Source organism: Pezoporus occidentalis, unplaced genomic scaffold (assembly GCF_034315485.1).
Source record: "Pezoporus occidentalis ecotype Australia unplaced genomic scaffold, CSIRO_AGI_Poc_V1 ctg10, whole genome shotgun sequence".
NCBI lineage: Eukaryota > Metazoa > Chordata > Aves > Psittaciformes > Psittacidae > Pezoporus > Pezoporus occidentalis.
In genome coordinates this window covers 8,840,188-9,104,363 of record NW_026912779.1, presented here as the reverse complement: position 1 = coordinate 9,104,363, position 264,176 = coordinate 8,840,188, and the positions used below count along the sequence as shown (strand labels likewise).

Below are 264,176 nucleotides of genomic sequence, written 5' to 3'. Positions count from 1 at the left end.
TTGTATTATGTATTCTGTATATCACGTTCCCTGGTCTGTATGGTATGTATCTTGTAAGGTCTGTACTGTGTTGTACCATAGTTTCTTAGGCATTGTTTATTGTATTGTGCACTTTAGGTGTTCTTTAGTCTTTTCTGTATTGTTCTGTTGTGTGTTCCATTGTGTTGCATGGATTGTAGGTATGGATTGTATTCTGTGATCTGTATTTTATCGTCTGGTGTGTCTTGCATTTTGTATTGGATTGTGCTTCTTTCGTATTGTATGGTTTGGTATTTATTATGTTTGTACTGTATTTTGTCTTGTATTTTATGCCTTGTGCGTACTGTGCATATGGAATGTTTAGTCTTGTACTTTGTATTCTGTGGCAGGTCTGGTATTTTCTCTGGTGCTGTTTGTTATGGGTTGTATGTATTGTATTTGCAGCGTGGTACTTATAGTATTGCCTGTATGGTCCTGTTTTGTATTTCATGTATTTAGCTGTATTTGTATGAGAATGCATATTGTATTGTCTTGTTCTTAGATTGTGATGTTTTGTATCATACTGTAGTTGTAACATATGGTATGGTTTGTATTGCATGTTGTGTGGTATGTTCTGTGTTCTAGTTTTTATTGTATATACTGTATGCATTGTATTGTAGGTATTGTATTTTGTCTTGCATTTTCTTGTATATGTTTTTTTACTGTATGTATGGTATGCATTGTAATTCAGTTGGTGTTGCGTGGTTTATTATGTATACTGTAGTGTATACTGTTTGTAGTGTTGAGGATGTTATTTATTGTATTGATGACATTATAAAACATTTTGGGTTTTATTTGGCATTTCGTATTATGTACTGTATGTATTGTGTGGTTTATATTGTAATGTTCGCTCCATATTGCGTACCCTCTTTATTGTATTGTATGACAGTGATCACGTCTACTGTTATTTGTATTGTACAGTTTTTTGCATTTTGCATTATCATTTATATATCTTCTCTTTTGTATTGCACTTTGTATGTAGTGCCTTTTGTATGTCTTATACTTGAGTGCATTTGATTTTGTACAATATTTTCTACTGTATTTTATGGTATGTTTTTGTATGGTGTAGTCTAGTATGATATTGTCTAGTCTAGTATTATATTTTGTATGGTATGTATTCTATTTTATTGTATGTCTTGTATGTTACAGTATGATCTTCTGTGGTGTGGTTTCATTGCATATTGTTCACTGCACCACACCAGAAGAGCCCTTCATTGCACTGTTCTGAAGGAGCCCATCATCATGACAAGCTGAAGGAACCCTTCCTTGTTCCATTGTGCAGGACCTGTACACAGCTCCATGGCAGTTTGTGATTACTTGTGTTTTGTCTTTTACTGTCCTGTATATTTCTGACTGTGTTTCCTTTTATTGTATTGTATGCTATGTATTCTGAGGTCTGGTTTGGGATTTTACAGTATTAGGTTGTATGGTACATAACATATGTATCTTGCTGTGTATTATGGTAGGTATCATGTATCATCTGTCTACATTTTGTATCGTGGTTCATTTTGTATGCCCTGTGTTCTTTTGTATTGTACTGTATGGATGGTGTGGTACCATAGGGAATTGTATGGTGTGGTACTTACTGTTCATTGCTCCGCATGGGAGGAGCCCTTCATCCAGCAGCATTAGAGGTCTTCCTTGTATTGTACATGTGGTATTTTTTCCTGCATTGTGTTGTATGTCTTTTACACCCTGTGTTTTCTTGTCTTCTGCTTTACTGTGCTTTAGTTGTGCACTTGTATGATGTATTGTTCTGGAATTGCTGAGGTGAGTGGCTGAAGAGAAGATGCCTTCAACACCTGAGCGGGGGGAAAGCTCAGCATCCAGGAGCCTCAACTCAGAGTGGCAAGAGCCACTGAGGGAGCCTCAAGTCCTCAACAGGACTTGCCCAGGAGCCGGCAGCTCAGCTGATGCGAGCAGGGACTCACAGGAGTGGCACCAGCCCTGACTGCTCAAAATCCTGCCCCAGGGAGCGCGAGTGACCAGGAGTTCAGCGAACAGGGCGGGCAAACAGGGCAGGTTGAGGCAGTTTGTGTGGCAGTTCACACAGGCAGGCAAGCGGGATGGTGACCACTTGCCTTATGAGCAGGGCCCAGCCTGGGAGCTCTGCCCTGGCTGCCCCAGCGGTGGCCAGCGTAGGCACCCAGACAGAGCCGGTGAGAGGGAAGGCTGCAGTGCAGAGCTCGGAGTGCAGAGAGTGCCTGCACTGGTCTGGTGAGGGGAGGGTGCACAGCGGGCAGGGCTGCACTCGGTGCTTGTTAGCGGCGAGGAGAAGCAAGACACGCCAACCCAATATGCGTGACAAGCAAGCTGCTTCTTTATTTGTGGTGCACTTTGCTTGTATCTGAGTGGTGTTACCCACGCCTCCTAGGCACAACAGTATGGGTCAGTTCTACACAGCTTCCTTCACATTCTCCTCACACATCCAGTATCCGGTTACCTGTGAGGCCTACACCTTGCTTTGCTCGTGCAAGGCCTCTAAGGATCCGTGGCCTTGCTCTTGGAGCCATCCTGCAACAGGTGCTCCGTGGTGGAGGCCCTCCTGCAGCAGGGGCTGAGCTGCGGGATGCTGTCAATAGGCTGTGAGATGTCAGGAAAGCAGGGAGGAAGCAGGACTGCTTGCTCCAGGCCCAAACTCTGCAGGAGCCTCAAGCATCCACTGTAGCTCATGGAGGAAAGAAGGAGGCTGGTAACCGAGAAAGCTGGGAAATAATAGCAAAAAAAAATCACCCCCCCCCAAAAAAAAAAAAAACAAACAAAAAAAGGAGGAAGAGGGCACTTAAAAGCAAGGGGCTCCCTCCTGAATCTGTTGTCTCCAACCGGAACTGCTCTGCTGTCCTGCAGGGGGCTAATGAGGAAACACACTCGCACTAGGAACAACCGGCTGATGCACCACTAAAGATCTCTACTGGTGCTTCCAGGAAAAAGCAGTGGGTCATAGTAGTAGGGGACTCTGAAAGGAAGAGGCACCCATCTGTTGGCCTGACCCACTCTCAAGGGGGGGTATGTTGCCTGCTAGGGGCATGGATCAGGGATGTTGCAGAGAGGCTGCCTGCTCTAGGGAGTACCACTGACTGTTACCCACTTTTAATGATCCATGGGGGTGCTAGGGATATAGATAGCAGTAGCCCGGAGAACATAAAGAAGGACTACAGAGCCCTGGGAGAGGTGGTTAGGGGCTCTGGAGCTCAGATAGTCTTTTCATCAATTCTTCAGGATAAAGTGGAGGACCTTAAAGAGGCTAGGAGGGTTGGCCAGGTTAATAAATGGTTAGAAGGGTGGTGCCATAGTCAGGGGGTTGGGTATCTAGAACATGGGACTCAATTTAGTAGGCCAGGTCTACTGGGGGCTGGTGGAGCTGCTCAATGGGAAGAGCGGTTTTGGTAGGAGGCCTGCCAGACTGGTCAAGGAGGCTTTAAACCAGATGTGTTGAGGGAGGGGAGCATCATTCCATCCCAACACTCAAAGTCAGTTGCCAGCACCTATAATAAATGCTCGGAGAAATGTAGAGATATTCTGGCTGCTCCAGCTGATGAGCTGGCTTCATTTGGAGCTTGGCTCAGATGACATCTGCAAATGCTTGTAGCATGGGGAACAAACAAGAGGAATTAGAGATGTATTCACATCTATGGGGTATGATATAATAGGCAACACAGAAACATGGTGGGATGGCTCCTATGACTGGAGTGTTGGAATGGAAGGTTACAGGCTCTTTAGAAAAGATAGGCCTGGCAGACAGGGACTGGCAGTTGCTATTTATGTTAGGGATAGGCTGGAAAGTATGGAACTCTGTCTGCTGAACAGCCTCTAAGGAGTGATTCTTTGCCCCTGTCCTGAGCTCTGTTTCTCTGTGCTGCATGGCATAAGGTTTTATTTGGCCCTTCCTGGGGGGAGCCCCTCATACCACAGCAACAGGGGAGACCTTTATTGCATCACGCTTCAGGAGACCTATATTGCATTGTGCTGGAGGGGCTATTTATTGGGCTACTCCCAAGTAGCCCCACACTGTGCTGCTCTGAGCAGGCCTTTAGTGTCCTGGCCTGGAGGAGCCATTCATCCTGCAGGTTTGGTATTTCTTGTACGTTTGGCATATTTTCTTGCATTGTTATGTATGTCTCATATATCTCATGTTTTATTGTCTTCTGATTTAATGTGCTTTAGTTGTGCTCTTGTATGATGTATTGTTCTTGATATTTTAGTGTTCAATATATGTAATGTATGGAATGGTGTCGATTGTATTGTTTGGCTTATACTCTGTGGTGTCGTGTCCTAATGTAGTGTTTGCATTCTGATATTTTTGCATTTTGTATTGTGTATTTATCACCTTGGTTTTGTGTTGTGCTGTAGTTTTGTGTTTTGTAAACATTGTATACTATGACACTGATTATATGTACGCTATTATTTTGCAATGTGCTGGGTAATGTGTTTTGTATTGTCTGTTACATGCATTGTGTTATCTGGCACGGTATTTATTGTATGTTGTAGTGAAGTTGATGTGGTTTTCTGTATTTAGTGTATCATCTTTTGTGAGTCACATCTTTCCTTTTGTGTTTTGTTGTGTGCCTTGTGTTATCTGTATCGTATTTTACTGCCTTTTGTGTATTATTTTTGTACTGTATTTTATGGCATGTATTGTATGGTATAATTTCATCTTACCTGGTCTGGTATATATTCTGGCCTGATGGTCTATATTCCTTTACATTCTTTTGTATTGCACTGTATGTGTGGTGTGTTCCAGTAGAGTATTGTACAGTGTGGTACTTATTGTTCATTGTACCACACTGGAGGCACCCTTCATCCAGAAGAACCAGAGGATCCCCTCATGGTGCTGTGCTGGGGGATCCCATAGCCATGTTTTGCCTGAGGAGCAGTTCATGGAGCTGCAGTGAAGGAGCACGACCCTCAGGAGCCTTTCATGGTACTGGAGGAGGCCTTCCTTACACCACCTGGTAGGAGCCATTTTGGGCACAATGGAGGAGGAGCCCGTAACTGTGGCTTGCTGTGGGATCTCCTCATCATGGCTTGCCAGAAGTGCCTTTCATCGTGCCAGCTGGGAGCGTCCCTTTTTTTTACTGCACTGGAGAAATCCCTCATCGCACTGTGCTGTTGGATCTCTTCACCTGATCAGAGGAGCTCCTTTTTGCAGTGCCCTGGAGGAGCAGCTCCTAGAACAGCCTCTAAGGAGTGATTCTTTGCCCCTGTCCTGAGCTCTGTTTCTCTGTGCTGCATGGCATAAGGCTTTATTTGGACCTTCCCGGGAGGAGCCCCTCATACTACAGCAACAGGGGAGACCTTTATTGCATCGTGCTGGAGGGGCTATTTATTGGGCTGTTCCCGAGTAGCCCCACACTGTGCTGCTCTGAGCAGGCCTTCAGTGTGCTGGCCTGGAGGAGCTGTTCATCCTGCAGCCCCAGGAAGGGCTCTTCACAATGTATAGTAATTTATGTTCTGTATACTTATTAGTGGTGTTCATTTCATTGTATGTATATATTGAATGTGTTGTCTTTTGCCTGGCAGGCTGTGTGTTCCAAGCTTTGGTATTCCTTGTATTGTACGTTTGGTATATTTTCTTGCATAGTCATGTATGCCTTGTGTACCCCGTGTTGTATTGTCTTCTGCTTTATTGTGCTTTAGTTCTGCACTTGTGTGATGTATTGTTCTTGAAATTGCCACGTTCAATGTATGTGTTATACTGGATGGTATTGATTGTATTGTTTGGATCATACATTCTGGTCTCATATTGATCCTAATCCCTTTTTTGTATTGTGTCCTGAAGAAGGCCTTCGTCACAGCGCGCCGTTGGTTCTCTTCACCTGACCAGAGGAGCTCCTTTTTGCGATGCCCTGGAGGAGAACCTCCTAGAACAGCCTCTAAGGAGTGATTCTATGCCCCTGTCCTGAGTTCTTTTTCTCTGTGCTCGATGCCGTAAGGCTTTATTTGGCCCTTCCCAGTAGGAGCCCCTCGTACCACAGCAACAGGGGAGACCTTTATTGCATCACGCTACAGAGGAGACCTTTATGGCATTGTTCTGGAGGAGCTGTTTATTGGGCTGCTCCCGAGTAGCCCCACACTGTCGTGCTCTGATCAGGCCTTCAGTGTGCTGGCCTGGAGGACCCGTTCATCCTGCAGGTTTGGTATTTCTTGTATTGTACGTTTGGCATATTTTCTTGCATTGTTATGTATGTCTCATATATCTCATGTTTTATTGTCTTCTGCTTTAATGTGCTTTAGTTGTGCACTTGTATGATGTATTGTTCTTGATATTTTAGTGTTCAATATACGTAATGTATGGAATGGTGTCGATTGTATTGTTTGGCTCATACTCTGTGGTGTCGTGTCCTAATGTAGTGTTTGCATTCTGATATTTTTGTATTTTGTATTGTGTATTTTTTGCCTTGGTTTTGTGTTGTGCTGTAGTTTTGTGTTTTGTAAACATTGTATACTATGACACTGATTATATGTACGCTATTATTTTGCAATGTGCTGGGTAATGTGTTTTGTATTGTCTGTTACATGCATTGTGTTATCTGGCACGGTATTTATTGTATGTTGTAGTGAAGTGGATGTGGTTTTCTGTATTTAGTGTATCATCTTTTGTGAGTCACATCTTTCCTTTTGTGTTTTGTTGTGTGCCTTGTGTTATCTGTATCGTATTTTACTGCCTTTTGTGTATTATGTTTGTACTGTATTTTATGGCATGTATTGTATGGTATAATTTCATCTTACCTGGTCTGGTATATATTCTGGCCTGATGGTCTATATTCCTTTACATTCTTTTGTATTGCACTGTATGTGTGGTGTGTTCCAGTAGAGTATTGTACAGTGTGGTACTTATTGTTCATTGTACCACACGGGAGACGCCCTTCATCCAGAAGAACCAGAGGATCCCCTCATGGTGCTGTGCTGGGGGATCCCATAGCCATGTTTTGCCTGAGGAGCAGTTCATGGAGCTGCAGTGAAGGAGCACGACCCTCAGGAGCCTTTCATGGTACTGGAGGAGGCCTTCCTTACACCACCTGGTAGGAGCCATTTTGGGCACAATGGAGGAGGAGCCCGTAACTGTGGCTTGCTGTGGGATCTCCTCATCATGGCTTGCCAGAAGTGCCTTTCATCGTGCCAGCTGGGAGCGTCCCTTTTTTTTACTGCACTGGAGAAATCCCTCATCGCACTGTGCCGTTGGATCTCTTCACCTGATCAGAGGAGCTCCTTTTTGCAGTGCCCTGGAGGAGCAGCTCCTAGAACAGCCTCTAAGGAGTGATTCTTTGCCCCTGTCCTGAGCTCTGTTTCTCTGTGCTGCATGGCATAAGGCTTTATTTGGACCTTCCCGGGAGGAGCCCCTCATACTACAGCAACAGGGGAGACCTTTATTGCATCACGTTGAGGAGACCTTTATTGCATCGTGCTGGAGGGGCTATTTATTGGGCTGTTCCCGAGTAGCCCCACACTGTGCTGCTCTGAGCAGGCCTTCAGTGTGCTGGCCTGGAGGAGCCGTTCATCCTGCAACCCCAGGAAGGGCTCTTCACAATGTATTGTAATTTATGTTCTGTATACTTATTAGTGGTGTTCATTTCATTGTATGTATATATTGAATGTGTTGTCTTTTGCCTGGCAGGCTGTGTGTTCCAAGCTTTAGTATTCCATGTATTGTACGTTTGGTATATTTTCTTGCATAGTCATGTATGCCTTGTGTACCCCGTGTTGTATTGTCTTCTGCTTTATTGTGCTTTAGTTCTGCACTTGTGTGATGTATTGTTCTTGAAATTGCCACGTTCAATGTATGTGTTATACTGGATGGTATTGATTGTATTGTTTGGATCATACATTCTGGTCTCATATTGATCCTAATCCCTTTTTTGTATTGTGTCCTGAAGAAGGCCTTCGTCACAGCGCGCCGTTGGTTCTCTTCACCTGACCAGAGGAGCTCCTTTTTGCGATGCCCTGGAGGAGAACCTCCTAGAACAGCCTCTAAGGAGTGATTCTATGCCCCTGTCCTGAGTTCTTTTTCTCTGTGCTCGATGCCGTAAGGCTTTATTTGGCCCTTCCCAGTAGGAGCCCCTCGTACCACAGCAACAGGGGAGACCTTTATTGCATCACGCTACAGAGGAGACCTTTATGGCATTGTTCTGGAGGAGCTGTTTATTGGGCTGCTCCCGAGTAGCCCCACACTGTCGTGCTCTGATCAGGCCTTCAGTGTGCTGGCCTGGAGGACCCGTTCATCCTGCAGGTTTGGTATTCCTTGTATTGTACGTTTGGTATATTTTCTTGCATTGTTATATATGTCTCATATATCTCATGTTTTATTGTCTTCTGCTTTAATGTGCTTTAGTTGTGCACTTGTATGATGTATTGTTCTTGATATTTTAGTGTTCAATATACGTAATGTATGGAATGGTGTCGATTGTATTGTTTGGCTCATACTCTGTGGTGTCGTGTCCTAATGTAGTGTTTGCATTCTGATTTTTTGTATTTTGCATTGTGTACTTTTCGCCTTGGTTTTGTGTTGTGCTGTAGTTTTGTGTTTTGTAACCATATTGTATATGGTTATATGTATATGACACTGATTATATGTATGCTATTATTTTGTAATGTGCTAGGTAATGTGTTTTGTATTGTCTGTTACATGCATTGTGTTATCTGGCACGGTATTTATTGTATGTTGTAGCGAAGTTGATGTGTTTTTCTGTATTTAGTGTATCATCTTTTGTGAGTCACATCTTTCCTTTTGTGTTCTGTTGTGTGCCTTGTGTTATCTGTATCGTATTTTACTTCCTTTTGTGTATTTTGCACTGTATTTTATGGCATGTGTTGTATGGTATAATTTCATCTTACCTGGTCTGGTATATATTCTGGCCTGATGGTATGTATTCCTTTGCATTCTTTTGTATTGCACTGTATGTGTGGTGTGGTCCAGTAGAGTATTGTACAGTGTGGTACTTATTGTTCATTGTACCACATGGGACGCGCCCTTCATCCAGAAGAAGCAGAGGATCCCCTCATGGTGCTGTGCTAGGGGATCCCATAGCCATGTTTTGCCTGAGGAGCAGTTCATGGAGCTGCAGTGAAGGAGCACGACCCTCAGGAGCCTTTCATGGTACTGGAGGAGGCCTTCCTTACACCACCTGGTAGGAGCCATTTTGGGCACAATGGAGGAGGAGCCCGTAACTGTGGCTTGCTGTGGGATCTCCTCATCATGGCTTGCCAGAAGTGCCTTTCATCGTGCCAGCTGGAAGCGTCCCTTTTTTGCACTGCCCTGGAGAAATCCCTCATCACACTGTGCCGTTGGATCTCTTCACCTGATCAGAGGAGCTCCCTTTATGCAGTGCCCTGGAGGAGCAGCTCCTAGAACAGCCTCTAAGGAGTGATTCTCTGCACCTGCCCTGAGCTGCATTTCTTTGTGCTGTGTGGGGTAAGGCTTTCCTTGGACGTGTCCTGTCATGGTGCAGTAAGAGATGTGAGCTTTATTGCATCACTCGTGAGGAGACCTTTATTGCATCCTGATGGTGGGGCTATTTATTAGTGTGGTTCCAAGTAGCCCCTGACTGTGCTGCTCTGAACAGGCCTTTATTGTGCTGCCCTGGAGGAGCTGTTCATCCTGCAGTGCTAGGAAGCGCTCGTCACTGTATATTTTAATTTGTTTTTTACATACTTCATTGGAGCACACAGGAGGAGCCCTTCATTCAGAAACCCCAGAGGATCCCCTTGTGGCACTTCACTGGAGGTGCCCATAGCCATATTGTGTCTGAGAAGCAGTTCATGGAGCTTCGCTGGAAGATCACTAGTTCATTTTGTCACAATGAAAGGGGTTTTTACTGTGTTTTGTAATTTCTGTTTTGTATACTTAATAGTTTTGTTCCTTTCATTGTCTTGTATTGCATGTGTTGTCTTCTGTATGGTAGGTTATGTCTTCCAAGTTTTGGTATTCCTTGTATTGTATGTGTGGTATTTTGTCTTGCATTGTCTTGATATTCTGTGTTTTATTTTTTTCCGCTTTACTGTTCTTTAGCTGTGCACTTGTATGATGTATTGTTCTTACACGTAATACAAGGAACCTTTCTTTGCTCTTCTCCTAGGAGCCTTTCCTTGCCCACCCACAACTGTCCTTCATCACGCTGCCTTGTGACAGCCCTTTATCACTCCACATCAGAGGAGCCCTTTATCATGCCACCTTTGAGGAGTCCTTTGCTTTATAACCTCATTATAGTCCTTCTTTTCTCTGGCCCTTTAAGGTCTTCATCACACTGCCCTGCAAGAGTCCTTGGTATCACCCTCCCTTGTGAGCTCTTCATTGATCTGCTCTTTGGAATCTCTTGCAGTACTCCATGGAAGCCCCTCATTGTGCTGGCCTGTATCACCATCCCAGAGGAGGTCTAGAGGAACCATTCATCATGCCACACCAGAGCAACTCTTTATCACAGAGCCCTGGAGGATTCCTTGGTGTTACTATGTCATTGTAGGCTTCCGCATCGCCTCTGCATTAGGCCATCCCTCACTTCACCTTGGAGGAGGTCTTTGTATCTCAGCCCAATGTAAGCCCTTTTTTTTTGCCATGTTGGAGTCCTTTTTCTTTCTGCACCATGGGAGCATTTGGTCATGCAGGCCCGTAGGTGCCCTTCATACTGAAGCTCTGTGGGTGCTGTTTTTCATGCCTTCCCGCTGAAACCTTTCATTGCCCTGCCCAAGAGGAGACCCTAGCTGCCCTATCTGGGAGGGGCACTCCATAGCTTCTCATTGGAGAAGCCCCTTATCTTGACTTGCCAGAGGAGACCCTCATTGCTTCTCATCATGGGAGCCCTGAGTTGTGCCTTGCTGCAGGAGCTCATCATCGCGACTCCTCATGGGAGCGCCTAGTTGCACCTCTCCATGGGAGCTCCTCTTTGGAAATGCTGTGGAAGACTCATTGTGCCTCACTGTGGGGGCATCTTACTGCGCCTAGCCTTGGGAGCCCCATGTCGCTCCTTGCTATTACAGCTCCCAGTTGTCTCACTGTTGTATTCACTCTGCATGCTTTTCCGTAGGAGCCTCTTGTCACAATCGCAGTCTGAGGATCTCAACACCATACCTGTAGGAGCCCCTCAATGCAATTTCCGTGGGAGCTCCTTGACGTGTCTTTCTATGGGATGACATCATAGCGTCTTGCTGTGGGAGTATGTCATAGCAGTTGCTGTCAGAGGCCCTTGTCACAACTTGCTGTTGGAGCTGCTCATCGCTGCTTGTTGTGGGAGTTCATCACTCCTTGCCGTGGGAGCACCTAACTGTGCTTTTCTGATGGAGTTCATCATCATACTTGCATGGGAGTCTCACCTTCTCTAGCTGTGGGAGCTTCTCATCACAGTTGCCCCTTAACAAATTTGCCATTGAGGTCCCTATCGCTCTTCACCATAGGATCCAGTCACTGCATCCCAAATTGCCATGAGAGTTGCTTGTTGCCCCTCACAGTGGGAGCCCATTGTAGCAGTTGCCGTGGGAGTGCCGCTTAGCACCTTGTGGTGGGAGCAAATCATGGCAGCATGCCTTGGGAACCTGTTATTGCTGTGGGAGCTTCTTGTTGCATCCCACCGTTGAAACCTCTCACAGCAAACACTATGGACCCACGCATTGCCGTGGGAGGTCATCTTCAGAGCTTACTGTTCGAGCTCCTTGCAGCCTGTGGCTGATATCCTTTGGAGGCCCAATTTGCTCTTCGCTGCTGGAACTCCTCATCGTGCCTCACTGTTGCATGGACTTATCACGACATTAAGTGAGAGCTTCATATTCCACATTGCTATAGGAGCCCCATGTCACACTTGCTGTGGGAGCCTCTCAGAGCAGTTGCTGTAGGATCATCTCAACAGCCTTCTCAGTGTCAGTACATCATCTCAAACACCATCAAGTGCCCCATCGCACTTCACGGTGGGAGAACGTAGTTGTGTCTTGCTGCTGGAGAACTTTTTTGCACCTTGCACTGGGAGACTCCAATCTCAATTGGTGTGAGAGCCCCTTGATGTGGTTTGCATTGAGAGCATTTCATGGCAGTAGCCATGGGCTCTCTTTTTTATCATCTCGCTGTCAAAGCATGTCATTGCATTTTGCCATGGGAGCCTGTCATTGCAATCGCGATGGCAAGCCCTCGTAACAACTTGCCGTTGGAGTTCCTTATTGCCTGTGTCCATTGGACTACGAAATTGTGCCTCGCTGCTGGAACCCATCATTACACCTCACTTGGGGAGCCTCTTATTGCAATGACCATGAGAGCCCTACATCATGCCTTGCCAAGTAGCTACCCACCGCTCCTTGCCATGGGATCACCTCATGGCAATCAGCATGCAATTCCGTCATTGAACTCACCATAGGAGCCCCAATTTGATCTTCTTTATTGGAGATCCTCATCGTGCCTCGCTTTGAGAGTCCTTCACAATTGCAGTGGATCTTCTCATAGCGCCTCACTGTTGGAGCACCTCCTGGCAATTTCAGTGTGAGATTCTCAATGTGACTGGCATTAGGAGCACCCAGTTTTGGCACTCTGCTGGAGCTCATCATCACACCTTTCCGTGGGAGTATCTATTCACAACTGCCATGCAAGTACCTCATCACATCTAGCTGTGCGAGGCTCTCATCAACAGTTGTCATGGGAGCCCCACTTTGCTCTTCGTTATCAAAGCTCCTCATCATGCCTCACTGTTGCATCGACTCATCCTGCTTTGCTGTAGGAGCTTCATATTCGACATTGCTATAGGAGCCCCTTATCACACTTGCTGTTTGAGCCTTTAAGCGCAATTGGCGTAGGATCATCTCATCAGCATTCTCTGTGTCAGTGCATCATTGCAATCACCATCAAGTGCCCCATCATAGCTCGTGGTGGGAGCACGTAATTGTGTCTTGCTGCTGGGGACCTTTTTTGCACCTTGCGTTGGGAGTCTCTAATCTCAATTCATGTGAGCCTTCTTTTTTTATGGTACACCGTGAGGAGCATTTCATGGCAGTTGCCATCGGCACTCTTTGCCTTACCTCACTGTCAGAGGACATCATTGCATTTTGCCATGGGAGCCTGTCATTGCAAATGCGATGGGAAGCCATTGTCACAACTTGCCAGTTGAGCAAATTATGGCCTGTCTCCACTGGATTACTTAATAGTGCCTCTCTGCGAGAGCCCAATATTACACCTTGCAATGGGAGTCTCTTATTGCAAGGGCTATGAGAGCCCCGCATCAAAACTTGATGTTGGAGCATCATAACGCCTGTCACCGCTGGACTACACTATTGTGCTTCTCTGCTGAAACCCATCATTGCAGCTCGCTTTGGGAGCCCCATCTTGCAATGGCCGTGAGAGCCCTACGTTGCACCTTGCCAAGTAGCTCCCCATCACTTCTTGCCGTGGGATCCACTCATGACAATCAACATGCAAGTCTGTCATCGAACTCTCCACGGGAGCCCCGCTTTGCTCTCCTTTATTGGAGAGCCTCATTGTGCCTCGCTGTGGAAGTCCCTCTTCGCAATTGCGCTGGGATCCTCTCCTCTCGTCTTACTGTTGGAGCACCTCCTGGCAATTGCCGTGCAAGCTTCCCATCGAGACTTGATGTAGGAGCACCCAATTTCGGCACGCTGCTGGAGCCCATCATCACACCTTGGCGTGGGAGTCTCTGCTCACAATTGCTCTCAAGCTCCTCATCGCACCTCGCCAAGGGAGCCTGTCATCATTGTCGCCATGGCAGACCAAATTTGCTCTTCGCAATCGGAGCTCCTCATCGTGCAATGCTGTTGCATCGACTGACAGCGCCTCGCTGGCGGAGCTTCATATTCTACGTTACTCTAGGAGCCCCTAGTCACACATGCTGTTGGAGCCTTTCAGGGCATTTGGTGTAGGATCATCTCATCAGCCCTCTCTCTGTGAGTCCGTCATCGCCATTGCAGTCAAATGCCTCATCGCAGCTCACGGCGGGAGCAGCTAATTGTGCCTCCCTGCTGGAGACCTTTTCGCACCTTGCCTTGGAATGCACTTATCTCAAGTGGTGTGAGAGGCCCTTGTAGTGCCTCACCATGGGAGCCTTTCACAGCAGTTGCTGTGGGCACTCTGTCTCGCCTCAGCAGCAGAGCACATCATTGCATTTTGCCGTGGGAGCCCATCATTGCACTGGACATGGGAGGCCCTTGTCACAACTTGCCGTTGGAGCATCTTATCGCGTGTCACTGTTGGACTATGTAATTGTGCCTCTCTGCTGGAGCCCATCATTACACCTGGCTTTGGGAGCCTCTGACTGCAATGGCCTTGAAAGCCCTTCATCACACCTTGCCAAGTAGCTCCCCATAACTCCTTGCCGTGGGATCCACTCATGGCAATCAGCATGCAAATCTGTCATCAGAATCGCCATGGGAGCCCCACTTTGCTGTTTGTTATTGGAGCTCCCCTTCACCCCTCACTGCGGGAGTCCCTCTTCCCAATTGCAGTGGGATCCTGTCCTCTCGCCTCTATGTTGGAGCCGTTCCTGGTAATTTTTATGCAAGCTTCCCGTTGTGACTTTTTTTTTAGGATCCTATTTTGCCACATTGCTGGAGCCTGTCATCACACCTTGCCTTCGGATTCTCTTTTCACAATTACCTTCGTAGCTCCTCATCGCATCTTGCTTTGGGATTCTCTCATTGCAGTCACTGGGGGAGCTCCACTTTGATTTTCTCTATTGGATATCCTCATCATGCCTCAGTGTTTCTTTCACTCATCCTGCTTTGTTGTAGGAGCTTCATATTCTACATTACTCTAGGAGCCCCTCTTCACATTTTGCTGTTGTAGCCTCTCAGAAAAATTGATGTAATATCATCTCATAACTTCGTTGTGTGTGAGTCCATCATTGCAATCGCCATGGAGTTCCTCATCTCAGCTCGTGGTGGGTGCACCTCATTGTGCCTCCCTGCTGGAGCCCTTTTTTGCATCTTGGTTTTTTAGCTTCATATCTCATTTGTTGTGAGAGCCTCTTGTTTTGTCTCACCGTGGGAGCCTTTCATGGCTATTGTAGTGGGTACCCTTTATTTCATCTTTCCTTCATAGACCATCGCATTTTGCCTTAAGATCCTCTGATTGCAATTCCCATGGGGGGCCCTTCTCACAACCTGCTGTTGAATCTCCTTATTGCTTGTTGCCCTGGGACTATGGAATAGTGCCTCTCTGCTGGAGCCCATCATTACATTTCATTTTGGGAGTCCCTCTTCGCACCTTGCCAAGTACCTTCCCATCGTTCCTTACCATGGGATCCCCTCATTCAATCGCCTTGGAAGCCTGCTATAGCAGTCATCCTGAAAGCCCATCACCACTCCTTGCTGTGGCAGCACCCCTTCGCAGCTCATTGTGGAATTCTTCATCTTATCCCATCTCACAGTGGGAGTCCCTCCTAGCAATCGCTGTGCAAGCTTCTGATTATAATTGCTACGGGAGTTCCCTCTCTGTTGGAGCCCATGACGACAATTTCTTGTGAGTGCCTCATCACGCCTTGTGTATGTAGCACCCAATTTTGCCTCTCTGCTGGAGCCCATCATGGCAGCTTGCCTTGGGAGCTTTTTATCGCAATTTCCATGGTAGCTCCATGTGGCATCTCGCTCTTGAAACCTCTCAGCGCCTCTCCATTGGAGCTCCTCATCCCTCCTTGCCATGGCAGCCCATCATCATAATTGTTGAGGGTGTTCCTTGTCGCACCTCTTCATGGGAGCCCCTAATTTTGCCTCGCTGCTGGAGCCTATTATTTCACCTTTCCTTGGAAGTCTCTTATTGCAGTTGTTGTGGGTGCCACTCACTTTGGCTCGCCATGAAATCTTTTCATTGCTATCACCATGTGTCCTGAGTTCAGCAGTAGCAGTCATTTTTCTCCTTCTCTTAGTATCTGGCACAGTGCTGTGTTTTTGACTTTCAGCCTGGGAACAATGCTGATAACACCACTATTTTTAATTATTCCTAAGTAATGTATACTCTGACCAAGGACTTTTTGAGTCTCATGCCCTTCTAGGGAGGAGGGGAAACCGAGAGGAAGCAGAGTCAGGACATCTGACCCAAACTAGCCAAAGGGGTATTCCATACCACAGCACTTCATGCCCAGTATGCAAAGTGGGGGGAGTTACCTGGAAGGGCTAAATAGCTGCTCAGGTTGGGCTGGGTATCGGTTGACAGGTGGTGAGTGGTTGTATTCTCTTCCCTTGTTATTTCCCTTATTGTTACTATTATTGGTGGTAGCAGCAGTGGTTTTGTGTTGTACCCTAGTTATTGGACTATTCTTATCTCAACCCATGGGACTGTTCTTATCTCAACCCAGAACTTCCTCCTTATAGCCAATCTAAACTTCCCTTTTTTAAGTTTGAACCCATTACCCCTTGTCCTATCACTTACAGTCCCTAATGAAGAGTCCCTCCCCAGCATCCTTATAGGCCCCCTTCAGATACTGGAAGGCTGCTATGAGGTCTCCACGCTGCCTTCCCTTCTCCAGGCTGAACAGCCCCAACTTTCTCAGCTTGTCTTCATATGGGAGGTGCTCCAGTCCCCTGATCATCCTTGTGGCCTCTTCTGGACTTGTTCCAACAGTTTCATGTCCTTTTTCACTTCTATGCATGTCATTTTTGGAGTTTTCCAGCTTTTTTTGAGTACTTCAGCAGTTGACTTTTTCAAAGTGCTACACACCTGGATTTTACTGATGTGTCTCAACACACACCTGGATTTTATTGCTGTGCCTGTGCAGCAGTGTGCTTTCTGTGTGTTACCTTCCATGTGTTTTCTTCTGGAACCAGCAGGTTGAGTTTACATGGGGTTTTTATTTTCCTCAATAGTCTTTTCAGCTCGGGGTGTCTTTTTTCTGGGGAATGTTACCATCTCTGTGTGTTCTCTTCTGTTGGTTTTACTCAGTCCTGGTTTTGAGGGAGGCAACTTTGACTTTGAGCAACTTTGTGCTTAGTATTGGTTCTTATTATTCATGATTCTTTCGGTGGTTTTATGTCATGTTTTGTCCATCTTTCTCTTATTTTGGATGGTGTTAGGAAGGTTGCTTTGGAAGCTGAAGTGATCTCTGTCTCATCAGTGGTTAGGGGGCTTTTCCTGCCAACATGGTTGAGGGTGCAGTCTGTAGCGTGTAAAAGGGAACTTTTGTGAGTCTGAGGGAGTAGTGTCTATCTTGTCTCAGTCTTTATTTCTTCTGTTTAATGGTGAGAGTCTTTTAGCACAGGCGATACTGAATGTTTGCAGCAGCAAGTGGTCACTGCCCTGCAGACACAGGGAGAAAGGGAGAATGAAGACAGCAGAAGTGTTGGCTAAGTGCCTAGGTGCCCAAGTGATGAAAGCTGAAGCATATGTTTCTATGCATTGGAGGCACGGGAATCCTGGGAAAAACTGCATGTCCCTGTCACCAAGGTGGCTGGTGCGAGCTGGTGCAGTTTTCAGTGATGTAGGCATAATGCTGTGCTGCAGAGGCAGCAGCTGGAGGGTGCTGTTGCCACAGGAAAGTCTTTTAGGCTCAACAGAGCAAAGTCAGGTCTGAGCTCCTGAGTCAGTCCTCTGAGAAATTTCATGTCGTGTTGTAAACCACCCTGGACTGGGGTCTTGCAGGTTGTCTTTCTTTGGTAGAGGGACAATGGTTAGAATTTCTTTTCCTGCTATTGGTTTATTAAGATGCATACTTCATTTTCTCATTGCCTGTAGCTGAGAATAACTGCTTTTTCTTCTCTTAATCCTCTCTTAGTTATTCAGGATCACCATTTTAGTTTCCAGTTACACTTATATTTTGTTTTTCAGAGAGCTAGTGTGAAGGAGCAGAGACTGGGTTTACCTTTGTTTATCCCTGGAGGAGCTGCTGCAAAAGGAAGCGAGCCTATGGTTTTGAATCTTTTCCAGAAGGGGCTGTTTCTCATTGTTGACAGAGGAGACTATCTGCCTTCCAGCTTGTGCTATTCTTTCTCTGTTTAAGCACGGCTTTTGCAAGCAGAGCATTGGATAGATGGAGTCCATATTCCATTCCCTCACTAGATGTTGTAATTCAGTGTAGGTGTGAAAGTGTTTCTGCAGGGAGGGGCTGGACAGGAGAGAGCTACCAGAGACCCAAGGGAGGATATCTCTGGAGCAGGTCCATTCTCCCTAGCCTAACTTGTGCGGGTACAAAGAAAGCCTTGCTGTTCCTTTTATTTCCTGCACAAATTAAGCTATAGGGAGTATGTGGTCTGGCCCCCTCCCTTGGCTGCTATGGCTGGACTGTGGCTTACCTGCTTCCCTCTGCCTGAGGGAACCTGTCCCTGCTGCACAGTTCAGCTCTTAAAGGGCATCAAGTGATTTTAAGTCTTTCAAATTCTCCATGGAAGTGCAGTCATGGGTGGCAGGCAGGCAGGCCCTGGAAGATGGAGGGGAACCTGTCGCTACAAAGACAGAATGAGCATTGTGGAGACAAAATGGGTTTTCTGTCCTCAAGAAGGGCTTGTTGCCCTGGGCGCCTGGTTGCTGGAGCCCAGCTTAGAAGCAGACATTTGTCCCTGAAAGTGAAAACTGCGACCAGTGTTGGTGTGTTCTGAGTTGGTGCAGACACAGGTTAAGGGCAATGTGGCTACGCGGATGGATGCTCTTATCAGGGAACAGGGGAACATTGCCCTTCTTCAGTCGGAATACTCCTCTTTCTGGGGATCCTGCTCACAACAAATGCAGTTGAGGGCAAAGCACAGCTTTTGTTCCTGCCCTACCCAGTGGTCCAGCCTGAAATACTGCTTTACTGATGGAAAGACCTCAAAATGCCAAAACACAACAAAGCTGCAGACCACAAAACCTAAATCCGCAGTAGACGCTGTGGTAGCCTCTGGTTTACCACCCTTTGCAGGGACAGGGGTGCAGTGATGGCTGAGAACACTGGGAGGGCTGGACCGGAAGAGCTCACTTGGAGTTCTCAATGGGATTTTCTGAATTTTAAAGTAATTATTTCTCCCCCTTTTTTTGGTTGGTTCTATAGTGCTTGGTGGGGACTGAGCTTTTATTTTTTTTAGTTTTTAATAATTCAGTCTGAGGTACATTTCCAGGTGTGGAAAATTGTCAGCTATTTGGCTTTGTTGCACCAAGAAAAGTCTATGAATATAAGTGGAATGAGTATCAGGACACTCTAATATTGCTAGCTAAACTCCTATAATTAGTACAGGTTTCAGAAGATAAATATGAGACCATAGTTTTGGAAGAAACTGTAAGATTTCAGGAGAAGTTATAAGATTGAGCCTCTTGATGATGAAATAATGCAATGCTCTGGTCTCTTAAACTTCTTCGGCAGGCTGGGAAGCAAATGGATTTAGTACTTAGCCTATTCGAAATGTCATTTTGAAGAATGATTTTAGTAATGGTTTTGTCTAACAGAGCGAATTATGAAACCCTTTCCAGCATGCATTTTTTAAGAGCAGCTAATGACAAGAGGATTTGGGCACTTGAATGGATTTGAATATCTTTTTGCCATTAAATTTAATTGGTCAGGCTGATAGTTTGTCTGTAACAGAAATAGGAAAATTCACATTAGTCACTTGGGTAGGAAAATTGTCGCCAAGGAAAAATACAAAAACAATAATTCACGATGCTGATATTGACTCCATGTTTACTGTTTACTCCATGTTTATTAGCAGGATTTGCTGCTCACTTTAAATTCACAAATAGACAAGTTATTTACAAAAGCCACTTACTCCAAAAGTAGGCTATACCACATAGTTTAAAACAGGAAGCATTTGTCATCACAATAGAAAAGACTTCATTTCAATACACAAAAGTCCATATCTTATGTGTAGTTTACATGAGTAGGTATTACTGCTACTGTCACCTGCTTTAGCATGATTATCAGTTTAACACCTGTTCTTTAGTTGCACAAAATCAGAATAGTAAAACAGCACTGAGGGAGGAAATGCAAACTTCATCTTGAGTTGTTGCCTCACATTTGACCAGACAATGAGCTACTCAGCCAGTGAGTAGCTTGCCGAAGCCTAGAGTCTGTCTCCATTGCTTGCAGAAAGACAGATTGTCTCATGATATCTGTGCTGTTTTGGCCCTACTTGTACTTTATTTTGAAGGTGTACACAGACTTGGTAAGATATCTAAGCCTGGTTCAGCAGGGTGGAATTTTTCCCATTAATGCACTATAGATTTATATAGGTCCCACCAAAAAACAAGTTGAAACACATGAAATTCCATCTCAAGATTAGAAAACATGGTTTTACTGTGAGGGCTGTTGAACACTGCACAGATGTTCCAGGGAAGCTATAGAGTCCTCATCCCTGGAGTCAGTCAAAGCCTAACTGGACAGAGTCTTGGGAAGCCTGTCCTAGCTGACCCTGCTTGAGCAGAGGGGTAGACTAGGCAATCTTTACATGTTCCCCACCTGTTAGGTTTTGTGGTGGATTCTGTGAAGAGCTCAGTGGCTTGAGGCAGCAGAAGCTGGCCTTAGAATGCCTCAAGGTGAGAGAAGGGAACAGGTCCCTTCAACATGTAACTGTGCCATTTCCAAATACATAATAGAGTAACACTACATAAAACTACAGAGTGGAATATTGATAAAATGTTCTTAAACAAGGTATCACAGGAAGAAACTTGAGATTTTCACTAGACTTTGAAACAGTATTTAGCTTTGTAGAGAATGTGCCTTTCATAAAAGCATGCTGCACATTGGACAGCAGAAAGCTGGTGCCCTGTAGACTTCAAGGAGCTTCATCATGAGGGGTAAACTGAGAGGCTAAAGAGTGACATGAAGCAAAATGGGCTTTTTTTTTTGCCATCCTTCTTCCTGTGAGCAGAAGGAAAAGGACACCAAATAGCTTAAAGGTACAAATGATAAGCTAAAAGGGGTTAAGAGATTTCTCTTGAGAAGAAACAAAGGAACATCATTGCTAGGATCAGCAATTAACTCTTCCATCGTTGTAATAGGCTTTAATGCATTTAACCTTTTTGTTTATCTTAAATTTTAAACAACTCTGAAATGAGTGTCTACATCCCAAATATACAAATGGCTGAAGCACAGCATCAGTCCGAGTTACAGAATTATACAGCAGTCCAGTGAAAAGAGTTCTGGTGGATGTGCATAGTAGGCTGCTTTTCTAGGACTCTCACCAATGGTGGGTATTGCCACAAACAAGGGAGAAGCTTCTGAAGAGGCATTATATGAGATTATAATGGCAGAAAATTTATTTCAGCTTTATGCAGTCTACTTCCTCTGTGACTGGCATTGCACTTGTTCTCAGATCTAAATCTGTGCTAGATTTGCTTGCACTGTATGTTGATCTCCATCTGAGCAACATGATCTTCTTGAAATACTTCATGGTGTTATTTTTTACAGTTACAAAACACATGGTGTTTATCATGCTGTTACTCATAGCAATGCATTGAACTATGTAAAAAGCAGTAAGATAATGCTTCTCTTTCACAAAGATGGTGGGGAAAAAGTCACGGACAATTGTGAAGCCATAGAAAGGTGCCCAGCAGAGAACATAGGCAGTCAGGATGCACATCAGTACCATAACAGTTTTTCTTCTGCATCGTAGCCTCTTTCTGATCTGTTCTGTCTGAAATCCTGGTACGGTTTTAAACCAAAGCTCTCGAGAGATCCTGGCATAACACAAAGTCATTGTAATCACAGGTGCAACGAACTCAATACCAAAGATGAAAAGGAAGTATGATTTGTAGTACATCTGCTGGTCAATTGGCCAAATTTGACCACAGAAAATTTTCCTCTGGTTTTTAACTATAAATAACACTGTTTCAGTAGCAAAGTATGCAGATGGGATAGCTACAAGTATGGAGACGATCCAGACCAAGGCGATTAGGAGGGTTGCTGTTTGATAATTCATGCGTGGTTTCAGTGGGTGAACAATGGCCAGATACCTAGAACAGACAAACACAAAGTCTGAAGACACTCTTGATCAAAGCACAGTTTGGAATACAGAGTGGACAGAGTTAGGCAGAAGGAAATTGCTGTCATTCTTAAGAGAAGGAGAGAGCCTGACAAATTTATCTGTGAGGAGAGTTAAGAAAATTTTCCAAAGTAGCAGCCAAGAGCCGAGTTCCTAAATCTAGGCAGAAACTCTGGAGCGAGTGGCTGAAGGTTGGGACAGTAAGTACTTGGCAATCCGAAAACCTGAGCATGCATTAGGGTGTCTGAGGGTAGCTTTAAAACTTCAGTCTTAAACTCACGCCTGTTAACAAGATCAAACTAGAAAAGTTGCAATTTGGTATCATTAAGCTTTTCCTTTTAACACAGATGACATGTCTGGGAGTTGTAGAAAGGGGAAATAGAGGTAATATGCCTGTTACTGACAAATATGCTTGCAGGACCGAGCACAATATGCAGGTGATGTACCCAGGATGTGCCATGATACAGCATCAGGAAATTATTTGCTGGAAATGAGTTTGAAATGTTACATAATTACACCTAGTTAGGTACAGGCAAAAAATACAAACATGTAGAAGCAGGAAAATGTTTTCCTGAGCCAGAGAACTATTTAAATATGCTTTTTCTTACCAAGGAGCAAAGAGCTGAAGCTGATGTTAATGAATGGATATGGGTGAGTGTGTTTTCAAGCCACCAGCAAATGATTGTGTATAATTTGTCTGCCCTTGGAAATTTTTGTTTCATGTATTGGAGGAGAATATTGCTAATTAATCTTAAATATGCTATGTTAAGTAATATGCCAAACCATAAAACTTGAGTTAAGTATTTGCACTCCTTATGACTGTAAAGCTGCAGGGTGTACTGTACTGGTTCACAAAAAAGTGAGGAGAAATGAAAGTACATTACTTGAAAGGTTCATCAGTTGCCCTCAATTCAGCTAAAAGGGGGCTAGGACCAAATGGCATTCACTCTGGATATTGGTTTATTTGTTTTTTTTTTGGTTGGAGTTTGGGTGGGTGATTTTTTAAGCAGTTATAGATGCAGTAAGAACTTACATTAGCGTACACTCACAAAAAGATTAGCATTTCTGCTAAAAGGAGCTTTTTTATCAGAGACATTCCAGAGTTCCCACTACAATTGGATTTAACACAACGGGTTTTTTCAAAACCTGGAATTTCTCGTTCATCCAGAGGCTATACATAAAGAGCATCCACAGGATATATTAATTCTAAAATAAAATGGAAAGTCAGTAGTGCTTTTCATCAGCCAGATCTTATAAGCAGATGAATTGTTCATCACTCTTAACAGTGCAGGCTAGATGTCAAGGGGCAGCAGAATTAATCAGCCTCATTGTGATCTGATAAATGAATATTTTTAGATCAGACCCTGTGGAAACAAGGTTGTGGAATAATGTATGTGTATGCATTCATAAGTATGAATATCTGCTCAGCAGAACTTTTGGCTGGATGGGGTAAATCTCTACAAGAGAGTCAGGAGGGAGCTTTTGTGGTAGGTTTTCCGATTCTCATTGCTTAGCACACTTGGGCTGTTACTGTGAAATGGTCCTGGAGCACATGAACTGAGTTGAGATGAAACTGCCTTGGAAGATGTGCTCCAAACTTGCGCATGAAACACAGCAAGTGCCCATGAGTATTCGGTCCAGGGGACCCACCAAAGCTCCTCTCCCAAATATTTACAGCATGAACTTTGGATCCTTAGCATGAACTCTTGCTCTTCAGATCCTGTCCTTTCACAGTGTATTATTTGCTAGTGTAAATGTGGCCTTAAGTATGCAAAATTCCTACTTTTCATGTGAGTAGACATCAAGGAAGATGAAAGGGAGCCCCACATGAGGGGAATCCTGTGGGACAGGTTTACCCTCTCTACGAAGGTGAGTCCTTCCAAATGGCATGGTAAAACTTTTCTTAGGAGCTTATTCTTTTTAGAGACTGAAGTCAACAACCCACATGACATAACCAACATGGAATGGTTGATTGTTAAATGAACAAGGTTTCTCTGTTTACCAAGTCAAAAGCTCACCAAAAAAACCCAACAACCCAACAAAAGAACAAACCCTGCAGTGGAACTATAACAGTGTGTTCTTTCAACAGACTTCACTGATTAATTATTTCCAGGATTGTTTTTAAAGATGCCTGGGGAGATACGCTGATTTGTTAGCAGGCATAAGGGCTCAGTGACCCATGTTACTTCATCATTCTGGGATGCACTAGTAGAGCTTTCCAAGAAAAGTTTTTAGAAGTTGAAGAAGATAAGTAACAGAAAATGGTAATGTGTACATGATAATGTTTAGAAGCTTAACCCTGAGCCCTCAGCTGCTGTTCTAAGGTTGTTAGACGCTTGTTAAGAATTTGTTTCATAGGAGCTGATTGGACTTTCTGCCACACCAGGACATCTCTGAACCTTCCCAGAGTCTTTCCGCAGACTTCTTTTGACATCAATAACAGCATAATCAGTTGCACACAGGCTATGACTATACAACCATCAGCAGGATTAACTGACCTGAGCCTTTCGGATCAGGTACCAAAAACTGTGAAATATTAGACTAGAGCATAAAATGGCACATGAGAGAAATTGAGGGAAAAATAGGGATGGGGGGGGGGGGGGAATCATACAGTACATATATACAGAGGGTATACAGAGATGTAGATTGTGTTTGTACACAAAAAATGGCTTGTTGTGATGTCTTTTCTATTAAGAGTTTACTCTGAAGGTCTCTGGCTTTTTATGATGGCTGTGGGCACCGAGGATCAGCTTCAGGCTGACATTAGTCTGGCACGACTGATGCGGAGTCCACAGTGCATGAGGCTAAGAGAGCAGGAGTAATAAGAAAGAATATAGTTACATTATATTGTTAAAATTCCTTGCCTGCAGCATAAAACTCAGGACTCATAAAACCTCAGGACTGCAGCATAAACCAGGTAGTATAGCAGGTAGATATCATTATGTTCTGCTTATTTCAAATCTGTAGAAAAATCTCTGCTAAACTGGGTTGGAAGAGCATTTTATCACTTTCTGGACAGTGCCATAAATGACCTATGGGTCTTTTGTGACTTGCCACTGTGTCATCCTCAAAGAGGTGTAAAGAGAGAGGACAGCATGAGAAGAGTCATTTAACGGAGAGGAGAGTCCTGGCCACATTCACTGAACATCCACTGCTGGGATGGAGCATCCAACCAATACCTCAGTACTATCAAATGGTTAATTTAATGATTGTTGGGTTTTTTTCTCTGTACAGCATGATAGGGAATAAGAACTCTTCTTTGCAGGCTGCACAGAAGTCTGATTTTTGGCTCTTTCACACCAAAACAAAACCTGTGAAAATATAATAGAGGGAGAAAGAAATATCCAGTAAGGCAATAACCCTGTTGGAAATTCACTTGTCAAATTCTGTATCACCAGTCAACTATTTCTCTTGCTGAAGAGTATTTACTTTACTGTTTAGAGTCAGAAAAGCTATGTAGGCCAGTAGTGAAAGTTCCTTACAGATGTATGGGTTTGGATAAGGATTATATAGTACTGATGAACACCCTTTCCTCTGCATGTTTCTGATTTGTCTGTTTGTTTCTCCTCTTCCCCTTATTTTATAAATCCTCTCCTACACTTGAATCAAGCATATTTTTATGAAAAAAAAGAACATTTTAATAAGTCTGTCCTTCTCACCTGAAAAGTTAAATCAAGAAATTTTCACCGAGCTTTCTCTGGAGGAATGTCATGACCTTATGTGATAAAATCTTTATTAAATAAGACACCCAGGTCTGCATAGTACCTACCTTGGCACCAGCAAATCCTGCAGAACAGCATACCATGTTAAAACCCCAGAAATCTGGACAGTCAACCTCAGAAGTTCTGGCCATCTCGTGTAGTAGCCATAGCACCCCACTTACCTGTCAACAGCAATAGCCAGGAGAGCATTGGTAGAAACATAGAGGGAGACTGTCCGTAGGTAGTTGACTGAGGCACAGAGGATGTGGCCATGCTCCCAGGACAGCTGCCTCACCACATAATAGTCCATCTCGAAGGGACAGCACACGATAGCCACAATGAAGTCAGAGATGGCCAGGTTGGCAATCAGCAAGTTGGTGAGGTTTCGCAGCTTCTTGTAGCGGGCAAGAGCAGCAATGAAGATGAAGTTGCCGATGCCACACACCAGCATGATGCCAACCAGAGCCACCCCAATCACAATCTTAGCTGCAAAGAAGGTTCTGGTTTTGGTCATGTCATCTTCACTGTCCAGTGGCAGGTCATAATCACTGTAGCTGAAATTGAAAGGGAAGGAGAAGTTTCGCAAGGAGGTTAAATCCCCATCGTGGAGATTGTAGATTGCAGCAAAGTTAGGGTTAACGGTGGCATTTGAGTTATGTTCAGCTTGCTCCATGGCCATGGCTGTCTTGTTATGGCGTATATGGCTTTGCTGGCCCTCGGTTTCGTATTGGAATTACCGAGTGTGGCAGGGTACAACGCTGGCAGGCAAGAGACCTCATCCAGAGTTTCCTTCTGAGCAGTGAGTCACCTTGTGTTTGTCCCCGTAAAATTATAGAGCAACAGCCTCATTTATCTCCTTCTGTGGGAGCAAAAAGAGGAAAACATTTCCTGAGAGGAAATTACAGAAAAAATACTGTGCTGGATCCAGAGCAATAGCAACATTATTGCCCCACAGCTCTATTGCTGGCTGTGTCCAGTGGGAAAAAATACTCTTCTGTTATCATAAAACCCCTTGAGTTGTGTAATGCACCAGTTGTTACACCCAACATTTTTATTTACCAATGGTGAAATTTTGTTTTCAGCACACAGTGAAATGATTATATAGGAGGAGTGTAAAATCCAGTTTAAACCTCCACCAGCCTTTAAGCCCACAGTGCTGTCATCCCTGTGCAAGGTAAAAAAGCTAAAATGAGATGACATCTCAATTTGCAGAAGGGTATCTGATGTGCCTTGTGGACGAAAGTTTTTGCTTTATTCTCGATGTGTCATTCAGATTGATGTGGTAGGTGAGAATTAAAACAGGACTGATGTCCTGGCTCCTAAGTACATTTCTTAATTAAGCAAGAGTTGCCAAGCCCCAGGAAAATAGTGAAGCCAGCACTTTCCTTTTGGCAGCCATTAACTGAGTGGGGGAACCAAATTTTCAGCCAGCATAATCCATTATTGCTTCTCCCAAACCAGTGGAGCTCTGCCAATTTGTGTAGACAGGATTTTGTCCCATGAACCAGCTTGTAGGGCTTTGCATCCACAGACTCCTGAGGTGAAAGGGAAAATCTTGCTTAAACAAGATCCTCTCCCTGTGAATGGTATATTTGCCTTCCCAGCAAAGTGCCTTGAACTTTTAAAGACTGGGAGGAACAGGCTTCCCCCTTTGTACTGCTGCTTACACCAAATGTTACAAATTCATTTATTTTCCACACTGATGTAAAAAAAATAATCTAACCTACTCCCTAATTTTGCCTCTTTAACAAAATGCTAGGAAGGCTGTCTTTTTGTTTCTTCCCATGGCACATCTAGAAATCCTCGCACCAAGCTCCCAGCTGGCAGGACAGTCCCACCCCATCCTAGAAGAGAATCGGGGGTGTTACCACTTCTCTGCATTGAAGCAGTAGGACTTCAGAGCGTTGGATGCTATCAAACAATGTCCAGCATGGCTACAAAGCACAATCTACATAGCAGAGCTATTGCCCCCTTCTTTCCCTGGAACCCTCAGCCCCTCATGTACCAATACTTAATAAATTTCTAAGAGAAACTCTCTGGTAACTTCTGTCTCCACATTGCTTTTCAAACTGAAGAGTTGCAGAACAACAGAGTAACAGAAAACTAAAGCCTGAAACTAAATAACAGTTCAAACAATTGACTGCTTTCCAAGACATCCCCACAGCTGCCTGGAAATGTGAATGTTCATTTAAGAGAAGTACTAAATAAATACTTGGATGCAAAATCTGTACATTGGTCAAAGCAAGGTGTAGCATCTGTTCCAGACAGGTTTCCCTGCAAATTGTCAAGAGAGAGCTTTAAAATAAATACAGGCAACACAACCATCCACAAACTGACATAACACAACCAGCTAATTGTACCTGCTCTCATCTTCTTGGAGTTCTCAGGCACCACGGGGATAGCCTCCAGGTTTGTCCCCTGCAAATGTGCTGCTGTCACAGGAGCAGAGAAAGGATCACTGGAAGCAGCCAGAGGACTTTGCTGAACGATCATTTCTCTCCCAAGCAGGTTTGCCCTGCTGCTCAGGGGAGGATGGCTCCGCTGGCTCTGTGCATGCATCTAAAGCCTTTTCTCAGTGGGAGGCACCTTGAAGCTGTCCATGCATTTCTGATTTTAAAGAGGCAGTGCGATATGGAGACAATAGAGCACAGCCCTTTTTTGCTCTGCTTGAAGCCCCCTGAATGCATCAATCTGGCAGAGTGGCTTTGTTACCAAGTCTGAACATGGGAGGTTTAAAATCCCAGTCTCCACTTGCTCTTTGACTTTTGTCTGTGCTGGGCAGCAGCTACCTACACCTGATGTGACACAGACGCAAAACACAGACCTCCCAGTGAAGAGGAGGGAGAGGAAGGAGGGTGAATTACTTTTGTAGGGACCTTTCTCTGTGTATCTCTCCCTGTCTATTGTCTTTAAGACTGCAGCTGTGGCAGCTCCTGCAGAAGGAGGGTCAAACATTTAATAGCTGTAAATCAGAGGACCCCTGACAGCTTTCCTTGCCCTCTCAGGGAATTACTTAAGAGTGGATGAGGGGCAGTGAATCCTTAAGGACTTGGTGTCCTTTGCTAATGCTGCCTCCTCATTGCTCTGAAGCGCTTGCACCTCGGGGGGCAGTTTTCCTGCTTCCCAATTCTCCAGAAAGAAAGGAAATGCACAGCAGATCCCCAACCTCCAGTGCAGCTCTGGGCTTAATCACATTAGATGATATTTTCCAAGGTGCATAGTTAGGACACATTACATCGAGCATCAGTGGATGAGACCACAGGCACTGTTGAAGGTTATGAAGAGCGTAGCACGTTTGCAGAAACCTAGCTTTCAGGAACTAGTGGACACATAGCTCTAGAAGAAAAAGAAGAGGAAAGAAATCTGTTAATATGAAATATGTCTGGGGTAAAAGGGCCATGAATGTGACATTTCTTCCATGAAACCTGTGGAAGGTCAGAGAGTCGCCACTATCCGGAGCCAGCAGACAGAAGTGAGAATCTCACAGTGTATACTTTGCCTACAGTGCAATAGGTGAAAGCCATCAAGAGAGTTTAATATCCTGAAAGGGTGCAACCAAATGAACAATGAGGAAATCAGATGCAGTCTGTTTTTTGAGTTCTGTCACAAAAATGTAAACATAGTAAGTATAGGGAGAGGCAAAGTGAACTTAATGCATACATCAGCACCATGTGTAAAAGATCACTAAAATGGGCCACATAAACTTTATATGTCCCTTAAGAAAAGCTAGTGCACTGAAGGGAGCCCTTGCAAGCTTTACATTAGGAAGATGCGTGATCTCTTTAAGGCTTTCTTCAGCTGTCTCACATTAAGTTATCTAGTGAGTTTATCAATCAGCATGATACCCAAATACTTATATTCCTTTAGGCTGTAACCTCAGCTGCTACAGAACTGTCTATCCCTATTGACAGGTAGTATTGGAACCCTTATAACTACAGCCCCTTTATGCTCTAGATTCGTGCTCTGTATGTAGCTTCTGTATGGCAGTTATTCATCTACCATGCTCTGAGTAATTTTGCTATATGTGTTAAGCTGTTTCTCAGTAAATACTAGTAATATTGTGAAATTATGTGATTTGAATGTGCTGCGCAAGGCAGTGCTTTGTAGTTGAATAGAAGTTGTTGAATGGACAATGAAACCAATAGTCCTGACACCTGCCCTTAGAGCCAAATGGGGAGAGTGAAAGGTAAAAGATGGGTTTAGAGCTTCCATAACTGTCCTGATAACCTGCTCCACTACAACAAGGGCTGGTGGTAATGGCAAGACTCTAAAGCCATGGGGAATGTGGAGGAGGATTTCCCAGCTATAGATGCTGTGTAAAAAGTCCTAAAGGCTGCCTTCAAAAACCACAGTCTCTTGTGACTTCTGGTGTAAACTGCTGAAAGAGCAGCTCCCTGGGGTGGCCAGGCTGCAATATGGGCAACCATCTTTGTCTTTCTGTGCACAGCTGGGATTTTCAGCCTACTGCCATTGCTCAGCCCTGAGGCTTTGCTGTCTACAGGTCTCCTCTTCCTGAAACAGGGCACTAGGAGGCTTGCGGAGACTGAGAGATCCGTCCTCACAGCCCATATGTGACATCCATTTACCTCATGATCACACTCCATTACATTTTATTTCAAAGATCCCATTGTTTTGTAGAACACATGATTCTGGTGTTGGAATTCTGCATGGGACATCCCTGGAAAGGGACTTTTTATAAGATCAAGTAGCAATAGGACAAGGGACAATGGCTTTAAACTGAAAGAAGGTAGATTTAGATTAGATAGTAGGAAGAAGTCCTTCATTGTGAGGGTGATGAGGTACTAGAACAGGTTTCCCAGAGAAGCTATGGATGCCTCATCCCTGGAAGTGTTCAAGGCCAGGTTGGATGGGACTTTGCGCAATCTGGTCTAGTGGAAGGTGTCCCTGCTTGCTGCAGGCTGGTTGGAACTAGATGATTGATAAGGTCCCTTCCAACCCAAACCATTAGGTGATGATGATGACAAGGTTTCTCCTTGATAGCATTTATTGGTGGTTCCCTTACGGTGTCATAAGTTTTGACATAGCATCACAATGCATTTTCTGAGACCAGTGTTACCAGTTTGATGAATTCAGGCTGAGAAAGAAAAGTTGATATTGAAAGCTACTGTGTCAACAATTTACATTCCTGTTTGTTTTTTTCATTAGTCTGTTCACAGTTTGAACGGGAAGTTATTTGGAGGCTAAATGATGCAAAAACATTGCGATGTAAAATACTTGTTTAGAGACTTTCAAATAATGAATTTCTAAAGCTAGCATTTAGCCTGGCAACAGACCTAAAGGACTCTGGCCTTTCATTTCAAAACAGTAAATTCACCAGCTACTGTCAATTTTTTTCCTAATTGCTAAATAAATTGGACTCTGAGTGAGGTAATTAATCCTAGGGGACTTACATAAGCTTTGCATAAAGTATAGTTGGAGTTTTACAAAGGTTGGTAATGCAAATCGGTTGGTGAAATGTGACAAAAGCATCAGGCATCCTGTGATTTTCTGGAAAAAAAACCCCAAAAGGTAGCAGCACTCATGGGTTGTGTATTTCTACTCAGTATTCTAAGCAGACATTCAGCTCAGGGGCTTTTCTACATCTAAGAGTGTGTAACTGACAGCAGTGTTTGAGAGGATACCAGACTTGCTTACGTAAAGAGTTAGGTATGTTTTTCTAATACATGAAAACATGCCTTGTGGTACTAAAGGAAAACAACTTCTGGATGGAGTTTGGCAAAAAGGTGCACACAGGAGTAATCTCGCCATACTCAGCTGTTCCGATGGTGACTTGGGCTGTGGAGAACTCCTGGAAAGGAGAGAGCAGAGATTGCAGAACGCAGGATCAGAGAGCAGGAGAGAGCAGAGCCATTATTAATGGATTATGTCATCATGCTACTTTTCTCTTACCCACTTTTCCCTGCTCTTTTACGGAGTGTATCACTTCTTGGCTTGGGAAAAGGGGCAAAGCATCTGAAGGAGCAGCAGTGTGGGTTGTCAATAGCCATAGGCACACTCTGCAAAGAGGGTTGTCAGCACTGTTTAAACAGCAGACATGGCGCCTTCATCCAAAAGGTTTTTCCCTTTCAGAGCTGCACGGGTTTCTGCAGACAGAGGCATTAGGGCAGATCTCACAGCCAGATGACACCAGGCTTAGGAGTGCTGCACAGAGCTTACTTAATGGTACAAGGTGACCCAGGTGAAATCGGCAACCTTCTTCCAAATAGAAGCCCCTTTCCTATTACTTGTTTCTTTTGTTTCACTTTTGAATTCTCCTCCAACGTGTATTTTTGGTTTTTGTCATCTTTGTTCATAATTTTGTGAATGTGTAAGAACAGGATGTTTATTTTGCTCAGCTCACTTAGCATGGCATTCTTCCGTGAGAAGCCCACCCCTGCCCTCAATAATTGTCTCTGAAATACGTAGAAATATCTATAAGAAGCTTATAACTGTCAGTTACCACCCTTACTTAGAGAAGCCCATCTTACCCACAGCAAAAATGACAGTATCTGGGGCAATGTAGAAAGCAGAGACGAGCCCAGGGACTGCGCACAGGTCTGGATGCCACAGTAGTTAAGACATGAATGACCACAGAAACAACATTTCAGTCTTTAAACATTCAATAGTTTGTTTAATTATTAACTATAACTCTTTTTTTTTCTTTTCCTTTATTTATGATGTTTTTGTTAGGCTTTGTGATGATTTTTTTTTTAAATCAGCCTTCCTTAGAGCAAATGCCTGTTACCACAAACCTTTCTCTGGAGCAGAACCCCCTTGAAAGGCAAGTTTTAAATGCTTTTCTCCCCAAATCCTGCCTGGGCACACTCATAGCTTGGTGGATACTGATGTGCCAGCTGTGGGCAGCAGCAGTGAGCAGCAGTGCACCGCCTTGCTGCTGCAGCTAGGCAGATGACTGCTGAGACAGCCTGCTTTGCTCCACTCACTTACCAGCTTTGTTCTCTGCTGAGACTCTTCCCTGTCACAATAGTCCCAGTCAGCTCTTAGGGGTTGCTTAATTTTAGACTACAACTCTTAAGACCATTTCCAGAGATTCTAAAAGGCCATGTCACTGTAAGTTCGGTCTGTCCTATGCCAGATATTTGGAATAACAAAGATGAGTGCTTGGAAACTTTTGCCAATTGGAGATAAAAATCAGTTTAGCAAGTTGAAATGTTCTGGTTTGATACTGGCCTCTAAAGGATGTTACTGCAATTACTTGGTATTTCTAGGAATGCCTTTTCAAACTTAAACCTTGGAGACTTTACCTGGAAACTGGGTATTTTCCTCTGCTTCTACCTCTGTGCTCGTTGTACAAAAGAACACTTACTAGTCCAGGTTTACAATTGCAGAAGGTAGTCAGGTGTTTTCTTTATTTCTGAGCATTGTTCTAAGAGAATGAAGTTGAAATAATAAGTAGCTCACACAGAACAACCTTTTGGAAAGAGGTTTTAGGATTATTCTCTAATCTCTTGTTCCCGGGTTGTGTTACATATATACAAATAATGAGTGACAAATGGTTTCTTGGCCTGTTGGTGAAGAAAGTTTGTAATGTGGAGCTCATGCCTTCTGTATGAAACTGTTAAATGTTTCTTAGTCGCACCAGATAAATTAAATTCCTCATTTTAATATCTCTGATCCAGATCAGAAGTCTGCATTTGGCCTCCTCCTCAGAAGCTCTTTTACTCATACCTCATATTCAAAACCTTTGAATTTAGAAATATCTAAAAGGAGCTTAATATGTCCTATACATAGTTAGGCTCATTGCTCCTTTGGATTTTCAGAGACAGTCTTGTTTATTTTGGATCCTACTCAAAGACACACTTGGTGCATATTCTGTTTCAGTGGGTGCTATGAGCTGCAGAATGCCTTTGGAAATGAAGCAGCCTTTTAATTGGAGTACTTCAGTAGGTGACAGACCTCCAAGGAAGTCAGCAGGTTTTTGGAAGGATATAAGTGGGAGAAGCTGGATGCTGCATTTGTTAAAAAAAAATTAACCATTATCTGTTGCTACAATCTCAAATTTAAGCTAAACTGTGGGCACTTTCCTTTGCCCTTTCTGTGCTCTGTTGGCAAAGCCCTTTGATATGTATTATCATCATCTTCTTTTTTTTTTCTCTCTTTTTATTCCGTGAACATGAATTTCTGTTCTTTTGCCACAGACAGAATCCTGCTTCTTTATGTCTCTCCTTTTGAATATTGTGGTGGTTTTGCCATTGTCACTGGCATTTCACCCTGTATTTCCATGGCAGGCAGAATGGTTCCAAGAATTCTGCTGTTCCCATAATCCCACTTTTACCTGAAAGACACCCTCCTTTTCCTTATTTCTACCATCTCAGCATGAACATACAGACCAGAGCATGTCTCTATGAAGCACTTTTATGTCAAGCAGCGTGCAACTTATTTGCAATTAAAGATCTGCCAGGAGTTCAGTGTCAATCTGAGAAAGATTAACAAACTGTGAAAGCTTCATTGCCGGTATCATATGTTGCTGGTTGTTTCTGTACACACTTGAAATAAATTCTAACCCAACAGAATAATGTCTAAGGGTAGTTTCATTTGAAGCTACTTAGAGCATGAAACCATAGTCTTGGTGTCAGGATGAGTCATGAAAAGCTGCAATTACAACTTATTTCTGACTTTAAAAAAGGTTTTTAAAGTTCTTTTGATGTGGTGTCAAAACTGTAGGGACAGATCAGCCATCTTTTCATAACATTTTTGAAGTCTGAGGTGGCAATGTAGAAGTGACTGCTCTGATGCTCTAACAGGAGATGAAAGGTATGTCCGTGCTGCCCAAACAAGGTGGAGATGAAATAAACCCATCCTAGAAGATACACATCCATGTTTTGGGATAATGGCTGTGTCCCTCTGAGCACCCCAGGGCTATGGTGGAGCATGCATACTGCTGCCAGTCCATGGCTCTGTGGGAATAAAGATGTTTTGGGTTAGGGTCAAAAAAAGGCAGACCTTAACCTGAGAAAGACAACTCAGGGGCACAGATGTCAGAGCCAAGGGCTCAACATCTCCCCTCTTAGTATGATGTATGATAGTTAAATACCATGGGGCAGAAGCAACAAAACCCCCACACTGAGAAAGGAATCTCTTTGCCTCCCCGCCACCACCAAAACAGCAAACCTGTCCCTCTCTCTGCTGGTGGTTACAGTGATCCATTGCCCATGAAGCAGTTAGTGATCCACAAACCAGGTAACCTGCATAAGCATGCTGCCCTGTGCCACATTCATAACTTGGATTCTGTGCCTGTGTGATGCTGTGCATATCCCCTGCTGCAAGGTAATCTTAGTCAGCTGATTGTAATGAAGGAGCCTGCAAGCTTCTTCCCCTCAGTATAGGCAATCATACCACCTGTGTGCCCTTGTCTTTAACTAAAAGTGCAGCGACAAATTCTCGTATAAACATCCCTTCTGTCTGATAGGAGGAACGGTGAACAGAGCTGTTTTCTTTTCATAAAATCCTGTCCAAGGCCAAAGCAAGGTTATCTCTCCGCAGATGGCATCAACATGGTGTGCTGCACCACGATTGAAGATCTGTTCAATGCTGCACAGCTCAGGGGTCCCACCATCTGAAGGGAGGTAAGATTATCTATACTATCCTCTTTGCAGTGTTAGCTCTACTGAATGATGTTTTAGGTGATGATTCAGAAAGTTTGAGAGCCTTGCTTACTAGGATCACAACAAACTAGCACTTCCTGGTTCAAAACAGCGGTGGTCTGCTTTCACAGAATATTTAGCAACAATGTGGACAGATGAGAGGCAATACGAGAGTGTTCCGTGGCTAAAGCTGTGTGAGAAGGGGCAGCCCCCCATTCCAGAGTTACAAGTTCTTGAGGAAGAAAATGTGAAGCAAGTCCCCAACCTTTTCTACAGACTGTTGTTGCTGGCACTTGGCAGAGAACAGAATTTGCAGGGAATGGTATTAGCCTTTTGAAATCAAACTCCATTAACTGCAGGAATTTTAAATGACCCACTGCACAGGGATTGTGACACAAAAGTAACTCAGGAAGAATGGGCTATTCAGCCAAAACTGCATTCTAGCTCTAAATCCATGAAGCCGAGAGATGCCAATCTCTAGAAGTTCTTTCAGGAAGAAATTTAGGTGTTCAGAGGTTACCTGAGCCTGTTGACTATTGATACCAAAGTAAATCGGTAGGAATTCACTTTGAAAAATAACATCCTGTGGCATACGATGCACAAAGGCCAGCATAGTGGATCTGGTGCAGGTTTTGATTCAGAGCGTAACTTAACTGCTGTGAGACGGTTTTTGGAGGAGTTTCTGTCCATGTGACTGCTGATGGACAGCCTGCTCTTACCCACAGTATTTTTCTCAGCAAACTTTTGTTTAAATGAGCTTGACATTTTAAGCCCCAAGTTTTCCCAGAAGAAATATTTCATATAAGCCCAAATGGCCTTTTCAAATGAAATTGTTTATTAACCGATTTGTTGTCATTAGCTACCAGCAAGCCCAACTGTAAAACACTTCTAACTATACAAAAGAGCAGTTTCCTAGTACCCTAAATTATGTAATTTTGCTGCAGGGAGTTCATTTTGAAGAGGAAAGGATGACAGATTGGTTATTTGAGTACCATTCAGAAGGTTTTTTAAAGCTTCATTTGCTTTTCAGACTTACTAATGTTCTCTGAAACCATTGTCAGATGCCTTTCTACCCAATACCTGAAACATTACCTTACCACTGGAAGTTTCTACCTTGCAGTTTTCTACCTCTTGCTGCTGATAGAGCTGGCTGCATATTCCAGGTCTGTAGCTCCCTGTTGAACCTGGCACACCCTTTAGCCAAAGATAAATATAATGAAAGAAAGGTGATGGAAAGTTTCCCCCTCCCTACTATGTAGGGACATTAAACAATGTTCTTTCTGCCAAGGCAAATGGATTTTCCTGAGCTTTCTGCATTGGTTTCCTGGCAGGAGAACATTTTTTACTTGTATTTTTATTCTGTTTAGCTGATTGAGTTACAAGGTCATTTGGTAAAGCCCTCAGAAAACTAGACCATGTATAAATTTATTTCAGCCCACTTAGTGAACCAAGGTGCAGACATGATGATGTGAAACATTGCGTGAAGACCTTTGGGAGGCAAGGAGCTTGCTTCTGTCCCCTGCTTAGGAAGAGACATTTCAAAGTACACAAAGTCAAATGACCAGTGCTCCCCAGGGTACATCAACTGATGATTGTCTTCAGGGTATGCACTCTTTTGCAGTGAGATTTGACATCCTTCAAATATAGATCTGACTAATGAGATTAAGCCAGGAAGTCCAACAGCAGTCAGATGGAGGTGTGCCAGTCTGGTCCTATGAAAGAAAGCTCCTCCTCGGCTGCAGTAGTACCAGTCATAGGAAAGTCTGTAGATAGGGCTGACAAGTCAGCAGGGGATGCTGAGCCCTCACCTATACCAATAACAGGTCCACTACCACTTCTTATGCATTGAGGCTATTCAGAACAAAATACCCTAAGATAACTTTGATCATTTAGAGGGTTGTTGAAGCAATGCTTTAGAGTTCCTTCTTCTACATGCATTCTGCACTTTTTGGGTTATTTTCTCTTCACTAATGAGAAGAGAAATAGCAAACTGTTGCTGAGCTCTGGTACACAGGTCCTCCTGCCTGAGGCAACCCTTCTGCTGGACTTTTAAAGAAAAGTCTCTTGGTGCTGGTGGGGTGGTCTCAGTCTTGAGCCGTCGTGCTGCCAGGCAAGAGTCTTTAACAAATCCTGCAATTAAAATGGCAGGCAACACAAATTGCCAGTCATGAAAACCAATTCTTTTCTGCTTCATGAAGGTGAACAATTTAAAAAGATCTAATCCAGAAAAGATTAAACATTAATTACATTAGTTCAATCGCCTAGGGTTGCTCAGGGATGCTAAACCTCTCCAGAAGGCACACAGGCAGACAAACAAGTTACTGCTAAGCTGGGTGGGGGTAGAGGGAGGTAGTAAGGGGCTCTTCCATTGTGCTCTGTGAATGCTCAGGCACCATGGTAAGTCTGATGCAGTTAATTTTCTGTTATGAAATGATGTATTTGAAACCGCTTGGAAGCCCTCGCTGTCTGTCAGTGCCTGCTGCACTGTGCTGCCAAATAAAGTGACAAGATCTGTCTTCAAAAAATTGACATGATCTAAAATGTAAGGAAAAAATGTTTCTACTCTTGTCCAGCAAATGTCATCCAATGGATTTCAGGAGCGGCTCAGATGTTCTTCATGAGATTGTGACCTAACAAATAAAGGGAAAACGCCTCCAAACCCTTGAATTTCCTGTGAGCTTCTGCAAGCTGTCAATACTAGATCAAACAATTCTCTTTGTCTCCCAAAGATCAAATTTAACTTTTAATATGATGATACCTCTTTGCTCCTGACTGATCATTCCCATGAAAATTGGATGAAATTGGGGTTAGTAGAGCCTACAGGCCTATATACAAATGGCTGAAAAATTCCACCCCTCCACCCTTCAGTGTACATCAAGTATGAGTTTACCACAGTACTAAAAAATCAGTATTCAGGTATGCATAGTTTTAAAGGTTATATTATTTTTGTCATCCATTTGGTGGGTAGAAATGATGAATGATGGGATGAACCTCGTGTGTCTCACTCCTCTGTTTGCTTGCCTTGAAGCTCGAAGTGATCAACCATCACTGTCTGCTCTGAGAAATTTTGACCTAGTAGTTTACCCTAACAAAGAGATGAACTTTGTATGGTCCCCTCACCGCTCTAAGCATAAAGCTGCTTTCTCAGGGATGGGGGGAATAAAATCACACCTTTAAATTGAGTTCCAAAAAAAAGAAAAAGACACAATGAACAATCCCAGTTCTTATAAATACTGATTGCACAAACTCAGTATTAGGCTCTGTAGGCACTAGTAGCTTCTAATGACCCTGATTAGCCCCACCTGGAGCCTCCATCTGTAATCCTGCCCAGGAACCCAGGAGCCTAAATTCAGGAGCCAAGTTCAGGGCAGCTCTCAGTATGTTTCTACCCCTTGCACCAGGCATGTTGTCCTGTGTTTGTCTGCCACTTTGCCTCTGGCTGTGCCTCCTGAATGGGCTTTAGTTTATATTGCTGCCTTGGTTCAGACTTTATATTTTTCTCCTCTGGATGGACTTTGTGGTTTTTCTGGAAAACTGCTTTTGCTGAAACACTTGGTTTGAAAAGTGTGGTTTGGGAATGTGGATGTTCTTTTGATTATGTCATCTGCAGGCTCAAGAAGGATTCAGGTATATTTTTAGTTTCAAAGTAGTTTCTTATGCTCTGTGGATAAGAAATGCATATAATGTGTAAACAAATATATACGTGTGTATTATGTATAAAATGTATAAGCAAATGTGAAGTCACATGTATGTGCTGGGTTTAGAAATGGTGTTAGACTAGGCTGGTAACAAAGCATTCTTATGGAAGAATTGTGATGCTTGGAAAAGAATAGTTATTTTTCAGATAGATGTGAGACACACACCCACCCACCCTCAACATTACTAGATCTTAAAGTAAGCTCAGTAAAGCACACTTACTTGATGTTATTATTATCTGGCATGTAATTTTGCTGCAAGGCAAAAATTACTCCTAAATCAATTTCAAAGTCTGCACAACAAAGAGAGAAAGTTCACCAAAATATGCCAGTGTATGTCTTGATATATGAATTTAATAGCTGGCCAAGAGCAGGGAACAGAGGCTTGGACACCTTTGCTGTTAGAATTTAAAAGTCACAGAAATGGATGTAGACTCCATCAAAGCTGTATTTCCAATAACTTTCGGTTCTTATGTGTAAAGCTTGGGACTGAAATTTAAGGAAGAAGTCTTGGAGGTTTTTTACTGGACTATTGACTTAGTGGGTAGCTGTGGTTAACATTTTTGCTCTCTCACTATGAATGAAAGGATAACAGCAATGTCCTCTGAACAGTACTTTGATACCTGGAGATGACAAGCATCACATAAAGCTGTCATTTATTCTGAGGACTTGCTGATTATAGACTTACGGGTCCAAACACATGAAAAGTCTTCAGAATTCCTCTAACTGCACACTTCCCTCCTACTAATGCTATAGGAATTGGTTGGTTTGTGTTTGCTCCTGTTTCACAGGTCTGTTGAAAGTAGTTCTCCAGGTGTCTAAGGATGCACAAATGTTTGCAACTGTGGAAGCTGCCAGGGTGAATCTGTAGTTAAAGGAACGTAACCCAGTAATGTCTCCTGCAATGCAAGCATGCCTTTCTGATTTTCAGAAATGAGCAGTAACCTCTTGCTGCAGACTTTAGGAGTGATGTTCACATCTCTGTTTTCTGTTTCCACTGAAAGCTGACTGTCTATGATTGGTTCCAAGTCCCCACTTCTGAGTTAAGATAATACTGTGTGTGCTGCTCCTATGGATCATCTCTCTGTATTGTCATGTATTTAAGTGATTCCTTAGAACTGCGGCAGCTACTTCAGAAGTCCATTCCCCCTAGAGACAGATACCTGTCTCTCTTAACACTGAAATGATTGATTTGCTCACCTCTTTACTTTTTTTCTGAAACAGAAATCTCTGCAATTAAGTGGCAGAGAATGAGGGAGCAGAGGAGGGAGGTGTTTTCTGAATGTTCTGTTCTTTGAAATACGTTTACATTTCTCTCTGAGGAAGGTGCGTTTCTTTGTTTTCAGATTTAGGGCTTAGAGTGTAACTGACCCTGACCAGTTTGCATTTGGGAAGTGGTAGCAGCAGCCGTAGTGTGCAACCTGACATAACTGTAGTACAAGTCCATGGCTGGTGGAGGAAAATAAGGGAGGTCTGAACACCTCTTGGTCTGGTATGGGCGCAACTGGTAAGCAACATTACTCACAGAAAAGCACAGCTAGCCTAAAAAGCAGTGACTTGATGTGAAACCGGCTTAGATTTGGTGATGTGCAGAAGTGAATAGCATTAAAATATAGTTTCTGGTTTGCTGGAGTAACACAAAGGAAGGTATTGATTGTTGAATGATAAGCTGAACCAGACCAATGTTGACCAACATATGAATCTGTCTGTAAACTGTTAGCTCAGCAACTGCTGGTTCATGTTAGCAGCTAGCATTTGAAATGATTTAACATTTATTTTCTAGTAGTTTGGCATCACAGCAGCCAGAAGTGTCTCAGCACTTGTTCTTTAAAATTATTTTGCCTGGGATACTAACATATTATTCTGCCCTTGAGATCATATTCAGCTCCCACAATATGCAGAAGCAACTGACTTTTCTTTTGAAAAACTGGAAGAAAATGTGCAGAAGCTCTTTTCTCTAAATTCTTCATGGTCCTTCAAAGCTTCATAGTCTGTTTTTTATTTTGAAATACCCCTTTAAAGAGATTTTTTTGTGATGTGATGACTGAAATCAATGTAATTGCATTATGAAGCAATGACAAAATACGTGAAGAGGTAGCATTGTTCAGCCTCTGAAATGCTCTGATGTATATGCCAAGGATTTGACAACATATTTCTTGAACAAAGATACTGAAGAAGACAACAAATATGGGAATTCAAAGGCAGGGATGAATATGCAGCAAAGACATACTGATCTAGCTGAATGTTGTTCAACTGTGTTGTCCTTACGTAATTGAAGACAGACTTCCTCTGCATGCACTCCTCCCTCCCAGCACCCCCCAGTTACTCCCTGGGAAAACAGTATTCATCAAGGTTTTGTAAAACATTATAAGAATGAAATTACTTGATTTTCTGTGAAATAGCTGCAGAAATTTGGCTGACAGAACGGAAGAACTAAAATGAGCTTCAGGACAAAACTGAGCAAATAGAAACTAGTGGCTGTGGGCAGATTTTGTTCTGAGTTTTAAACTTATTATTTTGCTCACCATCGGAAACTGCCTTTGCAAAATATCTTGCTGTGCTTTCACATATCAGACCGTAATTCATTGTTGGGCTGTCTTTTCCTTTGGGAAAGTATTTACAGGGAAGGGTTTCTGTTTGGTGAGGGGGGGAACAACCAGTGCACCTTAATGTTACATCTTATGTAACATTACAGAGCCCCATTTTTACCTTGAGAAGAGCTTAAGCTAAAGACATTTTCAGACAGTCATTGAGTTGTTTGGATAGGGTTTTCTTTTTTGTCCATGCAAACAACAGAATGGGAACTGTGAGTTTCTAGGTTTGCAGGACTTCAGGATTGCAAAGCAAATAAAATTATGGGTGATTGTGAAAGGCAAGGTTCATTAGAGTCAAGTAACCTAAAAAAACCCGAACATGGAAGAAAATCAGTCATCTGCTTTTGTTGGGAGCAGGCAGAAAACCGTTTTAATGTCAAAGGGTGACTTGTCAGCAGATGGATTGCATAGGAGACAAACCTGGACAACTGAAACTTCTGTGTAGTGTGGAAATGGGGACAAACTACTAGTCAGGCTAAAGACTTGGAACCCCACTGAGGCAGATGACCTGCAATAGAAGTTGTCTTCAATTAAAACTTGTTGTGTGCTACCAAGGTGACCTTGAAATTTGCATCAGAAGAGACACTTTGCTCCTAAGGTGTTGGTAGCTCTGTTACAGGGATAGTAGCTTATGGAACCAAATGTAATATCAATCAAGCTTATGGCTGGGTGGCCCAATGCCAGGGTGCTGATTGTAGCTTTTAGTCATGTGGGTTTTCTGCAAAATGTCAGACAAACTGCAGTGCCTAACAGTATTTTATGTTTTCTCTGCAAGTTATTCCAAGACTTAGAAATATCTAGGGACCAAAGGCATTCGAGTATATGGACCTGTCATTCCACTTGCAGTATCCTCTCCAGTGGGTTTGTAGTGGTGCGTAAGAAGTCAGATCTCCAGTGCAGTGCCTTTGTTCCTGTTCCCAGTGATGGTGAGCACTACCCTGGCAGAGCAGCAGTATTCTGTCCTCAGCTGCTGCTACTTTTCCTTGAGTGTAATTAAACAGAGTGCAGGCATAGGGAGAATAGGCCTCTAGAGCCATACTTGCAGGTGTGAATTAGTTTGAAAGGGAGGTCAGGAAATTTATAGAATCATTCCAATACTCTAAGAAAATCCATGACACCATAATGTTAAACTAAGTTGCAGTCATCCCCAAGGGCAAAAGGATTTTTACAATACTTATGTATGCACCCTGTAAAATTAAAGTAGTGTTGATAGATAATGGTATTTCAAACCTCACGAGCATTTTGGTCTTTTGAATTACTTTACTTATCTCCAACCTAAATTACTTTCAGTACTGCAAATGCTGTAACATTCACACATTGTGATCCTGAACTTGCAGTAGTGATTAGGAAAGTTGTAGGTAAGCTAAGTTTAGCTGGTAGAGCTAAGGGAATAAGGGGAGTAATCAGTATGCTGAAGACCTTATCTCCCTTTGCCTGTTTCAGAAAGGGAAATTAAAATTCTCTTGGTTTCTAGAAGAGGTTAGAATGTGCATCAATGTCAACGGGGAAAGCATTATGCATATTTAGGAAAATGGGGTTAAGCAGTAAACATGATCTAGGCTCTTTTGACAGTAAGTTTATTTTTATGTAGTGTTTTCCATGTTATTTGGACATCTGGCTGGCCTGTGAAGAGCATGCCACAGTTGGGACTGTTGTTCTTGCTGGCATCTGGCTATGCAGCTGTGTGTTTTCCTCCTGGGTGAAAAGCTTGGTACTGTCATTCCCGCCTCAGCTTCATCAGTGATGTACAGTTATGCTGCAGTTTGCTTCAGGCGACACTTGGACCCATTTGAAGTTAAATCTTGGCAGACAATATAGCTATTCTTCATGCTTTGTCAGAAAGGCTTTTCACGTTGACTGCCTCGATGCTGAGTAGTTCTACCTTGCTGCTTGTTGCTCCGCATGGTGAGAAAAATACTTTTCTCTGCCTGTATTTGCGTTTGGATACTGCTCTCTTCCTGTTCTAGGAGCCCAGTTTGAGTAGATGCTCCCTTCATTTGCATAAAAAATCCCTTGGAAGGGAAAGCTCCATGAACCTGTGTTCAGTTCCTCATTTAATTCCCTACCCAGCAGTCCACTTAGCCTAATTAGGGACTCAGCAGGGGTGTGGCTGAAAAGACCACCCATTTTTTGAGTTTCAGCCTGTACAAGAGTAGAGCAGATGTTACCACATTATCCATACAGACCTGGTCTTGGTCCCAGCTGCGTTGTTGCATTAACCGATGGATAGTTTTCGGTGTGTTTGCTCTTTTGGAGGCATATGAGCAGGTTAAGATTGCACTGTGAGTACACAACTGGCAGAGTGGTGAGGGCACGCCAGTGAAATTCTGCATTGAGAAGTTGTGCATGTAGAAAAGGGCCTGAGGGAGTCCTTTGAAACCAGTGTGACCTTTTCTAGTTTGAAAACAATGGGATTTAGCAGGGAGATCACCTGTATGGGGCTCAGAAAAGCTACCACAAAAAGGAAACCAGGTATGTGGGTTACACGTTTCCATATATTTCCGGTTCTTTCAGGTAGGCTGGAATGTGTTGGAGTCTGGCTAAGCATGTAGTTACAAATCATGTCCATTTAGTGGTTTCTGCCAGGAGGGAGGTAGAGGCAGAGCCTCCTTGAGAGCAGAAGACTTCCTGGAGCTCCCTAGTGTGCCAATGCCAATTTTGTTCCTGTCTGCTCTATCCTGGGTGCAACACTCACCCTTCCTCACCTATCCAGGGGGCCCTCACATTCATCAGATCCCTGTGAGGTAACTCTGGGTCCCTTGGCTGTGTGAGATGAAGCACTGTGTGGGAAATTTAAATGTGCTGTTTTTCTATGTGAATTTAAGGAGCTTAGGCTTCAACCCATTGAAAGTGTGTGGTGCCTACACAGGTCTTCATAAAAAGCCTCAGTTAGCTTTCTTAACAAAAATATATGACTTACTGCCAGGTAATTACATCTTTTGTAATATACTGAGGTTGACACAGCTTTAATCTGTGAAAATGCTGCTTTGGAAAGTCTATGTCAATGCATGAAGTCATTGAACTTCTAATTCACTGAAACCTCTTTTATAGCCTATTTTATACATGATTTACTGGGTTGTTCGCAAATGGTGCATTTCAGTTTGAGTGCCTGGTGCTGTAAATCCATTCCTTGTCATTTCGTTCGGCATCCATGAGTGCTCCTACGGAGTATGGAAGTAATCAGTACAGCCGTTTCATGCAGAATGAATCTTGGAGGATCTTGTGCTTTTGTAAGGAACTTACTCCAGCTTTGGCTTTCCATTTAGTAATGCATTACATATGCTAAGTGTACCACTGCTATGACTTTAATCCTGGGCACCAAAAATACCTCTGATAGTGTTCAGGTAGGACAGCGAGTAAAATTTACTTTGCATTGTTTACTCCTGCTGCAAAAAAAAGGACAACATCAGTGTCTTGTCTCTCTGTTAGGCTGATTTGGGTATTTGTGGCCTCCACAAATACCTTTTTTTCAAAAGGTAATGAGAGGGAATGTTTATTTCTTTTTAAAGATGAATCTGTTCTGTGTTTTAGAGCTGCCCTTATGGATTACTCGATACTTAATCAAAGCTAAGGCTTAACATTCCAAATCCAGCTGTTTTCAGCAGCAAATGGTAGGCGGTTATTAAATGCACTTAGCTTAGATTTAATATGCCTCAAAGCAATTCTCTTTGATTGTAGAGGAAACAGTTTTCAAATTAGCATTTATCTTCTGTTTATTATTGCCCTTCCTTAAACTTTGGAGCTAGCACAGATTTACAGTGCTCTCATGAACTGCCCTGCAGGCTTGCAGAATGCCAGCCAGAGAGGGCATATTCCAATGCATAGTTGTGGAGGAAGGCAAATCTTCAGATGGGGGGTGTAAAATCACTATTGAGTTGCTCTATTTGCAAAGCTGAATAGTAAACTACCCACTCTTATCAAAACATATGGCTTTTACTACTGCTATAGGGGGCTTTTATGTGATTCCTGGAAATATAAACAGTGGAATAGGGTTCAGATTTTCATCTGGTTCAGGTTTTTTCACAGGAAAACTTGGTATCTTCAGTTATTTGCCTGTCAGTACAGCAGAGTCCACTAAATTAAATAAAATTTCAGTTTATTAGCAAGAGGGGTACAGGCTGGGCTTCAGCATTTGCTAATTCCCAGCATTTCGGGATGCTGAGGCTTAGTTTAATTGCCTTTTATACACACCTCTCTGAGGAGACAGGTTAACATTTCTGCTGCTGCTGTGCAGAAATATTCTGAGGTGAGCAGCTCGAGAGAGGACGCCTTCAACACCGGAGCTGGGGGAGTTCAGTGTCCAGGAGCCTCAACTCAGAGCGGCGAGAGCCACCGAGGGAGCCTCGAGTCCTCGACAGGACCTGCCCAGGAGCCGGCAGCTCAGCTGACGCCAGCAGGGACTCACAGGGGCGGATGCTGAAGCAGCGGCACCAGCCCTGAGTGGGTAAAAACCTGCCCAGGGAGCGTGAGTGACTGGGAGGGCGGGCGGGCGAGTGGGGTGGTGAGCGCTCGTCCTATGATCAGAGCCCGGTCCGGGAGCTCTGCTCTGGCTGCCCCGGCGGTGGCCAGCGTAGGCACCCAGACAGAGCCGGTGAGAGGGGAGGCTGCAGTGCAGAGCTCGGGGTGTAGAGAGTGCCTGCACCGGTCTGGTGAGGGGAGGGAGCGCAATGGGCAGGGCTGCACTCGGTGCTCCCTGGTGGAGGTCCTCCTGCAGCAGGTGGCTGAGCTGCGGGATGCTGTTAATAGACTGCGAGATGTCAGGGAAGCTGAGAGGAAGCAGGAATGTAAGTAAGTTGGAAATGTGACGCTCCAGGGCAGCCTTGGATGCAGCGATCACGAGATGCTCGAATTTGAGATCCTCAGGACAGTGAGAAGAGCATGCAGCAAGCTCACTGCCCTGGACGTCAAGAGAGCAGACTTTGGCCTCTTCAGGAACCTGCTTAGGAAGGTTCCATGGGATGCAGCCCTAGAGGGCAGGGGGGCCCAAGACTGTTGGTTGATATTCAAGGATCACCTGCTGCAAGCTCAGGAGACTTGCATCCCAACCAGAAGGAAGTGCAGCAGGAGGGCCAGGAGACCTCCTTGGATGGATAAGGAGCTCCTGAGGAAAATTCAAATGAAAAAAGAGGCTTACAATAAGCGGAAGCAAGGACAGGCGGCCTGGGAAGAGTACAGGGATGTTGTCCAGGAAGCTAGGGACCAGCTTAGGAAAGCTAAGGCCCAGTTAGAATTAAACTTAGCTAGAGGTATTAAAGATAACAGGAAGGGATTCTACAGGTACATAGCAAATAAAAAACAGGCTAGGGAGAATGTAGGCCCCCTCAGGAAGCTCTCAGGAGAACTGGCTACACAGGATTTGGACACGGCTGAGGTTCCGAATGACTTCTTTGCCTCGGTCTTCACTGGCAGTCAGTCTCACCTCTGTGCCTGGCAAAATCTTGGAGCGGATTCTCCTGGAAGGCATGCTAAGGCACATGAAAATCAACAAGCTGCTTGGTGACAGCCAGCATGGCTTCACTAAGGGGAAATCCTGCCTGACCAATGTGGTGGCCTTCTATGATGGGGCTACAGAACTGATGGACAGGGGTAGAGCAGTTGATGTCATCTACCTGGACTTGTGTAAAGTGTTCAACACTGTCCCACACAACATCCTTGTCTCTAAATTGGAGACACATCAATTTGATGGATGGACCACTCGGGGGATAAAGAACTGGCTGGATGGCTGCACACAAAGAGTTGTGGTCAATGGCTCAGTGTCCAACTGGAGACCAGTAACGAGTGGGGTCCCTCAGGGATCGGTGTTGGGACCGGTCTTGTTCAACATCTTTGTCGCTGACATGGACAGTGGGATTGAGTGCGCCCTCAGCAAGTTTGCTGATGACACCAAGCTGTGTGGTTCGATTGATACCCTGGAGGGAAGGAATGCCATCCAGAGGGACCTCGACACACTTGTGAGGTGGGCTGACGCCAACCTCATGAGGTTTAACCGTGCCAAGTGCAAGGTCCTACACCTGGGTCAGAGCAATCCCAGGCACAGCTACAGGTTGGGCAGAGAACAGATTCAGAGCAGCCCTGTGGAGAAGAATTTGGGATTATTGGATGAGAAAATGAACACGAGCCGGCTTCAGTGTGCGCTTGCAGCCCAGAAAGCAACCGTATCCTGGGCTGCATCCAAAGGAGTGTGACCAGCAGGTCGAAGGAGGTGATCCTGCCCCTCTACTCTGCTCTTGTGAGACCTCACCTGGAGTATTGTGTGCAGTTCTGGTGTCCTCAGCATAAAAAGGACATGGAACTGTTGGAACAAGTCCCGAGGAGGCCACAAGGATGGTCAGGGGACTGGAGCACCTCCCGCATGAAGACAGGCTGAGGAAGTTGGGGCTGTTCAGGCTGGAGAAGAGAAGGCTGCGTGGAGACCTCATAGCAGCCTTCCAGTGTCTGAAGAGGGCCTATAAGGATGCTGGGGAGGGACTCTTCATTAGGAACTGTAGTGATAGGACGAGGGGTAACGGGTTAAAACTTAAACAGGGGAAGTTTAGATTGGATATAAGGAGGTAATTCTTTCCTGTTAGGGTGGTGAGGCACTGGAATGGGTTGCCCAGGGAGGTTGTGAATGCTCCATCCCTGGCAGTGTTCAAGACCAGGTTGGACGAGGCCTTGGGTGATATGATTTAGCGCAAGGTGTCCCTGCCAACGGCAGGGGGGTTGGAACTTGAGGATCTTAAGGTCCTTTCCAACCCTAACTATTCTATGAGTCTATGATTCTCCATCACTTGCTAGGAAAAAACAATAGTGTGCCAGTCTTTCTACGGTTTTCATGTTTTTATAGCTTTGCTTTCCTATGTATTGCTAACCAATTCCTACTGATCTTATTCCTGAACAAAAGCATAGTATGAAAGCCAGAGATTATGCTACAAATCCTTTCTTACTTTTCCACATCTATAATACAAATGCCATGCCGCTTCCGGTTCAGCTGGTAGTGCTTCAGATTGTTGGAGTGAGGAGCTGTAAAATAAATCCTTGATAATGCATATGTGTGAATTTAATGGTTACGAGTAGTTTAACCTTGATCCAAACAGAGTGACAACCTTGTCTTGATTTATAACAAGTAGTTATGTTACCAAAGAGATTTAACTGGCTTTGAACACTATTCTTTATACATGTATTGTATTAGCTGCTGTACTCTTCATAGAGCCAACTATTTTGGAAGTCAGTGCTCACTTGGAGAAATTCAAACTATTTTTCTGTGTGAGTCTTATTTCACATTGGAACATCTGATACAGATGTTTGATAACTGCACACTATTTATTTCCTTAAAAGAAACCTCTATAGATTCAGAAGGCAGTTACATATATTCAGAGCAATTCAGTTTCAGTTTTGTAATTAAGTATTCTAATTCTTCTCTGAAAGAATCTCACTTTTCAGAAATTCTAGCTTCTTGATTATTTAAAAGATGTTGATAGCATAAGCAGGACGAAGTTAGGGGGATTATATTCCTTAGTAATAAATAAATCTTAATGAAAGTACATTGAAACAAGACATTAGCACTATGACAGCGTATCTGTTATCACGGAGTTCTGTGAGACTCAGAAGGCACCTGATTGTACTACTGTTGCATTGCAGCTTGAATGCTCAGTGACCTCTAGTTTTAAGTGGATTTACAATATTAAAAGCCAAGATAATTTCACTGGACTAAATAGCTTACGCTTTGAAGCAAAATGTTATTGCTTATCTTGCCGTATTTTGATAATTGAAAACTGCTTCTGGCTTCCACGGTCTCATGGCCTTTTCTTTAATTCTGTGTGAAGAGTATGTTGAAAGGAAGAGCAATAACAGGCAAATATCTTGGGCTGTTGGGAGAAGAGGTAAGAAGCTATTATTAATCTATCTTAATAGCTGTATTTTCAAAGAGCTCTTCTGTTGAAGTTCAATGAATGTCAAATTGCTTTAAAATAGTAGAAAAAAATCAGGAACGCAATCTATATTAAAATGACCAACTGGTGATAGATGATTTTATTGCTCTGTTCTTGCACTCCAAAGTTATACAGATTTTATAGTGTTATTAAAATTGAAAGTAGCACCTTTAGAGTTTAGACTTGCATACTATTCCATGTTACCTGAAAATAAAAGATGAAGCCTATAATGGGTGTATTTCATTTCAGTTACTGGCTGCCCTTCAGACATGCTCACATTGCAATTTCCATTCCTTCTGAACAGCAGTTTGCTTGGCAAGAGGAATTTGAAGTTGCTGATTAGATTTTTGACTTGGCTTTCCACCACCAGACAGACTTAGTAGGACTGAAAATCTGTGCCCGCTGTTGTCTTTGAGATGCAGGGAAAGAATAGCTGGGAAGTTATTAGAGGATTGTGGTTTTGTGGGGAGGCCCAAGGTGCTCCCAAATGTCCTAAATGCTTGTAAGGATTAGTATGCCAGAGGCTTTTATTTGCAATTCTGTTGATGGAAGATCATTAAGGACAAGTGCATCCCTCAATTTCCTGCATAACCACAGAAGAGCCCCACTAATATTTGCTCCTAACTCAAAAGTTCTCTAAGCCAGAGTACTTCTGGCAAAAAGGCAAAGGGTTTCTGATACACCAAAGTAATTTCAAACATGATAGAAGTGTACTGAAAATATAGCTGACCTACTTTTTAACTAGCTAGCTCTGAAATAAGCAGGTGTCTTTGTACTCAAGTTTTCCTTTTCCATTCCGCAGCACAGCTTCCTAAGGATGACTGGCCAGTATTGGTATTTGAATACTTTAATGTTTAACATTTCAACTTTATATCGCATGTTTGCTCCCTTTCCCTGTTAAGTAAATGGTATATACTATACTGCCAACATACTGGGTATCTATTTCTTTGTGACCTTACTGGTTATTAGTTGTAAGGGCGTCTTGCATATTTTTATGTATCTTTGACTTTTTTCTTGCTCTTTGTCTTACAGTTGACACCAGCTCTATCACAATTGACACCATCTGTACCACACTGCACAGAAGTCTGTCTCAGAGAGAGATGGGTGCTGAAGAGATGTAGTCAGAAAACCAAACTGGCTTTCACAATGCTCTCTTCACAGCCTTTTGGCAGGGGCCCATGCCTGATGGGGATTTTATTCAGCACAGAGACATCAAGTGACAGCATGGGTTACTGCAGTTGTGCACCTGCAATAGAGCAGTCCTGAGTTACTGGTTTCTCTGGTAAACAAATTTATCTGTGAGATAAAAGAGAATATTAGAGCTTAGCTAGATCTTTAGAGACAAAGGGCACAATCTTTCCTTATTTTGTAGTTATTTCAGAAGGTTTGGGATTTATTGGTAATGCAGGTTAGTAACACAACATCATTTCTCAATAGCATTTGGGTAGCCAATTACTCTGTCATACACTATAACACTGCAGAAAAGCTTCAGCTACATGTGAAATCAAACTGCAGACAGTCTGTATAGAAGGGTTATTTACATGAACATACTTGATAGTACTTTAAAAATTGCTTTTCTTCTGATGTGGAAAATTTTAAAGGGGGCACAGATGGGACTTTTTCACAGCTGGAGGTAGGCCTAGCACACCATGTTAGCACTGCTGGCGCCTGTGTGTGCAGCTGCAGAACAGCTCCTGTGCTTTAGGGTAAGCACAGCTGCAGTTGTGGTGTCTCCTGCGGGCTATCGCTGTGCCCGACTGATGCACCTGGCAGTAGGGACCCAAGGAGTCCTGGCTGAGGAAGGACATGGGTGCCTGTAAAGTAATGCATCTGCACAGCCTGCTATACAGCCTTTCCTTAGCCTTTTCCATTTGTCTGATCAGGGCACGTAAACATCTCATGCTCCGAAACACTGGTTTCTGTGACAAAATTCATGAGAACAGGAAGAACTTACTTTGTTCTCTTACCTGCTATGTTATTTGTCTGGTTGCAAGCATCTATTTTCACCATTCAGTTGTTCTGCTGTTTCATGATCATGATGAGGCTGACTGAACTGGATTGCCTGTGCCTTATGCATGGGAAACCCTACAAATTATTACCTGGCTTTGAAACTGAAGGGGTAATAAATCTAGAAAAACGTCTTTTATGGCTTAAGACCACTAATGTTGCAGGACATGATTCACCAGTATTCCCCGATTTCCTCTAGGCCCTGTGAATTAACTGGGTTATTGGGATGAGGCTGTGCAGTGAGAACAGTGGCTGTAAGAGATGGAAAATCCAATCTGTAAATAACTTTAAAATCACCCTTTCCATGCTTGACTTCTATGTCTGTAAACTCATTAGTTTGGTTACTCCTGATGGGACTGGAAGATGTCACTAGGAGAAATCCTGCTATTTGAGAAAGCAGGAGTACTGAGGAGGCAGCAGCCTCATCGGCATTGTAATTCCAGATACATTAATGCTGTTGCAGCAGGAGATCACCTGTCTCAGAGATATGTTTCCATGTTTTGTTTTCTCATTTTTTCCCTTCCTGACAAAGCTCCTAGGCATTGCCATTTGTTTGGCATTTTTAACCTGTTGGGATTTCCAACTGTTGCCAACTCTGTGCTTTGCAAAACTTGTGAAAAATGAATTGCTGGTGTTAGTTTCCTAGTAAAATAAATTATCTTGGGGCTGTAGAACTGTGATGTTTTAATTAGCGAAGAAAATATGCATGACAGTGAAAACCATGATAGGTTGGTACTCTTGACTTTCAGAAATCGTTTTGCTCTGACCAAATAATAGAAGTTCATCTATTCAATCATAAGGTTAAAGAAAAAAAAACCCAGGCTGGCTGGGTTTTGGTCTTCTCAGATAATTATTCTGAAAATGGTCTAAATAGTCTAAAAGCTGAAGGCTTCTGAACAGAATATACCTAATTATATGAAGATGCATTATTTAGTAGATATTCTGAGAGTTTATTTACCACCCTTCTTTTCTCCAAAGTGTTGTGCAGAAGAGGCAAGCTAGTATCTGATGTTTGCGCCTTTTTAATCCATGCAGAGCTTGTATATTGATGGTAGATAATTTGTTTTCATATACAAGCCATCCAAAATGAATGGTTCATCCCACTAATTCATGTTCATAATAAAGCAGTGACTGAGATACATTTCTTCATGGTCAACACCTCACAGTGCACCTCTACTTTTATTTATCTACTCCTGCAGCTGTAAGATAACTTTCCAAGCGCTTTACTTGAGCTAATCTAGTGTGTGCATGAACAAGGAGATGATGTACAGTGCTTTTATTGTCTGCCAGACCTGACTGATCGTGCTGTGGCCCGTGCTTCATCAGGGCTCACAAGCCTCCTCCAAGCATGCTCACACTAGCCCAGATAGTGAATTGATCCTGAATGGCAATATGACCCCGCATGTGCTCAGCTTTCGGCAGTCACTGCAGTGCTGGCAAGCGTGGGTTTGATGCTCTTTCTTGCTGAAAAGGTAATGGGAAACAAGGTGGGGTTTCTAGATGGTTCACACTAGTACAGGGCCTGAGCTGTGAGGACCATATAAATAGCCTGAGAACTGGATCCAAGGAGAGGGGCTAAGAGAATGGAGGATATAAAACTGAAAAAAAGTCTTTAACAATATCCCCATCTATCAGATCATCAGAAATTAACATTTCTTATGCATATAGTAATGTGACTTTTTTTTTTTCACAGGGAGGCTGAATTTCAGCACTTCATATCTGCCCAGCCTGCTCTTCTGTAATGATCTGATTGCTGTTGATTACTTCTGATTGTCACAAAGGGCATGCATATGACTAACCGTAACCTGTGGGTTTTGTCATTTGAAAAGATAATCTGTTTATCTCTGAGGGTGGAAAAGCAGCTTAAATTTTTATATAATCAGATATTCTGAAACAGAGAGCCTTGAAGTTATGTCTGTGCCACACTAATTGGGATTTGTGTTTTGAGAGGCAATTGGAGGAAGAGGTAGCTGTTTAATGAAGGAGTTGGGAAGAAGCTGCTAAGTTTCCTGAAGGTTTTCCTGTTCTTTTTATTTTTTTGTTGTTTTAATTATAGAGGAAGGGAAAAAATCGACATTTCAAACATAATGTTTGCACTTTTCCCCTCTCTCTTGAATTTAAAAAAGGTGAAATATTGAACTTTCATAATTGGGATTCTTTTGTGGCTGTTGCAGGGGTCATGTGAGTACCTTCCCTTGAATAAATCCTAGAAATACACGTGCCGAAATGCTGTAATTTACTGGGATGTCACTGTGCCCCATAGATTGCTGCCGGTCTGATCCTGTACGCTGTCAAGCTTCTCCAACGAAACACAGAGCATCCTCCATTGACCTTGACATTGCCTGACATGAGACATTTCAGCCCTTGCTGAAATTCCTTCATGTCAGAAGTTCAGACTTGAGGATTTTCCAAATAACATAGGCTGTTGTGCTGCACATTCAGGTTTAAAAACAATTTTCTCTTAGGTAGGATGAGAGTATTTAAAGAAAGAATTCCGAGCCCTGAGGAAACTCTTCTTCCTTGGAGCGCCTTTCCTGTGCTAGGAAAAACACAGAAGAACAGTTGGTGGCTTTATAATAATTAACGGAATTTTTATTTTTAAAATAAGTTTTTGCACTACAGGCAATTTTTTAATAATTATTTATTTTATTCCCACGGCTGTTTTTCTGTTTGGTCACTGCCTTGTATTGTCACTAATGATGACATTTTGGAAGGGTTGTATCCCAGGCTTTCATCTGGATATACAGGGTGCTAGCATGCAACACACTGAAACACCATGATCTGAAAGTCTTACAGTTTGAAACAATTAAGATTAGAATGATGCATGTGCCTCATTATAGCTGTCATACCACTTCCAAGCTTTTCAATCTTGATGTCCTTTTATTACGAATGTTTCCTTGACTATGCAATTAATGCCTTTTTATCATCATGACAAGGAGTTACCCCAGAATGATTCTGAGAAGATTTAAGCTTAGTTTATTGAAGCTTTTGTCTTCTCTGCAATTCATGACTGTGAAACACACAAGAACTGCAGGAGCAGTGGCCTCCTGTATTTAGACAAAGACGGCTTATGTCTCTGCTCAGCCATTACCTCTTTTATTCTCAAGCTGCCTGATAGATGTAGGGCAAGGGTGGGAAGGCAGGGAGAAAGTTGGAACTCGGGGAAATAAAACACAGGTTAAAAGTAGTTTCACTTCTCAGTAGACATTTTTATTAACAGCACTGCAGGGTTTTTGACAGCCCGGAGCAATTTGCACAGGCGAAGTCTGAGTTATAACTTGCAAACCTGTTACTGTAAAGCAGAGCCACTGAGTCCTGCTCCTTTGCTGAAGTCTTTCAGTGCCATTCACGTGTACTAAAAAGCAAACTGGATAAATGCTGGGCAGAAAAAAAAGCAGGCAAGACCTGTTCTTGAACTTGTCAGCTGCCATTACAGCTACTTTGTCTGGGGTCAGTCTGATTATTTAGAAGGTTGTGATGAAGAAGGGCAAAGTGGGTTTTCTTTTTCTGGTAGAGGCAGGCTGTGTGAGCTTGTGGGATTTTTTGAGTTAGTTGAGTGGTTTTGTTTTGTGTTTTTTTTTTTTTTGTTGTTTTTTTTTTTGGGGGGGGGGCTGGTTTTGGTGTCTTGATGTGTTTTGTGGTGTGAGGTTTTGTTTTGTTTCTTTTTTTTTTAATCTCCATTCAGCAGTTCCTACAATGTGAAAAAAGCCCCTTGGGGCAGGAGCTGCTCAAGTGGAGAGGCAGGAAGACTGGTGGTTCCTGAGGTGCAGCCTCAGGATGAGGCAGTAACGGGCAGTCAAAGGCTAAGTGCCCTTGTCTTGGCAGGGCTGTACGTGTTTTATAAATACAGTCTGAAGTGGCAGCCTAGGTATTCTGAGGGCTTTTTTTTTATGGTGTGCTCTCATTTGCTTTAAAAACTAGATGGTGTTTTTACAAACTGAGTCTGGGAACCCATTTGGTTGTCTTTAGTGAGGGTGAACTGCTGCCTGAGCTGACACGCTTTTCAGAGATACCCAATCTTGCTGAGTGTCCAAGCACGATGGTCTGCCACTGCCATTGTGGGCCCATATAACGATGGCCCTATGCTTTCTCATAGCTTTGAGCACATAGAGTACAGCCGTAATGTGCACATTATCTCTGAGGCAGATTTGCTGCTCTCCTTGAGGTGCAAACACACTTCTGCGGGCTCAGCAGCGGCAAGGATGTGTAGGTAAAGTGTTGTAGGGAGTGAGGCAACACCTTTTACTCCAGCAGCTGGTGGAAGTGAGAAGGGACAAGATGTTTCTTGTGGGCAAAGGAGTTGCTTCAATAAAAGAACATTGCTGCTTCTACAATCCTGCCTGTGGAATGCAGAAGCCAACTTTAAATAACAATTACATGTTTCAGAAACTTCATAAAAAGATGATTAGCTACTTATGAATGAGACATAGCAGCCTTCAATGCAGGCCATATGTATTGCACAGTCCCAATTTGCCAGTCTATTTTTGTTTTTTTTTTTTCCTCCATAAATTGCCTGGTTTTGCATATCACTCAAGTGTGTTGTATGATCACATAATTACATACAGGGAGATGCCAATTAGTAGTTATGCTACAGCAGACCTCTACAAACCATTTTGATGTGCACTTTCTCTACTGGACGCGTTAATTATTGGCATTGTTTTCCTCAGTAACACCTGCACTGTGTAGGTGACAGCAGTATAACTCACTAGTTTCATATTTCTGCTGTGTCTGTATAGAAAAGCCTCTAGAAAAGACAACCTATTATTTAAAAATCAGCACTGGGGAGTTCCTTTTCTGTGCATGCAGAGTTATGGCAGAACCACTGGAAACAGCCGTGCAGCTGAAGGCAGGTGCATAGCAAGTATCAAATGCCAAGCAGTCACTCAAATGAGAGCATCAAAACAACATATTTTGTAGGTAAGAATACCTAATGACATATTCTTTGAAAAGAAGCTAAGACTGATGGGGTTTTCTCATCAATTATTAGCTACTGATTTATTTTATCCTTAAGTGTCCTTATTTCCAGTGAAGAATGCAGGCATGTTGTCTAATGAGTGATGATGGGGTTCAATGATGTGTTCCCATTGTTCTATGAAGAAATTGCTCAACTCTCAACAAAAATATTGTAATTTCCAGTTATTTAGTATAAAACAGTTGTTACTTCTCATTTTCTTGAAGCTTCTGAAAGTGTGAGTGCTCTTTATACATGATATTGAAATGTGCTGAAACAGGTGGGTTTTTTTCCCCTAGTTACTTTGTAATTACAATTGCTAAAGCAATAGCAGATTTCAATCTGTTTGTCATGTAGTTATGCCTTTTAAGGCTAAGAATATTCAAAGGAGAAAGTCTTGAAGATGTTTATCAAAGATGCACCCTTCAAACTTTAGATTCAACCTCGTTTCTGCCAATGAGAATTGTTGCAAGTAATAGCTATACACGTAGAAAAGTGGATATGAGAAGCCATGTGTTCTCGGGCTTTGTTTGTACATGAAAAAGGTAAATAAACACCTCTTCTGTGTGCTGGCTGTAGGGTGAATAGATTTTGTACAAGGGCTCCTGAATTTGTCATTCTAATATAGGCTGTACTTTTTCCCTTTGAGACTTAATATTTTATATCGTGTATTATCAGATAGCTTGATTGAAGTTGCTTCTACTTTTCAGTGTGTGATAGCTTTAGTAAAATGTTTGGGGATGTTACTGTAAGTAGACTGCATATATACAAGTCCTAATTACACTTTTAAATTAACACCTGTGTGAACAAAATCATTCCTTCCAAAAGCTGTTTTCAGTAACGGCAGCAGCACATGGATTGTGTCGAAGTGGATGGCTATGGATGTTGTTTGTACATCTTTGGGTGTTTCTCCAAGGTGAGAAAAGGTACAGAACAGCTTCTATTGGTATTCTTATAGTTGTTAAAGAATGTATCCAAGATAGCCCTTGGAGATTAGGTTAAAAGCTTCATGCTTTTAACAGGGTATTCATCTGATGTCCCTTCCTACCTAAATTACCCTATGGTTCTTAGGTTTATGTCAAATCCCACTGTATCTAAAGTAGCCCATCACCCTTTTTATGTCTTTACCTGTCACTTTACTGTGTTCTCCAATTCTAACATGATGTAATTTCTTAAATACTTGGATAGGACAAGAAAATTCATACTGTAGTGCTCGAAGCTTATAACCTAGTCCATGCCTGTGTGGTCTTTGTGTCAGGTGTTTCACGAAGTGATGGTGCTTGTGTAATATAGGAAGGTTTTTTCAGATTGAATTGTAGCACCCTGCTCACTGAAATGTACAGTTGTAGTCCTTGATTTATGTCCCTGCAGCTTAGCTCCTCATTTTGCAAACAAAAAATGGAGACCTTTGAGGCAAGCTTTAATACATGTTAATGTAAGGACTGTGCTAAAGTGTGGTAACAAAACTATTCCAAGTTTAGGATTAATTTCTCTCTTTCTAATATATCTTGTAGCCCAGCCAAACAGCATTTTCTGAGGAGAAAAATTGTGCTGATGAATATGGCTTCCAAACCTGTGTGAGAAGTTCTTACTCCTCAAGCAAGTGCTTCAACTGCAGCAAAGAGGCAGTGTGCTGGGTGACAGATTCTGTCATCTTTGTTCCTGCATCCATGTATATCCGCTGGGAAAATAAGTTATAATCTCCTGTTTCTGCTCTTATCTCTTTCTATATTGTTTTGGATGTACATGGGGCTTATGCTCAAGTATACCTAAGGCTGTCAGCCTAGGATGCTGTAGGATAAATTATATGTCGCTATCGGGATGAGCTCATGTGGACCCTTTCATTCAGCTTCTTACAAGCTGCACATTACTATGGCTAGTTTATTTCTGACATCTGCACCAGCTCCCATACCTCAACAATCTGTTGGCATCTACAGTATAAACAAGTCTTCATTGCCATTGCTTTTGATGACACATCAGAGAGGGGCCCTTGCCTCAGGGCTTGTATGTGTCCCTGTAAAACAAATGAGAGTTGCTGAACAAAAGAATTGTGGCTTCACTTTAAAAGTCATAATAAAGAAAAAAAAATTACCACTCAAAAGATGGTTAAAATGCAGATTGCCAGTGCTGCTCCACTTGCCTCCCGGGGTGAAGCTTCCTTTCTCCCTCTTTTAGTCACCCTTGTTAATGTCAGCTCAATATTAGGATACTTGGTTGGCAGCTCTGTAATAACACTGAATCTCTTAGTTCTCTGTGAGGTTTCCTGGAGGGCAGTATCATGCTTCATTAAGAAACTTCCTGTGACTTTAATAAGAAATCACCAAATTACACACTTGCTATGGATTTCCTTTCGTTATTCTGATTAGAATTATGGTTTTGTAGAATCGTGTTCTTTATGTTCCCTCTTAGTCTTATACAATCCTCACAAAACAAAACCACAAAAAATCAACCAAAACCTCAGGCAAAACCTAAAAAAAACAAAATTCAAACAAAACATCACCCACAATATAAATCAAAGGAGGCTATAATTCTGACTTGTGTGAGAGAAAAGGGAAAAAGAAATATTACAGAACAGGCACCAGGGAAAAGAGAAAATTGGAAAAGTATTGGTCTTTAATGAGTTGGGTATTACTGAAGTAGATGAGGCACTGTGCAGATAAAACAGTAAGTTGCTTTAGAAGAGTGGATAGCACAGGATATGTAATAACACTAATATGCCTTGAGTCCTTCTAAGTCAAGCTTTGTATTACAGAGCTGAACTGGCATAAATTATCATGAGACAGAAGGTGTCACTGGTTTGAAGAGCTTTCCATTCTACTTGTGTGCATTGCTCTGCTTAAGTCACTTGAGAATAAAGTCACTTCTAAAATATGTGGTATTTCATAATTACTTTTTCTGCCAGAGGAGCAGCTCTGATCCCTGCAGGCTTGGAGTCGTTTTGGTGGTGTAACACTTGGGTTATCTGCCCCACCATTTTCCTTGTAGACTAAAACACGGCCATCAGACACTTCTTTCTGAATCTACCCATAGTGTTTTGCCAAGTGCTGATGGCTGGTTTGCTCTCTGTATGTCCTTGCTAAAATGCTCGCTGGATGTGTGGAAACTTCTCAAAGCTGGTTACACTTTGGGTACAACTGATCCATTTAATCCTTTACTCAAGTGAGAAAATGAAATAATGATTTATTCTTTAAGAAAATACATGAATTATCCTTCTTTAAAGAGATTCTATAGAATTCGGTTATGACATTCAACTCTCAAAAAGCACAGCTTGTAGGGCCGTAGCATACTTTAGACTAATGATAGACCCATGACCCTTAAGTCTATAAATATTGCATTTTTCATTGCTGAACACCTGTCCTTTCTAACAGCTTTTCCAAAACTCAAGTTTTCTCTGATTCTGCTCTCAATTCCCACACCGAGATCTATACTACCATTCTTGAAACATTCAGGCACCTCAGCTGCTTTCCTGAACAAAATACCCGAGTGGGATAAAAAACCATAGGTTGACCACAATTTTATTTTCATGCAGCCCTGCAGTTATTTCTTTGTATATGTAGATGATAAAAATAAATGTGGTCACTTGTGGGGATTTAGCTCTTATTTGCTTGTATGCATATGACATCCAATTCTCATGCCCTAGGGACTCTCTGCTACTACAGTAGTTATGGGGCCTTTAAATATTACTACCTCATTTTCATAGCTTCCCATAAAATGACTGAAGTGTAGAAGAGAATCAATGTTGTTGTGATTTTAGTGGGAATTAAGTCATTGTAAATTCATGATAATCTTGTTCTTATCTTCAAATCTGTGTAGTCATTAAGGGTTTGGTTTTTTTTTTTGTGGGGGGGATTAAGGGGTTCCTTTTCCCTAGAATGAATTCTCACAGCCTCTACCATAGAAGCTCAGATCCTAGAGTGCTGTGCCATTCACTGGGCATGTACAGTTCTTGGGGGAGAATAATTTTCTACCAGAGAGGGCTGGAAAACAGTGAGATCAAATTTGGGAAACTCCCTGTGGCAGTCATGCTCTGTCTGTTGGCTCTCAAGGCATCCAGAATCTGTGTTCATACCGAATATGCAGTGTTTTGCAGAGGGGAAGCTAGGAAGGTTTTCAACGCTGTTACAAATTACAACTTGAATGGCTTTGAGTGGTCTTGTGTTGTAGAATTTCTTCCCAGTCTAGTGTCTGTTAGGGTGGTTAGGACCAGCATTTGATGATCAGAATGCTATTGGGAGTAAGAGTGGTCACAGCAAAGATGAAGGATTTAACCAGGGTAAAGTGAAAAAGTCCTTCAGACTGACTTGCAAAATACAGGATGGGGAAGAAAGCAGTTGAGGTTTATTTCTATTTGGATAAAGTTATCACCATTGCAAAGAGAATAAGGATTAAAAGCTGGATGAAAACAAAGCAAAGAAATGTCAGTATTGGGTCGGATAAATCTTACAGTGCTTTTAGAAAGTGCTTCTATACATAGAATCATGGAATAGTTAGAGTTGGAAAGGACCTAAAGATCATCTAGTTCCAACCCCGTGCCATGGACAGGGACACCTCACCCTAAAGCATATCACCCAAGGCTTTGTCTAGCCTGGCCTTGAAAACCTCCAGGGATGGAGCATTCACAACATTCCAGTGCCTCATCACCCTTACTGTAAAGAACTTCCTCCTTATATCCAATCTAAACTTCCCCTGTTTAAGTTTGAACCTGTTACCCCTTGTCCTATCACTACAGTCCCTAATGAAGAGTCCCTCCCCAGCATCCCTATAGGCCCCCTTCAGACACTGAAAGGCTGCTATGAGGTCTCCACGCAGCCTTTATTTTCAGTGCAAATAACTTACAAGTAGTGTAGTTATTTTCTTGTTGTCCCCATCAATGCTTACTTTGTGCTGTGGCAGTTTGCAGTTTTTAAGTGTGCTACCCCAGGTTTAACCTAACAGCAAGCAAAGCTTTTTCTCATGTATATCACCATAAATTTAATTGCAAAAGTATGCAGAATGTTGATCACCAATCACCTCCCCAGGTAAAAAGAGCCCCAGAACCCTCAAACCCTGGCAATGTTTTCGTAATTTCCTGGTTACCTGCTCTGACAAAGTACAGGACATTTGACTGAGATACTTGCAAAGGAGTTGAATTAACCTTTTTGTCTTGAACTTAATGACACAAACATACATCATTCAATATAGCACATATTTCACTACCTGTAAAACATGCGTAATAACAGTAATGCCAGAATAAGTTCAGGCATTACTTTTTCCAGTAATTTTATGCATTTAATCTCACTTTCTGAATGCTCTTTCATGCTGTTATTAAACGTACTTCCACTTCTAATAGTCACATCAAAATACCTCTTTTTTTTTTTCCTTTTTTTTTTTCTAGGAATTAAAGTTTCTAAACCTCTACATTTTAAAAATTGATCCAGCATTTTGCATGGGTAAGATGCAGACTGGTTTACATTTAGTTATAATCTACCCATATGAAATAGTGTTTTGAAAGCAATAGAGAAATAGAATCATAGACTAGTTAGGGTTGGAAAGGACCTTAAGATCATCCAGTTCCAACCCCCCTGCCATGGGCAAGGACACCTCCCACTAAATATTCATTCAGTTCTTTTTGGATGCTTCAGAAGACAGTGTTTTGAGCTTCGTGTTGACATCAGGGAGCTCTATCAATTTTGATCATAGCAGTGGTAATCTATTTGTATGAGAAACAGCTGGCCACAGTGTTTTATAAGAACGCACAGTTAAAAAAGTACAGAACAATGATTTCTATAGATTTGTCTCACTTCTTTTCATCTTTCTGAGGATATTTCGGCTCTCTCCTTTCACGTTTGTCAGTACTTTATTGTAAAGAATAGAAATCAGTGACATTCAGTTACAGATGTGATGAGCTGACTCCAGCCAGCACATCCGAGCTGCTCCTGGGGAGCTATGCAAATCCCTTTCAGCATCATCATTCTTTAACAAAAATCAGAACAATCCTCCTGATTTCAAAGACATCGTTTCTCTACTCCCTCATTTCACACACAGACACGCTGCAGTGCTTTAACTGCTGGTTGTCCTCTCAACTTCGGAGTTCTGTCAACAATGAGAGAAACTGCTGACTCTCTAATTAATCTGCTTTGGGAAGAAAACATCATTGTTTGGAATGAATGTATGTTTATTTAAACAAACTGCCAACTAGACTTTCAGAGTGAAGCCAATGCAATTCCGTCAGAATCTCTAGTGCACTAAAGCAGGCAGGAGACTTTCTCCTGCACAAATACTGTTCTAACCTTCTTCACACCAACACTTAGTTTGATATGTTACTCTGTCCTCAGGTGCTTTGAAATCGCCTTGTTTCACAAGCCACTGTAGTGTTGCAGTATCAGCACCTTAATCTGAATAGTCACCTTTATTCTCATCCTTTATTCTGTTTCATAGATCCACAGTACTCTTGGAACAACTTCCCTTTGCAAGTCTCTGCATGAATCAAAGCTTACTCAGTTCTGGGGAGGTTCTGTAGTTGCACTGTGCTTGTGATGAATGCTGTATTGCCCTCTGTCAGTACCATGTTGGAAGATCCCCATGAAAGCAAGGGACGAGAACGTAAATAGCCTTTGGGGGGACGAGTGAGGGGTGTAGAACTACCACCCCCCACCCCACCCCCCAAAAAACACAACCAAAACAAAATCAAAACCCAGAAGTATAGATGTTTTGAACTTGATAATTAGGATCCTGATAATCCTAATCCTGATTTCTATCCATGGCTATGGCTGGAGTTTTGTTCTGATTTTTTCTTTTAAAGTTTGTGTGCCTTAAAGTTTCAGTTCTAGATCAAGTTTAGTGTCTCAGTACCATTGGGGTTGTAGGATAGAACACTCTCATTTTACAGAAGACTACAAGTGGCTTGTGCTGACTTTCTGTAGTACCTTGTGGTAGGGCAGTGACTGACAGATTGCTGCACTGTCACTGTCCTTTCACCATGGATCTGACCTTCCCTTTACGAAATGATCTTGATATTAAGTGGATTAATGAATGACTAGGGGAAGAAAAACAAGAGCATTGTATAGTGTAAGAGAAGAAAAGGGGAAAAATATGCCTCTGACAGTATTTTGCAAATAAATATGTTTTAAAATACTTTGATATCCTTTCTTGGGAGAAATGAGCAAACAATGCAGTCGCAAGTGTCACTTCAAGTTCATGGTCAAAAAATTCAAGAGTTTATAATTCAGAAGAAATAACTTCAGCTGCTTGGGCACTTTATGTAATGGCACTATAATTATAATATATATATATTATAATATAAATATAATATAACTATAGTATATTTGTGGCTCCCGAGCTGGAAAGCTTTGCCACATAGGCAGCAGCCATTGAAAAGCAACAAAATAAGAGTGGGAGGAAGATACCAGAGGTATAATGAACTGAAAGTAAAGCACTTGAAATACAGTTATGTGAAGAATATTTTTCTCTTGTGATTATGCTTGAATGACTGCAGTATCTGCAAAGGCATTGGGAAGTAAATAACAGCTAGGGATTTGTTTTCTTTAGTTTCAAGAAGGGACGTGATTTAAAGTGTAGTATTTGATTTAAATGATCTCTCTATGAATTTGAGAAGTGAGGGAGATAAAGTGCTGTTTGTTTAAGTTGGGGGGACAGGATCCCTTGCTAGTGTGTACATAGATATACTTCCAATTAATTCAAGGCAGTTGTTTTGATTTATTCCAGCTGTGCTGTGCAACAGTCACAGAAGCACTGGGCTACCTCATTTGCATGCAGTTGCCATTTGTGCCTGGTTTTTAGTAAGCCATGCTCACATATCTCAAGTGAGGGCATGAGATTTGCCATGTAGCCTTTTGACTTGAGACTGTGTAGGCAGGAGGAGAGAGGGGCCAGGCAGTTGGGAAGGGACACTGTTCACCTCTTCTATCTCTCTTCTGAGTCAAAGTGGTCCTCCTGGCATCACCAAGTGCAGATACTGAGTAAGGAGCAACTGCCCAGGGACTGCTGTGCTGCACAGTCAGTCTGGAAAATGCTGCAGCACTGGTTTAATTATAAAGTGTGCTGCTCTGATATACAAGGGTTGTTAGAAAAAAAGAAACAACAAAACAACCCACATTATTTCCAGAAAAGAGGTTGGTCTTAAAAATTGAATGACTGAAACAGCAATTCATTTAAAGCTTTAGTACTTCTGGGAAGGACTTTATGATGTAGCCAGGAAGACTGAGTTTAACTCATTCTGATAGGTATCCCCCAGACATTGCCTTGGTGGGACTGATGCAAACTGAGTGCTCCCCTGCATCTTACATGAGGTTCCTTCAGGTATCCTGCTTGGGGCCCAGCTATGTCCTGGATGTCCCACCATCAGGATACCTAACTTGCTGATCCTTTGGGTGCTGGTGGTCAGCCTGGCTTACTCTTCTTTTTTCATATGTGTATGATTGGTGAAAGTTGTTTCCCCTAACCTTACAAACCTGTCAATTAGACACCCAACCCTAAGGCTGTCCTAGGCTGGACATTATAGCCAAAACTCCACGTTATCCCATAGCAGTCCTCATCAGACAGTAAAGATGATGCACCATTCACAGGTGCCCTTTGTGATGGTTGACCATAAAGGACAGCTGCTTGCTTTGTGAAAAGGTCTGTTCTCAGCTGCTGTCTTTCTGCTGCAGAGCAGTTGAGCAGCAAATGTCAAGATATGCCTCAGAAAAATGGTCTCCACTCCTCTCTGTATAGCTTTAAGTGATTGCAAACTGACAGTGAGGTATGTATGAAGTGAGCCTGCTGGCAGCTTAAAAGCTGCATTTAGTGTTCACCAAGCACAAAGCAAATAAACGTATGGTATTTATCCCTTTCATTTCTAAGGAGGATGATGCTTCTCCTAGGAAACCATAAAAGCTGAAACAAGTTATTTTAAAACTAAGGTTTTTTTCCTATTTTCAGTCTACTCCTAGGTGCCACTTGTACACAAAAGGTAGAAAATGTGACACACAGGCTGTCAAAAAAGGTCACCTCTAGAACTTCTTGATCTGTTTAACACCCAAAGGCTCTTCTGTCATTTGGCTGTAGCACATAGTGCTGCTTTAAGACTGAACGTTAGAATGATTTTGTTTTTCTTTTTAAATTGCAACCTCTTTTCCAGCAGACCAGGAAAGCTTTTAACCATTGTCACTGAGGCTGGAGGCAAAATTGGCAACTAGAGTTTTCTGGCAGCATGCGTTTTCCTTATCTTTAGTTTCTAGTAAATCAGAAACTTTCACTCATTTTTCTATGCCAGTTCAGGATCATGACATTTTCTCTCTCATGCCAGAAAATGCAGATGATCATACTGTGGATGATCAAAATAATCAGCTTTACTGGTCTTATTCAGCCTTGCTACAAGTTTTTGCGCTTGCAGTTGTGTCAGGGTGGGTGGGTTTTCTGCTGTCATGCACTGGGCATTAAAGCAGTAGAGGTGGAAGTGAAGCTGTCTGCCTGGGCACCCACCCCAAAGCTGGCTTCCTTCAGCTGTTCTCTGTTGGGTTACAATTTTGCAAAAATGCAAAGAAAGGGAAGGAAACTTCAGGTCTCACACACTTGATTAACAGGGATTTCGGTGTAGAAAAGTTTGTAGCTAGCAGTTATCTAGGACCTAGATCACAGTAATTAAAAAGGAGGATAAAACCGATTTTTGAGGCTGGAATGTGTGGTTTGCTGGAATTTCTTATGCTGGGTAACAAAGAGAATGATTAATTGTAACAGTAATCCAACTACAGTACTGTGACTAAAGATAAAATAATATCTAATAAAATTGTAGTATTGATAATGAATGTTAAAGGCAGCTTACCCTGAATAGGCTTAAGGGCTCTGCTGCCTTCCTCTGGATGGTAACCCTGGCCTCTGCAATCATCCTTCTGTTAGCTCTGTTAAGATGGCCTAAAACAAGCAAAACTGCTTTGCTTTAACAGCAAAGGCTCTCTATTTCTGTGAAAGATAACTAACAGGACTGGCAAGTGTTAATTAGGTCCTATTTAACTTCAGTCCAGTCTGGCAGATGACGTAAGCCTGAGGGCATGCTGGTGCAGAGCTCCTGAAATAAGGGCTGTACATCTCTATTTCCTGCATAGTGTCCTCAATCTCTCTTCACTAAAGAAATGCCATTGCCACTGATGATCTGCTGCAACAAAAAGCCTAGAGTACAAAAAGCCTTGAGCACTGGTAAGGGGAGCAGCCCTTGTGAGTGGAAATAATAGAGTGTTCTGTGGTCTTGCATTTCATTCTCTTTTAGAAAATCGCTAACTTTTTAAGTTCATAACTCTTGGTGCATACATGAAAGGGTAAGTGAAGAAGCCATTTATGCCCTTTAACTCTGATTACAAATGAAATTGTGCAGATGGAACAGGCCTTAATGTCGCAGGAGGCGGGAGTACCATGACATTTTAATAAATTCCTAAACACTCAGGAATGGAAAGGTCGAAAAATGTCCTGCACTTGTGACTGCTGCCTGCTAAAATACTTCTTAAATTTAAACGTCTGCCTAGGTGAAATACATCTCTTTTTCATCAGCAGAGCTGAAAGCCCTTTGCCACAATGGAAGGTGCCAGGGCTCTGCCGAAATTCCTGCTCATTCTCCCTCAGGGCAGAGTTTGAGGGTTCTCCATTCTGTGGGGAGCATGGTACTGGAGTCAGGCACCAGAGCTGTGCAGAAGGAGGAGTGTTTCCTGATGCATCCCTGCAGTTAGCATTTCTCGTGGACCACCGCTAGCCCTATAGCTCCTCACACTTTGTGAACTGCAGATGGAAACTCCAAATTCCTGGAGCTGCCTCAGAACTGTAGCCCAGGAATACTTCTCTCTTCTCTGCCCTGTTTTGTGGTGATGTGGATTTAGGCAGTGTATTAAGGGCTCAATGCAAACCCAGACTTTTTTGCCAGCAAAACTAATGTTTCCATTGCACTAAGCAGTTCTTCCTTCCCTGTCATGCCTGGCATGGGGTAGGTAACAATTAAGCTGTGCCTCAGCAGGAGCATGCGGGCAATGAACGTTTGTTCAGTTGAGGCTCCGATCTTGCATTGTTATGAACTACTTCAGTCCAGAAGCTAAATAACTGGATTGGTGTGGTGCTGTGCCCAAGCAAATGTGTTTTACCTCTGAGCAGCACAGTGATGCTGTCGTCACACGGCTCACCAGCCAGGGATGTTTGTGCCCACCTGATTCGTGCATTTGCTCTGTTTACACTTGCATCTGTCTGCCCTCCTTGGAGTGCACATATCATTTCTGCTAACATGACTGCATGGTCACAGGCAGGCTTAGAAACAAAAGGTAGCAAAGTGAACTTGCCTGGCAATCACTGAGGGTGTTAGAACAACCGTGATTACAAGATGATGCTTCAGAATTGCTTGGCTTCATTTCCAGTCATCTGTGAAATGCCTTTGCCAGTGCCTGGCCATCTGTGTATGGCTTTAGTGTGAATCCTTCATATTAATTTGGGGGGTGGGGTTCCAAAGAGTGTAGGTTCCTCACACACTTGATGCTACTGATTTTAAAAACAACGTCTAAAACCCCCAGAGCATACTGACTATCAGCGGGATTCAGGCTGTGCTGCTGTTTATCATAAGGTGTTACAACCTCTTTTAATCATCAAGGGTATATCTAACCAAAGTCCCATTGAAGGGTGCATGAATATCTTGGAGGAGCTGGACTGATACAGTAGGCAGAGTCCACTGTTCAATATGAAAAAAGCCTAAGTGTTCCTTTTAAAATGAAGAACATAAGTAAGGCCATCATTAGACCAGCCACAAAAAACAGGTAGTGTGGTATCTTACCCTTTTTGCTTCCTGACAGTATGCTCTCTGCTGGGTAAAGCATCAGACAAATCCATCATTAACTACTAAAGGAGCCAGTCTGCAAAAAATCTCTGCTAGAAATGACCGGAAATTTTGTGCCCCAAGTCCTGCTTCTAGCCATTGTAGCTTCAGCAGACACCAGCATTTTGAGGCCAGAGAGGATGCTAATGCTGCGGCGCGGTTCTTTTTGCACACCCATGTGATGGATGGACAGCTAAGGCACAGCCTGCCTGAATATGCTAACCTGGGAACAGGTTCAGGTCTGCAATCAATGGTGAGGTGTTGCAGAGGAGTTAATCAAAGTGGGGTTATTTCGGTTTAAGCAATTTTACTACTTCCCTCTCTATCCCCTTCCTCCCCTGCCCCCCCCCCCCATCCTTCTCCCCCTCCCAGTATTTAATTTTGTTTCTATTTTACTGTGAGTTTTGTAGGTTTTTGGGGTGTTCTGTGGTTGGTTTGTTGATTTTTTTTTTTTTTTTGCTTGTGTGGGTTTGTTTTTGGGTTTTGGGGGTCTTTTTTTTTGGGGTGGTGGTGGTGGTGTGTTTGGGTTTGTTTTGGGGTTTGGTTTTTTTTGGTGTTTTATTCACACAGCCATGCTAAGTAAGTTTGCAAAGAGGATCTCAATGGGCATATATTGAATGAAGTGCACAAATAGTGAGTTCCCCTCTTCCACCGATGCGTGCAGTATTAACTCATAACTTGACCTAGGGAGTCAGACAGGCTAGTACCAGGAGCCAAAGCTGTCCAGAGCATCTTAGACAAACCTTGCACCAAGTAACATTGGGATAAATCAGAGCCCTGAGCCTGGGCTTGTGTCTGTAGAGAGAAATTTTTCTGTACTCAGCTGCTGCACACAGAAATTGCTTGTGTGAAGGAGACAATGACTTCTTATTCCATAAGATAAGAGCTGGGGAAGGGGGAAGAGAGGAGTGTAAGTAGCTTTTGCATACAGAGTAGTGGAAAAAAATCTGTATGATGCCTGCAAACCGTGTTTCTCTGAGGATCACTGGAGAGTAATAAATCATTCTCAGACTTATTAGAGCAGCTGCTGTGGCACGCTGGCTCTGTGGACGTAGCTGAGCTAATCTTTATAAGAACAGCTTTTTGAAAAATGGGGATTATTCCCAGCTAACACAGGACTTGGTTTCAAAACTGTCACTTCATAGCTGCCATCTGGGGGTTTTAGCCTGCCTTTTCAAAAAGTCCTTTCTTTTCCATTTCAGAAGGATGATTTTCATTAAATGCTTTCATCACCTTTTTCTTTTGTTTTCTTTTTTTTCTTTTTTTTCTTTTTTCATTTTCTTTTTTTTTCCCCCACAAATCAAGACAGATCTCTCTTCTTTTGGAGACCACATTCTTCAATTCATATTCAACAAAGTACTTTTTCACATTTTTAATAGAGTAGGCAGAAACATTTTTCCTGTTTATCATGTTTATTTGAGGTGAAATGTCAGTGCTGAGCATTTTCATAAAATGAAAATATTACTTGGTTTTGAAACATTTTAATTCTGCTATCTCTTATTTCTAATATTTACTTTTCTTTCAAACCAAAAGTGATTTCGAAGCAAAAAGGAAGCAGTTCTTTCGAAATACAGAATCAAAGAATCATAGAATAGTTAGGGTTGGAAAGGTCCTTAAGATCATCCAGTTCCAACCCCCCTGCCATGGGCAGGGACACCACGCTAAATCATATCACCCAAGGCTTCGTCCAACCTGGCCTTGAACACCGCCAGGGATGGAGCATTCACAACCTCCCTGGGCAACCCATTCCAGTGCCTCACCACCCTAACAGGAAAGAATTTCCTTCTTATATCCAACCTAAACTTCCCCTGTTTAAGTTTTAACCCGTTACCCCTTGTCCTGTCACTACAGTCCCTAATGAAGAGTCCCTCCCCAGCATCCCTATAGGCCCCCTTCAGATACTGGAAGGCTGCTATGAGGTCTCCACACAGCCTTCTCTTCTCCAGCCCCAACTTCCTCAGCCTGTCTTCATACAGGAGGTGCTCCAGTCCCCTGATCATCCTCGTGGCCTCCTCTGGACTTGTTCCAACAGTTCCATGTCCTTTTTATGTTGAGGACACCAGAACTGCACACAATACTCCAGGTGAGGTCTCACGAGAGCAGAGCAGAGGGGCAGGATCACCTCCTTCGACCTGCTGGTCACGCTCCTTTTGATGCAGCCCAGGATACGGTTGGCTTTCTGGGCTGCGAGCCCACACTGAAGCCGGCTCATGTTCATTTTCTCATCAACCAACACCCCCAAGTCCTTCTCCACAGGGCTGCTCTGAATCTCTTCTCTGCCCAACCTGTAGCTGTGCCTGGGATTGCTCCGACCCAGGTGTAGGACCTTGCCCTTGGCATGGTTAAACTTCATGAGGTTGGCATCAGCCCACCTCACAAGTGTGTCAAGGTCCCTCTGGATGGCATTCCTTCCCTCCAGCGTACCAACCAAACCACACAGCTTGGTGTGAAGAAGAGAAACTGTTTCTACAGCTTCATAGCTTAAAGCTCAAATAAGAAAAAACTGGCTTTCGCTGTGTCCAATTTTGTTAAAAATAAATGACCATCTTCCAATAAAGGCTATATATTGAAAAGTTTCTGACCAGCAAAAGTACCACAACTTGTGCTTTTGCACGGTCCCCTTGTTTTCCAAGGGGTCTTCGCAAAACTCTCTGCTCTGTTTTCCAGGGGGACTCATCCCATGTGCATTTCAGATCCAGTTTCCCACAGGTAGGAAAAGCTGGGGCGTACCCTAAATGTCAAAATATGGGATATGTTCATTGTCATCTAGTTTTAAAAAGGTGCCTGATATACTGATGGGATTTTTCACGAGCTGCGGTGTTTATCTATGTAGCAGTGTGTGCCGTATGCTGCAAGGGCCAGCGTAGCTTTTGGTGAGCATGGTGTGAAGAGGCATACAGCAGCATTAAATTAATTGAAGGGAAAACAGCGCTTTACCTATAGATGGCATTTGAAATTGCGCAAACATGAATTACTCTTCGCACTTACTGAAAAATTCAAAGCTACTGTTATTATAGAGCTGCCGTGGGGAATGAGCAATGGTAGTTATTACTGCTGCTGTGTCTCTTGCAGATGTAGGACTTACTCCTATTAAGATCCCGCAATCCCCGTTAATGTGAAACTTCATCTTGCATCAGAAAAATGAGATTTTTCAGAAACATTCACTGTCTGTCCAAACCGCTTCTGTTGAAGCTCTGCCAATGCCATGCGCTTCAGAGAATTAACTTGAGTGTTTTATACTTTGGGCATCTTGGCTAGATATGAAAAAAGAAAAGAAAACGAGAAGCAATGAGCTGCATTGCCAACCCAAATGACTTCAGCAGAAATCCTTAGGATATTTGTCAGAGCACTGTCTCTTAGAAGCCTGTGACAGACTCATTTTTTATTTAAACAGGACAGAAGAAACTTTAAGCACCCAAACTTTATGGCTCTGGGGAAATATAATTATCATTTCTAGAATAGTTTGTGTTTTATATATATGTATATATTTATCATCACTTGTTCTTGCAGCTTTTGTGAGTAGTTGCCCTCTTGACTCCTCAGGACTGGTAATTACTGTGTCTGGAGAGAGGGCATGCATGAGTCAGAAGTTCATCCCTGAAATGAGGTGAAAAGGATTGCTCCAGGCCAGGGCTGAGATTCAAAATTGGGTAAATTAAAAATGAGTGAAGTTAAATGGAGATACTTAAACGCTGAAAAACTATCTAGATTAAAAAAAAAAGAAAACATACACACACACAAACCCCTCAAAAAAGCAACCAAAAAAACCCCAATCAAAACCCCACAAAACACAAAACAATAAAACCCTGCAATAAATGTAATAACTATACGATGGCTCTTGACCAAGGTTGGCTTTTTAGTGGTGGTCTAGACTTCTAAAGAATTGATATCTTGCTTCAAATGACTGTAAATAGAAATTGCCTCCCTTGCCATGCATACAAGGAAGTTCAGGCCTCACTGAAGAAGGAGTTCAAGAGCTAGAAGTGCTTTTCTATACTATCTCTCTAATTAAAATAAACCATTATAGAAGATAAGTAAATCTGTGAGGAAAGTAAACCGGGTTACAACCTTTTTTTCTTTTGAGGCTGTTTGGATACAGTTCATGTTGGTGATTGTCCTTGGTGATTCCAAGTTGGAAAAGTATAAAAAGATGAAGTTTTACCTAAAGAAAGAGCTAATGTGCAACCCTAACACTGGCTGCATTTCTTGTCTCCAGAAAGTGGTGAATTACCTCGAAAGGTTCTATGTATGGGTGGACATAAAAGTTTGTACTTGTGCAAGTGGGGGTTTGTTTAAGAATAGGCTAAATACATGGCTCTTCTCTATGTTCTAGCTTTCTGTGTGACTGGAAGGGCTAGTTTTGTTTGTGTAACAAGCAGATTAATTTCATTCCTGCTTGTATGTATGTGATAGGTACCCTGCCACAAGCAGTCAACGCTGACCTGTGGGGGCAGCTTACAGACCTCCAGCCACATAGACATAAGTATTCTCTAGGGCCATCTCTCTGCTGACAGCTTATATTTAACAGCTGAGAGACTAAATCATGGAGCTGTATTGATGGAGAAAAAGCAGAGCTTCACCTTCTGAAGCTATTTTGTCTACGTAACTCTTTGCTTTTTACCCTTCAGAACTTTGTCACAGACTATTTCACAGAATTGCAGAATGCCTGAGACTGAAAGGGCCCATCAGCGTTCACGTAGTCCAGTTTACCTGCTCAAGCAGAGTCACCTAGAGCACATGGTTTGGGATTGTGTCCAGAGAGCTCTTGAGTGTCTCCTGGGAAGGAGACTTAATGCTCAGTCACCCTCACAGTGGGTGGAACTTCCAGGGGTTTAGGTTATGCCCATTGCCTCTTGTCCTATTGCCTGGCACCACTGAAAAGAGATCTTCTTGACACCTGCCCTTCAGATCCTTATAGACATTGATCAAATCCTTCCTGATTCTTCTCTTCTCTAGGCTGAATAGGCACAGCCTTTTCTCCGATGAGGGAGGAATTGCTGTATTTCTGGTTTGTGTTTTGACATCCTGAGTGTTAATACACATCATAAAGCAACTCTGTTTTTCTCTGTTTCTGGCAGTCACAGATAACAAATACACAGATAACGAATGCACATTCTGTGCTATATCACCACGCTTCTACAGCTGAGGCCTCACTTTTTGTTTGATTTCTGGTTTCTGTGGTTACCATCTAGTGGAGTAAAAAACAGCAGAAACATGAACAGAATAGTGATGTTAGGAAAGCTATTAATAGCGATTATGCAATTCATGCTATTTGTGCCTTGAAAGTACCCACAGCATTAATTTCCTCAAATGCTCAAGCAAAATTCAGATTTTTACTCTTTTCCCCTATCCCTCCCAGCTTTCTGTTGTATCTTAACGTTTGTCATCCTCTTCTTCCTATACTCTAGAGAGACCCACAGCTGCCTACACTTTTCCTTGTCTTCATATTGAGATTCACATCCTGCTGCAGTGTTCCCACCTATGAAGTTGGGATAATGACCCCCACCACATAAGGCAATAGGAAAAATTCACAGGAAAAACCCCACATGCATAAGCTGAGCATTATATTTGTTATGTTGGGAAATAATTGGAGAGTGCCTTGTGCTAGGAGATTTTTCGGAGTGCTATGAGATGAATGGAGGACTTCCATGTGGTCTGCCTTTATTAATCTTGCGGGCTGGGCAATGCTGAGGAAAAGTGATTGTCTGATATTTGCTATGACAACAGCGGGGTAAAGTTAAAAGCAATTAATCTCTTTTTAAGATGACAAATACAAGAAATTGAGAAATAAAAATTACTACAAATCAAACCCTTTTATTCCAAATAAGGAAGAACAGCACGGTGGTTAATCTATTTTATCTAAATTGGGCAAACTGATAAAAATGCAAGCTAATAAGCTTAGGTCACATACATGTTGTAGCTTCATCTAGTGATTTCATAGCATATAAACTTCTTTTGTGCCAGGTATGAATAAAAAATGAAACTGTATTTAGCATTCTTTTAGGTGAACCTGTGGTAATCTGCTGAAATTCATTTTTCATTGTCTCAGCTATTCATTTGATACAGAGTTCCTACAGCTTTACCTGCCTGCCTATTTATCAGAAGTGGGGATAAGCATCTTTTATTGACATATATCTCTTTTTTTTTTTGCTCTATATTGATTACCTTTTTGGTTACTCATTATTAACAATAAGTTGTTCTAATAAATACTTGGGACTTACATATAGCAACAGGGAAAATGTAAACAACAGACTTTGTGACAGTGAAATATCATAAGCCCTTGGAAGTAGTAACCAGTCTAGTTCCACATGTTTGCTCCTTCCATACTGTTTCTTACATTGCTTTTTTGCCACTTTGGGATGTGTCCAGCAACCCAACTTTGACCATTCAGAGGGAAAACAAAGGCTTCAGGCAAATTCTGCTGCAGACAATGCAGATGTCCATTTACTATCTAAATATGTACTGTATTTGTTAGAGTAAATTCTATTCGTGTGCTCATGAAGAAGTCCAGGGTAATATCTTGAATCTGTGTAAATCAGTTGGAGTTTCACAGCTATCTTCAGAAGCATTCATGTTTCTAGACAGCAAGCAGTGTGGGAAGCTTATGAAATCTAACTGCCTTAAAGCGTGACTGAAGTTGGCATCTAGACCATATGTTGTTGTAGCTTGGAGCCTATCTCAGTCATGTATCAGTCTTTCCTTGGGAAACAGACATGAGAAAGGCACAGAAAACAGAACAAAGGTTGTTGGTTACTTTTCCCCCAGAGCACTTAGTTAGTGGTCACTGTCTATAGTGCAGATCCAGAAATCCCAGTGAAGCTGAGTGAATGGCATACTTTGTCTTGGCATCATGTAAGAGATGAGGCTATTGAAGTCTGGGCCTGTCAAGTCACAAGGCAGCAGGATAGCAGTTGTTTGTGAGTAAGGTCAGTGAGAGGGTCTGCAGGGCCATGGCAGCACAACGCATGGGGTGCAGAAGCTATAGCCACCTGAGCCCTGGGATCGTTCAAGTTACCTGTGCCTCTTGGCAGGAAATGTTCCCATATCTGTGCAGAGCTAATAATATTTGAGGAAACACCTCAGAACTTGTTAGGTCTACTGGTGAATGATGGCATCTCTCCATCTGCTTAGGGTGTCAAGCATGCTGCTGTGACCAGCTGATCAGTGTCTTGCAGAGAATGACTATCTTCTTCTGCTTGCTCCAGCTTTAATGCACAATGCAGCCCACAGGATAATTGCTGTGTAAAACCCTGGGTTTAATTCAAGGGCTTGCATGGAGTCATATAGACCATCTGAGCTATGGGACTCGACAGCATGTGCACCCTCAACCAGCAGTTCTGCTGTTGAAGGCTCTTGCAAAGCTCTTCGGAGATGGCAATTCATATTTGCTTGGCCTGAGCTGCTCCTGTTCACAAAGCATCTGAGTCTGGCTGCAGCCAGAGTCAGGGATGTGAGTCAGATGGCCATCCTTTGGTTCTCAAGGCAGCAGAGAGAGTTGCAAAAAGTGTTCAGCTTTTTGTTCCCAGAGGGCATGACTTGGATGACACTTGCTGAGTCCAAAGAGCAGGCACATCTCAGGGGCTGTGTGAGTGTATAACTCCACTGTGTGTCAGCCCCAGAGGCATTGGTCACAAAGCTTGGATTTTCCAAGTTACTTCAGTCTGCCCAACTCTGATCAGCAGGGGTTACATCTTAGCTGGGGTAATCCCATGGAAATAGATTGATAGATGCTCCTCAAAATGAGATCTAGTCCATATAAAACCACAGGAAGCCACTTTTATTATTCACATCAGTTTTTTTTATACAAGGTAGGGACATGCTTTGTATGGAAGAAGTCTACAGCGTGTTACATTGGCATTTGCATGTTTGCATCAGTATTTCCTGGTCATTTAACTCTCTACTAACTGTGGAAAAGCAGCTGACTCAAAGTGTCTCAGCTAAGGGAAGATTAGCTAGAGAGCAGATTTAATTGAAAAAGCAAACAAAACCAAAGTCTAGAAAAGCAGTTGGGGAAGCGTGGAAACTCATTTAAGAACCTCAACATATAATTAGCCATCTAAAAAATTATTTAAAAGCTCGAAAACTTATGCACCTGCAGGGTAGGATTAGCTTCCCCACCCAGAAACAGCCTATTTAGCATTGCTCTGCAGTATTTTGAGGAATATCCTTGGTGCATTCTGAAAACCAGAATAAATACAGAATTCCTCCAAAAAAGCACTACAGAATGCCTGATCTCTCATGCAATGAAATACTAAACAAATGCATTTCAGAAAGGTTTGAATCCATATTCTTGTTCTGCTACATCTGTCTGAGGTATCCATTGCTTTGTGGTTACTTTCAGGAGGAGAGGGAAAGGCAAGCACCTCATGTTCAAGGAGTTTCATGGCCATGCTTAGCTGAAACTCTGCAGTTCCTCTGCAGTTTCCCGGGAATTCTCAGTGGCACAATCAAGAAGATGAAAGCAAAATAATTAAATTTTATTATTTTTTGTTAAAGCAGGGTATGTCAGCTGAAAATTTAGGGAGTAGGCGAGTTCATATTGCTGCAGAGGAAGCTTGGAAGATAAAAGGAACTGTGTGAAGGCAAGAAAATGAGCTGCTGTCCATTTTCCTTGTAATGTCTTAGCAGCACATCCCTCTGCTTGATGGGTTGGGTTTCTACTGTCTTTAATCAATCTCATGCAATGCAAGGAAGTGTACTGTTTTCACCATCTTTACCCAGCTCAAGAAGGATGCAGTGCATTTCAATCGTTACTTACTTAAAAGTGTTTTCAAATTTAGTATGTGAAGTCAAAGGAACCAGGCGTAACAGTACTAATCACTAAGCTCCTAGTCCTGCTATAATTGCTGTACTGTAGTCATTTGTGTGTAATTAACATTTATCATGGTATTTTAAAAGATCACATTAATCAGCCAGGAAGATTTATGGTGTTTTCTAGTATCATCACTATCAACATGTGCAAATAACTATTTGTGATAGTTGAGATAGATCTTTTTCCTGGCAGGTCAATAAGGCAAACGGCAGTACTTATCCATTAATCATTTTCCTCCCTCTCTGCTTTTGTAGTAGATTAGAAACCTACAGAAACACTTTGCTACAGATTGCTGTACTTACTGTGATTTCTTTTCCTTAGCTTCTTGATCAGAAAATTGAGCTGAAAAATAATGATCTATTGATCTGTAAAACTACAGCCAGGTTCCTAACCCAGACAGATGTCTGCTGCAATTGTTACTTCAACAAATTGCTTTATCTCTGCCTGTGCTTCAGTTCACAAGGAATTATTTCCTTTTTTAAGTGTTGGTTTCTAAGTTCAGGAAATTACTGTCCATCCACATATCTTGATTCCTTGTTGTATACTTCTCTGTTTCACTCTTGCTAGTTGCTCCCTTCTGAGTCTTCTTTATATAACATCTTCAGATGTTAAACAGAGGAGAAAGGGAGCATCTGGCCCCACCAGTGTCACATGTGGAACAATGTTCCGAGGGTTATTTTGGTCGTTGAATCTTCCCATGCTTTAAGCTATCACCATTTCATCTAGGGCATCTTTCCCACAATGTTGTTGAATTGTAGACTGCTTGCTCTATTGAAACCAGCTAACCAACTAACATTGTCGCGATGTAAAGAAGTGCTATAATCAGATTTTACAAACAGGGAAGTAAAGCACCTGCCCACACAGACAAACAGCAATAGATGCAAACCAAGCTCTGCACAGTAGTAATAAACCAGAAGCTGTTAAATGCCTTGAGGAATTAAAAACTTTGTAGGAGATGCATCTGCTTTTGTTTGGAGGCTCAGCCCTGCCAATACAAATGCCGGATACTTAAGGAAAAAGATCTTTACACTTCTGCTAATGAGAAACCCTGTGGGGTTTACAAAGAAGCAAGCATTTGCTATTAAGCAGTAACATACTCTGTACTAAGAGGCAGTGATTTATTACATTGAAATGGTGCCAGAGCCGGTAAGCCTGAGGAGGTGTATCTATATGTACTCACAGGTGTCTGAGCCATTTTCTTCACACTCACACAAGCCTTTACTACTGGGTGTACTGCTGATGTGGAGCTGTGGATTTGTTTCACAAATGTGATATTTCAGTGGTGCTGTTCCTGCCCTTGGGTCTGCTTCTGCAAAGACTTTTTTAGGACTGGACTTGAAATGTTTCTTTTCAGTTCAGGGCAGAAGGACACTTTTTATTTATCAAAAGGAGAATCTTTCCAAATTAGACATGAGAGTCAAGAGGGGAAAAAATACTTTCCAGTATAGCAAATGGCATCAACATTCACAAGAAGAAAGAGCTTTCAGGCCTTTCAGCTTAACAAAACCAGGCCTCAGCACTGTCTGCAAAGTTTGCTCTAAAAGCTTTGTTAACTCAGAGTTAATCAACATGCCAGGTGACACATTACTGTGGATATAGAGCCACAGTGGTACCACAATAACTTGGGTGTGTTTACTTCCACTGTGGCCCTGCAGACACATCCATTAAGTTTATCATGGCCATAACTCTTCCTTTTTAGATGCTAAATTGATTCTTTTTCATGTTATAAAGCATATTATCTGGAATCTGGAAACCTTTTCTTGACTTCTGAGACCTTCTTAGTTTTGCAGCAGCATGATCACTAGATCTATTGCTACACACAGGCAATGACTCCCTGCTGCAACTTGACAGTCATCTACTTATGGAAGGGGTTTAAAGATGGAAAGAAGTTAATGAAAGGAAAAGGTGGAAGGATTTTCAGAACTGCAAAAAAAACTTTTAAAAAGGGAAAAATTTTTTAAAAATATAGTGGGGGGGGCTTAGTCAAAATAATTAAGGAAGATGAGTTTTAATGTGAAATTTTTCATTTCTTTGAAAAGTAATTATTCTTGAATGCTTTGATGGTAAGTCTTCAGCCAGCTCTATTGATCAAATGGCTGAAAGCCAAGAGTTATTTACTACCCAAGTGTTACTTAGGCCACAGCACACAATCAAGGGCACTATCCCAATTAAACAATGATTATTTTGGAAGAAGAATGTGCCATTTGAATCCATAAATAATGCATTTCATCTTAACGTTGTGAAGGGGGGCACTGGCACGGAGTAACTGCAGACTTCTGAGAAACTGCTTTGGGGATGCCATCAGGGAGGCAGGTATCTGGCTCCTGGAAGTCAAAAGACAAATGGGTATCATTTGAGTTTAAGCATACCTGGTGCTTGGTTACTTCTGGATTGCTGCTTTTTGCTGAGGACCACTGTTGTTGCATGGTCTTTCATGTACTCTGGAGCAAAATGGGGACTTGAAGTCACAGTTGCTGCTTGGACCTTCCCTATATTCTTGGTGAAGGACACTAACAACTCATCTCGTGACAGACTCATGTCTGTTTGCATATCCATGCAGACTTACAGTGCTGTAGGAAACGAGGTTTTCTTGGCTGCTGCTGTGCTCTTTGCTCAAAGCAGCTCATGTGTAATGCTGAACATGCCAGTTATCCCTTTGTATTGTCACTCACACCATGTTCTCACAAACAGACCCAAGGATTTCATGTTGTACTTCTCATCTTTGAAGGTGGTTACTTCCAACTGCCCGTAACTCCGGCTTTGTCCTCCAACTGATTCACCTGTATCAGCTTTTGTGTTTGGGTAGGTGAAAAATGTGGGGAATCTGTTGGCCAGGCCAGTGAACAACTGGCTGAAGGAAAAAAAGCACAGCCTCTTGCCAAATGAACTTGTTGACTCGAATCACCCTGCAGCTGCAACATCAGTAGACTTAATATGAGCAAAGAGGAGGGAGATGCAGGACCACTTTGATGCATTACACTGGATAACGTGCAAATGTTGAATGTGCTTAATGAGTATCTAATATTAGACACCTAGGGAAAAAAATCTGCAGTAATTCGGAGTAGTCTTGTTTGTGGTCAGTACACTGACCATAGAAAATACTGTAAAAGTGCCACCTAATCTGACAAGTCAAACCTGGTGCAGAGCAACGCTACAATAATTCAAGGAGTGCGCACAGGGAAATTTTTTTGTGTTGTATTCAATTTAGGATCTGAAATGATACTAAATAATTTAACCCCTGGAGTCTATAGGTGCTTAGTGAGAAGAGTAAATTATCCATTAACAAAGGGGTGAGTGATCTTTAGTAAAAGAGTGTAAAATCATGTTTTAAAAGGCCATGTCGTAATGCACAGGAGTATGAATTACATTGGCATTTCCTGATTTATTTATTTTTTTTTTGCTGAGCTTTAGTACTTCTTATGTATTGCTTTTATTCTATTTAATACTGTGTTCTTTGCTGGAGCATGTAGTTGCTTACATCCTTGGTGTCCTTTCAGCTTCCTTGAATATAAAAGCGGAGGTAGTGTTCACGCTAAACATTTGGAATAGGGACTTCAAGATGGAGATATTCGACTGACTTTTATGAGTAAATGCCTCATCTTTACATTGTTTGCTCTTGTCATGGTACTAAACTGGAAAAAAATAAGTTATCTCTTTACCTCTGTTGACATGTACGAAACATTTGACCAAAAATGTTGTTTGACAATGACATTTTTGGAACAGGCAAAATCCATCCCTGTAATTATCATCTCACTTTTTTGTCCTGGCTTTTTCAACTTGAGATGTCATTGGCAAGGTCGGATAGGAGAAGCGGGAGATGCTTTGGAATCTCTGAGTAGGATTTCAATTGGAAAGGTCAGATCATGTCAGATCATCTTTCCTGACTCCTCTGGGTGAAGTGACAGGAATGTACTGCCACAGTCTAGCTCCTAACTGGGATCATCCTGTTATCTGCGGTGAAGTTACTCTAGATGTATAACTGAGTGAGGGAGAGCATGCAAATTTTGACAAGACAAACAAAAGCCAACAGAACTTACAGGTGGAGTACATAGACTGGAAGATTTTTCCTAAGGCTAAAGTGCCATGTAAAAGTATTTCCTGTAAGATGTTGGCACACAAAGAGATCAGACTAAATCCATGAAGACAGCGAGTATATAAAAGTCAGACCTTCATAGAGTCATAGAATAGCTAGGGCTGGAAAGGACCTTAAGATCATCTAGTTCCAACCCCCCTGTCATGGGCAGGGACACCTCACACTAAACCATGTCACCTTCATCTCAGTTATTTTATTTTTTTAGATCCTTCTGTATTAGAGAACATGACTTATTCTTGTATTTCTTGTGTAAGAGGTTGTATTTAATAACTTCATTTGGTCATAAGCTCCTTAGTTGTAATCTTTTCACTGGCCTATCCAAAGTAGCATATACAGTATTTCTCAGAAGCACATGTTTGCACATTCTGCTTTGTTTCTCAGACACTACTTTATAGTGAAGCACTGAAAACTCTGTGAAGTTTTGTTACCCACATTTGTCAATAACAGAAATCACAAAATCCAAAATGTTGCACCTGTTGTAAGTTTTAGAACCGCTGTACATAGTTTACAAATTCTCATCTGGTTTTGGTTTATATTGATCAATCAAACCTGGCTTTTGATGATATCCAGACAAAAAACAAGAGAAGGCGTAGTCTGCAGAGATTAAAATAAAACTTTGCTGTATATGGACACCAAGAAAATAGTTCAAATTTTTAAAATGGTCCAAGTCCATTCAAGACCTGATTTTCAGAACTCCTGACCATCCCCTGACCCCATTGAAATGAGTGGGAACTCAAATGAGAGCCAGTATTGCACAGTAAAGTCACTTTATTTTTCCATGTATTCAAAAGTTGCAGGGAATGTTTAGGTGTTCTTTGGAAAACCAGACACACATACTGTGTTGGTATGCCATGCTACGCCTGTTCATTGCTGATGTAAAAGGCAACTGATGCATATTGCATTTGTAGGCTGAGTTCTTACCTGTTTCTAAAAGTTTTACTGAGTATCTCTGAACTGTTTCAGAAGTCATGCATTATAGATTCAGGTCATGGCTGGCAGTCTGTATTCACACTTGGCTTGATGCACAGAACCCAAACCTCTGCTTTGCGGCTTGAGAGAGAGTAAACCCAGCTGTTGCAAACAACAGGGGGAAGGTGAGGCTGAGACTGTCCCCTGTGGAATAGTCTGACTCTCTTTGCTCTGTTCCTGTGCTCTTCCCTTCAGTCTCGGGTGGATGCTGCTCATACAGCTGGGCATGAACCTAATGAAACAATGAGGTCTTCTGGGCAAGAAAGAGCAAAAACAGGAAAAGTGAAAAAACAAAGAGAAAAATAACTGCTAGCAGAGGATAACAGATACCAACATTAAAGAGGATACAGAACAGCCTACCTCTTTATTCACAGTTAGAGAGGATACTGACCTGTGCATTTTACCTACTTTTGGGTTATTACCCCTGAGTCTGGAGGTGGGCAGAATGAAACTGTGCATTTATGCAATAATTTTCTCTCTAACTAAAGTCTCTTACTAAGTTCTGGAGACAAGAGTTTGGTTACACCTCAAGTGAGAGAATTTACATTTCTTTCTAGACAAAATGCATTATTTCCCTAATTCCTTCCTCTTTTGCACTGAATGTGCATTTTAAGAGTGAATGGAATAAACAGTACAGAAAGTAAATGTGAAAGCTGTCCCCATGTCTCTGGCATGGAAGGACTAGGCAGGAGGAGGGAGTATTGCCATGTGTTAATGTAATTTGACATCGCTGCTTCTTCCTGCAGTGTCACTTGCTTAACCCACCCCAGAACACTCTTTAAGATAAAAAATTAGCAAAAGCTAACTGCTGTGTACCGTGGAGCAATTCTGTTAGTGTGCAGTGCTCTGCCTTAGGCCACCTCTCATGAAAGTTGACATCAGTCTGTTTCAATTGCACTTTCGAATGGGTTTATCATCCGGGGGCACAGGAGCTTGTTTCATGATGGATGATTATTACCCAAATACATTCCTAACTGCCAGGCTGCAGAGGGATGTAGCACAAACCCATGCCAAGTCTGTTGAGATTCCTGTATTGAGAGCTGTGAATGATGCAGCAGTGCAGTAGTACCAGAATTCTGACTGCACAGGTCACCCTGTAGGCATTCACAATCTTCTCATCAGCTTGTCTTCCTGAAATCAAGATGCATTACCCAAAGACAGCCCTCTGCGTACATAACTTTTTCTCCACTACTGGTGATGTCCTCAACTACTCCAAAGCCAGGATCCCTCTGCTATCTGGGTTGTTATAAGTCAAGTGCATCTAGAAAAGGGTCACAAAGATGCTCTGAGGCCTGGAGTGCCTCCCCTATGAAGACTAAGCTAAGAGGGCTGGGCTTGCTCAGACTGGAGAAAAGAAGGTTCCAGGGAGACCTTAGAACCGTTTCCAGTGCCTGCAGGGGGTCTACAAAAAACCTGGAGAGGGGCTTTTTACAAGAGCTGGTAACGACAGGGCAAGAGCAAATGGCTTTAAACTGAGAGAAGGGAGATTTAGATTAGGTATTAAGAAGAAATTCTTCACTATGAGAGTGTGAGACACTGGCACAGGTTGCCCAGAGAAGCTGTGGCTGCCCCATCCCTGGCAGTGCTCAAGGCCAGGTTGAATGGGGCTTGGAGCAACCTGGTCTAGTGGAAGGTGTTCCTGTTTTTGGCAGGGAGGTTGGAACTTAGATGATTTTTAAAGTCACTTTCAAACCATTCTATGACTGTATGATTCTGATGAGCTTTTGTTTACTGCATCCCTCTTACAGAAAAACAGGTTCACAGTCACAAGCCTGGTGGAGAAAGAAAACCACCCATGGAAAGAAACTTGAACCCATAGTATGTTGCTTTTATCCATTGTTCAGTGACGAAGTTATTTTTTTTTTTCAGAGAGTGTTTTCTACCTGACTTTCAGCACAAGTATTTTGGCAGAATTCTCTAGAAGTGTTCCCAGGTTTAGCTGGTACTATGTTTAATTATCTGTTATTTGAACTAACAAAAAAGCTGCGCCTCTCTGTAAGGTTCTGTGAACTGTAGCAAACTGCAAAAGCTTGGGTTAAAATGGATTTTTGACATCTGTTCCTCCAAAGAAAAGCTAATAATTTTTGATTGCTTCTCTTGGGGCACAGGTATTTTTAACTCACAGGTAAACAAGAAACAAGTAAACTTTAGCTGGGACCTGTGAAACTCTGATCTTGTATATAGATGATCATTTGAGACCACAAAGCATCTATATTCTAGTTATCTGTTTCCATTTATCTTACACTAGCAGCTAAAAACCTCAGCACAGATTAAAAGCAAACTTCTGTCCTAACACTGTGAAAGACAGCTTCTTCCCCAAGAGTTTTATTCTTTAAATAGCCAGGTAAATAACAGCAAACAGACAATGAGCCTGTTTGGAATGTGGAAATACTTCACATGTAGAAAGGTGAGCCTCTAGAGCTGAGCGCTCCTTGGGAAGAGCTTTGGATCCTTTGGTTTCCAGCAAGTCAAGAGCAACCATCATTTGTCACGGCGCTGTTAAGGAGTCACATGGCCCTGATATTGTTCTGCAGAAAACAGGAGCTTAAGTGTTGATTCTGTAAATATCTCCCTCCTTTAAATGTGAGAAGTGCAGCCTGCTGCTAGCACTTCATTTTTTTGTTTACTTGTAGTCCCATTGATTTAAAACCTATATAAAGTGTTTTTCTGCTCAGGGACCCTAATTAGCCTTTTGTGCTAACACTTGAAAGATGACGGTAATGTTTTTCAGATTCACATGGGACCTCTGTTGGGTTCTCTGTCATGCTGCTGCTGGGAACATGGTACAATTTGGGAACAGGAGGCACTTCTTTTGGCTTTTATCGCACCAGAAAAATCAAAGATTTAGCTAACTGGAAGTGAGAGAAGCATCGGTGATTAAGGTCCAGTATTTGAATCTCATTTGCAGGCTATAAATGTTTATTTGCTTTTAGCTTATGCTTGTGGGCCACTTAATGCCTGCAAAAGGTTATAGCTCAAGTGAGGAAAAACAGTTTCTTCTTGTGCTGGGAATGCACTAAAGAAAGCTGTGAGCAAGGGGATGGACTTACTGAAGAAACATCTTTGAGTAAAAGGTGACTTAGTTCAGAGGGTGCAATCTGAAGGGAATGAGAGTGTTTTCAGCAGAATTTCTGAGTCACCTGTTGTAGATGGCTCTTAAAAGTTCTTGTGCTGAGGTAAGTTCAGAGGTGAGAGTGGCTTCTTATACCTGAAGGGAGAGATGTACATACTGTGCAGTTACCACACCTCCCTCGTCTGTCACCATCCTGCAGCTTGCACAGTGTAAATACGCGTTCACAGACCATTTCAATGCAACCCAGAACAGAATTGTTTATTGCTTCTTAGCCCTAAAGCTGATTATAAGCCCTCGTACTTTCTGCTGCTCATTACTTTCTTAACTACACAGACACCTGATTCTATAGAAAGGTTTATCCTGCCTGCAAATCCCATGCTGACCAGTCTATATGTGCCTGTATGGTTTAAGCCCAGGCTGAACCCAGGACACACAGATGTGCTTTTCAAGATGATCTAAATAGGATGCATTAGGGGAAGGCAGGGAGCCAGGGCATGCAGTACCCATGTTGGAACGAGTTCTGGAGTCAGATGTAGGCAGCTAGGGACTTCTTTCCAGCCCTGGTCTCCAAGCATGTCTTCTGATCCTCTCTTGGTGTGTTGGTTAGGGGAGACATTACACAAGGTGATGGTTTGATAGCATTGCAGCTCCATGATCAAAAATATCCTACTGGAATCTGAGGACTTTGTGAGGGTATATGTACTCTATGCCTTTACTGTGAAATTCTGATTTGTACTGGTCTTGGTGTTTGCAGTTTCTTTGAAAGTCAACAAAAGCTGAAGAAGATATTTTTCTCTTCCAGCATAAATGTTACTTTTCAAATCATAATCATTAGTGTAAATGGTTTTATTCACCTACTGCTGGATGACAGCTGGGACCAGATGAGAAAATAGGAAAGATGGAATGAAAGGCATAAATCTAAAACATGTATAACTTTTTTCTTTTTCTCTAAAGAAATAAGTGAAAATTGGAAAACACAGAAAAGGCCAAAGCTTTCATGTTGAGTAAGAATTGATGTGAACTACTGGCCAGACTTTAGTAGATTTTTTGGGTTTTGGCCTTTTTTAGGGGGAAGATTTTTTATTTTGTGAGTGGTTTTTTGTGTTTTTTGGTGTTTTTTTGTTTTTTTTTTTTGGGGGGGGTGGTTTTCTTGTGTGTGTGAGGCTTTTCTTATATTTTGTTTTGCCTTTAGTTAGCAAAGACGGTGAGCTACAAGGTATTTAACTAAATTCTCTTCCCATGAGATAACAAGTTTACTTATTTAGTTTCAAATTTGAAATAGTGTGGAAAAATATTTGTGCTCATCTTGTCATATTTATTTTCTGTGCATTACTGAGCTACCTTTTGCTACATGCTGTTCTATACAGAGGTCAGTCTCTGTTGACCAGCACATCCTGTTTTAATAAGGTTCTGACTACACATGTCAAACTTCTGAACCTTGTGGCTGAACCCTTGACCAGCAGGAGCAATAAGTTCATTTGTGTGTTTTCAAATTCACATCTACAAAAATGTCTAGGTGCAGGCAATATAAACCATTATAGTAATGTTTTACCTGATGGAGAGAAAGCCTTCACCTTCTTAGCATTATGATCGCAGGATGATTTTCTGATCTGGGTCTTTGTGTAGTTCCAGGAAGTCCTGCTGTATCTGCAGGGGTATAAACTGTCATCAGAGTTTAGGTTCACATCTTTTGAGTTTGTCTTGATCCCTTTCCTTCAGCAGAATCCAATAAGTTAATTGATCATCTGGTTTCTTTGTGACACAGAAAACTCCTAGCTCGTGTGAAGTGATCTATCATTTTGTTACCTTGTGGTGATCTGATAGGAAGATTAGAGACAGACATTTCTCATCCATTTATATTTAATTAGAAGTAGCCATTAGTAAGTTTGGGACTTTCAGTAACTGTATTTCTTGCTTGCATTTATTTTTCCTTATCATTGCTTTCCTGTATCTCTTACCTTAACCAGTAATGATGCACTGATTGATTGTGACATTGTAAATAAATGGTCAGAACTGGTGAGTGCTTTTGATTACATATGGGAACAGCAAGGCTTCTGATAACTGGGAAATGCTGCATAAATACCAGTTTTTTATGTTTACTCATACTCAATTACACACTTTTGTTTAGCTACTTCAAATGGTCGTGATGGACCTTAATAACTATCTTGGAATAAAATATGTCTCCTGAATGCCAGTTAGCGTGTCAGAATCCCAGCCTAAGCAGCTTATCCAAGACATTCGCACTTTCTGAAAAGTTCATTAAAACATTGAAATCAATTCTCATTAATTTTAGAATAGTGCATTTTTATTTCAGTAAATGCTAAGCGCCACAAAAAGGTAAGTTGCTGTTAGCAGTTGCTCTAAATCAGATTGGCTTGGATACCCTTCAAAAACCAATTTGCACTCATTTTAAAACAGTGTGATAATGAATTGCATTAATTGTTAATGTTCACTTTCAGCGTCATTACAGAACATGTCCTAAATCCTTCCCCACAGGACAACCAATTGGCAATACATGCTGAGATGAGAAATGCAAGAAGCCTGAGCATAATTGTTTGTTTGTAATGGCTCAAGCCCCATTACTCACTTAGGAGAGTGGTTTTGCTCGTGTGCTCGCACTCTTGCAGCTCAGTAACAGAGGTCCCTGGCAGATTTATCTCACTTTGCGTCAACAGGATTGACTTCAGTAGGATTTGTACAGACCAAGTAGCAGGGCCAAAATGACATAAGAAGTATCAGCTATCATGTCCTGACAGAGTTCTGATAACCTTTTGATAAATACTTCATTCTGCTTTTAAAAAGCCAAACGGGTTATGACATGAAGCAAAGCAACAATTAAAATGCACTTGAAGAATGAGAGCGTCTCAGGAATCTTTCATCTGGTGGTTTATGCACACAAGCCATATTAACTGTTTCCAGGACGAGATGAAATACAGCTTCCCAGTACAAACCCCTTTGAAAGTGCTGGAAATCACTACATCAAAATCAAGAACGTTGAAAACTCATTCTGTTTTTGCTAACTGTAAAATTTCTAAGGGAAAAACTTCTTTCACACAGAGTCACACAGAATTATTAGGGTTGGAAGAGACCTCTGGAGATCATGTAGGCCAACCCCTTCCTTTAAAACAGTTTTTACCTATCAAAATCTTTTGCAGTGCCTCTGATAAGATCCCTGTAGTGGTTGACTCTACTTGTATCCTGACTGAATTTATGCTGGTCGTCAAAACAAAAAGTATGAGGAATCCAGTGAAACATAAATATGAGAGGTTTCCAAAAGGAACTCTTCCCATGGAACTGCCGGATACAAAACAGCATTCTTCTCTGTAAATGAAAGGTCAGTTATTTGGGAGAGTAGATGGGTAAGGGAAAAGACTGAATGGCATTTGGAAAAGGAAGTTGGAGTAGTGAAATAGAGAGGATGAAGGAGAATACAGGGTGAAAATGTTAGGCTTCAAAGAGAAAAATGAGGAGTGAGTGCTATAGTAGTACAGAACTCCTATACAGCCAACAGGTACCTTTTAAAGCAAAGATTTCAGTCCCTTTTGATTAGATGACAGGGGAGAGCCACACAAAGTAAATAAATAAGGAAGGAAGCATGCAGGAAGTAAAGTCTCTCCTTATGGAGAAAAAAAGGAGGCAAATTCATCTGCTAGTGAGCGCCAGCTGGCCTGAGAGGGGAGGACAAGCAAATTCAGAAACCTGTCATATCACGCCAGGGACATGGGCTGCTCTGAAGGGCTGGCCATCAAATAGTCTCATGTTGAAGCTGGTCCGTTCTCCAGAATGGAGTTTAATATTTGCAAGGCAGAACAGTATAATCTTTCTTTTATTTGGTTGTTTCTTTCAATTTATTGGCTTCTATAAACACACATAAAACCTTTCTTCCCCTGCCTGCAGAGCAAATATCCTGAAACCACAGCAGTCAGTTACACAGCAAGACAGGCATGTCTCACTGCTACTCGTTAACAGTGTCATGCTGGTGCCTAATTGCTTGTCATGGTCCATAGGATCAATATTTTGCAGACTACCTGAGGAGTAGCAGAAACAGCAGCTACCAGGTCCTTGGAGTGTTAATGTTTTGCTGCATGTCCTGATGGCAGCTGCTTACCTTATAAATGGAGTCTTGTCAAAGTAGTCAAGTCCTGGAGACAGGATATCAATTCCAAACAACAGCAGTTGATGGTAGGTGCATTTTAAATTCCATTCAGTCTTTTGCACCTGCTTTACACCACCTGAAGGCCCTGCACACTCTTGATCAGTATAATTATTCGTACTCATTGGTTTAAATTTAGGTATGAATTAGCTGAAAGAAATCAGGCACATTCAGCAGTACATTGGAACACTGCTGAGCTTTTCAGTGCATTGAAGTGAATGAAACTCATTCTTGTTTCATTTTGGGAAAAAAAGATACCTAGGTGACTAATGGTGGAGGTGGAAGACTCAGCAATACACACCTCTTCAATGTGTAGCATCAGGTCAGATTTCAGGTAGGCTGCAACTAACCAAATACCATAAAGGCTTTTAGCACATCCATGGGTAACATGGAAGCACTGCAGCATCATCAGTTACATTAGCAAAGTGAAGGTTAGTAGGAGCTGAAGGTGTTCAGCATCTCTTGGGGTCTGGTTCAGGAGCAGTTCTGGAGTAACCACTCCAAATTCACCTGTGGTCTTCCTCTTTCTCAAGCATTAACAGCCATGTATCATCTTGCCAAAATGCAAATCTCTGCTGTTTAAAGATGCCAGGCACACATAACACACAAGATACATTGCTATTCAGGATGATGAGAGAACATTACAAGAGAGGACTGGAGCTGATCATTATACAAATGCTGGCCTGGTAGAAAACAGTTTATTTTCCACTCTGAGCACTGTGGAGCCTTGATATGCCAAATCCTTATTTCTATTACAGTCTGCACTCAGTGTGAGTGTGTACCTATGCCAACCTCAGAGATAGGTAGCACAGACAGGTACTAACTCAACGGTCTTGAGCCCGTTACTCAGTTTACTCTCCAGAGATTTTACACCTCCTGATAAATTTAAGATCTTCTCTTGCAAGATGCAAATGATAGGGCATGATTTGCTTTTAAAATTTGGAAGTTCCGCTTCCTCAGCCAAGAGGCAGGAAATTGCCTGTAAATGATCCCTGGATGCTGTGAAAGTAAAGGAAAAGGAATCAGCTCCAACCGTTTCCATTATCTCAGCTTTGTGAGGAGCAAGGTACCTCCAAGGTTATAGTATTCCTTTCCAGCAATGAGTGATAAAGTCTCCTTTTCTCCAAGAATTCATGGGCATTCAGGTATTTTATGGTAAAGTAGACAATATTGATTGAAGAGCTTTTTGAACCAATGAATCATTGATAACTTTCATGCAGAGAGAAATGGACTTAAGGGTGCTCTCTTCTTCCTGCCCTGAATGGCTACCCCAAGCATGAGGAAACTATCATTTCCTTTGCAATCTCAGTACAAGGGGCAAAGCTAGGTCTGATTAGAGCTTGAATAGGTATGTTACCCTGAGAAGTTACCTGACCAGGTCACCGGTGGGGTGTACTCATGCATCTTGTCTGTGGTGAAGGGAAAAGAAACAGCTTTCAAAGGCTTATGTTAATCATGCAGTTTACACAAGAAGCCCTTGCCTGTGTCAATCAGAAAGGGCAGCCTTTCGGAAGAGTTGGAGAGATGTTTGCCTTTTCATGAAACAGAGTTCAGAAGCAGATTGAGGGCAAGGTGATGAAAGAAAGTTGCCCATCTGGAGGCTGTATTCTCCCTGCTTCACTGGTACAATGTTTAACTAGGCCATATACTCCCCATGTCCCTTCCTTACATACCATGCCAGGTCCCACCTCAGGAGTTCTCTGACCTAAGCCAAGCCCACATACTTTTTGGGTGATTTCTCTCAGTCATGCAGTCACCCTTCTCATTCTCTAGAGAGAGCAGGATGTCTTTCTAACTAAGCCTGTGTCTTGTAATCTCCCATGAAGGTGATCCCCCTGCTATCAAGGCTCTCTTGGCAGGGCAGATTTCTTTTAGCTCATCTTTGCCTGCAAAGTTAAGGATTGCAATTTGTTTCAAAAGAGGATATTTCCAATGTTGATTTCAAAAAAAGCATTTTGAGTATTTCAAGATAACATGCAAAGAAACTGGTTCTGAAGCAGGTTCCAAAGCAGCCCTGAGAAGCAGGGCTTGGTCATTTTAAACTCGTCAGCATGCTGATGTATAACCCTATTTTCAGGGAAGCTCGTCTGCATCTAGCAGTGTTGGTAGCTAGGAGAGCAGATATGCATCTGGGTATATTTCCCCATAAGTCTAAGTTTACAGATATATATGTGTGTATGTGCCCATGCACATATGTAGTGAAGATGACTATATATATAAAAAAAAAAGCTCAAAATTATTATTACTTTCTCAGGAAATGCATAAAGGTTACTCTGCATATCTGGCAAGGGCATCCCATACAACTTTCAGCCATACTGCATGAAAACAAATAAACCAGAACCAAAAACCTAGCCACAGAGAAGGTCTATTGCTCTAAAATTGAATGACTAAATGTTTAGCGCTATCCTTCAAGCTAGGAGAAAAGGCCACGTTTCCCTTTCCAGAGAAGTCTGAATACATTGATTCAAGTTGCCTGCAAAAAACCCCAGGCCCTCAAGAATTGCTAGTACTTGTTTTAACATTTTCAACATCTTTAATTGGTGACACGACACAACTAAAGGGTAACTCAAATAAGAATTTACTGGATGATGGAAGAAGTATCACAAAATACTTGTTCTCACCGTTTTCTGCCAGCTTTTGGTCTTTGTGGTAGATAGAGTAACAGATTATTGATCAGTGAGCCCTTTTTTAACCTTATTTACTTTCATGGTCAAAGCACTAACAGCCTGGCTCTCTTGAGAATATCAATAATGCTTAATGTGCTGACAGCAGCTGAGGACAGGAGCAGAACAAAATATGAAGTATGTCCATAAAAGTACAGGACAGAGCAATGGCTAAATAAGTGGCTCAATTCAGCCTATGAAATTTGGAGAACGACTCCTGTAGGAAGCTAGTGCCCATGTTAAAGCTTCAGCTTTGGGATGAGTCTATTTGTTTTAGACTGCATGGGAGAAATGCAGGCTTTATAAATCTGATCCGTTCCACTGGATGACCCAGCTGCTCTCACCACAGAGTTTGTGCTCCAAGAGGACCTGCGGGAGAGCTCCAGTTTGTCTGCTGGGTCCTAATGGCATTGAGCCTGCAGCCTCACAGATCGTGGTAAGGAATTCACTTGGAAATAAGAAATCGTAAATTCATTTCCTTCCTCATTACAAGAAACTGAATTTCAGTTGGCTTTCCTCCCTCTTTCCTTGGAGGTTGCAATGACTGAAAATGTTTTGCCTTAGAAATAATATCTTCTAGCAGATCAGAAAAGACTGCCAAGCAATTATCAAAAAAGAGCCCTTGGCATAGATAAAAGAGCTTAACTGCACCCACTAGCAAGGCAAACTCCTGTGCCTTCTGGTCTGCCTTTAGTATCTCTTGCTATGTCTTTTGGTCATGGCTCGGCCAATGCAGCTATGAATTTGTAGCTGAAACATTGTTCAGACAGCACATCTGGCTCCAGCAGCTTGATCTGAGTCCGTTGAGTTCACAGAAAGGGGAATGAAAGTGTAGAGTTGATGAGAAATTTATGTCTGATTCACAAAAGTAGAGGAGCTTCAGTTCAGGGATGGAGACTGTGGAAACTGACCTGAGATGAAGACTCAGGGAGAAACACACTGGAACAGAGTGTGCTGAAGGGAAAATAAGAACAAGAGAGGGAGTAAGGAGGTGAAGAGAGTTTAAAACCTTTAGATTACATCCAAAGTGATAAAGCCCATAATAAGGTTGACTGTTTTAGCACAGCTTTATTTTCTTCCAATATTTTTCAGCGCATTCAATACTCTGGAAAGTGGCAGCCATAAACTGTCACACATGGCAGGGCTGCAACACAAATGAAAATAAAAGGCAATTCACTGAATTGGTCAAGGTTACAGATGCTGTTTCCTTGAGGTCACTGCTTCACATCTTATTAGTCCTCAACGAGTTTTAAGATCATTCTCAGCAATGATAAGTGTGTATATGAGGGGGTTAAATAAAACATTGTGACTCATCTTAATCTGAGGCACCCTCCTTCAGATTAAGGCTTGTTGTGAAATTGTTTCCCTCTAGAACAACCTCAGAGCAGCTGTGCTGGTGCAAACCTGTGGTTCAGGGTCAGCATTGTCACCAGCAGAGGCCATTAAGCACGTACATAGAAATAAGTAAGAGCAAGGCTCACGTAAATGACCCTGTCCCCCAGTTCTCTTCTAGCCTATGGCTACTTCAGTTTGGAGTTTTTATGCAATTGTTTGGCTGCTTAAGACTTCCCAGTGCATCTTTGCTTTAAAATATCAAAATTCTTTTAAGTGTGATGGACAAGTGATTAAAAGGCAATTGAGAAACAAGAGGTACCTGGAAAATGGTGAGGGCAGCCTGAGAATGCAAAGCTTTTAATGGCCCAAATGTGTAAACCCATGACTCGGTTATGCTGTGATGGAGGGCTACTTAGGTCATTTCAAGAAGGTATACTGACCCAGGAACAGTGCAAAAGTTCTGTATTTGCAAAGGACATCAATTGCTTCACATCTGGATGCTGCGGCTCTCTCTGGAGACGTTCAAAACACATCTGGATGAGTTCCTGTGTAACAGGTTCTAGGTGGCCCTGCCTTGGCAAGCGGGTTAAGACTAGATGATCTCTAGAGATCACTTCCAACCTTAATGGTTTTGTGACTCTGCAGTGCAGCCAGTTGCCTTCAGGATCTTCAGAGTTTCAGAATATGCTAAAAAACCCCAAAACCATCCAGACTTCCCACAGGACTACAGGACCTGCTGAGATACTTCTTGTCTCACCCTTCGTGCTTAGTTTTGGGAGCAGATGCTCCAGGAAACTTAATGTTTATGCCATTCTTGCTTTCTCTCATGCACAGTTGCTCTTACATGGGTGTAAGAAGTTTCTTAAGGGAGAAAAAGCAGAAAAAGTGATCCTTTATGTTAAATCCTACCCTCCAAGTTGGTTTCAGCAGGTGGTTGTGCCCAAGGAAAGCTGATAAGCCTTACCAAGAGTGGGCTGTGGGCTGTGGTTGTACCACAAACAGATCCATGTGTTTCTCAGCAGTTATTAGTCACTGATGTTCTATTAATTTCTAAGAATTCTACCATTTAGGAAATGTGAGACTGAAAGTGACTCTTGCGTTATTAACACATTTAGCAAACAGCCCCTTGCCTTGTGGTTAAAACTAAGGGGTTAAAAATGAGACCTATAAGACAGAAAATTGCTGATGGATAAATTGGAAGTTGCAAAGGAGAAGGCAAGCTTTTATTTCAAATTATGATGCATTTTCTTGGCCTTTTTGGGCAGGTTGCTTTGACACACTGAACCAAAACAAGTTCATCTTTTGGGCTCAAATGTAGCATGTATTTGAAGCCCATTTCTGCAGTAATGTGTTGAGAAGGTTCCTAAATAACTTATGGGAGAAGATGAAGGGAGTGAAAACCATGACTTTTTGCATTTTATTACAAGGGTTACCTTGCTCTATCCTCCCCCACAGCCTTCAGGAGTCCACTTAAAAAGCCCATGGACGTTGCTGTGAATTACGCAAGCTTCTTTCCTGTATCTCTAGGCATCCGTCAACTTTGGAAGTCTAGTTATCACATCAGACCTGTTGATTCAACACACAAACCCTTCTCAACATGATGAGCTCTTTGTTGAAATCAATATGTCTTTTGTCTTAAAAGGAACAAACACAATCTGTTCTGATAGCTTCTAATTTCCTCTCTGTACTTCTGTACCCCCAGTAAAGGCAAAACAGTACAGAAAATTACTTCTATGTACTTCTCATTAGCTGGTTTATCAACTGACATTTGATTTCTCCAATGTCTCTTTGAAACAACAAAGGCAATCTGTTCATGCTGTGCATCTTTACTGAAGCCTTTCCAGCACAAGTGATCATATTTAGCCAAGAACAGATGAGAGAATACTTCTTCTAACAGCTACCACCACCTAGAAATAACAGACCACAGATTCTCATCCTATTCTTTGAAGTGGCTGAAAATTGATCCAGCATTCACTAAGATTTGGCCAATTCACATGGAAAGAGAAAGCAAGAGTATTACATTATTCTCTGTCTTTCAGATCTCCAGGCATACTTTATACCAAAGAAACCAGCCTTTATTATTGTTTAGCACTTGCATTAGCAAAATACTTCATATCTCTATCTATGGAATAGGACCTGTAGTACTGAATAAGAGGACAGTCCTTCTTACAAGAGGTTTACAGAGTATGGAAACAGCCAGTGGATAGAGATCTTTAGGAACTACTACGATAATGAGAGGAAAAAAAGGCATATAGCAGACTTCAGGCACCCAAAGCCAGGCATGTGGATCTCCTTTTCAACTGCCTTGGAAATGAATTTCCCAAAGCTGTAAATTTCAAGCCTTATGACTGATTCATGCATCCTCTGCAACACACATTTTAATGTATCCCAGTAAAATAGGAAGTTCTAATTCTTTCTTTTTGCACCTGCTGATTAAAATATGAAAGGGTGTTTCATGTCAGCATTTTGAAAAAACTACTAGTTTACCTAATTACGGGCAACTAAGCTGTATCCACGCTGTTGAAAGTGTTACTTTCCAGTTGGATAGAAATGTCCTGCGGGACCCCTTTTGCAAGGGCAGTCATTTCAAGCGTGATAGTTGCCTTTGTCTGTGCAGGATGGGTCTACAGGAGGTATGTTAACATGTACAGAACAGTGACAGTAATTTTGTTGACAACAGAGGAGTGAAAGCTTCAAAGAAAAACATTAGTGACAAATGGGCTAGAAATACAAAATACCAGCTGGCTGATCCTCCCTGGAGGCAAACCTATTTTGTAAATTGAAAGGTCTTTCTCTTTAGGTGGTCTGTTTATCTGTTGTAATTTGACAATGTATGATGATGGTACCTGAATGTATTTTTCGGATGATAATTGCCCTGGCATGAAATCTCTGCGTCATCTTCTAAATCTTTCCAACACTTTATTGCTCTTCTGTTCCCAGGCAGATTCTACATCTCCCAGATGAAGTGGTATTGTCCCTTCACGTGTACAGTCACTTAGTGGCTCTCACCACATGAAAATACTTGTTTGTACAAGGAGGTAAGCACTGGAAGGAATAAATACAGCAGACAGGCAAGGGGGCTTGCAAAGCATGTTGGAAATTCCTCCTAGTACCGGAGGACTCTCTCCATCACATTTCCCACACCAGGTAAAGGAAATCATGTTTCTTTACAGCTTGCTTTGATGCCTGGGGAGGTGTTTCTGTGTAATGAGTGTCACAGAAACAGCCACATAGGGCTCAGAGGGCCCTTGGAATCATTGATGTCAGCCCTGGCATCTCCTGCCCTCCAGTTCATTCATCTTCAGGTCCTCCCGTATTAATCTCTCAGTAAGGGAGCAGAATGATTGCAGGCACAGTTCTGGGATGCCAGTCAGCTTTGGGAAGGTGCCCATCACCTGCCAGGTTCCTGATCGTGTCAGTTCCTCTCTACTTCTCAACAAGGATGCGTCTGATCAGGCACTGAAGGTGATTAAGGTTGGCTCTAGACAGCAAAAACTACAAAACTTGCAAAGGTTTGTTTGGCACCAAGACACCAAAAAGGTCAATTATCACTGCTTTAGACTGTGGGCATAAAAAAACACAAATAAATCTGTGCCACTACTCTCAGAGGACAGACGTAATTTTATAGTGGGTAGTGGCAGTAACTGAGAAGCTAAGCACACAGGATAATGTGCTGTCATTGACCTGTGCAGGATTTGGCCCATGAGACATTTTCTTATGCTTTGTTATTTTGCCATTCCAAAGTCAACATTTCTCTTCTCACTGCACCCCAAAATTTTACAGTGTGGAAATGATTTTTAAGATTGTTTTTGAGCCTTTTGCAACCTGTAGGACTCTGGCTGTCAGGTTCAATCCATGTTTTCTTCAGGCCTCAAATTCTCTCTGCAGAAGTTCTGGGTAGTATATTCAAGGATTTCCATTTAATTTGTTATCTTATGTTGGATTCTATTTTAAAAATTATTTGGTGCTGGTAGTTGGGGTTTGACATTGAGAGCTGGTCAGCTGTTGTGTAAGCTTTTTAGTGATGCAGCAGAATTTACAGCACTGCTCAGTTTTGAGGGTCTGCAAATGTTCTTTCCTTGTTTTTTTCCTAGGCATAATCATGCTGCTGTGACGCTTGACAATCTGGATCCTTTATGAAATGCCTTGGTTGGTGAAGCTGGTTGATGAACCCCCAAAAGCTGGCTCAAAACAATGCTGTTGATTTCAGTTTTTGTTTTAAAGCAAGTGAAATTATCAGGATTGCTCCAGTAAACACTGTTCTTTCAAAGATGTAAGTAGGATATTAATGGTTGGGGAATTTGTAAAAAATACTGATGTCTTTTCATATCCTTTGGTACATAATTCCGTTATAGCCCTGTAACATCATAACCTTATCTATTCTCAGATGCTTAAATCATTTTGAATCTAGCACAAATGGCATTTCTGAACTTTTACCTTAAAGTCTCAATAAAGTTATTTGGATTCTTATTCCAAAATGATTTTTGAAAGATGGAAGTCCTGAAAAATATTACTCCTGCAATACTTTAAAATACTTTACTTGTCACCAACTACACGTTTTCCTTCTGTATTGCCAAAGTCTTTCATTAATTTATTGACATGTTTAAATTTGTGCTTTTCTGTAGAAGACATCTGGGGATACTGGATTCTGCATTCTGTTTCTGCTAGGAAATGGCTGTGCATACTTTTCACAGGTGTCATGGCAGGATGGAAAGATCTTCAGGTCTAGGTTTATACCCTGGATATTTTTGTAGGTAAGTGATGTGAGCATGCTTGGCAATAATGAGCTTCTATTTCTCTGCAAATACATCCTTTGCCACTTCCCTTTGCCACTCTTAAAAATGAATCTTTACAGCCTCTCTGCTACAGGTTTAACTTAGGGCAGTTCTCTGCAGTGTAGAAGATAAGAAAAATTAGGTGTGTGAGATGTTTATTTATATGATGCACAGAAGGGATCTAGGGATGCTTGTCCAGCATCTGCTGACTTTCTCATGCCAGAAAAGACACGAGGATTAGGAAAGGAAACAAACACAATGGGGATGTGGGAAAGGAAATGGAGAAAATTAATTGGAAGCCCTTGCCCTCTCTCTCTCCCCTATTTCTACTGCAAACAAATGCTTGTGGGAAATACTTTCATCCCGTATGTGGTGGATGTGTACGCAGAAACTGCTCATTCTGCTCATAGTTCTTATCCCATTTCCTAGCAATTCTACCAGGAGCTGCCTTGCATGCAAGCGGTGAGCTACCAATTTCCTGCTGTAAAACAAAAGGGTATAAGAATAAATTACATGTTGAGCCAGCCAGTTACTCATCTGTTAGTGGATTTTCCCTTCTGACTAGCTTCAGTGCAGCCTTTGGCCTCTCTGTTAGTTTTCTCCATCTTTTTCACAGCAATAGGTAACTATTCCCTGTTTGCAATTCTGCAGGGAAGCAGACACCAGATCAGGACACCAGCATTCTGTCCCTTGTGTCTCAGCCTCACCAGGGATCGTGTCAGAGGCTATGAAGTAGAAACGTTAAAGTCAACAGCCCAATTCTATTAAAATCAGTGCCAAAATTTCTGCTGACTTCCCCTGCTCCAGCCAGCATCCACACTGAAGAGTTCAACTGCAGTCTGTTGCACACTGACACATTCAGTACAGCTTTATATGGCTCAGGTTTGGTATTCAGGAAATGTGTGTCTGCTCCTGGCTAAAGATGAACAGATTGAACTATTTCAGAAGCTCAAAAAAGCCTAGGTTGCTGTTGGAAACTTATTATTTCTATAATATTCAGTTATCTCATTCCAGTTTATTTTGAAAATCTGACTTTTCACTAATTTTCCACAAAAATACTGGTTTTCAGAAACACGTATTTGCTTGAAAATGTTTAATGTTATTTTCACTGAGAGTGTAGACAAAGAGAAACTTTGAAGGCAGAAAAATTAACAGTGAGTCAAAATTGAGAGGCATGTTCAGAGTAAATGGCCGTGCAAGATGAGAGCCTATCCCACAGTCTGTTTTTTTTTTCCCCATCCATTTGAAGGATTTTAGTCTGCCAGCAAGATTCGACAGAGGTTCATCACAGTATGTTTCCACCCTAAAATGCTGCCCTAAATATCCTGCCTCCAAAGGCAAGGGTAGTAGTAACATAGATTGAGGTAGGTGGATTGGCTTCCTAATGAGAAGTTCATAGTAGAAACTATTCTGTTCTTGCTTTATTCTGTCAGTATTGTTATACTTCTGAAAGGGCCTTTAAGCTCACTAAGTGTATTAGCTGTCATACTCTGTATTTACTTTTACTACAAGGAGCAGTGATACTCTATTACGGCCAGCAGAGGTTAGCAGTGGTTAAGAGTGTCTGATAAGTGAAAAGGCATAGCTGGACACTGACCCTGTACTTCTGATGGATTATTAGCATGGTGTCTGCAGTGAACACCTTCTGGACCACAACACACACCTGCAAAAGAGGCTCAGACAGCAGTATCCCATCTCCAAACACACAGCCCTGCTTGATGGTGCCACATACTTGAACTTTTCCTAGGAGGCAGCTCAGAGAAAACAACCCTTAAAGCATGTTACTCTGCACATTATGGATCAGTTGGAATAAAAACTCTTCAAGGGAGGGCAGTGCAATGGTGGCTCATCTGGAAACACCTGGTTGAACCCAGTAGTTGTGGTGTGGTGGCACTTACTGGATGACAGCAGCTGTAATGGGAAGCCAGTTCAATTAATGCCGCTGCAACCAGCAAAATAGCAAACAGCTGCTCTGCATGGGAAGAGAAGGGGAGGAGTGAATTAGACTCAGATGATGATAAATAACAGCTGGCTGGCAGAAGGCATTTTGTCTGCCCAGCAGTTGAAAGCTTTTCATTACAGATAATGTCTCAGTGCCGCCCAGGCACGACAGCCTGCCTCTTGACGTGTTGGAAGGGGAAGCAAGCTGCTGTTTTGCATCGATAAATGTGCTACAGTGTTGATAGGTAAATAGTATGTTCATTTCTTATTTTCAAAATATACATTCTCCAGAATGCAGTTAGGAGGAATTTGCCCTGGAACTCTAACACGAGTATTAGAAAAACTGTGTCCTTAGTCTTGGGCTAAAAACAAAAGAAATATCTGATGAAAAATATAAGGGAGACTGTTTTAGCCTTTTGTAAAACAGATAAAACGTGCATTTTGAGTACTAGAACTTTTCATTTTGGGATCTTTTAAAATGTTGCTGAAATTACACAGGTTGAATTTTGTCTTTTGTGGTGGTACAGATAATAAGGTGATGAATAGCATCAAATTTACTGATCCTACCTGTTAAAATTGCAATGTTTTGGTAGAAGAAGAGTGAAGCCTTATTTCTAATCTCTCAAAATATTTTGCAAAACTTCCAGTCATTGACTCCTGCTTATGAATAAGTGAAAAAAAAAAATAATATTGATTTCTGGGTAAAATGCTGCTGTGCTGAGTCAATGGTGACTTTCAGAAATGGGAATGTGGTGTTGTCACACCATCACTGTAACTAGTGCTTCTGCAGTCACACAGCCAGCAAGGTCCTGTCTCAAGCATTCCAGTTATTAGCATATTCTTAAACAATTTTACACCTAAAAGTAATTTCTCTGGTCCTAAAAATTCCTTTGATTGTCAGTTTGCCTGTATTTGAACCAGACAAGGCCATTTTTCATCTGAGTGATTTTAACCTGTATTCAAAGTGTTTGCTAACAGTACTATAAAGCAAGATAGCACAGTGTTCAAGTGGCACATTTCTTAGAGTTTATATCAAAATTATTACCCCGGGTGTGTTTTAATGAGAAGGGCTCCAGGTTGTGGGCCCACTCCTGGGCGCAGGGTCCAGCTCCCATAGCAGGGCTTAGAGCCTACCCTGGTCAGACCTTGGCTGCATGCAGCTCTCACCAGCTCACTATCTGTCTTTGCAAGACAATTTGCTCTTAGTTGGTGTTACCCTACATCTACTTCACTCCTTGTTTGGTAGAAAGAAAAATCAAATAAGCCCCAAACCATCTAGGTGCCTTCTCTTCAAGCCTTACCTTGCTGCTGCCTTACTTTTATGCTTGGGAAATCCCATTATTTTCAGGATGGGTTTACATTCTGGAAAGACGAATCCCACCGTTATTCACATGGCTATATGCCAGTCATATCTCGTGACAGAAAGTAGTTTGAGTGTAATATCAAGGATGAATTCACCTTCAGTTATGTCCATGGAAGCACCGTTATTTACTCTGTTGTAGTTTTAGAGCAACGACCTCTAACAGATGTTGTTTCTCATTATTAATCAACAAAATCACTTTTCACCAGCTTCAACATGCCACCGATTTTCTGCCCTCACTGCTGGGAGGAAGCAGTGCAGGAACAAAGCTCTGCAAAACTGATTCTTGCGTTTAAAGCCGTGGGTACAACAAATGGCTGGTTGGGTATAAGACAGGTTACCATAGCTGCTTCCTGCTCCTGCCTGCTCTTTTCCCTGCTGGCAGTTCTGCTCTTTGTCAGCAGGTGTTGCCCAAGAAATATTTGTCCACCAAAATGTTTCTCCCACCCACCTTGTCTGTGATCTGGTTACAAAAAGCATTTTCATCTTTGATCCCTGCAAAGGCATGAAAGATCTGTGTCTGTAAGAGGAGGTAGAGTATGCTCTCCAACTGTCTCCTAAGTGTGATGGAATCTAATGCATGCACACCCTCTTCATACTAGATTTCATTACTTCCCCCCCCCCCCCCATGGAAATGAAAAATACTTTATCCATGCCTTCTTGCTCATTTTTCCATCCTTCCTTTCTGAAAAGGTAAGTTAGTTTGGATGTGCTCAGAGTTAAATACAAATATAAACTCCACGCACTTTTTGGTGTAACACCGGCGAAGTGAAGATGGATAGAGTTCAAAGCAGCGACCAGAAACTTCTGCATATTCTGGGCATTTTAAGTCTGGGTTTGTTTTGAATAAATAGGCATATACTTTGTAAGAATGTGCCACCGTAATTACCTGGCTGATTCCCAAGTCAAAGTGACTATTAATTTCTGTGGTTCTCAGTATATAGCATTGAAGAAAAACCCTGTTCATTTGGACATTCATCATGTGATTTGTTATTGTACATTAAATATTCTTATCTTTAAAATAATGGCCCAGCTTTCATCAGCCACAAGACTCCTAGTTCTTAGTTTAGTTCAAAGATTGGGACATAACTAAAGTTCTTCCAGAGAAGTTCAGTGACACTGAACACTTAGAGGACTGTTTGCAGTGGAAAATATTTCTGTTCTATTTATGTCACAAAATAAACATGCCTTTTCATTTCCAGTCAGTACTTCAGCATTCATTAAGCAGTAAAGACTAATGGTGCCATCCTTAGTCACTCAGTTCAGAACCAACGGGAGACAGAAAGGGTCCACAGAGAAGTCAAAGATAATGTTTTAATGGAGAGTCTCAATCTTTTTGCTGTTGTTGCTACACAGAGTGTAAAGCTGTGTACTCCAAGTGAGGGGGAAGATATATGGGGCAGGGGGTGAGGAGATAAGGAAAGGAAGGGGTAACTGAAATAATATAAAGATGTTTCTGCCTTTCCTCCAAGCTAGTGGCAACAGCATTACCTCAAACCCAAAACTAGGCTGTCTAGACACCATGAAGTCTGATATGCTGATAAATAAAGCCTGCTGTGAAGACAGATCCTGCTGGAGACAGACCATCCCATACCAAGGGGACCTGGGACTGAGCTGAGGAACACTCCAGGGGTACCCAGCGCAGCACTGGTTAGCCTTACTCGGCTGCTTCTGACTGCAGGTAGGAAGGGAAGGAGACCCTTAGCTGAGGGCAAACAGAGCAGAACCATAACGGGACCAAGCCCAGAGAACAGGATGGAAAAAGAAACAGCTAGGATCTAATAAATGAGGACTGTAAGAACTGGTTTGGCTTAGTTACGGGATCAGTGCCTGCTGAGTCCTTGTTCAACAGCCTCAATAACAGGGAGGATGTTTGGGAGGGTCCAGTTGGTGCCAAAACCTCCTGCCACATCCCTTCATTGCCAGGCTTATCAGAGCACAATGGCAAATGACAGTCATTTCAATGGAAAAATCCTGTAATTTGACATGGTCTCATTTTAAGTGACAGTGTTCTCCCCTGCCACTTCCCTTACAAAAATTGAATGGTTATGATTTCATCCCTGACTCTCTAGTGTGGGAAGCACTGGTCACAATGCAAAGCCACCCACCTGAGAGTGCACAGAGAGTATGAATAATTTTCCCCCCTTCAGCTGTCACAAGGGACACTGATTTCTCTGAGAACAGTGTTTCTTGTTCGCTTAGCACGATGCTTAGGGACCTCTGCTGAGCTTACAACTTGAACATGCTAAGCATCGTACAAACACATAGCAGAAGATGATTTATTTGCTATTTTAGTTAATGTAAACTTTCTAAGGCAGGAAATGTGGGCTTTTCTTAATCCATCATGGTGTTAAAGTGTTTTTTGTGATATGATGGCATACATGCCAGAAATGAACAATACTGGGTGCTGCTTCCCCCTGCCAAATCCAGCCAGTTCAATGGCAGAGCAGGAGCTGCTAACCCAGGCAGAAGATGGCCCCAGTGATTGTCTCCTTTTACATTTATTCTCTTAAAGCAGTTATGAGAAATTGCCATGCAAAAAGGCAGCTTGAGTTATTCTGCCTGCAAGCTAAGGTCAGTCCCTGTCTAAGGCTTGCTGTCTATCATAGCACGCACAGCATGTGTTACTTCTTGTGCTTAAGCACACAGTGCTCCAGGAGAAGTCATGAACACCATGTGTGATCTTCAGGGTGTCAGGAACAGAGTATACAGAGGACAGTCAAACATGGTAGTATTCAGAGCAAGTTGTTCGATTCAGGTAGATAAAAGACAAGACTTTCTTAATGAAGCATTCTGCTAGACCCAAAATGCTTCTTTTGTACTGCTGCCATTCTCCTTATTCAGCTCCAGAATACTGGCTGTTTGTCAACTGTTTTTCCTTCACCCATTTAGATAAAACATGGCATTAAGCCCAAATGAGTTTTACCTTCCCTCTGTTTCTTCCCACTCACATCAAGGGACATTTAAAGACAGGTTTATGTAAAAGCCCCACTGCAAAAAGCAGTATACTGGCATGATGTACCCATCCTGTTGTGGGATAGCATCCCTGCAAATGCAGCTTCTCTCCAGAAGTGAGATGCTGCAGTCACCAAGATAAGTGAATAGGTCAGGCTGAAGTACCACCTAAGGCCCAGCATTGCACAGTTAGGAAGCTCAATGGCAAATATCCTATAAGGGATGCAATATTTTGTAAGCTAAATAGGAATCTTGTTTTCTTACAAAATAAAGCAGTTTTGCTTCCCAGTATCTAGAGGACCCTGGGTGTCCGAAAGTAGCTGCCAGTTTTAAGCAGAGGCCTTGTATGAGTCCAGACATTGCCTGGGTCCAAGCAGTCACTGATGCCACCCTTACCTTTGGAGAGCTATTTTTATGAGTTAGCCTGGCTAAATACAAATGAAAGTCACAGACCTGTCTCCTCAGATTTAAGGCAAACCCAAAAAGCCTCTCACCACTAGAGCATAGCCCCAACACCTTCTCCCTAACAACAGGTCCAGCTCACAGCACTTTACCACCAAGTCTCTGCCACCAGCCCACAATTCTACTAGCTGCCTCACAGGCTTCCTGGAGCTGCAGGAGGTATCCAGGGCCCCAGGCTCACTGATGCCCTTATTACCCTGTGCAGCCTCCTCTGGGACACAAACCCTGCTGCAAGCTTATTTAAGCTCAGTCCGAGGCACCTAGGACATTCTCTGAGCTGTGCTGTCCATGTCCTGCTCCAGCCCTGCCTCCTGGATGGACTGGAGCCAAGGCAATGGTGTATGTTGCTTCTCTTGTTCTGGGGCCAGAATTTCTTTCTCTTCTGTTCAGGGTTACTGCATTTCAGTGCAAAGGAGATCTTTCTGCCTGTGGTAGCTGTAAGGCTTTGCAAAGCATTGGGCTTGAGCTTAGCGGTGGAGGAAGGGGCTTATTTTTCCTGAAAACTCATCTGACTGCTTTGTGTTTAATAAAGTGCATCAAAGAGAATTGCATAAATTAGCTGCTTCTGAATTGTGAGCTGTTGTTTTCTGATCACATCTGGAATTCCATGGTAATGCACATGGTGTGTTATTATGCAGATAACTGCCTTGTGATGCAGTGTGTTGTGCAACAAACAGCTCAACAGCACAAGATTTTAGTACTGGTTCACTGCTAAGTCCTGATCAGTCTAATTTCATTGAAGGAGTCTGCACTAGCTTTAATTAAAGGAAATGGGACAGCCTATGTAGTGCTTTTGTGTGTAAAGGGGTTGGTGGTGTTGATGTGTTTTGGTTTATTGTGGAGGTGGCAGAGCAGATTTCTCTCTACACTGTCTCAGTCTATCTATCTGCGAAACAAAGATCCTGGTTCCAATTTGTATGTAAGGTGACACTCGGGTCATTTGCAAATCACCACTTCTGTGGGTAAATGTGCAGCGTATAAATATATCTGAGCTCTCTTCTTCCAGACTAAAGAAATATATGTATGGTCTGACAGAGCTAAAAGGTTCATAGTCTGGGGATCTGAAAGTGCTGGTCTGCAGTGCTAGCAGAAAGGAACTGATATGAGGCATTTACAAAACTAAAACTGGCAGGTTTTTAACAACCTTGAAAAGACAGGACACGAGGAACAAAGAACAAGGAGCAAGGCAACATCCTCAGGAAAACTTAAGTTGGTTCATTGGCCTCTTGTGTGCCAGTCATTTGTTAACACAAAGCCTTCTGTGGGTTTTTTTGATCAATGTCCATAATTACAGACTCATCTACCTTGTTCAAACCTGTAACTCTCTTCCTCTGCTCCATGTCTGGCAGGGGTGTGATTTCTGAGCATGAGAAGACTGTGGTTGACCATACAGGGCCAACCACACGCAGGGTGGTGTTGAAATATTGTAGTTAATAGCTCTGGGTTAATCATCCCGCAGCTCTACTGTTACAAGGTTCTTAGGCAACGGTTAAATTCAAGGAAACTAAAAAGAAGCCAGTCATCTTAGGTGATTTGTTGGTAATGCAATTGTGATCAGGGAGAGAATCTAATTACCACGCGCTCTCACTGCTCTCCCTTCTCTCACCCCCTTCCAGAGCTGATTTAAAAATGAAGTTATTGATGCAACAATGACTTTTTAGATTGCTGCTTAGTGCTGTGGTTTAAGACAGCTTCAGCGATTTCTGAGCTGCATTTTCATGTCAGTATGAAGACTTGGATGAAGTAGCCTGCTCATTTCAATGAAGAGGAGTTACAGAGACTGATGTGTAAAACATTCTCCTTGTTTTTTGGTTTTGGGGGGTTTGTGTTTGTTTTTGTTTTTGTTTTTTTAGATAAACTGAAAATTTACTGATAGAGATGTGCTTTTCCCTCCTGTCAGTGCAGCACAGGCTGTGTATGGATGCTGGCAGGAGCAGCAGGCAAATGCACAATATAAAGAGAGTATCTGGTAGGTGGCACTTGAGCAAGAAAAGGTGGGGAAGGAAGATGGGCTTCCCTTTGAGACACTCAATTATGGAGCCTGGTGCAGAAGTGAAAAACAGACTTCTTCACTATGAGGGTGGTGAGGGCCTGGCACAGGTTGCCCACAGAAGCTGTGGCTGCCCCATCCTTGGCAGTGTTCAAGGCCAGGTTGAATGGGGCTTGGTCTAGTGGAAGGTGTCCCTGCCCGTAGCAAGGGGGGATGGAACTAGATGATCCTCAAATTCCTTTCCTTCTGTCCTGGGTTCAGCAGTAGCAGTCATTTTTCCCCTTCTTGGTAGCTGGTGCAGTGCAATGTTTTGACTTTCAGCTCGGGAACGGAGCTGATAACAAGCGATGTTTTGGTTTGGCCAAGGACTTTGTGAGCCTCATGCTCTGCCAGGGAGGAGGGGAAGCCGGGAGGAAGCAGAGACAGGACACCTGACCCAAACTGACCAAAGAAGTATTCCATACCACAGCACGTCATGCCCAGGATGTAACTGGGAGTTAGCCGGAAGGGCTGGGAGTCTGCAGGGTTGGAGGAAGTATCGGTCGGAGCTTGATCGGGCTTGGGGGGCGAGTTATCGGTCAGCTGGTGCTGAGGTGTTGTATTCTTTTCCCTTGTTATTTCCTTTATCATTATTATCATTGGTGGTAGCAGTAGTGATTTGTGTTATACCTTAGTTACTAAACTGTTCTTATCTCAACCCGTGGGAGTTGCATTCTTTTCGATTCTCCTCTCCGTCCCTCCGGGAGCAGGGGGAGGGCAAGAAAGGGGGGGAAGTGTGCGAACGAATTACCTGACTGGGTTTAAACCACGACAGTTCTTTTTGGCGCCCAACGTGGGGCACGAAGGGTTGAGATAACGACAGATCTGACCGGATTAATAGTCACTCGTCACAATGCTGATTTATTGGGTCTCAGAGTTGTTTTGCTTGATCTCACAGCTTCAGAATGTTGTAACTTACGTAGAGCCAGTATTTGCTGTGTTAGTGTTTATCAAGTATGGGGCCTGGGCTAAGGTTCTTGTCTCACTGTGCTTTATGGCAATGGCTTGTAATACGGGCGGGCTCCAGCAGCAGGGCGGGACGGACGTGGCCGTGGACTCGTACCTGGCCGTCCGGCTGCTCTTCACCGTCCTGGCCCTCGCCCTACTCTCCATCTTCGTGAGGCTGCGGGGAGCTGAGGGGGAGCGGCCCCGGGAGCCGGCGGCAGCCGAACCGGCCCGGGAAAGCGGCCCCGGCGACCAAGCGGCGGCGGGAGCGGGGCCGGAGGCCGCGAGGGGACGGCTGCCGGTGGAGGAGGTCGGGGCGGTCGAGGAGCAGAAGGAAGCGGCTGCCGAGCAGCGGGAGAAGGCGGCGGAGGAGCCGAGCCCCGCGGAGGAGCCGAGCCCCGCGGCCGAGCCGAGCCCCGCGACGGCCGAGAGCATTTCCCGGAAGCCGCCCGCCGAGCCCCAGGAGGATGCAGGAGACCACGCAGCATTTCCCAGCAAGGCAGAGGAGGAAGCGCTGGACTCAGGAAAAGAGAAGCTGGCGGTGGGAGAGCCGGCAAGCACAGCAGCTGCACCAGCCCCAGTGACAAGCACAGCAGCTACACCAGCCCCAGTGACAAGCACAGCAGCTACACCAGCCCCAGTGACAAGTACAGCAGCATCGTGTGAGAGTTCTGGAGGTTTTGAATGGCCTTTGGGTGTCCTTGGTACCTGCCTGCTGATTGTGATGGGGATCAGCATGTTGGCACACACACAGGCTGTGTTCTACCCACGACCAGTTTGTCTGATCTCAAAAGTTAAGCAGAGTCAGGTTTGGGTCTTGTCTGGGGTTAGACGACAATATAGGGGGACCAAGAGATTTTCCCCAAAGCTGGACAGTCATGAGTGGCAGGGTGTGTGGGACAGTATGGGCAAGTATCTAGTCCACTGGGCCCCTCCAGTGCTTTGGAAGCATCGGAGATGGAAGGCAGCTGCATGGAGTCCCCAGCAACAAGCTGCAGAAACTGCTGAAGGGGACAGTGAATTATTTTGAGCCTGGTGGGCCCAATGCACTTCAGGCCAGCAGAGCAGAGATGCAACACAGAGATGGCCTCATGATCGAGGGGTGGACTTAGCAATGGACACTATTGCCCAGGTTATTCACGAGTGTGAACACTGCACACAGTCTCTCCTGCTCTGGAAGACTATTACAAGAGATGGAGCCTGACATCATGGACCAGATGGACTCAGCAGCTTTATAGGGACTGGTCTATGCACTAAGATAAGAGTATATTGAAAATATGGGATCTGAGCATGACGTGAATGGTATGGAATAAGGGGTGGATAATGTCCTGGGTTCAGCAGTAGCAGTCATTTTTCCCCTTCTTGGTAGCTGGTGCAGTGCAATGTTTTGACTTTCAGCTCGGGAACGGAGCTGATAACAAGCGATGTTTTGGTTTGGCCAAGGACTTTGTGAGCCTCATGCTCTGCCAGGGAGGAGGGGAAGCCGGGAGGAAGCAGAGACAGGACACCTGACCCAAACTGACCAAAGAAGTATTCCATACCACAGCACGTCATGCCCAGGATGTAACTGGGAGTTAGCCGGAAGGGCTGGGAGTCTGCAGGGTTGGAGGAAGTATCGGTCGGAGCTTGATCGGGCTTGGGGGGCGAGTTATCGGTCAGCTGGTGCTGAGGTGTTGTATTCTTTTCCCTTGTTATTTCCTTTATCATTATTATCATTGGTGGTAGCAGTAGTGATTTGTGTTATACCTTAGTTACTAAACTGTTCTTATCTCAACCCGTGGGAGTTGCATTCTTTTCGATTCTCCTCTCCGTCCCTCCGGGAGCAGGGGGAGGGCAAGAAAGGGGGGGAAGTGTGCGAACGAATTACCTGACTGGGTTTAAACCACGACACCTTCCAACACAAACAATTCTATGAAACAAATAAAAATATACAAAACAATAAAAAAGTCCAACGTTGCAGAAAAATACCTCCACAACAACCACCCATGTTTGGAAGGCTTAATCAAAAGGATTAAATTTATTTTATTGTTTCCTTACCTTTACTTGAAGAAATATGACCTTATAGCCACAGTTTATGTAGTGGGAAATGTCTGAAGGGTTTGAGATGGTACTGTAGCAGTGCTGACTGATGTGAAAATTGGGTTCAGCTCAAAGCAGAACTAAACATGATGCTGTGCGTGTTTCATGCAGACATGAATGCGGACAAGGAGAGACCTCTCTGCAGAGGCCACACAAACTGTAATAGGAGTGGTGCTGTCAGGGGCAAAAAAAAATAATCATGGTCTGACAGTCAACTAATACAAAGTGACATCTGGTAAGTGAAGAGCCAGGCCCTTTGCTGGTGCCAATTAGCCGTGCAACTGGAGGCTTGTCTCTGCTAGCTGCTCCGCACTGCTGTACCAGCAATGGGGCTCGTGTCCAGATGCGTTAAACCAAAGAACACAAATCCAGGCAGACAGCATCAGTGAAGTCATCATGGAACATGAATAAGGCTGTGCTGGTCTAGAACAAACCCAGAAATGCCTTGTTAAGGAATAATTTTGTTTGCCACTGCCACCTCTAGTGAAGAGCTTTCTTGTGTACCTTGGAGAGGAGTACCAAGCACGAGGTGCCTTAGGTCGCACGTGAAACTTTGTCTACCACACACTGTTGGTGTTTGTGCATCAGTGAACAATGTACAGCATTAGCGAGGTGAGAGTCAAAGCAATGACACATCTTAATGAACTTCACTGGCAGACACAGGGCTTAAAGCAGCTCCGTATCCAATAGTTGAAATGTGTAATTTCAGACCTATGGGTGTCTTCCAGGAAGGTGCGAAGAGCAGGATCCCAGCCTGCTGGGTCTGGAGACTGGCTTAAATACATATGCCTTTGAGCAGCTGCACTCAAGCTTTCCTTCAGCACAGGATCAATTACCACACATTTGCCCAATTATTACTTCTTAATAAGTATGTGCATGTCCACATAACGAGTAACTTTTAATGATTAATAATTCGCTGTCCACCACACTGTCTAAAAAGCAAATTGTGTAAAGTTTCCTACTGATTTCTTGACAGTAGAAGAAATAGACTGTACAGAAAGTAATCTAAAAATACTGAGCTTTGGAAAGCATTAGCGTTGGTAGTTCCTGTTGCAGCTCGGCTAGCCTGTAGTTACCACCACTATCATTGAGAAGCACCTAACTACAAATAAGCTTCTGGCTGTTTATCCAAACCAGGAGGTTTATAACTTAATATTACCATAATAAACATGAAGCAGATACTAGACAGAGAGAGACTTTACAAACGGAGATAGGAGTAAAAGCGAGTGCTTCCTGCAGCTCTTGTCCCCATCAAATAATGCAACAAAAGTGAAAAAAAAAAGAAAATGAATCCCAAAGGCACTCTGAATTCAATGCATAAATAATCCTGGGCATCAGAAATGGTTTTAGTAACCACATGCTGTGAGTGTTGTGTATTAGCTGAGCATGGACAGAGATTGGTGGTGCGGAAATACATAAGACAGCAGCAGTCTGGCTGTTCAGCAGTAGATGGACAACTGCTGTTAGACTCCTGGCTTGGTAATTACCAACTTAGGTTTTTGGGAGTATTGAGTGCCTGACAGCTCCAGCTGGCTTCTGTCATAATTATTAGGATTTCAGTGTTCAATACCTTGGAAGTATTTTTTGTTTTAGCCCTGCATTTAGAAATCTTGAGTGTTGGCAGCAGTTTGCTAAACGCTAATCCACTGGCAGAACTTGAGGGCTGATCCCGAAAACATAGTATTGCTGTAAAAGCTGGAGGTAGGGCTGGTGTGCTAAGGTGTATGAATACCTGCATAGAAACTGGCTTTATTATGCAGGCTTCCCATTCTGCTCTGTCATGTATCATTCAAGAAGGCTGCTCCGAGTGACTTTAGCTACTTCTCTTTGTTATCTGCTCTTCACAGGAAGCTTTCAGCTTCAGTGCTCTGAGTCTGACTCCTGTAGTGGAGAGAGACAGATAAAACATAATGTTGGCAGGCAGAGATGCCATAGCATAAATATCCAGAGAAAGTATTAAGAAAGAATGAGCTGTTGTCAAGCTTTGATAGACTCCTTTTAAGAGAGACTGTTTTTGAGAAAGGTTGGTGTCAAAGATCCCTAGCAATGCTTTGGCGTAACAGAGAGATGAGTCAGTGGTTTAGCTCATCAGCTTTTCATCATTTATTGGTCTTTTATGTATTCCAGACAGAAAACTTAAATATTATGAATATCTCAATGGAAAAGGGAAGCTGCTGAAAGGCAAAATAGAGTTTGATAATTTGATACAGAATATACTTACTGCATTTTGACTGGTAAGATCCTTGTTGTTAAAGTTGCTAATTATTTCTCGCTCAAATACCCGAGATGGATTTATGTACAGTTTGATTGAAGTTTGTAAGAATTTGGGGTGAAATTAGGGTTTGCTGTGTGGAGCTCTGAGCTAAGCATCTGAACAAGGAAGTTCCAAAGTTGGTCAAAACCAGTATTTTTGCTAAACTTTTAAAATCTCCTTTTTTTCTTTACACAAAATGAAAAGCCTTGGAAGTTTATGGGTCTCCACTTCTTTGAAAACCTCAACTTTGTCTTGAGACAACTGAGCTGAAAGCTCCTGAAGTCCTTAAGCACTTCAAGATCTATTGATGAAAAAGAACAGGTTATTACTGAGACTGTCTGAGAAAGTATCCATCCAACTTGGCTTTTCCTCTGTGTATAGAATTAAAGCTATAATGAATTGTAATGTAATTATGAATGGCTCTTGGGTACCTAGCTTGCGGCATGGTTAATCAAATTGGAGGTGCAGAGCACTCGGCTGCAACCCAGGGCAATCTGTTCTGCGAAGCAGAGATTGAAATAGTTATTCTTCCAGTGTCTCAGGTGGTTGTGTCTCCTCCAGCATGTGATGAGGAATGAAATTCTTAATATCAATTCAGAAATTTTCGAAACAAAAGTCTTGGGTTTCTGCACTTCAATTACAAGATGTGAAGCTACATGTTTATTTCTAAATTCTTGCTGATACCCAAGTATTGCCTAATATCTTCTTGGCATTGTTCCCTCAGTTTGGACAGTAAAATAAATGTGTTGCTTGCAGCCCCTCAGAGACTTACATTGAGATACCAGAGATACCAGTTCTGTTTTCCAGTATGATGCAGTTACCCGTGCTTCAGATATTAAAACTGGAATCCAGTTGTTAATTCTATTGTTCTAGCTTAGGCACTGTGGGATCTCACTGGTTTTGTAGAAAGGTGACTAATGGTAATGAAAGCAATTAATTATGAAATGGTGTTATGGAATACATGCAATTTTAAGTTAATTGCATCTCAGTTGTTTGGGCTTCTTACTGAGCCACGACTTTAATGATCCTCATCAACAGATCTTGTACATGTAAAAAGTAAACGTACAAACAAAAAGAAGAAGTGTAATTAAACTCAGTTAGAAGGAAAGATGAAGTAACCAGCAGGAGTACATTCTGGGAAGGGCAGTAATGACATTGAGAGGGTTGAGGGGAAAACTGACCTGATTTGATAGCTGAGGAAGAAGGGGTGGGAGGCTGATGCCAAAACCCAGATCAGGCCACCAGATCTAGGACTATTCTAGATCAGATCACCCTTTTTACATCTAGTCAGTATTTTCTTCACTACATGTTAATGTTAACTTATTTACAACTTTTCAGTACCCTTCCTACCTGCTTTTCTGTCATTGCTGCATCTGTTTTAAATAGTCTTGAAGATGAAGTTATTTCCTGGAGGAATTCTTGTTCTTTTTCCTCCAGCTGTTCATCGTTCATATCTACTATATTCATTGTCAAAAGAAAGATGATTATTGCTTTGGTTTTGTTTATATATATGTGTGTGTGTGTATATATATGTATACACTGAGCAATTTAAACTACTTTCTCATTTTTCTTTCTGGAGATTTAGCCATTAACTAGCTCCTGCCTACTTATGGAGTTTAACCCTTCCATAAGCTTGACTTTATTTGTTTCTTTTTTTATTATAATCCAGATACATGGGATTTTTTTTTGCACAGAATCTATTCCTCAATTCTTCTCTCAATCTACATTTCTCTGAAAGGATGCAATGGAACTGATTACTGTATTTCAAATTCCACTTTCAGCATCAAAAGAAAGCAGAATATTGTGCTTATTCCCTCTACTATTTAGGAAACAAAGGAACCAAAGATGAAATGTGAGTTGTATGGAGTATGTTCTAGTATAATGACACATCCATCCAGATATTCATTCATCAAAGTGCAGACATCCCTTCCATGATATGCATGTCAAGCCAGGCAGGAAGCTTCTTGCATTTCATTATGTTTAAATGTCCTGTCCATATTATGAGCATTTTGCCTAGAGAGGGCACAGAGGTCATGTTATTCCTTTTCAATACAGAAATCCTTTTCATATATGGAAATTGTTACTGGCTCCCACTCACTGCTCTGAACATCTGACGCTCATACATCATGTCCCTATCTGACGTTATCTTTCTTACAAACTGGAGGATATTGCTGACTCCCTCTTACTATCATCATACCTTTTCTGCAGAACTGTCAGCCACCTAATTGCACCTCATTTCACACTTGTAGATTATTATTACAAACTAAATGTTGAATCTTTATTTGCCCTTCCTTTTTCAGTCCATTCCTGAAACTTGTCAAGAATATTCTGTATTTTGTCCTAAATAGGCTTAGAAAAATATATACAAAGTGCATGTTCAGAATGAGAACTTTGAGGAGGTTCATCACTGCAGAACAATCCAGAGGAGTCATCATTAAGGGGAAATGGATGGCCCAACCTTGAAGCTAAGAAACAGTTGGCAAACCTAATTAGCCAAGGAGTATGTTTGATGAAATGACATTTCTAATTACTTATATTAAAAACAAATAGTAAAGAAAAAGCACATCAATAACAGGATGCATCATCACAGGAGAAAAAACAAAGTTGCAGTCATCTGCATTTTTAGATGGTATCAATTTGAACTTAAGGAAATGGAAATAAAGGCGCAGTTGCTAATGGAACATGTACTTGGAATGGACAAGATAGGTGCGAAAGTATCGGGAACAAATGACATTTCTGAGAAACCTACATATATTGGCCTTGTTAACGAAGCTTGGAGTCATGGTAACACTCTTCTGCTTCCCAAGAGCTTGCTTGCAGAGGCTTTTCTAATTGCAGTGTGTTCAAACTTACCAGCAAACAGACATGGAAGGAAAAATTAAACCCTTCTGATGTCTGTTCATTGACAGCAATGGGGATGCAAATTATACTACTCTGATAGAACCAAGCTATGTCTTTGCCAAACCTTAGAACAGTCAACACAGAGCTTTTTTCTAAAAGAGTAGAATATATGAGTCAACTCACTGTTTTTTACCCCTAAAAGTAGATGTAGGTGACTTAACTCATGTCTGCTGAACCACTGACAGTGGTGTAACATCACTGCACAATGTTAACATGTCTCATCCAATCAGTGCCTTTTTTTTTTCTTTTTACCTGAAAAAACTTCTGACTTCCAAAAGAAACCATCATAAGAGGTCCCCACTGATAGCTACAGGAGAAAAGGATGGATTGAGTGAGGTGTTTATTGGCTTGAAATTCCTAATTTATGCGGCTGAATGCTGTTTCTGTTGGCAGTGTTATTACTTGTTTTCAGACATTTTAATTTGTTGTGATGTGGGGTTTTGTTTGTGCTTGGGAAAGAAAGGCATCGTTATATTAGTCATAGTAATTGGTGAGGAAGAAACTAATAAATGTTTCATGGAAAGGCTGTGAAATCGTTTCTTCTGTAAAACTACCTGAGGAAAGCTTTATTTGTTCCCTCAAAGGCAAGCTGCATATCTACCCTCCATAGGAGCTTTTGGTTATCTTTCTTCCTTTCCTGGATTGTGAGAGAATGAGCAGGATTGGAAAAGACAGCTCCAAAAGAATTCCTTACCTTCATTTCACCTGAGACAGCAAAGAACCAAAATGGTATTACCTGAAAAATAGAGTGTTCTCTGATGCCAAATAGAGATGTCTATAGAGAGATACTTGTGATATCAGAGAGCTGCTGCCAAAAGAGGGAAGGCTTAAATGCAAGTATAGCTTGCTTTTAACAGAAAGCCGTAAGAAGTACTTTCTCAATGGGGCAGGGTATGACGGAAAAATAGGCTCAAGTAACTTGGGCCTAAAACCTTGAGGGCAACACAGTGGCAAACTCAAAATTGATTAAAAGCAAATGAATTCTAATAGCTTCCAGGGCTATTTACCTGCTAGGACCAGGTGCACTTAAGCGCTTGTCATCCTGCGACTTGCAAGGACTGAAAACTGGAAGAGCTCTTTTTTGCATGTATGTTTAGCACTGCAAATCCCTCTAACCTGTGAAGAGCTGCTTTCTCTCCTAGCCACTCTGAGGTGCTTTTCCCATCCCTTTTGCATGTGGAAAGATGTGAGTGCACCTTCTTCATTCAGGCTGTCTGATGCAGGGCATTTTAAGTTTGAAGGGAATAATAAGCAACAGGAAAAGTGATAAACAAGCACAACAACATAAACTGGACAGGCTAGTGATAAAGGACATGGTATCCAAGACTAAAACTCTTTATCCACTAGCTGATGGGCCACTAAAACTACAGGCATATGCTCAAAGAGGTACGGCCTGGACTTTGTAACTGATAAGAGGGAATAAAGATTAATGGGAGCATTATGAGATACTGAAGGGGGAACCATGGGACTATGCAAAAATTTGTAAGGAAATCTCCCTGACTTATATGCACTTAAATATGAATATGTCACCATGAGCAACACTAGCCATAAAAGGACATATCTGATCAAAGATGCCATGCAGAGTCTTGTGCCATCAATAGCATCATATATGTGTAGGAATTACTATATATTTACAGCCACAGCGACTCTGGTCCACCCTTTGTTGTGATTGAGCTCTGCTTCAGAAGCAGCTAATAAATCAAGAGACAGCGAATAGGATCTGCTGGTGTGGACATGTTCCTCATTTCAAACATGCCAGGCTATGGCCTCCACAGTGGGGGAACATAAAAAGCTTGCAATTACCTGGAATGTGGCACTGTTTTGTTCATGCTGGAAAGGGCAAGGCAAAGGGAATAGTGAAACACAGCAATTGCTGTACTGGATTGAATGCTGAACAGTTTTGCTTTTCACAAGAGCAAGGGTTGGTGGGAAGGACAGGTCACTCCCGAGTGACAGCAGGATGTGACTGCCCCAGCTTTAGCTTTTACAGCTTCACACAGCCCTCCAGTACTATTATCACCATGCTTTGGACTCAATGAGTGCAAAACACAGCTTGGTCTGTAAAATATCAGCAGGGGTGGCTTTCAATGCAGCCACCAGATGTATACAGGCACTTTAGATACTTTGAACAGGAAAAGCATGTTAAAAATGACATTTCCTGACTCACAGGCCATTTTAGGCTGCAGGCTAAGAGAAATGGCACCAGCTCTTCCACAGAGTGTAGGAAAATGGCTGCAAGATATGAAAGATTCCTCTATTAACATGTAAATATTATATTACATGCAGAAGGGTAATACTTCCCTTTGTCTTTACAGAAAGCCACCAGCTAAATCTTGGCACACCTTGGGAATACCTTGCTCTCTGGTGGCGAAGAGGAAACCTTGCTTCTGGTAATGGCAGTGGTAGGTTTTGAATATCATTATTTTTTAATTTTTTTAATTTCCTTTTCTCAGTTTTTGGTCTGAAGGACCCTGTGCTAAAATTGCTGTTGGTGAAACTGCTCCATGTTAACACTGCATTTTGGTTTTGGCCTTAGGCAGTTCTAATAGAAAACAGCCCTGTGGCTAATAAAGTGATCCGTAGAGTGTATTTACACACTATTTAAACAAAAAGCAGGACTGCAAGCTTCTGTTTTTTTCCTGCATAAGAGCTGGTTTGAGCAGAGTAAACTGGGCAGCTCCTGCCCACGCTGCAATGACCTGAAGCATGGAAGCAGGAACATAGCTTTGTGCAATGTTTATACAGCTGATTTCTTCCAGGAACTTGGGTGTACCAGCAGCTATGCTCTTACTGCCAAAACATGGTCCCTGCGCCATTTCCTTGTTTTACCTCTCACAGGGTAAAATATTCCTGCATTCTGCTGGTCCGAGAGAGCAAACTGGGACAAAGCATACAAAATCTCTGTGTACATTCAGGCACACATTTGCCATCCTGGAGCTAGATCCATTTATTTTATCTGACGTTACCTTGCGGTAAGCTGGATGTAAACTGAGAGTCAAGCATAGCTGTGGGCAACTATTTTTTGTGTAATAATTTCAAATAATTTCTTTTGCTATTTTGTTATGTCAGGGTTTTAACGTGAGTAAGCCATTTAAAATGAAAAGACTCACACGGGGGAGTTTGTTATAAACATGCCTCAAGATTCCATTTAGAATAATTGTGATGCTCCAGCCTGCACAAACCTTTCACAGTGAGGGATTAAATAACACTTTATTAAAACAGGAAATGTCCACAGCGAAGACTGCAGGAAGCAGTCAACATAAAAATCCCTTCTTTGAAAATTCACTCCTTTTGGTGAAAACACAGCTTCCACTCTGGCATGCTTTTGATGAAACACTGGGTACTGAACTAAACAGAAGCCATTTAAGGGAAATAAATATCAACTGTCAATTATAAATGAAAATCAGAGTTCATTATTTAATATCTCTATGCTTTGACTCTGTAGAGGATGCTCCAAGATCAGGAAGTGATGGCAAATAAGTGTCTCTGAGTTCATTGGCACATACCCTTCTTTTCTTAATATATTACAGTGAAAAACAGTGTCCTGCAAGGAAATAACTGTCTATGGTGTTTAGTGGGACTTTGTTTTCTTATATGCTTTGGTTTAATCATTGTTTTTATCAGTTGAAAATCTGAAATACACTCTCGTAACTTCAAGACCTTTACTTACTCTGGATGAACATTTCAGCCGCTAATCTTTAATCTATATTACAAGCTCATGTAGATACAAAGCTTAAGGGAAAGATTTTATTCCATTCTTTTGGTTTTGCAAAAGCTCTTGGTAGTGTCAGGAACATGGGAGATGGGTCACAGAATATGCCAATGAAACTCCCACTAATAGCTATTCTGTGATTTTATATGCACCATATTGAAAATCGGTCTTAAGTTTCCACATTCTTCTAGTTTCCAGATAGACTGGGGGAAAAAGAAAGCTTTGCAGTGATTAAACAGGTAAGATCATGAAATGGAGCAGGTCAGTTCAATCTGTTCCCTGTTAGTTTTGGAACTTTCAGCAAAGCCATTAAATAAATCAGAGGAGACACCAGAAGGAAAATTGTACAACGGAACCTGATTCCTAATGATTTGTGAGATTTACAGTAAAACACTATCAATGCCAATAAATTTTGGCATTTCTGAAGATTTTATATTCATTAATTTACAGCAGGAGGTACTTTTACCTAAAATGGCTTGTACACACAAAACTGAGTAATTCTGAGAATAAAAAAGGAGCAGAATTCAGAAAATGGTGTTGTAGTTTGTGGGTCAGGCTTAGCAAGTTGTGAAGTTATAGTACTGCAACGGATGTGGTAGTAGCAATCCTTTTAAAAGTAATTGCATCAAAAATACACGTGGAAGGTTGTGGAAATATCTATTAAGTCCGGCCCCAAGAAAGAATGAGGCTCAGTTTCAAAAAGCAAAAGATAGGGTCAAACCAGAAATTGTGTGGGCTTACAGCAAAGAGCACATGGATGAGGTGGAGGGGATATGCTAAAAATAAGTGATGCCAACAGGATAAATTGGTCCAGACACCTCAAAACAACTGGGACATGTAGCTTGGGCACAGTCTGTTCACATGTGAAGCAGGAGCTGGGAGATAAGAGAAATGCAGACAAAAAGTGACACTAAGTGTTCCTCTCCCTCGCTCCCAAGGAAAACAGGGGTACAACAGTGACAGCTGGGACAAGAAGGCAGTGAGAGGAGCAGCTCAGGCATCTGCAGTCACTGGGGCTGCTGGGCCAGATCCTTCCCCAGGGAGCTGCTACCAGTGGTGGCCTCAGTGGAGGAATACTACAGGGGAAGAGCTGTACCATGTGCCTGAGGACCAAAAGATTTAAAGGCTGCTTTTCCCCGTTAACCTCTCTCAACCCCATTTTCTCTTCACAGCAGTAATAATTCATATTTTCCAGGCAGATCCTTCCTAATTCCTTGACCCAACTTGCCAAGCGTCAAATGGAATTTGTGGCATCATGGAGAAAACAAGAATTCGTACTGAAATGCATCTTGTCATGGGGCACTTGGTATCCTTTATGCAAGCTGGCACTGGGGATCTTTTCTGTTCCTAATACACCTCCTTTAAATAATACACATAATTGCATAGTAATGACCACTTTCTATATTTATATTAGGGGGTCATGAAATAATACCATGTGTGGGGATCTAGCAATAACCCCAAAGCAGAATCATAGAATCACAGAATGGTTTGGGTTGGAAGGAACCTTAAGATCATCCAGTTTCAGCCGTTCTGCAGGGACACCTTCCACTAGACCAGGTTGCCCCAAGCCCCATCCAACTTGGCCTTGAACACTGCCAGGGATATTATAGTGTATAACGAAGTGTTACTTCATGTGATGGCACCTCGAAGTTCAGCATGTCTGCTTTGCTTCAAGGGTTGCTAGTGGCAAGGGCAGACAGGACAGTATAGCTCTTCCAAAACAGGCCCCCCCTGTTGCCAGAGATCTTTACATTACTTCCTTGTTCTTCCATTATAGTCTGCGTTATATATTTAACCTGCAGGGTCCTGATATTTCCACTGCTATCCCCAGAGGTCTGAGGATCGCTGTCATTGTCTTGCTCAATGTGACAGTCATTGGCACTGATTTTCATTCAAGAGGCAACTGGTCCCTCATCAGCTGCAAACAGCCATAAATTGATCCTAGAATTTATTTGCATAATGATCTGGTTCATTTTGTGCTGAAAAGTTGATAGCAGGCTTTTTGGACAGTAATGGCCTGTGTGAGCCTTTCTGTGCACCTTATTAACTTCACAAAGACAGGCAGCAGATGATGCTCTGTGTTTGTAGCCTCAAGCTGGATTGTTTGTTATGACATAAGTAGTTTCTGGTTTAACATATTGGGCACTTTTTTATGTTCTGAAAGATTTATGGTTAGCAAGTATTCACAAAGCAATTCAATCAGGGAAAAACAAGTAATTATTTTTCTCAACAACAGAGCAGTCATTTGAGTGTTTTTCACGATGTGAGAGACACCTTGATAAGCCCAATTAGAGAAATGCTTGTATCCTAATAGTCTACATTTGTTCACATCTCTGATCTTGTAGGGAAGGCTGCCCCTTTTGAAAAGTTATTGTTATTTTATTGAAGAAATAGTCTTTGTCTTCTCACCAGTCTGGAGGAATCTCAAAAAGGAAAGCAAACTGTGGTGTTTCTCACTGCTGCAAGGATTTTTCCTGATTCCGAGGTCATTTCAGAAGCTTGATCCAACTGACAGCCACCTGAGACTGCTCCCTTGCTTATTGCTGTTGGTATTTAGATGCAACCAAGACTGGAGTCTTGATGACAGCCAAAGGTACCAGCAAGGAAATCTCTAATGACTCAGGCCACAGCAGCACTGGTATAAGACAGAGTGGATAAAAGGCAGATCACTTAAAAGACTAATTAGGACCATGGCATCGAAGAGGCATTTTCTAGCACTGTTCTGAAACTAGCAACAGATGACACTTCACATTACAAGTGCTACTCTTAAGTTTTCCAGGCAGCATTTTGTTCTCGAAGTACAGGGGCTTTAAAGTGCATTTTAGTCAGAGAGGCAGAGAGATGTTTAAATAGATGATTCATAACAGGCTGTACTAAGACTTAAAAAAAAATACAATGTCAAAGTGGCCATTTATTTATGATGAGCAGGCAGCAGTCACCAGGCAGGGTAATGAAGTACCTCCTGGACACACTGCACTTTCCAGTCCTGCCTCCAAATACCAGCACAGCTCAGAATGAGCGCAATAATACTTTCAAGGAGTGACCCCTGCTCTGCATTGCAGAACAGTGATGATAGCTTTGTGGACCACCACAAAGCTGAGGGTGGGAGGTACAAAGGTGAAATCCCACGTTCATGTCTACTTCTGCTGTACCTTCCTTTTGAGGACCTTGAGGACCTACCTTTTGAGGAACTTGCAGGGTGGTCTTTTTCTTTTCATGCTTCTATGTGCTTGCTTGGGGGTTCCTAAAAGGCTACAATGCAGTGATTCAGCTGCCAGAAAGACTTATAACCTGCTGGGAGGAAGGAACGGCCGGAGAGGCTAAGAAGCACTCCAGGAGCTCACTCTTCGAATACCCAGAGACCAAGTCAAACAAGGATTGTCATTATTTCCCCCAAATCTGAATTAGCCACTCCAGCCCTCGGCCAACTGCTCCCAGCAGCAACCAGTCAGAAACAGGCTGGGAATAAACAGGACTCCTCTCTTAAGTACCTGTGAATGTCAGTGATAAATGGTGCACCCATGGCCAACTTCTCCTAGATGTAGACAATCAGAGCAATGAACAAGAGACTTTGTAAATGGCTTTATAACACAGAAAACCTTGGATTTATGGTGAAAACTGATGTTTTCCACAATATTCATCCATCTGATTAATTTATGTATTTGTAGCCTGCATATCCTCTAACCAGTCTTACATTGCAGCTACTACAGCAACCTGATTGCTGTACCATTGCAACCAGCATTGATGGCAGTGAACAGATGTATTGCTGCTTCTAAAAAAACCCAGTATTTAGGTCTTCTACTCCAGTCACAGACTTTATCTTTTGTTTTCTAAGCTTTTAGTGACGGCATGCTAAGTGCTTCTGGTGCCAGGCAATGGGACAAGAGACTAAGTAAACCACATGAAGTTCCACCTGACCATGAAGAAGAACTTTGCTGTGAGGGTGACTGAAAGCTGGAATAAGCTGCCTGGAGAGGCTGTGAAGTCTCCTGCACTGGAGATATACAAGAGCCGTCTAGACACAAACCTGAGCAACGTGCTTTAGGTGACCCTGCTTCAGCAGGGAGATTGGACTAGAGCTACAGTGATCCCTTCAACCTTAACAACTCTGTGATAATGTTTTCTGCATAACGGAATTTATGACAAGCAGGAGTGAAAAGCAATGCAAACATAAAGGGAGTCAATTTTTTTTTCTACTCTCATTTACTCAAAATTCCTTCATTTGCCCTTCTATATGTCCTCCATGCTATAATGTTTCCCTTTTCTTTTTTGGTGAAAAGAAACTGGGGAAAGAGTAGAAGAAAACACTACCCATGTGCCTAGTGTGGGTTTGTGGTTTCGGGTTTATTTTCTTTTTTTTTTTAATAACTTTTCTCTGATCAGTTTTATTGTAAGTGGTGAATTCTGTTTCCTGACCCCAAGACACAAACCTCCAGGTTGTTTACTTCTCTCTCCCTTAGTTTTCAGTTGGCTGCTGGGCTGCCTTTGGCAGCTCTGAGAGCAGTGATTCTTCCAGAAAGACAGTGTGGGTTTTAAAAATTGCTTTTTGAATTAGAAGCTGTCTGCTTCACTCTGAGGATGCTGCGTTGAAGACATGATCCAGTAGAAATCAGCCCTGCTCGGTACCTTTCATTATGTACTTGCTACCAGAGAGAATTCAAGCGTTCAAATTTTATTAACTTCTGGAAACTTGAGGCAGGATTTTAGCAGTTCTCTGCTAAATATTCACAGAGGTGGGAAAGAAAATCAATGGCATGTGTTTAAAATTCAGTTTTCTTTGCACCAAGCGTGTGTAATGCTTCATTTCATTTTGGGCCTATGTATTCAGCTCCAGCATCTTGAGGAGACATCACTGAGATGTGTTTGACAGCAGCTCCCTAAAGTGAGCAAACGCCTCTACATGGATGCTGTTAGCCAAACATCATCATTTGACAGTTGTTTGGATTTAGACTGTGGGTTTCCAGGCAGGAAAAAGCAAGAACAGCTGTTGGCATCAGAGGTAGGAATGAGGTGCTCTGTGCACCTGATGCTGCTGGGGAGGAAAGGGACCAGTGTCTGGCCTCCATCTCATTCCTTTTCTTGGTCCCTGGGGGCAAGAAGGGCTCCTTAGCTCTGAATGTTTAACCTGGGAGGCAGGTGGGTTTGGTAGCTGCAAGGACCCCAGAGACAGCTTCTCAGATTTGCATGTGCTGGAATATGTGTGGCTTCTGGTCCCACTCCCCTTCCTCTGCGAAGGCAGCTGAAGTCAACCATCTGTCTTCAACAAGACTCTCACACTGAGTCACCCTGGGGAAGGAGTAGGGGCAGGAGAGGAGAGGGATTCAAGCTGATCTCCTCACACTCCCCAGTCTGCTAGAGGCTCCTGACCAGTCTGCCAAGCTGGACCTCACACCACCATCTCTGCTGAGATGCTACCACTGCATCACCATTAGTAGCACTCCCCAGACAGCCAAGTTGGCATATATGTTATATCTGCCATATACCAGCCCATAATTTATCATTTTGAGCCCTTTTCAGGTTCTTCTCATTTCCCTTCCTTAGTTCTGCTACTTCACAGTATCACAGTATCACAGTATGCTAGAGATTGGAAGGGACCTCGAAAGATCATCCAGTCCAATCCCCCTGCCGGAGCAGGAACACATAGATAATGTTACACAGGAATGTGTCCAGGCGGGTTTTGAATGTCTCCAGGGAAGGAGACTCCACAACCTCCCTGGGCAGCCTGTTCCAGTGTTCCGTCACCCTCACCGAGAAGAAGTTTCTTCTCAAGTTTAGGTGGAACCTCTTGTGTTCCAGTTTGCACCCATTACCCCTTGTCCTATCATTGTTTGCCACTGAGTAGAGCCTGGCTCCATCCTCATGACACTCCCCCTTTATATATTTATAGACACTTATAAGGTCACCCCTCAGTCTCCTCTTCTCCAAACTATAGAGACCCAGCTCCCTCAGTCTTTCCTCATAAGGGAGATGCTCCACTCCCTTAATCATCTTTGTTGCCCTTTGCTGGACTCTCTCCAGCAGCTCCCTGTCCTTCTTGAACTGAGGGGCCCAGAACTGGACACATTGGTTCATTCAGGGTATTTTTTTCCAGCAGAGATCGTACATCTCCTCTGGCTCCTGTTTTCTTTGTTCTGTCTGTTACAGGAATTCCGATTATTGCCTACAGGGCTCAAGTACAGTCCAAATTCAGTTCAACTGCCTTTTCACTTCCCCCTTATCCCCCATAGGAAATAAAACAAACACCTTTTCAGAAAACAAAGCTTGCTACTCTGTTTTTCCCGGGTGGAAGGATAGGCCATGTGGTTTACGGAGCAGTCTTTTCTCATATTCAGAACTCTTCAGGGAGAAAACCATCTTTATTTTCTCTTATATACTGTGAAGTATATTATTGGCCCCATCAAAATTATACATCAATTACAATCTTCCCACTCCCCCCGCAAAGGGAATGGGAAAAATTTTAAGCTTGCATTGGAAAGTTTGGGCCAAAATATTTGCTCCTAAGAGACATTCTGAAAAACAAGAATTGCTCAAGTTAATTGTTTGCTCTGAAGTGCCAAGGTACTTTACTTGAAGTTGTCTGAATGAACATCTTAACAAATGGATGTTCTTTCTCCAAAGACAAACAGGTATTTCAGTTTTCGTTGGTTTCAGGATGACAACATGTGGACATATCAGAGTATCTCTAAAATGTTCCATTCTTCCCAATACGTGGTATTATTAATGAGGTATGTGGGTAGGGGCCATCCTGTGCCTCAAGACAGGGGATGTTGAATGCTGAAATGGGATTACCTGCAATTAGCTCCAACTTTTTTTTCACTTTCTTCAGTTCCACTTTTTTCCCCCAGGAATCTGAGGTCTAAACCAATTGGCATTTTCCAGAGATCTCATTTCTTTTTCACATATTGCCTTTTTGCTGCATTATTCAGAAAGGGAAACAAAACCCCAGAATGGGTTTAATTAAAAGGAAAGTAGAAAATTAAAAAAAGAAAAACCTGAGAATTTACCCCATTTTCATGTCTGATCCTTTGACTGAGAGGGCATCTTTCAGAGTGGTGTTTCTGCCAATGGATATCCAAAATGAAGGAGAATGATACCTCTCAGCTTACCTTGGTAAAGCTTGTCTGCCTAATGCTGCAGTTGGAAAGCTTAGTTACTACTACAGACTTGCCAGTGCAAAACAGAACAAAAATTTACTGCCAGTTTTACTTTATTCATGATTGCTACAGAAAACTAAGTGTTGTTTTCTTCAATCAGATTCCTCATATCGTGCCCTGCTGTCTGAAGAGCACTGCCTAACACCAGGTGTGTGCAGCAGATATTCTGATGACCTGATTTCACAGTGGCAACTGAGCTATTACTTCAGGGCGCTTATCTGAGCTGTTCTGGTGTGGGGATGATGTCCTGAGCTATGCAGCAGATCCACACCTTTGCATGCACCAACACATTCATCACTGTCAGGGGATTCATAACAACCCCACCAGGGTTGGGTCCCCTTGAGCAGAAGCCACGAGTTGTTGCAGCACATCTGCTATCACAGTAAGGACAAACCCCAGTTTGTTTCATACTACAGAGCAAATTCTCTGTGACCAAGAGTCACTGGTGTTACTTATATCGGGAATGGTGAGTTGGGTACTTCATCTCAAACCCACAGCCTACTCCTGCTGTAGGACTACAGCCCTCTGGTGGTACTTAATCATGTATTTTGTGAAAAGCAGCATAGCATTACAGTTAAAACTCACCTTTGGGCCCTGACCTTTATGGTATTGCCTGGAGGGGTAGGAATACCACTGGGGGGGGGAAAGTCCAAAAAGCAGGGTGCATTCAGCATCCAGCTGTGATGCATTCTATGGAAATCACTCACGTGAAAATGATTTCTAAAGCAAATACGAAGGCTGGATGCAAAGCTCCTAAAGAAGGGAGAGGGTATGGATCTCACAAGATTGGGAAGGACCTCAGAAATCATTGTCACAGTCCTGGGGGCACTCAGAGGAAAGAAGGGCCCCACGTGTAGTATGCTGACAGTCATCAGTAAACTTTTCTACTTCTAAGGTAGGATGAACAAAGTATTCTTCAGTCCTGGGATGTTTGCTTAGTCTATCTTAAAGTGCTTCAGGGACTGAGGTTTTGCAAACTTTTATTTCCTATGCTTCACTAGAGGAACAGTTAGACAACTTTCCTCATAACTCATTCATATCTTACACTGCAGAATTTAAACTCATTATTTCTTGTCCCATTCATCCTGCTCACTATGGACATAGAAAAGAAAAAAAATAACAAAACCTTTTTTCTGTGTGCTGGATTCTTTTGTATTTGAATATATGATCCTTTGAGTCTTTGTTAAAGCTAATCAGCACAAATTCATTTCATCTTTCTCACTGGTCATATTCACAAGATGTTCTGCTTTGAACACCTTCACAACAGCTCTTTTCAGCCATGAGACATGATGTACATGAATGTGGCTTTTGAGCATCAGTTCTCAAAATGAAGTACATCCTCTATTTCCATCTAATGAGACCTTGCCACAGAATGCTTGTGATGCACTTCGTTAGCACATCATGCTCTGAAGTTTTGTTCTGGACTACAGGAACAGTAAGCTCTGGGCTATAGCATCAAGCTCTGAATAAAGTAACTTCAAAAGACAGCAACGGTGAACAAAGTGCCTCAGCTGTACTGTACCAGTAGAGGCCCACCGTTGTCTGTGATCATTTCATAACAGCTGAACAGCCGTACTAACAAGCTATCAATCATGTTATTAATGGGAAAATACTGAGCTTGAATTATTAATTTGAAAACCCTGAGCAGGCTGTCTGTGGAGATCTGTTTCGACTCTTACCTTGTAATAGTGAAACATGCTATAGCAAACTCAGATTTTCCTAGTGGGAAACAGAATAAATTCTAGCAACAAAAACTGGCTCTGGAAGGGTTGCCCTGCAGACAGACCACTCTGTTTATGGACAGTGTCGCTGAGAGGCTTCTACAGATATTTTCATGTTATTCCCTAAGAAGTTAAAATCACAGAATCACAGAATCCTAAGGGTTGGAAGGGACCTCAAAAGATCATCTAGTCCAACCCCCCTGCAAGAGCAGGGTAGCCTAGAGTACATCACACAGGAACTTGTCCAGGTGGGCCTTGAATATCTCCAACGTAGGAGACTCCACAAGCCCCCTGGGCAACCTGTTCCAGTGATCTGTCACTCTCACAGTAAAGAAATTTTTCCTGATGTTCACATGGAGCCTCCTATGCTCCAGTTTACACCCGTTGCCCCTTGTCCTGTCACTGGACATCACTGAAAAAACCCAGCTCCATCATCCTGACACTCACCCTTTACATATTTGTAAACATCGATGAGGTCACCCCTCAGTCTCCTCTTCTCCAAGCTATAGAGTCCCAGCTCCCTCAGCCTCTCCTCATAAGAGAGATGTTCCATTCCCATAATCATCTTTGTGGCTCTGCGCTGGACTCTTTCAAGCAATTCCCTGTCCTTCTTGAACTGAGGGGCCCAGAACTGGACACAATAATCTAGATGCGGCCTTACCAAGGCAGAGTAGAGGGGGAGGAGAACCTCTCTTGACCTACTAACCACACCCTTTCTAATGCACCCTAGGATGCCATTGGCCTTCTTGGCCACAAGGGCACATTGCTGGCTCATTGTCATCCTCCTATCCACCAAGACCCCCAGGTCCCTTTCCCCTTCGCTACTGTCCAGCAGGTCAGCCCCCAACCTGTACTGGTACATGGGGTTGTTCTTCCCCAGATGCAAGACTCTACACTTGCCCTTGCTGAATTTCATCAAGTTCCTCTTCGCCCAACTCTCCATCCTGTCCGGGTCTCGCTGAATGGCAACACAGCCCTCTGCTGTGTCAGCCACTCCTCCCAGTTCAGTATCATCAGCGAACTCGCTGAGGGTGCACTCAGTTCCCTCATCCAGGTCGTTGATGAAAATATTAAACAGCACTGGTCCCAGCACCGACCCCTGAGGGACTCCACTAGTCACAGACCTCCAGCTAGATTCTGCCCCATTGACCACAACTCTCTGCCTTCTTCCTTCCAACCAGTTCTTGATAAATGCATGGGAGCTAGTGCTGCTTCCAGCCTCAGAGGGATGGGACAGTACTTGCCTAGGCTATTATTGCACTGAAAGGATATCTAAAGCCTAAAACACCCTTGCCATGAAAATACATTGCCCACAATCCAGCAAAATCAATTTTCTGATCTCTTCTGGAAGACTAGCTTTGTAAAAAGCTCAGCTACATTGTTCAGCTGGGCAGGCTTGTCCAGCCAAAGAGCTACAAATGCCAACAGGTTTGAGCAGCATGAAAAGCGGCGGTTTCACATACACCGCTTATAAAGATCTCCAAAATTCATAAAAAATGTATTCTAGTTCTGCAGTTTATGTAGTTCAGAGGCTGCCTGTGCAGCTGCACAATGTGCGTGCAAACCCTGCTTAGGTTTTCTGAAAGATCACTTGATCTTTCCCCACTGCACTTCCAAATAATCTGAAGCAGATCAGGAAAGACGCAGAAAGCTTCCAATTAGCTTCTTTTTTCCTTCTGATTCAGATTCAATAACACAGGCCCAAACTTTAGAGTCTCCTGAGCACCCGGCTTCTGTCTTCACCTCTGCACTTGTCATCAGTAAGGCCACTCTCCATTAAGGTTTCAGTACATGCAATTTAAATATTCATGCAAGAAGTGTCCATTAAAAATAAACCGGTATTTTATTGTACATTAATTCATAACAGAGATCTGAATATGGACTGTCTTGGTACTGGGCCTTTTCAGCGAGGCGAATGGATGTGCTTCTGGAAGAACAGGCCCAACAAACAGCGTTTTGTGAAGGGAAAGACTGGTAAAAAAGTAACAGAGGAAATACATCCATCACTTCCACTGAAATTAAAGCCTCTCAGGGAATGGCAGCACTTGAGACTCCATTACAGTGGGAATGAAGGGAAGGAAGGAAGGAAGGACCTCAGTTCCAAGTAGTACAGTATGTCCACCAAGTCACGAAAAGACATGGCACTTAGCTATCCCCAAGGAAACCACCTTCCCAACATGGCCCTGTTAAGCTTGGGGTTTTTAGTAGCACTGCAGCTTTGATGCGCCTCACACCAGGTAGAAATAAGCTGCAGGAAAGGCTGACATGAAGAAGAGTGAAGTGGGAACCGAGGAGGTAAAACTTGGACTTGGAGCAGGAGTCACATTGACTTTTATACACCATCCCATCATCCTAAATGATCGCAAAACTGTCAAACAACAAAAGCCAAGCGCTGCCATCTGCTCACGCCAAAATCCTGGCTCAGCAGAAGGCCTCTGCTCATAGCCCTGGGGACACCACCATGGGACAAAGCTCTCCCCCCAGCAGAGCCACGAAAGGCTTTGAGCTCAGGCTCCGAAACTGCAAAGCTCTCGTTTTGTTGTCCACGGGTAATGCTTTAATCCGCCGGGTGAAAGCTGGATGTAGTTCTCTTTTATTCTAGCCATACACAATTGCAAGCCTGGAAAAGGAAAGCCCCTCACCCTCCCGTACCCACTGCTCCTCCGAAATGCTGACGCCGGGAGAGGCAGCCCCAAGGCGGGGCCATAGGGATTTATTTAGTTCACTGCTGCAGATGATGCCTTTAGTGCCACAAACCGCCCTGGAGACAAATCCTTATCATCTGGGGGGGTGATTATGTTCAGTTCTTCCTCCTCAAACACCCCAGCTGTAATTCAGATCCGAACTGGAGAGGCAGGCAGGCACGCAAGAGGGGAACCCGGCACCACACAGCCCCCCCGAAGCCATGTACAGGAGCAGCTTCCTTCGCGAGGTGCGCAAGGAGAAGTACGAGCGGTCGGACGCCTACGATGAGCTGCGAGGCTCCCCCGAATTCGACAGTTTGGCCCAAGCCCGGGGCCTGGAGAACCTGCAGGAGCTCAACGAGCGCTTTGCCAGCTACATCAACCGGGCACGTGTGCTGGAGCAGCGCAACACCATCCTGCGCAAGCAGCTGGAGACCTTCCAGCGCATGGATGAGCTGGTGGGCTTGGACGAAGCCTTCGCTGGACAGATCGAGTTCAACCGGCAACGAATGCGGGAGCTGGCATCTGACCGAGCCAAGCTGGAGCGGGAGGAGAAGGATGCCCAGCGCATGCTCGATGAGTACCGCAACAAGTAAGGCTTACAAAGGGAGGAACATAGAGTGGTATGGTTTCCATAGTTAATCTTCGTAGTAAGGACAGGTTTGGTGTCACCAGCTCTACTTGTGCACAGGTGATGCCTCTCCTTGTGTATCAGAGTTGTAGCTGGGGATGGCAGGCAGTAAGTCCATGGTGAAAAGCAAGGTGACTGGAATTTGTGCATTCCATGGTCTCACTTCTACTAGACAGGCAACTGCCCTTTCCCTTCCATGGCAGCAGGTCCTTGCCATGGCACACATTGGTTGCTATTACTCATTAGCTTTAGCAGGACTGTGCTCTGGGCTGCCAAGAGGGAATAACCCAATTAGAAACCAAACAGCTCAAAGCACGTCTTGTGTCTGAGCAGTGCAGAGTTACACAACCTCAAATATGTTCTGAAATGTGAGGGATATCCCTGAGAAACTGTTATTTACAGGCATTGTGAGATACCTGGGTGTCCAGACACTACAGATGTGAGATGAAAGGACCGTAAATAAGCAAATTTTACATACCAAGAAAAAAAATCTAATTACTCTCCCCTTCTTCCTTGAATCCCACTATTTAATCTTCTGCTACTAAAGCAATAGCTGTGAGAACAAATTTCCCCTAACTTCTTAACCTTAGTTGCACCGTAAATCACAGAGCAGGAGCCTTGGGGGCTGAGCCATACGAGTGGCTCCTGACACATCTAGTCCCTTCCCTTCAGCAACAGGCAGTTTTGGTCATGTTGCTTTATTAATTACACAATGAGACGTGATGAGTGTTGCTCATAAAAGGAGTGCTCACAGAAGAGAAGGGTCTTGGCCTCTTGTTACTTATTGGCCAGGGTTCTTTCCCCTTAAACATCTGTCTTGGCTAGTTCAGCGAGGAAGATTTGGCAGCAGCTTGGAGGGAGGAGCTTTTCATCCTCCCTGCCGAAGGGTGAGGGTGAACTCCGTATAGCATGCTCTAGCTTAGAAACACTTCTCCCTGACAGCGATGGGAAGGGGAAAGATGAAACATTTTCAACAAATCTGTGCAGCCACTCCCAGGCAATGCTCACCACACTTACCAGAAACACTTTTGTTAAGGCAGGAGGTGAACCATCTGAGCCCTATCCTGCTGCTGCAGAAATACAAAGGCCCTCAAGATTTCATCCCTTGTCTCCATCGCAGACTTTATGTCTGTCCTTGCCCAAACCACATGATTTTTCAGTCTGACCCTCCACTAATTCCCCCTTCTCTGGACTAGAATGTGTAAGACTGATAATATTTCCCTTTTCTGTCTCCAAGCATTTTTCAACTGGAAAGAGCCCAAAACCAGATGCAAGATAATTGACGTCGAGGCCATCTGTGTCTTCAGGGCATGGCCTGATGATACGCTGATCATCAGTAGCTGTACAGTCCCAACATCCTGCCCTCCCCAGCCCTGCACACCATCTGATACGCAGCGCTGCCACAGCTATTCCTGGAGCCACCCTGACATTTGAATTAAGAAAATGAGCCAGCTAAAAAACCTCTAATCTAAAAAAATAAGATTTCCAACCCAATTCCGTGGGCTGCCAGGCAAACAGCCCATGGAGGCTGTGAGCTGCAACACAGCTATAGCAATGCCAAGCCCTGGTCTCTCATCTGACAGCAGAGAATTGCCCGCCCAGGTGCACTGAGGCTTAATGCTGGAAATGATCAGATGTCCACAATGCCCTAACTCAGTGCCAGCGAGTTACAAGATCCTGAGTAGGCAGGGGTTTTTACAGGCAATGCTGTAATTTAGCTGTTGACTCTGATACTTGTTCATGTGTTTTTATTAGTGAACTCAGTACTCCAAAGTCTACCTGTATATTAGTGTGCCAGCTGTATAGAAACGTTTAGTGCTATGATAGAGCTGGGCAGAACTGTGTTATCTCTGTCTGGGGTGCCTGAGGGAGGAGAAGAATCAGTACAGCAAAACACACAATGCCTCCTTTGATTTCAACAGCTTGCAAGGAAAACTGGCAAGAAAACAATTAGAAAAACTGGCCAGAAACACTTAGCTTGTCCTGGCAACCTGTTCATAGATCCTGCATCCATAATTTGTTGGGTTTTGAGTAAAGGAGTTAAAACAAGACCAGTGCTCTGACAATGTGTACTCTGCCTTCTCACCATCTTTCTAGCTCAAAGCCAACCTGATGGCTATGATTTCAGCTACTTGAACTTACAAGTAAAGCTATCTAAGCAAAATACGGGAGGAATAATGTTCTCTGAAGTCCTGCTCTCCCACCTGGGTCTGTACTCAGTCTGCAGCAGGCAGCGTGGGGTTTCTTGCTTCATTTGAAGCATAAAGCACTGCTTTTGGCACACAGTGCTTTCAGTGGAGCACTGTGTACCAGTTAATTGATAGAAGTGTGTGTCCTTCACTAATGCAAAGAATTTTAGCTCTTACAACCCATTCTTACATTCACACTTTGGTAAATAGATTTGTATCTATAAGTAAATGTTTAAAAGTTGCATTTATGCAAGTAGACCTTTCAAAGCTGCATTTAAACACAGCAGGGCCTGGGACTACCAGATCTGTACAATTGAATGTGCATGAACTGCTGGAAAGTAGATCTTGTGTTACAACTTACTTTTAATCCTCTGTAGTCACAGTTATAGCTTTTCACATTAACATGAATAATTCAGACTCTGTATCAGCAGAGAATTCTTTCTCTTGATGCTGAAAAAAAAAAAGCATTACTAGGAATTGTTTGTACGCATCTCACAAAAATACTAATCATGCTAATCTTATTTGGCATCATTATTATAGCAACGTTGCATCTGGCTGTGGGAAAGGACTGTATTTCTCTCTCTGATATTAGGGAAGAATGCTGAAACCCAGATTTTAGCACCCTTGACTGAACAGGATTAATTAACTTCAAAAATTAAAAGTCTTGCTAATCGATTATTTCATTTAAAATTCATTCTAATTCATTCTAATCTTGTGGGGTTTGCATGGCAGATGATTCCCTGGAAGTCACTAGACACTGAAATTGGCACTGTGTTCTCCAAGCTGCGCCGTGTAGTGATGCTCTGATGATGTGATACCCTTTGGGGCCACAGTGGAGACCCAACACCTGTGAAAGGAAACAAAACCAAGTAGGAAAACACAATAGTTATGGTATGGGGAGCAGTAGGGACTCCATTGGTAAAGCTATTTCTGTCCCTGTCTGCAGGGGTTGTTTGTGCTGCTGCTTCTCCTCTGGTGATGGGGAGGTCTTTATTCTGCTGCAGCTGCAGTTAAGGAGGTCCTGCCTGCCCTCCTCCCCCTCTCCAGACTGTCAAATCTTGCCTTATAGCTCTCAGCTGCTCAATAGCAGCTTCTTGGTAATGCAGGTACCAACAAACCTGTTCACAAATCAGCAGAGCGCAGCCCTTACCCTAGCTTCTAGGGTATAAACAAAAACCATTACTGGTCTGTCCCTCGTCCTTGCAGGACCAGCTTTTTGCAGTTTGTGCTCTCTTTGGCACCCAAATTACTGCTGCCTCTGTTGAGAAAAGGTTCGCAAAGTGCCTCAGGGAAAGTGAAAAGGAAAAATGTAGTAGAAAAGTTTAACCTCTGCTAATGGTAAGCCAAGAGCCTTCCTATATTGCCAAAAGAGTTCAGAAGGGTTCAACAGAGCGACAGCATTTGTCTTCATATTAAAGACACGAGGCTGACACCAGACTGATTACCTGGCCATGGAGGATTGCTAGGAACTATTGTGACTGTTTTCTCTTTGGAGGGGGGCAGCTCTTGCATTGCAGCAAAAGCAGGGCCTGAAAAACAAGGGCCAGGTGGAGAAACAAACTTAGTCATGGGCTTCCCTCCTGCATGTCCAATGCTCTCATCAGGCCGGCACCCCAGGATGTGGGGGAGGGCTTAAGGGGTTTAACAGCTAACTCTGAATCTATTAGGTTAGCATCTCTCTGTTGGGGCACTAAGAGAGGCGAAGGGAACCTTCAAAGCTTTGACCTGCCTTCTTTGAGCCTGGCAGCCCTCTCCACTCTGTTTCCTTCCCCCTTTTTCCCTAAGCAGTCCAAAGAGGTCTACTGCAGCTGTAAAGCTACTTGAGTAGGTGGAGAAGAGCTTTTACATATGTTCAGTTCTGAATTCTGGTGAGGATTGTGCTGCGTTGGTCCATTGCTTGTACTGCAAATGAAGGACATTCACCACCAGACTTCACTTGCCACCCACCATGAGGGTTTCTTGTAGAAATCAAGAAAATGCTAGCTTTTTATATCTCTGTATCTCTATTATTTTGGGGAAAGCAAAGGGACAAACTGCAACAGACACTATGTACTTTGGCACTGGCAGCAGATGTAGTTTGATGAGCCACTTGTTCACTACTTATGGCAAAGTCTCATTACCTCATACTGTAAGATCTGGCTGTTTGTGTTTTTTTTTTAATGGGGTCTCATTAAACTGTATCTCCTGTTAAACATTTTATATACAGTTTCTTTAGGTAAAGGAATAAAAATTTATAATCAACAATTAGGAAGTTTTGTACTCTGCAGCTAAGAGGTTTTTCTTGAAGATAAGTCAAGATACAAGTACAGAGCCCTAATTCTCAAAGAATGTGCTTTTTCCTCAAAGATAAACACAATTTACATCCATTGCTACTTAGTACACGAACATGCACATTTTGCACTTGTTGATTTTTTATAAATGTATATGAACAGTTATAAATGTTATAAGTGTTATAACAATTGAAACGGTTATAAATGTATATGAACAGTCTTACTAAGACTCACATATGATTTTGACCAGGTTAAAATCTGATTGCTATATCAAAGAGGACACAAAGCTTGATCCATCAAAGCATCCTAATACATCATTAATCATACACAATCAATATGTGAAATTGCAATCTTTGTGTTTAATGTGTCTGTCATGAAAATGCTTACTGAACAACAACAGGTAGAATAGAAAACCAAGTGCTCTGTAATTAAATGCTAATTTGCCAATGTAGCAAATACTCACGTGGTAACCACTGATGAATGGCTGTCACTGCAGTCCAACGCTAATCAAATACAATTTTATTGTAAATAATCTATGCTTGGGCTTTCTGTGAAAAAGTGATAGCAATAGGTGGCATTCTGTTGTCATTTGCTACATAAATTGAGGGCAAGACATTAGTAAATCCTGGGATTACTCTCAGCATCTGGACCAAAAAAAAAAAAGCAATGCTAATGCATAAGTAAATCTTTTGGCCCCTTTCAAGATTCATATTCTGCTTTAGTGTGAAGCATATATTGTGCTTGATAGCGCAGATGAAAATGCAGTTTGCAGAAGGATGAACCATTGAACCTCATCTCCTTTGTTCTGTTTGCAGGTATAGAAATGAACGTGAATACCAGCAGAAGCTAAAGGAAACCCTTGAACGCCTTAATAAGGTAAGACAGGAAAAATGGAAAAGGAAAGGTCTTTATAATTTCTCTAAGCAAGCTGTTTTGAATAAGCAGTGGGAAGACAAAATGTCAGACCACAATATTTCTTGTCATTATGCACTGATGAAAAGTTCTTCTTCCCCTTCATTCACCTCCCTGAGCTTTGTGCAAATGGCTGAGCCTCGGTGTGTACATACACAGTGTGTATCGCCCTGCTCTGTACAGTCCTGCTGATTTTGGCTGTGTAGCACCATGCCATCTGCAGCCCGCAGCCTCAGATGTGCTCAGGGCTTCAGTAACTTGTCTGTAAGACCGAGAACTAGGAGGACCTATTGAGCAACACTCGTTTTGGAGCATCAGCAATGGCTCCTGCGTACATTTTGGGACCTGGAGTTGACACACATGTTGCTTCTTCCACATCCAATATGCAAGTTCACTCTTGCCGAAGCTCTCGCTCATGCTTAGGTGCCTTTAATAACTCTTTTTCACTCTGCTAGGACTCTTGTTTGTTTGGTCTTTTCTAACTTGGAAGGCAGTTTCTGAGTGAGTTGGAGTTTACACTCAGAGTAGGAGTTTAGGAAAAAACAGAGGTAGGAGAAGCCCATTTATTAGTCTTACCATGCAGGCAATACATGTATTGAAGGGTCTGAAATGTGACCAGAGAAAACGTTTGTTGCTAAATACCTTCTCCATGACCCTTATATTTTAATATAGCTACTGTATTAAAGTATGCTTAGTACTAATATTGTAGCATGAGACAATGCTGATGATGTCTAAATCTTGAAGTGTGGTGTGTCTCAAAGCTCCTCAGTCCCTTGCAGGGTATGGTCAGCCCTTCCTAGGACACATCCTCTACTTTGCATTAGGTTTCCAAACAAAAGAAAAGCCACATCCCCCCCCCCCCCCCCCCCCCCCCCCACCTTGGATTTGTACCTCTTGCAGTGAAACACGAGGAATGTTTCTATCAAGCCACAGTTTCCTGAACTAATGCCATGGAAAGAGAACTGATGATGATTATCATGATGATGATGATAAACCCAGAGAAAAGATACAGTTTACTAACACATTTAGGAAGTTTCCAAACAAGGTCTGTGGGAAAGCCTGATTCATCTTCTCTTGCTGCTAGTTTTTGTCTGAGTGAAGAAAATTGCGTTTTATCCTTTCCCAGATCTACTTTTCACAGCTTATCCTTCATCTTCAGTGTTTGGAAACAATCACAGTGAAAAACAGAGATATTTTGTATTTCCCTGCTACATATGGCAGGAACTGTTTTGCTTGAGCACTGTCATGTCAATGATATGCATGTTTTATGTGAAAGAAAACGTGCATTTTAGCATTGCTATCTCCAGTAAGCTCTAGATATCCTGCATCATTGCTATTTTCCAGTGTGCTAGCAGGGTTCTTGGACATCCTGCAAGGTCTTAAAAACTAATTGTGGAGGCACTTTGTAAGCGGTAGCTGGACCTTGGTGGGTCCATCTTCACAGTTCCTCTCAGCCAATCTGCATCTAAAAGAAAGTGAATTGGTTTGGCAACCCCAGGCAAAGCTGACATGATCTTAAGCTTTAGGGGATGTTACTATCCCAGGTTGTGTCTGGGCTGTCCCCATTGCAGCAGCTCCTTGCACTGCGGCACCAAATGCTGGAGAGAACACAGCTGATTTTCTGTCCAGGTGCCCAAGACATAGCCTGAAAAGTGCATGCACAGATATAAATTCATGCCTTTTCCAGCAGCTGGGGAACCTATTGAAAAATCAGCAAACACTGTTTCTGGAAAGTTCTAAGTGATCTTTCTTCCATGGTAAATGAAAATGCTGACTCAGCACATGGATCGTCGTTCTGGAATCAGCACCTAAAGCAGAACGGATTTTTCTGAAGTTGATTGAATAGCAAATACTGCAAGGTTCAGAAGAAAATGTGTAGGCACTGCACTGTTCTGGTGTACAGCATCATCGGTGAAGCTGGTCTATTGGAAAGCAGGGAATAAAAGCATAAGGATTTTTCCCCTTTGAAGGAACATTTGGGAAGCTGAACACTGCTTTTGCTTATTACATGCAGAAATATTTGATTATCAGTATTATCTAGAGGCCGGGGGGGGGGGGGGGGGGGGTTTGGCTCTTTCCCAGACCTCCCAACATGGCCATTGTCCTGCTGATCTTCCTGTCAATAGGAGGACAGAGGAGTGCAGAAAAGCAGTGGCATTTCTGCTGACTGGCTCTGAATGTGCTGGTTTGGATGTTTCTGCATTAGCCACTGTCTCACAAAGCAGAGAGACTGATGGAGAGGTCTCTGGCAGGGAGGCTCAGCAGCATAATGAGGCAGCTAACATCTACACATTTTTGGGATAGCACATGCTGCGCACGTGGAAAAGGAAAAATCCCCATCTAAGAGTCATGTGCTGCACCCATAGAATTCAGTGGTTTATTTACAACCTGCAATCCATTCACTGAGGCATTTTTACAGCTGGTAATGGCACATCAGTGTATGCTATCAGAAGTGGTATATTAGTGTTATTTAATGGTAAACCTAATCAAGAAGGCATGCTGTAAGTAGAAAAATAAAGCTCTTTCCCCCACACTTATATATTTGTAAAATATATTGTCATGTTCCACAGAAATTATTTGATATTCAACGGTTTGTATTAAATGAAATAACACTGGGAAAAAATGAATTGACCTTTGAACAGAAATGGAGATTTCACTGGATTTAAATACCAGCGCCACTCATACCTACGTACTTCGAGTTCATAATTGCTAGTCATACACCTTGTCCTCTGAATTAACTGAACATGCTGAACTTTCATCCTCACAAATCCCAATGTATCAGAAACTTCTGCAGCAAAGTGGGGTTTTTCTTAGTCTGGCTCATCTGTCATTTTATTTGCAGAAATGACTCCAACATTTCTGGTGTTTGAGAATACACCAAAAGGAGTGAAAATACTTTGGACTGTCCTGTTTGTTGTTTTTTATTAAGGGCTTCTTTAGTGGGGATATTAAAAAGGCATCAGGGTACTTCAGGTCCTGTCACAAACACTAGAGAAGTTAATGCCTTAGCCTGTGGATCTGTTCTAAGATTCATGCACCATTGCAAGCTTTTAGCATCAAAGACTGGTATTTCATAGCATCTATTACTTGGCTCCCAGCATTCACAAGGCATATGGTTAACGTATTTTGAGTGTACCAGTGCCAAACTGTATCATACTTCATATTTGTGCAGAAAAGCAGTGCGTACAATGGGAAAACACGCTAAATAAGATGCCTCTTGTTTGTGGGTTTCATAATATTTTTGTTTCACCCAACAGGTTGCAATTCTCCATGCAGGCTGCGTGGTCTCCACGCACATGCAACTCACTTCATGGTCAAGTGGCTGCTGTGATTCTGGCACTTCAACAGTATGTACTAACCCTGCCACATGTCTCTGCATTGCAGGAAGCTGATGAAGCACTGCTGTGCAACCTGGAGCTGCAGATCGAGTCCCAGTTCCTGCAGGATGACATTAATGCCACAAAGGACAGATACAAGAAGGTAAATGGCTGAATTTGCTGTTTTCCTTAGCTCTTTCCTTCTAGAGACGTGTCAAGTCTTGCCCTTCACCATCTGTTCCAATGGCAAATTAAAGCAAATCCTATTTACATTTTGGTGGGTAAAGACAGCCCTATATATTTCCAAGCCCAATGGCTGGGTGGCTGCAAGCATTCAGCTGACTCCCTTGGTTCCAGTGCCTACAGCTGTAGTAATGTCTTGAATGTGTTGACCTGTTATCATGATTCAACTCAACATGCTGGTCAAGCTGTCTTGTATTTCATGCTAAGAAGCTACTGCTTTCATCAGATGGGGATATCCAATTTTCTGCACCAGAGCATTCCAGTTAATCATCAGACGTAAGCCTGTGGCTCTACTATTATGCTGCATCCAACTCTAACACATGCAGCCCCCTTCTCCTTCCTGGTAGAGCTGTGAGGCTTGGAGCAGGCCACTGTCCCATCTTTGCTCTTTTTGAAAGAACAGATTCACTTTTTTGGATCATATGCAAAGGTATCTGTGGTTCTCATTTTGAAAAGCTCCTGTGCACTGAATCCTTAAGTAAGACTATGAACTGTACTGTCACATAGCCAGTGCCCGTTACGTACCTTCAGCATGAGGAAACTGTTAGCACGCATGCACTCCAAATCAGGTCTAAAACCACATTCCAAGACTAAGTCTGAACATGAACTGGTCTTTTATATGCTGAAAGATGTAAATACCTAGGAATAAGCCCCAGAAGTGGAGCAACTTGAAGGCAGCACCTTGCTATAGCATTTTCTGATTAAATGCTTTTTACTTTACCACAGAACCTTATGGAAATCCAGACCTACGTCAATGTGTTGCAGCAGATCATCCAGACAACCCCTCGTGTGTCCCCTATAACCACTGGCATATGTGAGGCAAGTATTGCTCTCAGAAAATACATACTGCTCTAAGTAAGAAAGAGAAACAAACTAATTGTAGCTTTGGAACACTGGACTGATCAGGAGAATAGAGATTGTGTTAGTCAAGCACACTATAACATATGTCTCAGCCTCAGAAATGTCTGGTTTAAAGGTAGTTGAAGCAGTTGTGCTTCCTGTCTGAGGATGGCAGGGTATATGAGTATTTACAGAGAAAGTAAATCTTATCCTAAAGGGGCGGTAAGATGTGTGAAAACTTGTAAATCAAATAAATGGCTACAGACTAAATGAAAACTTGGTGATTCCTACCAAGACGTGGCTGTGCCAAGGATGTTTATTAGCTGGAAGAAGATATGAACTTCTGCATCTACAGGGTTTAATTTCAACATAAGCTGTACTTCTACAGTCCTGACAAGTGACATCTTTTATTCCTGAAGCCATGTCACAGGGTCTACTTGAGGTTCAATACCCATCTTTTTCTTTGCCTTCTGCAGTTTTCTGTTTGCATTTACAGCTTCTTTCCAGTAGCGGACTTTAGTTTGGCTCTTTTTAACAGAGTGAAACATACTTTCTGTACACAACGCTGTTTTCTTCCAACCAGGAAAAACTGATAGCAGAGAGGAGGATCCCTGTTCTGCAGAGCCAGCTGGAGGAATACAAGAGCATCCTCTGCCAGCTACAGGCACAGAAATACAAGCTGCAGACTGAGGTACTGTCATCACTAGCCATAAACACAACCGAGATGCTCATGAACACTGCTCTTTTTATGGTCACATGGTAAAACCTGAATGGCCTTTAATGGGGTTGACTTGGAGGTGTGTTTCTTTTAGTTTTCCATCTTTGTCTTCAGCTGTTTCATTCCCATTCTCTCAGTGTTTTGAACTGTCAGGTTTAGATGGCCAGGGAGAGCTGCAGGTATCACAGCCATAATGAAGCAGTGGTGGAAGAAGGTTTCCACATTGCAACTGGTTTCCTGGAGGACAGAGTCAGCAGGAGGCTGGGAATGGAAAGGTCACACAGGGCTGGTCTGGCTTACTTTCTTACTGAGCTCAGGCTGGAAACTGGCTCCATGAAAAATGATGGTGGACCTTCAGGGCTCTGCTGAGAGGTTATTGAGGCCACTTCAGGAGAACCAGACATTAAAGAGGTCTGTGGTACCCGTTCACTGGTACACTGCAGTATAACCAAACTAATGCCAAGGGACTTAGATCCTAAATTTAGGCTTTTTAAAAGGTTTTTGCAAATCTCGGCTGTAACATCTAGAAATAAATCAATTATTAAAGAATCCATTAGCCAGTTACTGCTCCATTAGCTTTTTGTGAGCTCATCTCTTTAAAAGCTGTTTGAAGGAAAAAAAAAAAAAGGCAAACAACGAAGTGCTAAAAGAACCATGATAAAGAGCTGAAAATAGCAGAGGAAAGTAAGAGCACAACGACACCGCCGAATACCCCACCTGCAACTGCTGGCCCTGGTTTTGTCAAGGCACCTATCGCCACCTCCTGGTGGACGTGCTATCCAATACCTGGAGCTGAAGCCTTAGGGCACAGCAGTTATTTTTATTGCTAGAGTAAAAAAGCCAAGGAATTTAATTCAAAATGAAGGGTTCTTATTTAAAAAAGACCCTTCCTTAACCTCCCGTGCTTGGTCTGCAGACCACAGAGATGGAAGAACAGGTTTTGCCTGCCCACAGCTTCCCAGTTAAGCACTTCTGCTGTCTGTAAGACACTGCCTGCTCTGCCAAGGCAATCCACAGTGAGACAACAGCCAGTCTTGGGGGGGGGGGGGGGGGGGGGGGGGAAGGAGACATCACACCCTTGTTCCCCTGGTGTACACTGATCCTGTCATGCTTATTGTGGAAAAGAAGCCTTGGGATAAACAAGGGTGCAAGGGGGGAAGTTTTTGGTTTTGAATAACTAACCCAACGCAGTGCAGCTTCACACATCATAACAAAACATGTCTGGCCTTTAGTTACCCTTGAAATACTGGGATGCTGAATCATAGAATCACAGAATGGTTTGGGCTGGAAAGGACCTTAAGATCATCTCGTTCCAACCCCCCTGCCATGGGCAGGGACACCTCGCAGTGTTTCAGAGCTGCTTCTTTCACCCACTGATTTTGTTTACCAGACAACCATGCTGGAGCAAGCGATTAAAAACACGCAGGAGAGTTACGACGATGAAATTCAGCTTTACAACGAGCAGATCGAAAACCTCAGGAAGGGGATAGAGGAGGCGGAGAGGACCTTGGAGAAGTACACAACCGACTGCCGCCAGCTGGTGATCTACCAGCAGTCACTGGAGAACGAGCTGGAGCGGTACAAACGCATCATCGAGAACGAGGACAGCCGGTAAGGCTGGTTTCTGGACTCTCCAAAGGGGACAGTGATGGCTTTTATCTCCTTTGGGAAACGCATGTTTGAGGGCGTCTGATCTACCCGAAGCCACGGCCATTTCGCACCTTTTACTGGTGCATGTTCAGGGTCGGTAATTTAAATAGATGTAAAATCTGGTCAAGCCTCTGCCAAGGAAGGGGTCAGAGCCATTTTGAGCTGCTTCTTTCTACACAGTCTCCTTTCCATACACTGGCCAGGCATCAGTGCACAGACATCAGGAGCATACAAAAGCAATCTAAACGCCTTCTCCACTGCTTGGGTGTTAGTGAAGCTTGCTGGGGTGTTACAGGCAGGTTGTATTTGCGAGGCTCAGGCAGAGCAAATGTCCTGAAAAGCGAAGCACTCTTCACAGCAAACCCGTTCTTCAGGCAGGGGCTGAAAAACGGTGTAATGTAAGTCAGGGATTTGGGTTGTTTAAACCTAAGGAGGAGCACTGGCTCCCTCTAATGTCAACCATCAACCTCACATGAGAAGAGGAGTAAAAGGAGCTGGGCTTTCACAGCTGCATGCACAGGCAGCAGAGCCAGAGCCAAACTGCTGTGCTGGGTTGTCCAGAAGATGCAGGGGAAGGACCCTCACTAATAGCCAGCCTCACATGTGGGGAGCAGATATTTCACCAGTTTTCACCGTCTCATTTTGGACACTGCATTCAGGTTAGGAATCTGATCAGGATAGCTGCCAAAACCCAAAACGTGCATCTCTTGCACATTTACACTGGGCCAGAATGTTCTCTCACATTCTGGCAGAGCAGACTGGAAAGGCCACAGACACAGTAACTGGTTTGCATATAGGCCAGCCTCTCAATTTTCATTTTTAACCCCTGATTCCTCATATATTTTTCCAAGGAAGACTGCTCGGTTTTCGTCTTGCCCTTCTGAAGTCAGGCACATGCAGTTACCTTTGTAATGGCTGCCAAATTTCATCTTACCAGCCAGCAGGTATAGCTCTTGCTGACCTCTGGTAACTGTGGATTGACTGTTTGCCCATCCAAAATCCTTCCCATCCTTTCAAAGTGCTGTGCTAAATTACAAACCTGTTGCTATGCATTTTAATTACTGGTGTACTTTACCTACTGGAGCATCCCACGTCTCCTGCTGGTGGAAATCAGCCTGACTCCTGCGAAGGTGCTGTGGCTGTGTTGAATTTCCCCAGACAAGAAGCATGCTCCCGTCATTCTCTTTGACTCCTCACCACGGAGAAATACATTTCTTTAACCTCCATGCTTCATTTTGCATGATCTCACTTGCTCTTGATGGAAATGAGGGGGAGAGATCTGACCGATGCGCGTCTTCTCCGGCAGGTTAAACTCTGCTATAGCAGGAACGCCAGTCACACTCTTCACGCAGATCTATAGACCTGTCCAGCCTCAAGCTTCGAGGGGAAGAGGTAAACCTGTGACATGTCTTCCTGTGTCTGTCAAGAGCAGTATCTTTGTATTTTAAGATGTTTTTCCATTTGTCTTCCATACCAACACCAGCTGTGACAGCCTGACTCCAGCTTGCTAAGTAAATGCAATGATTTCAGCTTACCAAGTAAATGCAGTGATTTCAGCTTACCTCAGCTGGCTTTGGGACAAGCTGTCAAAGGCCAAAACCACAAACAAAAGAGTTTCTCTGCTAATCTCTGCAATCTACTGCTTAGGCCAATCAATAGAGCACAGTCAAAAGGCACCTGAAACTATGGCAAGAACTGGGGGTTTTGTGCTGACTTGTTGAGAGTCATTGGTTCACACTTCAGTGACGTTACAAGAGTATCAGGGGGTGTTGAGTGCTGCAGGCAGGCAGAGGACACCCCTTTGGGCCTGTTTACATCCCATTACCTGATTTCCTCTGAATGGTGTTTCCTCCATGTTGTAGGATTGCTTGTTAGACCTGGGATGCTTATAAACACGGTGACAAGGAAATGGCCACGATTAAACTAGTGAGGCTGCTCTTAACAAAGAAGGGAGTTGATTTACAGACAGGTGCTGTGGGTGCTGACATACAGGATGACTTACTGTAGATTAAATCCAAGGCTCACTGAGGTTCTACTAATAACAAACTGTCCTGAGAAGGGAGATAAACTGCCAAATGAGGGATTTTTTTGGAGTGCAGCTGTAATTTTTCTAGCTGCTCCGTGAACCGTAGAAGTTGTTTATGGAATGAGTCCATAATGCCTGGGGATAAATCCTCAGCAGCTGAAAGAACTGCAAAGTGCTGTTTTATACCAGCTGAGGGTTTGGCCTGTCTCTGGCTATACCTCTGCTTCCTACCTGCGAGGTGAGCAGGGCATTTCACCTGTGTTACTGTACCTGCCACATGGGACAGAGCACCTGCCTTGGGGAAAGCATATAAATACCTCTGTTCCCATGTTCCTGTAATTCCCAGTACCAACCTCTGCCTCCTCTGCTCTAGCAGTTCATAACATGCACATCAGTAGCCTGCCTGTGTTCCTGCTGAGCTGCCATGGGCTCTGTGGCTACTGATAGTGCAGGAGATCTGAACACAGCCCATGGGCAGGGGTTCCCCCTGCGTGTGCCTAGAGCTCAACATCAGTGTCTGAGCGATGCCCAAGTGCTGCTCCTCAGCACTGCTGATGGGGTGGCTGCTCAGCTCTGTGCCCTCCTGATGCACCCCCCCTGCATCTGCCCATCCCCAAAACTGCTGTGAGGGGAGGTGCCTGGCTCACTCTTAGCCCCCCTGGGACACAGAGGTGAGGTGCCCCCCTGCAGAGCCTTCAGAAGCACTGGAATAGCTGGTGACGACACTCACCTTCCCCATCAGGGCTGGACCACTCACGCAGGAAACTTGTGTTCAGCAGGAAGCCTTTAAATTGGGGTTTTGGTTGTTCCTTTCCTGTCCCTAAACCGTAACAGGAGTTGTAAAAGCCAGACAAACTGTTTCCACTTAGTCCTACTGCCAGGTTTTGGGTACTTGGCTTCAGTCTCAGCTTTAGGAGACGAGGTTCTTGTCCAGTGGACAGGGCCAAACCTTGCCACCATGCCTGGGAGGAAGGTACTGAGCCTGGCTGCAGCAGAGGGCTCCTGATGAGCATTGATGCAGGCCTGATAGGGGAACCACACACACTTCCCTGTCCTCACACTCTGTATGGCAGTGGTTAACCACAATGCTAAACAGCTACTTGGTCAAGGGGCCCACGTAAAAGAAGAGGCTGTTTAATGCTCTGATGGGAGCTGTGCTCACACTTGCTGCTTCATCCAGTTCCCCACCTGCAGCAGTGAGGGGCAGCACCAGCATTTGCAGCGACCATGTTCAGCACTGTTTGTTGTTTGTTCTGTTTGTTTTTTCCCTAGATATCACCCAGGCCGTGCAAGACATCGCCAGTGTCAAGCCCAGACAAAAAGCTCTGACAAAGAAAATTGCCAGGAAAAAGGGGCTGATGTCTAAAGACATAACTGACGGTCTTTCACCTGAAAGAATGTATGAAAGAACTCCGGAAGGTTTTGACCAAGATCAGCTGGAGTTCAGGCACGAAGGCTCGGTCACATGTGAACCTGGGCAGGAAGAATTAGAACTTGATGAACAAGAAATGGGCCCAGAGGATGTACCCGATGGAGCCCAGATAAGTAAAGCCTTCAATAAATTGTGTAGCCTTGTGAAAGAGAAAATAAGAGTCCACAAGAAAGCAGAGCCTAAACCTGATGCCTATCCCAAAGGGCGTTATGTGCTGGTAACAGGGGAGGAACGCTATGAAGAACCTTGCATCTTGGCCCCCACCGTCCCATCAGGGGCAGGGATCATAGTTTCCAACAGCAACGGGAAGGTGATGAACGGTGGTGAAGTGGAGCCCATTCCAGAGCTACCGGAACCTGCTGAAGAAGCAGAAAAAGAGAAAGCGGTTATCTGTGAAAGGAGGGAAGAGTTTGAAGTCCAAGATAAACAGAAAGAGGAAGAAGAAATACTTGAATGGGGCAGAAAAACTAGAGGAAGAATTGAGCAGATCGCAAAGTATCCAGACATTTCTGAGCCTGAGGCAGTTCCTACCCCTGGTCCAATAAGCCCAACTGAGCCAGGAGTCCTTCGAGAGGCAGAATGTGACCGAGAAGATAAGCAGGGCCTTTTGTTCAGGGAATCAGGCTTGCCTGGCTCCATGAGCTATGAGAAGGTGGAGGTGGTGGAGTCCATCGAGAAGTTCTCAGACGACAGAATTCAGACGTATGAAGAAACAGCGATGATTGTGGAAACAATGATAGAGAAGACAAGCAAGAAGAAACCAGGTGACAAAGGCTCTTAAGTGACAGACCCCCCTCCCCTTGATAGTCAACTTGTCTGGCATAGTTATCAAATGACTGTTTTTTTTCCTGACCGAATGATACAGTAGTGAGGTTTTTGCTGTTTGGTATGGAACAGGTTGATACCTTGATGGCAATGCCGTCTGACGTAGGCTCACCTTTGGTGCAACGACCATTAGAGTGCTCCAGGGCAACAAGTAATAGGCACATCCTATGCGACTGATTCTCACGATTAGGACACGTTAAAAGTAATTAATATTATTATTATTACATTGCTGCCTGGCTGTCCACAGGATCCGGGACAAATCTGCATATTCCTCTGCTGCTCCTATAGCTGCCTTATGATTCCCCATCTCTGACAGCTGCAAATGTTAACTTGTGACATCTGGTTCATTTAATAAAAGTTTTGCCTTCTACCGAAGATACCCACTGTGGGTTTGTGTTGCCTCTACCACTGACTAACCATCCCCACTATGAACAGCAACTGACTGGGTGTGCAGGAGTTCTTCCAGGGGAAGGGCTGGATACCTGTTATAAAACATACTCCAAATCTCTCCCATTGACACTTAAATAGATATGAGCTTGGCAGGCCTTTCTTTTTGGATCTAAACACAAACTCTCTGTATTTGAAATAATCTTACTGCATATCTTCTCAGAATAAAACTTGAAATTCCACTAAAGTGAGGGCTAACCCTGATAAAGAAACTAAAGCCATTGCTTGGCCTTCACCATCACAACTAAGGTATTTATGAACACCAGCAGGCTTTTGAGCAGACTGCAGCCAACTCAACCACCCGTGTGTTTTGGTATTTTTTTGTTAAGTATTTTCTCGAGCTGTAGCATTTCACAGTTTAATAAATACTGCCACAGCATCCTATTGCAGCCCAATGGAACTCCTTGGGCTTGCTGGAACAAGCAATGCCTTCCCACAGCCCTGGGGAAGCGAAAAGCGATACTTCTGCACTGGCCTCTTGCAGCTTCCAGACACCTTCACCTCAGGGAAGTTAAACCCAAGGAAAACAGATCATTCATTTGTGTAACTGCTGAGCACTGCTTAAAGTGCTGGTGCAGTACTTAGGCCTTGGCTTGACTTCAGGCACACAAATATTCCCACTGAAGTGAGGCACAGACTGAAGTGCTTTGGTAGGTTCCTTCTCACATCCCGATTCTCAGTTTTAGTTTTAGCCTTTTCCTTTCAGCTGATGACTCCCATCAGCTGGGGAGGAAGCGGCTGAACACAGTTTGAGCTGATGTGCTTGAGCTTCAGGATTGCCTTTTCATGTCTCCCAAGACTTTCCTTCAATACCATGTTGGGTTTTTCCTATAGTGAGCTCCAATGCAGGTGTAGCATCTGTACCGTGACTGCTATGTCTGCTTAAAGCAGCACCTTCTCTGAACTAGGGAACCCACACAGTCACATTTTCATTCAGGATGTTTTGCTGACAACGTTCTGTTTAAATGCTGTGGGAGCTGACATCAGACGTGGCTGTGCTGCTTCTCAGTTTAATTTATTAACAGTGTAAATAACCGCAGAGAAGGAATTTATCAACCCATATGCACGCTGCAATCTGTGAGCTGCTCAGAACTGCTGGTGAAAGCAGGTTTTGACTACTGCAAGGGGGAAATAAAGCCAACTGCAGCAAGCAGAAGGCTGTGTAACAGCTCTGTCACAAACCAAGGTGTAAACAGATTAAAGTGGTACCTAGACAGAACCGGGTATATCCCCCACATCTGATTTCACTGCAATATAGAGAACTAAATGGTCAGCGTGATGAAAAACTGTAGTCAATGGCAAGGCCTCAACACTTTAGGAGACCCTGGGTTCGATGTCTTATGTGTGAATATCCCCCCCCCATCTTCATCTGGCTTGAGCTGTCACTCTGCTGCTGACCTAGAAATGGGTTTCTGATGCTTGTAAACCTTGTCGGCAGTACAAAAACTCTTAAAGTGGGGTTAGTGGCGCATGTTAGTGAAGAAATCACATACTGCATCACATAGGCAGCAACCTGAGATGCAAGGCTTGAACCAAGCTGGTGCTTAGCTGCACCATGGACACCAACATCAGAAGTCTAAGAAGAACTAAGGCCTGAATTCTGCTACAATCACTGACCTGCCTTCCACAAACACAGACGGTGCCCAGTAAGGCTGCAGAGGATGGGCTTCTTTCTGTGAGTCTATACGAAAATTATACAGCAACCCACTAATATTGTTCATAAGGACAGTACAGCAAATCTCATGCCTTATGGGCTAACCTCTCCTTTAAACATACAGTACCAAATGCAGATTGTCAATGAGGTGTTTAAATGCTAAAGTTTAAATGCTGAAGTGTTACGGTATTTGTAAGCATCTGTTCAGCAGAGCCTGGGATGAGCCCTGGGTTACTACAGACAGACACCTTCTCTCCCCTGTGGCAATCAGGAGGTTCCCTGCCATTTTCTACTGCTGCAGATGGGGTAAGAAATGACAAAATTGAACATAAACTGTGCTGTGGGAACACATGAGCTAAAAAAGTACCCACAAGTGTGGGTGGGAAGGAGGGAGGAAGAGTGACGCAGGGGTTTCTGTGGATCCAAGTGCTCCAAACAGCAGACAGAATAAAACTGATGTGGCATTTCCAGAGCTGCCCTCAGAGCCACCGGGTTTGACCCATGGAATGCCCAAAGCTCTTCCCAGCCTGCTGCCTCAATCTTCTGTGTCCCACTGTATCACAGAGTTAACATAATGCCTGTCACTGTTCATCTGTTGCTGGCAACTCTTTTAAAGGACTGTGTTTATTATCCTTGGATCCAGCATATACAGGATACAAATTCCTTTATCAGTGTAAAAAGCAGAGGAGTAGGAAGTCATCCCCCTCACAGCAGAGTGCTTCCTCCCGTGCACCTCCAGATAGGCAATGATGATTGATAGGACCTGCCAGTTTACAACAGCTCTTTATTTTCCTCATATTATAAAACATCATCACAGGGCTTTAGTTAAACAGTGTTCACCTGTTTCAAATCATGAGCTTCATTTTCCCCTTTATTATAAATACTAACAAATTAACTTTATTTTCCATCAGCAATACCATAAAAACTTAGTCTGACTGGACATATTTCTCAGCAATCCCCTGATGCAAAAATCCCAAAGAATCTGATGTCTGTATTATATATACACTTAGTTTTATATATACTTATATCAAAACTCACCATTTCTGTATATCACTCATTATCGTGATCTTTCATGTAATATATTATGTCAGCATTATGAAAATATGAACAACCATCTAGTTATTTTGCTGTTTTGCAAGATATTTAATGATTGAACAGAGAACTGCAGAATTACATAAATGCAATGGAAAGTCACATACATGATCATTTAAGATTTCCACACAAGACTTTTCTTAGTCCAAAACTTTCCCCACATTTTAGAAGTCCTTCAAAAGCTTCCAGTTACCTCTTTCTTTGAACACATACACACACGAAGTTATAATGTGTATGTATCATACATTACATACCGTATGTAATTCTATATATATTTATAAGCAAATATATGTAACATACTCTGAATATACATATTGTATGTAATATATATAGAGAGAGATACCACAGGTGCATTGTATGTATTTAGGCATACAGGTGTATGCATAAATATATATATGGTAAGATTTTCCCTCTGATATGTATATGCTGCTCTTTCTGAGATCTGGGTGCCTTCCACAGAAACCTGCTCCTGTCAGTGTGATCCATTCACTTCCAAAGACATGAGCAAACCTCTTCCCAAGCCTTTTAACTTCAGTGTGCTTTGGCTCATGCCTCCTGAACTCCAGTTTGTGATTTAAGATGGCCCCATCTTGTCCTTGTCACTAAGCTAAACACAGTTGGCACTATATAATGTACTGGAAGAAATAACCAAGAGCACTTCAAAAATGAAAACCACACAGGGTCTGATTCTTCTCTGTCTGAATCCTGTTGTATCCCAGTGTGTCCCAACTGTAAAAAGGGACTGCTGCGTGTCATGAGGAACCTGTGAGTAGTGCTGGGCTGCTTGTCTTAGCTTTAGAGTGTAATTCACATAGACTCTGAGCAGGTTAAGTTGTTTATTTTGCATTTGGATTTGTCAAGGAAAGAACAGGCCTCTTATGGAAAGATAAAAGATGGATATTGACTAGAAGTAACAGCATAAATTACACATTTTTAAGTGAAACATGTCCAGCAGAACCTTTGGGTTACGTTTTGAATCTGTTAGATAAATATTTACTTACTTAATGTGTTTTTACTACTATGCACCTGATCCACCAGGACAACTCTTATTAAAACATTTTAGATTAATACTCTGCATATTAAAAATACATATTAAAATTCTGAAATTAGTCACTGCTAAAAAGCAGATCTTGAATCCTGCAAAGACCTAAGGTTCATGCTTAAAATTAGCATTGGGGTAGGTCCACTGATGTCCTTCACTGTGAATGCGTGCCCAAGTATGCGCAGAATCAAGAACCTTTATTATTCCAAGGTTAAATTTGGGATCTCACACCTGAGAACATGTACTGGTTGCTACCATGAGTAACTCCCCACCAAAGAGGATGTTACTTCTTGTGATAATAGCCAGAGCAGACTCTGAGGGCAAGAGAGACTGCCTTTACACATGTATGGAAAGCAAAGGTGGAACAACTCTTAAAACTGCAAAAAGCAATGATTACCAACAAATCTTCCCAAACACACTGCATTTGCCAAGAAAGCCAACTCTGCATTACACATTAATAACTTAGGCATATTTTTCTCCTTAAATATATTTGTGTAACATAAAAATAACAGATCTCTATTTTTAAAAATGAAATCTGAATTAAAAAATTGCTTTGGGACTGAAACTGTGTCCTTTAAATTTCTCCCCCAGCAATTTCCTGACAGCCAGGTTGTAAACCCCAGAAAACAGGGGTCTATGGTTGGAAATGCTGACACAGCCTCAGCTTGTGCTGCTGTCGTACATCTCGGTATAGAGACGAGCAGATGCACTTCTGCACACAGGCTGCCAGAAATCCTACAGCTCATTCATTCCTTATGTGCTCGCTCTGCTGTAAGACGGTAAGTTGATTTAAATTGCCAAAATTAAAACAAAACAAAACTGAAACTTGTGCTTTTAGAATGTCCTGACCCTGTTTGTAGAGCACTTCCCCACATCGCCCGGCTTTGGCATTGCTTTGCCTTCCTTATTGCATGCCTGTTGACCCATTCTGTGGCCGAAGTGTTTGTGTGTATATAGTTGTGTAAGCATATATATTAATAGGAAACTCTCAAAAGTACTGGATTTCTGCAAATTGGATTGGTAAATTTTCCTTATCTCTGGATTATTTCTTTTTGTAGGGTCTAGTGCTGCTTTGGTTGAACCCAGTGGGGAATGTCCCACTGAAGTCAATGATGCCGAAGGAGCTGTTAGACGTTCAAAGACCTCTCCAGCCACCCTCTTTGCAATTCCCTCTCTCACAATAATTTTAAGAAATGTGCCCATTATCACCAACGGCCAATGTTAAAATTCACTCTTTTTTTTTTCCTTTTTAATACAAACAACATTTAACCACAAAAATATGAAGGGAAAAGCCATCAACTTTTTTGCAGGCTATTACCTATTTGTATGACACAAAGAAAAATAATTTACAGTCACAAACTGTACATAGTATTTGGTGGGGGACAGTATATTTGTGGCTTAGAGTAAAAAAAGGATTGCTTCAGTAATTAAAATAATCATTGACGAGATATAAGACTTTAAAATCAAGAAAGTGTGATAATTTGGCTACAGAGACAATCATTGTAATATGTCTAACACAGAGGTTTGGATAGTAGAAAGCTGAGTAGAGGGATCTGGGGAAGGAAAGACAACATCATGCAGAACAGCACTAGTTCTTGCTCAGTATACTCTTCAGGCTTCTCTCCACTGCTTCATCTAATTCTTCTTCCAGCTCTTCCTTCTTGGACATGGCCAGTTTGGACTGATAATCTTTTACTATTTGGTCTATATATGGTGCGCTTTGAGTCCCGTGCAGCATCAGTGTCCACTCCTTCAGCACGCCCCGCTGAGGCTGACTGCCAACAAACCCAATCTCTAGAGCCCAGGTGCCTCGGGGGTCTTCTCCCCAAGTGTGTGTGGTCATGAAAGGCCATTTGTCAAAACCCACCTTGGAGTCATCATCCCTGGGGCGCCGGCTCAGTAAAATGGACTTTGTTCCCATCGGTGAGGTCATGTTGATGTTGAGGTCCCCTCGCCTAGTGGAATTTACAGTTATAACTGCTTGGACGTGTTCCAGGTATCGGACAAAGTTTTCCTTCCCCTCACAAGCATCAGTTGTAAGCGTGAGGACCAGCTTGCCACTTGGTGGGATCTTTCTGCAGGTCAAAAGATAATTAAGTGAATTAAAAGGATATACAGAGTACGAGATGGTTCATGCAAAAACTACTGGGGTTTGGTGCCTCACAGAAAAAACCGTGCTATTTTCCCTATTAATGCGTGGAAGAGTAAGGAAATAGTTGCAAACTTAGCCAGGAAAAGAACATTCTTTTTCGAAAATGGTATCAAGCCTTGATTTGAAAATACATTAGGAACTGTGCACCCACAAAGAGAGAAAGAATACAGTTAAGAAGGGCATACCACTCTTTAAGAAACAGTAACATACATTCAATAGTTGCCTTTACTTATCACTACCATATTGGTTAATTGCACAATAATGTGTATGTTCAGTAAAAGAACCAGGAGCAGTCAGTCATGTCAGACAGTCACCTTAAAAAGACAGCAGCAAGCAAAAGACAGAGGCTAGTGGCACAGAACTTCAGCACAGATGCATAAAAGCCTACAGCCTCACCTAATATGGGAACCTCATTTGAAAACTATTTTTCATGAAAACTGCTGTTGTTGCCATGCTCCTGTACAGGAGGAGCACACACAGTGGGGAAAGAAGTCACACTTGTTTACTGAGGTGACAAAGTGCTGCACCTAAAGTCACAAGTTTATTGGTTATTATACCTCGGCCCTTAGGAAGGCAAACACACGATTAACTGAAGGACATCTGTCCCAAGTGTAACCAGTAAGCTAGACCTGCAGATAGAGCACAGGCTCAGTCCTGCTGCATTTATTTTGTGAGGACCCTGTCATCAAACAGAAAGCAGATCCCTGTTATCAGCACAGGGCTCCTTGTTGGAGACAGTCAGACACCTGAGGACACGACGCCTGGAAGTGGCGCACAGGAGAAGACAAACCACTTCGTGATGGGCTGTGCAGTCACAGCTTTTAAAGGTCTCACCAACTTTTGTTAATGGGGTGAATTACAGACAACAGGGTGCAATTTTACACTGGTCAGTTTGGCTCTCTTTGTGCTGGGCACCCGCAGTGTTTGCTCCCCATGTGGTTGAGGAAACACCTGAGACATCCAAAGCGTGCCTCTAAGGAAGAGGCAAGAGCACGTTGGGTTTGAGCAAGGTGCATCCAAACCTTCCCAACTCTTGCAAAGGAGGCCGGTAGCCACTATGTGTTGGGCAGTTCTGTTTGGGATCTCAGCACCAGCCCAAAGGTGCCAAGTGCCTGCTAAACCCCACAGGGTCAGGATGTAACTGGCAAATACCAGTTGCCTCAGAAACTGGCTGGTAAAATACATTGCAAGCGTAAACAGAATTCTCTGTCTTCACCATCAGCCTGCTGAGCAGGGTGACACTTTCCTCTGTCTAAAGGAAATACTTTAAAGACAAGAATTACTACAATCATTAAAAAAGGGAGTAAGTAAGTCATGAAGTCAGCTTGTCATTACCTCTTCTAGTGCCTTCTCCCTGAGCTAGCTTTTGCAGTAAAATATAGAGTCCCTGTTAAAGGTCATTGACCATACTGTGGTAATTAATACTTTCTTCTCAAAATAAATGAGTACCAGCCTTTCCCTTTGCTAATGAAATACTGTGTCCTTCAGAGACCAATCAAAGCATTTCCTTCAAGCTTAGCTTCCAGGAATTCTATTCTTGAGATGAGCTCCAGGTATTAGTTTCCTACATCACTTATTGGATCAGGCCAGTGTCTGCCCCCTTTCGTAAGACTATTGCCTGCTTGGGAGTGCTTCCAGAGTAAAAAGACATTCAGGTCCTCAAGGCATTTAAACACTTACCTTAAACTGCTGTTTAACATAAGCCTATGTGGTTCTGAATCTTATGAATGCCCTGCAGCAGAAGCTGGTATAACAGAAATATTGCATGGCTAAAATATTTGAACATATAATTACAATACCCTTGAGATTTATTTTGTGTGCCAAAGCACAAGGAAATGCACTATAACGCAGCCAGAGGTGAAGGATCATAATCTCACAGTTGCCACACACTTGTCATTTCCCTGCATGGGAAGCATCACCCTCAAATCAATCTGAATTCACATTGTCTCACAGCCCTCACACACTAGACAATACTTTGTCAAACAGTTGTGCTTGTGCTCCACATCTCCTTTATAGGAGGGATGACATCACATGAGGGAGGACACCGGTGTTACTCTCTCCTACCTCTCAACACCAAATGCCAAAGAAATAAGAGCAGTATTACCATTCCACCTGCTTTGCAGACAGCCTGACAACTGCAGACAGCTTTTCTCTCTGCCTTCTGAAGTGCTGCAATGTAAAAGTTATCTCAGCTCTCTAGAACACATGAGAATAGTCTTGCTCTGTTTCTTCTTTTCCTATTAATTAGCACTCAACACTCTTTTCTTTACTAGACTATTTACTATAGTCCAGGTAACTGTCCCAAACATCCTAAATGAACCAGCGATGGTAGCAAAAGTCTAACTTGAAAGGAGCAGAGGAGGACATGGGTTTTCCACACCCCCACAGTGTGCTGCTGCCCAATTGTTATATATATGTATAGGATACATTCATTTTTACATGAAATGTAGTACCCAGTTAGAGAGGAGCAGGGGGGCTAACAGCTCTCAAGAAGCACACTCCCATGCTGCTGTTCCTCAGCTAATGGAATAGGATGTCCTAAACCATCTTTGTATCTCCAGACAGATTTAGACTTGTCCATTTTATTTCTTCTTGCTGACCCAACAAAAATCCCTTTACAGGGACAGTTCCTGTAACTTACAATTGTTTCTCCAGGCAGCAGAGAAGTGCTGCACTTTAAATTCTGATTGATTGCTTTCAGCACACTGTATATTCTAGGCTGTAAATTCTTTTCTGTCCTGTTTCTGCTATTTCACAATGTTGCTCTGGTATTTACCTCTGTATCAACTACTCACCTCTACCTAAATCTGTACTGAGTATGTATTTTATATACACAAGTATCTATACTTATATAAACATCTATAGAATATATAGAGAAAATGTAAGGCCAAAGTAGAAAAATAAGCCAATTATGAATGGCAGCAGTGCAGTGCAGTTTTCATTTCCAAGGAATCTCTGGAGATGCCTGACTTCACTAGTTTATTGCAGGGTAATTAAGAAAATGTAGATGTTGCAATTCAGGATGCATATCTCCTGTCAGTGACATTTTTCTTGGGGGATGTAAATATTACAGCAGTCCTGTTAACATATAGATGTGTCAGGTAACTATAGGGGGTACCTGTTCAGATCACACACTGACATTATATTGCAGTAGGGTTAGGAGGTTTAGGTAGTGACTGATTTTCCAAATCCTTGTGCTGTAAGCACAAAGACTCTTCTGGGTGCTGTTCTCAAAAGAGACCAATACAAGGCAGAGTATTTCTCAACTCTGGAGCTTGTTGGGCAATGACAGCAATAGGGAAGCTTTACTGTAGTTCCAGATCTCTGGGCTGGAGGAAATACATCATCACCTCTGCATTTCTATCTCCTCAACAGCAGAAACAGGACACAAAAACAAAGTCAGAAGGAGACAATACTACTTGCCCAACTCTGGCTCAGTCTGTTGCCAGAATACCTCTACCACGTTCTCTGAAGCATGGAGCCAAGCCTAGAAAAAGACATTTTTTCTCTTCCTCTCTGATAACCCCCATGCCTCTAAGATAAATGAGATTATTTGTCTGCAATTAAATTATGAATAAACTAAATATAGCTCAAAATGAGCTTCAGCACTCTCTTACTTGTTTCCTACCTGTGAGCACACATAGCCCAGAAAAATTAAAACTCAGATCTCAGGTGTATAACCTTGGATCCTGCCAATACAAACCCACCTGGAAGGCTGGGAACAAACTTACTCTTTACCTGGCTGAGCTATGTGCCAGGGTGGCAATCTGGTCTGCTTTCCTTTTCCAAGAGAATAATGATGCCTTCAAAAATAGCACTGAAAAGTCAAATTTCAAATGGTATAGACATAAATTGGCCATTATTAGGTTAGTATTTCAAATAATTAAAACTGAACTATAGCTGTTGCAGTCAATTAGTATTAATTCATTCACTTGTTGACTCATACACTTTAGCACATGAAAGTAAATCAGAAAATAATTTGACTACCTAGCCTGCAATTAGAGATTTGAAGAACATCGTAAACCAAACACAATTTAATGCAGTAGTGTTCAGATTGAATCACTGGTACCTGTGGATGATTGTTTCAGCCTTCAGGGGGAAAAACTGTCTGCTGGAATATATCACAAGGAGATATGACCTGGATGACAGACATTCCATGTGGCAACAGTTTATGTAATTTACAGTACCAGCCTCACAGATTTTCACTTGTGCACAGGGGCTTTATTCACAGAAACGTTGGCACAAACATACCTTTCAGTACCCAGAAGAAATGGATGTTTCTACTAACACTGCTAGCACTAGCAGTGATCATACAGCTGAGCTGTAGAATGCACTCCTCCAGCAAACCAGGAACTGAAAGATCATGTAGTTTATTTTATCAATACTTGGAATAGTTGAATGCTTCTGGTAATAGGCTCTCTTAGAATAATAATTCCATTATGTTTATTTGACTACCTGTGTCTTTGCCAATATATTTGCATGCTTATGGTCTCCTAAAAGCCTGGAAGACGCTGAACACATACACTAGACTATTCACTTACTCAGGTTCCTGTATTGACCCTCCAACACAATGGAATCTCTCTGGAACAGTCTTCCAGTCTTTTGCCATCTTAACCATTGCTCCTGCATCTAGGACACCATAGCCAAACAAATGGTTGAATTCCAGCCCCACGCCATTTCTGCGCCACTGATGAACCTCGTCATGAAGCTGGTTCCTCTTGGAGGTGAGCACTGTCAGATGCTGCATATCCCTCCAGGTAAGATCCAAGCTGTGGAAGAGCACCGTGGAAAACAAACAGTACAGTATTTCCAAGCAGATATTAAAGAAATTAAAGTAAGACAGTGTGTTTGAGTAAGCCTTTTGGTGAAATTTGTTTCTATGCATCACACAGAAATTGTATCTATACACATATCGATAACAAAGATCCTGTTGATTTCAGTGGGAACAGGAATAGGTTTTAATTTTATAGTGCTTCCCCAAAATATAGTCCCCAAAACTGCAAAATAATTTCTGATTGTCTCCCAGGAAACAACTGCTTTTAACTACACACAGATCCACCATGCAATTTTTAAGCAAATAAAATGAGTAGGATATTACACCAGATCCTGAGAATACAAAAAGAAAAAGATGATGACAAAGTGTCACCTTGCCTTCCTCTTACATCTTGCCCTCTTTTCCTTGCCTGCTCCTTCTGCTTTTCCCACAGACCTATGAGACTCACCCAGAATGAGTAATTTCAGTATTCTGTGAATATGGGCATATGGGCTGGGCTGTGGGTGACTGCAAATTTGCATTATAAGGTATGGCAGAGGTTTGTCACCCATGATATACTAGCATAGATGGATGTAGTCAAGTAACATTTGTCTAGATTCGATGATCATTTTTCATCATCAGCTCTTGTGTTCCTAGATTTGCAGTGATTATGATGACAGGAAGGGCACTTCTAAGTTATTATTCTGGAAGCTTTAGAACTGACATTCTAATTCTACATAACTAAAGCTATTCCAGTTGTTTTATGATGAACTCTTTCAACATTACAATATGTCTGATTCAAGCCATCAACCTAAAAGGATCCGCTTTTCAGCTTTCTGTGCCCCAAGTAATAAGCATGTGTGCATGCTGAATGTACACCAGAATAGCCAATTACTGTCATTTTTCCAAGGTGACACAAGATATAGCTGAAAATCAGATATCACATACACCGTTCTTAATGAAATCTTTTAAGAGCTGCTACGGATCTTGGAGCTGTACATTTCCATCTTTCCATCTCACAGATTGGTCTGGTTTTAGGGACATGTCAGACATACACTGTACAAGAACTGACAGGCAGATTGCAGGCAAGAGGACTCTGCACCAGAGATTGTTAGCTGTTCCTGTGAAGGCCAGTGGAGCTCATCCAGGCTATTTCCACACAATACAATTTAACAGAGCCAGCCTGGAAGGAGATAGGCGACACTGACAGCTCTTTCTCTCCCCTGCCTCCTCAGCAAAAGCTAGAAACTCAATTGCAAACCACGGGTATTAGTCTAAAGTCATGATAGTTTGCAAGAGTAATACCAGTCTTCATGGACAGCCTGAATGAATGATAATCATTAAGGTTGTAGCCCAGGTTAAATATGCAGTGATGAGAAAATTCATTAAACCTTTATATTTTTATGGCCATACTAATTTATTACATGGTGGCTGTCCTACAGAATGGGATTGATAGCACAAGGAATGATCATCCGAAGTTAAACACTGGGCATGCATGTTTTATGAATATAAAATCTGAAAAATGATACTTGGCCAAAGTAATTCCCTGAGCACAACAATCATTGCTCTGCTAATGATATAAACTTCGCCTCCTCTGCCAAATCTTCATTCTTCTGCACTGCTTAAGAAAACTATATAGATAGTGCTCCCTTCATGCCTTGGTTACAGCAACTGAAGCTGTATAACTGAGCAAATGTTTCCTCTACTTGGTAAAACAGTTTAACATAGAGTAAAAAGATGGTATAGGTTACTGTAAGGAAAACTTATCTCAATCATTAGAGAAGAAGATAATGAAGGAAGATACATTCTAGGGCTCTACGTTGTGAATGTTGTGAATGGCATGGAGATGGTAAATAGACGTGATTTATTCTTTAACATAAAAGAGCAATTATGTAGCACAGAAGCAAATCACCACCAGTGGGTTAAGGAAAAATCAAAGGAAACATTCCCCACCATCAAGAAATGTTATTGTAGAACTCACTGCCACTGATGTCACAGGTGCCAAATACAGACAAGTTGAAAAGTGAGGCAAATTAAAGGAAGACAAATCTGTCCATGGCTATTAAACAGGATAGGCTGACTGCTCTCTCTCCAAACCACTGATTGCCAAAGCTGCTGTTGAAAGATCACTCTTAATCCCCATTTGCTGTACTCTCCCCTAAGCATCTGTCATTGTAGACAGGATGTGGCACAAGATGAAGTCCTGTTGATACTGTAGGTTTCCTCTTATGTTTTTGTAGGCTGGGCATTCTACACTGGATACGTGGAGAAATTTAATAATCCCTCCCTCCAAACAGTGCTGGAGAAGACAAACCCCTGGGAAGCAGTGGATGGATGGAGAGGACACAGAGAGAGCAAGACAGACAGACTGTATCTGCTCTGTGGCTTTGGCAAGGCTGTTGCTCCATCTGGAAGTTACCGTGCCCATCACTACTGTAGCAGGCAGCTTGTTAGCTGCTCATTCTAGCCCCGTGCCACAGCCAGCCAATTTCAATGATGAACAACATTAAACAAACCGCAGGCCCTCTCCTCTCTAGAGCTCACAAGGCATTTCTCAACAGCATACTTAGCCTCCAGGGCCAAGGCGAACACTCCGGCTGCTTCAGGGGCAGCTGCAGACGTTCCTGAGTGACGCAGGGTGCAGTTGCCATACAAATCTGTTGTAGCCTGCAATGATATCAGATGTAATTAATGAAAACAGCTAGTCCATTTTCCTTGCAGCTACAGACTCAGAAACATACAGAAAGAGGCAGTTTGTGCCCTGGCTCTTCAGAGTAATTGTGTGCTCATGCCTAGGATCTCTTTTCTTAGTGTGTAACTTTAAAACCACAATGACACGTAGTTACAGAAAGCGTAAATACCATGATGTAGTAAACCAATGTTCACTAACGCTCAGAACTCATAAACTCATATAGATGGCATTTATTTCCTATAAACACAGTTTAACCAAAGGCCTTAAATTCCCTTGTGGTTGTCAGAAGTATTTGAAACTAGAATTGCAAACAGCATCAAGCTTTCTAACATTTGTGCAACTCCAGAACCAGCAGCAGTAGCAGGCTGCTATCTTCTGATAGCAGAATTTTGATAGTGTCTGACAGTGACAAAATGACAAAGTGCAGATTTGTCACTAGAACAAACCAGAAGGAAATCTTAGAAACACGTTTTATGGGGATAATTACAAAAGTGCCACAGATCATCTTGGCTGATATCAACACAGAGCTGATATCAAGACAGAAACCAGTATTTTTCCCTCTGCTGCTGCACATGGGCAGTGAGGATTACAAAATGTGTCTTTGAGAGAGGGCCACGGAAAACGTATAAAAGGTTTTGGCAAAAACTTACCTTGAGTTACTACACCTGAATTTTCCACAGTGTGAATTAGACTATGTCCTGGCTAGTCTGAAGATGCTGAAGAGCAGTGATCAGTATGGTGGAAGAGAATCCCAATTACATTTGAACAGAAACTGCATATGGGTATGGATCTGAAGGGGACTTGAGTATGATGCTCCACACTGCTCAATGGGAGACTGAGGGTGATCTAAACCCCCATGTTTCCTCTGTGGGTGACTCAATGTCTCTCTGCTCTCTACAGCTTGTAGTACAGAAGCAGTCTGGTTCATGACTGCTCTGCCAGTACAAGCAAGTATGATCTCAAATGTTGACACTTTTAATTTAGATTTTTACAGAGGCCTTTTCCCACACCCTCCTCTGGTAAGAGAGCAATTGAACTTCCAAATCTGGTTTCTGATAAAGAAAAGTACCAACTCTATGAAGCACTATGAGATGGAAGATCATTGTTGTTCTCAATTTTAATCCTGCGTCGCCTCAGCTGACAGTTTTGGCACCATCATGTACTGCAGATGAGAAAACATCTATCTCAACAAAGAGCCATCTGCTGCTCCAAATCAGAGTTGTAATAGGTTGTGGAAGTGCACAAAGACAGCAGCAACAGCACAATAATATCTGGACTCACCACGCCAGCCTCCGGATTTCTCTTCCTCCCATTACTAAAGGTGGAAGCTAAGGTTGAAGAGCAGCTTTCATCATACAGAGCTGTCCGTCCATCATTTATAGCAGAATTGATGGAGATTGTCCACATGCTTGATGCATAACCATCACAGTTACAGTCATCATAGCTGCCCCCATCTCCAGAGGCCCACACATAGATGCTTCCTTTGCCACCCCGGCCCTGTGAAAGGGGAAAATCAACCCTCTTGGGTTAAATTGTAAATAGGAGAGAGCAGCTACCTTAAACTGCACATCTAATTGTAAAGCTAGACATCTATAAAGGAGAAAACCAGTCCAAACAAATTATACATCAACCCTAAACAGAAATAACATGGACTTCTGCAGGTTATTAAATCCAGTTAACTGGCAGGCACAGCCAGCTCCGCAACCTTATGTACACAGAGCACTTCTATTTGTCTCCTGTTTTGCTTGACGCCCTGAAGGCTCCTGTGCCAGATGCTGAGATGTTTTATGGATTCATTAGTGTTTATGTCAAGGCCTAAGTGCTATGAGGAAAGCATTCTTTTAAAAGGGATATAGGTCATCTCACACGCTGGGTTTGTAAGATCCAATTAGGTCCAGGCAATGGCTAAAAAACTCTGTAAAACGGGCACCTTTTTATCTCAGCAGATTTTTCTCCAAAGGTATCACTGCCTCAGAGCTGTTTATCTGACAAATCAGCTTCTACTACTAAGCAGAAAACAGTTATGAGACCATATAAATCATCTACAGAAAGATGGTCTACCAGTTACGCTGAAGAGGCGAGAGGACTGAAGCTGAAGGGAAGCTATAAAGGCTTCGCACTAGTTAAAGAAATCTGTATAGTTTCACAACTTCCAGACAGACAAGGAGTGGGAAGGGATCAGCTCAGCTCCTTCTTTTCTTCCCATACTAAGAAAGAGGTAGGGGTTGCCTGCAAGAGGGTTAGACCTGAGAACCCTGACACTCGGTCCGACTGAATGCAAAGCTCAGATCTCTCACTGATTCCAGAATAGCCACCATTTCTCTCTGTTCAGATCAGTGCAATCCAACATTTACTTCCAACAGCACCAGAAGGGTGCAAGGCCTCAGCTTAACATACTATTCATATGCATTGGGCAGAAGTTAAAAAGATCTCCTCTAGCCTCTTCATTGTCCAGCATAAAATGGAAGTCAAAGATTACACAAACATAGTAACCTGCAATGGTATTCTAACAGGGAACCTTTTCTGTCCGGAATTTAAATCAAATCCAAGCTCTCAGCAGTAGCTTCTATTTTTCATCATACCCCACTGAACAGAGCAACCTCATTATTTCAAGCACGTTAGTGAGTTGCATTATAATCCATTGAACTGCACAGCAGGTTTGCTGCCCCTGGGGTATATAACATCTCAGGACATAGTTTTTCATAATAAAGATGATAACTATGAAAAAGCTTATTGAAATCAGTCTGAGAACTCCCACAAAGGTTAGAAATCAATCGTCTGAGTTTTAAGGGAGGAGGATACTGCTGCAAAAATCATTCTAAGAACAAAATAATTCCAGCAAATTATTTTATATATATATATATATATATATATATATATACATAAAAGAAGATCAGTATGACAAGAACTGTGATGCCTTTTTTTCCTTTGACATTTTCCATATTCCACCTTGTGTTCCGACTGCTACGGGGCCCAGATCTGGCCTTGATCTCACTTTAGAGGCTACATCCCAAGCACGCCACCATAGCCACATCACACCACCTTGCACCATCTGCCTCCTTTGGACAACCTCTGTGGCAGCTCAAGCACATCTCTCTCTGCCCCAAAAACGCAGGCTGCTGCCCAACACAGAGAGCAGACATCTGCTGCTGCTAGGGATAGGATGTCTGGCATGTATAGACCTGTTCTTAAACAACCCTTCCCTTCCAGCTATTTTAAAGGAAGGCGAAACACTTCTTTTAGAAGTAGCTTGGTGCCTGAAAGTTAGACTACACAGTGCTCAGCATAGAGAGACAGCATGAGCCCTGCTTGGCAAATTGTTCCATGCTGCCAAAACCGAGTATTGCTGCAAAGTGTTTCATTCCACAGGCAGGAACTGTGGCAGACTGGTACAAAACAAGTGTAACAGATTGCTGGTGGAGAGCAGGATAATTCACAGAGAACCAAAATTCATGCTGGAGTTCATGAGTGGAATTGGCCTGCTGAGTGCTGCTGGGGATGGGTTTTATGCATGCAATTACTGTAACGTGAGAATGGCCTCAGGATATCATTTCTATGAGAGTCTTAGTGTTAAAACCCATAATTCAGCTCTTAATACTCTACTTTCAACAGCCTTTTCTGCTTAGCCAGGGCTGGAAAGAGGAGCAAACACTGCTGAAATAAACTGATAGTAGCCCGAGTGTGGTATTTGCAAATATGCTTAGGACTTGTTGCTTACATTTCCCACAGCCAGATCTGCAGCAGTGGGATAGTTTGTACAGGCAAACTGTTTGATGCCAATCCTCAGGCAGCATTTCGTTTACCAAGCAGAAATACATGGCTTCAGGGAAAGTGAATTTTCAATTCTCTGAATGGTAATAGTCTAAAGCAGAAAAAAAACAGTTGGGTCAACTAAGTGTAGTGTTTAAAGCAAACTGAAAGCTCCCATTTGCATATATGAGCATAAAAATATCAGTTGCTCAACTTAGGCTACTGTAAATTTAAGCCAGAAAGAGGACTGGAGAAGGTGCTAGTAATACAGACTATAAACACCAGAGGGAGCCTGAAGGAAGATGCAGGAAGAAGGGAGACCAGCAAGATAATAAGGTACAGTTTAAAGAGTATCTTTGCTCCAGAATCCTGTGCAAACATGTTCATTTTCCCCAAAAGCAATGCACAGCATTGCACCCACACTTCTGAGGCACTGTATCTCCCTTAGAGCTGAAAATGGATCTTCTTATGGAATCACAGACTCCTTTGGGTTGGAAGGGACTTTAAAGCTCATTCAGTTCCAATCCCTCCGCCATAAGCAGGGACATCTTCCACTAAGAGGAGGTTGCTCCAAGCCCCGTCCAACCTGGCCTTGAACACTGCCAGGGATGGGGCAGCCACAGCTTCCCTGGGCACCCTGTGCCAGCGCCTCAGCACCCTCACAGGGAAGAATTTTTTCCTAATGTCTAATCTAAATCTCCCCTATTTCAGTTTAAAGCCATTCCCCCTTGTCCCTGTCAGTACCTGCCCTTGTAAGAAGTCCCTCTCCAGATTTCTTGTAGGCAAGTAGTACATTTTAGTACCAGCTGCATTTAGTACTAGCCCAAGAGAGGCTCACCTCTCATGTCAGGCTACACCAGAATTAAATCTTGGGCAAGGCTATATGCTTAGAACGTCACAGACAGCTACTGAGAAGTTCTCTTAGTGGAAACAGCAGGCTTTCTATTTCCAGTGTCCTTCGTGGGATGCTGTGCTACCAGCAAAAAATATCCCTGAGGAGTTTTCTTGCTCCTTTTCTTGTGTTCTAAAAAGCATAATCCTAGAGAAACTTCTTTACTCAACTACCTTGGAAAAGTGGACTGCAGCTTAATTCTCTGTGTAACTTCAGGCATATCTTGAACTCTTCATTTTCTTTCTTATTCTGTTCATTTGTCATGCTTGCTGGGCTAGTGCCTATGTCAGTGTCTCTCAAAGTTTTGATTGATGGATCACACTTTCCAGATAAGTATGAGCGGTATTTGACAAATAAATTCCCTTCAGCTTCCCTGGCTTTTCCCATTAAGGTTGGCAAGTGCCAGTGTGAGTAACAGCTGGGCCTCTACCATGGCGCAGCCTCTGCAACGACTCCTCTGGTTCACCCACTCCTCCCTGGCCATCGGGGTTGCTGAAGATGAATGGAAGGAATGTAACAGTCTCTACAGCACATTTCTGATGCCCTTTGGCTTTGGCCTAATCCTTCAGCTATAGATCAGGACTAACAGTTTCTAACCAGTACAAGTTAAAAGCAAAGAACAGGCTCCTGCCCCAAAAAACAATCGAGGTACCAAGGAACAACAGCATCAGGACACCGGTGGGCAGATGGGCTCAGCGTAAGAAATAAAAAGCAGCAGCACCTGACTGTGAGAAGGTATTCTTTTAGGCACAATGAAAAGGTGTTTCAGGATAAGGACAGCCAAATGGTCTGCTGCTGTTTATGGACTGTCCCATTTCTACAGAAGAGAATGCAGATGGAGCATATCTGAAAAACATAGGAAACATTACAGAACTGAGAACTGCTTTCTGTAACTTACTCAAAGCACATATGACTTTCTAAACACCTTTTTGTGTGACATACGATATAATTATGACTATTTTGTAATTCTTCCCTTTTAGAAAACAGGAGAGTTTCAGCACCTTTTATATAATTCAACAGCAATTTATGTGCCTGCTATGGTAAGAGATAGGCTGGTTTTCCAGGGAAAGCAAAAAATTCTACAGCTTTTTCAAGCCTTACCATGGGTCCTACTGATTTATGAATAGGACTCAATTTCCACCCCCTATAAATTTTGACTGTGTTTTCCTCTGAAAAAGAGCAGTTGTTTCTCTTCAGGACTGAATTACTTTCAAATCCTTACATGTGTTGCAATTAAACTCCGCATCCTTCAGTAAGGATTGCTCGTTTTCTCACAAAGTGCAGTCTGCAGCCCAGGCAGCCAACACAAACTTGCCCCCAGGCTGGGGCATGCCACGGCAAGGATAAGGAAGGACTGTGGAAGAGCTGTAGGGCCATTTGACTGCTGTAATGGCTTGGTAGGGAGCATTGAGCTGGGCTCTCAAGACATCCTGGAGAACCATGCAGAGACATTGCTCTGCCTTAGTCTCCCCATTGCTCCTGTGCATAAGCAGTTTCACTCTGTGGAGTAAGCCAGTTGGAGACAGTGAGTCCTTGGCATCACTGAACTGCTGTTCATCTTTTGCATTGCCAGGGCTTTCTGGAGCCTGCCTGCATGTTCCTGCATCCCTGATGCGGTGCCAGCTGAAAGCCTATTGAACCCTCGGTCCTCCAGATACCTTTGCATCAGCTGGGCTGATTCACCCAGCAATCTGGTAGCCTCTGACTTCCTGGATCCCTGTGCTCCCTCCCTATATGGATTTCTTGGGGAGTGCTACAATCTAAAGCAGCTTCACCTGTGGCTCTCGCAACACTGTGCAAAGGTTCCCAGCTTGTAGCATCAGCCTTGTGGGAAGCACAGGGCTGCTGAGTTGCGGCACAGAGATTAAGCAGAAGCACTTCTGGGTTCAGAATGATACAGCAAAATCTATGCTTTCAGGCTACATTATTGTCTTGCCTTCTTAGAAAACAGTAATTTAGATGCCAACAAAGAAAATACTTACATTTAGAGCTTCAAATATTGCCATGTTGGCCCAACCACTGATACAACCAGCCTTCTGCTCTTTATATGACAGTCATTTGAAACTTTGTGAAGCGTAGTAATTAACCCTGTCACAGACCCATGCAAAGCACAAACCTACAACAGCCAAGGTCCTCAGTTGACCAAGGCATCCCTGAGGAAGCCGGTATCACAACAGAAATCAGTGGCATTTGAGATCTGCCCATCCTGTCCTCAGAAGCACACATCCATCCCCTGAGATGTGTCAGGAAAGCAGAGGGTCATGGACCTGGGTCAAAACCTGGGTCATGTACCCAGTCAAAGGCTGTGTACTCCATCACCAGGTCAGTAAAGCTGGTTATGATGTTTTAAAAAAGCCTGAAAACATACCATCAGGTGAACAGGGTGACTTCAGGATTCCAAGCAGCTACAACATACTTGCGTAGGGTTTTAATAAGGTTTGATTTTATCTTACGCAAGAAAGACAAGGCACGGAATTATAATGCATATTCCAGACACAACTGCAATGTGATAGTAAAGGACTCCCAAGTTATAAAGAAGCTTGAAAGGCTTCCTCAGAAATAATTAGATGGTTGCCAGATCATAAACTAATTTTGCTATCCTCACTTGGCTGTTGAGCAAATAACACGATGTTAGTGGCATCTAACTGCATATGCTTTATTAACGTGCTATCTTCAGCATATTTCAAAGAACCGTAACACAATGTCTGTGGCCTTGGAGAGAGGCAAATGAGAAATATTCCTTTCATTTATAACACCGCCCTTTCTTCTTTCATTGTTGAGCCCAATTACAGAGCTATGATGAGACTATAAATTCTTAATACTGCTCCCCTGGCAATTTGTACTTGTGTTGCATTTTGTTAGGTAGAACCATACTATAGAAGCAATAACATTTCCATCAGCACAAGCACAAATGGATCATGTCTTATATATTCTGGCTGAGCCAGCGAAGTCTCAAGAAATTAATTCAGTCCATGAGCAACTCCTCACAACTTATAAAAGACTACACCATAAAATAGCGATAGAGAGAGACTAGCTTAGCTTGATTACTTCTTTCTACTGCCTTAAATTCGAATAGCTGAAGCTGGAAAGAACTGGACTCATGAAAGGGCAAACAAGAAACATTTACCAGTTACTGCATTTAAGACAGGACACACCATAAAACATGGGTAGAATTTGTTCTTGAGCTAGTTGTGTTTTCCTGTTTAAGGTGACTGCTAATACATTTCTGGATGCAAGGCAGCAGAGAACAAAAGTCTCTATTTAAGAAAGCTGTGGTGTCACAGTAATCCCACCTACCATCCCTACCTCCCCCTCCAAGCTATCTAGCCCCCAAAGTGGGCAAGCACAAGTCAGACAAGGGATATGTAAATCACATAGCCTTGCTTTGTCCAGCCATCTATATAGAAAATGCTGCTACTCCTACATCACTCTTCCCTTATCTCAAATGTACGTATCTCTCAATCAGATGATATAGCTAGCTGTGCTCAACACTGCTAGACTGCCTTTTTCTAAGTCTCTTGTCCTCGCTTCTTGCTCTGCTTTGAATTTGAGTTTGTATTTCTGTACCTGCACTAAAATCCCTCTGTAGCTCATCAAAGAAATATATAATAGAATCAGCTAGCTTGGAAAAGGCCTTTAAGATCATCAAGTCCAACTGTTACCCCAGGACTGCCAACTTCACCACTAAACCATGTCACTGAGGGCCTCACCTACACAGTTTTTGAACACTTCCAGACGGTGATCCTATCACTTCCCCACTGGGCAGCATGTTCCAATGCACAGCTACTCTTTCAGTGAAGAATTTTTTCCTAATATCCAATCTAAACCTCCCTGGTGCAGCTTGAGGCTGTTTCCTCTTGTCCTACCACTTCCTCCTTGGGAGAAGAGACTGACACCCACCTCACTACAACTTCATGTCAGGCAGTTGTAAAGAGTGATAAGGTCCCCCTGAGCCTTCTCTTCTCCAGACTAAACAACCCCCAGTCATATTAAACAACACTGAACCTAATACCAAGCCCTGGAGAATACTACTCGTGACCAGCCACCAACTTAATGTGACACCATTGACCACCACTCTAGGTTCATCCATCCATCCAGTTTCCATATCTGCAAATATGTGACACAGAGTGATTAGAAGCGATGAAACTGAGCATGTGAGCAGCCTGCAGTTGATGCAGGGCTAAGATATCTTAAGACAGCCCAGACCAATGTTAGATTCGTGATTTACTGAAACTGTAAAGAAACATAACACCTTTTCTCCCTAGACCCCATGATCACAGATGTGCCTCAGACGGAGTCTAGAGCCCAAATAATAAAGTCTCATTAAATATATTAATTTGTTGCTCCTGGCAGATGTGTTTAAGGAAAGAGACAGCATGACAGAGTGCATTCTCTGGGTCTCTCTTTCACAAGACAGAACAGCACTTGTCCCTCAGCCGGTTGCAGACTACCCTAAGGGATATCTGGCTTGGGTGCAGACTTGCAGTCTGACAAGTCTCCTGTTACAACTGGCAGCCAGCATCCCATAGCAAAGGGTGAGTCTCCTTCATTAGGCAGATACTGGATACTCACAAGTTTCAACCTAGTCTTTAAAAACTAGAAGCTGTATCAAGTCCTTTCCAATTACATCCCAAATATGTCTTTTCTAGCAGCTAGAATTTGCATTAGGTAAGATTGTTCATCTGTGTTAAACCAGTGCTGGTAACTATCAAACTCTTGTGGATGTCTATGTGTTTGAAACTTTCAATACCTGTTAACAAGCGCCTGCTAACTCAGCTGTGAGCTCATTTATCTTTGTAGTGCAACTACTGCTATGCAGTGACCCAGTCATACTGCTGACTACTGCCCCTGAACAAAAGTCATGCGATAACACAGTGAGGTGTAGATTGCACTAAAAATGATAAGAAAAAAAGCAGCCTGAGTAGTTTTCCCACTGCCTTCTGATTACGTGTATTATATGCTGACAACCAAGCTCGTACACACGCCATCCCCTCTGTGTTCAGCCTTAGAAATGCAGTTAGCAAAAGAGCCCATAGTTGCCAGAGCGATGGACAGATTTTGATGTCCTTAATCATGTTACTTTAGCGCTGCCTTTATTGACCTTACAAGCAAAGAGTACACCAAATTTGAAGGTGTGATTAAGACAGAATACAAGAATTAGCTTAAGAAATGCCAAGAACGGGAAACAGGAAAGCTAAGAAGATAAATCAGTCTTCACCCACTTGGTTCTGGTTCCGTGGCTTCAAGCCATGAACATGGACATATAAACCAGGAGTCTTTCAGTTTCTGCAGTTTTCATCTTATCATTATCGGGTGACTAGTTAACCCTAGCATCACAGCAGCTCTGGAAAGTGGACCTCTAAAGGACATGACAGTGGAATGGAGTCTGGGTGAAGGACAAAACTCTTGTCAGTGAGTTTCTTCTTGAGCCAGGTTCCCAAGAGTGATGATAACAAGGTAAATGTTACCTGTGTTTGCCAACTCAGCTAACTGCACATTCCCTGCATGAATTCTGTATCACTCCCACTTACTTATTCGTAGTTTATTGCATTAGAAGTAAGGATATTAATCGTGCTCTGTGCAAGAGATCTGACATTTCCTTCCAGGACATTTGAAAGTATTGCTATTAGTTTAATAACACATTTTTATTTTCAGCATGTTGCTTCCTCCCTGCCAATATTTCAGCTTCATCACTAATTTGTGAACCATCACTCTGGTGAGAATCAGCTCTAGACTGAGAAAAGGAATTCCTACATTTCTTTGTCTCTGCTTGTAAAATATACATTTCTCTTTAATAAAAGGGGGTTTTATTCTGAAAAAAATGATCATAAACTAGGTTTACATTTGTACAGCCAACAGAAAATTTGATGCACGTGTTATAGACCTAAACTAGGTAAAAGGGTTTTTAACTAGGTAAAAGGCTTGTTAGTCTTGCTTTAGATGCGGGAAAGTCTGTGGTGGATTTTTCAAAGCACCATGGAAAGTACCCAGCATCCACTGACATCTTGAAATATCTCTAGAAAATCTGGCTCTCTACAAAAAGAGAACAATCTATACCCCCAAAAAAATTCTCTGACAGGAAATGTAATAAGGAAAATGAGGGTAGATAAAGTTATGACCCCAATGCAAAGAGGTCTTTTTGAGGTAGAGCATCTCTTCTTTTGTGCAAGTATTGCCAGGAGATAGCTGGGACACTGGCACTATAAAATCAAGTGCAACTGTCCCTGGACAACAATATCTTTCTTTGGTAGGTAGGACCCAGTATTATTCCTTCTGCTCTTTAATTCCTCAATGGCTGTTTGACAGAACTGGTTTAATGCAGGCTCTCCTGATCATTTTATGTTTTCTGATAAGGTACAAGAGCAATCCTCCCCAGAGTGCAGCTCAGCATCCCTCTCTCCTTCACAAACACTCAACCTAAGATCCCAGGGCCCCTTCTGATCTAATACTGCAATATATTTCTTAAAGAGAATCACAAACACTTCTGAGGGGAAGGCATTAAAAAAGTCATAAACCCATCATTCCCAAGTATGGGACTGTGACCAGACAAGAGAGGAGAAGAGAAAAACCCTTTCTCCTATACTTAACATTTGAAGAGACTGCTAATGACAGTGTAATTCCAAAAACTGAAGCATATGGTGATAGGATAGCAAGTTAATGAGAAGATCTTTTAAATACCAAACTACAAAAAAGCATGACTACAATTTAAAATCTGCTTCACTTGAGGGGTAAAATACCTTCATTTAGTTTAGTTTGCATTATCCTGCCAGGGTTATTAGTGTCTTTTCTGTTCTGCATAGGAAGTGAATAACACAAGAATTATATGGGAATTCTTCTATATTCAGAGTTTATTCTTCTCCAGCCAACCTTAGTGGAAGAAAGATCAAGTATCCACTAACTGCAAGACATAAGGTGTTGCTAAAAATATATCAACTGTGTCACATACCTAAGAAAGATTCTCCCCAAAACAGGGGCATCTTTATGGAAACACTAGATAAATGAAAGTAAATCATGAGAAAAAAACACAGCTTATGTTAAGATGACTTCAGAGGGACTCTGAGCTGGTCAGAGGTTTGTAAAGTTTATACTACAAAACTGAGCAGACTCATGAGAAATTGGTGACAAGTCTTCCTGTGTTATTGCAGTACATTGCCAGTTTTATCGTCAAGAGCGTGAAGATGACTATAATTTATCTGTTACAGGCAAAACACTTGAGGCTCCAGATTTGAGAAAGCTTTAGATGCTTCACTACTTACCACAGCAGTAGATTTAATTATCATGTCACAAAACATGGTAAACTGAATGTGTGTCTCACAGCGAGGTGGTGATGGAAGAGTGGGAGAAACTGGCACGAGTAAGAGGAAGAAATAATTTGGATGGAAAAATGAGTAATTGCAGAGCTCCCACACAAAACCACCTCAGATGTTCTGTGGAATTTCAGATCTTTTCATTATGGAAACCCATCTATGATCAATCAAGGGGAGGAGGCTCATTCCCTACAGAATCAGAGCAGCTGCATGACACAAAAGAGACGGAGACAGAGCCATGCAAAGTTTGTCTGTTTGTTCTGGACTGATTTGTTTTCTTTTTGAGTTGTGGCACACATTTTACTCAATCTTCTAATAGAGTACAGGTTTAAGAGATTCCAGAACGATAGTGAGTGTCTTTAACATAGACCATAGACTGTTCCTAGTAGGAGGCGGAAAGGTGGGAATAAACAAGGAGGCTCCTGCTACTGGGGAATATATTACCCCATGGACATCTGAACAGTTGTGGTTCAACCACAGCCATAATAATGACCTGAAATACACTACAAATCCAAACCAATAATTAAATTGGTAGCCAAACAGACAATATGATACCAGTAGTACAGCTGGCATGTTTCAACTTCAGCAATATTCGCAAGATCAGGCTCTTCCATTTCCATACAAAAAGCACATGTAAGCTGATGAGAGATAAACACAGCTCCATGCAAGACAGCACTGTACCCTTAGAACATACAACAAAAGCAATGCCACAATATTTTAGACACAACATCAATGGACCTTCAAAAGTTGGGATAGTTGACACAATTGTACTGTGTTCTGCAACATCTGTAGGAGGACCATGTGTCCCCAAGTCATTGGTTTCAGCACGAGTGTGTAAATATCATTCTGCCCAGTAACCAGATTATTTAATAAGACTGTTACCTTGTTCACACCATCTGCCATTGCTTGCAGTGTTAGCTCTCTAGGTCCATCCACAGTCTTTCCATTATCAGTTGGTCCCCAGCTGGCACTATATATATCTATGACTTGAGGCATATGACTGATAGAGGAAGCCTCAATAATGTCTGTCATAAATGGCTGGTCAAGCATTCGAATACCTGTAATCAACATAAACATGAATTATGTATTACCCAGCACAAGATGAAATCTCAGCACCTGGAGACATCCCCCAGTTACAGGTATTTTAATTCACTGGCAGTTGCACCTACTCACTCGCCACTCACATTTCACCAGAGTGTGCTTACCCAGCAGGATTACAGCAACGCAGCGTGGCCCAGAAAGACAAAGCACCTAATTGTAAGCTTCCTTATTACATAGAATTTTCCATCTACTATTTGAAATCAGTTTAAAAACAGTAGTATTCAGCAAGCTCAGCATTTCATAGCATTTAAATAATACTAATAGTATTTAAAATAGTATTTTGTAACAATTAGAGAAAACCAAGTAAGGCCTCCCTCATCTCTAATTTACACTCAGGGATGTGTCGACACTTCATTACTTTTTCCAAGTACTTTTTCTGTTTATCTTGGTTCTTTTACAGAATTTAATCAGAGAGGGGAAACACACTATGTAACAATTTCCTGGAAAAAATATCATTGTGTCAACATGCAGACACAATAGAAAATATGGCCAGTACTTAGAGGAAAAAAGCAAACTAAAACCTGCTTCCTTTAACCCATACTGTAGTAAAAATCAAATTAAATGATACAAACCTAGGACATGCCAACTTCATAAAACCTCAAAGTGTTGGCCGCAAAAAAGCCAGAGTGTGACAAAGACAGCACTGGAAGCTCTTACACCTATCATTCCCCACACATAGGACAGTTTCATTGACAGCCAAACTCTTGATGCCTTTTAAATGAGACCTGAGTAACCACCGATACATCCCAACTCTCACTTGTAGCTTTGAGTTGAAATTCAGTTTTACCAACAGTTTTAGGACACAGATGGGACAGAAATTAATACCACAGTGCCAAACAGTGTGAATGGCAGCAAGTACCCTGATTTGGAAGCCAGTGCTTTTACTATGGTCCGTAAAAACCATGTGCCAACTGCGAGGCTGGAAAAAGTGGTATAAACATCAAAAAGAAACCAGATCAAAGATGGATATTCCTGATCTGCTAATTCAAGCTAGAAAGGATGAAGTCAAACTCAATGAGTGAGAAATCCCGTCACATGCTTGGAAAATTAAGGTCTGCATTGAAACCACAGAATTAATTACTGACCCTGGAGAGGTGGAGCAATGACAGAAAGAGCCAAACCATCTGGTTTGACTTCAAGGCAAAAAAGAGGTACAAGAAGCAAAACACACAATGCCCCAGATCCTTAGCTACTGACTTCCAATGCATAGAATCACAGAATCCTAGAATGGTTTCGGTTGCAAGGGCCCTTAAATATCATCTAGTAACAGCCCCCCTGCCATGGGCAAGGTCAGCTTCCACTAGACCAGCTTGCTCAAAGCCTCATCCAATTCCACCTGCAAGCACAGACAGTGAGCGACGACAGCGGCAGACTCATAGCTCTACCCAACTCCACATCTCCTCTGACCACACGGTGGTGCTCCAAGTGCGCACTGCCCTTAGGGAGGAAGGCTGTGACTTTCCAAAATCTTTGGGGATTTTACTACTAAGTGGGCACGTATGGAAGATTATCTGTAGGCTGGTGGTCATCAGAAGCGGCCTCAATTGACACTCCTCTAGAAACAGCTGTTGCCAGAATAGAAATTTTGTGAAATGTCCCATCCCTGAAGAGGACGTTACCATTCCTCAAGAAAGGGGACGAGCTCTGGACCTGCCCAGCCGGTTATTAACTCTCACTAATACTTCTTGGGGTAACAGCTTAGCAAACACTGCTTGGCGCCCTTCTAAAGCAGAGATTCAGCTTTCGATCCTGTAGGTGACAGGTGAAATATGGCCTTCCCTAAATCTTCTGACACTGCAGTGAAAAAGGGCCTTGACAAGCAGAGCAGAGCTGCCCATGCACACACACTGTGAACCATTCCCAGGAACCAGTGGCTGCATCCACACTGGTGTTTTAGTGTAGGTTGGGGAATGAGAGTGAAATTCATAAGCATCTATCTCTGCTTGCTATGCCTCGGTTCTCATGCAAGTCTTAGAGAGGGAAAACTGAATTACTTCAGATTAAACTAATTTGACACAAGCTGAGAGGCTAACTCACTTCTAGCACTATATTCAGTCTATCAGCGCAGACAAGAGCTAATTGTAAGTAAAAATACTCAACAGACCCAACGTGTGAATGCTGGGTGCTAGGTACCACCCACTTCATTCCGTTCATCTGCTCTTACCACTCTGCATCCTTGTTAAAATAAAGCAAACCAACGACTGCAGAGATTTACAGCACTGCAGGCCCTGCCTGGTGAGAGCCTAAAGAATAGAAGCAGCATAGGATTTGCCTTTTCAAGCAGTTTCTAATTGCAGCAGGAACTTAGATTTTACCTCCTGCAAAATGAGATTTGTCACAAAGGATTCTGCAGCTATGCAGGGAAGAAACACCGAAAATCAGTATGCCAAAAGGAGTTGGCTTAAGAAGGAGCAGAGATTCCTCTCTTATTAAAGGGCTATATAAAGCCCTCAGTTGAAAAGGCAAAACCATGGAGAAATTCCTCTCCTCAGCTACTGTGAAAAGTAATAAACACATGGCCCAGTGCCAACCTGCAGTCCTGTCCTGGGCAACGCTCCCCGTCTCCACAGTTCTACCTAAGGCAGAGTGGCCTAATGACCATTTACACCTTGAGTTGCTACTGTACCTGCCACCTTGGAGTTGTACGCAACTCCCACGCCGCAGATGTTGTTGTTGGCAGCAGCAGACACCTCTCCTGCACACCTTGTCCCATGGCTGCAAAAGGGAAGAGGGAGACATCACATGAACCCCAGGTAATTCATGTGCTGAACTGGGCTGGATCACCGCAATCTTGCTTTGGCATCACAGTGCTTCAGAGGAGAAACATTCCATGGCAAACCATTGAGTGCTGTACTTGGATACATGGATGAGCTCATTCCTTCCTGAAGCAGGAGATAGCCAACCTCCCTTCCACAGTATAAACGATGCTTGCTCTAAGGTTAACATCCATACTTACACTTCATTTAGTTTTAAAGTTATTCAGACCTTTCCTTTTTAACTCATAGAATCATAGAATAGTTAGGGTTGGAAAGGACCTTAAGATCTAGTTCCAACCCCCCTGCCATGGGCAGGGACAACTCACACTAAGCCATGTCACCCAAGGCTCTGTCCAACCTGGCCTTGAACACCGACAGGGATGGAGCATTCACAACCTCCCTGGGCAACCCATTCCAGTGCCTCACCACATTTACAGTAAAGAACTTCCTCCTTATATCCTATCTAAACTTCCCCTATTTAAGTTTTAACCCATTACCCCTTGTCCTATCACTAGTCCCTGTCCTGGTTTTAGCAGTAGCAGTCAATTTTTTATCCTTCTTGGTAGCTGGCGCATAGTTGTGTTTTGACTTTCAGCCTGGGAACAGTCTGGAGCTGTCTGGCTGGGTTTAAACCACGACAGTCCCTAATGAAGAGTCTCTCCCCAGCATCCCTATAGCCCCCCTTCAGATACTGGAAGGCTGCTATGAGGTCTCCATGCAGCCTTCTCTTCTCCAGGCTGAACAGCCCCAACTTCCTCAGGCTATCTTCATATGGGAGGTGCTCCAGCCCCCTGATCATCCTCGTGGCCTCCTCTGGACTTGTTCCAACAGTTCCATGTCCTTTTGATGTTGAGGACACCAGAACTGCACGCAATACTCCAGGTGAGGTCTCACAAGGGCAGAGTAAAGGGGCAGGATCACCTCCTTCGACCTGCTGGTCACGCTCCTTTTGATGCAGCCCAGGATACGGTTGGCTTTCTGGGCTGCAAGCGCACACTGAAGTCGGCTTATGTTCATTTTCTCATTGACCAGCACCCCGAAGTCCTTCTCCACAGGGCTGTTCTCAATCTCTTCTCTGCCCAACCTGTAGCTGTGCCTGGGATTGCTCCAACCCAGGTGAAACTCTCGGGTTCTGCCTTGTTACCAACTAACAGTCACAAGAAACAGTGTAAAACACTGTAAACAGTGAAAAAATAAGATCAGTATTAATGTGAAAAAATAAGATCAGTATTAATGTGAAAAAATAAGATCAGTATTAATGCTATGAAAGAGGTGGGTTCAGTATCAAGCTGAAGTAGCAGAAGGGAGCCACAATGGTCACTGCACAGCCCAGCAGCAGAGCTGTGGCCTGGCTAACCAGGCCCATAGCCAGCTGGACCTAAGGGCACGTGCACCCCTCTCCTCCAATGCCTAATTCCCAGGAGAGCTGACAAGGTGCTTCAGCTGTCACGGAGCTACTGCTTTCTGCTCAAGTGGGAAATGTCTCAACTCTCACGCAGTGGTCCAGGTTTGGGCTGACACACGGCATTTCAAGAACACTTGGCATCTCTGAAGTGTTTCACAGCTGTTAACAGAGACCTTTTAACTGGCAGTGGCTGTGAGGCAGTCCTGAAGGAAGGAAGTTGACATTTTCCTTTCTCCTAGTTCATCACAGAAATTAAACTACAGAGAAGATAAATATGGACAATATAATCTAGTTTTTAAAAAATAGCAAGCAGCAGAGAAACTGATGAAACCTGTGCTGCTGTCAGGTTTTTGTAAGTTTAAGATGCTGAATCAATATAAATCCATCTTGCTGCTCACATCAATCCACTCTGTGCATTAAAACTGTGCATTGAAACTGGCATTGCTCTTACAGATGCTAAGGATTCATGCAATTAGCAAGTGCTGTATGATAAAGCCTATCTGGAGTACCAGACAAACCATTACAGGAGGCAGCAGAATTGTGTTGTTTTAATAACCTTTCTTCTTTCTCTCTCTTTAAGCATCTCTGGCAAAGGTGAGCACAATATTAATAAAAGGGTGAGAAGCAACACATTCTTTTTCCTGCTGTACTTGGAAGAATGCATTTTTAAAGGCAGCTCCATGAAAGAAAATGGGTGGCCTCGAACATACACAGGATTGTGAAAGGGTGAAGATCTCCTGTGAGCTCCTTTTACAAAGGGAGCAGAGTGATACAGATTTCTTATTCAGCTGCTGGAGAAATTTCTTTCAACAATCAAGCAGGTTTTCCCTCATGCCCTTGTTCAAGGAACTGTGAAAAACATATACGGTTGCTAGGCATTCATTACCTAGTCACCTGTGGGCTAGCTGCAAGCCACAGAGCACAATAAATGGCTTTGTTTAAAATTTGTCTTGGCTGATGCTGGGCTGCAAAACCTCTGTGACACTGCAGGTGAGCTCCTCCTCTCACAGAGGGAAAGAACTGTATTAGGGCCTTCCTGGTGAAAAGATTTTACCAGAAGGTCCTATCCTCCACCTTGCCTCTCTGCATTGGCCCACATGATGGAGGCTGCAAGTCAACCTGCTCCAGCAGCTCAGGGTTTGGACACTGTGCTGCTGATGGGAGAAGAAAAATCACATGTGATTCAGTGGAAATGCATTTGGCTGAATTATTAATGGCAAATAGCAGACTTTTCCAATTTAGACCTATTTGCTGTTCATGTATCATTGATAAACCCATTGTGGTTTGTACGAAGTGACCCATGTCATGGGCACAAATCATAGCTTTTCTCTCCAACATTCACCTTTTCACTATTATTTCAACATTTGTAACTAGAGGATAGAAAACAATTAAGAATATTTTTACCTATGAACAAGTTGCTTCAAACGTAAACCATGTATTAGCACATAGAGCAAGTCATAAATTAGCACACAGAACATTTTCCATAAACATCATATAAATGCAAACATTTTACATGAGCATTCATAAAATAACTAAGGTGGGAGAGGGTGATTCAACTGAAAAACAGTTTTGCCTTCAGCTGGCTTAAATGACATACCTGTACTGGTTATGAAGATTTCACTCTGCTTTGTCTTTGAAAACTATTTCTATTTCTACCACCCACTGCCAATGCTATTGTGTCCATCAACATGGATTTTTAAAGGAGTCAGAGATTTTCCTGGAGGCTCTTTTTCATCTGCTTGAAAATCCTTCTGCAGACAGCAAGGAACACAATCCATCCTTCCTAACTTCAGCTGTCTGCAAGGGAAGGCTATGGAGAGCTCAGCCTCAATAGCTGGGACAATCTGCCTATCTTGATCTCTTCAATTGCTTGCACTGGGCAGCAGTTAAATATGCAAAGCTCAAGGGGACACTTCTGTGGGGCAAACACTATCCCCTTTTCATTCACATGACATTGCCAACTTCTGATCATCTGAGTGCTTGCCCAAGGAAAAGCATTCTCCTGTTTTGGGGAACGTGTCACTCTGCCTGCATCCAAACACCCCAAGAACCAGCAGTAGGGCTGTAGCTTCTCCTTGACACTTGTGTTGTCACACTGTGGGTAGAAAGAGCTGCTAAATCTGTTTATATAAATTCTCAATTATGATGTCGTTTTCATTGTACTGATTGAAAAAATGAGGAGGAGGTAAGCAGGTGTTTTTACCCTGTTAATACGAGCTGTCTGGAAGCCAAGAGGAGCTCTTTCCTTGATTCAGTAGTATTTTGTTTGGATCCATAGTAAGTAAAGGACATAGTAAGTAAAGGACATTCTTACCTCTGAAGAATACAGGTTTCCAAGATAGTGAATAATTTTTGCCCTACTAAGTAACTCTTATCTGAGAGAATATACAGGAGTGGAAATAATCATTGGCTATTTGTACCACGGCAAAAAATCCCAAAGTGGTTCCTAAAAACAGTCTGAGTACTGTGGGGCTCCCTCCACTTTTGGGAATGGGGCTTGGTTCAGGTTCCTTCACACTCCCGTTGCTCCTCAGGCTCAGACACAGCCCTTTCTCCATATTGCACCCAGTGTCCTCTGTCTCAGATTGGTCCCTAGAGTGTGGGTCTGGACACAGTCAAGCAGTCAGTAGGGTAAGCAAGGGAATAAATCTCTTGGCTGCCCAGTCATCCATGTGCCTGTCCCCGTAACAGAAGCTAAACAGCCTGACTGCAATCTTCTGCCTGAAGTACCACACTCTCCCCTTTCAAAACCCACTATACTTGGTTTCGTAGGCCAGTGGTTATGAAAAACAAATATGAAAATCTGTTAGATGGAAAGGCCAATGTGCTTGCAGCAGCCTTAAAAAGCCCAAAGTGGAAGGGGAATCTGTGCTTACAAGAAGAGCAGCTGCAATTAATGAAATACTCCATGCAAAAACCTCTCCTTCTTTTTCTTAAAGTCTAATGACACTTTGCACATGCAGCTGGCAGCTCACAAAAGCCCCTCGGTGAACAGTGCTCTGCTTTTAGTTCCACAAATCACTTGAACTGCTCAAATAGAAATGTATTCTTTATGGAAAAAGGGGTATTATGCTATCCTATTTTGAGTCTGATCCTCCTGCATGCATAAAATTCAATGGGAGATATATCACTGACTGCAAACTGAGCAAAATGGAGCCTTTACTGCAGGTTTCTCTTGTCCAGACACATCCGTGCAGCTACACATATGGACAGACAGACGGTCACAGGCAGACAGTTGTAACCTACCAGTAATAATACTTCAGAAGTTACAATAATAGCTTATATATGAGCTCATCAGCCTGATTAACAGTATAGCAAAGAAATATGCAGAGAAAACCATAGTTACAACTACTCCTGAGCAGTTGGATGTGGTGTGATGGTTTGTATCTTGGCCTGGAGAAAACATGAAGCCTTCATTGAAGCCTTCTTGAACTGTACAGTCAGGAAAGGGATGCTTTACTGAATGTGCTGCTCCTGTGACTTACCATGAAAAGCAGAAAATACCCTGTCTCACTATAGAAACCTCAAGGTTCATGAGAAAGAATGCTATACTTTATATATATATATATATATATATATATATATATATATATATTTGTTGTGGTTTTTTTCTGGAAAGAATAATGAAGGAAATCTGCAAAGCTATATCTGCATTCCTTTCCTCTCCTTGTCTTGAGGTCCCCATCCCCTCAAGAAAAGAAACAGAAGGAAGTGTTGGGAGTTCTCTGAAAACCTCAATCATGTCATTCTCAATAATTACAGATCAGGTCACCAGTGACCATGCCGCTCACTCTCAGTTCTTCACACGGGTGCCTTAAGTTAAGTCAGAGGCACCAAGGGCCAGAGACTATAACCCTTGACATCCAGGATGTTTGAGGCTCATTTTAAGAGACTTTAGGAGGTAATTCTGCCTCCAGGGCCACCTTAGAGAACACATGGGATTTGGTAACTGTGCCCCACTATAAAATACTTGATAGCAGCACAGTCAGTGTTAATGGGGCTTGGCAGAACACACTTAGTTTTATGAGGTTCCACACTGAAAATGACAGAAACTACCATTACCCACTAAAGCTAAATTTAATTTTCCTCTGTGCTGCTTCAGAGCTAAGTGGTATCTTTCTCCTACGAAGATCCTTTGCATAAATAAAGCAAGAAAGGCAGCAGACCTTCACAAATTAGAGCCCTAGACCTTCTCTGACTTTCCATTCACTAATTGGATTCATATTAGTTTAAAAGTGTTAGATGTCCTTTCCCAAAATCAAGGAGAAATCTCATTGGCATCTTGCTTTGATTGAAAAATGGCAAGACTGCAAAGGAGGACATCACAGCTCCTAAATGTGTTTGATCCATTCCAGGAAGCCTGCGTCTGAGGTGGAAGCACAGCTGCTCCCCTTTGTTGTGTCTCACTGACAGAACTAAGATTTATTTCTTTAGGAAGAAAACCAAAAAAATCCACACAAAACTCGGAGGCCATCCATACAGCCAGAATAAGTTAGAGATGAAAACCACATTCAAATATACATTCCAAAATCTCAGTGGTGCTGCTATGTAAATGCTGTCAGTATCAATTCTACCTACATCTAGGAGACCTTTGGAAATTTCACTGAAAATATCCTAAACCAATTTTTGCAAATCCAAGCCAGAACCTGCCTGGGACCCTGGGGAGCATGCTGCGGAGCTAGAGATGCTGGATGCTGCGATCACCGGGTAATGAACACACCTTATAGGTGTGCCTTGGACTCTGCATCCTTGACTACATTAACAACTCGCTAGAAGCCTGACAGAATGGGCTTTTTTATGGGGCAGAGGCAGAACTCAGGACACACCTGTGGTTTTTAAAAACCCTGTCCAAATGTGCTTCTGTTCCATTCTAAGAAAAAAATGAGTTTAAGGAAACAAAAAAGAAGTCACACTTTCTAAAATCTGAAGCCTTTTCTTTAGGGCCATTTTATTTATACCATAACTTAAGGACCAGACTTTCTCTTCCTGGAAACTGCCTAAGGTCAGAACACATGGAAGGAGGACTGAGTCCTCATAAGTCATCATGCATTCAGGAGAAATAACACAAGAAGCACAGCAACACTGCTGCTTCCAGGTTTATAAACACAATAGAACAGGTTCCCAGTTGGTGTACATGGACTTTAACTCCTCCAGTAGCTAGAAATATCTCAGAATCAGCCCTGAAATGCTACCCATGCACACTGTCCTTAAATCAAGGTGAAAGACAGATGATTCAGAGCTTTACGTAAGGTCTAATTGTTTTTTAAACTGGTCATTCTATGTCATGCTGTTCTCTGCCTCTTGGTCTACAACTGGATGAAAGGACCTTTTTCCCCCAAAGCCTTTTCCTGTCTCCAGCTTGCTCCCTTTAAAATTAGCTAGGTATGATACCGCCTCAGACACAGCAGATGGGAAACCAATCTATAAAGACTTGTGTTACTGTAATGTCAGAGGATAGCTGACAGAAAAAGGTATACGACTATCACCCACTCAAAAAATACAAATATATACTCTTCTGAAGAAGCAGCAGCTTCATTTATGAAGCCTAAAATGGTTATTCAGCGCTATTTAGAGGTTACATAAGAAAATTAAGTCATAAGTAACCTCTAATTTTCAAGCAGTAGTGAGACTGCACCTTCTGTTCTGGCAACCGTTGAATTCAGCAGAAAATACTAGCAAATGCTTAGAATCTCTTAAGCAAACCAAAGTGAAGAGCAGGCTGATCAAAATCCACCTACCTGTTAAACCAGTCATCTGTATAGCGGGGGTAGGGGAAGGGATCGTTACTGCTGAAGTCGTAGCTGGCTTTGGCATTCTGCAGAACACAAAGAAGTTCAGTAAGTCAGCAGGAAAACAGATATGCAGGGCAAAGCGGAACACAAACTGAAGGGGGAGCTGAGACTCATTAGGGAACTGTTCTCTTCATCCTGTGAGATGCACCTGGACACAAACCGGTGCCTGCTGTGCTGGGCCGTTTCCCACACCAGCAAGTCTGGGGAATGATGCTTTCTGGAGAGCAAAGCATCCTGTGGACGACTAATACTTCCAAACAGTGTGGCTAACTGCAAGGTGGTTTCAGAGCTCAGATTAGTACTCAGGGACTGCTCACCGACACTTATAAGAGTATATAGGTGTTAACACTAGTTGGTATGCCAGGAAAAAGGTTAAATCCTATTTTCCAAATGGTGTAAGTGACCAGGCGCTTGGGTTTTCCATCAGAGAATTCTTTTAGAAAAACTCACTTTCAGCCCGATTCAGTCAAAACTGTGCCATTTCTAAAAACATTTCAATACCTAAGAATGTAAATTTCCCAAAATCCAGATGTGAAAACTGCATTAATGGTCAGCATATCCGCCTGAAAATCTCTTTGCATAATTTCTTGTCTTTTACTTGTCTGAACAGCTTCATAAATGTGGCTCTCAGGCACTTTTGAAAATGCTATATACCATGTCTCTGCTTTTCATATAAATCTAAACCATTCCGGAATGTGCTGTATCAGCACAGTTAAGGACACTCAGCAACTTTTTGATGCTATATCTGAGAAGGAAATGGAAAGTTTCAGAAAGTCAAGTGCCATCTTTTTTCTTCTCTCTTAATGAAAAAATAAATGAGGGTGACTGAAAATTAAGCTTTTAAAAATATTTAGAAGCTTCCTCTCAAGTGCATGTTCACAGAGTTTATATTTTAATAAACACCATACTCAAGGAACATAATTATGTTAATTCTTAACTAATGTGTACTCGTATTCTTTTTAAGATTTGGCTGAGCATGCTATTGAAGATAAATTGAGACTTGTGGCTGAATAGCTTTACTCCTAAAAACATTCCCCTTCAGCAGATTCTCAGTTCCTGGGGTACAGGAATAGACAGTCCATTGGTATCACCAAAGTCCTTGGGTTTTGCATTCAAAACCCCTAACTCCCAAAAACTTGTGCCAGAATGAAACAGACACAACGCTGTCCTTGATCCTTGGAGAACGAAACTAAGTCTCTTTGTGTGATTCTTTGGTGATTGCTTCAGAAAACCTGGTTGCTTATATTCAGCAAAGGTAATAAATAATTCTGCAGCATTTCAATGGAGCAGAGTTTTACAGCATGGATATCGCATGGCTGTTCTTGATCTCAGATATAGCTGAATCCCTTTCTGAGTATCCTTATTAACCCCTCTATATTTCCAAACTAAGGCCCTGATTTTCTGCCTGAAGACGCCTTCCAATAATGTCAGCTATAGCCACAAATTCTCAGTGCTCATAAGTCTCTGTGCCCAGGTGTATGTTTAATTTACCTCTTTTAATTACCACAACTGCTTACACAGCACTTTGAACAGCACAGATTCATACGGGCTAAGAGTAACCAGAACACGACTTTTCAGCAAGAGAAAGAAGTGGAACTGGACAGTGGTCTACACATTATGAACAGCACAGAGAAGGTGGATGGTGAGTTATTATTTGCTACTTCTCATATACAACAACTATTGGGAATCCATAGAAATGACCAAAGGGGAGATTTAGAAGCTGCAGAAAACAAGTAGTTTTCAACAGAACATGTAATGAGTTACAAAATTCATTGACCCTTAGCAATACAGAAGTTAAAGGCCTGAATGAAATCAAAATGTGGTTAGACAAATTGGAGATACATCCAGCAGGGGTATTAGATGCTTCCTCCTTCTCCAACAGTCCATAAAACAGTGAATGCTAGAAACTGGAGGCCATAATCAGGTAGATACCACACAGACTTGGTGACCATGATGCACAAAAAGCATCCTCTACTGGCTGCTGCCAGAGGCAGGATCATGAGCTGGTTTGGGTTGGAAAGGACCTTAAGATCATAAAATTACAACTCCCCTGCCATAGGCAAGGATGCCTCACCCTAGACCACGTCACTCAAGGCTCTGTCCAATGTGGCCTTGAACATTGCCAGGGATGGAGCATTTACCACTTCTTTGGGCAACCCATTCCAGTGCCTCACCACCCTCTCAGTAAAGAACTTCCTTATATCTAACCTGAACTTCCTGTTTAAGTTTAAACCCCTTATTCCCTTGTCCTATCACTACAGTCCCTGATGAAGAGTCCTTCTCTGGCACCCTTGTAGGCTCCCTTCAGATGCTGGAAGGCTGCTATGAGTTCTCCATGCAGCCTTTTCTTCCCCAGGCTGAACAGGCCAACTTTCTAGACTGTCTGTAAAAAAAAAATTGAGCCAGTCAACAGAAGATCCAGTCCTGTTCTTTATTAATAAGTGCAGTATCTACTCCTAGCAAGGAGAAGCAGGAGAATCACATCTTCTGGTAAAGTCAAAATAGCAATGATGACTGAGTAATTTCATTAGCAGATAAAACTTACCCTGTCACAGAGTCTGGCTTGGCAACCTTTGGAGAGAAATGCATTTCAATCACTTTCTCACTTTCTTAGATTAAAGAAATTTTCTTAAACTATTGCCTTGGACTAGACCTGGCCTGGAAACTATGCAGGCTGCAAATAACTAAGCTTAGTTCCAGTGGCTCTTGATCACTTCTTTCAGGTAGGTATGGTCTAACTCAGTTCTAAATGTAATTAGTTCAATATATTGCCAGTTTCTTGTTCAGTCAGAACTTCTGTTTTCACTCTAAGAACATTGTATAGATAAGAATTTAATCTCAGGCATAGGTCAGCTGTGGGGTTTTTTCCCATCTGGAAGAAATAGTCTTACATAAATAGACCCTAAGTTCAAACTGGGTCTGGTGATGCTGGTTTTTCAGGACATCATTAGATGTGCCAGCACCTCGTGGTAGCTATCAAGGGCTCCTGACCCTAGAATTCCCTTGTGCAAAAATTATGACCAGTAAAGCCCTTCTAGCTGTACAGAGGTACCACTCGTGTCCAGAGAAGTGCCAGGCAAAGGGATTCCAGTATGAATGATTCAGGCACTCTATACAGCAGACTGCAGCTCTGCTGTACATCCCATGTAATCAAATGTCAGCTTACGGAGAGGTTGCTGTAGGCAGGCTATAAACAAAGTTGTGCAGCACTCTCCCACAACCTGTAGCTCTTATTTGCCTGATTTTGGATCACTGCACTCAAAGGAAAAAGATATATAATGTAGCAGGAACCATGCTTGCAAAACAGGCAAAATTAAGAAGAATTCTTGGAAAGAAAACAACTGCTGACTGCAAAATTTGTCTTCATTAGGGTCTTTGAGAAAAGACAGCGAGTTTCAGCTTCATGAAGGAATATTCCGCCCACACTATGGAAGCAGTGGAATGGGTAATGAAACGGCAGCGACAAGTACAAATGGTCTGCTTCAAGTTCCTAATTTAAACATCAAATCCCCAAATATCTAAACCTCAGCCTTTTAAAATATATATTTTTTATTTTTTTTTAAAGCATAAACCAGTGACAAATTGAATCAAGTTTCAAAACTGAACCTAAAAGAAAACTGCTTCGGTGCATAGTTACAATATTTAATCTGTCATGAGTTTTGGGAAGTGAATATTAAAATCTGTGGTTTGCCATTCTCCTCCACAGGCTGGGCTCCCCCGCAGACAGCAAGAGGGAATTCATTGCTAACATGGAGATTTAATAAGGGAAGGAACACAGGAGGCAGCAACCAAAACCAGTGCAGATGAGGATCCGCAACAGCACACTGAAATGAAAACATTCTGCTTTTCAATTCAGACGATTCTGTTTCCAGCTTTAATACCAAACCGGCAGTTACTTAGACTTGAAGTGTCTAATATTTGGTTGTCAGTGTCAAAGGTAGTTGCCTGGCCTTCTTTTCCAGGGAGCAACTCAAGCCACCAGTTTTAGGCATATAGGTTAGTCTAGCCTTAGACTACTCATATAGTAGAGATGAATCCTATCAGGCATGCTCAATCAAAAACAGTTCATTGCTCAAAAGTGATCTGAACTTGATGTTTGTCAATCACCAGCCATGCAATTACTTATACACATTGTGTATTATATAATAAAAATACTTTTACAGAGAGGAATGGTATTTTATTTTAAGGCATATCTGTATTTTTACTTTCTAACCTCTAACTCAAATAAGATGCTAACAGAAGAGTAATGGATCAGATGATGAGATGCTTTCAATCATTTACCAAGTAATGGCTTGCTTACCACAGCATGAATAGATTACTTTTGCTTGTGTATAGAATTCTGCTTTCCTTAAAAATTAGCTCAGACTGGCATTTCCCAAAGAACTGCCCTGTACTTTTTAAAACACATGCAGTAAAATCTTCTAAAACATTCAATATGTAAAATATGGCAATAACAATAAATCAGTTGTCCCATGCGCTGCTCAGATCTGTAATAAAATTATGTACCTTGAATAATGCAGCAAGCCCATAAATTCTTACATGGCTTTACAAGCCTCTGAAGTGTAATTCACATATACTTCTCTTTTTCTCCCTAACTCAAGATATGTGCCTATGCTCCCCTGCTAGTCCAGGAGACAAACAATTAAAGACGCATGTCCTGATAGTCACAGTCTGATTCTGTTCGTGATGTTACAGCAGTGATGAAAATAGCCCAGAGATTTGTACCTTCTAAAAGAAGAGAAACATTTATAAGATGGGTGGCACCTGGTCCTGCAATCTTCAGGCAACTGCAAATCCTCAGGGATGTGAGGCAGAAAGATAACTTTTGCTTGTTTGATTTCTGTACTGATCTGAAGAGCAAAGCAAACCCCTGGGCTCAAATTACAACATACAGCATCTCAGAGAAACTGTACTAAAATAACACCGAACATGATGTGGTTGCAAAATGAAATTCAGCTTTGTACACACAAGCTTAAGAAAAGGGAATATGCTCACCAGGAGGCAAAAAGGGAGGCAACATGATATTTTGCTTGGGAGAGGTGCTATAAGGCTTAAAAGTCGTTAATGAAAAACAGAAGCGCTGTGTTAAGTCAGCAGTCGTAGAGTAAGCCTTCTCCTCTCTGCAGGGAAGCATGCTGCTCTAGTTTGTTTTGGCCTGTGGTTTGTTTGTTTGGGGTTTTTTTAATGGAAATAAAAAACCCCTGCAACTGCTTAAATATCTCTGCCTCTACATGAACTAATTTATATGTCCTAAATAACAAGACCTTGGCGACATCGAGAATATATCCACAAAGTAATGGGCTGCATTCAAAAATATTAACCTTAAAGAGCAAATTCACTGTCAGCTCCCTCCAGGAACGAATGCCTTTTACCCAGTTCTTACAGGTACATCATAAAAGTAGTCAGCCAGACAACACCAGCCAGATCTTGAATAATGAATAAGCAGCATCACTTTTTCAGCCTCCAAATAATACATCAGAGCATCACCTGAAACAGATGGAGCAGAGAAGTGTGCTGGGTCTGAATAATACCTGAGGTCCCCATGAGCCCTCCTGGTATTCCGGTTTCAGAGGCCTTGCTTGGCCACAGAAGGAGCACATAGAGAGCACACAGCAATGGTGGTTTCATGTTGTAGTTATCAGTGAAAAAGCTCATACTTGAATTTCCTCAACACTCATCAAGCATCTGGGCTTAGGTCAAAAGACCAAAAAAGGATAAACTGGCTACAAACAACAGGTGACAACCATTTAACTTAGAACAGTAAAAATAGGTAAGATAACTGGCAGTAACAACTTTAATAATCCAGTTTGTTAGAACTATAGAGAGACACTTACTGGCTGTCCCACCTCTGACATAACTTCTTATTTTGCAAAGCTGAAACGTTTTCACTGACCAGGTTTGAAACCAAACAAAAAATGCAGCTGAAAAAAACCCACCGAGACTCATGCCAGCATTTATATTTATCTTCATTAAGGTGGCCTTATTTTTAAAGCTGCAGTTATGAAGACAAATCGCTTCACTGAGATAGTTTTACACTGAGCTCTGCTTCTACACTAAACAGATTTCCTTTTTCAAGTAACTGATGATCCTCTGTACATATCACTTGGCGCTATAATGGCACACAACCTCTTATTTTGCTTTTTTCCCTATTAATTTCCTTCCTCCTTCCCCCGCAGACAGAATCAGAAAACAAACATGAGTTACATCGCTGGCTGGTACACAAAGATCTTCAAAGAGAAAAGCTGTGGCTAAACCAACTTCATATTTCACATGAGGATGAAGCTCCTAGGCAGCGCAGCAGTGATGTGTACCATGCCAGTAGACCTAAGCACAGACTTTTCAAGCTTCAAAGAACAGAAGAAATTATCAATTCCATTCTTAAGCACCAAGACTGTTGAATGCTTTCCCAGTAAACAAAATGAAAATCCAAATGCATTCAGCTAAATGTCATCTAACCCTCTGTGGCTGTCTGCTAACACTTGGCTCAGAGGTATAGAGTCAAACTGGACAAAAAAAACAACCCAAGAATCACAAAAAGCCAGAGACAATTTAGGCTGGGCAGGATGTTTAAGAAGTAGAGAATTATTTTCTTCTTAATAACATTTTATTTATAAGCTAGCTTATTGAAATACCCCCCATTTCCGCTCCCCTGTGTCTTCACCTGACGTAGGAAAAAGCGTTAAGAAATGGAGGCAGGCATGAGACTTTATTAAAAAGCAAGCGGCCAGATGAACTTGTGCCTATAATAAAGAAGCTGCTTCACAATTCACCTCTTGGCATTAGTGTGCTCCACAATTTTCAGGTTGACGTGGAGGAAACCTAAAGCACATCACCAACTGTTAATTACGTAGAGGCAGAGCTCTGAAGGCAAAAGCAAGTTAACTGAAAAACAAACCCAACCTATTTCTGCTCAGCCAAACATTCCTTAATTTTCAGAGAAGGTGTATAAGTATCTTTATGCTATACCTACAAAATACTAAACGTGTACTGAATGTTCATAGGGAAGCACACTGCTAAGACAATTCAATTAATACAATCAAAATAAATTAAGCAACTAGTTACTGTTAAATATATCAGAGCACGGACCAAGTTAAACCTTCAAAGCTTTAGACTGTGGAATGAATTTCTTGATTTCTTTAATTCTGGGAGGGGGCAGGAGGGAAGGAAAAACCTGGCGTCAGTGTGACTACAGATGTTTGAGCAATTGGATTATTTTATCATAATAGCAAATACAAATTGTGCAATGACTTTTTACTGAAAAATAGCATGAACACACATTTCATCTAGCTTTAGTGTTCCATTAAAATCCTGGCCCACATTCCCTTTCCAATACATGGATTTCCCCCCCCCCCCCCCATACTTTTATTCTGTATTAGTGTGACCTACTAAAGCTGGAGAGTGGAGAGTAATAGAGGTATAAAGCTGGCAGCAGAGAAATGAGGTTCAGGTCCACTATTCTTAGTTATACTCCCGTAAGGAATAACTGGCAAGTTTGCCAGTACATCAAATATGAGTCGGGTGTTGAGCTGCAGTAAAGGTTGTGTTTGCAGTGGTCTGATGGCAGACAGCACTTTCAGCCTCTTGGAGGGATGAGCTAAAATAGAAGGGGAGCTAAACCCTCTTGCTCTTGTCAATGAGCCCCATCCAAAGTCTACCAAAATTTGCCCATGGGCTCTCCCAGCAAACACAGCAGGCAGGATTCAGATTATACCCAGCACAAAGGTCTCTTGAGGGGCACTTAGTAGATCAGACAATTTTCCCCATCAGTATAAGAGAATCTTTAGCCCAGTTTGCAGTACAAACTCAGCAGTCATTCAAATCCAGTCATTTAGCATGACACGGTCTGTGTAAAGACTGCTGGGAGAGAAAGCATTTCCCTGCTGCTGGGGTGGCTGGCAGGCGTTCGCACCCACATTGCTCTCTGTGACCCCTGAGGCATCACAGTCAGAGTTGTTAAAAACTGATCACTTATCTGCAATGCTCACAGCAAAGTGCAGGAATACTGCACCTGTGGTTATAATGGCACTCATAAGACAAATCTAGCAGGATATTACACATGATCACTTCAACAGGTCACACCAGCCTACTGTTAACAAAACAGAGGGAAAACAAAGCGGTTTAGATGGTTTGAGGAGTCAGCTACCACAGACAGATGTGGTTCATTGTGGTTATGGAGAGAAGACAGGAAGAGATATCTGGAGGATACAGCGGGGCTGAAAGTAAGGACAGATGAGACAGAGAAGTGGTTGGGTGTTTCCTTCTTTTGAAAGGTTTCCCAGTTGACAAGAGAAGAAACCATTAACAGCTCCTCAACTGGTGTTTCACCTAAATTGCATGGATATGGAAGATGAATAGACACATAGAAAGGACATTGTAACCGAATCAAAAGGAGGTGAAGATTTCAGGAAAGAAACTCAAAAAACCATAATGCAAAATACTATCTACATTTCTTTAGTCACAAAAAGCAAACACAGGTTGATCTACGTGCCTTAGAGTTAAAAGGTCTTGCAGATCTATTCTGTCTTACTCCAGTTGTGTGCTGACCTCATTAGCATAGTTTGACAGCTTCCCAGGGGAGTGTTAAAAACGCAACTAAAATCTGTCAAGACATGCTGGGTTCTCACGGATTTTAGTAGACCAATGCTATTGCATTAATTAAAAAGTTTGCCTTGTTTATTCTGTGTGAAATCACCAAAACCAGTGGGCAGCTAAATCCAAGATTTCAGGGGCAGGGGGTAGGATCTTCAGCCCAGAGATGCTCATGGAAATCCACACATATTACACTTTTCAAGTATTTATGCTTTTAAATAGCACATGATCATTCCAGGTTCTTCTCTTAAAGATTAGTATACTTGATCACAGCTGATGTTTTCACAGTAATTTAAGCAATGTCCAGACATCATTAACTGACTGAAAGATTCACAATTACTTCAGTCAGACACAGTATCACTGTTGACTAATTCTGCAACTGAGTTACGTGCCACTGAATTAAAGTGATTTAGTTTCTCACAAGAAGTGATTCTAAAAAACAAGGGCTAGGATTGCAATTATGAAGTCCTCGAAGACAGCACAACCTTTGTGCTTTCCTTCACACACACTGAGAGATTCACCTTCTTTAATAAAATCCAGACCCCAACTGGCCCTGCACAGCATTTCCAATGATCCACCATTTACATCAAAGCTTATGAGTAAGCAATAAGGGCAGCACATGGAAAAAGTGACTGAGGTATGGACTACCATATCCATTTAACTTTCCCCAAACAACAGATACACAACACTGGAAGTGGCTGAAGTTCCACCAAATACAAGCTCCTGTTTTACAACAAAACATGGTACCCTGGGCAGTCATGTTTCCACAGCTCATGGTATCATTATCTGCCCAGTTGAAGCAAGGGAGTCTGCCTCATACTGCGATGATTTAAAAAAGAAAGGAATACACAGCAAAGCCAACATGAGAAACCTGTTATTTATATAAGCTGCCAAATTTGTGATTGCTCTGAATTTAATGGGAAAACTACCAGTGACTTCAACAAAGCCAACATTTTATTAGACATTGTGCACTACTACTCTGTTCCCCTGTAAGAGATGTTCATTATGTTTATTGCTTCTGCTGGCAATGCAACAGAAATGAAGAACATGATATTTAAATCGAAGTAATTTGAAACATGGCAGGTGTTTTAAAGTATCAACCACCACCATAGCTACTGAGAAGTAGAACGTTAACATGGAGAACACAAATGCATATAACTAAAATCAAACAATGCAAAGCAAACAACCATGTCAAGATGAAGAGCCGGGACATAAAAAATTGAATTAATTTCGAACTAACCAAATTAATTCAGAGACACAGTGAAAGAGAGGTGTTTAAGGTATTGGAGATCATCTGCATCTTCATCTACTCTGTTGAGGTTATTACGGTTCTGCAGAAGAAAGCGGACTTCTTGTGCCTCCCTGCTCTTGTCTCCTACAAGTTCGGCATATCCGCAGGGCTTGGCCAAAACCCTCCTTTTAAAATCAGTTGCATGCTCACTAATTAACAGTGGGTTTGAAACTCTCCTTGCTAAAATCACCACCGGGCCTGAAAGTCTTTACTTCTGTCAAATTTTGATGCAGCTTTGTGCTACACTAGTGTTCCCCACATGCACCATCTAATTCAGCCTTCCCTGGTGACACCTTGGTAGCCAAAATGTAACTACAGTATGAACTTTAATTAAATTCCATTTCGATGCTGATGGATACTAAGGGATTTCAACACTGGTTTATGGCCTAAACAGTATGAGCAGCTGAAATAATTATTCTTTGAAAACTAGAAAATCAATGGAAAAATCTTTAAACCTGTTTTTGCCTTTTCCAACCCAAAACGTGGTGTTTTCACTTTAATGGAACAGAAGCTTTTTATTTCATTGTGTTGAACTTGGTTTAAAAGTACATGGCGTGCACTGCTCAAGGGCACTGTGTATCTGACCCTGTTCTCCCAAGTGGACCATATACCAGAGTGGGATTTTGTTGCTGCTGGTTTAATTGTGTTCTAGAAGTCAAATACTTAAAAGGAGTTTGAACTGATCCAAAATAAAACCATTTCACTTTTATTTTCCCATGAACACTTTATAAAACACTGCTTTTCACTAGTAAAAATATTGTTCTAATGAAAGATTTCTGGCCAGTTCCGAAAGTTAACTGGTCTGCAGAAAGGGAAGTAATAAAACACCCAAAACAATGCAATGCCAGGTCCCTCCACGGTAAACGGTGAGGAATAAATATTTCCTCTACTTTTCTTGCCCAAATGAAAAAGGAAAATGTTTCAAAACAAATTTACTTGGAGAAACCCTGGAGAGAGGCACAAGCCAATCTCAAAAGCACCAGCCAGAACTGATGCATAAACATCCTTATTTCCTCTCTTTCACTCCTGTGCATTTCTCATTTCAGCAATCTTAATTTACTTTCCATGGATGATGCCTTAAATGAAAATTAATACCACTGCTTAATGATTAAGGTGATTAGCCACCTTGCACTTTCTCAGTGTGCAGCTGATTAATTAAGTACATTGATTATAGAGAAAAATAAATGCTGTGGACAATGTGTTGTCTTCAGCTTGCAAAGCAAGTTGTCTTTGGCACCATCTTACATGGCCTGTACTCCAGGCATGCATTTAACTTGAAGATTATTCCTTTCAGGTTGTTCTAATACAGAATAAAGCTGGAAATGTGGAGGACCATGATGATGATCACAGACTGAGCACCTCTCCTATGAAGACAGGCTGAGACAGTTGGGGTTGTTCAGCCTGAATAAGACAAGGCTCCAGGGAGACCTTAGAGCAGCTTGCCAGTGCCTAAAGGGGGTCTACAAGAAAGCTGAAGAGGGACTTTTTACAAGGTATGTAGTGACAGGACAAAGGGAAATGACTTAAAGCTAGAAGAGGGTAGATTTAGATTAGATATAAGGAAGGTGAGGGTGCTGAGGCACTGGCACAAGGTGACCAGAGAAGCTGTGGCTGCTCCATCCCTGGCAGTGTTCAAGGCCAGGTTGTGCAACCTAGTCTAGTGGAAGGTGCCCCTGCCTGTGGCAGGGGATTTGGAACTGGATGATCTCTAATGTCCCTTCCAACCCAAACCATTCTATAAAACTTTTTGCAGCATTCACTGCTCTGAAAACAGGCAAATGCAACTACAATGCATTGGTACCTTTCTGATTCCAAAGGAATTTATTTTGAGGGTATTTTATAGCCAGGAAAAATCAGTGCATCCCCTGAAGAGGCCAACATCAGTAGAGCCATGCCAACTCCAGTGGTATAGATGATGCTAAGCACCAAGAACTTGCAGAAGCAGTCAGGGTCCAGATCTTTCATAACAGGCTTTAGCAAACTCGTTAGCATAACATCTTTCAGTGTGAGAAAACCAGCTTTCAGCTACAAACACACCTCTGTATGTGACACAAATCATCTCTCCTTAAGGGAACCATACCTCTTTCACAGGTTGCAGCCTCCCTTGCAGAAAAAGCCTCTGGCCATATGAAATAATCCAGAGAAGAAATAGTCTCTAAATTCTTTTTGCTGTTCCATCATTTTAATTGAGTTGAAAGCTAGAAGGCTGTAATCTATGATTACAGAACATTTTTATCTTTCACCATGTAAGAAGATACGGACATCTCCTTTACATAGAACCATGGCTTCTCTACCCCATTAGTGGTGCTCATATAGAGCAGCTGTAAGGCAGAGAAGAGGGACTGTACAGTTAGACTTTGGTACACGAGCACCACTGTGACAGGCACCTTCAAAAACAGGTACTGTTGGGAGCATGGAAGGATTTTTTTCAGGACCCCATTAAGGTTTTCCAGATGTGAAGCATTTTCTGTAAGTGACAAACCCAGTACACAGAGAACTTTATTTGCCTGCCTGATCTTACCAGAGAAGGCATCATCTCATTTTCAGCCTTTCATGTGTTCAGAGAAAAAAAAAAACAACCCAGATTGCACAAAACAGAGGGATGAGCCCAGAAGATGATTCTGCACACAGTAACATAAAAAAACAGCCAAGACTGAAACAGAGAACTTCATTCTCTTCCCTGTAAATTGTAATGTATGCCGGTGAAACTTCATTGTCTTCCATGTTCTCACTGATCATCTTCTAAATGCTAAAACAAGCCCCTTAGCTGCCAGAAGCCATCTGAGCAGCACAAACAGCACAACAGAAGGCCATCGCTTTCAGCTGCTAAGGCGGCAGTCAACCTGGCATTTAAATGCTTGATCCATCCTTCTATCCTGGCAAAAGAGAGGTTTCATTTTGTCTCAACTATCTCTTGATGAAATTTCTGCCACAATCTGCTTTAAGAGCATCCATCAAGCAGTGCACTTACTGAATTCTCAATGTTAGGAGAAGGATGCTTTGTGAATTTATCCCAGGTTTTGGTTAATAATTTTTAATTGTTATGCTAGTGATCATTTCAGAAAACCTATTAGCAAAAAGCCCAACTCCATAAAAAACAAGGGAAACAAACCAACCCAAAACCCAATTAGTGATGTGTTCAAACATCTGAAACAGCTTATTCTGTTCTTTTCTATTTGCTAATGTGTTAATTCAACACTGCAATTAAAAACTGGTACTAGCAACAATGGCCAGCATGCAGAGTTTGCCCAGAAAGTAACTTTGATGTATTAGCAGTAAGGGTTTATTGAAATTAAGTGTCTACTGCCTGTGTTCAATAACGCTTTGAAACACAGTAAGAAAGGGCAGTGCAACTGTCTCAGGCTCTTTTGAAAATCATGTCATAGGACTCAGATCTCATAAAGCTAACTGAAATCATTCACTGATGCCACGCACATATGAACCTGACTCTGCTAAGGTTTGGCTTTACGTTCCCTGTGGATCCCTTGGGCTGATATTGATGACAGTGCAGAGACACTGGGAGCTTTTCAAGGTCTTCAAGAGGGTCTCCAACAAATTTCAGTCTTGGAGGGGTAATGTTTTTCTCGCCACCAGTTACATGTGAACTCTGTTTGACTTGGGCAATTACGTCAGCTGGGACTTTGTGGGGCAGCTCATCAGGGTCAAAGCAGTATGGTTCAACAGCTGTCAGTGGAGCTTTGTCAACTTACAAACCCCCACAATTAGGCCCCAGTGATTTTAGTGGAGATACTGATGATTTATATTGGTAAATCATTGAGATCAGGTTCATGGCCTCCAGAACAATTTGCAGGTCCTTACAGTAGTGTGCAGGGAGGCCAAGGCATACTCGGAAATCCATGCTAATGAAGGAAACACAGGCTTTCTAAAAGAAAGAAGATCCTCGATGCTGTTGCTAAGCTTCGCTACACATATTGCAGTGTATAATTTATCACCTGTACTACTTCTTATTCCTTTTGTGGCTATGAAGATTATTCAATGATGTTTTTGTTCCTCCAGCAAACAATGGAAATTGCAGCTCATAACAGAAATAGAACATCTCCCTGCTTCACTACTTATGTGATAATTATTCCAAAAATATGCTCCTGTTTGCCTCTCAGAAAGGCAGAGGGAGCTGTTATCATATTAGCTGGTGACAAGTAACCAAAAGTTGTGAGAGAGAGACTGCTTTGTGTTTAGAGATGTCACCAAAGTGGAAAGAGAAGACAGATAAGAGCACCTGCTGTTCGCGTTTGAGTATGAAATGGTAGATGACAGAAAACTTCCATTTATCCTAGAGTAACTCCAGAAATTCTTCCCTCATTCCTCACATACAGCCTTTTTTGCTCAGCACATCCTCTCCTGAGTACAGCTTGAGTGATGGCTGGTAAGGACCTTGGAAGATGGAAGATAAAGTGGTACCATAGACACATGCTACGGGAAAGACAGACAGTTAAGAGGAAGGACAGCAATGAAGTGCTGCTAGGATGACTGCATGTTTGTTCATGCACGTGTTGCATCTGTGTAGTTCCACAGATTTCAGAATCTTTTTTCTTATCCAAATATGTTACGTTACCATATATTGCTGCATGACTTTCATTTAACGTTTGCCAGTACTTTGTATACCTACTCACGCAGTCACCTCTGGGTTTCCTACAGTAAATGTTTGTGGTATTCTCTCTCCCTTCCCAATTTTTTTGAAACAAGCTTTCAGCTTTGCTCAGAGTTCAGACACTGAAAACAGCAATTCCTTACTCCTGACCCGAGCCTCTTGGTGGCATCCTGATTTTCCTCACTACTGCTAATCAGGAACAAATGCACTTACATGAGACGATCAGCTCCCTGCTGCCATAAATGGGATAATGCAGCCACACTGACCTTCACCAGCAGACACTGGCCAAGTATAAAAGTACCACCATATGAGATCAGGTTATGTTTCTCTTCTTGGCACATCCAGTCGCCATTTGCTCTCTTAGCTTTTTCTTGAGAACAATGTACTGATATTTGTAATGTACACCCCCCACAGCTGCTGTTCTCCTCTCTTATTAGACATATATAATGTGCAGCCCTTGTAACTTCATTTTTCTTTCTCACTCAGATGCTGCACCTCAGAAAAGTCGGTCCTGAAAATTGCTGGCTTTGTACGTACAGTCTGAGCTGAAAGAAAACCATGAAGTACATTAGGCTTCAGCTTTTTAATTATCAGTTCATAATGAAGGGTTCTCTTTGTGGGGAAAGAAATAATTTCCCTAAGGCTGAACCTCTGCAGGGTTTCCAAGGCTTGGAAGAAAATATTGATTGTTTGACAATGAGACTCTCTGCATTCACAGCAGAATGGAAAATTCCAGCTTTGCCATAACCCCTTGATCCCAGAAAAGCAAGTAGCTATACTGCAGCAAGCTGGGAGGGGGTGCTGGGAGAGCAGTTCATCCAGGCCGTGAGCAGTCGCACTCCCTTCCATGTATATAAAATGCATTAAAAAGAGAAATGGAGATTGAAGCAGTAAAACTCAGAAACAGGAAAAAAATATATGGATGGAAGTGCACTCCATGCAATAGGTCATAGTTCAGCAATTTTTAGAAGAAAATACAAATTGTTTTTTTTCTTTAGAAAGGTTTTTTTTTTCCCTGACCCTCCATTTTGTCTAAGTGCTAACTCCCATTAAACTATTCAAGCAAGAAAACCAGCAAGTCAAAAACATAAAAACCAAATTAAGCTGAGTAACCAATGCCAAGTTTTTATACTTGAAAATGCTCAAGTGCCAAAAACACCACCTTTGAGAGACTTTCTAATTGCTCCCAATTTCCCAAGCAAGATGCACAGGCACTGCCAGGATATGCAGGCGTTTACACACTTGAGAAACATAAGCTGTAAGCTTTTAATTTCCTAAAAATAATGTAATTTAAGAGAAGGCTGTCCCAAAGTGCAAATGTCGTGAAACACCAAACGTGGTATAGGAATTGTACAAAGGTGCCTGCAATTGCTATGCCAGCCCGGAGTGAGTTAACAACTCATCCATGAAGAGACCCAGGCCATTGCATTTTTATGTCCAAACTGATCTTTCCTTCAGCTGGATTTAAGTCTGTGCCTTTAATTCATGCCCAAATTACTACCTACTGGGAAAGAAGGCCCCTGTGGTCTCTGAGACACAGTAGATGCTGTCAGAGCAGGATCTCCTAGGGCTGAAGGAGGTCAGTGCAGCCTTGCAGCAAGAGGAGCAGAGGCAGAGTGCAGGTGACCCAAGCCCCACAACCGCTGCGTGGTCCTTGGGCCACAGAGAGATGGCAGAATTTAGCAGCAGGAGCTGGAATTCACCTTGCCCTTCATCAGATGCCTCTCAGACACAGCAACAGCAGCCAGCTCTGTGTGAGGAGGTGCCAGCACCTCTCACCGGTTACCAAATTTTACTTATCTTGCATATAATGTGTGAATTTATCAGTGCGTTGCTTCCTGTATCCTCTGGTATATCCAGCACAGAATTAAAAGTGAACCTTATGCAGTAAAGATGAACTACATACACACTCAAGCTATTTCTTTTTCTTTCCCCCAGTGCTGTGACAGCCTAGAACTACAGATTTCACAGACAGCTCCTACTTTTCTTTCTGTAAAAAAAGCCCATTGGGGTGGTATCTCCTTTAAGAAAGTGATCTTTCAGATGGGGTTTCTGCTGCTCCTTTAAATGACTGCCTTACCAAGCACCTGAGCTTCAGCCTTTTCTCCCCTGTGTCTGGCTATTGATCTGCCCTGAACAAAATATGCCTAATTCTACATTTTACATTGGCCAATCGTCTTTTGTCCCTCTTGATCCTGATCATTGCTCCACTACTGGACACCTCCTTGCTTGGACAAAGTCCTTCCTACACAAACCTTTTCAGATTGTCATCTCCAGATCAGTTTCCTCCCAAGTCCTTCATGACTTCCATTAAAGGTCTGTTGACCCCATGCCCTGACAGCTTTTCTTCTCCTATTTTCATACCCGTGCTTCTTTTCTGAACTCTCAGATTTGTCTCCAGCTCTGCTGTTTTCTGATTTCTAGAATCATGTCTGTGCATTGCCATTCTCTGTTTCATTTGCCATGATTTCCAAAAACCTGACCATTGCCATTCATAAAACAATACATTTCTGCTAAGCCTGACAAATATTTATCCATCAAGCAGAAAACATTGTTAGAATTAAAAGAGAAAACACTGTATTAGTGAGAAATCTATTTTAGGTCTCCGGGCATAATCCTAAATTTCACTGTAAACAACAGCAGTGTTCCTATTTGACATTGTATTGGGTATGATGTACAGGCTTTCTGCTTCTTTAGCTGAAACATGACTTTTAGAACCAGAATATTCCCACATACTTTGCCCATGCCTGCTGCTGAAAAGTGAGTAAAAAGTGCATGCTTTGACCACATCATACAACAGAAGACAGGCACAGAGCACAATTTCTGCAAAGAAAAGGGCTGCCTTTTACAAACTTCTTTATTTGTATGAACCTATGGAAACATCCTACTGAGTTATTCCACTGGGAGATAATTTTGCAGTTAGGGCACAGGGTTTAATTAGCTGCTCTCAAGTAATTAAGCCAGTTCATAAGAAGTGAAACTGGCTATCCTGCACTTCACCTCTGCGGTCAGCTACTTCCCAAATTCCTTGAGCAATGTAAATGCCTTCAAGATCCATTTATTCTCTACCAAATGTGCTTTGCTACTTGCAACAACAAATAAATTCTCATCCTGTTTGTTATTATTTTCCAAATGGCACGTACATAAAAATAACTCACAAAATTATATTACAGAATGGTTTGGGTTGGAAGGGACCTGAAAAATCATCTAGTTCCAACCCCCTGCCATGAGCATGGACACCTTCCACTAGACAAGGTTGCTTCAAGCCCTGTCCAGCCTGGCCTTGAACACTTCCAGGGATGGGACATCACATTTCAGAGCTGTTCTATCTGAATGGCTCTTGTTTTTACCAAATTTCCAGTTGTCTTCATTCTTCATTTAGTTGCAGTTGCAAACTAAACCATACTGCTCAGCTGAAGAACCCTGGGCTTCCTCAGGAAGTCAGAGGCTGCAGGAGAATAGCAAGACCTAAAGCAGAGATACGGCAACCCCTCCAGTAGTGAGCTACCGTTTCTTCATGCCCACTGCCCAACAGAGTGCCACAAGCACACTGGGAGAGCAGTGCACCCCAAAGGCAACTGACAGCCCCTGGGTACTGGGAACCCTTGTAGATGCCTGGAGACAGGAGTGATAGTGCCAGCAGGGAGCTGGTAAGAGCCTGGAATAATTAAGGAAGGTTAAAATCCTTTAGTTCAAAGGTCTGAGTTAGTTTTAAGGAACAATCAGTTGGCACAGCATGTGCTGAGAATACACAATCTGCTCTGTACACGCTTTGAAGCACTGGATCAAATCACCTGTTATGAAGGAATTCAGCTGTTCTGAGAGAATTCAAAGGCTAATACATGCCTTGCCACAGCCCACAGCTCCTTGCCCCTCCAAGTGACAGGTGCATTCTGCATCTTAATAGCAGGATTTACAGCCAATTCCCAGGTTACTTATTTCTGTCCTAAATCCAATACCGCAAGCTGCAGCTTATTTAATGTGAGGCAGCACTGTCATTTCTCCACAGCAAGCCTTGTCACCTTTCCATCCCTGGTACATACAGGCAGTCCCATTTTTAGTCTGCTTCTCTCAATACGAATGTATCATCTGTGAAATAAGCCGTTCAGCTATACTGTTGTTCCACTCACTGTTATAAATTTTGTAGCAGAGGGACTATAACAGTAAGAAAATCCACATTTTACAGAAAAAAGTCAGCATGTACTTACGTAGTTTGATGCAAGATCAGGGTGCAGATAATCAATTCCTGCAATAAGATAACGACAGAACAGAAAGCAAAGGTTAAGAGCTTCAGAAAAGATTTTCCAATGGTCACAGAAGAAAACAAGATTCCTTTGCCACCATAGCAAAATAATCATAGTGAATAATGCAACCGACTGAAATGAGATTCCAGTTCTTAAATGTGGGCTTGTATACTGGTGTACCATTTCAGAGGCACTCCCAGCTAGGAATTTCCAATCACTTATGTCAAAATCTAGGTGCCAATTGAAAAGGTGAGCTCAGTGACAAGATTTATTGACCTGCTTTGTGGACTAGATAATTTTCACTTATTTAGTTTAAATCACAATTTACCTTTATACAAGTTCTATCAACTCAAAGGATACCCAGACTAACAAGATCAATAACAACTGGATCGGTACGGGGTATAAAAAGGAGCATTTTTAACCAGTGAAAAGTGTAAAATAAGTAGACAGAAAATTACCTAAACTAATCTTGGGGAGATCACTAAGACAAGCACGTTGGATTATGTGTTTTTAAAAGATAATTTTTAATGTTGTTTTAGAACATTTTAGCAAATATCTGAGCATAGGCTTCACAACTTGGTAGAGTGCCAAAGACTGCGACAGGCAGTGATGCAGAATATACTCATTCTAATCCACAGTTTCTTTCTACATATGGCAAATATACAAATCCCAGGGTATAGCATAACAGAAGCAGCAGATCTATACTCTGATGGGATAAGCTGACCTATTACATATCCAGTTAAATTATACACAGAATAGCCACCAATCTCATGTTACATTTTGATCATTACTCTGCCCCATGTCTGCAGCCAACACGCTAACACATGCTCCATTTTATCTGCAAGGACAATGTTGGATTATGGTGGTTATTCCAATCAATGATTACATCCCACTATGTAGAATCTTCAGCACTAGAGTTGCTGGAAGAGACCCAGGTATCTGTGGAGAGCCTTACTGATCCAAATGGTAGACGAGACAACAAAGGTCTCAGTGAAGAATCATGTTATTCAGGCGCTCCTCCAGAGCTACTGGAAGCGAATATAACGCAAACTCTCCCACCTCTCTAAAAGCTGAATCTTATGGGCCAACAGCTTTATTTGACCTGACACTCAAATAGTTTGTCATTGTCTCTATTACACTCATGCTCAGCTATTCTGAAAGCTAAGTCCTGCCTCTGTGGGATCACTGAAACTGTGATTTCTCACAACATCACTTGAGAGATGATCCCTCACGCGAGACTGATCTCTCATGAATATACAGATACCTGAGTCTACTTTCTTACTTCCACAAAAAACTTGTCTTAGGAGTAAGCAGATGAGGACAGATCTCAGTTGACCCTAGAAAACGTAAGCGGATCCAGGCATTTTATTTATTTATTTTTTAAATTATTCAGTCACCATGAAAGGAAAATATTCAAAATTTAGCCCAAAGAAAAGTGCTGAGAGACTACAGAGATTTCCTGTACTTCAGGAAGGAACCCAGAAGTACAACAGCTGTGATTTCAAGTGTACCTTTTACCTTCACCTTCCCTGAACTCAGCCTCAAATCAGTAATATATTTAATATGCAGGTCTTTATTGACATTGAGCATAAAAGTGTTTAATTATTTCAGCTGTCAAGTACGACTCTGAGAATAATGTAACCCAGAAAATGTTTTCTTAAGCACTTTTTGCACAGCAATTACATCCTCCAGTCAATGCCTCCAGAAGTCAAGGGGAGTCTTTCATTTGGCTTAACGGCCATTATAGTGTGCCCTGGAAGACATCTGAGTGATAATTGCAAACTATTTTTAATGCTTGGATATCCATGCTTCAGCATCCCTAGTGAAGTGTTTATAATATGTTTTCCCTGAAGATCTCAAAGTCTTTATGGAGGCTGGTAGTCTTACCGTTATAAGCAATCCATCATTACTTTTAATCTTTCTTTGACTCTGATTACATGGAAAAAGTTACTTAAAATATTACATTAGCATTCAGTCTTCACTTACCATCATCCATAATTCCTATGGTTACTCCCTTCCCTGTGTATCCCAGCTCCCATGCTTCAGCTACATTAAGGTCAAGTCCAGGAGTCCCATCTGCTTGACCAGTGTTAATCTGATACATCAGTGAAAAAGAAGAATAGGTTTTTTTTACTGGATAGGCACATTTTCACAGCCACTGAAATTTGCTTTATGTCTTTGCATGTATCATTGGTATGGAAAAATACATTCCATTTGCTTTGGAGTGCACATCTGTACATTTTCCTATCTACTGCAATAATGCAGTAGTAAACAATCAAACCAAAGCAAAAACCAAAAAACAAACCCTGTGTAAATTCACTTCTTTGTGGTTAAGATTTGGTTAAACCCTGAACTTTTTGGATCAAAAAAAAAGGACTTTTTTACTTAAAATTTCAGGGCAGTAGGTCAAGCCAGAAAAAAAAAATTAGATCAATGGATTTTACAAAGGATTTTTCTATGAGCAGGAAAGGCTTTTTTCTTGAAGGCGGGGATTTACTGAAATTCATGACCATGAGGTTTAGTACCAGAAACAAGTTCTCTGATAATAAGGTTAGCCCTTCTTCAAACGGTAAAGCTCACTCGATGAGCTTCAAGGGTCTTTTCCAACCTTTTTTCTGTGTGATTCTATGTTTCTGCAATACAGGCAATTCCCTGTACATTCAGGCATTACTCATGTTCACTCTTTTACAAAGTTCTCAAGTTCTGCAGGAAAAATGATATGGATTTCGCTGTCCAGATGCAAAGATTTTTGATTTTGTATCAGACACATCTGATTTCAAAACACATTTTAGTGTACTTTATAATCTAAAAAATGTATAACTTAATACAAATTTTGTTATTTTTATCACTGCAACATTTTGACTGAAGTACCAGAAAGAGTGAATTAATCCATGCTTTATTTTATCATCTCATCAAGGATTAAGCCCCATCCCTGCTAATGCACCCTCATTCACCTGAAAACTCTTGTTTTAGGGGAAAAAACGCCAACCCTATTGGGTGGAATCATTAAACATGAGAAATGGATTAAAAGGAAAGAGACTATGAAACACTACTCCTAAGCAAGATAGACCCTTCCTAAGTTAACAAGGCAGCACTGCATTTACTAAGTATTTCATCATAAATAGGCTGCAAGATTAAAACTGGCCCAAAGTACTTTATCAACCTTTTATATAATTTTAGCTACTTCTATGTAAAATTTTTTCTTGTATGACTGAAGACTTCTCCCTATAAAATGACACATTAAAAATGAAACAGTTTAGCAAAATATAAATTTCTTTTGACATTAGCTTAAGCCAAAATTCATCAGTTTTCAGCAGTTCTGCTTTTGACAGAAGAGATTTAATTAATATGCATATTTCCATAGGACAAGAAAAACCTCAACTTTTTCTAGCCAATATAGGAGAAATTTCTGTTATAATTCTGTAACAATGTTTTACCTGGCAACAACTCAAAGACATGATTCATATGCAGTTTTAGGGATCACATCAGCACACCAGGAATGCCCACAGGACACCAGTACAGTTCTCTTTCAAGCCTTCTAAGGATCTTTCCGTAGACTGAAATGAAATTTAGCTCTTGAAATGTGCTGGGTCTTCCCAGCATAAAAGAGGTACAGTTAAACACAAGAGGATCAAGCCTTAGATCCATTCCCAAGTTCTTGTGAGATATTTGGAAAGAACTCTTGCAAAACATTGCAACAGCACAGAATGGCTTGAATGTAGATTATGTAGTTATGATTACTGTGACTTTCTTGCAAAACTCACCAGGTACCATTGCTTTGTAAATAAAGGATCGTTCATGTTGATGTCGATGTCGTTGATATCTCTGTATCCTCGCTTCCTTCTGCTGAAGCCTTCCTGTTGAACAGCTTTCCGTACCTGGAAGGGTTAATTTTTACATCTTTAGCTCAACATTCTTCACCACATACACAAAGGTTTCGTAGCCTAGTTTTCATGGGAGATAACGATTATGAAATCACACTATTTGTGTCTGTGCCATTCATTTGGCACAGACACCAGTGACTGATTTGACTGATTTCAGTCAAAATTTGCAAGAGGTAGAGAGTTGCAGGACTACTACAATGGCTGCATAGGGGAGAGACACCCAGAAGCGTCCTATCTGGAGGAAAACTACAGCTTGAACATCTTTTAGACACCCTGCAATGTGGGTAAGAAAGAGACCCTATCCAGGCATCATTATTATCATCAGTCTTCTTGCTATACTTTTTGCCACCAAAATGAAAACATTGTTCTTATTAGAAGTTAAAATTATTTAACTAATTCTCAATATGTCACTGTTCCAAGCTGCAGGCATTTGAGAAAATGAGCATGCAGGTTTCAACCATGGTTTTGCTTTTCCAGATTTTTCTCCAGGGTATTTTCAGAGTACTAGATCGCCTTTCCTGCCAAAGAGATTTGCTGGGAGAAAAAAATCTGGCATTGTGTGCTTTCATCATACTCCTGAGGTTCTGAGAAACATGTCGTGTAAAGCAATCTCCTTTCAGGGATTATCCTTGCAGTAAATGAGTGATAAATAAATACGCTGGCAAGAAAAACTAAATGGGAAAAAAGCCATGAAATGACCATGCTGTCTGAAGTGTAAGACATGGAAATACTGGTTATGAAACACAAATAGCCATAGTTTTTCAGAGGTAATTCCCTTTATGAACAGCAAATCCAGGAGAACATTAACCAAGCACTTTAGAAAATAAGAAAAGTTAAGAGACACAAATATGTTTGGAGGCAAGAACTACAAATGTGAGACCATAATCACCTTATCTGCACCCGTGTATAGGTGCACTCCTAAAGGAGACCAACTCAGTGGTTGTAATTGGAGTAATAGCATGTGCTAACATGTTCACAGACCTTGCAGAAGTGCTGCCAAGTCTGGCATACTCTTTTGTACTCTTTAGCTGCCCACATGGAACCCAGAGAGCAAGAAGAGTCCCATCATTTACTTTAAAAATAGGTAGGTTAAAGACATCTAGCCTTCTTGATCAAAGAGGAATGCTTAAAACCATAAACTGAGTACATCTTGAGGTGCAGCAGGAAGACAGTAAGACCCCTAACATTTCCTGAGGCATTTCCTTGAAAAAAACAAATACATGGTTATTGAATAAATCTAGTAACTCAGAGAACCACTTCTACATGTGCGGCTTTGGCATTTCTGATTAATGCCGTATATGGGAGGTACACCGGTGTGTCACAGTAACTCATACAGCATCAGTCTAAATCAACAGAGGAGAAATTAATCCAAAGGCTAAATCAGATCTTGTGTCAGTTGAGTCATTCTTGGAGGTGTCCTTCTGTTGCTGTTAATTAAAGCAGAAGCCTCAAAAGACAGTGCTCAGTGAGGTGCCTAAGGCTGAGATGAAACTGGGATCTAATGGATGGGGGCTAAAAGCTGTTTTCCTCACAGCTATACTGTTTCATTATAACCCTGAAAACCTAACATCAATTCGCAATGAGCAGGATGAGGCAGTGTGCCCTGAAAAAGCAGTATCAAATGTGCCTGAAAATCTACTCATCTGAATTCTAACTCCTTAAAAGTAAAGGTACCAAATGATAAAATATTGAATTGGTAGGTGCTTTCCTTTATATGTGTATTTCCATTACTTGAGCAGGTTCATTAAAAGCAGAACAGATTGAAAATGAAGAATAAACCTTATGCAAAATAAGCTGCAAAGAGGACAGTGATTAAGTAGGACCAATACTAGGTGTACATAGTGGTGCAGGTATCTGCACAGGGTAAAGAAAGTTATAAGCACACTGTTTGATACCTCTAAGATAAGGTTCAGTGATGCCATGGAGACAACAGAGCAATCACCTGTCATTATGCCTTCCTCCGTTACCACCCCTGCCTTTCTGCTTGCGACTGCAAACCCCGAGCTGTCACCACAGAAAATAACTCTGAACAGAAGCCAACCCTCACTTAGAGGGATGCCAGAGAAAAAGATTTCATGCGTCTGTGCTCCCACGCAAGCTTGCTGGCTCTGCAGGACCTGCTGCATTAAGGCACTGAATGAGGGTTCAGTACAAAAGGACTTCTACTAATTAAAAAGCAGTGCTGTGGAGCCCTGGCTTTTCTTTAAGAGAACCTGGGGGAAGTGAGGGAGAAATGTGCAGAAATAGCACAGGCTGGTTTCTCTCTCCTGGATCACCTCGTGTCTGGTTTGTTCCATCTTCACAATAAAAGAGAATTTATTTTCTGCATTATATTACATTAGATTCGAATTTCCTGAGACAAGGGAATATACTCCCCAAAGAGGTATAACCTTCTCTGAACTAAAACCACTCTGTAGGCTGTTTCCTCATTGTTTCGTATGGAGGAGGGCGTATAGGATGTTACCATCCACAGATCTAACAGCCTCAGAAATTCTGAAGCCTCTTTTTCACTACAGAAAAAAGAGGGTTGTCCTCGCTTTTGCAAATGATGGTAACTTGTAAAATAGCATCCAGAAAATGTCATGAAATGAGTCAAAAGGTTTGGATAAGGCCTTGGCAGCTTCTTCTCACTTACGTAAGCTACAAATTGCCTCATTCAGTTGCCTTGTATTAGGATCTTACCCAGCATGAGGTAAGAGCTTGCCTTCCCCCTGGTGAAAAATGTGTCTAAAAAGTAATAGTCCCCAGACAAGATAATTTCCTCATATTCAAGAAAAAATCCCAATAGAATAAATTTGGAAAAAGATGATGTGAATCAAATTAATTGAGTGGAGAACTGCCCATTTAGGGCTGCAGATAGCTGGCTCAGGAGAATCCCTCTCTTGCCAACTGCGTATCTACATTAGAAAAATGGTGGCTATCCAGAGCTGAGAACTTGTGCTTTCACATCTAGTCTAGATCAGGAGAGCCACATCTGATTCTGCTTCTATTTTATGATTTTCTTAGAGAAGAGGAGGCCTCCCCGAGATATCAGTAATGTAAATGCATTCAGGATCATGTTGCAGGTATTACATCTCCAAAACACATATAAGAACACCTTTACATGTGCAACAGTAGAAAATAACTGGAAAACATTCTGATCTTGTAATAGCCATAATCCCATGTACTTGTGTCAAGTGCCGACCTAGAATTCAGCCCTCAATCCTAAACACAATGCAACCTCACACCACCTTTCAAATACTTCTCTAACTGAAGCAGGAAAACCAGCATTCGTTAAGACTTGGGCTACTGATAATAGCATTTCTAAATGACTTGAGCCTGTGAAGCATGCTACGTATTAGAAACTAGTGAAGGAATGAGATTTTCTTACTAAAATAGCCTGAATTTCACCATTTCAAAAGTAGGCCTAGTTATCAGCAACAACTGCCTTTTCCTTATTTCATTCTTAATTTATTTATTCCTTTTTTCTTCAGGACACAGGATTAAGTAGAGAACAAATTCTGAGCATCTCCTTTATTAGTATGGGACTTAATCATGTAAAAGTTACTAGCTATGTTGTAACAAGAATGAAGGTCATGTATCAAAGAAGGTAGCCCATGGATGATAAGATCTTTACAAGGAAAAAAAGGTTCAAGTATTGATTTTTAATGTACTTACGCATAGGTGCATAAAGTCACTTGGATGATAATAAACCAGCAGGATACCGATGCAGAACAAATTAACAAAATAATCAATTGACTGCAATACTGCTCTGGGAGGGCTAGAAACCACAGCACTCTAACTGTGCTCTATGCTCCTGTGAATGCCAAGATAATCAGCTCCTCGTTTTGATGGAACAGAGTTAATTGTACTGGTGAGCTCCTGCAGTTAAATGACTCTGTTATACTGAGCATAAATGACAGATATACTAAATTACACCAGCGGGTCCACAAAAGTGGAACAGTACACACAACCCCGACCTCAAGAATCAAGAACTTCAGGACAGGAGAATTCAGGCCAAATTCCAGAGGAAAAGGGGAGTCTCACTGGTGACATCTAGTAGGCATGGATTTTTAGAAGCAAACATAGCAGTGAGATCATCAGCCAAAGAAGCACTGGTTCTTTTTTCTCTAAAGCCTCAAGGTCAACATAGGTCTGTGCCTGAAGGTGAAATAAAGAAGTCAGGCTGGTGGCTGGACTTAGGCCCTATGAGAAGGGTACTGAAGATCAGTCTCCCATGAAGGTGGTTTGGAACAGTGTGTCCAAATTCCAAAGGCATCATCAATTAAACACCTTTAGTTAGTGGAAAGCTGTCCTGCCTGTGGCTATCATTAATTTCTGGTATGCAAAGAAACAGGGAGGCAACAAAAGATGGAGGCAGAGAAGTTCAAGTGAGACAAAGTGATGTGCACACCTAACTCCCTTTGAAAAGTAACAAGAATGTGGTATCATGCACCTACAGCAACTCCGGGGGTCTAAGTAAACACATTTAATTTTACTATCCACTTCATGTAACCTAACAGGTATATTTATTAAGGAACTACAATCCCACTCACAGAGTACACACTCGTTACCTGTTTTGTCTGACAGCTGCTTGCTGGTAAGCTCTGAAGATGTCAGAGAGGAGCACCCATCTCACATTCTTCTGCGTTTTTGTTAAAGCCCCAAAGTAACCAAGTTTTGTGTGACCCTGCACTACAAAATAAAAGGAATAATGCCAACCCTCCTCGCTAGCAAAAAGAAAGTGCAGACCTACTTGAACTGTAACTAAAGTCAGATGAACCAAACCAAACTGAATCACTTTTAAACGGCAGTGGGGACAGCTCATTTCTGCTACTGAACCGACAGCCTGGGGTGGTGAGGCTGCTAGACTCCATCCAGCCACAGCAATGCAGAAAATTGATGCCTTTTGCTCTTGACACCCTGGATCCACCTGATTGCAAACTTCCTGAACCTGTTTCAAGGCCCAGAAAGAATAAGCAGGGATGTCAGGGGGCTTGTGTGTATCACTGACCATCCAATATTTATTAATCAAATGACAACTGCTCCTCTGATGCAAGAGAATAACTTTCAAAGGTTCTCATGAATCTCTCCATACATAGCAATGAGTCACTGTTGTTAACTGTAGGTGTCTCTGGAGGATTACTCATAACAAAGTCCCCGAGTGCCTCTCCTACCTGTATCCATTCATCCCTGGGGAGTTTTCTGTTCTCTGCTGGCAGAGTTAGAGACACTAAGCAAAGATGCAGCAGCTGCTAAATCACAAGTCTGAAAGATTTCATGAAAGTAAAAACGCATCTCTCTCCATCAAAATACCTGTGTCGCTCTTGTTTTATACATTTTAAATGGTTGTTTTCTTAATGACAAGCATAGACAGAATTATAGTTCCTTTGATTTACAGGAAAAGTCATGCCTGTGGTAAGATATGTCAATTTCTCATTGTTCTTGGCCATCCTTCTACCTTTCTGTTACATTTCTGTTTTGTTACTAGTTGAAACAGTGTCACTGGATATCAAAGTCCTGCTGCTTTTTTCACTTATTACAATTAAATGTTCTGGATCAGTTCTAGTTTTTCGCTTTCTCTAAACAGCCCCATCTGCCTGCCCAAAAACTTGTAAGTGTACATAGACTGTAAGCACATACTAAAGCCCCTGGACACTTACGCTGTCCCCAGTCATTCCTCTTGGGATGTCTTCACAGTTCTATTTGACTCCAGCTTGTGCCCTTTGAGCTTTTTTCCCCTCTCTGGATGTGGTATTGTAAAGTGCCACACTCCCAGCAGAACAAAACAAGGACAAAACACTGCACCATTAAACTCTGACAAAAGACTGCTACCAATTGCTTTGCACAGCAAATCCTGGCACAGGAGCTGCTCACTAACTCCTCTGCAAAAAACACTGAAAATCATAACACCGGAGGCATGGCCACTTAGGAAACTGCCCCAGAAGTTTAGCATCAATCAGGCATTAGTGAAATACGAACAGCCTGAACTCAAAGGTTCCATGAAGACAATTAACCTTTCATGATGGAAACACAATTGAAAGAACTTGTGTTTCAACCAAGTTCATATTTTTTATAAAAAATATGCAAGAACTGCCTTGCTTCTGCCTTATTTTGTGACCTTTTGTTTTCTGATATTAGCTCAGTGCTTGGTAAATAAGGAGCTTTCAAAAATAAAAGGAGGGGAAAAGAAATCAATATTTTTGTCCATTTAGCAGGCCTCTCACAGTTCAGTGACATTCAGGAAGCAGTGAGTAAAGAGACAAGGAATCAATGTCTAAGAAGAGGCTGCAGACCATACTCAAGCTGCTCAGCTAAGCAATCAATAGCGCTCCTCTAGCTTCTACTTTGAAATGCAAGTGAGTTGTTTAGGCTGCAATGTAAAATGAATGCTGAGTATGGATGGTCTGCCACGGGAAATGCCAATTTATTAAACCAGAAATTTTCACAGGATCATGTCCTCTTCGACATAGCTTTTTTTTTGCTCTAGGATAAAATTTATTAAGGAGAAAGACTGCGACAGAGAAACAGCCCTGGATATCTTGATATGGAGTGCACTGCCTCAAGAACAAACCAACCATTTCACACCTCAGTTTGGCATCAGGGCCATATCAGGATCCACACTATCACAGGCACTGGCTATTCTAGGAACTCCATTCTTTCTTATTTCCCACTTTTTCTCTGCTTAGACAAGCCAGCAAAAAAGCAGAAGCATTTCTGAAATCATAAGGAGTTTCCAAAGCAATGAAAAACTGCTTCTTATTCTACAGACAGAAGATGGCATTACAGGTTATGATATATAATGACCAGAAAAGTCAAAGTAATTTATATTTCAAACTATGTCTTATTGCAAGACAGCAGGACAGTCACTGCGGTTACAAAATCAAAGACCTCTGTAAGAAAGAAATTCCCCCAGAGATGGGCTCTAACTGCAGGCATTAGTCTCTCCAGTGGATTTGGAGAGATTGCAAACCACAGGGACACTTTATCAGCAGCCTGGGGGTAAATTTTGCACTTTGCTCTCTCACCAGTTACACTGGGCCACAGAAGCGATCAGCCTCTCCAAATCAATCCGAGCCACCACCTCTCTGTGCAGGCATAAACAACAGCATGCCTGGTGACAGAAAAGAAAATCAGGCCCCGTGCATGTAGGGCACTATCAGCTGCACATCCTGCCTTCTTAGCTGCAGAATTAGTTGCTACAAGTCACAATTTTCCCTTCTATGACATAGCTTTGCCAAGTACTGCAGATATACCTTTCTTAAAACATCATTCTTCAGCACCCCCCCCCTTTTTAATTCTCCCTCAACAGCAAAAGTCTTTTCATAGAGTGATTTTTACTTATTACAAAGGCCACCATCAACCTTTGAGGTGATACCCAAAGAAGGTAAGTCTAAGTTATATTTGCAGCCTCTCTGTGGTCTAAAAGGGTTTTAGTTTAAATGGGAATCAGGTCCAGTTCATCTTTAAGATTGTAAATCTTTTGGCATTAAGACTAGCTTCTGGATATATCTGTGCAGAGAGAAACGTGTTCACTTGGTGCTGAATCTCCTAATTTAATAAATCCCTCTTTGTCATTTGTTCATTTATAACTTTGGGTTGTTTCTTATATTGCTGGGCAGTCTTCCAGCAAAGGACTTTCCTCCTGCTCACTGGTCCTACAAGGACAGAAGTACTACACAGTCTGCCTTTACATAACCTCATTTTGAGATATTTCATTAGTACGGTTCCTGCTTCCACACAAGCAGTAAATATCTGATACATCCCAAGAGAACAGGAGTGCTCATAGGCTAAAGAACCCTCTAACTCTGTTGATTTTAAGTTAATTTATTCCATGAAGCAAGTCTCCAGATAAGCGGCTGAGAAAATAGCACTTGGAGAAAAATCTGTTCAGTTGGGTTTGTATGAGAAGACTCAGCTAGCAGGTAAAGTTACTCTATGTTGAAGTGTGCCCTTGGCTCACCCTGATGCAGAAGAGCCTTCCTGTAAATGTGTGAATACTTGTGCTAATGCCCAAACACGTTTTCAGTCACAAAGCATCATTTGTAGCAGCTTTACCTCTACCTTCATGCATTTCCTTTCTAAGGACACCAATTTGCTTCACAGACCTTAAGTGCACTCCATATGGACAGACTGGAAGTGCCTTGCAATACGGCTGTGCAGGTATGTGTCATCATTTAAGCAAACTGAGTCAGCAGAGGATAAGACCTTGAAGTCTGTAGCATCTGCTGAATAGATCTCCCGGTCTCCAAAGTGATTCTGCACTCAAAAGCTGGCTTCTGACCTGTGGACCTGTGCTATAACTCATCATACTTCTACTTCATTCTTCACAGCCTCCTTCCCACTCAAATTTCATTTAATAGTTCATCATTCACCTTGAAATATTTGCTTGGAAAAATAGAATACACATTTTCTTTCACAGAATTACTGGCATGGATTATCCCCTTCCCATATCAACAGTAAATACACTGTAATGTCACACTCCTTGAAGAGCTGCATGTTGTTCTGTCCTTTATGTGATTTATTTTGTTTTCTATGTGTACTCCTTTTCTAAACATCAAGTCATAAACCAACGTACGTTTATACAGCTGCCCCCCAAGCCCAATGACAGCATTCAGTCATGGTAACTGTAATGGGAGCTGTTTCGGGTTCCTCTCATACAGTGGGGCTTTGAGCAAAAGTTTACTTCAGCTTCCTCTGCTGCTTATAGCCCTTCTAGCAGATGGGCCCTGTTGGATCCAGTAGCAGTGAAGCATTTTCACAGAAAACTGTTGTCAGAATCTCAGCCAAAAAGCAGCTTCCCGGAATAAAAACTGTATCATGGCAGTAGGAGGGGAGAAAGGCAGACTAATGTCAGTGCTGCTGTCCTACCTGCAGTGCATGAACCAAGCTGAAAATCAATTTGATTTAAACTCATTTAAGAAAGCCTGAATTAAAACAGTTACCTAAAACTAACGGCGGGCTCTCAAAACCTGAACTCATGGGGTTACCATGAAGAAAAGGTTGGCTCCACCATGCGGAATCTGCACTTTCTCAGCTCTGGGTTCAGAAACAGCACAACTGCCTTTTGATTTCTTCTTCCTGGCTACAACCCTGTGAGTGCCCTACAGAATACAATCCTCCTCTTCTGTAACCTCTTCTGCACTGTCATTGCTCAAAACAATCATTCCTTTCCCTGTTTCTTCTGCTCCAAGAACAAATGCTGCAGTCTGAATTTGGTGGATATGTCTCCCAAAGAGGCATCTGTTTCAGTTAACGGGGAGGGTCTGCACAGACAGAAGAGGCCATCGCAAACAAGCACTCACTCTGCCTCTGTCAGCTCTTGCAAGTCTCTGTTCTGACTCAAGTCCCCACTGCACCAGGCAGGCATTTTGCTAGCACCGATTACTGCCCACTGCTGTCAACACCTCCCCAGCCAGGTGGTAATGACATCTGCAGAAGGCCATTTAGCTTTAATAAAAAACAAAGGCTATTTTTACGAACCTGCCTGCCTGCAGTGATATAGCAACAACAGCCAGAAAGTCTAAGCTAATTCTACTATTTCAAACCTGTAATACTTAAACTTCAAGGTTCACATGAGTGGTAGTGATGTATTAGTGAGCCTTTCTTGTCTATTTTTAATGCCTTCAGAACTGCTGCTATCTCAGTAGAGTTGAGATATGGAATCGCAAACCACTGATCTTCCTAAAGTGCTGCCTGGTGGGAATTACATGGGCTGCACAATGTCTTCTCTCAGGAAATTCTGTAACAAGAAGCCAGACACAAAACAGAAGCCAATCTTAGGACAGAGCGAAAACCGCAATTATGCTGCTGCTCGCATTCATGTATCTGCTCCTGCACCCAACAGCACAGTAGTTGTTTATAGCACAGCTACTTCTTTATTCTATTACCATAAATACACTGGACAGAAAAAAAACAAGGGAGCTTGCTCCCATGCATGTCTTTTCCAGCCCAGTAGGAAGCGACTGATGATTTGTATTGATCGGGCTATACACCATAAAGGTTGCGATTGCACTTCTTCAGCTCCTAGATTCAGAGGTTTATGGATCCCTGCCACAAAGCACGTTAATAAAATGAGCAGAGGTTTATGTATCACTGCTGTACAGCCTTGGGTTAGCAGCGTATAGCTGCCAGGGCCAGGCCATCTGCCACAGAGGAAGCATCAAAACAGAACTGCTTCTGGAGAGCAATTTCTGTATCAACAGCAAAGGTAGGAAAAGCTGCAAATAAGAGACTGGTTTGCAAAAAGCAAAGAAGCAGCTGATGTCCTATTGTTCTGGCCCTTACCCAAATCAGTTTTTAATTGTGTACTTTCAAAGGCTGACCTTGATCCTTGTCAAGACATGCTGTATGTCAGAATTTTCTGTTAATCTTCCAATGTTCTCCTCCAATTCCTGCCTTGGAGCCCACAGACAGCACAGTTGCAGAGCTCACTGGTGCCCAGCACTGCAGCAGAGAGCACAGCCAAGGCAGAGATATCTACATCAGGGCACTTTTCCCACTTCATCCTACAATCTGGCTGCCATCACGTGGCAGAAATCCATCCTTCTGCCCCTGAACTCAAACTGCCTAGTGCCTGCTTGAGCAGCATATTGAACCCACATTTCCCTAGGGAAAGCCTACAGCTCTTTTCTTGACAAGAAAGTTAACAGGATGTAAGTGGTTTGGCAAAGGGATCACATCTAGCATGAGACTGTAGGCAGGACACCTAACACACAGCAGAGATGGGTCAGTAAAGCAGGGAGGAGGTGCCATGCTAGGGCATAGAGCCAGTCCCAACGTAACAGAGCACACAGAATTAACAGGGAAGGAAAAACCTGTGAAACTGAGACATTAATACATTGAGTTGATCCCAGCTGAAACTGCCCTCAGCTTGTCACGGACACAGGGCAGTACAAGGCACAGAAGTGTGATTTGAATATCCTTTATGGGTTTTCCTCAACAACCCTCTGAGCAGAGAGGCTTTTTTACATCGCTGCCCATGTTCTCCAGCAGCCTGTCCCGCTGGCTGCTGTGCAAGCCTCTCCTCTCTCCAAAGCACATCTGCACAATTAAATTAATAGTCAGAAATATTAGAAACAAAGAGGGTTCTGCCTTGATTTCAAGGGACCAGGACATCCAACTGGTTCAGATTTGTCACAAGCCCCTCTATTTATCCACTGCCTAAAGCAATGAAAAGCAGGCCCCCAAAGACGACAAAACTCATTATGAATTGGAGATGCAAGTGCGCTAGCAGGGATTTTGGTGCCTGAGCTTTCCCTTGTCCCCACTGGGTCAGAGCACAGGCTGCTTTAAATGAAATTATAAAATTATCATCCTGCTGCAAATTCATTGAACTTTGCTGCTTTTTTTTGCCCAGAAATGAGAGAGTATCTTTACAGTTCAGTTATTAGCATAAAATAATTAGGCTTTGGGGTATATTCTCCTCCCAGTACACATACATAACTTGCATTAACAGGGACCTCTGTATCCACACTCATTGAGAAGAGGCTGTACTCCAAGGGTCTGAGAAAGACTAAACCCAAAATACACTTTTGCTTATCACTAAAGATTTCCATACACTCCTGTAAACTGCTATCTTATTATATATTTCTTGCTTTTCCTAGTTGATTTCCATTGAGACAAATATTCAGCAAATCTCAGAAGAAAATCACTTGTTCAGGTTTCACACAGCGGGCAATCAAAAATGATGCATGTGAATTCTATGGAAATGGCTCTTTGTGTCCAGACTTTGAGCCCCAATCCATGTTATGGTTTCCACAGAATAAAAACTCAATGGAGAAGCTTCCCTCACAAAATTATATTTCTTTGATATAAGAAGTGATGAATCTGTTTAATACTAAAAGTGCCTGCTGCACACACATTTAAGGGCTCTTCAAAAAAAGCCAGCATCAACTTGTGCTATGGCAAGCACTGAAGAAGTGGCTTGAGACTACCAGCACTTCACAGGGCAACAAAAGGGAGGTCTGGAGAAATAAATTACTATCACAGAAGGACTGACTTTATGGTGTTTTGAACAGATGCCGACATTGGGCTATGAAGTCCCACGTCTCAGGCCACTGCAGTCTGAAGTTGTGTAAAACATCCAGTGCTAAATGACAGACTCACGGGCTTGGCAAGCTGTGGACAGCACAATGACACCAGAGATCATGTCCTTTGTTCTAGGCCTTTCTTCTGAGAACGAGGTGAGCTGTACCTATGAATGACCATCACAAAAGGAAAATAAGGAACAATAAGGTGCTGCCAGCGATAGAGCAGAATTATGCAGGGGATAGCCCTGCCAAAGTCCTGGCTCAAAATGCCATTTTATGAGACTGAGGGTAACAACCGTGATCTGCAAAATGGAGAAACTGAAACCCTTGAGGTCCCTGGAAAGGACTGAAATCTACCATCCTTTCTATGGCTAGGGCCCCTCATTGTTCCTTGCTTCCCTTGCAGAAAGGGCAATCCCAGTTCAAGGTATTCCCTCGTTTCATCTTGCCACATGTCACCCTGGACTGAATTGCAAATGACATCAGGGAAGTGCTGTAGCTTAGAAACAGGTTTTTAAATGCAATCATATTCCCTATTCCAAGACCAGCTATCCCTGCAACAAGCAAAAAAGTGGGAATGGTATCAGAGGAACAAACAGTGAGGTTAGGAGACAAGAATACCTAAACTCAGGAACACCACTGAGAAAAACATCAGGTGAAACCACCACATTGGAACAAGGTACATTTGGTGTTAGCTTCTTGGCTGAGATTCAATTCTCCAGAAGTGCAAAGACCCAGACTTCGTTTTGTCCAAGGATAAACACAGACTCACTCCATTCATTTCCATGAAATTTCAGGTTTTCACTGCTGCAAACTGGAGAAACATCCATCTCTTGTGTTTAACACCATGCCTGTGAGAAGAAAAACTGTTAACACTCTCCCTGTGGCTGAACTCAAGTTCAAACTTGCTGGGCTGAACTGATGAGGACAAATTGTTATTCTTTGCTTCAGAGGAGAATGCATGTTCTCCTCTCAGAAAAAGTCACCTAATCAGAATGCACAACCCTCCGGTGAGGGAAAGATGCTGAGGTATTGAGGGGAAATCAGGAAGCAGGGATGCTCAGAGGAGATGGGTATATGAGGCTGGAGCAGCATGCAGACCTCGTGAACTGGTATGTTCAGTGCTCCTCAAGCAGCAATGGCACATGGACATGACCTGCAGACCTCCTAGTGTAAGTGTACTGCTGTGCGTTGTGGTGGCTCACAGGTTGCTCCCCTCCAGCATTTCCATCTTGGAGTTTGTGGAGGGGTCAGCGTAAGCTCATGTGACCCACTGCACAGAAATAGGGCAAAAATCCCAGTGTGATCCCCACCAGAGGCACTTGCTCCTTCACATGTGTCTCCTCCTCCTCATTTAAGCCAGGTACCCTGCTCCTTCACAGGTGCCTACAGGTGATGGAAACTGTCCATGGCAATTTATCTGCCCTTTATCATAACTCACAAAGCAGGCAGTGGTTAGAGAGGAAGAAAGCACAAACACCTCATACCTTACACTAGTGTGTAACTGAACTCATGGTTTAGTCAGGGATGAAGGAAGCAGCTTATTATTTGGTTTGTTTTACCTTGAGATTTGTTATGAAACCAGAGTCCTGGAAAGCTACGGTGCTGTCCAGTAAAAACTTACCTGAGGTCCTTATGGAAAACATGGAGGAAAAGAAAAAAAATCCTTTTCCTGTTGTCAACCTTCACAAGAAAAATAAAGGCAGAACTGAGAAAAGTTCTCTCCTATACCCTCCTCATATACCCTCTCTCAGTTTAACATACGGCTTGACACGAAAACCCCATATAAATCTCAAGGACATCATTCATCATGTCTCTCATGAAAGCCCCTAGTTCCTCTAGTCAGGGTGGGTAGACAGCTGCTGTTTCAATCAGGCAAAACATATTAAAAGAGGTTTCAAATCACCTCACCAAGGAGACAAAAACTATTTATCATTTCATTCTACATCTCCATCTGAGAGTAAAACACACAAAGAAGAAGGAACCTCAGCCTGGAGGCAGTGCTGCAGTTTGGGATCAGAGCTAAGAATATGTGTTGCCCTGGTGTTCTATGGATGCTCCTGGCAGTTGAGGCAGGAGAACTGAAAGCGGCTAAATGTCAGCTTCCTACCTGCAGAGATCCGAGAGAGCTCCCATTTCCATGAGCAAATAGTATAATAAAAACCACACAACACCAACACAGCCCTGATTGCTAAGAAATCACTGATACATCTGTCTGCCAAACAATACCTTCCCCAGCCCATCAACACACATTTGGGGTCAGTAGCACAGTCTAAAGTAGCACACAGACACACATCCCCTGCCTGTTTCTTTTCATCTGAAAATACAAAGACAGGGAGGTGTTGGATTTTACTTTCTGGGAAATGCTGCACCTGTATGTTTTAAAGATATAAACAGCTACATGCTCAGTTACATAACTTGTGCATAGTTTATGCAAAAAAAGAGAGTTGTTTATTGGACAGCAAGAATGAAACAGTAAATGAAAAAATATTACTTGGGTTAGAGTCTCCTGAGCTCAAAGACCTCCCACTCAAATCTTCATCACGCTAGAGACGTAAATATGTTTTCTCCATCTGCTGCTGCTGTTACGCAGGATGAGGAAGCGCCATCCTGGGAAAAGCTGGAGGGAGCCATGGGGAAGCAAGGACAGGAGCAGAGGCAGGACCACTAGTATTGGATTATACGCAGGGACAAATGCCTCCATACAATTTGGTTATTATTTTATGCTTAGATAGCCTGTAGCGCAGTAATTTCCCCTGAGCCTCCAAATCATGCATGTGGAAACACTAAATGACAACAGTAATTACAGTTTAAGGTTACTGTCCTTTGTTTAAATCTTTTGGGCTTCAGAGGATCTGCACTAATCTCTTGGTTTTTATTCCCCCCCCTGTTCTCATCTCAGTTTTCTCATTGCCCAGGTGCTGTAAAGACCACAAATGGCTGTAATCCAACCTTGGGTTTTCTTTCCTTCCCCCCCACCCCAACCCTTCCAGAGCAGTAGATTAGCATGTGGAAGCTACTTCATTTGCTCTGCCTTGCTGTGTGACCTTTTGATTAAAGCCTCCCCTCTGTTTATGTCCAGCATTTGTGAAATGGGCATAATCCATATCTGAAACATGCTTGGAAACATGTAGTTAAAAACTGTTTCATTACGTACCGTAAAATACCACAAATTATTTCAGCTGGACAGACAGATCATTTCAGTGTGAGATCTGCAAGTCTTAAGCCACCAAAGCAGTCCCTTCCTCACCGCCATCTATTTTGCAGGCAGACTAAGTATTTGAGATTTATTTGAGTTCATGGCTTACACTGAATTATTCATTGTTTGCAAGTCAGGTAGGTAATTCACCTTGCACACACTTCTCAAGTACAGCGCTAATAAGAAAACTACGATGAGTAGAATCTTCTGACAAATAGCATTCTCAGGTAAACAGCTGTCTTTAGGGAAATAGGTCGTTTATGCAAAAATGTTCAGTGCTTCACAGTGAATGGCAGGACACCAGCAGGCGTCAGTTTGACTCATACTCCTAAAAGCAGTGTCCTTCTTCATACTTCTCAGTCTGAAATTTGCATTTCTTTCATACACTCAAACTTTCTTCCAAACCTCACTGACACATGAAAGTGAAAACATTTCATAATTAAACTCCAAATGCCACTGAGAGTGCATATGGCAACTCTGAAATGGAACAAAACCCATTTTTTCACTATGACAAGTTGCTCACTGCAGGAAGTTTTCTTCCTTAGACAAAATTAACCAAATCCAATCATTTATATCCCCTTTTCCAGGCTTCTCTCCAAACAGACTCCTGGAAGTAAAAAAGAAATAAATCATTAATTAGGAAAAAACCCTTCCCTGTGAGGGTGCTGAGGCGCTGGCACAGGGTGCCCAGAGAAGCTGTGGCTGCCCCATCCCTGGCAGTGCTCAAGGCCAGGCTGGACACAGGGGCATGGAGCAACCTGCTCTGGTGGAAGGTGTCCCTGCCCATGGCAGGGGGGGTGTAACTGGATGAGCTTTAAGGTCCCTTCCAACCCAAACCACTCTATGATTCATACTTCTGTATATACTTCATATACTTCTGTGTATGTCAAATCAACTACTGGGGGGGTTCATTCGGTTTTCAGTGAATTATAGCCTATGAGTGAAAAATGCTTCCTCTTTGGAGGACTGCAACACTCAGCTCCCATTACCTCCTCAGAACAGGGTTTAAGAAGCCGTTACGAGAAGAGCTATGCCCTGACTGAGGGAAATGCTAGCCTCCTTAGATGTTTTTAGAAAAGGCAGGGTGAGTTGAGCTCCCCTGGATTTGCTCACGATACAACTCTTGAGACAGTTTTGGCTATCAATGGCTTCCGAGGGTAATATCCAAACAGGACTGAAAAAACCTTCAATGCAGATGTTCAGCAAATGGTCATTGTTCAGTGAATTGGCAATAGAAACAGTTGGCTTGTGCCAAGCTCCTTTGCTTCTATTTTTCACAATGGCTATGAACCAAAGACCCAGTGGAGGTTTGTTAGAGATATGTGACATCAGAGAGCAAGAAGTCTTCACAGCTGTGAGAAGCTCTAACCCTCACCGTGGTACTACTGCCTTTAGATTCATTCATAGCCATTTAGATTCAATTAAGAAGAGCAGTGAAGTGAGCAGTGAGTTACCCATTTCTATGAGCAGGAGAAGGCTGTAGCCCTGGCTGATAATCAGTTGCTTCTTTTAGAGGTTGTCTCCCACTAGCTACTTTTGGTTGCAGAAAACATACTTTTCACATTGTGGCAACTAGATGTTCATTTGGAAGGAAATAATGAAACTGAAGAAAACAAACAAAAGTTATCATGAAACAAACTCTCACAGAAGTTCTGACCAGAAAGGTTGAAACAAAATGAAAATAGCGTGTTTTTTCCCCCCTAAATAAAATCACTTAATGCAGTACAGTATTTTCCCCCAATTCGGTATTTCACATATGAAAAGGTTGATTTTGTTCCTGTTATTTTTGTGGCTGCAATATCAGAAATAAAATGAGTTTGAGTCTCAAAAATATTTTTTTTCCTTAGGAAAATTATTTTGTCAGTTAGTCTGACAGGAAAATTTTCATAGCTTTTCTCATAACATGCCCTGTACAACTTGGGGAAGGACTGTTGAGACTTAGGAGATATGGTTAGATCTGGAAACAAGGAAGTAAAAGTTTAACATGGAGGTTTCCCCTTCTCTTCTCAGAAAATTAACAGTCCAAACAGGAATCCTCTTCCTATAGCAACCAAGGGAACTATACCAAGAAAAACTCATGTTCCAAAACAAATAAAATGGATTCCAAGTACCTTTTCCCCAGGAGAGCATCACAGTTGAGAAAAGAAAATAAAGCAATCATTGTTCCATTATGTCAGTATCTCCTGGCCCAAGAGAATCGGCATTTTTGTCCAAACTCTGCCAGAGATTGCTTGTTGCCTCACGGTGTCAGATCCATAAGATGCATGAGGCAGGCTATCACGAGGAATTCAGCTTGTACCTATAAGGTTCATAAAAGGTATCTCTCATTTTTAAGACACTATGCAGACATGACTAGAAGGCGGCTTTTCCAAAAAGCAGAGGGGCCGTGATTGGAGCTGCCTTGAGCTCCTTGTTTTGTTGGGAGAGAATGCCTCCAGGCATTATGTACTTAAGAGGGTTCTATAAGAAAGATGGGGAGGGACTTTTTAGCAGGGCCTGTTGCACTAGGACAAGGGGTGATGGTTTTAAACTGAAAGAGGGAGATACAGGCTGGACCTGAGGAAAAATTTTTTACAATGAGGGTGGTAAAACACTGGCACAGGTTGCCCAGAGAGGTGGTGGATGCATCATCCCTGGAAAAACTCATGCTCAGGCTGGATGAGGTTCTAGGCAACCTGGATCTGGTTGCAGATACCCTGCTCATTGCAGGGAGGTTGGACTAGATGACCTTTGAAGGTCCCTTCCAACCCAAACTGTTCTATGACTATAATTGCTGACTTTGGTGTAACCACCAGTAGAACAAAAGTGACCCAGTGATCCAGAAGCTATGCAGGTGAAGGCTGGCAGGAAAACCAGTATCTTAACATAGAAGATGAGTTTATCGTATTTGCCAGACGACACTGCCAAGTTAGATAGGAACAAATGGGATCAATCACTCAGCCTCAGACTCTGAGACAAAACACAGGGGATCTCCTTGCCTCAGTGGCTTATTTTGTTTCTCAGGATCTTGACGAGGATACAACCAACGCATCTGGACTTCCTCCAAAGCACAGGAATAGGAGAGAACATGCCGAGCTGGTGAGGAAGAAGAGAACCAGCTATGAATGTTAAGCATAGCACTGCAGTGTTATATAACCTAGAGCCCAGCAGTAATCAGCTTAGTGATGCTGCTGTGAGATCAGGACTATCAAAATAATAATTAGATCTGGTCATTCTGGTTCTTCCGCGAAGACTTCATGTTTGCAACACTCATGGATCCCTTACTGTGTATTCCTCTATATGAAACATTAATTCTTGGAATCACTAAAGATAAAATGAACAGAAACAGGCTATTTACATTTATGAAATATGAAATCTGTGAGTGTAATAAAAGCATATTTCTTTTCAGGACTCAGATAGTAGATGGCTATCATAGAAAACTGTAAAGCTGTATCTTCACAGAAATGTGGCCATTCAGCTATCACTTCATATAAACAAAATAATTAGAATCCATTTATGATAGTATGGAACTGATAATATATAACTAATTTGGAAAAATATGTACCATGGAGATGTTAAGGCATTTCTTAGTCTTTCCACAGTGTTTTATTCTGCCCAGTCCTGTTCTCCTCTCAGCTGGAAGTTTACAAGGCAAAGAAGCATTATTCAACTTCCCCAGCCCATGACATACATATTAGCATTTTAATTACTATGGGCTATTCTCAGCTGTTGGAGGCACCCGTTTTGCTGATGTTCCAATGCAGCATCAAATAATAACTGCAGAAAACTATTCAGAAATAATTTAAATCTGAACCTTTAATTCATTTCCATTGTGTTTCCAAATACTGCAATCAACTTTCTCTGACCTTTGGAAACCCCTTTTTGTATTCATGGAACACATCATGCGTACAAGCAATGATTTCACAGATGTATTTGTAACTCCTTGTTGGCTCTGGGCTGCTGAGTTGATAGCAAAACGAATTAATATTATACTTAAGATATTTCATACACACTTTGAAGAACTGGAAACACGGAATGCTTGTGACAACAGTGTTTTGGAACAGGTTGCAATAAACTAATAGACTAAAATGCTGTTTAGAAAGAAAACACTCATCAAACTTTAAACAGTACTAAAGTATGTTAAATGGCATGGGAGGATGCACTACGTAATACATTTATTGCGTGATATAGTAACATATGCCATTATATCGATTCTTTTAGCTTGACTCTCTTAGTAGAAGTGGGGGGAGCGTTAACATTACAGCCCTGCAACACAAGCTCTGGCACAGCACATTCAGATATCCCAGAAATCTACACCAAAAAAATGTTCCTGTCATATGTTACTATTGATTTAACTGTACAACCTCAGATGCACCACCCTGTCGTGGTTTAAACTCAGTCAGCCATGCAGTCTCTCTCTCACTCACCCCCTTCCTGCCCCCTGCTCCCGGAGGGATGGGGAAGAGAATCAAAAGAATGCAACTCTCACGGGTTGAGATAAGAGCAGTTTAGCAACTAAGGTATAACACAAACCACTACTGCTACCACTAATGATAATAATGATGAGGGAAATAACAAGGGAAGAGAATACAACCGCTTACCACCTGCCAACTGATACCCAGCCCGACCGAGCAGTGATCCAACCCTTCCGGGTAACTGGCTCCAGTTTATATAGTGGGCATGACGTGCTGTGGTATAGAATGCCTCTTTGGCTAGTTTGGGTCAGGCGTCCTGTCTCTGCTTCCTCCTGGCTTCCCCTCCTCCCTGGCAGAGCATGAGACTCTGAAAGTCTTTGGTCAGAGTAAACATTGCTGAGCAACAACTAAAAACATCAGTGTTATCAGTGCTGTTCCCAGGCTGAAAGTCAAAAACACAGCACTGCACCAGCTACTAAGGAGAAAAATGACTGCTACTGCTGAACCCAGGACACACCTTTTAGTTATTGCCAATGTCACAGAATCATAGAATAGTTAGGGATGGAAAGGACCTGAAGATCATCTAGTTCCAACCCTCCTGCCATGAACAGGGAACGTCATATACAGCAAATGGTTCTGGTCATCTAACTGCACATGCAAGAAACCCAGATCTTCTGAAGTAAAGAAAGAATAAACTGTTATAAAGTTATTTTGTTTCATTTTAAATCTACCATGTCACATTCTAAAATACATGGGCATCATGGAATATCAGTAATAATGCTTTAACTAATTCTATATTCTTCCCAAAGTATGTATCAACCAGTATATTTTCAATTTTTCAAAAGGGTTTAACTCAAAGGCAGTTTCACAGTCTCCAAATTTTCTGTTAGGCTTAAGAGATTTGCCAAAAGAAAATGGACTCCAGAATGTCTTGCATTGCTCCTGAGGAAGTATTTCTAGCATAGAGTTTACTTGCATTGAAGAGAAGGTCTAGCTGAATACATCCACTTTCTGAACTGAAAGTGAAGATATCTCCAAAGACAAGTGTACACATGGCAGTCTGAATTCTGTCACAGCTCTAATATTGGTGACTTGGGAAGGGAGAGCACTTCTGATTCCCTATGTATTTTGCCACCATCCAGCACAAGTGCTCCCAGGCCATGACTGACTCTTCCATACCAACCCCAGCTGTCCTGACCTGAGCAAGGGCAAGAGGAAGAGAGAAGGGTCACCACACAGGGCAGGACATGCTGGTATGATCGCAGTCCAAAGAAGACTTTCATTCGTCTCACCATCAGACGGCAGCTGGCTCGAGCTTCCCACAGAGAAAGTCATGATTATGACCAATACCACACCCATGGATTCCCAGATCCAGTGAATATCAAGATATTCATGACCTACAGTGACTGTTAGCTCAGCACATCAAAGCACCGGATTTCTTATTCAAAATCAAACTTGTCCCAAACCAAAGCAAAACTGAGCAGCACAATAGTTTCCACATTAATCCAAAGTCACTGTCTGACACTTCATTCTTCTCAACATCCTGCTAACAAAAAGCTTAAATATTCTCACCACTGTCACTGCTTGTATTATAATATTAAACAGATCCCACTGACCATTCAAGGTTGGAAACTGCATAGACAAATAACAAAGACAAGGCCTGCTTCACAAAACAGAGACTCTAATCATCAGGCAGGAAGCAAGAGACAGGAAAAGGCAGAGGGAGACTGGGGAGTGATGCTGCAGTCAAGAGAACAGACATCAACAATAAAGCAGAAACTTAACTAATGCCAGTTCAGCAATTTACAGGCAGCAGAGTGGAGGCTGAGTGTAGTCTGCTGTGTCAACAGGCTTTTGTAAAACTACTGGACTTCCAAGCAGGTACAATTATTTTTGAGGAATAAAGCTCATTTTATTGCTTTACCCCATGTATCATGTTCAGCAATATGAAAATGATGTAATTACATGCCTGGAAACAACTTCAGGAGGCCATCTGAGCACCCTAATGCCCCAGGGAGGTATCAGCAACACCCGAATCACTTATGATCAGGGTTGAACTGCGTCTTGAAACCGCTGACCACATGGACTCCACAGCCCCCAGTGCACCAGGACTCCAGTGCGACAGTACTTCTATTTTGGGAAGATTCTATGTGAATCTGCACAGCACTGTCTTCACTTATCAGTCTATTATATTGTGGTACATTCTGTTATATTTTTTTCTAATAGAAATAGTCTTAGCTTACCCTATAATTTCAGTTATACACTGTCTCTATAACAGACACACGTATGTTTGAGTTTGACGTCATTTTGCTAGTCTGTTATTTTATTATGTGAAGCTAATGGTGCTTTTTCATATAATACATCTATAAAAGATTCTTTAGTGCTGATGTTGAGGGACTTTTTTTCTCCCTGAAGCTGTCTTTCTAGTTACAAACAGAAATAATAGACCAATTTAGCTTCACTTTTACACCGTGCTGGATATAACTGCATTTGCACCAGCAGCAAATTGTTTGAAATATTTAATATTCCATACTCAAGTGTTGTGATATTTTACATTAGAACTGTATTGCACATCACAAATACAACATACACCCAGGGCCGAGGTACGGGCCAGCAATGCCAAGCTTAGCATCAGGAATACAAACTTAGGAACTGCAAAGTTCTTCATCATGTGCTTAATATACTCTCTGCAATGAAACCGACTACCCTGTCAACCCTAAGTGACATCTTAAGTACCTGAGTACCTCTAGACCTCATTATTTTTTATATCAGGGAGTTCTTTTTTATTCTTATTACAGAAATTGACTGCTAGGCAATAATTTTGGTATCTCAAATAAAGAGCAGCTAAGTGCTTTACAGCTGGAGTCACTGCTGGTCAGCTATGCAAAAGGCAGCTGGAGAAGGCTTTCTGTGAGCAGTTAATCTCCATCAACTCTTCTTGAACAGGGAGAGAGTCTACAAAGGCCAGGGACAAGAAGAAATGGGACTCCCTCAGATTCAGTTTTCAAAAAGCAATCACAGAGAATTTAGCAATCACTATTTGCAGTGACAACAGCCACGCTATGTGTACAGTAGAGTTATGAACCACACTTGCTACTTCAGTGTATTTCCATCATCTTTGACATTATCACAGACACAAACAACTTCATGGCCTAAAGAGTAGCTTGCCCTCTGCACTCCAGAGGCACAGCAGTACCCCCTTACTTCTGTCAGCTGTGCAAGAGGGGCAAAACAGTAGGTAAACTTTTTTCCTCCCTTATCAGACACCTAAAAATCCTCTTTGCAGCCCTGCTGATTTCTTGTTTGGAATGAAAAAGCTCATACAACACACTTCCTAAAATTACTTATCTTTGTCGTATTGCCTGTATGATCCTTTTTCTTTCCACATCTGAAGCAGAGGTTGAATTCCACCTTTGTGTGGACTGACTAACTGCATCTGCCTCTTTTAACACTGTGCTGTAATCTCTGCTGCTTCTTCCTTTTCATCTTCTCAGATAACCCCACCCATGGACATGGACATTTAAATAACCATCCACTAACATCTGCAATGGATCTAAGTATCATAAAAGCAAAATGCTTCATTTAAGTGTTAAATTTGCTCAGCAATAAGACATACACCAGGTCAATTATCAGATGATCTAATATGTACAGCTGACTGTGGTTTCATCGTGAAAATAGGGGCTTTATTCTTATAATGCTTGCCAACTGGCTTCATTGTGAATTACAAATACAGGATCTTCAAAAAGGGCACTGAGCTGTATGGGAAAGCAAAACAAATGTTCAAGCTGATACCAACCTGAAAAAGTTATTTAATAAAAGAACAGGCCTCCCTCTGAACTGGAACAGACTCTCAGAAGTCCTTCGTCAAATACACTGGATAAAGCATAAGACAACTTGTGCCAGAAACAGATAAACCAGGGATCCATTCATGGATGACACTGCCTGTCTTCTGCACAATATGCTTCATTTTGCCAGGATGACTGAAGACAAAAACACCTTCAGCTCTTGTTTGGTGAACAAGCTGCAAAGCAGCTTCAACCAACAGAGTGTAGGCTTGAGGGTGGCTGCAGCTTTTTTTCAGCATTGGAAAGGAGACATTTCCTCTAATGAGCTTTTCTTGGCTGTTCAATATTTATTACAGGTACTTAAGCAGAGCTTTTATTACTTAATGTTCCATTTCCTTCCAAAAGGATAACGCCAGTGCTCATGTAATGCTGCCCTATAGTCTCATAAAATCAATGGCAGCTCCAAACTTTTCCTGGGTATAATCCTACCAGCATGCCAGCCCCATGACAGCATATATTACAGCAAAATGCTTAACAGACTTCACTGGTAAGTCTGTCACCACTACCATCCGCAGCAGGAATGTACAGAAAAGAGCTGAAAACATGAAGAGCTTTTTATCCTGATATTTTCCCCTATCTTTCTACCCTAATGCACATATCCATACCTCCCTGCACAATAGAGAACTGGCTGGGGGAACTGAAGCCTCCCTCTAAGAGTTGAGACTGGGTAGTAACCCTTGGGCATTACATTCACTTAGAGAATGTCTATTCCCACAGATGTTCAAAGTATCATATATCTGAGGTCTCTGCTGTGATGAACCACATGGAAATTAATCCCTCTACCCACAAAGGGAGTCAACAGCAGGATTACAACAATACACTGGTCAGGTGCTAACTCTTTCCTGCGGGATGGATTTTTGTATTGCTGTCCCTTTGCTTTCAGGAGCAAGCCAGCTTTCCACTCAGATGGAGGAAGCATCTTCGGATTGATTCCAAGCTTTGATCCTAAATTTATGAGGGAATAACAATCACTAGCACTGGTGAGGAAGATGAGAGATCAAGATGTGGGGCACGGAGCAGGAGTAAAGATGCCAAAACCAGCCATTTTAATAGAAGTCACTGTAAATTGCTCTCATTGCTATGTTTCAGGGACAGAATTGCCTGTCTCCAGTACCAGAAGGCTGGAGAAACAGGTTGCACCTCCACAGAATTACAGAGATTCTGACCAAATCTGCAAAGAAAGCTACAATGGCTCCTCCCCTTGCATCCCCAAGTCACTGCAGGTACACTCACTGAAGAATGGAGGAAAACTGAGGAAAACTGGGTTCTCCTGATCTTATCATGAGGATTTTCATCAAAGGGGAAGTTCAGTGCTAAGGGAGAGAGGAAAAAGGCTCCACCTTTAACCCATCTCAAGCCTGTCATTAATGCTGCCACAAAGGGCACTGCAAGTTGCCTCAAATTGCGCTGCCGCTGCTAAGGGCTGCTGTCTGCTAAGCGGTGGTGCTCTTTCCAAGCTGCCGACCCTCTTTCCCCCTGTTAAAGGTGACCATGGATGAAATACCCAGCTTTGGCAGCACTTGGCAACCCCCTTCCTGGCATCACAGGGCACTTCTGCCTTCCCAGGTTGCAACGGTCCAACCACAAGCCACTTGTGTTAAGGGGACATAGGAAGGATATGAGGCAAGGAAGGATATAGAAGATTTTAATTTAGTTAGTTAAAAGCTTAGATCCTCTGCATTTATGGCCCCTTTTCTTCCCTCGTTCCATGATACAAGCAGTCTGGGAGTACTCTTAGCTATGGGTACCTAGAGACTAGACCCTTAAAAAGCTACACATCTGCCCTTCCCAGACTCCTGTACCAGCATGAGTATCAGCCAAGTCTCTCTTTAATCCCTTTCTTCACCATGATTGCCATCACTGGGATGTTTATGTCCAAAAAAATCATAATCTAATGCCAAATTCACTGACCCTCAGTGGAAGATTTCATTTCACCTTCCCCCCTCTGCAGATACGTATTTATTCCCCCAACACAGATGCACTCACATATAGATATCAGTAATGGGACTCCGCTTTTCTCTGTATATTAAAGCCTCTTTCTTGAGTGGGATTAATCTTGGCAGCTGTCTGACAGGAGAGACTGTGTGGGAGGAAAATGGTTTTATCTAAAACCTGAAAGAAAGCAAAATAATCTTCGAGGGAACAAACTGTGTTTCAACTCTTGCTCCTTCAGTGGAAGACTATTTACCAACAGAATATATGCAACAACAGCAAAAACACAGTAGTATTGCTTTGAAAGGTAACAAAAAGACTGTGCATTTTCTTCCCTTCCCTTTTACTTACGTGGCCACTTTCAAAACACTTAATAATACAGCTGAGTCTCTCCACAGGAGGCCTGAATCTAAGTCAGTTTTGAAAATCAAGATGAAGCAAATCCGATTAGTTTTCTTATCTGTGATGGACAGGGAAGGTCTCCACTTCCCATCCTGCCTCTACTATACTTCCAGAGACAGGAAACTTTCATACCTTTCAGTATGAAGCATCTCCGTAGTTCTGATTTGCTTTTCCAGAGCAATCACACTGACAAAATATACCACTGTTCCTCATAATTAAAACCAAGGTTTGCTCTTACAGAAGCTGTATTTCCCCTTGCTTACAGGGAAGTTTCCCTTGGAAAAGGTCACCTCTCTCTAAGGTTGTGTTGTGACCTGCTCTCAGGAGGCACCACTCTTTGCTGTCAGTGTGGACTGTTTCCAGTCTCCCTGATCTATCACTGTGCTCCTCTCCATGTCCTCTTCAGCTCATGGACTGGCTTCATGCCCAAATCATTCAACCTTTTTTCTGACTCTGGGCTTCTGTTCCAGCCTGTCCTGCTTATTCTCTCTTCACCTTCACGCTGATGCCTGGTCCCATCCTACTTGGGCTCCTCATTACCCTTATGTCACTCAGGGTTCTTGCCCCCTGCTGTCACCTCCTCCCTGCGTCAATGGGTCATGGCAAGGGCTGCTGCCCTGCCTCCAGCTCCAGGGAGTACAGCAGCTACTTAAGTGAAGCTTTCCAAAGCAAACCAAGCCTAATGGCTGACCTTTTGGTCTGAGAAATTTCAGCTAAAGCAATTAACAGATAATGGCAAATGAAAATGCGATTTTGCATGGGGAATGCTGAATATCTTTCTGCTATGACTTATCTCATTAAACATTCCAGCTTTAACATGGAACAATGTTAAACAGACTTCCCCCAGTCCCACCTATTTAGCACAAAAGGTACATATGGTAAAATAACAAAATACAAGTGCACCTGGAAATCATGGAAATTTGCATCTGATACAAGAGTTGTTTCTGAGCAAGCCTCTCCTGGAAGGTTCTCTGCACCTCAGAGAATGTCATTTAAATAACTAAACAGCCTCCATTTGAAGCAATTCAGATCACTGTGGCATTTGCCATGCTGACAGTGAGGACCTGAGAGGACCGTACCGACAGCAAAAGCCAAGATACTTCATGTGCTTGCACTTTCTTCTTGAACAGTTCAGTAGAACACACTATATGATGCTATTACATATGCCTTTACCTGCTGCCAGCTCTGCTTCAGGCTTCAGCAACACTAATGTATTAAATCATGTCAAATCCATCATATCTGAAGCTGGTCTTCCAAACAAAGATTCAGTTCTTGCTGCATCTCTAGGAAGACATTTTATTAACGCTCCATTCCTATCCCCTTGACAGCAATGATGTTTATCACACAACTGCTCTATATGTTTAGCATATCTCCAAATTATTTTGGGGAAAACAGACAGTAAATTTGAACACAACAAAGCTTCTTCAAGCATTATAAAACACATGCAGAGCATGAAAATGATGCAGTAACCTGTTTGCATAGTGCTTTGCCATCCATCTCCCTGGGCTCTTCAAAAACTGACATGGTTCCTCAAGGGACTTACTTGATTAAAGAACATTAATTAATTGAGTGAACATCTGTGCTGTTTTTCAACTAATAATTAAAATTAGCTAGGAATTGTAATCTCCTCCAGAGCAAAAAGTATACAGAATAACTGCAGCCCACTTTCTCACAACGTTTGGGTAGAGCTAAACAACTACAGCACTTACCATAAGGGTTCCTAAGAGATTTGTAAGGTTCTGTGGTGGAAGTTTGCTTCCTGGCTAGCCTGACAACAGGAACATTTTATTCTTGGCTTCATGCGCTAACATATTAACTATGACAGTGCTGACATTTGTTGCTAAGTAAAATTGAATGTAAATGGTCTAGAAAGCTGCCATTAAATTTAGGAATTATTTTTGGAGTTTGAAATTAAGTACTGTCAACACAACTCATGTTTCCACTTATACATAAATATGACAGGAATTTTAATGACTTCTCTAAACTCCATGTATAACACAAAGAAGGGAAATAAGAGTAATGATTTTAATTGCTCTCAAACTGTGTTACAAAACACAACCTACCTGTATGGTATCGTAAGAGCTCAAGGACTACCCATGAGGACAAAGTAGGTAGAAGGGGTAGATGAGAAAATGTCATGTTACACGTGGAAATGAAATGTTGCTTCCATGCCCCTTCCGTTCTTTTCCTCACATGGGAGATATTCTCACTCATTTAAACACAGGGCCTTATTCCCTGCAATCAAAGGAGGGAGCCAAGGAAAGCCAAGCCATTGGTATGCAGTATCAGGAAGAGGGGGAGATTAACAGCAAAAATGAGATTTCATTGAACGTGACAGAAGCCAGCCAGCAGTTCGAAGACCACATATATCAGATGACTGTGAAAGAGAACACCTCTGAACAAGAAGGCAGATTCATTTAAGCTGCTCTTAATAGCAGTGCAGACACTTAGCTTAGAGGTAGTCAGTGCAAAAGCCAGTCTGGCATGAAGCTATGTCATATGAGGCTGCAATGAGAATTGGTGGATTCACACAAATATCACAGGTATTTGTAAAATTTTCAGAGGCTTACAAAAATACTTATTTCCAGTACAGAGGCACCTGCACACAATAACTGTACTCAGCCACTAGCCTGCAACGTACTCACTTGTATGCTTTTTGTGAAACAGCTTTTAACAAGATTGGGTGGTTCAGAGAAATGAAGGCACCCCTCTCATGACATCTGTTTAGTATCCAGTAACTGTAGGTGGTTTCTCAATGGTTTACTTTCTGATCCCTGCTTGGCAACCTGAGAATTTCTGTTCAAAGCAGGTTGAAGGGTCTCTTCCTCACAGCCCCTCACCTGTACCTGGTACCAGCTTTGTGGTAGGGAGAAAGGACAAGATACCTTAGAGCACTGGAAGACCTGTAGCAGCCCCAAGGCACCTGCCAGCACTCAGCTCCCAGCATCTCTAATATGGCTCCCAGCTACAGAAGCAAGTAGCCATGTGCATCCCAGCTGGACCTGGGCTTAAAACTACTTGAAAGCTCTGCAGAAGTAGGAAAATTAAGCTGACAATTCATTTGACCTTGCTTGCTCTGGTGTCACAACAATCCTGATCTTATTTAACCTATTTTTCTTCTCTTCCTACTCAGATTATCATTTTCTTAAGTGATCCAACACCATATAATATCTGGCAAGAAAATCCTGTCTGGAAAAATATTGTTCCTTGCTCTTTTTTTGCTCACAGTACAGAGTTTAAATCCTACTGAAGGATTAAAAAAATAATCTAATTGCTGTCATGCTATCATTCTTTAGCCTTATCTACTTTCTTTGGGCAGTAAATACACTTCTTATGCTATGTGGCCCCACTCCAGCCTAGTATTATACTAGTGTAAAAACTCTAAAGAAAGGAAAAAAGAATTTGCTAGTGCCAGCTCATGGCCTTTCCCTCCTGTCAGAAGGGTTTATGCTTCTGAAAAACGAGCACACTGTTTGCAGACTGTGAGCAAGAGCATCTAAAAGAAATGTAGTGATAGAACAAGGGGTAATGGGTTAAAACTTAAACAGGGGAAGTTTAGATTGACTATAAGGAAGAAATTTTTTACTGTTAGGGTGGTGAGGCACTGGAATGAGTTGCCCAGGGCAGTTGTGAATGCTCCATCCCTGGTAGTGTTCAAAGCCAGGTTGAATCGAGCCTTGGGTGACATGGTTTAGTGTGAGGTGTCCCTGCCCATGGCTTGGGGGTTGGAACTGGATGATCTTAAGGTCCTTTCCAACCATAACTATTCTATGATTCTAAATATTGGCCAGTATACACTCTCCTAGTACCCGGTGTGTACACTATTCCCTGAGAAAAAGTCCCAGTGTGACTGCAGAGAAAATGCCACCATTCACACCACAAGGTCTTCTGGACTGGATGGCCCACGGACTAGCAGGATGCATGCAGGGGATGACCGCAAGATGTACCCTGGATGGCTCCTCCCTATGGCAGAGAGAAGAGTGCACAGAGATGTCCTGGAGACTCTGGCATTACTGGGTCTTACTGGAGAGAGGATACATTTCAGACAACGTGAGAGTATTTGTAACAGTGAAATAAAAATAAAAGCTGGGGGTGTTTGGGAGGTTTCAAGCCACCAAGCTTGAAAGAAGCATGGGGAAGCAAACACAGCCATAACCACAGGTTTGATCATCAACCTGACCTCATAAGAAATAGTCCGTGTCACACAGAAAAAATGACAGGTACGCATAATGATGAAACACTTACCCTGGAATCCTTTTCCAGATGAAGCTTGTGTTGAAGACTACGTCTTCTTCTGGCTTTGGCAATGCCATTGTGATAAAAGAAGTATCCAGTATCTAAAAAAGGGAGCTGAGGAAGAGAAAGAAAAAAACATCATGGAGCTACTGGCTACTGATACGGATGACACGAAAAACTGTTGCATGTGAAGTGACTCAGGAATCTGCAAAAGGACTCTGGAAGAGTTATGCAATGTCACTTCTAAGTTACTTCTAAGAAGTATGCCCAGAAGCATTAGTGTTATTTACCACAGGTTTACAATGCATAACTTCACTTGTACACACTTGGTACTATTTTCACCTTATGTTTAAGGCTAACAATGCCAGTATTTCTGAAGAGCTTCCCAAACCATATCAGGATTATTTCCCATTTCCTAAAACAGCCAGAAGAAAAGAATAAAATAAACTGCAAATGATTTGAAACTACCACAAAGAATCCTTCAGCAATTGCTACACAAGGCGCTACACAAGTGCTTTTCTGAGCCATTATTAATGCACCTGAGCTGATGCTGTAAGCAGTAAGGCAGAAACCAGTGATTTACACTCTCAGAAAACATGGTATTTGGAATTTCTTCTGAACACCAGGCGTCCTGGGTTCAGCAGTAGCAGTCATTTTTCTCCTTCTTGGTAGCTGGTGCAGTGCAGTGTTTTGACTTTCGGCTTGGGAACAGAGCTGATAACAATGATGTTTTGGTTTGGCCAAGGACTTGGTGAGCTAGGGAGGAGGGGAAGCTGGGAGGAAGCAGACAGGACACCTGATCCAAACTGACCAAAGAGGTACTCCATACCACAGCACGTCATGCCCAGGATGTAACTGAGTTAGCCGGAAGGGCTAGGACTGCAGGGTTGGAGGAGGTATCAGTCAGTGCTTGGTCGGGCTGAGGGGGGCAAGTTATCGGTTGGCTGGTGGTGAGGTGATGTATTCTCTTCCCTTGTTATTTCCTTTTTCATTGTTATTACTGGTGGTAGCAGCAGTGATTTGTGTTATACCTTAGTTACTAAACTGTTCTTATCTCAAACCGGGGGAGCTGCTTTCTTTTGATTGTCCTCTCCATCCCTCCAGGAGTGGGGGGGGGGGAAGAAGGGGGGGAATGAGTGAACGAGTTGCCTGACTGGGTTTAAACCACAGCACCAGGTAATGGAACATATGAAGAATAATAAGAGAACAGGATGCTCACAGTGTCCAGGTGGGAACAGGCTTGTACAGCTTTATTGCCTAAGACATTTAGGCAGCAAGCAAACACTTGCCAGCCCCACCTAAAGCACGTACCAGGGAAGGAAGTTGTAAGTCCATTACTAAATGCATCTCTCTTTCTGCAGAGCTGGCAGAGTGATTGGAAGGCCAGTAGATATTTAGCTTTGGGAAGGTGAAAAGACATGGAGTTAGGAATTCAGCATCCCACTCCAGTAGTCAGTTAGAAACCTCCATTTGCATCTCAAATTCTACAGATTTTTCTCCATTTCAACTTAACAGAGAGCTTCACATTGAACATTTCATGGAGTCATGGAATCACAGAATGGTTTGGGTTGGAAGAGACCTTAAATCTCATCCAGTTCCAATCCCCTGCCATGGGCAGGGACATCTTCCACTAGAGCAGGTTGCTCCAAGCCCCATCCAGCCTGGCCTTGAACACTGCCAGGGCAGCCACAGCTTCTCTGGGCACCCTGTGCCAGTGCCTCACCACCATCACAAGGAAGCATTTTTTTCCTAACATCTAATCTAAATCTCCCCTCTGTCAGTTTAAAACCATTCCCTCTTGTCCTGTCACTATAAGCCCTTGTAAAAACTCCCTCTCCAGATTTCTTATAGGGCCCCTTTAGGCACTGGAAGACTGTTAGTGTCTCCCCTGAGCCTTTTCTTCTCCAGGCTGAAGAAGCCTGGAGAAATCTAAGCAAGTAACTCTGTATTTTTAAACTAAGCTTCACTTTTAAAAGTTGGGAAGTACGTTAATGCTGTGAACATTTCAACTTCAAAGGTTAGGCTACCCTGCATGCAAAATAACTACTTAAAAGAGATACTCCAGAGCATCTGTGACAGCCCTGTTCCCCTCCTTTTTATTATCTACATTTCATGATAATGTAAACCTCTTAGCAGGTTCTCTACTGAAAAACTGAGACTGACGTTGAGATATGCATTATGAAAACCTTGGCTGAATAAGGGTATCAGGATCTTACTCCATAAAACAGATACTGCTCCTGTACAGAGGTATACACAGTTCACAAATATCATTTTCCTTCTATGAAATTATCTCCTGTTTCATTAAATCTATCACTATAACTGGTACAATTCTGCAAATACATTATAGCATACACTCAGAGCAGTGTGGGAATGGAGGATTCACAGTGAATTCTGAAAGTCTAAAATTTGGTCACATTCCAAAACCAGAGTACACGAGGATTTGATTTTTTTCAACATAGTCCTTTTTTATGTTAATTGAAGCATTTAACATCAATGAAATCAAAGCCTTTCATTTTCGCTTTTAGAATTCCATTGTATATGATACATAATACATAAATGCAAAGTTACTTAAAAAAAAAAATCAAAGCATTCTGTTTCAATATAAAGACCTCTTTTTAAGTGTTTATGAAAGGTTAAGGAGATTTCATCAAAATCATAATGGTTCCTTGGAGCTGATTTGCAGGGCTGACTGGAGAGCTTTTCTGGGCAAATAATCAGAACATCTTGCTTCAGCTCCACACATACATGAAGAACACAACAGCTGAAGCAGAAAGAGAAATGAGGCTTTGAAAGCTCATGGCAGTGGCCACAGAAGTCTCCTATGCTTCACGTCCAGCCTCAGAGCTGCATCTTATAATTCTGTCTGGATTGAGGTCATTCTTTAAAAACCAGGTTTCTGTTTAAAAAGCATATACCTGGCATCTTTACCAACTGGGTAATCAGGTATTTCCCTAAAGCAGAGCTTGGCAGTAGAACCGACTGTCCAGGAAAAGGCCCTTCCCCCATGTTGAATACATTACTCTATGACTCAAAAATATGCAGGGGAAAAAACATCTAAATAGCCAGATCAGTTACAGCTTGAAATCCATCTCGTCGTGCTAACCACTGCACCCAGCACAAGCTGTGGTTCAATTACCCCTCTAATTCTCTCAGTGAAATCAAGCTATTTTCCTTCTTTTTATCTCAGTTATCAGCCATTCGAATCAATTCCAGTCAAATATTGCGCTTGATGCTCTTCCATTAAGGAATATTCTCAGCAATTTTGAAGGTATCTGGGAATACACAACACATCCACTGTTCATTTTCTGTGCAGGGTTAGTTTCTAGCGCCAGCTAGAATGAAGCAATGTATTATACAGTAAACTTGTAACGCTGGTGTACTCAAGTCTGGCCAATCACAGTCAGTACAACAATGGCCAGGTTTACGGACAAAATCATGAATAACTTTGAGACTGTTCCACTCTTTCCACAGACATCCCAGTACTCAGATAGTTTACAGTTCTCATGGTCTTCATTTTCATACTAATTCAATGAAACTTGGGGGGACAGATGGAAGGCAGTTAAGTGAAGGCAATACCTGAAATATGATCAGACACCATGGATTGTTAATAATTAATAGCAGAAGCCAAGCAATTTGCAGGAAGAATCTAAACTCTGCAGTTAATCCTTAAAATTAATGAATGTACACAAAGGAGAAGTCAGACACCAACAAAAGGCCTAAAATGTCGCATGCTTTGATGAGGATTTTGCATTGACCACTGAAGTGCTCCCATTCTGATGAACTCCTGCTACTGAGCCAGTAACTCCCCTGCAGTAACCAAGTGGCAGGATGCAGGCAGCTCCCAGCAGGGTTTACGTTCCAGCTATTAGCTGCTCCAGGAGATCTACTCTGATCTGGAGCTGGAGCAAAATAGCAAATAGCGAAATGAACAGTGCATGTAATGAAGTGAAATGAAAACAGAAGGGCTCCTGTACATAAAAAACCCTCCAAAGTGTCACCAGCAATAGCTACTCTGTAATATTCTCGTTGTAAAGCTGGAATGGTATTTGAGTGAAATTCCTATTTCAGCAGCAGCAGGTTCTGACTGTAACATGGAAGAATGATGCACTCGGCCTGGTGGTTCAGGTTTTTTCTGCAAGACAGAAGCAAAACTCCCTGTCCTCAGAGAAAATTAGCAATTATGTAAGATAACTAATCACTGGAGAGTACTTCAAGTGAGGAGGATTATTTAGAGTTAGAAAAGAGTCTACCATTGCCTTGACGTAGAAACACGGACCAATACAAAATAGGACTCTTGAGAATCTCAGGAATTACAGGCACTTCATTACTTTCAATATTCAATATAAAATTACTGGTGAAAAATACATACAAACAAAACCAGCTTCACAAACAGGACACAGCAAGTAGAGCAAACTCCTATGTACCCACTTTTCTTCTTTTCTTCAGATTTGCAACCTCCTTGCGGTTACTAACAACTCTATATAAAGATGAAATCCTCTTTAAGCTCCTTCCTAAAAACGACGTGGACCAGAAAATAACTTTTGAAAATTCAGTCTTCAACTAAAAGGAGGAAAGAAAGACTCTTTAAATGGAAGAGGCTTAGCTGGAAAGCAAAACGGATGTACCATTTGGTAACAATTCACATTGTGCATAGTACCAATACCTCTGGGGTATCCTGGCTGTTCTCAGATTACTGCTCCACCAGAGAAGTCCAGGTATAATTGTCATTGAAATACAAATAACTAAGTTAAATCCACGGTTCACAGCCTTTCTGCACTCCCCTCCTTACATCTGACAAATATTCCCCAGCAACAAAAAAGAACTTTAAAGAAATTTACTGTGCTGCCCTAGATGCCACTAGCGGAAAGAAGGGTTGTAAATAGGCAGATACAATTCTCCCCTGTGAGGCATTTCTTCTGGCTGCTATAATGTCTCCCTGTGAGTTTTAGGAAGTGACAAATAGAACACAAGAAGTAGAGGGAACTTGGTTCCCAGACCTACCTTTAACATCAAATTTTACTGACCCCTTATCTTCGACATTACATTTTCCTGACTGACTTCAGGGCTCTATCTGTATACACCTCACAAACAACTTCATGGTGCCCACAAAAAGCTTAAGAACAGGTTTGATTGCCCCCTTCTATTTTAATGGAACTGATCTCTAACTAGTCTTCCTATGCCACCCTTCACGCTGTATCACATAATGCTGCATCCCTACATTACAATCCTAGTCTTTTTGTATCATTTCCAATGAATTCTCCCTGATATGGTAATAATTCTAAAACTGGCTTATTTCAACTTATTGTTAAGGTTCCTCTCCCAGGCTACCAACAGAGACAACATTCTGTAACAATTTTCTTTTGAGCAAAATCCTTTAAAACACAAGCAAAAGGTGATGTATAACAAGTTACCCCTGGGTTGCCTTCTTTGATTGTCACCAAAATCAGCATAAATGGATCCTTCAGTGAACAAGTCACAGAAAGCCCTCATCCATCCAGGCTGATGACAAAGACCCTCTCCAGGGCTGCCTGCCTTTGTACGAATATGTGGCCAGGCATATGAGGGCTCCAACAAGCACTGGTGCTAAAGAAACCCTTTGTCTGCTCTAAGGAAAAACAAAATACCTATCCTGCCTATTAAAATAAATAAATACAAACACACAACATCTCTTACCACCAGAACCCAAGCACAGCTCCTGCCTTTGAAAGGGGCCATAAATCTGCACAGGTGAGCTCTTTCATCACATTACTGCTCAGTAATTACACCAACAGAAAACATTACCTAAACCTGGCACGAGTAAATATACATGGAGCCTTCATGGGCCCTACAGGCCCTACTGCTTCAGTTGCCATTATAGCTGAAGCACAACAAAGTGCCTCCCAGCAGAAATCAGAAACCTTTTAGAAACCTTTTCATCCCAGTTTCACCAAATGCACTGAAGATGCTTATAAATATTCAATATGAATTTTTAAACTCTCTCTCATTTTCCTTCACCCCAATTAGCATTAGAAATCATTTTACTTTTAAATACACAGATGGGAGCCAAGTCTGAAGTCAAAAGCACTCACTCACTATAGCGACGAGGGCCATGTAAGAGTAGAGCCAGTTGGAAACACAGGGAGCCCCAGGCATCAAAATAACATAGAACAAAGGACAGACAAAAAGGGATTAATTCAAACGTTGGTGTAGAAATGTGAAATAGCACAGAGGACTAAAGCTGTGCCAGAGCCTTCCCAACATGAAATCCAGACCACTGAGTCCCACAGCCCCAGGCAGGGATTTCACACTTTCTCATTAGTGTGTTATAATTACTCTGAAGGCTCAGCATAAGGATCTCTGGTGGAGCTAGGGATCTGCACAAGCTCCAAAGAGCCCTCAAGACTAGCACAGTCAGGTCCAGGTCTGAGTATTATGATTCAGTCTTCCTGGCTCATTTCTCATTGCACCTGTGTCTTATTTAGCTGCCTCCATCAAAGCTTAATCTGATTGTACTGGCAAAACTGGCTGGCGGAGGTATCAGCCACGGCTTTTACACTCCCAAAATGTAAACCTCATGTTACAACATCATCAGGAGATGATCTTTGTCAAATCAACCCATTAACACTCAGTACATTTCTCCTGCAAAACAATTCTGAAACACCTTAGATATTTAAACATATTTCCAACTTTGCTTCATATACCTGTCCAACCACCTCTTGCAGAATCAGCAGCTGGTAATAAGAAAGGATTGTGACTATTTGATTGAGAGATCCAGAAGTCTGTGCAAATACTGTAATACAATGATAACAAGGCTACCTGTTACTGTTATTTAGGATATTAATTATTCTGTATTCCTATTATCCTGGCCACCTTCCTTAAAAAGTTCTATTATATCTGAAGCCAGCAGAAGTAGCTTCCAATGGTTTCTGAGAGGCTCCCTCACACCCCCAGTGAAATGTCTTCTCCTCTAGGAACAGTGTGAAGTCAAATGTAATATCCACAGACCCTGCGGGACATATAAATAAAACCTCTGGATTTTATTTATCCAAAAAATAAAACAAAGCCTTTCATCTAGTCCCTCTTGCAAGCAGGAACCACAAGGTCAAAGCATCTTCCCAACAGCTGGACATGAGGGTTTTATTAAATATAGGGAAGTAAATGGAAGAAATGGAACCACCTGTGGACTGCTATGTCTAGTCTGCTCATGTGGAACTCATCTGAACTCCCCACACAATTCATGATAAAAAAGAAGAGATACACTTTTAGAGCATGATTAATCTGACCTACTTTAGGCGGCCATGTTAAAATCAGCAGAGCTGAGCCCCAGGAGCAGCTCTTCCACTCCAGAGACTGTAAGGGGAGCACTGCTGTACACATTCAGGTAGATCAATTCCGATGTTAGATGTCTAGTCATCATTTTCTCATCAGTCTTGTTCTTACAGTATCACACATAGTGCTTTTCCAAGTGCTCACAAAACACTGCTCCATTAGTTTGCTTTCAAGTTTGTAATATTTGGAATTTGATTTGCAATTGAATGAATCACACAGGTTTAACGTTTTACTGTATTTATCTTGTTGTTAAGTTTGTCACTGAAGATCTTCATCCTGCAAGCACATAACAGTCATTTAAGGTATCAGTGACAAGACTGTGGATTTGCTGATAGTTTTATCAGTGAATTGGAGAAGCCATTTGAGGCTTTTAAAAGAGTTATTCTAGTTCATGTGAATGGATCTGTGCATTTTAGAGAGATTTCTCTGTTACTCCCCAGTAACCATAAAACCCATTACTGATTCTACCGCATTCACTGTTGAAAGCAGGATACTTTCCAGATTTGGAGAAGAGAAGAATGCTCTTGCCTATATGCTAGCACTCGCATTGGACTGTCTGAATTAATCCAGATTGTCACTACCTCGAATAGGTGACTGTTACTGTTCAGCTGACAGCCTGAAAGCCTAGCAATCATTATCATTATGTCCTCTTACATAGATGTTGAGGATCCTGCAAGAAGAGCACCTCAATAAAGCCCTGGGCACTAGGAAGAACAGAATCATGGACTCAACTAGACTGGAAAAGACCTTAAGGATCATCAAATCCAAACAGAAATTATACTTCAGACATTCTTGCGAGGCGCTTGCCCCAGACTCTCCTAACTTGGTCATGTCAGTAGCGACATCAAGGAACTGCTCCTCAGCTTGTATAAATGACATTGCAGCCAGAAAACCAGTCAGCACTTGACCCAGTTAAATAACTGTGGCTCCTTTAGCCTGTGACAGTCAATGTTTTAACAATACGGGTTAAAAAAGGATGGTGCCCTGAAAGTGGTTTTGCCACATTTTATTAACAAAGACTAAAAAAAATTTTGCTGTAAGTGCCTGTCTCCTGCTTGGAGTAATGGGGCTCCTCTGGGCATTCTGCCACTCTTGCAAGGTTCTTCTATGTTTTCAAAGCATCTCCCAAGGTGATAATATTCTGTGAAAGTTTCCACACCTCGAGTAACCTTCTCTCCAAGGTTGTTCTACCCAGAACCCTTTCATTTGCATTGCCCTCCCTGCTGCTACTTCATATGGTAGCACTCTGCTGTAGGACAGAACCAAGACTAAAACTCATCTTCAGAGATGCTGGGTAACCCCAGTGCCTCCTAGTATCAAGAGAATCTCAAACAATTACAACTCTAATGTTACCTCAGATGCCTTGCATGTAAAATGACACAGTCTAATAAGTACTTGTTTAGTTATTTATTGATAGGATTCATTTAATTAATGTTTGCACAGCACTATAGACTATGCTATAAAACTTGAACTGTAAAATGCCAAGTGCCATTGTAAACATATATTAATGGGTATATCTACACATATATACGTATTTAATCAGGTACCTCTTTAACAAATATTTGGCAAATATTTTAGTATGTTTTAATAACACATGATGGAAATCTTGTCTTCATAACAGTACATTTGCCTTAGGGAAAGCTCATAAGGAATAGCTTGATTTAGAGTTTGAAAATTTAAGTGACCATGGTGTATTTCTAACTGAGCTGGATCAGGATTGCTGACAGCAATTAGCACTGCTAGCAAAGGCCACTTTGCTTCACTCCTGATCTATAACACATCTCTCCTTTTAAGTTCATAACCAAACAGGTTCACTACTACTGTCTCACAGGAGCCTGGTGTCACATCAGCTCTAAAAACACTGAGATAAAAGCCATGAGATAAAGTTTGCTATTTTTAAATCAGCATTGAGATGCAGTGTGCCCCAGTCCAAACCACTGGTACTTGTATCTCAAGGATAGAAAGGGGCAAGACATGGCTACACTCTGACACCCTGGATTCCAGCAGAGCAATTCAGCAATACTTTTACATCTATGTCCATGTAATGAAGTGTGTAAGACACAAATGTGTGCAAGTGTTCAGCTAATGTAGCCCCAAAAATCAAAGTCACAAATTCAAGCTCTAATGAAGTAGTGCTGTAAAAAAAAAGCAGCTCAGACCAAAATTAGCTGGTTACTGTCAAGAGCTCCTCAAGAAATCACATAAAAGGTGAATTTCACTAATGAAGAGATGCTAGCCCTGACAAACATGTAAAGAAGATATGTAGCTCTCTATTCAAAACCTTTATTCTTCCCTTTTTTCTTCATGCCTGTTTAATGGTAGGCTGCCAAGCAGTAATCAACTGACAGCAAGTGCTTCACAGGGAGGTTTCGGTTGTTAGACCACACTGAGTAGGTCTTCCAGTTCCCAGAGAAGTGCCAATTCCTGGAGAAAAATATGTGCTTGATGGGAGAGAAGCTGATGGATAACAAGAAACAAAACCCTGATATTAAAGTTGAGGGGGGGACTGTTGCTTCTTTTTTGTTTTAATCTTAGGCTTGAGAGGAGCAGGGCAAGGAAGCTTCAGAAGAAAGGTTTTCAGTGGAACCGAGGAAAAGAGGAAATCTTGGGATATGGCTGTTTTCCTTATTTTTGTAAACTTGCTTGATTCTGCCAAGGGAAAGTCATTAATCCCCACTATTATGAGACCAGGTCAGAAGCAAATTCTGCAATTACTTGTGCTATCATGGCTCCAGTACAAAACAGTATGATCATCACAACAGACTAACTGCACTGAGTGGGTGCAAGAGCTCCAAATTAGAAGATGAAGGATGACCCAAATCTGCCTCGATGCTAGCAGTAACAATGTGAAAGGAAACAAAATAGTAGCACCACCTCTTCCCCTTCCTGCCTGGTCCTACCCCATTGACCTTTCAGGCAGCTGTGAAATCAAGTCTTTACTGTTTGTTACAACCAATTAATAAGCAACAGAAGTTTATTGCCAGCAGAACTTGTGGTCAATCCAGCTTGTGCTGATATGTTATCGTGCTTCTATTACACCAGCAGAGCAAGGTACATGTGGATTTTTAATTAATCACTCATCATGTGTTAGCCTTTAGAGCCTGGAACACTGGTTTCCCTACAATACAATATAATATAAATTACAATATATTATTGCATATATATTACAATAGATACAATATATTTAACATGACTAAAATATGTTCAATTGGGGGGGGGGGGGGGGAAGAGATTTTACAGAATGAAATTGAGTATTTTAATCCCCATCAGAAGAAATAGGTAAAAAAAATCTATTTGCTGTTTGGTTTCAGAGTTAAGTGAAGAAAAGTATGTTTGATTGTTAAATTTTGGAGCTAAAATGGTAATGTAAAAATTAACAGACAGAAATGCTGTGAAGACCAAACTTCAGATGATGTCCTGATTCACAACCATGATTCCACCAATGTTAGTTTTTCCAAACCTGCAAACATGTTCCAGTTCTGATTTTTTGCTCCTTCTTTACCCAAATTTAGAATTGACAGCTCCACTTTACAACTGGTTCAGACTAACTTCTAAATCACTAAATTCAGCTGCAACACAGTTCTAAAATTAACTGCACAGTAAAGCATAAGGTCCCTGCAGGACCAATGAGAATCCACCAGTCATGGTGATAGCTAATTTACCACATCTTGGCTGCTGCTAAAAGCCTTAAGCAAAAGCTTCTCTTGCACTTGGTGCTGCATAGTAGATGACAAGCACAGTGCTCACTCATTGAGCACTCATTCAGGGTGGTTGAAGTCCCTCACTAGAAACTAAAATTGTTCAAAATCTTCGTCACTGACATCGACAGTGGGATTGAGTTTGCCAATGACACCAAGCTGTGTGGTTCGGTTGATACGGTGGAGGGAAGGAATGCCATCCAGAGGGACCTCGACATGCTTGTGAGGTGGGCTGATGCCAACCTCATGGAGTTTAACCATGCCAAGTGCAAGGTCCTACACCTGGGTCGGAGCAATCCCAGGCACAGCTACAGGTTGGGCAGAGAAGAGATTCAGAGCAGCCCTGTGGAGAAGGACTTGGGGGTGTTGGTTGATGAGAAAATGAACATGAGCCGGCTTCAGTGTGTGCTTGCAGCCCGGAAAGCCAACCGTATCCTGGGCTGCATCACGAGGAGCGTGACCAGCAGGTCATGGACATGGAACTGTTGGAACAAGTCCAGAGGAGGCCACGAGGATGATCAGGGGACTGGAGCACCTCCTGTATGAAGACAGGCTGAGGAAGTTGGGGCTGTTCAGCCTGGAGAAGAGAAGGCTGTGTGGAGACCTCATAGCAGCCTTCCAGTATCTGAAGGGGGCCTATAGGGATGCTGAGGATGGACTATTCATTAGGGACTGTAGCGACAGGACAAGAGGTAAGGGGTTAAAGGGGAAGTTTACATTGGATATAAGGAAGAAGTTCTTTCCTGTGAGGGTGGTGAGGCACTGGAATGGGTTGCCCACGGAGGTTGTGAATGCTCCACCCCTGGCAGTGTTCAAGGCCAGGTTGGACAGAGCCTTGGGTGGCATGGTTTAGTGTGAGGTGTTCCTGCCCATGCCAGGGGGGGTGGAACGAGATGATCTTAAGGTCCTTTCCAACCCTAACTATTGTATGATTGAGCAGATTTCAGAATCACAGTATTTCATTTCACTTGTGCTGGAAACGGACTCTTTGTAAGGGCATGTAGTGACAGGACAAGGGGGAACAGCTTCAAACTGACAAGAGGGGAGATTTAGACTAGACATTAGGAAAAAATTCTTCACTATAAGGGTAGTGAGACACTGGCACAGGGTGCCCAGCGAAGCTGTGGCTGCCCCATCCCTGGCAGTGTTCATGGCCAGGTTGGACTGGGCTTTGAGCAATCTGGTCTAGTTGAAGGTGTCCCTGTCAATGTCAGAGGGTTGAAACTTGATGATCTTTAAGGTCTCTTCCAACCCAAACCATTCTATGAGAAGGCAGAAAGGAGAATCTTCTGTCACTGGGAGAGGTGAGGTTCTATCCCACCTCTTTTATCACCCATCAAGGGAAGAGATTCACATGTTTGGCTGTAGTTTAATATCCAATGCCCATCTGATAACAGTACCAGTTTCTCTACTTTTGAAAATAAAAATGAAATATGTATTTGTTTGGGGTCAGGTTTTCCCAGTTTGGTTCTATACTCTAAGGGAAAGCAGCTCTGATAGGTAAGTAAATTATCTAGTTCAGTCATGAGTATGTGGGACACACTGTCCACTGGTTTGATGTAAACACCGAGGTCACTCCTTCCATTTGCTTTCTGTGGACAAAGTAGCTAAGAACATAACATTTACACAGAAGTTTTGTTTGAGAAGGTAGGCAATACATGACAAGGAACATTACCTCCCAGTTCACTCCATGATCAAGTAACCTAAAGCTATCACTACTTCAATTGTTTATAATCCCAGTGTATCAATGGTAAAACCAGGCTAACTCGTAACTCCCTTTTCTAGATCCAAGATATCATTACCTGCTGAACACAGCCAGCATTAAGCTGAGTTAGACTTTTGAGCTACTGTCATGAATCCATGACCAAACCAGATTTCACGCTGGCTGATAACTGTGAGTGGTGGCCATGCAGAATTTCACACCACACCAAATCCAGCTCTCTCTGGGACAGTGCTTTCTGTCCCAAAACACAGCCTGGGACCACTGAGCTGAAATTAAATCTCCATTTCCATAGTACAGATTTAGCTTTTTCAATGAATTTGTAAGAGTTAAATGCAGAGCTTGTCTTGATTTACAACAACAGCAACACATCAGACTGCTTCAGGTTACTTGGAGAAATCCTGGGTTTGACAAATAGTCGAGCAGCTCAGCTTCCTCTCGCCAGAAGCTAGGGATGGATGGAAGCTCTGGGCTGCTCGCTGCAATATTTATAGCCACCATGCAGCCAGCATCCTGTAGAGACCTGACCCATTTAATCATCTGAAAAAGTTGAAAGAAAAAGAAAAACAGAGCAGGGTTTCTGATGACTAGGATAGCATTACAGAACAAAGGTACATTTTAGATCATTAACCATAGCTCTGAGTTTGTTAATACAGCTCTCACATAAACTATCCACACACGCTACAGATTGGAACTGCATAGGAGGGTTTCCCAGGCATAATATTTTAACAAGAACTGGCAGAATTTATCATTTATTTTAGCATTTTGGCTTTATTTCCAGTTCACAGAATTTTCCATAAGCACGGACATCTTGAAGGACTTACTAATTGAAACTACATAACAAATGAATTCTACATACGTTTCAGCAACCACTTTGTAAGTATTTCATCAAAAGCATGTGAAACTTGAGCTGTCTGGTTTAATTTTAACTGGAATAATGCCATAGATGGATGAGGGAAAGGGTCGCACACAAACTTTTACTTAGCTACACTGTAAAGTACTACCTGTATAACTATTCCAGGTAGTCTGATACTCCTTTTGTTTTCTTCTTTTTGTGGGGTTACTTTAGCTTTGTTTTTTTTTAAATCAACATGGTCTTACTGGTAAAAGCTGTAGTTTAAATGAAATTTCTACCAATATTGTTGACTTAGAATGAGTTAAACACATTAGTTCTCCTACACTGGTAGTAAAAGTGCTGCTATTGGGTTTGTTTTCCCATTCTAACTGTATCAGTTAAAGTTTTCTAAGTGTGGGTAGGCTGTTATATCTTGATACCTGTCATAATTTGTGAGAATGATAGAAGGCTGTCTTCCACCTTCACACAACGGTTGGGTCTTCTCAGAGGTAACATAACTCAAGCACCTCTGTGCTTTTCAGAAGCAGCCAACCCTAACAGAGCTGTCAGTCTCTGGGACCATTTGCCTGCTAACAAACAAATGCCAAGGATGCCAGAGGTTCTCAGATGGAAGTACTTCAAGCTGGGAGTGAAATGACTATTTATTTTTGTCTAGAGTTTTAATCCAGATTTGAACAGCTAACCTAGAAACAAAACACTCTACCTCATATGCAGTAAGCTAAACCATCTGGGTCTGGCTGTGGGCATGGCAATAGGATCTTTCCATTTGGCCTGACAATAAAAAACAAGACAGGGTATTGTTACGAAAACAGTTATCTTTTTGCTGCATAGCTCTGCATCCTAAGGTCAGGGGACAAATTCAACTTTGGTGCAGATTAACACCAGCAGATACCCATATTGCTTCTTAGAAATGGCCCTCCGAATGCTTTTAACACCTGAAAAACCTACCCAGAGGAAGAGAGCTTCAAGTAGGGCCACAGAGAGAGACATTGCATCTGGGATCCCAAAATACAAACACAAAACAAAGAATTAATATATCCGGATGTTGTAGAGTTCAGAAATAGCCTAAAAGTTAAAGGGAGATTCCAGACTGACAGCAGGGCCATACTAATGATCTTTGTTTATCTAGTACTGATACTAAAGGAACACCTTTGACTGTAAATTCCATAGCAAGGTCAGAAACAGCTAGGGAACTGACAGAGATTTGTTTCCTACATATTAATCCCATCTCTGCTGGTGCAAATCCTGAACCTCAGTTACATGGCACAGCTATCTCCACAAACCATCATGATTCATTTACACAGAGGTGTACAAAGGAGAGAAATAATTGCATCAAATACTTTGAGGGGATTTCACAAACCTAGGAAAAGCAGCACCAGCAGGGTTAGGAGACGCAGTATATGGCAACAGACTATTTCCTGCTACAAAATCATAGAATCACAGAACAGACTGAGTTGGAAGGGACCTTAAATACCAGCTAGTTCCAAACCATCTGCCATGGGCAGACACCTTCCACTCTGAGCACCACCAGGTTGCTCAAAGTCCCAACCTGCCCTTTAACAAAAAACTTGTGGCTGCTCTGCTGGTAGTTCCCCCACCTCACAGGTACTCTCTGGAGCAGAGGCTCTAGCAAACAAGTCAGGTGGCCACTGTCCACTTCTGGTTTCCATGGAGCCATGTCATCTTGAAACTGCTGGCCTGGGATGCTGGCTCCAATCTGGTGGCGTGCAGGCAGCCTCTGGCAGAGAGTCTTCTGGAGGAGCTGCTCCTGCTCCACCAGCTCTTGCAAGGTGGGAAAGGGAGCAGACAGTACCCCCAGGCACCCGTACTTTGAGCACTGATGCTTCTCAACTGCTTAAGCCCCTCACCCATGAAGCTGAAAGCTGTCCCTGATGCCTTCATACCACACCACAAGAAGCTTTCATCAGGCAGGAACCTGGGGCTAGACTGCAGGAGATAAACTGCTTCACATCATGTTCAGTTCTGGTGTGCTGGCATCACAGTGCTCTGGAACTACTGCGCACTTCTTCATTATGTTTTCTCTTTCTATTTTTCTCCTTGATACTGGCAAAACTAAATATAATTTAAATGAAAACAAATAACTGCACATCCCCAGCTGGGCTGCAGCATTAAAAAAAAACAAGTGAAAAAAAGAATTACTCGCAGTGCATTTCCTGGGTCTCTACCACATGTTCAATTTTGCCAGTGAGTTCAAGCAATATGGAATAAACAAAATTATAAATGCAGGCAGCTTTATAAATAGCCAAAATTTGGGATCTTTGTGTTTACTGAGCTGTAGCTCAGCAAACAAAACAAAACTTATCTGCAAAAGCAAGGTTTAATGTGCATGTTTTGCTGAGAAACAGAACTACACCATGTATTCAAAACAGTAACAGAGCAATTACAGCAGGGATCTACAGCCGGGGAGTCTGACCTTCTTGTTTTACACTCAAATAATAAATGCTATAAAAATCGGATAAGGTAATTATTTTATACCTCAAACAGAGCACTCACCACCAACATGCAGTTAGTTTGAGTCTTCAGTAGAGAAAGAGCTCTACAGAAACTGGGTTAGGGATGTTCTTGAGCCTGGGCTTTACATTCTTCTTGTTGACAGTTTACAGCTTTCACATGCATAAGCAAGTACATTTAAGTAATGGGAGATTTGTTTTCTGCATCCAAGGCAGAACGCAAAACCAAATAAAAACCCCCAAACCAAAAAAGCATCATTTTAAGGTAAATAAAGTACCTCCACATATGAGACAAACTCTCTCTAAGCACAGCAAAACTCTTATTTAATTCCACTAATATTCCTCTTGAGTGTAAATAGGAGCAAATGGGACTTTCCATTTTGGTGCCTGGACTCCACCTGCGAGGAGCCGATGAGCATCCCTTCAAACACAGATGGCTGCTCTCCCTGCACCTCCCAATTACTTTCTTCCAGGGCTTTTTCGGAAAAGGAGCTCTCCATCACGACCCAGCAGTGTGCCTTCCCACAGCAGGATCAAACTTTTCCTGCTAGCTAATTGCATCTTTCCCTGAATTTAAGCACATCAGCTCAAGACTCTCTTGGAAGCTGAGGCATTTGCTGTTATGTCAAGGCGACCCATTGAAATCTCAGTAGTTGCACAATTAGCATTCGCATGGAATTTACTTTTTCGTAGTAACACAGAATTGCAACAGTGAAATCTAGGAAATTAAAGCTCTTGGTTTCCTCAAAAAATTTACATTGTAACTTCTAAGAGGTTTTCCTGTTCCTATAATAAAGGATTACTTTTGGAAGCAAATATCCTTTCCTCTAGGCCAGCATAAAACACAAAGCTAATTAATTATTAAACACCTATTAGTGCATGGAAACACTGCAGTCTGAGGTGTAATCCAAAGTCCTTGGATGCCAGTGGGCCCATGTGGAGAGGTCTGGGCTCTCTGCCTCCTCTTTGCATGACATGTTCCATTGCTTCAGCATCTGTTTCCACACAGGAACACGTCTGTATCCTCCATGCTGCCTTCACCTAGCCATAACTAACACTTTCATGAGCACTTGGGTCAGCAGCTCAGGTGAAGGCAACACAGGTATGTTTATCTGTAAAGTGTGGACCACCATCTATGTGCACAAATTGGTTGGTTAAAATATATACACACAGTGTCAGACAGAAGCCTGGGTAAGAGAAACTCCTCCATCTTCGCTCCATGCATAGGTAGTACAGGAAAAGAAACAAGAAACATATATATGTATATAGACATACATATCCATAAACATATGTACAGGGGAACCAGGTTTTTTTTACACACAGAATCCCATCTGTCCATCACAGTGCATTCTGGGCATGCAGAATCATAGCTTGGCACATTAAATATCAAGCTAGGCAAGCACCTCCTCTCCAGATGCAGGGGCTGCTCTGTACAGGAGGGGACTTCCAGGTCTCTAGTGTGTGGAATGCAGGATGACATTTTCAGGATCCTAGAAAGAGACCCCTGCAAAGAGCTCTCAAGGCTGCAAACCCATTATTCTGCCTTCTGGTCTGTCTTCCCCAGCGCATCAACTCCCAGCTCACAGGCTCCAGCTTAGATGCATAGAAGTGGGCTGCTGCAGCAAGAAATACAGCTTCTTTATCTGTTAAGTTTCGTTTTCAGTAAGTCTGAATTTATGCAATGTAAAAAAAAACCCAAAGCTCCCAATGTTTCATCCAGAAATTCCTGGCCAGCTCCAGAAATCTTGGTTCTCAGCCAGCGGCTTCCTAAGCAAAAACGGGAAGCAGAAAAGTCACAGCTGTGAGAGGTACCATGGGGTTTGGGATTTAGAGGGAGAGGTGATCAGGTAATACATAAAACATCAAATTCTTTATGTTTTGAAATTCACGTTTGGTTCTTATTTTAAAATCTGAGGCCGCTGAAGGGTAATTGTTTAAAACCCTTCACTTCAATGCTACCAGAAGAGGAATATTTAGCCATGGTGGCATTCTACAGATTATCTCAGTCTCAGTGTTGATGAAATGGAAAGAGGTGCCTAAACTCTATCTCCAATTAGGAGACCTTTCCAAAGGCTTCTTACAACTCCCCTTGTTAGAAATGAATTAAGAATTGCAAGGCAAGGTCAGACAGCAGCTTTCTCAGCCTGCATTAAGAGATGTATACTGGCGGCAGCCATGCCAATATATGCAAATAAAATGGGGGGGGGGGGAGAGAAAGTTGTTCCATTTGCAGTTCTCACATGTAGCTCTTAGGGGAACATCCCCATGACTCCTGAGTGCTCAGATGGTAAGATTAACCATTTTAAGGAAGGGATATGCTTCATCACAGTATCTGTTTCTCCAGGAATACATAGAATCAATGTTGGTAGGTACAAATGGATTGAAAAATTGCAAATGTTAAAAAAGAATCAAAGAGCACAGAGTTACAAAGAGGTAATTTGGAATTAATTCAGGAAAGGTTGAAAATTGATCAGTGGTTTTGAGACTCTTCACGCTAGGATCCCAGATCTAAACACAGGCACCTGTTTACAAGTACCAACCCCTTAATCAATTCATCAAGCACGGAATCTAAAGTGCACATTTTAGCCCACCTAGGTCTTGTAGTGGTTTCAGAATGACGCTAGGAAGCATGGCCAAAGAATCAATTAGAAAGTGCATCACAGGGTCCATAACATTAATCTTCAAGGCAATGCTTTCTCTTGCATTTCTGCAGAAATCTGCTGTTAAGTAAATGCAACACCCACTTGCCCAGAGATTGTTTGTTATTAGGTAAAAAACATATGCACTAAAAACATGTAATTTAAAAATCAGCTCCCATAAAGTCACATTAAGAGTGGTCTGTAACACATGCATACAAGAAATCCCTCTCATATACGTCTTAAGTCCACACACAGAAAAAAGCTGAATGTGCCCTTGTGCTCCTAATGGGAAAGTCCCTGCACTGAAATAAAGGTGATTATTTTCAGACAACTTCTCTTCTCCCATGTGGGTGAAGGTAACTGGATTTGGTTTAAGTAAGTAACTCATTATATTATCCAAACAATATGCATGGCTGAAGTACACACAGATCTCTTCTTATGGTGTAACTGGGGGGGGGGGGGGGGGTGTCCTGTTATCTTTTGGATATTTCATTAAACAGCACACCTACACATGCTACTTTCCCCTGAGAGTTTACCATCAACAGCTCTGTTTCCATACACACACACAACCACATTCAACTTTCTGCCTTGTACCACCATGCAAGCTGACTCTGCAGGCTGTAAGCAGAGAGAAGCCTGATGATAGCAAAAGAGATGAGAAGACTCTGCAGCTCAGCAATACTGAAAAGACACTGGAGGAGATGGCACAAGCTTTTATTAACAGCCCACTATCGCCACCCAAACCCCGTTACAGATTTCCCCTGCAGAATGGGGATTGCTATCAGCCTCTCATGCATTATCCTCCAACACAGCTAAAACCCCACAAACTTTTCCTATTTCCTAAAATTACTGCCTTGCAGATAGCAGGGTGCTATTTCCACTTGCATTTGTGGAGGAGGGGTGGGAGGCTTTCTGCCTTTTTAGGGACTGGGATGATGTAACCTCAAAACCTCTTGGGACAGCATGTGCTCGGTACAGGAGCTACGGCCACCACCGGCCCCCCCCACCCTGCGAGCACACGCACATCACACCAGGGCTCTGCTCTGCTCTGCTCCGCTCCGTTCCTAGAGGCAGCCGTGGCCACAGGAAGCAGCCCCCCCGCGGCATGTACTGGAAAGCAGGTACTCTCCTCTCGCACACCCGAGGGACTTTCCTCCAGCTCTCTGCCGAGATGAGCTGCGGGATTGATTTCCATGAAGAAGCTGTGTATCTCCTAATGTGCCCTAGCCACCCTGGGGAGAGGCATGGTGGAGGGGAGAGGATTGCAACAGCCCAGAAGCTGCATTTCTTCCTTCTGCAAAATCCTCTCACCCCTGTCTCTTGTGCCACAGGATCATTTGAAAGCGTCTAGCAAAAGTAATACAAAATTCAGCTATGCAGAAAAGAACTTTCCCCTCTTTATAAGGCCTTATCAGTCAGATACCCCATGACAGGAGGGAGGGAGAACAGGAGGGGAATAAAAAGAGAAAACTGTTGACCAAAAAGGCGTACCTAAGTTTCATGTAACAAGATCTAATCCCCACAATGGATACTCTCCCATGGGCATCAGCAGCCTAGCTCTGTCACTATCAGGACAAGGCTGTGAGCCCAAAACAAAAGCATCTTATCAGCAGCAGGAGTTGGCAGTGGTCAAAGCAACAATGATCTTGTCCTCATTTCTCTAACAAGCTCCCACTGGATCTGAGACAAGGAAGCCCGAGGCAGGGAGCCTCACTTCATATGCTCTTTCAGTTTTTTACATGTATTCTTTTAATCAAGATCTTAAGCCATTTCACTCATCCAAGTTCGGGTACCATTCTCATACTATTTCCTCGGAAGTAGCATCAGGCTTTCATTGCATAACTACCAGGGGAAGATAAAACCCTAACAAGCAGCAATGCTCCCGACTCCCTTCCCTCCATGCTCCTCCAAGCCCAGTGCTGCCCGGGCATTCAGTTTGCCAGGAGTTGTATTGACCAGGGCACTCTATTAGCCTCTCTCCATCTACACCCCAGATCAGACTGTACCCTAAAATATTGAGAGGTCTAATAACTATTTGAATGGGTGAGATTTCAAGTGGAGCTGGGCTCCCCAGGAGCTGGGAAGAGACTCCCCACCACTGCGGCTACCTCGGATTTCCTGGGACCTCAGGAGAGAAAACCACCTCCAATAACACTTGAACTTTCCCAACTCACATTCATTAGTGGCAAGCACCGATTGCTCATCATGCTTCACACAGAGCAGCTTCTTCAGGCTGGTGCATCCTGCTTCTCTAGCAGAATAACAGGAACGTTAAGAAGCCACCAGCCTCACAAACTCGAGCGTCAATCACCCTGTGAAAGCTTTCATTTAAATTGCGTGCAAGATTCTCCATGGCGATGGGGCTGTAATTATTTGTAAGTGCTCCGGGCAGGTTCAATCGCAGCCGCGCGCAGGAAGCCCCGGGTAGCCCCAGCCCCAGCTCCCGAGCCCCGAGAGGCTGGGAGCTCAATTGGAGGATGTTTACATAGTAAGTCAAAAAGCACCTAGCTACCATGTGGGAAACTCCTCTGCTTTCCAGTCCAAGAAAACCACCCTCCCGTGCTGCTCCCGAGGAGTGCTGGCAACGGCTCTCAGCGCCGCTACTCCTTGAATTCCCTAGGGAAGAGGGGGGTTAACGCGGGGACAGCCGGCAAGCGCCCGCTCCGTCCCTCCTCGCATGGGAAGTGGCGGGCAGGACCATGCCGGCTCTGCTCACGGCAGGACCCCAACGCGAAGGGCACCGCGCCCCGAGCCTGCGCGAGCGCTTACCTTCCGCACCCCGCCGAAGCCGTGCTCCGCCGCCACCCGCTCGGCCTCCGCCTGGCCCCCGCCGTGCAGCTCCACCAAGAAATGGTTGGTGTAGACGGCTCCGCGGGCCGGGGCGCTGAGGAAGAGCAGCAGGAGGAGGAAGAGGAGGAGAAGGAGGACACCCCGCAGCAGCGGCGGCCCCGCCGGCATGGCCCCGCGCTGCGCGCCCGCGGAGGCAGCCCGCCGCGCCGCGGGGAGGGCGGCGGACGGGCGGGGAAGCGCCCGAGAGATGCGAGGGGAAGGGGAAAAGGGATAACGGGGGATTACAAGCTAGGAGAGCGGCGGCGGCAGGAGGGGAGCGGGGCGGAGGGGGGGCTGCTCGGGGGTGCGCGCTGCCGGCTCTGCATTCCCGGCTCCTCCTCGGCGCTAATTCAGCGGCGGCCGGAGGGAAGGAAGCTCCCGCCGGGAGGGGAGATCGCTGCGCTGCCAATCACGGGCGGGGAGAATCGCCCCTGACACCCCCACACACACACTCCTAACCCCTCCCCTACACCCGCCTCTACACAACGCTCCCGCACCTCTCACACACACCCGAATTACACCCGTGCACCAGCCCCAGTTCAGCACCCGCAGCAGCTCCCTATGTCCCCCGCTCTTCTCCCAGGGGGGATGGGGGCTCCCCCAGAGCAGGAGCCGATGCTCAGGTAGCTTTAGGGTAAGGTGGGATAAATACTTGGGCCAAAAACACATGGCCAGGACCAGTCATCAGCACCCAGCTTCTCCTCTGAGCCCAGCAAATACAAATTTGGGAGTGCCCCTACATCCCCCGCTCTAGCTTGCCCCCCACACCAGCTCCTCACAGGGCAATCGGCAAGGCGCTGACAGCCCTCTTTGTGCAGAAGCCTGTTCCAGGGCTAGGATAAGGCAGTCCTGGAACAAAGCTGGGGACAGCCTCAGACCCATGGCCCCCAACTCTGGTCTGATCATTAGCCTGCATGGCCAAAAAGCTGCTCAGCTCCTCAGGGGTCCAGGCTGCCTCAGCAATCCCCAAATGCTTGCAGGGAAAGCACAGACAGGAAAGTACCTGGGGCATTCTCTGTGATGAGACAGCCAAGGATGGGGAGCAGTCATGTGCTGGTGGGATTTCAGAGGTGGTAGCACCTAAGAGGATGGGAACTGTAAAAAATAATCTGCCATCTGCAAAAGTCCAAGTGGAAACAAAGGGTACAGAATATGCAAGCTTACATCAAGGTATCACAGAATCATTAGGATTGGAAGGGACCTCTGGAGATCATCTAGTCCTCCCACCCACCAAGGCAGGAACACCCAGAGCAGGTTACACAGGAAAGCATCCAGGTAGGTTTTTAATGTCTCCATGTGGAGAGGGAGACAACCCCTCCAGCACCCAGTTCCAGTGCTCTGCCACCCTCAACATAAAGAAGTTCTTCCTCCTGTTGAGATGAAACTTCTTGTGGCTTACTTTATGGCCACTGCTCCTCGTCCTGTCACTGGTCACCACTGAAAAGAGTCTGTCACCATCCTCCTGGCACCTGCCTTTGAGATATTCATATGCATTAATGAGATCCCCTCTCCGTCTTCTCTGGACCAAACAGGTCCTGCTCCCGTAATTTCTCCTCATAAGAGAGATGCTCCAGACCCCTGACCATCTTTGTGGCCTTATCGTTTAGCTTGTTCCTACAGTTACATCTATTAATTTGTCATGGCAAAGGTTAATCCTTTGATGGATCCCTGAATGGTCCCCCTGGGGAAGAGTCAGGGAATAGAAAGCGCAAAAAGTTAGTACTGCCTTTAAAACAAACAAAATGATAGATTTACTGTAATCTGTTTTACAAATGGTCAAATGGAGCACGGAACTTAAATCAATCCGGGGAAACAAAAGAAAACAGCAGAGATCACAAGTGAGGCTCTTCTTCCATTATCCTAAACTGCTTTAGAAAATGACAGAAGAGTTCACTGCATGATTGTGAATCCAAATGAGCATTGGTTTGGCATGACAAATTATTGATTTCCTTCCTCTGGATAAAAGAAAATCCCTATTCAAACAGAAGGGAAATGGTAACTTGGAGTCTGATCCAAAACCCATTTAAATCAACATGAGTGCTGTAAATGAATGACTGGCGTTGGGAAAAAATCAAACATGAGGGAAAGGTAAAACATTTGAAATGGCACAGTGGAGAAGGAAAACATCTTTGCAGCCTCATTAAGAGATTATGTCAATAGAATTCAGCTCTTAGATGCCTGTTCTAAGCATCTAGACAGTTATTAAAAACAACTTTGTGTGTTATTTCTTTAAGCCAAGTTGCTTGTTTTCATCAATATTCAGCAACACCTCTCCTCGCAACATTCTTCCCAGCATTAAAGCAGATCCTGTTGCATGATGTATTTCCAGGTGACTTGGGGCCCATAACACTCTCAGGTAAGTAATACCTGCTGGCAACTTATGGAGGCCCTGCTGGTTTCCACCCACAGCTGTTTCAGGATCAGAAACTAAAGGAAAATTAAAAAGAAGAAATGGAAAGGGATTTTCTCTACTTTAAATTCCTGTCTGTGAATATATATATATATATATAAGCGCCTTTCTTCCCCCACAGGTCTTCCCTTAGTTGGCATTCCTCTTTCTATTCTGTTGCCAGTCCACAGGAAGAGGAACACCAGTAACAAAGGCAATGGAGCAGCCCTTCTGGTTCCCTCAAATCATCAAGACAAGATCCTGTACATATTCAGAAACTAGGACCACAGTCACACTGCTCAACCAGACCTGTGATAAGTCATTCACTGCACATCTTCTGACGTCCCCACCGGCCAGGTGACAGCACTGCTCTGCAAGTCAGTGCCACTAAAGAACTATTTGGCAGGGACTGCAGTGCTGAGGAAACAGCACCAACTGGCTCTAGCTTATCAACCTCACCTTGTCAAGCTTTGGTGGCTGTGATGATGTTAAAAAAGTAAAAAATAAGAGAGATTAGGTTAGAAAGGACTGGGTTCAAGTGTCAGCTCCGAATAACACCAGGAAGAGAAAACTCAGTTCTAAGAAGCCATTTAAAGAAAAATTGCGACTGTGAGTCGATGACTTTAGAAGTTTAAGACCAGACGGGACTACTGGGATTTCTGACCTAGTGCTCTATGTAAAAGCTATGGCTTGTCTGTATTAAATTCTTGTGGTCTGTAGTTTGGGGTTTTTTTTTCCTTAATATACCAAACAAGTTAAAAATCAAGACTGATCTCTTAAAGCCACTGTGGAAATGTTCCAATGATTGCTTACAGCCATTTGTGAAAAGTTGCAACTCTGCCTCTCTAAAATACTGATTAGCCCTACACTGACTTCTAGGTTCTGTTTTTATTATTAATTTGTCCATGGAACTGCTGAACTATTATTATCGCAGATGGTAGCTTTAAAGTTGTGACAATAAAGACATCTAGACAGCGCTCCCTGAGTCTCTTTATGTAAGGCGTATTTTCCATCCCTTCAACCATTCCCATTAAATCATTTTGAATTACGAACCATAGCTGCATCAGAGATTCTTTCAGCAGAGGTCAGGCCAGTGCTAAATGGATGTTACATCCCATTTCTATTCTTCCTGGGTACCCAGTGTTTCACCAGCCAAGGATTTCATTCAGTCCCCTTACCACCGAGCCCCCCTGACATGCAGCAGAGTACCCACACTGACTCTTGCAACTCTCATCTCCCTCAATCCCTCTTCAGGATCAACACTCTCTAGGGCACATTACTGTATCCTGATGGCCAATGAGTTTTATGTATAGATATTATATTACCCCATGTTACTGGAATACACATCATTTGCTTGCATGCAGCCTTCCAAACAATCCAGATCACTCGGCACTCTTCTCTCTTACAGTTTACAACTTCCTTCTTTAGCCTAGTAACTTCATCAGTAATGAATTTACTTTGATGTACTGGATTTAAGATCTTGCAAAGATCACTTCTTGGATCCAGTTCTCAGGAACCTCTGCAGAAACAAATCAACTTCAGCAATAATTCCTACTCTGTAATTATACTTAACAAGCTAGCATGTTTATAGTTTATGAAGCAGTTTATAGTCTGTTTCATAAAGGCCATTTTGATTTTGTACCCAATTTATTCACCAACATGTCATGCAGTGTCAAGGGTCTCCCAAACACAAGCAATGTAAATGACATGATGGATCAAAAAAACTGCTTTTTTTTTCCAACTTCATCGGTTGGTCCAGTAAAAGAGACTAAGGTCCCCATAAATTTTGGCTCTTCTAACAGAAAGTAGATAAACAACACTAGCAATTTTACCAGTCAAAACTACAACAGTGGTTAAAACAATACATAGAATTAACAATTCGAGCTCCCAAATGAATTGCTGAATACATCTTTAAACAACCATTAAACTACTACAAGTATTTTACACGTAGTTGGCATTCAGTATGAGATCAACAAAGCACTAACATTTACAGGAGGTGCTTCCTTCCCTGGGGACTGCATGGGATGGTACCATGCCAACAGAGACCAGTATATCAGAGGAATTTTAAGAAGTCTTTTCCTTGCTGTGAAAGTCAACTGAATCCTAAGTACAAGATTTACATTGTTTTGATCTTTAATCACTGATCCTAGCAGATGCACAAGCAACAGCATTCTGAAGAGCTGGGAATAGAATATTGCCATAATTACATTTCACATGTTATAAGAGAGCAAAACACATGAGCATCCTTTTGCACAAGCCTGAGTCTCCCTTAAACCTATCTTTCTGAAACTGTGCAGTAAGCATACAAACATGTTTTAAGTGGAATCTGGAGCAGGTTCAAAGAGAATACCTATATTTGGAGCAACAGAATGGGATTGAAAAGGCACAAGAAGAGATTTCAAGAGGAAAGAATTGGGCGCATAGTTAAAAACACCACTGCTGAAAAAAAGTTAAATAGCATTGTTTAACAATCTTGTTCAGAAGTTACTAGGACAGGGAATTAACAGACCGATTTGGATAAAAGCCAGAACTAGAGCTTTAGATTCTCTGCATATCAAGAACACCAAAGAACCTCTGTAACTGAATGTACAGTATGAGAAAAATAGATCAAAACACTCTCAAGAATTGCCACGGCAGCTGAGAAGTGAGTTGGTCCCCTTCAGTTACAGGATAAAAGTCACTTCTGAAAGATTCCAGAACAAGTACTCTAAAGGTACATCTATTTATCAGCCTTGCTATGGATCCTCCTATGACAGTGTGTAAGAACAGGCTCTAAATTGTTTGCTTTGATACTGAACAGCATAGGTCTGAGGAAAGCAAAGCAGAAACAACAGTAAATGAGTTCAGAAAGAGCATAGCCACTATTGTTCCACTTGGGGCTGATTGACAGATCAGCCATAACTGCTAAAGAGGGCTTTCATAAAACACATCTGGGCCATTTAAGCACGATGATCGAAAGATGGATGTATGAGCTAACGTAGCAAACTGATGAAGCCAAGAAAAAACAGTGTTTCTGTGTGGAGGTTCAAGATTAAAGTGCTTGGGATACAGTTATCTTAGATGATTTCAAGGTAATTTGACTTATTTTAAAATACTTGCCTGAATTTTTTGTTTTATACTATTGGAATATTTTATTACTGTTACTTATAGGCACATGGTTCCTGACCACATTGTGTTAAATGCTGTTAGTGAAGAAAGCTACAGCAGGCACCATTTTGTATCTAAGATATGTAAACCCAAGAAGGTTGGCATTACCAGACACAGGATTTAAGAACTAAGACGAAATGTTTCATGCCATCACTGTGTGGGACTGCACAGACCTTTCAGGCTTACAGGATACTTGAAGACTGGAAGCCTAACCCACAGTTTCTAGTTACTTAGACTTCAAGTTTCTGGCAAAAGCCTCAGAATGCACATATAGCTATACAGGTGTTACACTGCCAAATGTCAGAGTGAACAAGAACAGTATGTACTAACCTAGTAACATGATAATGCAAGTAAAAGAAAAGGAGTAT

The 264,176-nt window shown here is 42.4% G+C and overlaps 3 protein-coding genes across 3 annotated transcripts; 1 reads left to right on the top strand and 2 right to left on the bottom strand.

The window, feature by feature from the left end:
* Positions 1 to 19,564: 19,564 nt before the first annotated feature.
* On the bottom strand, positions 19,565 to 28,278 carry PROKR1 (prokineticin receptor 1). The gene is made up of 3 exons (XM_062611003.1): positions 27,935 to 28,278; positions 25,757 to 26,433; positions 19,565 to 21,844 (listed from the first exon to the last, which is right to left on the bottom strand). The coding sequence occupies exons 2-3, from the start codon at positions 26,251 to 26,253 to the stop codon at positions 21,148 to 21,150; spliced, it is 1,194 nt and encodes a 397-aa protein (XP_062466987.1). The 5' UTR covers positions 26,254 to 26,433; positions 27,935 to 28,278; the 3' UTR covers positions 19,565 to 21,147.
* Positions 28,279 to 130,130: 101,852 nt separating this feature from the next.
* Positions 130,131 to 147,645, top strand: BFSP1 (beaded filament structural protein 1). The gene is made up of 8 exons (XM_062607981.1): positions 130,131 to 130,819; positions 136,133 to 136,193; positions 139,614 to 139,709; positions 140,516 to 140,608; positions 141,213 to 141,320; positions 142,738 to 142,958; positions 144,304 to 144,389; positions 146,296 to 147,645. The coding sequence occupies exons 1-8, from the start codon at positions 130,449 to 130,451 to the stop codon at positions 147,234 to 147,236; spliced, it is 1,977 nt and encodes a 658-aa protein (XP_062463965.1). The 5' UTR covers positions 130,131 to 130,448; the 3' UTR covers positions 147,237 to 147,645.
* A 2,500-nt stretch (positions 147,646 to 150,145) lies between these two features.
* PCSK2 (proprotein convertase subtilisin/kexin type 2) lies at positions 150,146 to 258,702 on the bottom strand. Its single transcript, XM_062610990.1, has 12 exons — positions 258,213 to 258,702; positions 236,761 to 236,865; positions 206,613 to 206,726; positions 204,835 to 204,943; positions 202,813 to 202,850; positions 184,062 to 184,138; positions 176,789 to 176,877; positions 173,944 to 174,119; positions 162,394 to 162,609; positions 160,987 to 161,087; positions 158,209 to 158,436; positions 150,146 to 153,590 (listed from the first exon to the last, which is right to left on the bottom strand). Exons 1-12 carry the CDS (start codon positions 258,399 to 258,401, stop codon positions 153,104 to 153,106), a joined length of 1,929 nt encoding a protein of 642 aa, XP_062466974.1. The 5' UTR covers positions 258,402 to 258,702; the 3' UTR covers positions 150,146 to 153,103.
* Positions 258,703 to 264,176: the final 5,474 nt, after the last annotated feature.

Coding starts and splice junctions, on each gene's coding strand:
- PROKR1 (XM_062611003.1), bottom strand. CDS start 26,253: ATGGCCATGGAGCAAGCTGAACATAACTCAAATGCCACCGTTAACCCT. Junction 21,845..25,756: donor CTGGCTATTGCTGTTGACAG/GTAAGTGGGGTG, acceptor TGTCTGTTCTAG/GTATCTGGCCATTGTTCACC.
- BFSP1 (XM_062607981.1), top strand. CDS start 130,449: ATGTACAGGAGCAGCTTCCTTCGCGAGGTGCGCAAGGAGAAGTACGAG. Junction 136,194..139,613: donor CCCTTGAACGCCTTAATAAG/GTAAGACAGGAA, acceptor TCTGCATTGCAG/GAAGCTGATGAAGCACTGCT. Junction 142,959..144,303: donor ATCGAGAACGAGGACAGCCG/GTAAGGCTGGTT, acceptor CTTCTCCGGCAG/GTTAAACTCTGCTATAGCAG.
- PCSK2 (XM_062610990.1), bottom strand. CDS start 258,401: ATGCCGGCGGGGCCGCCGCTGCTGCGGGGTGTCCTCCTTCTCCTCCTC. Junction 202,851..204,834: donor CATAGGAATTATGGATGATG/GTAAGTGAAGAC, acceptor ATCTTATTGCAG/GAATTGATTATCTGCACCCT. Junction 184,139..202,812: donor CTGATCTTGCATCAAACTAC/GTAAGTACATGC, acceptor TGTGTTCTGCAG/AATGCCAAAGCCAGCTACGA.